Source organism: Scophthalmus maximus, chromosome 1 (genome assembly GCF_022379125.1).
Source record: "Scophthalmus maximus strain ysfricsl-2021 chromosome 1, ASM2237912v1, whole genome shotgun sequence".
NCBI lineage: Eukaryota > Metazoa > Chordata > Actinopteri > Pleuronectiformes > Scophthalmidae > Scophthalmus > Scophthalmus maximus.
The window spans coordinates 16815148-17103505 of record NC_061515.1 but is presented as its reverse complement, the minus strand read 5'-3'; the positions used below and the strand labels follow the sequence as shown (position 1 = coordinate 17103505).

General features: G+C 42.2%; 11 protein-coding genes and 1 long non-coding RNA gene across 16 annotated transcripts; 9 read left to right on the top strand and 3 right to left on the bottom strand.

Moving 5' to 3' along the window:
* Nucleotides 1-45543: 45543 nt before the first annotated feature.
* ifnlr1 (interferon lambda receptor 1) lies at nucleotides 45544-53447 on the top strand. The gene is made up of 7 exons (XM_035638408.2): nucleotides 45544-45881; nucleotides 46795-46921; nucleotides 48397-48569; nucleotides 48670-48854; nucleotides 49554-49698; nucleotides 50851-50981; nucleotides 51349-53447. Exons 1-7 carry the CDS (start codon nucleotides 45839-45841, stop codon nucleotides 52321-52323), a joined length of 1779 nt encoding a protein of 592 aa, XP_035494301.2. The 5' UTR covers nucleotides 45544-45838; the 3' UTR covers nucleotides 52324-53447.
* A 6984-nt stretch (nucleotides 53448-60431) lies between these two features.
* Nucleotides 60432-115883, top strand: myom3 (myomesin 3). Its single transcript, XM_035604471.2, has 37 exons — nucleotides 60432-60682; nucleotides 63189-63315; nucleotides 69952-70050; nucleotides 73679-73832; nucleotides 77325-77482; nucleotides 78105-78197; nucleotides 78925-79013; nucleotides 82620-82664; nucleotides 84971-85111; nucleotides 85215-85376; nucleotides 86880-87021; nucleotides 88795-88994; nucleotides 90866-90919; nucleotides 92594-92721; nucleotides 94055-94238; nucleotides 95374-95548; nucleotides 95713-95834; nucleotides 96844-97031; nucleotides 99893-100019; nucleotides 102317-102498; nucleotides 102736-102850; nucleotides 103484-103640; nucleotides 104312-104418; nucleotides 105019-105063; nucleotides 105349-105485; nucleotides 108108-108252; nucleotides 110048-110107; nucleotides 110741-110808; nucleotides 111338-111448; nucleotides 111835-111922; nucleotides 112168-112206; nucleotides 112485-112590; nucleotides 114036-114199; nucleotides 114350-114386; nucleotides 114566-114588; nucleotides 114682-114737; nucleotides 114932-115883. Exons 2-37 carry the CDS (start codon nucleotides 63209-63211, stop codon nucleotides 115202-115204), a joined length of 4281 nt encoding a protein of 1426 aa, XP_035460364.2. The 5' UTR covers nucleotides 60432-60682; nucleotides 63189-63208; the 3' UTR covers nucleotides 115205-115883.
* A 660-nt stretch (nucleotides 115884-116543) lies between these two features.
* fabp10a (fatty acid binding protein 10a, liver basic) lies at nucleotides 116544-117726 on the top strand. Its single transcript, XM_035605050.2, has 4 exons — nucleotides 116544-116710; nucleotides 116892-117064; nucleotides 117354-117443; nucleotides 117623-117726. The coding sequence occupies exons 1-4, from the start codon at nucleotides 116644-116646 to the stop codon at nucleotides 117671-117673; spliced, it is 381 nt and encodes a 126-aa protein (XP_035460943.1). The 5' UTR covers nucleotides 116544-116643; the 3' UTR covers nucleotides 117674-117726.
* A 996-nt stretch (nucleotides 117727-118722) lies between these two features.
* srsf10a (serine and arginine rich splicing factor 10a) lies at nucleotides 118723-123688 on the top strand. 3 transcript variants are annotated; one of them, XM_035604745.2, is made up of 7 exons: nucleotides 118748-118918; nucleotides 120631-120647; nucleotides 121001-121315; nucleotides 121689-121795; nucleotides 121903-122071; nucleotides 122929-122979; nucleotides 123060-123688. In XM_035604745.2, the coding sequence occupies exons 3-7, from the start codon at nucleotides 121287-121289 to the stop codon at nucleotides 123331-123333; spliced, it is 630 nt and encodes a 209-aa protein (XP_035460638.1). In that variant the 5' UTR covers nucleotides 118748-118918; nucleotides 120631-120647; nucleotides 121001-121286; the 3' UTR covers nucleotides 123334-123688. The 3 variants fall into 3 exon arrangements, with proteins under 3 accessions (XP_035460483.1, XP_035460638.1, XP_035460556.1); XM_035604590.2 differs by lacking the exon at nucleotides 121001-121315 and having other exon boundaries at nucleotides 118723-118918; nucleotides 120631-120735; nucleotides 121692-121795; XM_035604663.2 differs by lacking the exon at nucleotides 120631-120647.
* Nucleotides 123689-124080: 392 nt separating this feature from the next.
* On the bottom strand, nucleotides 124081-128250 carry pnrc2 (proline-rich nuclear receptor coactivator 2). 2 transcript variants are annotated; one of them, XM_035604945.2, is made up of 3 exons: nucleotides 127969-128250; nucleotides 127141-127387; nucleotides 124081-126911 (listed from the first exon to the last, which is right to left on the bottom strand). In XM_035604945.2, exon 3 carries the CDS (start codon nucleotides 126886-126888, stop codon nucleotides 126418-126420), a length of 471 nt encoding a protein of 156 aa, XP_035460838.1. In that variant the 5' UTR covers nucleotides 126889-126911; nucleotides 127141-127387; nucleotides 127969-128250; the 3' UTR covers nucleotides 124081-126417. The 2 variants fall into 2 exon arrangements, with proteins under 2 accessions (XP_035460838.1, XP_035460760.1); XM_035604867.2 differs by having other exon boundaries at nucleotides 127141-127359.
* A 4277-nt stretch (nucleotides 128251-132527) lies between these two features.
* cnr2 (cannabinoid receptor 2) lies at nucleotides 132528-138302 on the top strand. Of its 2 annotated transcripts, none has more exons than XM_035629689.2 (3): nucleotides 132528-133046; nucleotides 135887-135965; nucleotides 136104-138301. In XM_035629689.2, exons 2-3 carry the CDS (start codon nucleotides 135899-135901, stop codon nucleotides 137144-137146), a joined length of 1110 nt encoding a protein of 369 aa, XP_035485582.1. In that variant the 5' UTR covers nucleotides 132528-133046; nucleotides 135887-135898; the 3' UTR covers nucleotides 137147-138301. The 2 variants fall into 2 exon arrangements, with proteins under 2 accessions (XP_035485582.1, XP_035485583.1); XM_035629690.2 differs by lacking the exon at nucleotides 132528-133046 and adding an exon at nucleotides 133111-133874 and having other exon boundaries at nucleotides 136104-138302.
* A 56-nt stretch (nucleotides 138303-138358) lies between these two features.
* LOC118304888 lies at nucleotides 138359-139958 on the bottom strand. The gene is made up of 2 exons (XR_004792117.1): nucleotides 139816-139958; nucleotides 138359-139437 (listed from the first exon to the last, which is right to left on the bottom strand). It is a non-coding gene; the product is annotated as an uncharacterized LOC118304888 (long non-coding RNA).
* Nucleotides 139833-149451, top strand: akirin1 (akirin 1). Its single transcript, XM_035629691.2, has 5 exons — nucleotides 139833-140037; nucleotides 145833-145979; nucleotides 147833-147961; nucleotides 148760-148831; nucleotides 148928-149451. The coding sequence occupies exons 1-5, from the start codon at nucleotides 139833-139835 to the stop codon at nucleotides 148936-148938; spliced, it is 564 nt and encodes a 187-aa protein (XP_035485584.1). The 3' UTR covers nucleotides 148939-149451.
* Nucleotides 149452-152475: 3024 nt separating this feature from the next.
* rhbdl2 (rhomboid, veinlet-like 2 (Drosophila)) lies at nucleotides 152476-161022 on the top strand. Its single transcript, XM_035626014.2, has 8 exons — nucleotides 152476-152993; nucleotides 154646-154886; nucleotides 157212-157360; nucleotides 158464-158576; nucleotides 158752-158852; nucleotides 159536-159596; nucleotides 159709-159770; nucleotides 160323-161022. Exons 2-8 carry the CDS (start codon nucleotides 154656-154658, stop codon nucleotides 160500-160502), a joined length of 897 nt encoding a protein of 298 aa, XP_035481907.2. The 5' UTR covers nucleotides 152476-152993; nucleotides 154646-154655; the 3' UTR covers nucleotides 160503-161022.
* An 812-nt stretch (nucleotides 161023-161834) lies between these two features.
* gja9a (gap junction protein alpha 9a) lies at nucleotides 161835-166737 on the top strand. The gene is made up of 2 exons (XM_035625989.2): nucleotides 161835-162955; nucleotides 163394-166737. The coding sequence occupies exons 1-2, from the start codon at nucleotides 162903-162905 to the stop codon at nucleotides 164907-164909; spliced, it is 1569 nt and encodes a 522-aa protein (XP_035481882.2). The 5' UTR covers nucleotides 161835-162902; the 3' UTR covers nucleotides 164910-166737.
* Nucleotides 166738-166870: 133 nt separating this feature from the next.
* Nucleotides 166871-170040, bottom strand: LOC118301011 (c-Myc-binding protein). Its single transcript, XM_035626036.2, has 5 exons — nucleotides 169883-170040; nucleotides 169321-169393; nucleotides 168253-168301; nucleotides 167493-167622; nucleotides 166871-167400 (listed from the first exon to the last, which is right to left on the bottom strand). Exons 1-5 carry the CDS (start codon nucleotides 169895-169897, stop codon nucleotides 167353-167355), a joined length of 315 nt encoding a protein of 104 aa, XP_035481929.1. The 5' UTR covers nucleotides 169898-170040; the 3' UTR covers nucleotides 166871-167352.
* A 605-nt stretch (nucleotides 170041-170645) lies between these two features.
* rragca (Ras-related GTP binding Ca) lies at nucleotides 170646-183166 on the top strand. The gene is made up of 7 exons (XM_035626002.2): nucleotides 170646-171030; nucleotides 173775-173978; nucleotides 174946-175145; nucleotides 179371-179485; nucleotides 179881-180023; nucleotides 180275-180423; nucleotides 181234-183166. Exons 1-7 carry the CDS (start codon nucleotides 170848-170850, stop codon nucleotides 181386-181388), a joined length of 1149 nt encoding a protein of 382 aa, XP_035481895.1. The 5' UTR covers nucleotides 170646-170847; the 3' UTR covers nucleotides 181389-183166.
* The last annotated feature ends 105192 nt before the right edge of the window (nucleotides 183167-288358 follow it).

Sequence of the window (288358 nt, the reverse complement as noted above, 5' to 3'; positions counted from 1 at the left end):
CCCTTCTTTCTCCATGTTGCTCCATCATCATTCTCCGTTATTTTCTTTTTGCTTCTAATCAATTTGCTGTTCCACCATGAATCTGTATCACAGAAAAATATGCAATGCTCACAGTATTAGTACTTTGTCTTCATGAATGTCTGTTTTAACTTCCAAATGTATTTGACCTGATTAATATGTAAATGTATGCAGCAAGGCACACTAAGCAGATCTTCTACTGCATATTGGTTGAAAAATTGGTTCATTAATTAGCAAAGATTTTTCATAACTGCGTGTTTGTCTTGGCACACTTCATGACTAGTGCCAAATTGAAGTAGTTAGCTTAAATTGATTAGGAGTTACAAAGATTTCTGTTAATTTAATTAAAATGCTAATTTATGTATCAAGGTGCTCCAAAAAATAATCAGATCACTCCATATGAGGTAGCTGTGGTGTCACAGTCACAGATGCATGACGACACATTGCCCTGCATACATGTCTATGGTGAAAGCAGCAGGTGTCAGTCGTACCATTCTGTTATACACTCGGTTGTCAATTTGTTAGGTACACCTAGATACAACTACAGTAGCCTAATTACAACAACAATAAATACTATCTTCCTGAAGGTTTCTATTCTTGCATTAAAAAGGTATTGAGTCAACTGTGAGAGTATTGGGATGCTGGAATTTGTGGCATTGCATTATATTGTCATATGTCCAACTCAAATTTATCCAATCAATTGAAATCATGGTAGTAGACATGGTAGTATCAGACACACATCTTGTTTAAATCTATCTATAACTATGTTCTTGAAGTAAGGATTCATGGCAAGACTGCTGTATTGCATTGCTTTCAGCTAGGTGTTCCTGATAAACTGACAACTAACTTTATTGCAGTTACGTCTATGGCCTTGATTAAAGCAAACTGATTTTTTTTAAATACTCTGCAGTCCAGCAATATTGCAACTGTGTCACATCACCATCAATTAATTCAAACAAGAGTAAAGTTCTACATCCAATCACTTTTGACAAAGTTGTCTTTGGTAATAAGAACAAGTCTTCTGCTTCTCAAAGCAGCTGCGGCTTCATCTGGTGTTTGACAGGACTGAGGAAGCTTCACTTCAGCAGCGAGTGATTGGAAATAAGCAGATGAGCTGCCTGCTTCCATTACACAAACCACGTCACCAGGTATTTGCAGCATTGTCACTCAGAATTTAGAGCGTACACAGTCGGCGGCAGCGTCTCAACAGAAGACAGCTTGTCGGATTAAAAACTGCATTTCTTCCAATTAAGAGGCGAATAAAGAATTTGATAGAGTGGTGGAGATTCTGTGAGAAATGCGCTGACATCAATTTCAAGCACAACACAGGAACTTAATCTTTTTTATTTGCTCAATTTCGTCATTTAAATACATCCCACGGTGCGCTCAAAAAAACTAATGTATATCTCATGATATATACATCATATAAGGAAGACATTTTTAAAGGCTCTTTAACTGAGTAGATCATCTTCCAGACAGCATTCAGACACAAGTATTCATTTTGTCCTGTCATTAAATCAGCCATGCAGTTAAAAGTATTTTGCAACAGCTAATACAACTTGCCGCCAAGGATGTTTGTCATTTTAAAAGGTGAAAGTGAAACTCAGCGACAGCTAAAAATGACGAGCTGTTACCTCAGTTTTTTGTTTTTACACCACTAGTCTTAACCAGAGAGAAAAAACAAGTTAAAGCTGGAGTCACTTGCATGTCCAAGGAAAATGCTCCACTACAGACTGTGTAAAGGAGAGCAGAGCAGTCCAACCACAACAGCCTATAGCTTTACCGACTCTTCTCCCAATCAGCATTTATATCATGGTTGGAAAGCAAATATGTGGGATATTTGACGCTTTCCAGGTGGTATGTACTGAAATGATTAAATGTTGTAATGTATTCTCTCTCCTTTTTTTCCACCCATATTCTCCCAGTCGGCCTTGCAGCATCAACGTGGGTTGGTGATTTACTGTTTCCCAGAAGGACTTTCAACACCCCACAGAGAGGGATACATCATAGCTGCATCTCATTCCTCTCATTTTATATCTCCCACAACCTCCGGTCTCATGTGGTCTGGAAATCGATCAAGGTCTTCCATCATTAAGGTCAGTTCAGTTCTCTTAGTGCTTACTTGGTGGAGCGAGGAGGAGATTGAAGTGAGGGAGGCAAGGACACAAATAAGTCCGGCTGTGTAATATGGATGAAATCAATATTGAGATATTAACAACAGTGACTGAGACCAGACTCGCAATATGGATCTTTACTATACTGACAGAACTGACAATGTAACAGCACTGGTCATAATTAAAAAAAAATTGGATGTATAATATAACTGATTGTAAAACTGCAATTTAATGTTATCAATAGTCGATCGACAAAAAATGTTTGTGGTAACAGTTGATCTAATGTGACGAAATTAATTTTGTTGATGGTTTATATCATATAAAACTGAATATTTTGAGGTTTGAATCAGACAAAACAAGACATTTGAGGATGTCATTTTTGGCTCAGGGATATAATAATGGACGGTTTTCACTTCCTGACATTTTATAGACAAAACAATTAATTGAAAATACGATTAAGGATCAGCCCTAATTGAATGTATGAGAGCAATAAGTCAGCCTTACTTTGAGTCTGTCTCTCTGTGTGAGAGCACATGTCAGAGGTGTGTTCATTATTCATTCAGGAGTTTCAGGGGATACAACAAGATGCTGCTTTCTCCCTTCACAGAAGTGGTTTTCTCACTCTTCCATGAAAGGTTCATACATCAATACAGGCACTGTGCGTATACACATGCATGCACTCAAAAACACACAGAGGAAGACTCTGCCTCAGGAGATAAAAAGTTTTTTCATCTCACAAATGGAGAGGAAAAGTGTTGCCTGCAGAGCTCCCCGTTGGACACAGTCGACCACATAAGCTCCTGCAACACAATCACTGCCTGTTCATGGGGGCTTGGTTGGCAAAAAAAACCAACCCAAAACAGACCATCTCAAGCCTCTTGGTACAAGCTCCAGAAGATGAAATGAATATTTCAGACTACAAAATTCCGATCCAAGAATTATCCATGTGCAAACACTGGTTTGTAATTGTGTAGTTATTATTAATTAAATAATTCCATGTCAGACTGATGCTGGCAAATTTAAATGATGCAACCTTGGTTTAATTGTTTAAATTGCTGAGATGAGTCTTTTAGTGCTCAGACCCTTGAATTTTCTCTTGATCATCTTTGAGATGTTTCTACACCGGCATGGAGTCCACCTGTGGTCAATTCAATTCATTGGACATGATTTGGAAAAACACACCAGTCTTTCTCTATGAGATCTCACAATGCCAATCACAGCAAAAAAAACAAACCTTGGGTACGGCCCAATTGTCAAATTTGCCTAGGAAGTTTCCTTCATTGGCAGCCACGATAAGAGCTGTTCGGATTCTCTTAATGCATAGGAAAGGAGCTTCAATGCTTCCTTTCCTATCTCCTTTAGCATATGGTACACTGAACTTTCCTATGCGAAAGGAAAGGAGAAACAGAAGTTTAACGTGACGTGCCATGCACGAACGTGAACTATTAAATCCGAAGTACAAGAAGAAGAATTATGATTATGACCCAGAAGGAACTAAAATATTATGGTAAATGTTTTACAGATGCAAAAAAGAACGAGACTCTGACATGGATGGGTTTTTTCAAAACGTATTTAGCTAATCAATTGATTAATCAATTTATCTGCCGAGGAGCCCTGCAACTCAAACCTTGTGTAGTTAGTGGAAGGATCAGATTTGTTTTTTAGCTACATTATTGTGCAAAGAAAAACAGGATAACCACATGATAGACAGCAAAGTTTCACCAAGGAAGTGTTGCATCAGGATGATCTAACTGTAAACTATATGTAAGGGAGATGAGGAGTTGGCTGGAGGCAATGGAAGACAGAGCAGCATGATGCAAACCCAGTTTCTAGACCTGCATTTCTACTCACGTCTCTGAAACTCGCAGCTGGAGAGGTGCTGTAGTGTGTAGGGATTTTATTACTGAACCATTCCTTTCCATTCCTTTGCCTGTGTGGAGATCTGATGTTTTCAATTCACAGATGATGACCATGTTAAATCCCAGTAAAGGAACGAAAATGTGACTCTACAGGCTTGTGAGACTCGAGGTATAGGCTATTGAAAAGCTTGGTTTAATGGAAGAAGCTTCCAGGAGAGAGAGCTCAAGGATTTTTTTTTTTTTTACACAATGGGCCTCATGAATAAAACATTTTCATATTCTGGGTCTAAACCTTGCCTTTTTATGCAAAGTTTGAACATTCAAGTGTTACAAATTGGTTTTCACAAACTATATCTTGTTGGCGAAAACTTAGGAGTCTGTGAATCTCAAATCTATCCTGATTATACTAAAAGATCTAACAATCAGAAATAAACTGATTAGAGCTGCAACAGTAATCAATTAGTAATCAAGAACTAAATTATTCACCAACTATTTTGATGATTGATTAATCGGTTGAAAAAAAGGCAAAATTCTATGATTTCAGCTTCTTAAATATGTAAATGTCTTGTTTCTTTGCTTCTCTATGATAGTAAACTAATTTTTTTGTATGTGGACACAACAAAACATCATCTTGTGGTTTGGGAAACGCGATCAACATTTTCACCATTTTATGAGATTTTATGGACCAGATTAATTTAAATGAAAATAACCGTTAGTTGCAGCAATAACTATTGGTATGATCAAAGCCCAACAAACTACCATGATAGGCTACATTTGATGCTCTCCTTAAGGGCAAGTTTCACAAAAATATTGCGAAATTACAAATGAGATTTTCACACTGCTGTTGCAGCAGACAAAAGGTGCCAAATTTAGCACCTTCAGAAGTTGTATTTTAAAAAAGAAAATATTGACAGTGTAGCTTTCAATGACATGTTTTCCTACCAGCACTGTAACTGTGGCAGAAAAAATGAGCGGATTTCTTTGACGTGAGGCTCGACACAAAAATATGCCTTTCTGAAGCAAAGTGGTGCGAGGGCTGAGATTGTAGGTGGGCATGTTGCATGTCAGAGATATTAGACAACAGAACATTATAGTCTACTGCAGGTGGTGTTACACGGTTGAAGGCAACAGAGCATGATAGTGGAGAACAACCTGTACTGAAACCCTGAGGCAGCTGTCAAAGGGAGACTTTGTGAGTTGAGCTGAGCTGTGTGAGTTGCTATGATGAAATATGCTGATAAAAATCAAAAAAAAATCTAAACATTGTCAAGCCATGGTGAAGTTGTATTAAGTTTTTCATAGTTATATCAATCTGATTTTAGTCAATTCTGACCTAGCAAATCTAGTGTGGAGTTATTCAAGAAGCTGATCAGAGACGGAATCAACACAAAAATGAGGACCAATATCTTCCATCTTTACTGAAGTTTTTGTTTTAAAAAGAAAGGTGTTCCTAAAGAGAAAAACTATTTGGAGAAAATATGGCAAGCAATTTATGACCCTTTTTTTATAGAAGCACAATAAGAGAAATAATCTCAAAAATATGCATTTTTTCATAATTCTGAAGAAAAAAGGCTAAATTATGGCCAAATTAAGAGACATTTTTATCCTCCTCAGCCCAGGAAAAAAGGTCCTGCAGCGTCTGACTCACTTTACTTTACTGTTGCACATTATACGAATGAAGATGAAGCAGCAATTTGATGCGAGAGCCCAATGAAACCACAGAAATGCTTTTTGTATCTAGACTTTATTTAGTATGCATGGCAGCTGTAAAAGATGTTTCTATAATTAATAAGTAACAGATATTTGGAGCGCGCTTGGATGTTTCAATTATTCATTTACAGAGGGATGAATCGTATTTATAGGTGGTTGTAACCGCAGCTTCTGATTCATCAGTTAACATGATGATCTATGAGTCAGGTGCTATCTAATCATAGAATTGTTTTTTGAAGTAACACGCTTTGCCTTGTACCTCCCGCTCACAATAACTGTTTAAGTAAAAAATCTTAAATCGCACTGAATGTTTTGATTATTTTCATATTTCCAACTCATGCAACAACTAGAGGGGAGCTTGGCTAAAGGCTAATGCCCCAACTCGCCATGTTAAAGAAACTGAAAAGAATTCCTGGATCCAATCGTGTATCGTGATCCGCTCCAAATGTTCATGGGTTCTTCCTTTGGTAATGCCCCACCTCTCCACAAAATTTTATGGAAATCGGTTCAGTAGTTTTTGTGTTACCCTGTTAACTAGTGAGCGGCGATGAAAACATAACTTCCTTGGCGGAGTTAAAAATAAGGGGGGAAAGACTGAGCTATTTTCTCACTTTCAAAAGGAATATTTTAGGCTGAATGTATCAGACGCTGTAAATTATCACAAATGTCTAGCGTTTTATTTTATTTTCAAAAAGAATTATGTCGCTTTAACATCTCACTAATGTCACATTGTGTAAACAGTTTTTTGAAGTTCAGCTACTTACTGCATTTCCCCCATGGTCATAGTAACATTATAAAGCTGCATTGATCAAATTTTCATATGCATAACAACACATCAACGGGGAGCAGTTTGCTAACAAATTTGCATATCACATCTTAATGTGGTGACGTGTTGTGCTTCTTGTTTTGCTGTCCCCAAGAAGGCCAAAAAAGATCAGTTAAAGGACCTTCATAAAAAATAAATAAAAAATAAATATTGTGCTACATAAAATATTTTACATTCACATATTCAACACACTGTAGAGATTATGACTTGATGGAAATTTAAAGGCCGCTGCACTGGGAATTATGATGATTCAAACAAATCCACATTCACTTTAAAACCAGAGAGCAGATCGACTGCACCAATTCACACGCTATTTTCATACACAACAATAATTCCATCTGTTAGATTTTTGGATAGATGAGCAGGGCACTGTTCCAGAAAGCAGGTTTAACAAACTGACTCCAACCCCAAACTGAAACCCGAGAGTTTTCAGTTCCAGAACAGACGATCGGAGTTGGTTCAATCAACTCTCAGAGCTAAGCATGTAAGTGGTGAATGGGGAAAGCAGCCATCATCAATAGAGCTGTGATACAGCGATTCACCATGGCAACAGGTAAATAAAGAGCAGAGTATCCGCTAATCCGGTGAAGCGAGAAAGATTAAAGTGTGGCGGTGCACATTTATCTTTCTAAAAAAAAACCCAGCAGCAGCAGTGAAAGAGCCTGAGTTGAAGATAACTCTGTTACATCTCATTCAGCTTAGTCCACTAGACCACATCATTTAGCAGACTTCAAGTTCCTTAATGGAAGCTAAATTTGCCGAGGTCCTATGGTTTCTCAGATTGAATTTCAAATATATTCAACAAATAAGACACATGGGGAGAGGAAATGATTGACAAGAGTCTCTGTGTCATAAAGACATATCAGATATAGAGACTGCTGTCTCCGTCTTTACAGTGAGGACTGACTGATCATAAAAGAGGCTTTTAGTCCTCTCCTGATGTAAACTTCTTTAAATTAATATGCTCCTACATGTCCTTGGATGTCCATGAGGAAATGTAGCGACCGTGTCAGAAGCTTCTTCAGGCTCCACTGGAGGAGAGAAACAGAAATTCAGGGTTTGTTAAAGAAGATTCAGAGTGAGTTATTGTGGTAACTGACTCAAGGTCATTTAAGTTAAAACCCAGAGTTTCCTTCACCTCAGGTAAACAGGAGCACTCAGAGAGCAGAGACCTCCGACCGAAGGCTGAGCAATCTCCCAACTATATGCAGTTTCACATAAAAAAAAATTCCTTGATCCAAATCCGGATCTGCATCCCTCCCGCAATGTGATCACTGGTTACCATGCCTATATCCTATATCTTTGATAAAATTTGAAATGCAAATGTCCTTAACTTTTTGAGTAGTCCAGCTAACAAATAAACAAACACAAACCGATCAAATCACAATAAAAATACACTCGCTTTCTGAAACCGGCCCCCTGGATTTTGAGGTCCAAACTCATGCTCTGATGTGATTGAAGGAGCATGAGTTGAGCATTCCTCTGCCTCCTGTGCAGTTGCAGAACCAGCACCACGAATAGCTGTGCTACTGGGAGAGGGGCGAGCCTTCCAGCAATATGCTCAAAGGACAAATCAATGTATTTTCGTGCGATTGATTAAATTTGTCTGTTCAAAACAAATTTCCTCTGGGCACCAAAGTCCATTAAAAACAGCTATAGTACCCGTGTGAAATGGTGATGTAGTGAGAAGCAAACAAACGGACGCACGGACACATATAAAGCCAGGAAAAATGAACGAATCACAGAGGCAGGGCCCATAGCTCTGTTCTTCATCCTATTACTCATAAAGCTCTTAGTTTTCCCCAGCTGTCTGCTTGCCTCAGATAATAAGGAAGCCAAACATTTTTCTCCCTGCTTTATGAGTCTTTCCTGTATCAGAGCAGATGCTGTTTTTCACACATATTCCCATTTTCTCCTCCCAAAAGATTTGAGATGTTGGATTCATTTAAGGAATAGGACCTTGCTAATGAGCTTTTTCTCAGAGCGGGGGGCCACACATGCAAAATTAGTTCTTACTTTTGTGTGACTTTGATATGCTGATCAAACTCTGTGGGTGATTGAGGCCATGGTCAAGGACGTATGCCTCTTTAGGGGATGTTTTTATTTTTATTTCTTGAATCTCAAATCTGCCAGAATGTGGTCACGTTCAAAGTCTGAGGTCCATTGATTGAGAAAATGAGGGTTATAGTGATATGGTGTTATGGTGATGGTGAGTTTGGTTGCCCAACAACAGGTTGGAACAGCTCTGAACTGCTGAGTCAGTTTGGGAAAATTATATTTTGAGGAAGGGCACAAACGCCATATGTGCTGTGCATGTGTTAGCCCATAACCTATTCTGTTGGTTATTATAAATTACTTGGTATTTTGCCGAAAATACAATAGTTTTTCTCATTTATTTCAATCACTTTAGTTTCCTGATGAGGTCGGTAGGATTATCTTATATCATTTTATTAGTAAGCATTTATAAATTATTTTGACTGCATGCTTCTACATTTTGTTTAATACTTACACAAGAGACCAAATACAGTATCACTGTAGATACCACTACTTAAATTATAGTTCTACAAAGACATAGGCACCAGGTCAACCTCAGAAAGATGTATGGCATGTGATCAAGCCGTATCTTGCTTGAATTATTATCCCCAAAGCAGCTGTGTTTACATTCTTTCCCATTTACTTTGTGATATAGAGCGACATAGGCTTTTAGAGCTGGAGTTACACATCGAGTTACCTCTCACTTTGTCTTGTTTAATCACTGCTGCCACGCAAGTGTTGTTGTTGTTGTCTTGTTTTATCCATTTTTTAATCCCGGAATGACAAATTAATCCATTTTTTATTCCGAAATTCAAAATTTCTATCAGAAAACCCCAAAAGCCAAAGCTGACCTGTTTTATGTCTCCTCTGAACTGATTGGATGTTACATTTTTAAGGAGGTGCATGCACCTCTTGTGTAGGCTTCAAATCTAAGCTCCAACTCTTACTGCCAAACTATTAATCTCCCCTGAGTAATCCCAACCCATTGCTGAGGATGTATTAGTAAGGCAGATCAGTGTTAAATGTTGTATCTTACAGTAACTAATATAACCGTAATGTATGTGATTTGATTCGGTTGCATCAGGTGCCAACATGATTAAAATCAGCAAGTTCCCAACACCAAGCTTGTTTTCCACAATAAATTGCACAGATTTCAAATTCATAATTGTGTTTTCTGCCCCTTAATAGCAGTAAAAAGGTTTATCCTAGGTTTACCAAGACCAGCCTTTTGGGCAGATGAGCTCACATTTTGAAGTGTTTTGATGTAGAGATGTGGTCCTGAGCTAGCCCAGGACACCAGTTGGTGCATTGCTCACCCTGCTGGGTAATAATATGATCAACTCTGCTGCTCATGTGCCCCAGACATCTGGGGATTTAATGAACCCAGAATGGTCTTGTTGATGCCAAAAAAAACAACCTAAAAAAGACAGTCCCCCTGGTTAGTCAAACCGCAATTGGTGGCTTCATGGAAGCAGAGAAAAGTGTCCCATATAGAGTTCAAGTGAGGCCCTGCTTGATGCACAGACATACCGTCTGACAGGAAATGTTCCCCAATGACTGAACAGCAGGCTTTTAATAGTGCTACATTATCTTAGTTCAATATCTATAATTAGCAGATCACACCGTTCGACTTTTCATTAACCCCCTTCAAAATTCCCTGGTGTCTTATCCCAAACTTTCCGTTATCAAGCTAAAGTTTGTTTTCCCTCAAAATTCCTATTTTAATTAAGGAAATCTGATCAGACCTAGAGAAGCGGTGGTTGGGAAACTCACAGCTTACAGCTCCAAGACTGGTTGAACTGCTTTTTCGCGCAGTATGTGGCCTGAAGATCAATACTTCGTGTTGCTTGTGTTGTGCCCTGCGGTGCTCGGAGCGGTGTCGTCCTGACATGGCAGCAGCCCCGGCCACTGATTCAGAGCGCATTGATGGTAGTGAAATCCTCCCTGTGATCCAGGACTTAAAAGCTGCAGAGTTCTCCCAAGAGGCTTGAGTGGGCCTGTGTCAAAGCGCTCTGATGCCGTTCTCCAGGCAGAGAGCAAGCAGTCATTTAAAGCGGTATGATTTTAGCTATAGAAAACCCCCCACTGCATACAGTATAGTAACACTATATGTGCTCTGCTTTTCTTTTGGATCTCATGTAATGACAGACTGTTGATGTAAAACATGTTCAATATGTTTAAATGATTAGTTGATTAAATATCCCACGTATTTGTAGGTTTCTGCTTCACAAATGTGAAAATGTCGTTCAGACAAAACACATCACCTTGGTTTTGGGGGAAATTTAGCAGGCATTCTTCTTACCAGACAAATCAAAGAAAAGTTTCAGCCCATTTAAAAACACCAATTTTGCTTTTAAACTTTTACACAAGACTAATGCAAAAAAGTGACGGTGCGTAGGAGAAAAGTCAGTGGACCAAAGGTTATTGAAAATAACTGTTTGGTGCTTTGCCTGATGAAGGTCGTGCACTTAAACATCACAAAACTGCAAGTAAGACAGTTTGCAGGGTTGTTTTTTTTTTAGGACTTAAATTCGATATCACAGTCTCTGTGCCTTAGAAATGTTCCAAGGTGATTTCCCCACTTTTAAAAGTAATACGAAACAATCATTAATACTGGCCTGTGGGTCTGTTATGCTTGCCATTGTAAGATTGTAAAATGCTATTCTGAAAAGTGTGCATTGGATGGAAATTCATGGGAGATAAAAAAAAATTTTTTTCTGCTTGTAAAACAAAAAAAAGACAAGACAATTGTTTGGTACCGATGCAACTGAACTAAATCCCTATCAAATCATAAATTGAGGGGAGCTTTGACAGCTTTAATCAGATTACAGAACCATCTGGTCCACACCCATATTCATTTCCATGTGTTACGAGCGTTTATGCGGGCCAATATTAGTTTTATCGGATATCATCAAACTAATTAATGTCATTTTTTTTGGGGGGGGGGGGGGGTTGAGGCTCATCCAAAACAGCACGCTGGGTCCTGTCCTCAGTGGAAAATGACAGGAGGAAGACAGCATGTGATTGTGCAGCCAATTAAAAGCAATCAACATTTAGGTTATTAGTACAAACCTTCATTTTCCCAAACGGCACCACCCAAGAGGTGTCACCACTGCAACTGCTTCGTGGGCTTTTAGTCTGCTTTTTCATACAGTTGATCTAATCCTTTGTATTATTTGTTTCAAACCACTCGTTTCTTCTCCCGAGAAGGTTCCTGCTGCTTTGAGCTGGGAAGAAACTCAGAGCAAAAATAAGAGGAGCCAATCAAAGACCGTTTTTCAGAAATGTGCAGCGCAGTGGCACTGTCGAGGAGGAACTAATTAACTTAGGCTTCTCCTAATTGACACCGCAGATAAAAGTGACTTTGCTGGCTTTTCTTTGACCATACAGACTCTGTCAACACAATTTAATTACTTCTTCATTGGTCACACAGAGGGCTTGTTTATTGATGTTTGCCATTTTATGTGCCTTTGATTCGGGGTTTTTTTTCACTTTGTGCGACTTGCCAGTTGTGCCCTGCAGTTGCAAATAACTAATGAGGAGCTTTCTTTGTGCCTGCTGCTTTTCTCAAATCCCCATCACGGTCACGTAGTCTGGTTCGCCTCTCTCAGCTCCCATCATGTGCCCTTCAGGGGACCCGAAAACTGTACTCCACAATCTGCACTGAGGTGATCTTCTCTGTCTGCGCCTCTTCCCGGCTGAGACTGTAATTAACTTGCCACTGATTGAGCCATCAAGCCCACACAATGTCTGCTCCCGACTATTTGAGTCCCACAGATGAATCAACGTGAAACTCGAAGCACACTGCTGTTTTGATGATGGCCATTGCGATGCTTTCTTCTCTTTCTTTCAACTTATATTGTGTTTCTATTTGAGATGATGGGGCTTCCATCTCGAATCACTCATTTAAATTCCAACAAAGGTGAATGAACAAGAATACATTGAGAGATGGACGAGAGCTAAGTCACACAAACATACACTCACTCACATACAATCTATGGTTTAATCCAAAGAGCTTTGCTCGTAATAATAGAGTTATCTCTCTACGAAGCCTCATAGGCCCTGGCTCAGTGTGAGGCATACCAGTCTATCCACACGGACACCTCCCTATGGGGCTAAATTATTAGAGCTCAAAAAAGATTCTTCAAAGGCCTTTGCGGCTTTACTCCTACAGCCCACAAGAGCTCATTTCCAGCCGTGGGGTTTGTCTGCCGTCAGAGGGGGATTGTAAGAATTGTTTCTGGGCCAATTATGCGCAGAAAAAATAAGACGTGATCATCAGTTAACAGTCTGACGAGGGCAAATTGATCATCGGCTTGATTTAGGAAGTTTGGATGCACCTAATGGGGCTTCTCAGAAGTTTCAGAAGTTTTTTTATTAGAGCAGCAAGAGTGCACATGCCAGCATCACTGGACTTCACCAACAGTATGTGAATGGATGAAAGCTCTCGTGGACACAATACAGGCCTAGATCTGTGTCTCATCTTACTCTTTGGGCTCAGAAACCACTTTTGATAAGTTACACCCCTTGACACTTAACTAGAGCTTAAGTCTTTTACCAACGACTTGCATGAATTTGTAATCTTTTGTCTGAGTAAATACACGAGAAAAGACATGGAAGGGACTGGACACGGTCTCTCTCTGGAGATCTGGGGGTAGACAACCATGAAAGAATCCTGCAAGAACATCAACTGTCTTGTGCTCTGGTACCAAAACAAACACAGGCAGACATTTCTGCTCAAAAGGCAAGAGAGGGACAGAGTGTACCGTGCACTCTCACCACAAATCTTTGTTTTTGCCATTAAGTCTAGAATAGACAGAATTCCACACATCACAGAGTACAGGATTTATTCTGCCCACTGCCAGCTCCGACTGACCTTTACTGGAACAGAGTGGGTCCAACTTGGTCAGCGGTCATGCCCAAATCATCCACCTTCACAATCAGTTGGAGAACAACCTTGGCTGTGCGGTCGAATTGTCAAACTTGCTTAGGAAGTTTCCTAAATCCTGAAATGACCCGGAAGTATTTCATCAGCAGCCTTGATGAGAGCTGTTTGAATTCTCTAAATGTTTAGGAAAGATGCTTCAATGCTTCCTTTCCTATTTCCTTTAGCATAGGGTACACTGGACTTCCCTATGTGATGCCATAAGTCATTGTGGCAACAATGGTAAACGTGACGAGCAATGCACAAACGTAAATTATTAAATCCGAAGAAGAAGAAAAAGAGTATGAATATGACAGAGAAGGGTTACATCATCATTTAAGTGACTGTTGCCTATTAAACATTTACATCTTATGCCACACAGTGGTAATACACACTTAAAAATGGTGAGTGTTATTGTAGTCCATCTTCGGAAATTTGTAGTTTCACCACGGCAGAGGCACATAAATAACATCCGTCGTCGCATAATATGACGTACCGTGGTATAAGTTGAGTCGGATTCTCTGAGCAGCGCTGGGTTTTCCTAAGTTCTATGAGTCCTCCTTTACACCTTTCCTTGACCTCATGTCGTTTTCAATTGAGGTCAAGGAATAGTTGATAGGAAAAGATGATAGGAAGCACAATCCGAATCCACCGGATGACAGACATTAAGCCATTTCTACCAAAAAATAAATGACAATCGACAGCCCACTGCTCACAATAGGCCCAGGAGGGGTTCTTGTTACATCTATATGTGCGTCCGCACTCGTGGAATAATTTTAAAGGTACAAGGCTACTTAAAGACTATTATTTTATCCAACCCAGGGTGGGCAAATTAACACATCTCTCTGTGGAACACAATACAGTTCCAACAGCACCACAAACTTCAGCCTCAAAATGATTGTACTACTTGAATCAACATCTCTGTAATACAGTTGAAACAAAAAGTGATCATCACAACCTTAATGGATGAGAATTTATTTCAGGACTGCTGAACTAGAACTAGACAAAACAAGTTTTAGCTAGGTGTTCCTTATAAAACTGCCAACTGAGTCTAAATTCTCTAAAAAGCTCTGCTGAAAACCTGAGCCAACAAAGCCAGGAAATGACACAAAAACGGTTTATTAGCTGAAGAGCCAATAAAGAATGCAAAGTACTGTACAAGGGATTACAGTCTCAAACCCCAGCAATTACACCCATCCACTGGAGCAAGCTGTGATCCACCTAAACCTGCCTGCAACAGACAGGAATATTATCTTGACAAGATATTAAAAACTCTTGCTGCAAAGATTTCACTCTGTAGGACACACTGGGGAAAAAAGACAACACTACAAGTATTTGAGTAATTAATTAAACGTAGAAATTAGTCTTATGTAGTTTTTTCCTTCTTTTTTTTTAGACAAAAAAGGACAAACATTGCATTTTTTTACAGAAAACAGTTTTTTTTTATGTTGTGGACTGTTGGTCCGAAAAATTGTATTTTAATATTGATATTAAACATTTGATGCCGTCACCTTGGGCTCTGAGATTCTAGGTGGGCATCTTTCATTGTTTTCTTATGTCTATACTAAACAATAAATATAACTGTTGGTTGCAGCCCTGCTCTTATTATTTAACATGATTTTTGATAGTTGACTTATTGATTTGAATATATTTTCATTTTGCAGCTATATACGGATCAATATTTATCCACCACTAGCAATCTTCATGGCTGCTGTTAAGCAAGAAGGGTATATCTTCAGGTTCTGCAGTAATATAATGATGTTACATCATATCATATATCACAACATATACAAATAAGATATTCAAGATATGCTGATGATATGAGATGCTGGAAAAACAGGCTGTGCTGCTCTTCAGCTGTTCTTCAATGTGAATGTGTACCACATTTATCAAAGACAACACATGAAATTAATAAAAATTGTCACTAAAATTGTTCATGTCCAACAGAGCATAAATTAAAAAGGCGCAGATATTTTATCTCCTCCACGGATTCAACACACATTCCTTTTGTGTTGGTCACATACGCACAAGGAGAAGCTTAAGATTCCAGGCATCGTTTGGGAAACAGCCCGAAATGAAATTAGGACAGACAGCAGTGAAATGAATCCCGGTTGGTCTTTCGCTCCAGCTAATCAGATAACAACAAAAGGCAGCAGAGCATGGGGGGAATCTGTCAGTGGGAAGTTAAGGTCTTGAAACGGAGCTGAGCAAATAGATGGAGCGAGTACACAGCAAATGGATTTGACTGGGGATGAAAGAGTGCCAGAGTTTGTGTAGAGGCTGGCATCTATCTTCTTTTGTTATGGATGCAGCAGTAGGTGTCAGTAAAGCAAATGCTAACTAGGGCACGCACTAAACCGCCCCTTACATGAATTATTCACCCTGTGCATGATGATGCATTGGGCAAAACTGCAGTAAGGGCGAGAGAAAGTAAGGGCAGCCTACTGAAGATGGTAATTCGTAAGCAGTATGAGCTCTGCCATCTCACTCTGAGCTCTTTGCAGCTCCGACAATTGCTACTTGTAAAGTGAGAAAACAATTTACCCCACAAGGTCCATTAAGTAGTCGTTCTGAAGCCTTCAATCATATTAAATGATCTTCATCAGCACATGGCGTTTGCCCAGTTGTCATGGACATGCAGGTGTTGTAGGTTTAGCCTTGGGCAGGCAGTCATTGAAGAACTAGGGTTCACGATCTACAGTTTTTTGACAACTTGGCAAAGATCATGTGACATGATTAAAAGCTCCATAGGTCTAAGGTCAAGATAAATTGTACTTAGTGTAACAGAGGGTGTAAAAAAATTGTAGACATGTGGAGCATGAGCCAAAATTATTTATTTTTTTCAATTTACTAGACTCGAAAAACATATATTTCAACGTCTGTATCAGTGAACGTAAATACTATATGGAAAATCAAGCATCATTGATTTAATACTGCTATATTATGAATGCGACAGCGCAAGTATAACAGCATGCTGGCTCTAAAATACCACCTGACAAAAAGTGGCATTTGAAAAGTCAATACCTGAGGGTCCCTACTGTCATCAATATTGTAGAGCCTCATGGACTTAATTCATAAAAACTGCTGTCGACTCAGAACGTGGTAATTATGGATCGTCTGTCATACAGACGGAAGCTGAAGGATGCGTCAGATGGATTGGCAGCTGTCTGCCCCCTCCGACTGTCAGGTCCATTTGCATCTCCATACGGCCTTGTGTGTGCATTTAGCCATCGTCCGTCTGCCTCTTGTCAACTACATCCCTCGTTCTCTCAATTTCACTGCCACTTATTCTGTCTCAAGCCCAATGTGCACTATTTCAAATTCTCAATTTCCGACTGCCACAGCTCCCTTCCTCTCAATCTCGCTCAACATATGGTTAAGCCATTTTCCATATATGCACAAAAATAAATTCATAAAATATCGCAAGAGTACAAATTTGCTCTAACCTGTTGCACAAATCTTGTCGTCTTCCTTCCCTCGTTCCTTTCTTGCTTCACTTCTTGTATTTTTCATGGTCGACAGATTTCAAAAAGGGTTTCAAGTCATTGTCAGCCTTGACCTTTTCATTGAAGATTGGCCCACATGCACGGCATGCGTGGGTGTGCGTGTGTGTTTCAGTGCATATTTATGTGTGCGTAGTGCATGAGCTTGCTCCGTCTCCACTAATAAAAAAACATTGTAATCAGAATGCCATGGTCATTACCGTTCATTTCTCCAAAAGGGAAAAAAGAGTTTCACAAAAATCTATTAACAAAAGGTCACACCAAATAGTCCAACACTATGCAGTTTCATTTTGTACCACAGCCTCAGTCTCCTCCTCCTCCTCCTCCTCGTCCTCTTCTCTCTCGCTCTCCCTTCATCCCTCCACCAGTATCTCCCCCTGCCGTATGTCTTCTTCCGGAGCGTTTCTCATCAGACAAACAAGCCAGGCCAGCCACAGCCAGCAGCTATCAGCATGTCACATCTTATCTTAGTTTTTGCCCTCTTTACGAGGAGAGGAGACAGAGCTCTGGTGAAATCGTGGCACTGCAGATTGTCAACCATTAAAGAATAATAATTAAAAACAACAACAACAACAAAAAAAAAGAGGGAAGTTCTCCCACTGATCTGTTTTCACTGTGGGAGTCCACAAATTGCATTGACAAGTGCTGAGCAATATCTCTGAGTCATTTACGGACAGAAAGTTGGATTTGGCGAGTTATGATACGGAGAAGCCGTCTTCTGATGGCAGCCCTCATTCAGTCAGTTCTTAATGAAATGCCAGCTGGAATGGTTTGCTTTACCAAACAGCGACTGATTACACTGACAGATCACAAAAATCCACTTGGATTTTTTTTTTCCATATTGAACATTTTGCCGGAGGCTGTTTGTCAATGCTTAATTAGCATATTTAACACTACATGCATATTTCTAAACAGCTGTTAAGTTTTGGTTAACATTTCTAATTTTCCAACCTTTGAATAAAGAAATATATGATTTAATTTTTTCACCAAAGTGCACAGAAATCTCCTACTCCAGGAGAGGAATGTGAGAAAACCTCTATTGTGAATCAGAAACAAGTCAACAACATTTTAGAGGACAGAAACACTTTTTTGACTGGAGGGGGACATTTCAGTTTTATAAAATTGTTATCTTGAAAGTTTGAGAATAAATCTAAAGATTTCATCATGGTCTAGATCGTTAACTATCGTTAACTTTACTGAGAACATTCTGGTTTTAAAGGAGCCAGAGATGTGACAAAGATTTTAGTGGTGCAGTGGTAGTAAGGCTTCTTTGACTTTCAGAAATGGGAGCTGACACCTGTGCCCACTTCTGAGGCTAGATGGATATTTAAAGGGCCCATATTATGCTCCAGGCACCTTTTCAGCCTGCCTCCACGTATATTTGGTTATCCGGGGGGTCTGCCAGCCCACGGAGAATGAAAAGAAAACAATGAGTCGTTGATTCGTGGTTTGGGTTGGCCGTGCAGACGGTCTGTAAACGAGCCAATCACAGCCCGGGCGTCAAGTGACATAAGTTGACTCCCGCTACTGGGGCGACCACGCCCCCAACCTGAGCAGCACCTCCCCCCTTGAAGTGCAGAAAAACAGATCGCGTCTACGCCATAATTTTCTCCCCGCAAGCGAACAACGACCGCGGGTATGGCCAAAAGATGTAATAATGTTTGCTCTGTTGTTGGATGTACAGACAAACATAACTGCGGACTGGCAACCGATCTCTTTTTGACAGACGGAGCCTTTCCAACTGTCCGAGGCGAAGCCCCGGAGGAGGCAAATGTACGTTTTCAAGATCGTATGTGCTCTAGGGCTGGGCGATATGGCTGAAAACTGTATCACGATATAAGTGTTCCGGCCGGCGTAGGTAGCTCGCGTCCGGCCGGGGTAGCTAGACTCTTTGCTCCGGTTTCTTCCAACGAGGACAAAAAAATTATCGAAACGTTCTATCGAACGCATTTTCTATTGATGACGTGTCAATCGCGATACATATCGTTATCGTTCTATCGCCCAGCCCTAATGTGCTCTGTGTTATTATGGAGAACGTGTTCGCTGTGCCTCCCGGGTCTCTACGTCGTGTTTGTGCATTGTCTCATGCGACTGTTGTCATGGCAGCGCAACGCCGTAGTTGCGCAGCAGACCCGGGGAGGAGCGAGGCGGAGCGAGGCGGTACACGAAGGGAGAGGGGCGAGATGTGAGCAGGAAAGCGCTGGAATCGACCATAGTCTCACAGGGCTGTTTATACAGAAAGAGGAGGTGCTGTGTGGCTTGATCCTTGAGGTGTTTTGACATTGAATGGCAAAGACATGTAGTGCACACACCTGAAAACCAATGTAACTTGTGTAAAAGGGGGCATAATATGGGCCCTTTAAGAGCTGGGAATGACTGTAAAAAGGGACAAATAACCTTGGTTGTTAACCTTTATATACGCATTTCCAGAATTTTGCTAACACAACTACTGTACACTGAATTACTTATGTTAGGTTCTACAACAGAAAAAGCTCAAAATGCTCAGGCCGACAACATCTATTTGTGCTAAGGTCGCCGTAAAAGCAACCAGGAAATAAAAGAATATTCATTTATTATCTCTAGAAATGCTCATATGGAATTAAATTATCTATGATGCATTTATTTGTTAAAAAAGAAACACAAAACCTTGAAAGTAAGAGGAAAATTTAAAGGTAATATTATTTTTGAAAACCAAGAGACAAATTTTTTTTTGCCCTTTCCTTTATCCAGAAGGTTAATGGATTGAGGCCTTGTTTAAAGTCCTCTAATCCCAACTATGAAGTGGGGCGAATGGGGACGTTTGCAATAAATCTTTGATATCTGTGAGTCTCATTTATTTATAATCTCCCTCTCTCTCTTAATTAGATGATGAAAGAAGATGGGGGGGGGGGGGGGGGGGGGGGGGGGGGGGGGGGGTTGGGGAACTTTCAGGGCTGATTTGAATATCTTACTGCCCCTTTAAAGAAACTTGACTATGGTCAGTTTTTTTCAAACCCTCCTTGGGTTTCAAAGATCTATTATTTGCACATATTACTCATATATATATTTTTGTCCCTCATTTCTATGTCACTCCGTCTCTTTCATTACCTTTATCTGTCAGTCGGTCTACCTCACCCATTACAGCCCGTTTCGTGAAGCATTTTTGTGCATTGTTAAAAAGTAGACAGTGGTGATGCAGACAGTAAACCTGCAGAGAAACCACCGTCCACCCCGACCACCTCCGTACCAGGTCATTGTACGTTATCCAGCCAGCAATTACATTTTAAAGGTGACATATTATGCTAAAACCTTTTTCAGCCTTTTTGCACATATTTTTGGCTATGTGGGCTGCCTGCCAGCCTACAAAAAAGTGAAAAAGAATCACAAAGTCGTTATTTAGACTTTAGACTGAACGAGCCAGTCACAACCCGGACGTCCTGTTACGAAACATGAAGCTGCTCCTGGGGTAACCACGCCCCCAACCTGAGAATCTCCGCCCCTGACCTGCGAGACACCGGAGCGCATCTACGCCATTGTTTTCTCTCGGCGGCAAGCTGTCCGTGGCGAAGTTACAGAGGAGAGACATGCAAGCTTTTTTAAGACTTCACCCTGTGTGTGTGTGTGTGTGTGTGTGTGTGTGTCCTCGTAGTGTTCAGCCTTATTTGTTTAGCCGCAGTAGCACAAGCTAACGCTCAGGTAAACTATACATGTGTCGTTATTATTACCGGCATTAGTGGGCTTTAGCGGGGGAGACTCTGGCTTAGGCCACCGGGAATGTGCCCCACGTCCTTTAATGCGATGTGTTTGGGATGTAAGATTTAAGTCCGTGTGTGACTCCTGTGTCTGCATTGTTAGCTTAGCCGTGTTGGCCTAAGCTAGTCCTGTCCTCCGATGTAAACATCACGTCTGTCACCGGAGTTACAGGCTTCAGTCACTTACGGTCACCGGAGCAGCAACAATAACGTTGACGCTATGAGTGTTGGTTAGATGACGTGAGATCGAAGCATGTGTCTTTCATGAGCACTCTTCAGTAACTGTGTTTGCTGGGTAGCTATCGGAGTTAGCACCGCAGCTACCGCGGTTAGTTTCTGTTGCGGGCTCCGGTACAGGAGCGATACTGAGGGTCGGACTGTGTGATGTCATCACGTGGCAACATTGTGTAGAAATGTACGGTTGTTTGGGTGATCTCATCATGTTAAACGGTGCTCGCGTGGGCAGTAGCGCCAAGATCGCAAAGTGATGCCGCAGACCCACAAGCAACAGTCCGTCTACCACTTCCAACTCGGCGTCTCTCGCGTGCGGAGGTGGATTTGTGATTTAATAGCCTGTAATGTTACGATCGGAGTCCAGTTAGCACGCGGCTAATGTACCTCAGGTGTGGAGGTGGACTTCTGATTTTATAAGATGTAATGTTGTGGCTGCAGTCCACCGAAGCTTTGGGCCTCTGCTAACTTTGCTCCTAGCTTTGCTCCTAGCTTTGCTCCTAGCTTTGCTCCGTGATGCTGCTGCTGCTCTGTGTACCGTGAGGCCCGTGTGGTGCGGCTGTTTTTACGGTCGGTTGCTCCAAACATCCGATATTGGATGAACTGCCTCGGATACACTTTGACCTGTTAGCTAGCATGGCTGTGTGTGTACATTATTATATGAATTCATTTACTCTTATCCCTCAGAATATTTGGTCCTGAGCTACACAACCGAGGCTCATGCTTCAAGTAAAAATAATATACTGTGGGTTTGTTTGGTTCCCTGTGTTCTCATTGTCTGGTTAAATGCATGTGTGTTATGTAGTTTACACAGCACATGTTGTTGTATATATTATATGAATTAAATGTTTTTTATTTTTAATAAAAAAATCCTTATCTTTATCTTGTTTTTATATTGCTGGAGCTGCAAGAGTTACCAACAAAATGTCGTTGTACAATCACAATAAAGCCTATGATGGGGGAGATGCAGCTTAGAATATATAGTGATTGTTGTCATTAGATGCATTTTTTTATTGTTTTATTTCCCCTTGTATTTCAGAGTACATCACACCAATCGGCAACACCCATGTTCCAAGGTTTAAAGAACCATGTATTTTGGAGTGCAACCTCTTTGACCTCAGGGCCTGAGAAGGTGGCCAAGTGGACTTCACTGTTTAACAACATTCAAAACATCTATGGGCATGAAGACCCCCTCTTCCCCAAAGACAAAGAAGGGGGAAGCCACCACAAAGCCTGTTAAAACAGAACCCACATTCAGTAAGTTGTAAAACACTATTTTATTATTACAAACATGATAACAAATTCAACTGAATAATAAATAATTCTGAACATTTTAAGTAAACAACAAAGTTGGATTCAGGAAAACACTAGAAAATGAACAATTGAATGAAGTGTCTTACAGATTTTGTGGGTGACTTGATGAGGATGGTGTTTGAGAACCCAGCACCATTTGTGGAGTAGATGAAAAAATCCCCACCCCCTAGGATCTGTCATCCCAATATGACAGGCCGTGAAAAGGTGGAAGTGGTCGCTCGCCACATGTCAGGCTGGATCAGGAAACTCCTGGCGGATCTGAAGGATGACGCAATGATGACCCCGTTGTGGCGTCCCACAGCACCAACTGCGAGAAAAACAATGAGGCATTATTGCAGTTGCAAATTGCTCTGCTTCTATATTTTTTATATGTGTATATTACTGTTTTCCTTACATTTGAAGATATTTTGAAGAAAATTATTTTTGTCATTTCTTCATTTGTTCTCTGGATCCTGTCATATATTGAAAACAGTTTTTTACTTTATTTTATGCAGTTGTATCTCGTGACATTTATTAATTAGAAACTTACTGTTCTACTGTTCTGCACCTCAGAGGTCCGTAGTCAATTCTATAGATGTTGTAGATGTTCTGCAGGGTGTATAAGTTGAGGCAATACAGCTCTAGGCCTGCAGCTGAGAGGAATGGGGACCTGAATCATTCCTCTGAGAACCTAATATGGAAAAAGGATAAGTTTTACAAGATCTAATAGAGCAAATAACGATTGAGGCAGCCGCCCTGCATTAGACAAATATTGATCCAAGAAGTAATGTGTGTTTCACTGTAAAACAGGTAAATACAAATTTGTTGGTGATTAAAAAATAAATCTGCTCAACTTTTAGTTCAGTTGATTTAGTCACTTATGAAAACAAACTAGATAACAAGCTATATTTTTTAGAAGGATAACTTTTTATTTCCCAACATAGGCAACGGTGTAGTCTGATTAAAAAGAGTTGTACGTATAGCCATGCTCCTCTCTCTCTGCCTGTCGAGACTAAATCCGAGCATGACAGGCAGAGTTTGAAAAGAGCCGCTGGAGGAATGGACAGTATGAGAACACTGAAGACTTTTCTGAACATTGTGGCATGTAAACCTTTTCATGTGGTGACCCTTTTTAAAAGTATGAACCTGAATATGAGCCCTTTAACGCAACAACGTGATTTCTAGGACACAGGGTTAAATTGACTGCATTTCCAAGTTGGTAAGTGCACAGTTGGAGACCTAAATTACAATTAAGACATTGCTTTATGCAAGAGCACAGCTCCTCTGTGGACTCAAAACATTGAGTCGGAGTCAAACAGAGAGAGGAAGAGACTGATTAGATGTTTACAACCACCCTGCATGTAGTCTACTGGTTTCCTCTATGTGAGAGATAAAGTTTGATTATCCTAGATTAATAAACAGAAGGAATTTAAAAGTCAAGATTGTAACTTTTCCATTTCTGATTGAGAATTTAACAAACGTCTCAAAACGTGTCCTCCATTACGCAAACTACACTGCAGTGTAAAGCACTCGACTGGCTGGACCAACGTTACGGGTGCACAACGAAACAAAACATGCAAGAATTAAATACCGTTCCAAATATTCGTGCTTGGTGGCATTTGAAGAAGCCGTGCATTGATCAAGGTATCATTACCAGTATCATTAGGTAAATTAGCCCCAATTATTGTCTCACGAACGAGAGCACTAGCAGTGGGTGGTCCATTACGGATGTTATTGTTCTATCACACTATAGACTGTTCACATTACAGGGCTTTTCTTAGTTAAAAAAATTCTATTTTAGGTATATTATATGGTCTATTGGTGAAGTAGCACTGATCACTTTGAGGGGGGTTCATTTTGTCCCCACGGGGGATAAAAATAGTTCAGCAGAGGTGGGGATATGTAAACCAGAAAGGGGAAATCCTCCCACCCAGGGGTAGCCATCTTTATAGTTAACAAAATGCTTCAGCTGCGCTCCCAGTGGGTACGTCTCAGTGAGCCATTGTATAAAAACCCTCCCCATTTCAAATAAATGGTTGTGATCAACCGGTTTCAGGACGGATGGAAATGGATCTAAGCAGGAGGAGAGCCACACCCAGCCGTATCGTTTTGGCATTCAAAAACACAAACCTTTTGAAAAGTGCTTCAGAAAATTAACATACTTCAAGAGCCCATCCCCTTGAGTTTAAAGCGCCAAAATGCAGTTTTGGTCTAACTTCACAAAATACTTGCATGTTGTTGAGTTTGAAAATTTTATGCGGATGGTTTTTAAAACTTTTTTTCTCCCTCAGATTTCCAGATCTGACACAAAAATAAAAGCAAAAGAACCCTCTCCTCAGATTGGGCTGAGCCGAAGCTGCCACAGATCATTGCTGGAGGTCATGGATATAGGTCTTTCTTCTCTTCAAAGTGAACTCCCGCAGACTTCTTTGCTAATGTGCGCGCTGAGTCTCTCTTCCCGTCACCCGCGAATTAATCAAATCTTTAGAGAAGGGGGGAAAGAGTGTGGGGTGAGAAAGAAGCAAGGAGCCAAGAGTGCCTAAAGAGGATAACTGATGTGTCGGGAAGAGAAAGGGAAGATGAAAGAAAAAATAAGACGGTGTCAAGCGATCTGACAGCAACAGAAGTAAGGAGAAGAAAAAGACAAGAGCATCAGTATTTTCTCCTGTCAATACAACCAAAATAAATCCTTGGATTTGCTGCACCATGATTGAATTCATTGTACAAATAATTAGGACTATTGAAAGTCTTTTTTTTCCCTCACAAAAAAGTAAACCCAATAACATGATGGCGGCGCGAGTGCATCGCGAGGCTCGACGTCTATCCAGTTTTCGCAAATTAGTGTAGTGTTTATTTACCTGACTATACTACTTTTTTTCACTCGAAACAATCGAGCGAACCGAACCTACAACAGATACACACTATTGGATATTCATCAAAGCTGCAAGAACCTTGTTTTTGATCACCCATTGAACTTCGAACAGCTTCCTCCGGAGCTGATCAGAACTCCGCGACCAGACGGACAGCTCATCCCGACCGGAAATGCTCTTCGCCGGCGGCGAGACCGTAACCAAAGACGAGGCAAGCGTGGAGGTGTACGGGCTAGGCTAATGCTAAACCCACATCGTACTGCACTTCCCAGGATCTTTCTTGCCAACGTGCGTTCTTTGTTGAACAAACTGGACGAACTTAAGATCTGGACCCTCACACAAAAAAGACTTATGGATTGTAACATCATGTTTTTCACCGAAACTTGGGTTGACAACGACATCCCAGCGTGGTGGAGCTAGAGGGCCGCTCTGTCTTCAGGGCGGACAGAGCAGCGGAAGCTTCCGGCAAGAGCAAAGGTGGCGGTTTATGCATTTATGTGAACAAAACTTGGTGCACAGACTGCGTCACTGTTGAAACCCATTGCTCTGCTGAACTAGAATATTTAATCGTCAAATGCAGGCCCTTCTACCTTCCACGTGAGTTCAGCTGCATTGTTGTCTTTGTTGTGTATGTACCACCCGATGCTAACAGTAAAGCAGCAATGAAAGGACTCTCCATTGCCATTAACAAGTTTCAGACTCAACATCCAGATGGGGCTTTTATTGTCACTGGGGACTTCAACCATTGCAACCTAAAAACTGTTCAACCTAAATTTCACCAAATGTCTCATGCTCCACTAGAGGCAGTAAAACATTGGACCATGTCTACACCAATGCGTCTGTTGCCTTCAAAGTCACACCCCTCCCCCACCTTGGTCAGTCTGACCATTTCTCTCTGTTTGGCATTCCTAAGTACACTCCAGTCATCACACGTGTGAAACCAACAACAAAAGCCGTTAAGATTTGGTCGAAGGATGCAGACTCCACTCTACAGCGTCAGTTTCGGCATACTGACTGGAGTGTGTTTGCTGCTGACACCACGGACTCCCAAACCAACATACACACATACACCAGCTCTGTTTTGGATTACATCAAGAAGTGTGTAGAGGGAGTGACTACACATAAAACAGTGAAATTATTCTCCAATCAGAAACCCTGGATGAGCAAAGAAGTTCGCCTTCTCCTCAAGGCTAGGGACACAGCCCTCAGGTCGGGAGACCGGGAGGCCTACAGCTCAGCCAGATCCGACCTGAGGAAAGGAATATCCAGAGCCAAACTCACCTACAAGAAAAGGATTGAAGAGCACTTCAACTCCTCCGACCCCAGGCGTATGTGGCAAGGCCTAAATACAATCACCAACAAAGCCCGATGCAACTCTTCCCTACACTCCTCTACTTCCCTAGCAGACGAGCTGAACCACTTGTACACTCGTTTTGACCGTGAAAACGAGGAGGCAGCCGTCAAGTTAACTGTTTCATCGGACGAGGACACACTCCAATTTTCCACCTCAGATGTCCGTGACATCCTGCCACCATTGTTCCTGTGCCTAAACACTCCACAGCCAAGGAACTGAAAGATTTCCGCCCGGTTGCACTGACACTCGCCATTGCAAAATGTTTTGAGAAGCTGGTCCTCTCACAATTGAAATCCTGTCTGCCCGATTCACTGGACCAGCACCAATTTGCCTACCGACGCAACAGATCAACAGAGGATGCCATCTCCACAGCGCTCCACCTGGCACTCACCCACCTGGACAGCCCCAATACAAATGTTAGAATGTTGTTCATTGACTTCAGTTCAGCATTCAACACTGTGATCCCCTCCAAGCTGATCTCCAAGGTCAGGCAGCTTGGCATCACTCTGCAACTGGATTATGGACTTCCTTACTAACAGACCCCAGGCTGTTAAAGTAGGAAGTCTCTCCTCCTCCACCATCACCCTGAACACTGGCGTGCCGCAGGGCTGTGTATTGTGCCCTCTGCTCTACTCCCTCTTAACCCACGACTGCGCTCCTGTTTATGGCTCCAATGCCATAATCAAGGTCGCAGATGACACCACTGGTGGGCCTGATTAGAGAGGAGGATGAAACAGCATACAGGGATGAGGTTCAGCATCTAGCTATGTGGTGTGAAAGCAATAACCTGGCACTCAACACAAAGAAGACCAAGGAGATCATTGTGAACTTTAGGAGAACCAAGAGCAAGGCACACCCCTCCCTCCACATCAGCGGCGCTGAGGTGGAACGTGTGTCTAGCTTTAAGTTCCATGGGGTTCACATCACAGAAAATCTTTCTTGGTCCCTCCACTGTAACTTTTTATTAAACGCTGTATAAATAAAGCCAAATCCATTGTCAGGGATGCCACCCACCCGAACCATGGCCTTTTCACCCTACTCCCATATGGCAGGCGATACAGGAGCCTGCGCTCCCGTACCAGTAGGCTCAGGCGTAGCTTCTTTACAGAGGCTGTAACACTACTGAACAATCCCCCACCTCCTGTATAGCATCTGCACTGTAGCTGTTTACTTATTACCTGTTACTTTTTACTTCTGCACTGTTAACCTGTTTACATTCACTGAACTACAGTATTTACCTATTTACATTTACTCCTGAACTGCTTCAGCAATGCTCTTGCACACAATATACAGTGTATATATATATATATATATATATATTCTTACAGTATATTCCGTAATATGTCCAAAAACCTGTGCAATATACACACACATATATATATATATATATAGAATGTCTATTTTTACTCTCTGTACATAACTCTCTATATGCCGTGTGCAATATATACATATATATTACATGTATATTATTTATTTAGAATGTCTATTTATACTCTCTGTAAAAAACCCTCCATACTCCTTATCTGTCGCTGTAACCCTGCACTTTGGTATCTAATGCTTCTTTTGCACTTCTGGTTGGATGTCAACTGCATTTCATTGGTTCTGTACTTGTACTCTGCCAAATGACAATAAAGTTGAATCTAATCTAATCTAATCTAATTGGGTGAAGTAATTAATTTATGTAAACTGTATTTAAACATTTTACTCAAGGGATAGTGTTTTAATAATTCATAACCACACAGATCTAAAACATGTATGAGACCAATGAGTTATTATCTACATAATTTAAAACATAAATGTATGATTGTTCACGGTTGTAGTTAAGAAACTAATCGAGTCCCGTCAACGTAAGATAGTCATGGATTAAATTCACACTGCAACTCTTCTAAATGAGTTTACTTGCTTTGCCCTGAATGTAACCTGCATGCTGTGGTTTCAACAGGTTGTTAACTCATCCAGGTTGTTTTGCAGCCTTTGGCCATAAAGGTTCTGGAAATACAGAGGTGAAAATCATAGACTGTAAATAAAAATGGACTAGGCCAATGCGAGAGTGTGGAAGCCTGTATTCTCTGGAATCACCAGCAGAGGGCGACTCACAGGTTGCAAAAACAAGTCAGTTTCTTTAGAAGACTATGACAGAAGTCAATTTTCATTTAAAATCTCAGTAAATAATTTCCTGGGGAGTTTATGGTCCCAAGTGCTCGTTTCAACTTTTCTCCAATACAGCATGATGTTTATTTTGTAAAAATAAGATGTTAAAGCACTGTATATATTGGGGGCATGGATACAGCTTGATTGACAGCTGCTACCGTCCAATCAGTGCATGGCCGATCATACATCTAGTTGCAAAACAAAAGATGCCGCTCGTCAAAATGCTACACTCGAGGCTTCGAAAGGTGATGTCTCTGCGCATTGCCACTTGGTTTAAACCCAAAACAGGATATAGAATCTGAAATCTAACACATAATGATGGCAAGGTTAAAGATGGATGTGGTCCAACTAATCAATACAAAGTACGTAATAATGTTAAAGTGGCGACTGAGTTCTCATAGGTCGAATCATCAACATTGACAGGCGATGCCGTTGGTGCGATCCCATCACAAGATGGCGTCGAGTATTATTTTGATACGTTATTTTTTTGGTTTCTCCCTTTTGTTATGTGTTATGAGCTATAATAGATGATATAAACAACTATATAAGATTTGAATGCATCTTGAAATATTGTTTTATTTGTTGTTAAACCATTTCAACCAGGCTCTTCAGTCCTAATCAGTCTCTCCTTCCTTATCCCAGTTTAAAAGAGAGGCCATTGTCACTGGATGACAAATGGATTTACTTTCATTTAACCATCTTCTCTCACCAGCCAGTTGGAAACTTTTGTTCCATTCTGCATCTTTTGTTTAATTTCATTTCAGCGTTGACTGATTTTGAAGGTTGGTGTTATGTGCCTTGGCTTTAAGTCACCCATGCTGTCAGAATGGGTAAGCAACTTTCTAAATGTGAGAGAAACCCACGGGACTATAGCCACACACAAAATGTCAGTACCATGCAGAATAAATCTGGTGCAGAAAGGCTTAGCGAGCGTAGTTTAATTGAGGATATGATGTTCTGCAAACAAGGACATGCAAGCTCCTTCCTGAACAACAAAAAGTTGAAGTGAGGACTCACAGGTCTGTTAAAGCGATGAAACGAACCGCAGCCTGCCTGGTCTGTGACATGATCTGAAAACCTGGGAGTGGGGTCTGTGTGTGTGTGTAAAAGCCCTCATTTTCATTTACACATCTCAAAACCAGCAACAGTGGTCCTGGTATGCCAAGTCCAGACTACATGGCTTTTAAAGTATTTGATTGGCTGCGCAGTTCACACTCCACGACTTGCTGTCTTGTGATACGGAGTCTCGTAGTCGTTGGCGACAGGGGGTCACACACTATGCGATCGTTCACCAGGAGAAACCCCCAACTACGTCGTGGTGCTTTTCTCTGGTTGGCTGCAGTTGATGCTGATTTGTCTAGATATTTAGCCTTCTAGAAATCTAGTTGGAGGAGGCAGCGTGTCAGCAAGCTTCTGGAATTGCGTCTTTAAAGAGTTCACATATGGCGATTGACGAATGCTGATCAAACGCTGATTTGCCTCCAATCATGGGCTTGTGTCTGCGAGTTCCCAAATGGGTCTGCCAGCAGAAAATCAGGCTAACAATCGGGCAATGTGAACTAGGCGTTCCTGGGTGGTTGAACATTGCATTAAAGCCACTGATTTCATCTACGCAGGTCACAACCAGAAGGAGAACCTTTCATCTTCCTCTCTTTGATTTTGTTAAACTTCTTTATTCACTCCTTGTAGAGGAGTCTATGTTAAGTGATAATTAGAATATGTTGCTTTCAAAAGGGTTTTAGTTTGAGTCAGTTGTGTGCACATAATCAGAATGATATCACCTCATTTTTATGCGCTGATGTTGCAACGTAATAGGGGGAAATTAGAGTGCTCTGCTATTTTGTCATAAATGTTATGTCCCACTCGCAATGCTACATTTTTTTCCCACTGATCAGAATAGGTTGGGAGGTTTGAGCTGATTAGCAGTGTGAGCTGAATATCTGACTTTTTTGGTTACACTTTGCCAATGTGAGGCTTTAGGTGATGGCTTTTAAAGTATTCACAATTACTTGCTTAGCTAGTCATTAGGATATTATATAAAAAATCTGCCAAGCCATTGCATTTTATTAAGACAAACTCTAAATGACTGTGTGTGCGCTGCCAAAATAGTTCTTAGCTTTGCACATCAATTACATTTTTGGAGGATTCAGATGCGCAGAAGTCAAAACACAATAAGATCATTTCTACCACAACTACATCTAGTTCCAGAACAAAATAAGCACTACAAGAGTTTATAAATTGCAAATATTGAGTGTAAGAAATTGTGTTTGTTGGTGTCAGTAATGTTATTCTGAAAGATAAATGTGTTCTGTAACTCTGCATTATCTGGAGTACTAGCTTATACAAGAGCTGTCAAATTGCATTTCACCAAGCTGTATTTGCTCAGCAGGATTGTTATCAAGAGATGTGTTCCCTGGGTAAAAATGGGGGTTGTATCATGATTTGTAGCCTTGCCAGATGTTTTGGGAAAAAAAGTCTCAGTAAATGTAGACAAGTAGCCACAAATATAACGAGAGACAAGGCTAGCTTTTGAGAACGAAAAAGTCGACCATGTGAATCCAAAGGCCTCTCTGGGACAAATGGACTTGTGACTTGCAGGACACCACATTCCTTTTTTTAAAGCATATTTACGACTCATATAATTCAATTCTCCAAGGTGAAGTGCAGATCAGTAAAAAAAATCTCACAAGCAAGAGGGAAGGTGCTGATTTGTGAATAGTAAACTCTTAGAGAAGCCTGGAAGGAATGTGCATTAATTTACAAATTATTCTCCTGTGATGTATTTAGTCTTTTATCTACCAATGAAATGTCCAATATGCCGGCTTCCTTGGGGAGAATGATGGACAATGGTTGTCAACCCAGGTGATGCATTGGGCCTGCAGCATACTCTGTCTCAAGCCGGTATCATCCTTAGCTCTCCAAGGTGGCTGCTGCAGATCCACATCACTCACTGATGTGGAGTTGAAAAAATGACAAGGCTGGCATTGAAGCCCTCACAGTGAAGTTTGCTGGATATTGGATTTACTCAAATAATCAGTGATTTACTCAAACCCTTAGCACATTAAAGTCCGGTATAATATATTTACACTTAGCTGAGGCAGAGCGATTTACTATGAGAAAACAGGTTTTGGCTCAGTAAACCAAACCCATTTTCTGTCTCTTCAAAGGGGGACAAATAATACTATTGAACACATTTTGATCAAGTTATCATGTCACATATAGCACTCACTGAACCTGTTAGAAGCATTGTCTAAGTACACTATCATTCTGAATTGGTGGGTGTTTTGATCCGGACAAAATCTGTTTTTTTCCCCCAATTATATTCAATCATTATCTAGTCAAATGTGATTTTGGTGAACTGGCTAATTCACCCATCATATAAAACCAAACTGCAGTGCAGGAGGAGTTATAATGTATGTATTATTGTCGACTGTTGATTATTTTTCTCCATTAATTGATTAGTTGTTTGGTCCATAAAATGGTGAAGAATACAGATTGTGTTTCCTAAATCCCGGGGAGATGTTTTGTTTTGTCCCCAAACCACAAAGAAGCAAAGAAAGCAGAGAATATTCACTTTTAAGAAGCTGAAATCAGATAATTTATCAGATAATCACTTATCAAAAAAGTTGGCGATTAATTAAGAAGTTGATTATTGTTGCAGCTCTAGACTCAGCAAAAACCTTTTCTTCCCCTCATTTCCAAAAAAGTGTGATTGTGCTCCAATTTATCCATTTCCTCCTCATCTGCCACTTCCTGTCCCAACAACTGTGGTGAGGGAGTTGCGTGTGCTGTTTCAGGTCTAACATATTGAATGGGCTCTGGGCTCTTGTGTATTTTCTTTTCTATTTGTCCGCCATGAATCAATTTCAGACTTTCAACACGGCACTATAAGTGCAAATTGAACAACTATTTTTCCAAAAATGTATTGCAGCTGAAAAGACTTGGTTGTCATTGAGACAGATTGGACAACCTCGTCTCCTCCCTCAGTAATCCTAAACCCTACACCTGCTTTTCCTCACCTGTCCACCTGACGTCACTGGCGAGCTTCCTTGCTCACCCAACTACACCTCATCAGCAAAACCTGTTCTGCACTGTATTGTTTCTTGTAAATATTAATTTAATTTGATCTTATTTCTCAGTACATCCCCTTGTTCTGCTAATCTTTTGTGCTTCTGTGTCAATTTTGAATTTCCTCTATGGGGGATCAATTAAGCTACATTGTATCTTGTCTTATTTAATACCAGTACAGAGAATAACTTAGAGTATATCTTAGTGCTCAAGCCATCATTACCTTATGCCTCACTAGCGTGGCCCCGGTACAAATATTGCAGGGCACGGGAATTAAAGGACACTTATTTTGAGTTAAGTGTGTGTCAAAGAATTAAGTGCTCATCCTGAGTCCAGACAGTGCGTGTGCTTTGTGCCGAGGGAACTCAAAGAGGTAACGACACGCCTTTAATAAAAATATATCTATATATATGAAACATTTTTTTTGGAACTCCCGTCATGGGCCCCTGTAAGCCTCTGGGCCCGGTCCGCGGCAACACTTTTGTTTTTGCCCCCATGTGTCATGAGCTGAACTCAAAGAGAAAGAAGAAGACTTTTTCTATGTCCACAAAAGGCTTATTTCTCTCAAATATTGTTCACAAATCTGTCTAAATCTGTGTTAGTGAGCACGAGATAATCCATCCACCTCACAGGTGTGACATATCAAGATGCTGATTAGACAGCATGATTATTGCACAGGTGTGCCTTAGGCTGGCCACAATAAAAGACCACTCTAAAATGTGCAGTTTTACTGTATTGGTGGGGTCGGGGGGTCCGAAAACCAGTCAGTATCAGGTGTGACCATCATTTGCCTCACGCAGTGCAACACATCTCCTTCGCATAGAGTTGATCAGGTTGTTGATTGTGGCCTGTGGAATGTTGGTCCACTACTCTTCGATGGCTGTGCGAAGTTGCTGGATATTGGCAGGACCTGGAACACGCTGTCGTATACGCCGATCCTGAGCATCCCAACCATGCTCAATGGATGACATGTCCGGTGAATATGCTGGCCATGCAAGAACTGTGATGTTTTCCGCTTCAAGGAATTGTGTACAGATCCTTGCAACATGGGGCCGTGCATTATCATGCTGCAACATGAGGTGATGGTCGTGGATGAATGGCACAACAATGGGCCTCAGGATCTCGTCACGGTATCTCTGTGCATTCAAAATGCCATCAATAAAATGCACCTGTGTTCGTTGTCCATAACATACGCCTGCCATACCATAACCCCACCGCCACCATGGGCCACTTGATCCACAACGTTGACATCAGCAAACCGCTCACCCACACGACGCAATACACGCTGTCTGCCATCTGCCCTGTACAGTGAAAACCGGGATTCATCCATGAAGAGATCACCTCTCCAAAGTGCCAGATGCCATCGAATGTGAGCATTTGCCCACTCAAGTCGGTTACGACGACGAACTGCAGTCAGGTCGAGACCCCGACGAGGAAGACAAGCATGCAGATGAGCTTCCCTGAAACGGTTTCTGACAGTTTGTGCAGAAATTCTTTGGTTATGCAAACAGATTGTTGCAGCAGCTGTCCGGGTGGCTAGTCTCAGACGATGTTGGAGGTGAAGATGCTGGATATGGAGGTGGTGTGGTTAGACGTGGTCTGCGGTTGTGAGGCCGGTTGGATGTACTGCCAAATTCTTTGAAACGCCTTTGGAGACGTCTTATGGTAGAGAAATGAACATTCAATTCACGGACAACAGCTCTGGTGGACATTCCTGCAGTCAGCATGCCAATTGCACGCTCCCTCAAAACTTGCGACATCTGTGGCATTGTGCTGTGATAAAACTGCACATTTTAGAGTGGCCTTTTATTGTGGCCAGCCTAATGCACACCTGTTCAATAATCACTAATCACTAACACAGATTTAGACAGATTTGTGAACAATATTTGAGAGAAATAAGCCTTTTTCTACATAGAAAAAGTCTTAGATCTTTGAGTTCAGCTCGTAAAAAATGGGGGCAAAAACAAAAGTGTTGGGTTTATAATTTTGTTCAGTGTAGCTGGTCCACTAGAGGCCTACTTCCTTGGTGTAATCACACATCCAGCACAGCTAAAAGTCACGCCACTGGCCAGTGAACCCCCCACCAATCACTATGAGCTGCCATTTTCCAGCTCTATATTTTTGTAACAACACAAGTATACCCACTTCGACGAGCTAAACACAGCCTGCCAGGGTGCTGTCAAGTCATTGTTTAATTTTGGCAGCAGAATGCTCTGGGGACATTGACTTAACTGGTATGTCTAAATGCTCCAACCCTGAGACACTTTCCTTTTGAGACCAGTTTCACAACATTGTGATACTTATCAAGAAAAACATTGGTGGTTCTCCTGATGTACCAACTAACAAATGGTAAGTTGTGTTAAACTAGCTGCTCAGTGACTCACATAAAAGGCACCGTAATGATGCTCCCACATGAAGTTTTGTTGTGCACTGCAATCTCCTGGTTTATCCAGGAGAAATAATGTTCACTCTTTAGATGTTCCTCTAAACATGGCTTTCTCTAAGAATCTCCGTAAGATACTGTACTGAATCATTTTAGGGCTTAATTTAAACTCTTTACGTGAAACAAGCAAGACAACAAGACACTCTAAACATTGCTTTGTATTCAAAGGGACACAGGCCAAAAATGCTGGAAACCACTGATTTATTTTTATAATCATGTGCCACAGAAGTAATTTTTAACAAAAACGTCAACCGCAATTATGTTTAATGTTTCTTGATCTGCTTTTTAAACGGACACCCGCGAGCCAAGTATTTTCCAACACAGAAAAACTGCGGTGCTGACTGATTATTCTCCTTCATGACAACTGGTGATCAAGGCTTTGTCGTTGTAATGCATTATTCAACAGGTGGAATGAATTAGATCAAGAAAGGTAAAATGAGGATCTGTGCTAGCAGCCATGGCCTGCACATTTCACTGATGTGTTCCTCCACCGTCATTAATGCTGTGCCATTAGTCAGTTCCTCAGGTTTTGACTCTCTGCCCTCACAAACACCTCTACACCCCCCCCCCCCCCCCCCTGCTAAAATTATAATGATCTGGTGTTGTGTTAATTGATTGGCTTGGATAATATCATGACATAAGGTCAAGCATGCACCACACAAATCACATTATTGTTCAAAGCCCCAAGACACATTGTAGATGAGTTTCATATTAAAAAATAAATAAATTATTCTTCATTAATTTGTGAAAAGGGCACATCACACAAAAGCAATATATGGCCATTAGTGAGCATACATGTACATTACTGCCTCTTTATTACCCTCCCTGTTGTATCTTTATTTAACTCTTAAGATTAAATCTGCCATAAGCAATAAGTCACAAATGCCATGGCAGCTTAATGTATTTAAACAGGTATTAATGCAGAAGCAAAAAGAGTGTGATGTAATTCTTAAGAAAAGGATGGTTGTGCAGTTTGAATGGGAGAAAAATCAACATCCATGTTGTCAAATTCCCAGGGTTGTCTTTAAGGAAGTAATCTTTTTAGCTGTCTGGGCAGGGCAGCTCATCTGTGTTATCTTGTTCTCATTCTGCCAGTTGGTAAACTAGGCAGCTCGTCTGTTCTCTGTTGGTCCTCATGTGTTTGATGGTGACCCTGTCTATCAGTGATGACTTCCCTCAGACACAAGTATGAAACAAAACTCTGTTGTTATGAAGAATGCTTATCTGTCAGGTTTTAAGCATTCAGATCCTACTGTCATGATCTTGTGTTCTCATTTCCTGTTTTATTTTGAATTACTTCATTGTGTTGTTTCACTTCCTGTCCTCTGTCTTGTTTCTGGTGTCTTGTTTTTTCCTGTGTCTCCTGCCCCTGTGATTGTCTGCACCTGTTCCTAATGTGTCTCACCTGTGTTCTAATTGCCCTGCCCTCCTTGTGTGTATTTAGTCTCTGTGCTTCCCTTTGTCTGTGTTGGATCGTCTGTTTTTTCATGTTGTCTGGCCCGGTCTGTTCCTGCATTTTTCCCCCTGGCTCCAGTGTTTGGATTGCCTTTGTTTGCTGCATTTTGTGGACACCTTTAGTTGGTTTTCTTTTATTACTAAATATCTTTTCATCACCCTTGCATTTGGGTCCTGCTTCCTGTTCAGCCGTGACAGAACGATCCAACCACAAAATGGACCCAGCAGGTGATTTTTTTGATTTAGATCTTCGTGAATTAATTTACACCCTGACTTGTATTCATGGACAATTTAATAGAGACATGGGATGGGAATACAAGGAAGGGTGTCTGCGCATGGCACGCAGGGAAGTTTCCCAGAGGCCCTGGTTGAGGAGTTCGTTGCCTGGCTGGCTCAAGGACTTTTTGAATTCTCCGGACCCCCACCCAGTCTTCCAGTGTGCCTTCCAGCCAGCACCCCAGTTGACTAGCATCAGGCCTGCTAGCATCCAGCCAGCACCCCAATTGGCTAGCATCAGGCCTGCTAGCATCCAGCCAGCCTCCCAGTGTGCCATCCAGCCAGCACCCCAGTTGGCTAGCATCAGGCCTGCTAGCATCCAGCCAGCCTCCCAGTGTGCCATCCAGCCAGCACTCCAGTTGGCTAGCATCAGGCCTGCTAGCATCCAGCCAGCACCCCAGTTGGCTAGCGTCTGCTCCTCTTCATCCTCAGTTGGTAGGGGAAAGAGTGGCGTTTCAGTTGAGGAGCTTTATGACATAATACGAGTACTCCAGGGATTTTTGGATGATTCGGCTCGAGCTAAGAACAGGCCAACAATGTCGGCAGGCCTGCGGCTTGCTTGCCTCCAGCCGTGCTCCACGTCTCCAGTCGGTGGGTCGATCGACACGTTCCCCGTCGGTGGTCCAGCCGAACCCTCCTCGTCCCCAGTCGGTGGGCTGATCGACATGTTCCCCGTCGGTGGTCTGACCAACGTCTGCTCCTCGTCCCCGGTCAGTGGACTGATCGACATGTTCCCCGTCGGTGGTCCAGCCGAATCCCCCTCGTCCCCAGTCGGTGGGCCAATCGCCACGTCCGTCGTCGGTGGTCCGGCCGACGCCTGTTCATCGTCCGTCGGAGGACCGATCGACGCGTTCCTCGTCGGTGGTCTGGCCAACGCCTGCCCCTCCTCGTCTCCAGTCGAAGGACCGATCGACGCGTTCCTCGTCGGTGGTCCGGTCGACGTCTGCCCCTCCTCGTCTGCAGTCGGTGGACCGAATGACTCGTTCCTCATCGGTGGTCCGGTTGACGTCTGCCCCTCTACGTCGCCGGTCGGTGGGCCGATCGACGCGCCGCTCGTCGGTGGTCCGGCCGAGCTCTGCCCCTCTACATCGCCAGTCGATGGACCGATCAACACGTTCTTCGTCGGTGGTCCGGTCGACGTCTGCTCCTCCTCGTCGCCAGTCGATGGACCCATCGACACGTTCTTTGTCGATGGTCCGGTCGACGTCTGCTACTCCTCGTCTTCAGTCGATGGACCGATCGACACGTTCTCCATCGGTGGTCCGGCCGACGTCTGTTCCTCGTCTTCAGTCGATGGACCGATCGACACGTTCCCTCTCGGTGGTCCGACCGTTACCTGCTCCACGTCCCCAGTCGATGGACCGATCGACGCGTCCCTCTCAGTGGTCCGACCGTTACCTGCTCCACGTCCCCGGTCGGTGGGCCGATCGACGCGTCTCTCGGCGGTGGTCCGACCGGCGCCTGCTCCATGTCCCTCGTCGGTGGTCCAGCCGAACTCTGCTACTTCTCGCCAGGCGGTGGTCCGACCGTCACCTGCTCCACGTCCCCAGATGGTGGTCCGACCGGCGCCTGCTCCATGTCCCTCGTCGGTGGTCCGACCAAGGCCTACTCCACGTCCCCGGATGGTGGGCCGATCGACGCGTCCCTCGTCGGTGGTCCGACCGTCACCTGCTCCACGTCCCCAGATGGTGGGCCGATCGACGCCTTCTCCATGTCCCTCGTAGGTGGTCCGACCGTCACCTGCTCCACGTCCCCAGATGGGGGGCCAATCGACGCCTTCTCCATGTCCCTCGTCGGTGGTCCGACCAAGGCCTGCTCCACGTCCCCGGTCGGTGGGCCGATCGACGCGTCCCTCGTCGGTGGGCCGACCGTCACCTGCTCCACGTCCCCGGATGGGGGGCCAATCGACGCATCCCTTGTCGGTGGTCAGACCATCACCTGCTCCACGTCCCCGGATGGGGGGCCGATCGACGCGTACCTCGTCGTTGGTCCAACCGTCCCCTGCTCCATGTCCCTCGTCGGTGGTCCAGCCGAACTCTGCTACTTCTCGCCAGTCGGTGGGCCGATCGACGCGTCCCTCGTCAGTGATCCCCCAGAACTGCTATGCCTGCATGGCCAGCCTCTGGGCCTTCCCCCAGAGCTCCTACGCCTGCTGAAACCCCCCAGCAAAACCCCTGTCCAGTTCCCCAGTGACAGTTTTTTCAGTCCGTCCTGGCCCCCTTCCATCCACCCTGCTCTGTGTAGATTTTTTTTTTTTTTGACCGTCTGGAATTCGGTCCTTTAGAGGGGGTTCTGTCATGATCTTCTCATTTCCTGTTTTATTTTGAATTAGTTCATTGTGTTGTTTCACTTCCTGTCCTGTGTCTTGTTTTATCCTGTGTCTCCTGCCCCTGTGATTGTCTGCACCTGTTCCTAATGTGTCTCACCTGTGTTCTAATTGCCCTCCCCTCGTGTGTATTTAGTCTCTGTGCTTCCCTTTGTCTGTTGGATCGTCTGTTTTTTCATGTTGTCTGTTTCTGCATGTTTCCCCCTGGCTCCAGTGTTTGGATTGCCTTTGTTTGCTGCATTTTGTGGAGACCTTTAGTTGGTTTTCTTTTATTATTAAATATCTTTTCATCACCCTTGCATTTGGGTCCTGCTTCCTGTTCAGCCGTGACACCTACATACTAAACAAATACTCTAACAACAAAGTTTAAATGTCTTGATACAAAATCCTATTTAAGTACCAAAGATTGTACTTTAAGTCAAAGGAAAATGAGTATTCTGCAGAAGAGTGACTATTAATATGTGGGTCATGAGATAATTAAAAAACAGACAGTGCTTTTGCAGTTTTTCCTTTCCTCTAGTGCGTTTTATCCGGGTTTTTAAAAAAAGCCCCATGTCCTTGGTAAAGGGAGCTCCTTTCCCCGAAAGAAAACACTGCTCCTGAAACATCTTGTCAGTAGTTCGGCCGATATTTCTGCACAATGATGATGTCACATGACATCACTAAGGCCTACATTTGCATTGTGCACTCCTAGTGGCTAGTCTAGCACGCCACCTAATAAAGTCAGGTAAATTGAAATCGGAGGCCGACATTTCCTACAGGCTCCAGAAGCAGTTGGCCAATCACGAGAAAGTGGGCCAGCAGGCTTATCAGCGGATTGGGCTCAGACTGTATTAAAAAAAAATGGAATTGAAGCCAAATTTTAAGTGCCTAAAACCTGTATTGTATCAAATGACCACCACAGGGCGACTTCACTGGTTGCAAAAAGAAGTTGCTACTGTAGAGAAATCTGAGAAATGTCTCTACTTTTTCACTTGATTAATAACTTCAATAAACATTTCAGTTAGGCCCAATGCCCTGCTCTTCCAAATATGGTAACTTCAGAATTTTTTTTTAAACAAGATGTCGCTAAGCTCCATGTTCCCACATTTCTAAGAATTTTTTTTCACTGACAATAAGGCCCTATGTTCCCACATTTCTAAGATTTTTAAAAAATTAGGCCCTATGTTCCCACAGCCCTATGTTCCCAAATTTCTTAGATTAAAAAAAAATTAGGCCCTATGTTCCCACAGTCCTAACATTTCTAAGATTTTTTCCCAAAATTAGGCCCTATGTTCCAACATTTACTTTTTCATAAATTTGTATCAGATTTTATCCCCCTTTCTCCCAATTTGGTAGCCAATTACACCCAACCTATTATCCAGTAGCTCTAACCCTACCCTAACCCTAATTTTGAAAATGTCCTAGAAATGTGGGAACATAGGGCTGTGGGAACATAGGGCCTAATTTTCAGTGAAAAAAAAATTCTAAGAAATGTGGGAACATAGGGCTGTGGGACCAATGGGCTGTGGGAGCATAGGGCTGACCCCGGCCAAAATGCTCAACTCAAGGCAGTTCATTAACTAATGGGTGACATCAAGGTGGGTTGCCACTTGACTTGGCTTTATTGGGAGAGGGGCCTTAAAAAGACTGGAGCCATGGCATTTCAGACAGAGGCTGAAAAAAGGTGCGCAGGTATCTCAAATTTGGACTTAAATGTTTTCCGTCACTTTCCATTTCTGGCTTTTTAAAATTTTAAATGTGTTTTCAACAGCGACAGCTGAAGGAAAGTGATGGATGCTGGTTGTGGCAGCAAGAGGTGTTAGTGTGGAAACTAATCTCATTTAAATACCGAACCTTTCACCTTTATGTTGTCTGGCAGCGGTGACAACATAATCACCAATCTCCCTTCCAAACAATGCCTGTGATGAGAAGGGATGTGATCTATCAAATTCTCGTTTTTGCAATTGTTGATGCATGGGGCCTGCGGTAAACTATCCCCTTTGTGTAATTACTGAAATGAAGTAAAATTACTTAACACCATATGCCTTGATTTTTTATCAACCCTCACAAAATCACTGCACGTAATAAATCGAATAAACTCACATCAAAAGCATTTGAAACTAGAGCTACAACAATTTAGGATTTTGGACAAAACAACTCTGGACATCTCTTGGGAATGGTGGCAAACCGTTAGGGGAATTTTTATTTGTTTTTCACATTTTATAGACGATACAATTGATAAATTAATTCTTAGATTAATAGATAATTGAACATTTTTGGCTGTTTAGTATTTAAGTTTTGGGGTAAGGTAAAAATGACAATGAATGTTTGTGTCTTAGATTCAATGCATCCTTTCATCTTTTCGTAGCCTACATGTTCCTGATTTCCTTGGGGCATTAATGGTTTAAATGATTTTCCACATGGCAGAATGGAAGAAGCACACAGAACATAACAGTGATGGACTGTTGGGAAATAATACTACTGGCCTCCACATTGCCTTGCAAAGAAAGAGCTAGTGCTCACAGTACTGTAAAAACGTCAGTATTTATCTAGTACACAAAAGACACTGCTGATAGGTAAAGGATTCTATTGTTATTCAATGCGTCATCATTTTCTACACCATCTGTTTTTAGCCTGCCACTTTTTTTTCTTCTAATAAAAATCTCCTTTTCTTTGGATAATGCTTTTGAGTAGAGAACAATGGAAACAAATATGTTCCATACAGAAATTGAAACTGCTGCAAAATGACATGGGAATTGTAAAGATGTACTCATAGGGGGTTCGGTAAAACGTTTCTGCTTCGCTAGATTTCAAATAGAAATTGATTACATGGTCTTTGCTCACCCTGAGACCTGATCCGGAGCTAGACTCTGCCCGGTTCCAACTTGTTTACAGAAGTAGATCAAAGCTTCGGCTCAGTCTTTTTGACTCAAACAGGCTGGCAAGGTGAGAGATACTTTTGATTCGCTGTGACAGTGCAAAGGATGATTCACTGATGAAGTTCTTTAAGTGCAAGAGCCTAGAGAAGGAGCATCACATGTCCCCAGTTTGTGTCTGACAACATCAAAGCCTTTCCTCCTCTCAGGGATGCCTCCGCTGTGAATTAATTTGGTGGCGAGGGGGAGAGGAAAGGCTCTGGCGCCATTAAATTCACTGAAGCGCAACATGAAAACAAGGTGCTGAACTGGAAAAGGTGTCAAACTGAGCAGCCAAGCACAGACCACATTGATTATTGTGGTTTTGCTTGCAACTTTATTAGTTAGTTATTTTGGGCTTCAAAGGGAATTGGGACACTATCAGGACTGAGAAGTCATGGAGACAGAAGCTGATAGCTCTTAGATTCATATATTTGCTGAGACAAACATATCTGCTCTTTTCTGAGCATTATTCTGAAATGCAAAAGACAGAAAATATTTGTTTTGTTTTTTTAACACAATTTAGTTGACATGCTTGTTGTCTAGCAACAGTGCTCTCGATTATAGCCACTTACAGGCCAAGTACATCATGCTCAACATCTTGTGTCAGAAATAAAAGTTCAATAGCTTCGGTTTAGAACCAGAGTGATCTCTAAGGTTGATAAGGCAGACGGGGCTTTTTATCACTTTGCAGCCCTGTGGCATATTGTAATGACACCGGTTACAGTAGAGTAGTCAAACATCCACCTAATTAAAACAAAGTGTCAAAGCAAATCACCTCCAGGATGTTGTTGTCTATAATAAAGTGCCACTGACCATAACTGACTGAAAACAGGAAACATCTCAGGATAGACAGATTGTGTACACAAAGATCACTACAAGCAATATTAGGACAATGCATAAATCAATAAAGGGTTTAATGAGATTACTCATTAGTGGCTTGCTTTGGTGGAAAAAACTAAAATCAATCTGTGCTTTATATATTAGTGAGACAAAGGTAATATCAGCCTCTTGGCTTTTATCATTTGGATAGAGGTGGACACAAAAATAGTTAGCAACAAATAAACCATTCAAACTATTTAGGTGAAGGAAGCAGTACTCAGATCTATAACTTAAAGTAGAGGAAGTAAAACCACAGTGTATAGATACTCTGTCACAAATAAGAGTCATGCAAGAATTAGCATCAAAATACTTGAAGTACCATGACCCATTTCAGCATAACAGTTCTATTCTTTATACAATACTGGATTATATGATTACTGATGAATTATGTGTACCTCCCTTTAATGTTGCAGCAGGTTTGGGAGGTGGGGCTGATTTCAATCATTTTATTTACTGCTAGTACATCAGCAATTTATTACTTGAGTCATTGTAAAGTATGACGCAAATGTACTTGATTACTTCCCACCACTCTTAAAATTACAAATTAAAGTCATATTTAAAAAAAACATTTAACATGCAATCTGTTAATGAATGTGATCTAAACTCTTAAGGAAACTTTCAAGGCTCCCTTATATTTCATACAATCCTTTCAAAAGTAAAGAAAAATGCTACAGAAAAAGGATTTTCAATCTGTTTTTAACACAGAAAACAACTAATGCTGGCGTGTGCAAGACCCTCTCCAACTTAACCAGGGACAGATTTTTGCCAGAGGAATAAATTTAAAATTGCAATAGATTTTTCAGTCTGCTGGTTCAACATCTACTCTCTGAGGGAAGTGCAGCAAGAGGGCGCAGAAAAAGGAAGAGAAAACCAAACAATCGAATTCAGATCTTCAAGTTTTTACAAATGAACAGACTCCAAGAGCATGAATAATTTATGAGCAAACTGCTTCCTTGAATTAGCCTCCCCGCTAAATACAATTTATCTAACTGTGTTAAAGCAGGGAAAGGGTGAGAGCTGCAGAGTGAAATGATTTAGGTATTGCTTTTTCAACAAAGTTTTAAAAAATCACATCCCCTGACTATCTGCAGCCAAACAGGGTATTTATTAAAATGCCCACAGTTGAGACTCCGGCTCTACTAGAGTTGATGTTTGCTTTTGTAAATTTGATTTAGCTTTTCTCTTTACCACAGAAGCAAACTATAAGGATGGGGGTTTCATGACTATGATGCTAAAGGGGCACACACGAGTCTAAAACCAATTAGTTTGTTTACCCTCAGAAAAGTTTCAGTGTTAAACCAACCAACATATGAATCAGTCAATTTGAAACTTTACCGTCTCATCCGAAGACTTCAGCAATCAAGGACGATACCCTGACAATCAACACGCTTGATGTTATTTTGGTGTTTTAATACACACTCAGTTGTCAGTTTATTAGGTACAGACCAAAAATAATGCAGTCTAATAAAATAGTCCTGTAATAAATCCTACCTTCATGAAGGTTATAATGTTTAGTCTTTATTTACTGTCTCAGAGTGTTAATGTTTGACTGTGAGAGAGATGGAGCTGCCATGACGACATATTACGTATCATAAGTACGACCAGCTTGTACACTTGTACAAAATTATTACTTATGCACTAATGGGACAGACCAAATATATGTTTTTTTTTAAAGTGGCTGATTAAGATATAAGCGACATCTTGGCTGAGGCAGTACAGTGCCCACGCAACAAAAAATAAATTAAAAAATGATATCGCTCATTGTGACGTCAATGATTGAACGTCATATCGTGGGTCAATTAACCTTGTTGGAGTGAGCGACCTAGGCTTCGCAAGAAAAGTGTGCACAGACTTTGTCTGCTGTGTGTGTGTGTGTGTGTGTGTGTGCAGGGATGTAGCACCAAATTCTGGGCCCCATACATAAGCAGCAATTTCAAACTAAATACCAGTAAATACCTGGCCCAGTGTCATTCTGACAGGCCAAGGTGTGATCTAAAATGAAACCAAAACACAATGTGATTAAGACAAACATAACATGTTCCTGTCACCATTGTACTGCAGGTACAGTACAAATGTTGATTTCATTCCATCCTATTTTTTGACAGCTCCTCTAACCTGATTCAACAATGGATAACAGTTAGACAAGCCCTTCATGTCTGCTTTTACAAATGTTAATTAATAATAACTCCTGAACTGGGTAAGAGCAGATTCACGTCCCTCCGAGCTTGTTTTGTGTCATGTTATTACGGCAATGAGGAAATTAATTAAATATTTATTCATTATGTTTGTTTATCAAGGTCTGTTGTTTCAGCCTGTATGTACTCAATGGTCTGTGAACCAGGTACACACCTGGAGACATCCCGTGCTTGTGTGTGTGTGACCATGTTCTTTCACTTTCAGTCCTCTACGTCTTGATGATTTCCAGTAAACTAATAACCTGAAAGACGAGCAGAGAGAAAGGGTGAGAGAGAGAGGGAGGAGGGAGTAAAAGGGAAGTCACGTCTAGAGAAAGAATGCCAAGTGGGTGGAACATAGAGTAGCAGAAAAACAGGAACATAGTGATAAAATATATGCCAAAGTACACCTACACACACCTGTGTGAAGCCACTCCTTTCCCAGGACACCTGAGAGATGTTTGAGGACGTTGAGTTGGGAAAATGCTCCGAAAGCCCAAAACAACTTTAATATTCCATAGTTGTTTTTGACATTTGACTCTGCTTGTTTGGCAGGATTACAGAGATTAAGGATTTTTGTTTGTTTGGGTTTTTTTGGTGGTGTGTATTTACATTACTTTACTTAAAAATTCTAAACACAGCAGCAGCTGATACAGAGACGGATTTTGATACTTTTTGTGACCCACATATCAGAGGAAGATGTGGCCTGTGCACTTCATCATCCTCCTGCTGTTTTGCTATGGTGAGTACGGAGGAACTAACATGGATCTTTGATTTGACGTTAATTACCGACAGTCAAGCATTTTATGGGCAATTGATGGGAGAAATAAATAATAACACTAAAGTGATAAAGCAAAGTAACATGTTTGACGGAGAGTGATTCTCTCTCAGTTGAAGTGAAGGAGAGTCCTACCACACAAGGACTTGAGTGTTAAATGTTAGTGATCAATGGAAAATGCCATTTCATTGCAGAGTCTGGCTGATGTGATATTGATTATATAATTGTACAGCCTGTAAAAATGCCAATTTTGAATGGACGACCGTCACAATAATGTGTCCTTCACATCTTCAATAACCTACATGGATTATAACATTAAAACTGTAATATGCTCTGGGCTGCTAAATGTGAATATAGCTTGTCGTTATGAAAAAATAGTTCATGCATGAATCACTGTACGACAGAGAAGACTTCTCACACTAAAGGATTGTGTACCGGCCCGAGAGATGGTAATTATTTACTTACACAAAAGATATCACGGGCAAAGTTGCGAAACAAGGCGCAGTTTTGAGTTTCGGCAACCAGCAGAAACAAAGTCCATCTTTTGTCATCTCTCCCTGGTCCTGGTTCACTCGGGGTTTGGCAGCAATAGTGTGAAAATAGAGCGACTGTGCCTCTCCCAGGACTTCATACGTGTGGGGAGACGGGCTGAGAGTGGATGCTGGGGCTTGAACGGTTTCACAGCGTGTGCTGTGATTGGAAGTCTGGGCTGCAATGTAGATAAAGATGAGACATTACCTCAGTGATAAAGACCCAGAGCAGTGTCCTATACTTGCAGCATATCAATTAGTACAAAACTTAAAGAATACAAATGTGCCATATTATTAAACTGACAGAATTTTGTCATTAAATTTGGCTTCTTTTTTTCCCCCTCCAGCGTGTCTTTCAACTGGAAATGGGAAAGTGTATTTTGTCTCCAAGAACTTTAACAACGTGCTCCACTGGGAGCCGATGAAACCTGCCTCCACAGGTGAAAAGTTGTTCTACAGTGTCCAGTACTGGAGGTAAGATGGCAGATGGTTATTATTATTTATTACTACTACAACTACTTTACTTCTATTGCCCTCTTGCACATTTGTGTTTCCATGCATGAGTCCATGTAAAGTGGTGAACAAATAAGGAGTATAGCTCTGGTGAATAAGTGGTATTTTTATACTATGGCAGGAATATAACGAACACAGAAATGAGGATATACAGGATCTAACTCTAACCTGGCCTTATTTCCCATGATCAAACAAAAAGGCCTAAAGCAACATGGAATTGATCCTATGTAAAAATAGTACAGTTTGGTCTACTGAGCCAAATTGAGCTCCACTGTTGACCAAAAATGACATGACGGCAATGCACTAGGTATCATGTTCTTTGACTGTAGTGAACCAATCCCAAATACAAAAGGTGTCATTAACACAAGCACAACAAATCCATGACTGAAACCGTATCTGACAAATACAACATTTACAAAATTTGCTAAAAACTGCAGTTTTAATTTTTATCTTAACGTCCCTAGAAGGAACAAATGGGGCTTGTGACTAAGTGCCACTGTCAGTCTGACAGTACTGAGACATGGACTAACACATTGTTACACAATTAAGAGTGCGTGTGTGTGTGTGACATCTTTGCGTGGGTTCAGCTCAACTTCCAGTGGGTTAGGAGCAACAATAAAGACTAGCTACAAGGCAACAAGGCCTGTTCCCAGTCCTCAGTGTAGACTGCACTCTGCTCTGCTCACTGGATGGAGATGGAGCTGTCAGTGTGCACATTCTGGCTTCCGAGTAGTATTTGTTTTTTTCTTCCTTTTACTCGGTCTCTACAAACTGTTGCGAATGCAATTTTCCTTAATTACTCCCAACGCTGTTTCCCAGACAAATGTCAAGTGCCACCCCTGTCCTATTGACTTTCCTCCCAGCCACCGTCACCTCAAATTTCTAAAGCGACTTCCAGCATCAAATCCGCCGCAGAGGAAGACTGGTTTAACTATGCCCGCTCAATATCAGGTCCTCATTAAAACAAAAACTCTGTCATTTGTCTTCTTTAAAAAAGGCACTGTGTGTTCAAATGAGGAATGGGTCACGATGATACCTGGGTTGTTATTACATTGTAAACATTTACTTTAGTGCCTGGATGGATTCACAATTTTTCAAGTCGGCCTTTCATGTGTCCATATAACTGAGGCAGATTTTGTTTGCCATATCAACAAGAAATCCTGTCCAGGAAAACATAACTAGGAGATTTAGAACTGAAAATACTGTAAGTTTGAAAAGTATCAAAGGGATTTCTGATCAACTTAGACTGCCGACTAGGACTGTTTTAAGACAGACTTGGAAAATTGTTGAGCCTATCCTTTAATTAGGGTTAGGGTTAGGGTGTTATAACTAGACACCTGTCTCAAATGGGCAACATTAAACCTACACTGTCATGTCCATGTTCATGGAGTTTCAGTATCAGATTGATCACACTGTACTCTCTGTTCCTATTACAGTGATGCTGGAGAGCAGTTCCTGACAAAAGAGGAGTGTCAGAACATTACTGCTCTGACCTGTGACCTGACAGCGGAAACCCCATCGATTCACGACGTTCATTACCATGCTCAGGTGTATGTTAACGGTCGTCTGCTTGGTCGCACCGTCACCAGGTTTAAACCTATAGCAGACAGTAAGAATCTTTTCATTTGTTCATGCATTTTGTTTGTTTCCTGCAAGTCAGATGTATTCTGTAGCAAAATTTATTAATTCATCTTTCCTTGTCTCCACAGCTATACTTGGTGCACCCATGTTTTCTACACACACAACAGTGTCATCCCTGTTTCTTAATGTCACCCTGCCCTTGGGGCCATTTGGAGTCTCCGTTGGAGACATCATCAGCAACAGTAAAAATGGGCCCTCCAAAGCTGTAATTGTTTACATCTTAAAAATCACTGAGCCAAAGTGGGCGACACTGGTGAGTCTGAATTTATATACGTACAAAAATATGTTGTATAAAGGCAGTCTGAAAACACAATTCCAAGCTTATCTATGCATCTTTTAATAAAGTGATCATAGACTAATCATGTATAAAAAGAGGGAGGTCATGACAGCTCCCTAGACAAAACATCCTGATCTCCCCCTGGTGGCTGGCTGCAGTATGGGCCATAAACCCAGCCTCCTACATGTTAGCAGATGGGACATGGGCCAAATAACTTTTAAAATTTTTTAATCATGCTGATGTGCTGTATGTGCAAGTGCAAATTTTTCCTGTAATTCCATTTCCATAAAAGTTAGTTAAGTTTTTTGATGCTTTAAAAACGGGGTGAAATGTCACAATTCATATCTGAGACTGACTTGCGATTGGTCAAGTTTGAGTATTGGTGGGACCTTGACACCATGGCCCCACTCCATGACCACTACTGCGCAGACTCTGGCTCCAAATGCCGTCACCAGTGCGATAATCCAGGATATTCGGGCTTCATTTTTGTACAGTGGGGGGAAGTGGAGCCACGTTGCGTCGTCCATCTTTATATACAGTCTGTGTGACTAACAGAAAAACAAGTTAACTGAGCAGAAATGTGCCCTGTGAGTTTTCTTGTTTATGTGATTTGTGCAACCTTCAATGGATAACAGACTGATCACTTATCATCCATATGACCCAATGTGCCTACAGGTCAATGAAACCACAACTGGACGTTTTGTCATCAACTTGAAGAACAACCAAACAAAGTACTGCGGCCATGTAGTCTACAGGCCGTTTTCAGAGTGGGGCCGCCCAGTGAGTGAGAACACCTCCTTCTGTGTCACATTATTGCCAGGTGAGAGCATAGCCAACCACAACCTCCTCTCTTCTTAAGCCTCTAATAGAAGAACACCACAATATATTGATCAACCTATTAAAACTTCATGAGCAGATGATATATTTGTTCATAAAGATCTTCTCATTTAGCCACAACAAGCTCTTTCTATATAATGTGAGAATCCCTTGCCAAGTTTGGATGAATTAATTTAATAAATAACTTCACAGGAACTGAATTTATAATACTTGACTGAAAGGAGAAGCCTTAGCCTTATAATTTTCTCATTTGTTTCTTATTTAATATTTATTACAACAATGTGACATTCAACAACTTGGTCAGAAGTTTTTAAGGACCCACCTACTGTGCAGAATGTAGATAATACCCATTCACAACTAATTTTTCTTATCGTAGCTTATGTGATGGGGAAAACGTTATGGTGTTTGGTAATACATTACCAAACATAAAATCAGTCCCATTTCACCAATTCTCACTGTCACAGTATAACACATCAAGTTCAGTGGTTCACACTAGAAAGATGCTGAGGAAAAATACTGGTACTGCCACAATGACCACATTGTTAATATTTTGATTTCCATCCATCTAAAATACTTTTACTAATGATTTGAAATGAAGAGGCAATCCAAGAAAACTGCTCTAATAAGTGCATGACCAGCGTCCCCTCACTCTATTGTTGACATACTGATGTGACAAAGAGATAACACAATCTGTTTTCAAAGTTTTCCTTCTGTTCTTTTCACCTTAACTTTCCTTATTCTTTATTCTCAACTCTTCAACCTGACAAAAATGAATATACATGGTTTTGCCCTTGAATATTAAACATGTGCATTTCAATTTACCAAAATGCATTCAAAGACGTTGAAATCCTATTCCTTAAGGAAAAATTCCACTTGAGATGAGTTCCTGTTAACCATCACACATCTACTTCCCAGAAGTAGTAGTATGTACTGGAACATCCAGAAATGCATTGCATTCACCAGCACAACATCACAGGGATGTTACAGCAATACTCCTCGAGAACATGCCTAAGCTTGTTCGTCATAGTGGGAATTTTTTAATGACACTATTTTCAAGTGCTTGAGGTTATCTGATTTTACAGTTGTGCCATTTTCCCCCCCGGGATAACGTGACACCAATGCTCTTGTCCCTCAGGTAGTCCCTGGATGCCTTTACCATGGCTTTTCATGAGCGCTGCTCTTCTGGTGGCCATAGTCACAATGTCAGTTGTGTGGACGTGCAACTATGTGAAGGGTGGAAAGCACACGGACATGCCACAATCATTGGTGAGAATATTCTTTCTTCAGTTTCCTTTGGCGTGTCTGGGTTAAAACAAGGAAATGTTGCCTAACTGGAAAATCAAGCCCTCTGGCACATGGGAGGCGGCAAACATCAAAGTAATAACACATGATGAGACACTGTGGATGTGTGTAATGAAAGAGTATCCGGTGGCTAATGATGGTTTCAGTAATGAGAAATATATTGTGGTTAGTGTCTTGTGTGCTGGCTATGTTCTTTGTATGAATGAAAATCTGAGGAATTTAAGATAATGATCATGTAATTGCCACAGTGTATATATACACTCTTCAAAAATTAAATCAAACTTGTTGTGAAGCATTTATTTATCTTTCATGGGTCTGTCTTCCTTAAAAGGTAACTACTTCTGGCACCCCGAGTAGAGCACTGCAATCTCCAGACAGCTGTATCATCATTTCCACACCGGTGGTCAGCACTCCAAGAGATCAAACAGTGTACGCCACAATTCAGATGAAGCCAAATGTGCCTTCAGACAGGGTTGGAGGTTATTCACCCCAGGACATCATCTGCCAAGCCTGGCAGGGCAGCACTGGGTCCTCTGAGGGCACTGTTGCCCGCAGTCCAACCCCAAATCCCTTGGATGTGAGCGCCCAGTCCTCTGAAATCTACAGTGCAGTGGCTGTTCATGTACCTGCTGATGAGAATGAAGATTTTCAGCAGGCTAGCACTGAAGATAGAGAAACCAGTGACCTACCATTGCCTCCCGGTGCAAAACTCTGGGATAAATGTGGAAACACTCCAAAGTTGATGTCACACGGATTACCAGCATTACGTGACGTGGATGCTTGTGAGAGCAATCCAGCCAGGCCTCTGCACGTGCACACAGTACGTGATACCAAAGGACAGCTTGTTTTGCCTTTGTTCACTCTCAAGTCAACAGCATCACCTCTTAACCCAGAGAGAAAACCTCTTTTATCGGACCTCATGCACTTTAAAAAGGAGGCACTATCCTTAGCATCATCGCAGAGCTTCGACAGCTCTGAGTGGTCAGACTCTGGGTGTGATGATTGCACAGTGAACACACCAACCCAGTCATACTGCAGCACTCATTACTCACCAACACAGCCAGCTGCTCCCGGTTTTCACCTGCAATGTCAGAACACACCATCTTGTGAATCGGGTTACAAACAAAACTGGATGCCCGCAATCCTTCTCGGTGCTGCATCCGAAGACAGTTGTGAATACAGAAGGACAAACTACCATTGGAATGGTCCCAAAGAGGAGGAGGAAGGTGAAGGAGATATGGACAGAGGAGGGGAGAGATCAAGGCCAATGGTTTTGGGCAGTTGGATGGTACAAATTCAAGAGTAGATTTCCACTCATGCCTTTTCTTATCTGGGTCGACAAATATCTTTGAAACATTTTCATTGCAGTAGCCTATTTAACAAAAGAGGGACGAGACAGTTGATGGGACTACAGAACTCAGCAGATTAATCGTTTCCCCGTTCACAATAGTTCACAATATCCTCTTCTCATGCTGAGAATTTAGTGATGGTCAGAAAAGTGTTTTTGCGGGACACTGTGTCAAAGTGAGGTCAACCTTTGACCTTTTGAATATAAAATGTAATGCCTTCAGGCGGCCGTGACATATCGAGAACAGACGGACGGCCAATGTGAAAAATAATTGTTCTGGCAGAAGCATAAAAAGTACAATAAACAACAGCCCAAACTCTTCAAATATAGTCAGCATGTGCATGTCTGCCATCACTATGACGACACATTACTGCAACTTATTACACTCCCTAAATACACAAACCCAGTCTGGTCACTTTGAAATTACAATGTGCACAATCAGACTGAGATTAGATAGGAAAACAAATCTGTTCCCTGTGTAGCTGTCCAAAGCGTTAGACACGGTCCAACTCCCATCGTCACATTTTGAGCTGTTTGAAATAGGATTATTGACTGAATATCTATTAAAAATGAAAATATTCCTATTTTTACACTCACCAACACATGTCAGTATTATCAATGATGTAGGAAATACATCAAAATGATTGCATCTGTACATAAAAAAAGGATTGTAACATATAATTATATGTATATTTTGTTCATGAACTCATTGTTTGCGGTTCTTTCATGGTAGGAAAACGACATTGTATAAAAATATATTATAAAGTTGGGGTCAGTTGGTGCAGCCTAGGCCACCCTGATAACACCTCGGTTTTCAAATAATGCAAACACAATCCCTTATACACAACTGTAAAGTAATAATGTCAGGTGTGTGATGTGAATCACATTACATTGTGTCTTTACCTCTGTCTGCTGAATGAATGGAACTGACTGAATGCAATATAAAGTTCTACCTTTGTTTTGTTGTGTATTTATACAGTTTTAACTTTTCACATTACTAAATGTTTATGTTGGAAGGTTGACTTGCATTCCAAGATATTAAACACTCCAAAAATGCCATTAAATTGCATTTAATAAGCTGAGTTACTATGTTTCAGATTTTTGTATTCACAGAACACCACGTATTCCCTGGATTGATTGAGGAAGGTACAGAAGAAAGTATTTAGAAATCTTTAACTTTTGAGCATAAAACCGCTCAGTTATTGACATTGGTCATTAGTAGAATTATGAAATCAAACATGAAATACATGTTTAAGTGCTGTATTTAAACAGGCAATGGTCCTGTTTACATACTGTGGACATCCACTGTCTCATACAATAATGAGTGCTGAGGTCGATTGTGCTAAGAATCCAAAGTGCAAGGCAAGTTTTTTAGCACATGTCATAAACAGTACAACTCAACAGCCTGTTGCTAAGTAGCGTATGTTTTTCAGTCAAGGACTCAGAACCATAAAAGCTTTGTCTAAATGATAGAGTTTCAATGTTTAACGCCACATTGGTGGCATGTTGTTTCCACTGCAGTGCACTGCACACGGTTAAATTATAAGCCTATCAATGTATTTTTATATGAAAAAAAATTGATTTATGGAAGAATAATTAAAAATATATGTTTATTTTTTTCTTTTGGCCTAACTGGACCTTTGGATTATTTCTTACATGTTACTCCAAAAAAAGAAGAACCTTTCTTGGGATAAACTTTCAAACTGAGGTCCTTTCCTTTCTTTGCCTTGCTTTTCCAGTAGCAACGAGGAAGTGATTCTCCCATTCAACTGTCGAACACAAAGAGGGAAACATTGCGGCTAACTGCATCAATGTGATGCAAAGGATAACATAAGCCTTGGGTAGATCTCTGGTTCAATACCCATTGTGTGCGCTTGATTATTCAACTGCTGCCAGATACCCCAATGGAATATTTTACAGTAAAATCTTGGCCTATAAACAGGTAACAGCAAAAGGGATAAATATACCCTTTTAAAAGGTAAGTAACTAATCATAATTTCAGTGGCAGCTACACAGAATATTAACATGCATTAGTTATAATGGGTCTGTTAATTATTGTATTTTTCTGTAATGTTTATACCTGAAAGAGCAGTTTGTCAATGTGTGGGTTTTCAAGGAAAAAAATTAAATTCAGAGCTTTGGGTACATCAGTCATAACGAAGAATGAAAAGCATGGGAGGGACGATCCATACCCTGATGCATGTCCTTGTATATACCCTGACTAGGCGCCATTTGCCCCACTGTTGCTGTCGCTCTAACAAACACAAAAACACGTTCACCCGTCACCTGTCACAGTAAGATTGACCATCGGAGAAAACAATACGCTGGTCTCAGCTGTACCGGAACCGTTTCACAAATCCTGAGTGGACATTTTGCAGATTAGGAGCTGAGCGCTACAAACCTACCAAGAAAAATTATTGCGAAACTGAATCAATACATCCTACAACACGATATTAACAAGAAACCTTACACAAACATGTCAGAGCTCAGATTTATGACCAGGTACATTACATATGTCCAATAAGATCGTACATTCATTACAGAGCACACAACCTACACTGCTGCGTCCAAGAAAAGAAGTTGTATGTTTTATGATTCTTAGATTCTTCCTTCATAACTAAATGCTGGGATACAGCTCTATATAATTTACAGGACCAGCAGATTATAAAATTATTTTGCAAATAGGAATAGTGGACATTGTTGGGGCTGTGCGCACCAGTATAAGCATGTTACATGTTATATTTTACAGCCCTCAGGCATCCTGTGACCCTTCTCAATTAATAATGATATTAAGCTGTGAAAATGGCTCCTATGAGTGGGAGTAAGCGGGAGGGAGAGACACAAAGGAATTGGCAGAAATCCAGTCAAACTACATACAAGTGATTCAAACAAAATGTAGAAAAGGTCACGAGGAGTGAACCAAGAAGACAATTGTGTTTTAAAGCAAATCAGTGTGATAACACACTGCAGGGAAAAGGAGAGTGTGTTGTCATGGCGCAGGGCTGTCCAGCTTTTCATTGTTCTTTTCCTCTTCCCATTAGGCTCTTCTTTGGGCAGGTGTATTAGCGGGCAGCACTGGCAGGTTCTGTTCTTTCTGTCTTCCAGGAAGTTGTCTTTCTCCTCTTAAATCTCCCAGTCCAAAGACAACCGAACGGGAGAGAGCAGGACAAACCCTCCTGAGTGCTATGGGGCATGATAGAACTTTGAATGGGGAATAGTAGTTTGTGCAGAACTGTTGGGTTCACCCAGACAGAATTTCAATCACAGCTGAGGGCTGAGTGTCCTCCCTGAATCAGTGAATATACTGCGGGACAGAGTCATTTCTATTGCTGAGAGCACGAGGGAGGCAAGCAGAGTCGATCCTTGCACGGGGAAATGCTCATTTCAATCACTGCCATAAAAGCTGAAGGCTGGCTCGAAATCCAAAATGCAGAAATTGATCTTATTTTACTTCTCCATAGAATAAAAAAAGCACACACATGAAAGTTGATGTATGCCCTTGATTCCCCCCCCCCCCCCCCCCCCCAGATATAGTGTATAGAGTTTCATGTTGACATTTAATGACACCTGGAGGTTTGAATTCCAGAGCAGTCTTTTGGGCAATTTTGGGTTACAGGCAGTTACGATTGACTAATATATTACACTCTAAATCCATATTTAAGACAAAGTTCCAACATGGAGAGATGCTAGCAAAGTAGCAGAGTGAAGTAAAGATTAAAAAAAACACCCTTTGACGAAATTATGTCCGCATTAGAAACTTTTTTAAAAGATGTTGAGAGAACTTAACAAGGATAAGTTGAGTGTCTCAGTCATAAAAGCATTAAACCACATTCACAGCATCTTTTTGTAGATGTATCTTTTATGATAAGGTGCAGAGAGTTAACTGGGTCGACTGAAAAACCGACTACTAATGATGCTGTACTCTGATCTCTTCGATATGTCCCCATTAAATTACTTTATGACCGAGTCTTATTTACTTATAAAATATTGGAAGGAAAGTGTGTGACAACTGAAAGTTCATTTGGTTCATGCCAGGCTGAGGTAAAAACTGAGGTAAAAGAAAACAGTTCAAACAAAATGAGACACATGTGATCTATGTGTAATATCATAATCGGGGAGCTTTTGTATAAATATCCCAATAATCTGACTGAATTGCCTGTTTGAGTAACTTCATTCATTCAGCCTAGCATTGTGTTTGTTTGGGTTATTAACTCCGCCAGGCAGGTGATGTTTTCATTTCTGTCTGTCTGTGAACTGTGGATGAGTTAGCGCAAGAGTTAGACCCAAAATTTGATTAGGCTCATTCAAAATGGACAATGTGAGTTTAAGAAATAATTTTTTTTTCATTTAATTTCCACTCTCATACATGTTTTGTTGTTGTTCAAAGAAATGAAGTTAATTTTCAAACATATTTTATATATAAGGGCAGCAGATACGGCTACGCTCCTCTGCTGGAGACATCTTCTCACTGATCTTGCTTCTTATTTAAGTAAGTAAGTCCGTCTGTCAGTCATATCTCAAGAAAATCTTATCAGATGTAGAACGGCGTCCTACAGGTCTTCAGTCCACAGTCGGTCTTTAGTCCACAGTCGCAGCGGCTCAATTACTGCTCGCGAGAATTGGTTTTACGCTCACAGATAACGTTCCGCTCTCTCGAATTGTAGGCACGTGTGGTTTGTACATGCACAAGTTTTAAAACTAAATAAACGGCATACAAAACACACACATTCATGTCTAGTCGCGTCTTTGCATCGACTCTGTGTGCACTCTATACTCGCACGCATAATTTGCGTCGTGTTCGGTGTGAACGTACCTTTAGAAATCTTTTATGTTGCTATGAGAAGTGTCAAAATATTTTCGGTTTGCTATGAGTCTACGGCGCAACAAATTAGACCGTGGTGGGCCGCCAAAGTCTAGTCAATGTATGGGAAACACTGAACAGCCCTACCTTTCCTCTCTTGCATTTTAATGAGTTCTTAATGGATCCTTGATTAGGAAAAGGCACGAAAACACCTGTCAAGGCTTGCCAGGAAATGATCGATCATCCGTGAGACTTCGGTGTCCATTAAGGCCTATTCTGGGCCCAATCACGGGTATGTGAGAAGATGAAAAGAAAATGTAGTAAAATTCCTTTTCCAGCAAGACAAGTTCCTGTTGAACAATGACCGCTTCAGCTTCAAGTGGAGATGATGTGAGAGAAGCTCAAATGTCAGGGATCAATAGGAATGGCAAATAAGAAAAACTCATTGTGTTTTCATTGATATATTCCAAAAAATATGATATGATATTATTGCTTGTTAAAAACATGAAGAGGAATACTGCAAAGAAAGTCATGCCGTGTCTACAAAATTAAAATGCCTGGTATCCCACCCCATTTGCCAGGTTTATGGTAAACATGATATGCAAACTGAAGTAGAAAACCGTTGAGAATAGCCTCGAAGAAGTCATTACAAATAGAAAATGTGGGGATTTTAACTGCTACGAGATCTGAGACTTAATGTCACAAGTTGTTCTCACTGAATTATGATTAGACCCATTAATGCAAACCCACAAACCCACAACAGATTAACAGTTGTAAAAAAGTAATTCAAATAGCGCACTTGGTCCTCTGCTACAGGTCCTCTATGGTTGATGTGTTTTGTATAAACATATGTAGACATACATACATGTATTTATACACATACATACATAGACATATAAGTATATATCTATTTAACATTTTGCCATGATTTCGAAGACGTCATTTTCAAACCCTTATGATAAAGAAATGTAATTGAGGTTTGAAATTTGACAGTTTAACCATAAACTATAAATCAAAAGAAAACAAAAACCACAAATTTCAGTCTGTCAAAGGCCAACCGAAGATAGGTCGAGCATTGATATTTTTTATTTCACTTGTTCACTTGTATCCTGCGAAGTGGCATCAAATACGACCTGTTCCCTCCACAGTGACTCACACATTAAAGGTATGATATCTGCATCTGTGAGGTGCAGATAAAAATGCAACATCCAACAGTCACAGTGACTCTTGCTGTAATTCATAATTGATGCAAGTAAAACCACAGAGAGAGCATGAATTGTGAATAAGCATCAATGATTAATAAAACACATTAAGTTTTTCTGGGTGCGCAGCAAATATTCATTCCTTGCTGGCGTGCCATACATGTCTCACCTGCTACATGTAAAAACTCGTTGCATATTTCGTGCTTCAGGTGCCCTGGGAAAGGGCAAACAAATTGATCTGCAGAAGTGGTGTGAGAAAATCAGGCACGAATGTGCACAGAAATTAAGCAGAGCAGTACTTCAGAAACTTCAGATTAGAAGCATTGAACAATTAAAACACAACAGCAACCCCCTTCTATTGTTTATAGAGTGAGAAATAAAAGGTAGTGTGACATGAGATGTTTCTGGGGGAGTGGTAATCGGAGGAGTCTTCCAAATGAAGATGAACTAATGAAGGTGGACCTCAGCTGCTTTGTCCCGGCAGTTATTCTTAGTCCGACAGTCACTGCTGATGTATGATGAGACAAGGGCCTGGCAACCGTAGCATGTATTGTGTGTTGATACTCCGGAGGCAGGTGTGGCCTCTAAAAGCTCACATGTATAAATAACCCCATCCCCATCCTACCACACAATAGTATGGCCTTGAGTGATGCCTTCTTTCCTCACAGCCCTTGTGTACGAGTGCACTACTGGACACAGACAGACAAATACACACAGACAACAATCATGTAACCATGACAACAGATAATTATGTGAAATGTGGGCTTCCTTAAAATTACTTGCAGAAAGAAAAATAATTAAACAATTTTTCAGCACAACACCACACACAAAAAAAGGTCAGACAACCAGAACAACGGCGATAATTATGTTATGATGTAAAGCAGGGCTTCATTTAAGTTTTTGCTGGCAGTGAAAATAAAGGGAAAATGTTTCAGAGGGACAAAAAAGTAACCACACAAACAGGCTCTAATGGAGTTCTAATGGACTGTCAGACTCGGTGCTTTGTTTCACGAGACAGAAAATAGGACAACTTCCAAAAGATAATCAAAGATAGGGATGAGTGAGATGACCAAAATCTCATGGCCTGATAAGAGCAGAGCAGTACAGTCTCCCCATATTGTCTGACATATTGTTGCGTAGGTGGTAAAAGACGTTAGTGGTGTTTGGTCTGCATATCACACCCTAGTCAAAGAACACTCCAAGAATCGGGAGAACACAGAGATTATAGCATCACAATGTATGCTGGCCTTTTCTATCACTCTATGCAGTATGAATTATATGTATTTATATCAAATATAGCATTATTAACAGATTATATTTTATAGAGGAGCTATATAGCAATCATAGAAAAGGGTACGGTGCAGTGAAAAGAGGAGAGAAGAAAAAAGAAATGAAAGTAGCATGAAAGGTTGTGACACCAGACTCAGGTGGAAAGTCTCAGGTGTTGCCTCCGACATTATTAACCTCTTGCTTAGTTCAGGGTCGGTCCGATTGTTAATGAGGAGGAACCAGATGGTTTCTGAGTCTCTCTCACAGAGAGTCTACAACTGTTCTCGCTCCTGTCCCTTTGTTTTCCATTCTGTTGCCCCCCCCCCCCAGCCCTCTGTCTCCTCCGTTTTCCAGCTTGTCACTTTCCAGCTTTTAATCTTTCAGCACTTGTAGCCAGGTGGGACTGTGCAGAGAGGGATGAAATGCATATTTCTCTTACTGACAGTTATTGAGCAGACATGTTTACTTCTACCACAGCCAGTTATTCTGGCAGCTTTTCCTTCCAGCTGCCCGGCTCATTTGTTCCAGTCTCTCTCTCATATATACGGAGCTATTGTGTTTTCTCTTCGCTGCATGTCTGTGGCAGTGGCGCTATCTGTTAATCGATCTCACTGATGACAATGATCTGTGTGCGCGCCTGTTGTGGTTTTGCATGTCCATGCAGAACAGGGTGTTGTGTAAAGTTCAGTGTGTGTGTGTGTGTGTCTGTGTGTGTGTGAGTGAGTGTGTCACTGGTCTATATTTATCAACTTAAGAATGAGAGAGCTTTGGCGTCAACATACTTGGCACTGAAGGACACTTTGTGTTGAGGGTCACCCTCACAACTTCATCAACAGAGGCAGAGACAGTGTGAGATAGACGCAGACAGACAGAGAGACAGAGACAGGTAATACAAAGGGGTGAGACGGAACAGCATCTTCAGAGACAGACAGGCAGACAGAAGAGGAAGTGGGATATTTCTGTCCTATGGGTCTTTGACACGCAGATGACTTCAGTTGTTTCTTTGACGAGAGCGTGAGTGGAATTTGCCCGCCATCAGTTACAGGTAACTCTGATATTAAAGAACAAGATAACCTTAAAGGAAAAAACTAACCCTCAACTCTGAACCTGCATGGACAAACAACAGGACATCCGCACAATACTGTAAATTACTAGTCTGTCAGACATTTTCTCTTTTCTTGTGTTGTTTCTCCAGCATTTTAATAATCTCCATCTGTTGATGTAGATTCTAATTTCTCTCTGGTGATGGCATGACGCAGGGGCCATTTTAAACTCTTTGGCAAGGCATCTGATGTCAGATGGCGGTGACGATAACAGTGACGATGACGATGCTACTCACACCTGCTTTTAGCCCAAAACTGTTTGCTCAGACAAATTCCTCACCTTTGGTTATTCTGTGTTATTCCTCCCACTTATCAAACTTCAGTAAGCTCACACGCAAAACTGACGTTTCCTCTCAGGCCAGTGAGAAAAAAGATTGGATGTTTCTTGCGGTGGTAGTCAGGTGTTTTGGTTGTTTTGTGCCACATCCCCTGCGTGACGGTTCTTCGAAACAAACAGACAATTTGTCTGGTTCAAGCAGCTCCGCCGAAGCAACAAGACACTCACCTCATGAATTCTCCTACTCAATGAGGTTTCAGATTAAAGCTGATAGCAATTCGATCATTCACCGTAAAACTTGCCTGCAAAACATCGCTTCTGTATCTGACTCATGCAATTTAGCAGCATGTTCCTAGTTGAACGGACGCTGGAGATTGGCCTTTTTCCTCACTGTAAGCGTGTCCACTGGCATGTCTTTTACTTAAACAAAAAATAATCTGTTTGTCAAAAAAACAAAAAACATTCTGCAACTACTTTTCTATTCTTGGCAGTCGCCCTGATGCTTGTCAGCAATGATACTTCAATGATCTCTTTTCTTTCCCTCCATTGATACCGTTCTTTTAAATACCAAGCTCTCATTTCACTCTAGAGACTGAACACTGAACTATGTGTAGTAAAACGGCAACACTCTGCTTTTGCTCCGCTCCCTCCAGGGGCCCAGGATCTGGCCTGCCCATGGAGACTGATCAATTTTTATGTGCCAGAGGTCGACCTTCCATTAACAATGTTTGAACAAATCTCTCCCCTTGCACAACTGTGAGCCGCAAATAGACAAACAAAAGCAACAGGGGGAAACAGCGATAGCCTGTTAGCTAACTCACTGCTGTTTTCCACAATCTAATTGAAGGAGATGAGAAGAAATAACACATTATGCTTGTTTATGACGCCAACACAGGTGGCTGCTTAGGAGTGGATGAATGAAGTTATCAGTCAGGTGTGACCTGATTCTGTTTGTTGGGCACATTCTGCATTCACTTCCCGTGAGCAGCCACATGATTAATGATGAGCAGGGTGTGGGCAGCACCACGGCGGACCTCCACTGATGAATGATTAGCACCTCAGGGGCCCACAACGGGGTGATTCATTCAACGTGGGGACTGAAACACACCTTTTTCTGCAAATAGACGTCCTATTCGTGTGAAATCAAACGATTTCTGTGCAAAAAAAAGATGAAGGCTGACAAGACAAATCGCATGGTGGGTTACCATTAAAGCTTAGACGATTAGTCAATTAGTCAAAAGTTAATCAATGACAATTCTGATAATTAAAAGTCATTTTTCTCAAACAACAATGCCCCCCCCCCAAAAAAAAAACATACTGAATGCAGCTTTGCAAATGAAAATATTTGATGCTCCTCTATTACAATAAACTGAATATCTTTTTGGGGCTATTGGTCAAAACAAGATGTGAACACATCAACATGAAATCTGGTAAATTGCAATTATCAATATTTCTGACCTTTTGTCGACCAACCCATTGATTGATCACTTGAGAAGATGATTAGTAGATTACCTCTTTTCCCCTCTAAAGTGCATAAGTGATATTTTGGATGGAACAAACTTGGTGCATTTAGCACTTGTTTGCAAATGAAAATCAGGAGGCTGACATCAGTTTGATGCACAATTTTTTTGATACATTATGTAATTACATGCACTTAAGTTGTTAGTCCCAACACTCACAAGACTGGTGTCTTTTTAGAGAGCACTAATTCATCCCATAGCTAAATGGTGCCATTAACATTTTTGCATATATTTAGCACACCCTTTGGCTCAATTATTGCTCTCTGGAGATGAGGCTCAAGACAGATTTTACAATTCTGCACCCCGACGATGTGGAACGGTCATTACTTAGCCACCTCAACTGAGCGAAAAACAAGAAACGTAACTCTGAGGTCTCTTGTGAATACAAAGCACAAAATAATAAGCCGTACTTCATGCCAAGGCTGAAGTATCTTTAAAGTGGGAATCAATTTGGCAACTCGTCTGAACTCAGTCAACATTGGGTTGCTCCAGTGACAACAGTCTTTCTGACTGCATATAAAGATAATATATTTATGCTTTTCACTGAGGCTGCAGAGCCGCAACGGTCCCACTGACACTCGCCGACTCTGTATTGCACTGCCTCCTACGTACCCCTGTACCGTCCACTCCTAGCTTTTCCTCCCTCCACAGGTGCTGGTTGGGAGATTACCATGGAAACCAGGAAGGTGATGCAGCGAGAGCAGGAGGAGCAGTCATCCCAGATGTCTCACAGCATGCATATGTCCTCCCAGATCAAGAAGAGGACCTTCACTTCCAGGTGCATACATGACTACTGATATACAGTCGGACTAGGGCTACTGACTAACTAACGATTAATTTCATTATCCATTAATCTGTCGATTATTTTCTCGATTCATCGATTAGTTGTTTGGTCCATTGTGTTTCCCAAACAGCTGAAAGCTGAAATCATAGAATTAATCAATTGTCAAAGTAGTTGGCGATGAATTTAGTAGTCGATTACTAATAGATTAATTGATTAACTGTTTCAGCTTTTGGTCGGACACAGTAGCAGAGCAACATTTCCTCTGATGAAGACAGCATTTTAAGAAGTAATTTCATGCAGTAATTCATATCTTTAATTCTACTAACAAGTATTGTTTGTGTAGCCAGATCTGGGTTATTCCTCTGAGCTATAGAGCTCAATTGTTATTGGAAACTATTTAAGAATTGTGGTCGGAAGTTGACATACACATGAATGTTATAGCATTATTGGGCTTTCAGTGATTTCTTTAGATTGTTCTTTTTCTGAGGCAGACAGAGTGTGCAACATATCTTTAATAGAAAACAACATCAACTGCTGTTCAACTGTCCCTAACAAATATAATATTTTAACTAAAGAATACAGTAGCCTAATTTTTTAGTTTACACCAAGCCATCTGCTTCACTTTAATAAACTGCCACAAACTCAAATGTGTGTGCTTCCGATGACAACAACAGTTTAGAAAATGTATTTACTTTTATCTGTGATAAAACTTAGGAGGACAATACGTTGGCTCGTTTATTTTTACAACCAATACCACACACCATTTATCATGGTTTGGGAGAATAAACAGGGAGCATTGTGATCACAAACAGTCCTTTCACCTTTGGCAAAACACTGAGTATTATTCAGCAGTAGCTTCAGAGGTTTCGCCTGTATTCAACAACTGTAAAATATTATGTTTCGTCTTGACAAGGCTTAAAGTCTAGCACTCAGCCCTTAACCCTGATTTGAATTAAAACAAGAGGAAATTCCTTCATAATTCAGTGTTACTCATGTACAGCATTTGTCACAAAATTATTATCTTGTAATAAGCCACAGCACCTGTATCAGGAAAAAGGACACTTGAGGCTACAATCCTCATGATACAAGCAGATAAATATTGAACCAGTTGTAACCAGTTATCCTGCACCGCAGGTAGATTTCTTAATTTATTTAAATAAAAAACTATTTAGGACTGACAAATATATTAAATTACTAGTTAAGACTGAGGCCCTTTTGCAACAAACCTACATTCTTCCATCAGAGAAAATCCCTTATCTTCCTTTGCTGTTTCCAGCTTCTGCCCTAAATTTATACTTGAATAAATAACAAAGTAGAAAAAGATTATTAGTATATTGTTGCATAATTTATGCAAAACTGTTCTGCTTTATCACAGCTGATTTGTTTTTTCAGTGGAAGGGGCCACATTACGTATTTATTGAAGAGAAACATATGTCAGGCTGCTTATTCTGAGCACAATGAGACAGTCACTCAAGTCGGTCCTGTGGGCCGCTGGCATTAGCTGCGAGCACAAAGCGATCGCATCCAACATTTACAAACACATGTCGAGACCAACTCCACTGCAGTGACGTCCTGCCCAGGTATTAAGATATGAATGACAAGTTCTTATTCACTACTACTTATACACACGCAAACACGCACATTAAGTCAATGTTATAAGTCAGTCTTTCCCTTTTATAGCTCACTCTGACATTGTTCTACGTGAATTTGCAGCATGTTTGAGGGGTGAAAGGAAAATTTGCACACATTTATAGGTGGAACGAGGCACAAAGTAATCCAAGGCAGTACTGTGTACAGTCGCGGCTACCTCATTTGCAGTTTCAAGTGTTGAATTGTTTGTGTTGTATTGTGGATAACAAAGTGTAGGAGATGTTCCAGCCAACCAGTGGTTTGTTAGACAAATATGAACTACCACAAATGGTACTCCTCCAACAGATGCATTGCAAGCCACAGCAGCCCTCAAAATAAGCTAAAAAACTATCACTGGGCAAATTTAAACAGTTTACTTGTTAATGTCAGTAAACATGAAATGGTTCTACTTTGGTCTGGATTTGTTTCCTGACCATTTGAAACATTTCTTGTCCCTGTTGGCTTTAAGTTAAAGAAACGTTCCTGAACTTAAAAGCAGCATTCGACACAACTATCTCAAGTTCAAGATTGAACTTTTGAATCCTAACTTATAAACCAACAGAGCAAAGGAGAAATCCTTTAATAGCTCAGATGGGAATGGAAATTTTTGTCCTGGAATTTATAAAAAAGTAAATATGCTGATGAAGATCATATCATTGAAGTTCCAGTGGCAGTCGCACTCTGTATGTTTATTCATGAAGTTTATTCTGATTATTCTCCAGGACTGACATGGATTCTATAATAAAGGGTATGTGTATGTGACTACAGTCCTTACATATGCACTAGAAATCTTAACAACAAGAAAAAACAGTTCCTTTGTTTGTCTGAAAAGTAAGAAGATGCTGCGTGAAATCATGTGTGACACGGATCTGTTAGTATAATACATATGATGCACAAAATAAGCAACCATTTGACGTTGCTAGCAGATACGCAGTCAGCTAGCTTAAGGTGCAGAAATATACATCTCAGGGACCCTTGCAGCCACACAAACATAGAAACCACTGTCTTATTATGCTTTTATCAAGGTTTGCTGTATAAAAACTTAATATTTTGACTTTTAGGATGGAAAAAAAATCACTTTCCTTTCATTTTGTATAGGTCAGATCTATTTAAGGGGGCGTCCGATATGGCCTTTTCCAGGCCGATACCAATGCCAATTATTACCATCCTGAGAGACCGGTAACCAATATTTGAAACCAATATTTGTCTGCAGTAAAGTGTCAAAAGGCGTCAAAATTTAGAATTATACAAACTCTTATTTCAAAACTTTGTTGAAATGCCTTAAAGCATATCTTTAATTCACAGAACAGATGAAGTGAGGGGAACTACCTGTATCAGCAGCATCATTCTAGAAACAGTGGCTGCTTCAGATACAAATTATTTTTAAAATGAAATTATCTTATTGGCAAATCGGCTTAAAAATGGTATCAATATATCAATAATCATAAAAATGTTGAATATCGGGTCCGATAATCGGTCGACCCCTAATCTATTTGCTGCAGAAGACTGACTTGACATTAATGAAGAGCATGAAGTAATAGTAATATTCAAGTAGTTGGCTCTTCTATGAGGATATTTTTTGGTGGTTAAATTAGGCGAAACCTGGGGGGTCTCCAATCGGGAACTGGACACATTCCACCATTATCCCATCACAGTTAGCTCAACTGATCATAGAGATTGTCTTTTTATTTTTTTTTTAAATGACAATTTGTGAATTTTAAACTTCCTCATTGGAAGCACTCAAATTTATCTTCTTGTTGAACAAACTGACTCTGGGTAGAACAACAGTTTTGGAATCTTTTTTTCTTGTTTGTACAATAAGCTCACAGGTAAAAGACTCTCTTCATTACAAGTTGTTGACACGCAAAAAACAACGAGGACAAATCGTCCAGTGCTTCTCGCGTTTCCTCTTTTTCTTTGGTTTCCTCTTGCTAGTTACACCTTGTTAATATTTTGAGGAAGCCTGTTGTTTGTAAAAACATGAACGTAAAACACAAGCAACATTCTCCTGCACACAGTAGCAGGATCATCTCTCTCTAAAATGTTTGCTTGCTTGGTTTTTGCACAAGTCTGTGCATGTACCTGTTCATATGAATGCCATGAGTGTTTGTGTCCCTGTGTGTATATATCTGTGGCGAATGCTGCCCAGCCGCAGGCTCTGCATTACATTATTCAACGGCCTGGGCCTCTCAGCACACACTCACAGGGAACCTAAACAAAGGAAAAGAGAAAAATAAGACAGCAAAAGCAGAAGTTGTCCTCCCGAGTTCTGTGAAATAGGGAAATCACCCAGCTTACAAAACAAAAGGAATACGAGAAGTAACGTCCATTTGCATTGGCATTTGTACGATGGCTTGTTGCAAGGGATGCCCGAGGCTTAATAGTCGCAGCCACAGTAGTTGTGGGTGTGTACCACACATACACAAGCACACACACACACACACACCTGGGTAAATATACAGTCCTTACAGGAAAAAAAAACAATGTGTCTTTCGTGTTTATGTTTTTCCAGTGAGCTGTATTGTACTAGGCAAAATTGGCCTACTAGACCTAATAACAGAAAAAAAAATCAAAAGAATAAGTCTAAATATCATGTCACTGAGGATGTTATTACTCATTAGAAGTGCATTAGTCATCTGTGGATAAAAAGCAGAGCAAATACTACAAATAGTAATGCTTCTGCTGTTACAAAACGGCCTCTCAATGTCACTGCCCCAAGTGAACAACCAACATCCCGCTCATGTTTATGGGGATGCGCTGAAAAGGTCAGCTCAGTTTATCGTTGGTGCGTCAAATGGAGAGCTCCAGGTTTAGTGTAGCTTTAAACATGTGCGCCTATTGTCTCTGTGTGTGTGTGCGTGCGTGATGAAGTTATTACTGTCAGTGTAAATAGAAAGAGACAGCAACTGGCAGTGTTTTTGATTTATCATTATTTCACCGCATGTGTCCGGTGACATCAACACAAACGGCTGTACCACCAGTGGACAAAGACGCACTGTGGATTAAAAACTGAACATTGCAGCTGACGACAATACCAATTACAGCTGCTATTGTAGCATGAACAACCTATTGAATACGATCCAAAACCCTTTTGACTCATTACCACCACACTGTCACACCAGCAGCCCCTGTTGTTCCCTATTATATACGCTCCCTACAAAACAACAGTGTGTGTTTCTACACCAGTCAGTGAAAAAAGGGGGAACGCTGACAGAACAGAAGCAGCTGATTATGGTTAGTTCACAATTTTTAGTGAGAGAAAAAAAAGGTCAAATGGATAAGCAGCCTAAACATGGGTGGCAACTAGTAGTTTTAACTTATAAAACCCTGGGACCCATACTAAGAACAAAGTTTAATATACCCAAGGATATGTTTTCATTATCTGACGTGAACCAAGCTGGTCATTAATTCTCAGTCAAACCCACCGTGATGTCACCCTTTAGCATTTTGACCATCGCCATTTTGGATAATGCTAGCTGCCAATCAGACGCACCAATGCATATGGTGCTTCATCGTCTATTTTACCATTTTAACATCATGATGTATTGAAGAAGACTTGAAACTAGAGATCAAAACCATAAACTCCACATCGTTATTTTATGATAGACTTCTATAGTTCTAAAGTTTTTATTTTCTATTTATCCACAAATATTCTCATGTTGTTCCAAGCTGCAGTGACGAGAAAGATGTAAACATTTAGTGTGATTAACTCTCCCTCTGTTTGTTAGAAGACCAGAGTAGACACTTGGAAAGTCTGGCACAGCAAAATGATTCCACTCCTCTAGAAAAATAATCTGTAGTTATTATTATTTGTCAATTTACGGTTAACTCTTTTGTCCCCATCTGGATCATGTAGAATGATGACTGTGGTTTTTCTAGTGATCTGATTGGTCAGTAGTTGACCAATTTGGTTTTGGTCCGTTATCTGATCCGTCACTTGGTTTTGAACCATTATCTCAAACTTAACCGGTTCAGGTTTGCGGTTCAGCACAAGTTACCCTAGTGATTTATTCCACGGTAGTACTGAAAAACCATAAGTTGCCTCGATTATTACAAATCTTGCTTTGTAGTACAAGCCCCTGGGCTAAAGTTTAGTAAAGACTACCAAAACAACACTTTGCTCTCTTTATTAAAAAAAAACAACGTAGCGACTATTTTCAGAATTTCTACTCTTAGCAGCCGTATGTCAAATAAGAGAAGTGAGCGCTAACAGCGTTATTGTATCCAATACCTTGCTCTTTTTTGGATGATGGCTGAAACTACAAAACATCCACACACTTATCTTTTTTTCTCTAAAGGGCTGAATCTGCAAATCACATCGTAATATTTTTGACATCATGGGAGTGTGTGTTTATCCTGAGCAGTGACAAATCTGCTGTGCCACACAATGAACCACACTTGGTTGTTTTCCCCTGAGCCGCACAGACTGACAGAGGGTATTAGAGTGACAAACAATACTGACATCGTCTTTCAAAGAGTGTCTGCTTTTCATGGATTCTCACTTCTTTACTATTTGCTGTTTTGTTTGATTTTTGGTTCATCATTGTTTATCTTGCTAGTCCTTCACGAGAGGAAGAGGAGACGGAATATATCCATTAAAGCCAGTTTTTTGTAAGATAAGAGTTGCCAGCTTGAAACCGAATCCATGGAGTTTGTGAATAAATCAAACCTTGTGTTTGCCCGCATTACTGGAGCTCTCTCTGACATGTGGCCTCCTCTGACATTCAAACAGAGAGTAGGAGAATCACTGCTGCTTTCTAGTGGCAGCAGAGAATAATGGTCTGATGAACTTGAGATTGGATAATGTGCCATAAGCCGTGACAAAGTGAATAGGCGTGCTAATATCAACATTCAATCCTTCCATCAGCAGAATAAATAACTGTGAAGGATGAGGAGGGAAGATATCTATTTTTCAATCTTTCACCTGTGTCATTGAATGATATGCAAGATTGTGTTAATCAGGCTTTGTTTCTCTCCCCCAACCTCCTCTGGGTGTCACAGTGATGAGGAAGCCTCCTACTCGGATTTCTATCCCATCATCCCTGCTGACCTGATGTCTGTCAAAGAGATCCTAAACGACTTCCCCCACCACAGGACATGGTGAGGCATAGATTACACACTTTATTAGGAGCACCTCTAGGTCAGGAGTGATATGGATCATATTGATATATATTTTTACTTGATGGAGTAATCTTTAATGGATGAAATACCAGACAGGGAGATCTATTTTGCAACAAGTTGATGGGGGGGGGGGGGGGGGGGGGCGTGGAATATCAAATATCGCCAAAAAGCAAAATGGCTCATGGGTATGCTACAATGGCTTAAACCACCCTAGATAGGGACAGATACAGCAGAATAATCATTATTACAAATTGAAGGTATTATATATCTCCCACCCCTTACAAGAACAATGTTGCTAGCAGCCTACAAATGTGGTTCACATTGTCGGTAGGCAGCCTATCGGCATAGAACTTGCAATTAAATTAAAACACCAAACAAGCTGTACCACCCAACTGGCAACTTAAGTGATACAGAAGTTTAGATAATTAGATTTTTATTTTTTACTTTTAATAGCAGAAATTCACAACAGTAAATCAATGACAGGATGGGACATATGCAGATCTCCATCTGTCCTCTCCATCCCAATCATCATCAATCTCTTCACTTTACTTGAGAAAGAGCAGTGGATCAAGTTTCACTGGTGCTTTTCCCTGCAAGCTATTGACAGCGTGAAAGCCTTTATGACAAGAGAGAAGCTCAATAAACAACGGAAATCTTCTTCTTCACTCTCGTCTGTCTGTAAGAGGCCAGCTGGGGACTTGCCCCATCATTTGCCGTTCCATGTCATGAAGCCTATAAGCCATAAGAATTCGACCGAGTCATCCAGCAGAGCCCAGTTCAGTATATATGAAGAGGAGGAAGAGGTGTCACGTTCTACTAGAAGAAAGTAGAGCCGAGATAATAGTTCAGATATTCAGAAAACTATTCTATTCATGCAAAGATGCCACAAATTTTTTGTTTTTCAAAAATGTGGTAATGTGCTGCTTTTTGTCTCGCATCACAATGAATTCAACGAATTTGGGATTTGGACTATTAGGTTTCTATTAAGTGTCTTAGGATCATGTTTCAAGGACAGGATTACAGCTCATCTGTCATGAGGAAGATGCCATATATCTTTAAAATAAAATAAAACAAGTCTTAGAACAGGAAGCCTCTTGTGACATAATTTGCTCTACCAAAATCCCTTTTTTTACTGTAGGGACATCTTGTCCGGTCTGGGTCACACAGTGTCTGTGCTGGGACGCAACACCACCAATTTGCAGGATTAGTGGCAGCCTCTTTCGGGTTCTCAGATTCATCCAGGACCAGATTGGACTCTTGTTGGGTCAAAGAGGATTTGACCTCTCGAGTGTGTGCGACTCCTTCATCAGTGCTAAAAATAACAGACATATCCCTCTTCAAGCAATGAAAGGATCCTTTGGCTGGGAAGCGGCTGCCAATAGAAAATACATGGATGGACCGAGGTCACAATGAGAATTCCAGACGAAACTATAGGCAAGGAGGGAAAGTGAAAAGTGCAGGAAGTCATCAAGGGTGAAATCACACCCTCTTGAAAGACAAAAACACATCTGACAGTAATGAGCCTCAGCTGTAGCAATGTGGCCCTGCCAACTTAGCATCTCATTAGGTGCCCTCTCCCATGCCACTACCAACACAACCCTCCATCTCATCGACAACCGTCTATCCCGTCCACTAACGTGCTCAGCTCCGGTTCATCAGTCTTGTCTCAACTTCAGATTTTTCCAAGGTCAAATCCTTCTGAAGAGCAGTTTATCCACCAAACCTCAATTCTTCACATGTCTTATCCCCCCTCAGACGTACCGAGACAGATATAGTGTGGACAGATATTTTAGGCTGAAAACCTAATGAGGCAGAAAGTGATTGACTCCTCCCAGGATAAGAGAGGACGGGCGGAAGGATGAAGTTGAGAGCTCTCGAGGATTGGCACAACATTTAGTTCCGAGACGCGGGAGCATGACATTTGTTCTGATTTGTGTGGATATATATGTGCTCAATCTTTTGGCGCTGGCATGTGTGGCTCCAGTTGCGCATTAGTGTCTGACTCACATAATGGTTTCAGCCACCATCTTCTCCTCGTGGTTAAACATTTAAATCATGCGGCTGACTCATGCACGCCAGCTTTCTCTTGGCAGGAAGGGTTTGCTGTTCTACACACCAAAAAGAAATATTAAAATTTCCATTTAGAGGAATAATTAAGCTATAAACCCTTTCACACCGGCTGATGTGACGTGTTCCAGTGGCTCATTCCCTTAAGGCTTAAGATCTCTGAGGCCACGGAGATTAAAGCCACCAACAGGCACACTTAGCTGAACGCACCCGTGGCAGAAAAAGTCAAAACTGTGCTTCGTGGGTACATGCATGTCTGCACATGCATCTAAACATGTGTCTGTATCTATTTGCATGTTTATTCATGCCGTATGTGCATCACTGAATTATCACAAGTATTTATAGGGCCATCCGAGCTCTGGTGGCCATCAAAGCTCACAGAAGTGTTTGTGAATATTTAAGATGCTGTCTCTCTTTGTTGTGGCAATGTGTGTGTGAAGTACGTGTTCAAATAATTAAGCCCTGGGGAATGTCGATCAAAAGAGGGTTCAGGATACACACCCCTCAGGTGATGAGGTAGGGGAGTGTTAAAATGCAACATTTAAGTCAGGCAAAATTGATGATAGTGTATGTCGGAGTGCAAAAACTTCCATGCATGCATGTACAAAATCCATATGTACATGCATGTGTGAGTCCATGTAGATATGGATATATACATAGCTACAATACATTGTGGTTTAACAGCCTTTACAATCAGCTCTGGGATTCACCGTGTGGCTTAACCAGAAACAAGCATGAACCTCAGTCAACAGTTACGACTGTGGCCGTACTTACAACGCCACCTTGATGAAAAAAAAGAAAATCTTCTGAGTGAATAGACTGTCATCGCTATCTGCCATCTCCATGACAACAAACTTGATGAAAGAGAAGACAAGGATGTCACCCAGCCGGCGACGCAGCATCACTTTGATCTGTCCACACCTGAAGTATTCCAGGACCGGGAGAGATGTGAGAGAGTACCCCGCTCTGCAACTCCTCACATCAGTGTGAATCAGCAGTGGCAGCGACGCTTGATATTCCCCTCTTAAAACACTAAGTTCTCAAAACCTTTAAACATGTGATATGACACGTAGGTATAAATGGAGCAGCATGTCGCAAACCTCATCACTGAGTCGTTTAAATGCCAAGCTGCCAAATATATTCATCTGTAAATAGATTTGGACAGAGTGAAAGGTTTAGTTGCCAAAATAGGAAAAAGAATCTATGTAAGATTGCTATTTTTTCCTTTACAGATTCATCCCACGTTTTTTTTCACAACATGATCAAATGTTCAGATTGCTGTCTCTGCTCTTGTCACCTCCTCTGATGGAGGTACGGGTTGTTTTGACTGGTTGTCTGGCCTCAATTGAAAACATTTTTTTTTCTGAAGAAGCAGAACACATTTCAAATGTGCATATTAACTTTAAAAAACAATTGTTCAACATTATTATTTAGGCTTATTAAATGATACTTTGGATCTCTCTGCATCCACCCTCCTCAGCTAAAACAAGTAGGTATGATTACACAAATACATTAAAATTTGTGCTTTGTGTTACACCAGGGACATTCTGAAGGAAACACTGGCTACTGATGAAGAGTATCACAGAGACAAGTGGACCCTGTTTGGAAACGAGGCTGAGAAGTTGGAGATCGGTGTGATCAGGAGCCAGCATGTGTTGCGCACACGGATCAACAAAATGGCCCTACGCAAACAGGTAGCCACTGTGCACCAGTGGAGATTAATTATTGGAAAGAAAACTTGCTGCATCTTGTTTCACTAATATATAGTTGAAAATCACTGATTAATATATATTTTATAATTAACTGCATAATAAGAGCATGCACTTTTCGGTATGAAAGCATCACCTCAGTGTTATGTCGTGTTCTACACAATTGACCACGCATAACAAACCAAATTTCATTTGCTTCCATTCTGATTATTGTTTTCATATGTGAGCTTGTGTTTTGGATGAAAATTCCCTTCCGTTTGGTAAATGAAACCTTTTACATTACTTACTTACTTACTTATCTGTCAGTAACAATTCCTTTTTTCATCAAGTTATTTATATACATGGGATGAAGACTTAATTCCAATCTTCAAGATTCCCTATTTGGCCTTGGTAAAAAACGACGCATAATTAGACATTTGCCTTTCTAACTGCACTGAATGAGACATTCAGAGCGAGTGACTCAGAAACTAAGAGAGACTGTATACTATGAGGGTTTTTTCTTTGTAGGCTTTGTAAATATTTGACTAGGGTATGATTGTAAATAATTTAGAGTAATTTGGTGGAAATAGGTGTTTATAGCTGCTAAATTTGTACTGTTAATTATTAGCAGTTGAATAAGGGGTGGGAATTAATAAGCTTTTGCTTCTGTTCTGATTATTGTTTCATATGTCAGCTTGTGTTTTGGATGAAAATTCCCTTCCATTTGGTAAATGAAAATTACTTACTTACTTACCTGTCAATAACAAATCCTTTTTTCAACAAGTTATTCATATTAGGGTTGGCGATATGGCTGAAAACTGTATCACGATATAAGTGTTTCATATCGGTCGATATCGATGATTATCGATCATTTTTATGACCTAAGAAACACAAACACGAGCCAACGACATGGCGCAACCAAACGTGATACTGTTACATGATTGGCTATTAGGCGTGTCACTCCATACGTTGCTAGGTTCCACAGGACGAGTACCGGCGTATCTAGCGGCCAGCGTAGCTAGCGGCCGGCGTAGCTAGCGGCCGGTGTAGCTAGACTCTTTGCTCCGGTTTCTTCCAACGAGGAATTTTTTTTTTTCGAAACGTTCTATCGAACGCATTTTCTATTGATATTGATTACGTGTCTATCGCGATACATATCGTTATCGTTTTATCACCCAGCCCTAATTCATGTACATGGGATGAAGACTATAATCCAATCTTCAAGATTCCCTATTTGGCCTCGGTAAAAAACAACGCATAATTAGAGATTTGCCTTTTTAGCTGCACTGAATGAAATACATTCAGAGCGAGTGACTCAAAAACTAAGAGAGACTGTATAGTATGAGGTTTTTTTCTTTGTAGGCTTTGTAAATATTTGACTCGGGTATGAATGTAAATAATTTAGAGTAATTTGGTGGAAATGGGTGTTTATAGCTGCTAACTTTGTACAGAGTGGGAATTAATAAGCTTTGGCTTCCTCCTGCTCCTTTTTGGACATATATGATTTATTTATTTATAATGTTGTTTAGGATGTCATGATTCTACCCCCATGACCTAGTCTTGTGCTTCCATTTGTCTTTGTTGGTTCGCCTGTGATATTCCCCCAGTCTGCTCCTGTGCCTTGGTTCTCTGGTTTGTCTTACATTTTGATCTCTAGTGATTGATTTGGTTATTTCTACCTAAAAGACTATGTCTCTTTCTCTTTTTGATAATTCAAAATAGTGTTTTTTTTTTCGCTTTGCATTTTGGGTCCTGCTCCTTTTCAACCAGTGACAGTACGACTCGACCAAAAAATGGACTCGGCAGAGAGTGGCATTCTGGTGGAAGAGTTTTTTGATGCGTCATGAAAAGTCCAGGGACTTTTTGAATATCTGCAGCTGGCCTAAAGCATTGAACAGAAAGTCACCATAAGGACTTTGATGCAGCATTTGGTCAAATCAAGACCATGGCTTGTGGAGTGGTAACCCCAATTAAAAAGTAGTTTGGACACCTCTGTGGCTGGTGGCCTCCAGCCAACCTCCACGTCGGCTAGCATCGGGGTTCCTAGTCTGCAGCTGGTCTCCACGTCAGCAGGCCTGCGGCTTGCTTGCCTCCAGCCAGCCTCCACGTCGGCTAGCATTGGGCCTGCTAACCTCCTGCCTTCTCCTTTTTCTGCGTCGGAGCTCCCTGCCAAAGCCTGCTCCTTGTCTTCAGTTGGTGGGCGGATCGACACGTCCCTCGTCGATGGTCTGGTCGACCTCTGCTCCTCGGCACCAGTCGGTGGCCCGATCGACACATCCCTCGTCAGTGGTCTGGATGACCTCTGCTCCTTGTCGCCAGTCGGCGGGCCGATTGACACGTTGCTGGTTTGGCCGACCCCTCCTCCTTGTCTTCAGTCGGTGGGCCGATTGACACATCCCTCGTTGGTGGTCTGGCCCCCCCTCCTCGTCTCCAGTTGTTGGGCCGATTGACACATCCCTCGTCAGTGGTCCCTGAGAATTGCTATGCCTGCCTGTACGGCCTACGAGCCATACCCAGAACTGCAACGCCTGCCTGCACGGCCTCCGGGCCATCCCCCAGAACTGCTATGCCTGCCTTCATGGCAACCCGACCTCCAGGTCATCGTGGATCCCCCTCCACCAACCCTGTTCAGTGTAACCTCTTTGTATTGTTGAGCCGTCTGGAATTCGGGAGGAACTGTCATAATTCTGCCCCCATGACCTTTGTTGACTTTAAGTCTTTTTGTTTTCTTTATGGACAGTTATTCTTGGTTTAATTAACACTTGTTGATTTTGATTTGATTATTTCCTTGTCGTACTTTTCCTTGTGTATTGGTTATATTAGTTTTAAAGTCCCTTTACTTGTGTTGCTTCACTTCTTTTCCTGTGTCTTGTATCTGGTTTCTTTGCTCTTCCTGTGTCTCCTGCCCCTGTGATTGTCTGCACCTGTTCCTAATGTGTCTCACCTATGTTCAATTTGCCCCGCCCACCTTGTGTCTATTTAGTCTTGTGCTACCCTTTGTCTTTGTTGGTTTGTCTGTGATATTCCCCCAGTCTGCTCCTGATATCTCCTGTGCCTTGGTTCTCTGGTTTGTTTTAGATTTTGATCTCTAGTGATTGATTTGGTAATTTCTTCTTAAAAGACTGTATCTCTCTTTTGTTTTTGATCATTAAAAGTAGAGTTTATTTTGCACTTTGCATTTTGGGTCCTTCTCCTTTTCAACCCATGACATAGGCCACTTTAAAAACATTTTGTTTTGTTTGTTTTTGTATGCAATGTCTCACTTGCTTTTTTATTTTAATTGTTCAAAAGAAAGACGTTTAATCAACTGATTGAAATTATTAATGCTTTTTTCCAGATGGTAACTAAATATATGTATTTTCAAACTTTCTCAAGTGCATCACCACCATCAGATAATTTGGTTGATGTACAGAATATATTTCAGTATGTTACTTTTAATCTTATCTGCAGAAACTACTATTTGTGAAGTCTCTTTCCTGCATCTTCCTTTGCCTCCAGGTGGAAAAGAAGGCAACTGCCCACATTAAATACCTGGAGCATCTGAGTCAGAAGGTCCCAGACTTTCCAATCCCACTCAGGGCTCACACCGTCTGGGAGGGCATGACCGTCCAACTCTGCTGTACCGTCCAGGGCTGTCCACCCCCGAAGGTCACGTGGTAAGAAACTTGAAGTCTCCACAGCACTGGCTTAAATATCACAACTGCAAAGCCTTTAAGAAATTACAAAAGTCTTATGGGCAAAACTTAGAACTTTCATGGCACTGGAAAGTTATCATCTCTACGAGTTATAAGGAAGGAAGGAGGCAAATTAGACAACTGTATATGCAATTGGCTGAATATACAAACAGAGTCAAAGTCCATGAACTTCTTGCAAAAACACAGTAATGACACCACAGTTCTGAAACATGACTCAAATATCAACCTCCATATTAATATGAAATCACCTGCGTTGATTCAGGCAACGTGCCAAACTGTCAACCTTGATACTTGAGCTGCGGTGAGACTAGCTGATGAAAAGGCTGTGCGCTCAGTATTCATGAAGCTCAGCTGAGATATTGCTAACCTGCAGCCTGTTGGTTTCACCACCCGACATGGCATCAAGCTCGATGAGCAGCAAACGGCTGCTCTCGACGATGGTGCCGCACATGGCACAGTGAGGGATCAAAGGCTGGCTGACATAGGATTTGTGAAAGATGTGCACGAGTGACCAGGGGGAAAGTGTAGCCTGTTGATCACTTTTGTTTCGATATTCATTTTTTAATCTATTCTTTTACCTCAGGTATAAAGATGGTGCGCCACTGATATTGTCTGACCAACCGTGGAATTACAGCCTTCAACAAAAATTTGGTCTGAACTCCTTGGAGATCAGAAGGTAAGTCACAAGCTCAAATCCCCAATTAAGGCCCCAGTATGTAATTTTCTGGTGGCATCTGGTGGTAAAGTTTCAAACCACAACCAATTGAGAATCCGACAGGGGACACTTTATGGTGGCGTACTGCTGATTCCATTTCCAATTTTCCGGCAGTGCTAAAAATTCAACGCGAGTGCGACGTATTCTGGAACGTTTTGTTCAACCATATTCAACACGACGTAGCAAACATGGCTACTTACACAGAAGTCAGGTCAACCTAACGTCACTATATTTAACTCATTCAAAGTTGACAAAGAAACATTGTTTTTTGTTGCAGGTGATTATACATATATGAACACATAGTTAGGACAATATATTCAATTTCTGTGAATAAGTTATGCTTAGTATTACACTTTAACTTTAAGGTTAAAAAACAATCTATGTGGAGAAATCAATGTGTGTTACAATTGAAAAAAGAAGAAGAAAAATATAACATTATCAAAGTTTTAGGAAGCTGGTGGGTAAGGGAATGATGTTATTAGATAAAATATGGCTGTCAAACTGAAAAATAAATGCTGTTTTTTTTTCTTCTCCATCACATTATCTTGGGGGTAATTTGACAGCCAAAACAACAGTTAAGTAGGTTAGTCATGGAAAAAAATATTTATTGACGGCTGCAGCTCTGCAACTCGACAGAAACATCAACTTTCACAGGCAAATATGTAACATGCTGTATCGTCCACAAAAGGTGCTCTCCTGATGATGCAGGCCAGTACAAAGTGGTGGCCAAGAGTACCCTGGGTGAAGCCACCACCTTTGCAACACTCGTGGTGAACTGTGAGTAGGTTTCTTGTTTCATATCAGATCCACCTTGTGATGGATTACAATACTAGTCCGTCCAGATGAAATACTAGAAATACTTTGTACTTTAAAGTTGTAATTTGACAGTCATATCAGTTAAACAGGGAATCTGAGGAGCAAAGGGGGGAGGACGAACAACATTCACACTGATCCAACAAAACTTCTCACACACACACACACATACACACACACACACACACACACACACACACACAAACACACCATTCAAAACTTCATACAGTGATGACACCGCCCCAGGTGGCTTTGTTGTATAGGCAAGATACACGTTTAAGCATAAACAGACAATCCTGCTTCCTAAGTCATTGTGTCCTAAATTACTAATAAAATAGAGTTTTACAGCTTGTGGTGCATTTTAAGCTAACTAATTTCCACTCCCTACTCATGAAACCACAAAATGTCACTCTTGTGTTTTCTGTTCAGATATAAATGATTAAAGATTTGGACTGCAACTCTGAGGAGTTGACTGTAAAAAGAATTTTAAAACGGTGCAGCTTTTAGTCTAAATATTATTTTACTATCTACCTTTTATATACACACAACAGTTTGCATAGAAGAAATGCATTCGTGATTATCAACACAGCTGAGTGTTTTATGCTGCATTTAATTAATATTCAAAGTGTCCTGAATGAAACAGGTTTTAATTAGGTTATTACATTATTCCATGTTGAATTTTGATTTGCACATGCAATAATTACACTGCATCCTATGGGATAATAATAATAACAATGTCATTGTACTGAAATCAGTGACAATATTTATACACACACAACAATCCCAATCTACACGACCAAGAAGGTTTATGGACAAACTTCAGGGACTATCTAAACAGCAAAAGTGAGCACTGACGAAACCATGAAGCACGACATTTTTCCTCAAAGAAGCAACAACCACAGAAGCGCGTCCTGGTGACACCCAGCTGCTGATTCATGCAGATGCACGTGTGCAGCAACGTAATGACAACATAGCCGATGCCGAAACGAAATATTAAAAATAACACTTGACGCTTTACTCACCATTTGCTGAAGTTTCTCGGGAGTGTCTCGGGGACAACGTCCTTCCACAGCCAGCTGTGCTCCTGCGCGATGAAGGCCACCTGGTCTTAGTTTTCTTTCTTTTTTTCCACTGAAAATGCTCTTGAGTCCAAAGTGTAGAAACACACACTTTCTTAACAGTATATTCTAGCGAGTTTCTGTCCTTATTTCCTCACAAGGTGGCGCTTATTCTGTTGACACGGTGAATAGATCTCGTTAGTTGAAAAACCTGTCCCCGCATTAATTAAAGGTTTGAGTGTTACCTTCATGGCTGCTTCGACATCTGAGCTCCCTGCTGCTGCGAGCGTACACGTTTGAGTCCAGAGAAGAATTTAATGTAAACTAAAATTTACATTTAGTTCTATTCATTTTATTTAGCTGCTCAGAGAAGTAACCCTAACCCTTGCCTATAACGTCGGAGTCATCATAAAGGTATCCCAATGTTAAATTGCATTTGATTTTTTGTTCATTAGTGATTCGAAGCGTAACGGGCCACACTTGAATTGACGGATGTAAATGTTTACAAGAACCAGGAAGTACAATGTTGATGTGGATTTACAAAATGAAGCTAAGCTAAGCTAAAAATTGAACCCTCTGTTTAGTCTGTACTTGGGAATATTTTGAAAAAGTAAATTGGCCGAATTCGTTGCTAGCACTCATTGTTTGCTATGTACCACTGAAACGACGGACAACTATCACTTAATTACTTAGATACTGAAGACAACGTAAAGACGTGATAATTCTCAGGCAGGTTCTGCAGTCACAAGGAGAGTCTTTTGTCTGTGATTTCTTTACGCGTGTTCATTACTTGAAACCTAATTCTGTCATTGGAAAGTTTCAAACTCCCTAAATATAATCCCTGTGTTCAGCTTTGATTGAGTGATGGTGATAATATTTAAACACAAACTGTGGAAATCCAGCACTAAGGGTTTTTTCTGTCAATTTATATATTCAGCCAACAGTAATAATTTACTTATAACGATGTGTAATGTAAAAAATAAATAAGTAAACAAACTTTTTTGAGGGCCGCCTCTATGCAAGGGACCATGGATACTTGGGTCCATGATAAGCAGTAACAGAAATAGATGGATGGGTGTTCCACGGATTTTATGTCCAAAATCTAAGCTAAATGCTGATTTTCATTTAGTGTTTTATAGAAGAGGTGGGTCACCTGCATTATGGATAAAATCCCTGAAATTATTTAGCTTTTATGAAACTAAACATGAGCCTTGAAAATTAATAAATTGAAAAAATTAAAATGTGCCTGTTGCCTAGTCAGTGTTTCACTGGTTCATTGATTATTAAAGATTACAACCTTGTCTATTAATTTTCCAAATACTGTGCTAGAAAATAAGATCTCATCTCGTTATTATGACAAATACTGTATAATCACAATCATTTTTGTAGTGACAACTTCAGAGCTGTCAAGGCTTTGACTCCATGTCAATAAATAGACTAATGATTGGGCAACTAGCTTATCCCATATAGGTGTAGATATCAAATAGGTATAAATATGTCAGCCAATAAGTAAAGAGATTTTTGCAGTACAGAAATACAGAATGTTTGAGATAAGACAGGAGCAAGGGCACTGATAAGTTTATTGTTCTGCTCTCAACCTTCTCACCTGTACAGATCTTGACCACAATTCTCAAATCTCAAAATCAAATTTAAAGGATTTTCAAAACAATACATCAATATATTGTTGGATGTTCTCAATCAGTTTGGATATTTATATTGGAAATGGCCTCAAAATCCCAATATGGCGTTAAAATTTCATCAGACCTCCATTAATGCCCTCAGGGTGCTGACACTGTCTTTGCCAAATATGATCAGACCTCTCCCTCTTCCAAATGTCTCCCATCTTTCTTTTGTGAAGTCAGATATATTTTCCGTTTCCTATAACCCTAACCCCAAAGTTGAGCATTTATGGTTTGGTTGCTATTTTCAGTTGTCTGCACCCCATGGCAAAGTATCGTTTTCCACCCCCATCATCCTTGCCTCTATTTAATTATGATATTTGCTGCGAATCAACAGCACTAAAATGACCAGGAAAGACAGATCCCATTGCAGCACTCATGCATAATGAATTCCAATGAGGGCAGTTGGTGTTTGTGGTGACTAATAGCTGCTACAGTAAGCATCATCACCTTACAGTGCTGTGGCAGAAAAATTCATAAGAATAATGTTGTTTTTTTTCCTTTGCTCTTGTCAAATGACCCACCCTTTCCTGAATGCTTTTGCTGCAGTGCAACGCCGTAGATCAATAAGGTGGTCAATGAGACACTTGAAGGCTTTTCCTTGCCATCTATATTTCATGGGAAGGGGAGGGATTGTTAAAAATACATTAAAGGGAGTATTAGATTGTGACTAGCATAAATGTGTCATTGCCAGGTTTTATTTGTGTGCTGTCTCTCTCAATCTCTTCTCTCCTCCAGTTTCACAATATCATTCTCTCTCTGTTTCTGTCTCCGTCTCTGACCCTCCCTGCCTTTCCTCCGATCTGTCGTGGCTCTGTCGCGCCGCGATTCAGCATATCAAGGAGCCGTGGCCGGTTCAGAGAGCTGGCAGACCCAAGGTAAGTTTCACGCCAAGGCCCTAATGAAAAGTGTCCCCTTTAATTTTCTCTGCCACCCTTTGAAGTTCTCCCCTCCACCAGTAAACGAGGGTGGGCTGGGTGGCTTTGAAGACTGCGACTCCACACTCTGCACTGCTGTACATGCTGCACCTCATAAAGGGAGATATGGATGAGTTGAAAGGGAGCGGTGCATTAAAGGTGTTTGTTTGCCGTGGCAGTTAATGATCCTGTGTGGGTGTTTTCCGTGTCCATGGAAGTAGGAATGTAAGTAAGATGGGGGATAGTTGCTATAGGGATAGAAAGACCTGCATCCAAATGAGCAGACATGACAGTCATGTAAATTACATATCAGGGACAGCAGGGGATTTATTCCGTTTTGCTCCGAGCTGTGGAGCATCTTCTATTGGCTGTTGCACTCTTTGGCATAGATTATTCTCTGCCATGTGCAAGGATGAGGACATTCTCAGCCAGATCTTGCTCAGTATCTGATCATGCTTGCTTGTGCCTGGTACAAATTTGTGATGGATGCTGCTATTCATCTTTGAATTAAGACGCTGTTTTCAACCGGAAGAAAATAGTATGTAATGGCTTAGGACTGTTGTCTGTTAGAGGCAAGGGCAGAAGCAGTTTGATGTTGCCATGGTGCCCAAAATCTCAGGGTGGATGGAAAGGTCAGCAAAGCATGAACATTTGATGGAGGAGAAGGCTGTTCACATCCTAATCTGCAGTCAACACTGATTTCTTTTGACAGTGAACGCAACACCTAACCAAGTTTTTTTTTTCATGGCCATGACTGTTCCCTTTACTTAAACCAAACCAAGATCATGTGTTAACCTTAATCCAATATTTGCTTAAAGAAAACCCAACTGTTCTGGTTCACCACAATTATTAAAACAATACATTTTTGTGCCCAACCAAAACTGAAATCATTTTTGTAAATGTTCTGTCCATTTATGAGAGACTAACCAAGTGATCTAGGGGCACCAGCTCAAAACAACAACACGGTTGCTCCCGTAGAAGTGCTGCGTAGGTCCCAGTCTATACAATCACCACACACTTTTAAAGTCGTAATCATTTTTGAATTCATCTTCATCAGCTTGTAATGGTATCAGAGCCTGTTTTTTTTAATTTAATAGATAACTTTTTATATGGAGCAGATTATATTTCCCAACATGAATCCCTCAATGTGCAACCAGTGCAGCTGTGGTGAATCATCATTGAGCTGAGGGAAGCAGGAGTTTGAGAGATTGAATGTTGGGAAACAAATATCTGAGTGGTGTGTTTTCATTAAAGGCTACTATCATCTCTGTGATAATCCACACTGCTAAGCAGAGCAAGATCATTATGAGAAACATGTCACACTATCTCTGCTTCATCCCTGAGAATGGGAATCGACAAGACCTCGTGGCACACACATGTATCTCACTTCCCTACTGCATTGCTTCAGTGACTTGACAAGTGAGAGAATTGTAGCTCAAGGAAAAACTTGCAACAGCAATTGTTCACGTTCACAAAAAAAAAAAAAAAAACAGTAAAAGAATTTCACAACTTGTGTTTTTCTTGATGGCCTCTGATGTTTCCTCCAGGGGATGCCTCTCCCCACTGTCCTGTGTCTCTGTTGGATGAGGCAGAGGGTCTTTCTCTATTATGGCTATGATACTCTGCTTAAGATGGTCTTTTCAGTTAATTAAGCTCCTATGGCTTGCTTTGTTCGGTTTCACTGCCTGTCACTGTGGTGAAAGTAATTGGGTGAGGAAGAACTTGTTACTGGAAAGATTGCAGAGAAGGATGACAAACTGATGTTATAGCACAAACGCACTCGGTGATACAGAGACATCAGAGACCATCTTGATGAGGTTTGGTGACGGATATTGGGAAATGATAAAGAAAGGGGCTCTCATTTTTTATCATGAATCACACATACATTATTCAAGCGTACTGATTCCTGCCTGCCGTTCACCTCCTGCACATCCACCTGTCACACTTCTTTTCCTTTGTAGTAGTCCAAAGTCTGCTCAGTTTCACAGTGCAACATCCACCCAAAATGATTCCTGTCTGGAGCAGTACAGCTGTATCTGGAGTGGACCTGCTTTTTGATATCAGCGTTATCTCTGCCCTGTAGGCTGCGAGTGAGGAAACAGAATACATGCACAGTATACTGATGGAAACTTCTTCTTTCCTCTTTTCTTTTTACTCTGTCTGACACTTTCTACCTCTCATTTCTGCCCCTCCCTTTTTCAATTTTCATCCTCACATCACCTCCCAACTCTGTCCCCCCTCCTCCATCTTTGCATCCTCTCTCCTAGCATCCAACCTTGAGCGGGAGGCCCACTTTGGCACTTCCTTCCCTCCAACATGGGTGAAGGAGGGCGACAGCCTCAACCTGCAGTGCACCTTCACCTCAGCTCTGTTGCCCTTCCAGCAGGATGTCACCTGGTTCAGAGATGGTAAATAGTATAACGGATGCACCACATGAGCTGGGTCATTGGCATTTGAAGTAGGTGCTATAGGTTTTCCCCTGCCTCCCTTTTTTTTTGTTTCATTTTCCAGGTGTACAGCTGCATCAGTCCAGCGCTGTGGACATCAAGGCGGTCGACAATGAGGCCTCCATCACTTTGAGGGCTGCGCACAAGGAGCATGAAGGTGTCTACATGGCCCGGCTGAAGACCTGGGATACAATCCAAGAGCACAGTGCTTTTGTCTACATCACAGGTGGGGACTAACATGAAGGGGTTTCTATTCCTATTTACATTGTACTCCTATTCTGACACTTTTCAACACATTACAATCCACGTGTTATAGAATTTAACACATTTATACCAAAAACATTTTCTTCACAATTTTATGTACACAATCAAATGAAATATATATTTTCCATTGACCCTGGAAGGAAGTTGTTGCAGTGGTAAAGCTATTTGGGATCTACACAAACAAAAATGTGTTTATTTTCAGATGCTACCATTACTACATATTGCAGCTGCATTTCTGTACCGCTCCTTCACTCGCTGCTGTAGGAGCAGGTGATCTTTAATTTATACGCCTGCTCACAGACACACCTCCAAATATTTGCCAGATCACATCAAAAACTCCTCTGGTACTAAACGTCCTTTCAAAGCAGCCTGACAACATGTCTTTCAAGTGATATGCTTCATTCTGAAATGATCCATGTAGTGTTTGGGAGGGTGACATTGAGACCTTTATGAACAGAAATACCTTTGTTTACGAGGACAGAATCTGGATAAACTGTGTTTTGTATGAAACCTCAGCTAAAAATCTGTATTCATCAGATGCTTTAATTTCCTGTCGGCAAACGACCCTGATTCGCGCGGGGGAAATTGTGCCGTCAGTCAAGCTGTTCTGCAGTACCTTTATGTTTCCAGCATGCAAATACACAGCACCGACTTGACTCATCAAACATTAGAAATGTGTCTGGGCATCTCGGCAAGAATGCTTGAGATGTGTGTGTCTCAGTATAATATCAGTGCTCACACATGCTTCAGTGCACCTACACTGCCTCAGTCACAGTATGATGTGAACTGAGTTATTCTGGAGGATAAAGTGGTGCCCATAGGCCAACAAACCATACACCTGCATGCAAAATCAATCTACAAAGTTTTTTGGGGTTTTTTTTCAAACAAAAATCTTGGCTTAGGTCTCTCTCTTGATAGTACATTATTTATATTCAGAAACGCAGTATGTAGGACTGCAACCAATGGTTATTTTCAGTCTTGATCAATCTATGATTTTGTCTATAAAATGTCAGAATACAGTGAATAGTTCCCTTAACAATTATTTGAGAGTTATCTCCTCAAATTTCTCATTATATCCAACCAAAAGTCCAAAATCCAAAGATTTAGATTTAATTTACAATTGTTTTGCATTTGAGAAGCAGGGATGTTTGCTTGAGAAATGACATTTAGTAGTTAAATAGTTACAGATGCTTTTCTGCGAGTCTGTTATTTCCTCTTGTCTAAGTCATCACCTCTCTCTCCAGACTAAATGTTTTAACTTTAAACTTATCTGTAAATTATATACTTTTAAATCCTCCATCAAACGTTTCCCTCCATCATCCTCTCTAACTCTCATCTGTTTCTGTTTTCCACAGTCTTTCCATCTTGCTCATCAATTTTCCTCCTTACTTCTACCTTTGGGATAAGGTCTTTTTTTTCCGTTCCTCATCTTTTTTGAAATAGACTTCCTCTTGTCTGTCCTCAGACGCGTCAGCCGCTGTGCTGGGAGGTCCTGCCTCTCCTCTGTCAGTCCAGGTGTGTGACGTCAACAAGGACTACGTTTTCCTTACTTGGCAGCCGCCAAGCGCCGATGGAGAATCACCTGTGCAGGGTTATTATGTTGAGAGGTGAGGATTAGTCTGTTGAAGTGGCACCTGGTCGTTAAAGTTGATTATTTTTGACCTTGGAAACAGTAGCTGACAACTTCATGCTCATCTTGAGGTCCATTCAGTGGTTGTTGGTCAGCATTTGATCATATCATACAACCTTCCTCAGCAAAAGTTTCCTCAATTGTCACAGAAATTTTAAATACATTTGACTTATGACTTATTTTCGCAAGGTGAGGACGAAAATGTGTCTGAAACGTCCCCGTTTATCCACTTCTCATGATTTTATGATTTTGTCTTTCAGTAAAGCAAGACGTTTAATCAGTGACAGCCTATATATCGTGACAATGCTTGACTGGAGGTTGGGTCAGCAAAGCTGACTGAAACTGAATATTGCTAGCAACTAATGATTAGTTTTGTGATAAATGAATCTGCAAATTGTTTTGATTGATCAACCAACTAATAGCTGTGTGTGTGTAAAATACCAAGAAATGGTGAGAAATGTCCTCAAACCCAAACTGAGATCTAATAATATATTATTGTGACTAATCAGTTGTACAAAACTCAGATATTTACTTTGCTCTCATGTAAACAAGCTGTTTAGATTAAGATTGAAAAAGGAGCTGATTTGTTTTGAATAATCTAATTATTTTCAACATTATTATATATGTCTTATATACTATATCATATATTGAATAGCCAAGCAATCCAAAAATACACATCTTGTTTAATTTACTAATTTCTTGGTTATTGATTTGTCAACTTCTGAATAAAAATATGGATATTATGGCTGATTAAAATGATCCACATGTGCTTATCTGGGAATTTGTTATAGTTTTTTTTTTAATTGGATAATTACTATAGAAACAAAGATAAGAGCCAACATTTATGAAAAGTAAATAGTTTTTAAACTGCATTTGGGCTTTTCATTCCCAGGTATAGTCATTAAATCCCTGACATTGAGATAATGTTGATGTCATCTCCATAAAAAGGCTTATTTTAGATTTGACGCAGAGCAATTTCCTGTATTAAAAGTCCACAATAGACCTATAGTAAGACTATATGGCTGAAGCTCAATCTTGCTCTTTGTGCTGCTTGTGAGGAAATTGGATTAGGGCAGATAAAGATGGCGGTGTTGGCGACCAGCGGTGTTGTAATATCCATTTTGCAGAGTTCACACGAGACGGATGGTATACACGGTAATTATCAGCCCTTAACACTGTGTTAACAGCAGAGTCAAAGACTCCCGCAGGAGAACAGGTGCTGCACTTATCACCCAACACAGATCAATCAGGATCCTCCTGTACGTGCGTGCGTGTGTGCAGCAGCGTATGCTGTTTTTGATAAATGTATTCAACTGTTTGTAGCTCTGTATGGTTTTTGCATATTTTTTTTTTCATTTTTTTTTGGTGTAGAAGAAAAAGTAGAACTCCTGAATGTTAGTGGTTACAGGGTGAGGAAAGAAAAATGTAAGATATCTCCCAGTTCCCTAGCAACCTCTTATTGTTAGAGAACTGCACTATTTTCTGTCTTTGTTTACTGCAAGAGGCAACAGTTTGTTATCAACATTGTATAATCTGGTCACAATTATAGGTCTTGCTGGGGTATTTACTGACTTAGATGTGTTGTTGTGTAGTTTTTTACAATTGCTTTCATAATTTTCTGCCCTGCAGACTGCACAATAAGTGGTTCAAACATCATGAATTTGGTTCTCTTATTCAGATGTCCTTTTTCTTTCTTATAGCATAAATGTTGCATCTGCAGGACTTGATTTATCTCTTTCTTCTCTCTCAGATGTGACCTTGGTCAGGGCGAGTGGGTACGCTGCAATGTGCATATTCAGAAAATGTGCCACTACCCAGTGTTTGGGCTGAAGGAAGGAACTACGTACCAGTTCAGGGTCCGTGCAGTTAACAGGGCTGGAGCAGGACGTCCGTCCAAGGCCACAGAGCCCGTCATCACTGCAGACCCCCTGGAACAAACCCGGGCCATGGGTAACACGTTACACACACGACAGTCCGATCACCATATGAAAAGTTGTGAAATATTAGGTCACCACCGCTACAGAAAACAATAACAACATGACATTTTTGGTTTGTTTTAATTGGGGTGTGAAACTAAAACTGATCAATCAGAATCGTGTCAATTGCCAAGTAGGTTTTCACTTGGTGTGAAAACCAGGAGATCACATTGTATAGTGCAAGTCAAACATGTTCATTGTTGCTTCTTCAGTTACTTCTTTTTTTGGGGGCCATAACAAAAATCAATTAAAAAGGAGGAGAGCAGTATCGAAAACACTATACAATAAAATAAATATGTAAAAATATATAAAAGTATGAGCATAGCAGGATTTTGTGAGAGAATATTTCAGTATAAACTCAAAAGCTGCATCACACCTTTACACTGATCACAAAATCTCCAATCTATAATTTTCATCAACTCCTCATTTAAAAGCTGATGTGACACCAAAGTACGTTTAAATAATAATGACAAACATTATTGTAGCCAGTAATGTGCATCCTCTTTCTCTCATCTCTGCCTGTAAAGAGATATATTAGGGGCACTTGCACGTGTCTATATTGCTCATAATGATTTCTTCATGAGCTTATCAGAAAAGATAAATAAACAAATGGAGCCATAAAAGTTCAACATGTTGTTAATCTCCAAAATGTTGCATCTCCTAGACACACACTGTCCAATTAATGTGTTATGTATCAGTCTGTATAACTTAATATTTATTTCTTGATTCTTTTGTAAAAATCATGTCTTAAAGCGAAACAACTGCCTATTGAAAAAAAAAATCTGCTCAACCTTTTGTGGCTCGAGAGGAAATTGTGATAAGTGACATCACTTGAGGCAGCATTGGTCCGGGTTGAAGACAAATTTGAAACTGATCAAACTCGTGTTCTGCGGAGAAGTGAGCTGACCAGACATCTGTAGCCTGCTCATCATCTCTACCTAAGGCCAGTGGCTTAAAGGCCTTTTTTTGGGGAAAATTATATAAAACTGCTGAAAAAAACTCTAGTTGCAAACAAGTTACTATGGTATACATTTCTAGTCCATGGTGTTTTATTTCATATGTTTGCATGACATCTGCAAGTCTTTGAAGCTCGACTGGAGGAAGAAATACTCCATCATTTGGTGTTTTGATGGCGTCGAAGAGCTCTGTCTTACGTCGACTGTTGCTGGCCAAAATACTGAACTCAACGCTTTAAAGCGGCAGTTCACAAACAGATGAGTGACGTCAAGACGAGTTGCCACTTGTGCCAAACTTCTCTCCAAAATCTCCCATAGGTGTTCAGTTGCCTTTAGTCCTGGTGACTGTGCCGATGAGAACATCTGATTCAAATGTGTGCCCTCGTACAGATGCGTCTGCATCCATAATAATGCTTCTTCTTCATAATTTATTCAAATTTGTCCTTTAATTTGGTTTGGGTTTTGCTGTTATTACTGCGAAAGCAGTTTAATAGCATCCTGCAGTGGACCACTGGTTTCTTGTGAGATGACTTTATAGATGGATATTTTATGCACCTGAGGGATGGGAACAATCCAATGAGATGTAAGTGTGTGCGCGTGTGCGTGTGTTAAACAGTATAAGGGGGAGGACAGATGGGCTCTGGTCCGATGCTTTGGATCATTAAACACAGATGAAGGACAGGCAGAAGGTTGACTTGCCTCCGGCCTGCTCTCCATCCTTCCATGTCGCTCTCGCTTCTTTGTGTCTCTCTGGATCTGTCTCTCTTACCGGTGGCTGCTCCTCTAACATTTACACTAATAGTGTTATCATGGGCTCTCATATAACTTCATTACCACGGTGTCTCTCCCCCTTTTTCCCTCTCTGCCCCTCCCTCAATGTCTTTCTCAGTGGTCAAAGTGCACAGAGGGAGAACCATCACCATTACAAAAGATGAACTGGAAGGTGAGAAAATGCTGTGTTTTTATTTCAGTGTAAAAAGAAAGATGCCATTTAAACATTTTTGCCCCCCCCCCCTCTGGTTTCAAACTACATCCGTGTTTTACTGGCACACACAGTAGAACGCTGCCTCTTTGCCTGTACTCTGCCTCTGGCTCTGGGCTTAATGCATCTTCACATTATATTTAACTATGATCCGGTGTAATTGTATGGCTGAGGCGATAGAGCATTTGTTCCATTTACAGAAATAAAAAGAAGGAACAGTCCCTGGTGGGTTTCCTGGTAAATGCACATAATGGCCCGGGGAAGCGTGGATGTCTGTGAAGGGGGGCTGATAACCTTGGCAATGTAACACTCAGACAGAGAGAGATTAAGGAACGGGAATCTGTGTTCATAATAAAATAAATAAATGTTGTTAAGGAAGTGCATTCATTCTTTGAGATCCACAGTGAAAGACAAAAAGCAGGCATGCCCATGAGTTCAGCTGAGTTCAGCTTTTTTTTTTTTATAGAGAAAGGGAATGAAAAAGAATAGTCTGTAACATAGAGTTGCACTGAAATGGTTAAGTCAGATCAATCTTCATCCAGCAAACACAGACTTATGGTAAAGAACACACAACTTTGGACACACACACACACACACACACACACACACACACTCATATTTTAAATGCCATCTTCAGAATCCAGAGATAACCTTACTAGTATGAAGGATCCAAATATGCGCAGAGGTTTGACACCTTTTGTACCACGACGGAGAACGCAGATCTATTTTTGTGTCAGCTCACAGACATGAAAACATGACAGCGTCATGTTTCAGGGCCCTGTCTTCTCTTCTGGCAATATTTTATGTTTTTATTACAGGTATTTTTCCTCCAGTATATGACAGAGATGAAAATTTCAATTGAGCTCATTGCCAACTTGATCTATCCTCAACAATCCCACTTTTTTGGGCTTTGAATATCTCCCTGGTTTCTTGAGTGTTCGGAGAGTTGTCCTGTTTTGTTCATGTAAAGTTTAGTAGGCTGTGCATAATAAGGTCTCTAAGTGCACCAGCATGGCCGTGAACATCCACAAACACCACAGTTAAAGTTGAATGGTAGCACTTGAACCTTGAAGTCTTATTTCACAGCCATCGGGCTGGAGAAGAGATCTTCGACGATGTAAAATGCTTCACTCCCAAACACACAGGCTCGCTGGCTTTATCAGATCAGTGTCTCTCCTTTCATTGCACCCTTTGCTCTGGAGTTTCTGTCTGATCGTCACCACAGCTCTGTTGAACTCTTCAGGGGAAACGAGACCTGCAGAGAAAGATAGACACTCACAACTAAAGATCTTCTGTCTGAATCTGAATACTTCCATTGTGCTTCACTAAGGCGAACACGTGACTGAATATGTGCTGACACGAGCCTTTTTAACTTTGTGTTATCTGGTGTACATTAGTATTGTGGAGGTGAAATTAGGGCAGTAAGTTAAATCTCGCCCACTCCGTGCTTTACTCGAATCCAGCAGACAAAGCACGAAAATTCCTGATGCAAAGATTTTAGCAGACGCAATATCTCAGCCAGCACTGTTTTAGACGCTGCTTTCATTCTCGCTGACCTTCTACTAACTTTCTTTTCTCTCTCTCTCTCTCTCGTTCTCTCTTCGTCATCCTCCTCCTCCGCTCTTTGCTCTGCAGGTCAGGTCAAGGCTCCTCTCCCTCCCACAAATGTCCACGCCTGCGAGGTGAGCGACACCTACGTGGTGCTGAGCTGGACCGAGCCTGATCCCAGAGGCAGGGAGCCGCTCAGCTTCTACGTGGAGCGGGTCAGTCTTTACTCACGCATGCGCACGCACGCACGCGCACACACACACACACACACACACACACACACACACACACACACATACACACACACACACACACACACACATCATATTACAATAACTCTGACAGTTGTCCCAATGTCCCTCAATTAAACCCTAACTGGGTTTATTCATTCCCATGCACACACACACACACACACACACACACACACACACACACACACACCTATACGACTGTGGCGTCAGTTTAACTGATAAATTCACTTTGTGTGTTTGTTTTTCTTGCCTGCCTACTTTTTTAAAAACTTTCTCACTGTTTATTTTTTATCACCTAGATCTGAGATTTGAAGGTTTTGGGGTTTAAGATCAATCGAAAAACTACAGTGTATTCTGGTTTTCACTTATCTAACAGTATTCCAATCGAAGAGGTCTTTTTTTTTAATTGTGTGGTCCCCCCCTCAGGACTAGATACAAAGTTCAAACTGATGCCAGAATAATAAAAGTTTTCTTCCAACATATCGACTGTCAACATAGTGACTGACCTATTCTTTGTAACAATAAAGCGCCTCAGCTCTCCAATATCAACCCAGACAGCCAGCCGCTTCTAGCTCCAATAATCAGAAAACTGCCACAGGAAATAGATTTTTATTGGACTTTTATAAGTTACGGAGGTAATAAAACTGTCAAATATGTCAACGGCATCAGAAATTACTAAATTCTGCTGCTTCACTCCCACTAATATAATGAAAGGAACATTCAAATATCCCTTTCGCCCTTGAGCAAGCACTTTATAATCTCTGGCGTGTCTTGTGCTTTTTTTTCGGTTTTTCGCCTCAAACGGGGGGTTAGGGCAGGAAAAGATGGCGATACAGTGCAGATACATTTGTGCTATACTGTTTATATACTGTATATACACTGTATATCTTTAGCTGAAAACATCAATGGACAAAGGTGAAGGAAAGGTGTGTACAATTTTCCTGCATCATCTCCATTATTTCTGGCTATATCCTGCCTTCAAGTCTCCCTGCCTGTCACACCGCACTGCCAACCTTTATTCCTCGCTGTCTGTCCTTATCTGATTATTAAGTGGCTCACTCAAAAATGTGACAATTGCCAGTTAAGTGCAGAGTAAGTGATGGTACAATATTAAAACGAATTATGGAATTTTTTAACAGCGTATTTTGGCAGTCTTGGCAGTACTTCACTCTTGTTCAGATTGAACCCTCCAGCAGCATTTGAAGGATACTGAGTAATGAACACGTCCTTGAAGGTAGACATGTGATGCTAAAATCCTATTTGTGTTTTATTATTTTTTATCCTTTACTTCGATCAGTCACTGGCAGGGAAGAGCAGCTGGGAGCTGGCCAGTCTGGACATGGTCGTAAACTCTCCCAGGTTCCCAGTGTTTGACCTGGCCAAGGGCAAGAAGTACTGCTTCAGAGTGCGCTCCGTCAACAAGTACGGCGTCAGTGACCCCTCTGAGCCGAGCGAGACCGTCTCCTTGGGGAAGCCACAAGGTGAGAGAGAGTGTTCTACTAACAGCCTATCACTTGGCCTGTTGTAAAGGGCGGTCTTCTGCTGTTACCTGTTGCTAACTGCATAGCTGTAACAATGTGGACACAAGAAATATGAATATCCCTGTTGTAGGTTAGGTAATCACCAATTTTTTTTCCTGCAGAATAATACACTTTTTCTTTTCCAATGAATCAATAATTGTTTGCTCTAGAAAATGTAAACAATTGTAAGAAAAAGATAAAGACAATTTCTTAAATCACAAATCTTTACATTGCTTGTTTTGTCAAACCAATGGTCAGAAGCCAAAAGATAATCTGCTGATGCTTTAATCATGACTAATGCAATGAATCGGTTTTAGAAATAATGACCAGTTATTTTCTGTCAACCAACCAATACATTCACTACCTCTGCCTGTTTGTTTGTGTGCGTGATTACACAAAAACTACTAACCGGATTTCCACAAAACTTGGTGAAATTTATAGGACATGGTTCGAGAAAGACCCAATCAAATTTAAGTGCAGATCTGGAAAAAGAGGAAGATCCAGCAGTTGTTATTTTTTAATCACTTTCCTTCGAATATTTTTTTTCTTGAGAAAGAATTGAGTGGACTTTGGTTTTGCTTGATTGAATTTTAAGGGACTGTTTGGCCTTGGCCGAGGCATGCGCTCTACTGATTGTCATTCAAATTGACTAATTGTTTAGACTCCACAATCTATGAATTGAGTCTCATTTAAAAGGGCCCTGTGGTGATTTCTTCTAAACAGACACAAAGTTTACATATAGTCTTTCTGCTCAAAACCCTTAACGTCTATCAAACATGTCAAACACTTATTTCCTTTTCCTTCTATTTTTTTTTTGTGTGTTACTGTCGCCAATGATTGAAATGTAAACACGCGTGCACCTCGAGTGCTCGTGCTAGACACACAATGCTCTCATGAAAACATTGTTCCATAGCAAAAACAATTCAATAAAAACTCACTGAGCAGATCTGCTGTAAAAAAATTGTCTAATGGCATCACAGGTTCAACTTCTGTGCTTTTAATCACTTGATCATTTGTATGAATCATGATCAATTTTGATTGAATGATTTTTACCTTTCATAGATTAGCTGATGTTTTTTCCTCTGATTCCCATCAGCGGCACCGGCCCCTCCTCACTCCCCGATGGCGGTGAGAGACACAGACACGTCAGTGCTGCTCCAGTGGCAGGAGCCCAAAGAAAAAGACGACATCCTGGGATACTACCTGTACTACAGTGAGACGGGCGAACAAGACTGGAAGACTGTGAACAACAAGCCTCTTACCCACACCAGGTAACTGTGGCAGATAGTGTTTCTGCTTGGCTGTAGGAACAATTTTTAGTACTTTGCTTGGTGTTTATTGTCTAAATAATTCTACATGTAAACAATGTTTACAATTGATTATCGCTGCAAATGAAAATATTTCAGATATTTCAAACTTGATCTCTCCAACTCAGGTTTATTGTCCACGGGCTCGAGAATCGGAAAGAGTATGTGTTCCGAGTGAAGTCTGTGAGCCAAGCAGGAAACAGCAACTACTCAGAGGAGTCTCAGCCCATCCTTGTCAAATCTGCCATTTGTAAGTGCAAGTGCCTGCATATACAAAAAGGCACGCATATGAAATATGAAATATCATTTTATTTCAGGACTAGTCATTTGACTTAACGATCAACACATGGTTCTTCATGCAGAGGCAAAATCTGGTGTTTAAATCTTGAATATATCAATCTGTGTATTTTTGTCAAAGGCTTTGTGAAGATGTGTTTAGTCTTAGAGCTACCCAACACTAATGCAGTATCATGTGTACACAGTTCTGTGCAAATGTAGGTCAGAGTGGGAACAACAACATCTTTTCATGGCACCTGTGATAAAGATTTTACAGAGTACACAAAAAAATGCTGAACTGTCTGTTTTAACGGAATTGTAAAGTTCCCAGACGAATTCATGTTTGTTGTTTCCACCATGGCCTCAACAGTCCTCAAGAGCATGTGTGCTCTCCACTGTGGAAAAAGGTGTCAGCACATTTGTGGCAGTGTGACAGACTCCATGTGTCCAGCTCATAGTATTTCTCAAAGAAGAAACGAAACGGCTGGTATCATATTCAAAAAAATACCTATTTATCTTTTATTTCATATGTCAAATCTCAATATGTTTTGTTACGTAACTTCACTCGACGACTCAGGGAATGAATACACACAATTGATGCTTTGTCTTAACGTAGCTGGTTTGAGGCTCTGTGGTGAGATACAGAACCTTCTTGCTCCCTGCGTTGCCTTTTGGGGGATAATGTGCTCTCTGAAGCCTGCAGTGCAATACAATGATGACTCGCTTTGGTTGCCACTCACTGCCAGAATAATCTCGTATCAATTCTGCCGCTCTGCCATTACCTGGTAATAAGCGCTCTTCGTGAAGAATACATTTTTTCTCAAACAGAATGAGTCAAATTATTTTTTTTTTCCCAGTCTCATTTGAGAATGCATAATGTGGGCAAAGAGTTATGAATTTGCAGCTTGAGACAGAATTTGTAAGGGAGTGTATGGCAGCAATGTGGGCCTGCTGAGATTCTCTATTCCCTCGATTTGTTCCAGATGTTCCCTCTGCTCCCTCTGCCATCGCCCTGCTGCTGTGCACTGGATTGGAGATGGTGTTGGGTTGGAGGGGCCCCCTCTGTCATGGGGGGGACCCTGTGCGTGGCTACTACCTTGACCAGAGGGAAGAGGGCATGAAAACATGGAGAGAGGTCAACGTTAAGCCTGTCAAAGAGAGGACGTTAAGGGTCAGTAAAGCATTGCTCTAACGTTGATCTGTCAGTCAGTCCATTGCTTTTTGTCCAGACTGTGATATCTCAATAATTAACTGGGTGGATTTCCAGGAAACTGTTGCTATCAGATGGATTGGCCCAGTTTGGTACGGACATTCATGGTTTTATATAATACATTGTTATACATTTGGTGATCCCCTGACTTCACTGCTTGCACCACCATGAAGCTGACATTTTTGGGTTTTTTTCGGTGAACTATTGGATGGATTACCTTTTTAAAATTTGATATGCAAATAATTCCCCCCCCTCAGGATGACTTGTAATAACATTGGTGATCCCCTTATGTTTTATCTCTTGCTATCAGTTCTTAAATGTAGACTTCTCCTGTAGAAGCTCCTTTCACATCATATGCACAGCACCGTTGTACCAAGATGATTTGCATAGTACTTATTTGATCTTGAATCATAGTATCAAAAAGTATACTTTCATATAATGAGATTTCTTCTGCTGAAAATGTGCAATAAGAGCAACAAAGGTATTTCTAGACATGATTACCATTAGGAACCTTTTTTTAATATAGTCATACTTAAAAAAGAATGCCAATATTGGCCATAGCTCCCTCATCCCCATTGCCTGTGTCACTAGGCAACAACCTGTGTCCATGGAGACCTGGAGGAAAGTTGAATCTTTAACCTGGCTTGGGTAGATTACAGGTCTGCTGTAATTGGACATTGTGCAAATGTGTGGTCATTTTTAGCTGCTGGGAAAAACAAAGACGAAGCCAATTTGACAGAAAATCACTCTGCCACTGGATATCAAAATTAGTCCTACACATTGTGAAGGGCAGAGGCTTGAGGACTGGAAAGCCCTTTCCTGGAAGAAGCCCACTAGGGAGAACATGCGGCGCCCCGTTTGGGCTAAATAAGCAATTTCAACAACCAAAAGGACCTAACTGAAGTAAAAGCACCATGATATGAGAATATTGTAAATGTTACACAATATATATCACATTATTAGATTGTTAATACAGATTTTGTTTTTATAGTTGGTTGATGTTGACGTGGGACACATTGGTCGGAAAAAAGACAAAACAAAGTTCTGTTTTGTGGATTTATATTCATTTTTCAAACTTCAAATCTCCTCTGCTTTTTTTTTTTTTTTTAAAAAATGCAATAGATGCTTGTTATTTGTTCTAGTGGGCACAAACAAAAAGGTTGAAAACCACATGTAAATGTAGTAGAGGAGAAGAGTGAAGTACAAGTGGCTCTAAACTGTACTCATGTACAATACTTACTTGATTGCTTACTTTACAGCAAATTCAAAAGTTACTGTGATTATTGTTATTACGGTGTTTTTGAGGCACAGATAATTGTTCAGTCTTTCAAAAGCCAAACTTGCTCATGTGTCCCTGAGCATGTCACTGAACAAAGAAAGCTGGAGCCAGCACATGTTGACAACAGGGGGATGAAAAAAACGTGTCTCAAATGAATTGGATGAAGCCTGTTCGCCATCTAGTGGATGAAAACTATACCTCATAGCTCTTATCTTGGCAGAACAATCTTTGCTTTGCTCTTGTTGGACTGTGTATTAATCTGATGAGACCGCTAGACTCCCTCTGCCTAAATGTGGTTAGAGAAGGAACTATAGATAATGAAAGGCATTGGTCTGCGGAGGAAATATTTTTTTTTAGATAACGATTGCTATTGCTCTGAAATAAGCTCCCTCTGGTAGTGTCAATTAGTGACAGGGAGTTGAGTCGGGAGCTGCAGCAGCAGCAGAAGTTCACAACTGCTCACGGACGAGATAAGGGCCTTAAAGTCTAAGTGGTTGTGAATAGGAAGATCAATGAACGGATCAATGAGCGAATCCGCTCTCTTCCCAAAGCAAAAGTGTCTCAGGGACTCAGCAGGAAAATGCTGCGGCAGCAGCAGGAGCATGGCTAAGCCCATATCAAATGCCTGCTTTATTCAGGAGAAGAACTGCACGAGCAACTTCTGCTCCTGTGTGAAGTGACAGCTGATCCGGGTTTTCCTTGAAATCCGCCACAATGACAGTTTGACCTGAGTCATTTTGATTTATATGAAGGAATCAAGTTTGTATTATTGTGTAAGCCGGATACAGAATCCTGCACATACTGTACACTATTAAAGAACCCAACAAAAAAAAAGGGAAACCAATCCATGTCAGGCTTTTACAGACTACAACAAAAAACATAGATCACTGAAACAAGTTTTGTATTAACTATCATGATAGATTAGATAAATGGATAGATAGATAGATAGATAGATAGATATATAGATAGATAGATGCCTTTATTAATCCCTAGGGGGAAAGGAATTTGTAATAGCAGCAATATAGTAAGAGATGATATCAAAAAGTAAGTAAAAGAAAGTACAAAAAATACACAATTAAATACAAAAGACGTAAACACAATTAACAGGCCTGGAGCACTTGAAAAAAAAGGTGCTAAATAAAAACAAAGTCTAATTAAAAAATGATACAAGAATACAAATTAAACAGTACACATCGCCTTCTCCTCTAGGCTTTTGATTTAGCAAACCTAAATACATCAGAGTCGAGCAACCGTTCCAGTGTGTAATAATCTGTACGCATGCATATTTCATTTTTATTAAGCCGTTAAATGGCAAAAATATGTTCTGAAATCATCAGATGTAGTATGTGCAGTTCAAAAGAAAAAGGGGACTCGCTTTCCGATTCACTCAAATCCCCTCAGCTCACACTATCACTTTTCTTCCTGATTAGTTGAGACAAAGAAACCAAACCATTCGAACTCATAGAATATTCTGTGCATTTTACCCGCACCAGCTTGACTGGTGGATACTATCATTGCCTTTGTCTCCGTTTCCCCCCCATAGGTTTGTAACCTGTCCAGTGGACACTTCTACCAGTTTCGTGTGTTTGCTGCCAATATGGCCGGCGTGGGGAAGCCCTCTGAGGCCAGTGAAGGTTTTCTGTGTGAGAAGTGGACAATGCCGGAGCCAGGTAAGTCGACGGTGTCAGTTCACTTTAAAGTCGGTTCTTTCAGGAGGGATTATTTCCTTTTACAGTCCGAATGCCTTAATGGAAAACGTCTCTGCACTTGTGAAATTGCGGAAGGTGCATCGGAGGGCGGTTTTAATTCTCTGATCTGAGAGAAACATTCAACCTGAAACATTCAATTTGAATAACAATTTGCAAAACATGTTTGTGAGTGGAGGAGTGCTCAAACTTTTCAAATTATTTCTGTGCATTGAGCATTTGAACCTCTGTTCACACAACAAGAGGTTTATTGGCAGATCCATTTACTGGATGACCCATTAGCATCACTGCCATTTCTATGCTTATTCAAAACAACGCTATTAAAGTGCATACAGTCATTTCACAAGAAAATAGACGGGTCAATATGAAGTACCAGAATAAAAACCGGGCTATTTGCATATTGTGCCATTAAAGTGCAGAGTAAAGGCAGTGGTCAGCAGTCAAGTAGCTGAAATAATGGCTCAAATAAAAGCTTCGCCAATATTTCTGTTGCTGAAGTGTTGTTGAACGAGACCTTGACCATCAGCTAAAGTGTGAAACAGCTTCCGAAAGGTGGCAAACAAAACAGAATTTTTAAATACAGTACATATAATTTAATTTTTTTTAATTAGTTACACAATTCAACACAAGAAATTTATTGTTTTTTGCATTTAATTGTATTCGAATGATGGAAAGAAATTTCTTAAAACAAATACTTTTGAAAAACATTTTGAATTTTGAATTCAATCATGTAGTTTCCTGTAGGGAAACAATAGGTAATGTTGTATTTGCATCTCTATACTGTACAAATACTTCAGCCTACATGACACCAGATTGAACAAGTATTACAGATATAGTCACAAGAATATATTCAGGAGCAGAAAGAAGAAAATAACTGATAATTAAATTGAGTTATCCATAAGCAAGTTAGTCTACTATACATTATAGACATGACATGATAATACTTTGAGTTGTTTCACAATCTGTATTTCTCTTGCTTTGAAGAAAAAACAATTAAATATTTATCTTGACTGTGTCATTCTGTTGAGGTTAATGTCATAACCTTTTGTTTGGACGTCAGCAATAACAATCAATATTTCATGCAGCGTGTCATAAGCTGTAACATCTTCATGTCTGCACTCCAGCGTGGGATACTTAGCTGTGAAAAACGGCCTTAAAAGTGGTGCTAGGAGGAAAGTGCAGCGCACGTCGGCGAAGTGAGCGGAGCGTTGGCATATTTGTGATGAGGGTCAAACTTGCCAACTATCCCAGTGCCACGTGAACGTGCACTCGAGTGCAAAAACACGTGTATTCAAAAAAAGTAATGGCCATCTGTAAGTACGCCTGAGAGGCAAAACCCAGGCCAAGAAAATACAGCACTCGCCATTGATCATAAAGATCATTGCTTCATGGAAAGATAACCTCGAAACAGACAAAACGTCTGGACTTTGGACTTTTTCAAGAGAGGAGGTATGTTGCACTATGTTGAATGTTACAGTACGGATGCTCCATTGTTGAGATTTCGGATAAGGGATTTCCTTTTGGACTGGAAAGACTTTGCTCAGGGGATGTCATGACGTAAGAAAATGGAAATACACATATTGTAGAAAAACGGAGACAATGCCTCGTCACCATTTTCATCGCTCCTCTCTTCTCTCTCCTTCCCTGACTGGACAGCAAGAGGACAGATTTTAGTCCGAAAATCAGCCTGTAACAAAAGTTTGTGGGTCGTTAATATACACAATCACAAGTACAAGTACGACCACACAGACTCGCACACAAAGTCAGACCACACAGACTCGCACACAAAGTCAGTCCAGCATGTGGTGACTCAGGATCCCGGACCAACCCGTTCTGCTTGTGCTCATATCAGCCTCTTTTGATATTAATATTGAAAATGGAGAGAGGCTCTCTCACACATGCCACTTTTAAACCACAGCTCATTAATCTCGGCAAATGGGCTTCCCTCTATGCCATTAATAATTTAAAAGTGACTGAAAATCATTAAGCAAATTAACTACTATGTGCCGGCATTAAGTCAGTCGGGTAGATTAAAGGAAAGGCACTGTACTCCCTCTCAACTTATTATTTCTGGTTTGTTTTGCTGGGACTTCCCCACCGTGACCAAAAGGTCGTATTTGGTGGGTTTGGATTTGGATCAATACTTTTCCCCTGTTTTTTCTTGTAGATTATTTTCAGTGCAAAAGACTGAAAAACCCTCTCCCAGCACAAACACATTGACCTCGATAGGCAGGGCCATGACCTTTGCTCTTCTCTCTCAGGTTGTCCCTACGACCTGGCATCCAGGGAGGTGAGAGACGACGCCCTGGTGTTGCTGTGGGCAGCTCCGCTGTACGAGGGACGAAGCCCCGTCACCGGGTATTTTCTGGAAGTCAGTCAGGGTGACCAATCGGACAGCTGGATGTCTTTAAACGACAACCCAATCTGTGAAACACATTATCAGGTGGGTGGAGCTGTAAAAATAACAGAAAGATAAAAATTTTGCCTAAATTGTAATACATTTTTTCTCTGTTATATTAAGTGAGAGTACATTTGTAAAATCCCACTTTGCAGAAGCTCGAAGTGACCCGAGTATTTCTTTTTCCACTATGGTTTCATTCCTGAATAAAGTTTAAATAATCTTAATAAATGATGAAAATGACCAGTAAATATTTGATGCGTTTCTTCCTGCGACTGCCAGGTGTCAGGTCTTCAGGCAGGTCAGACGTACCGTTTCCGTGTGTCGGCTGTCAATGAGGCTGGAATGGGCTTTGCCTCGCTGCCCACTGAGCCAGTCACAGCTCAGACTACACCAGGTCAGCTATCATGGTTCCAGAAATATAGATATTGTCATAAAAAAGTCACCTCCAGGGCATGTTGGAGGTGCTGGGCCTAAGATGCTAAACATATAATAATGGGAAAATCGTTTACTGAAAGGAATCATATCACTCTTCTTGGTTAAATATAAAGCTGGAGCTAGGAGATGATTAACTTTGCTGGCTCCAGCTTCTTTTGACGAGAGAGTCGCGTCAATATGTATGTCTAACTCTCACCAAGAAATAAGGAAAATGCTGAACCTTTCCTTAAAATAACCTTTTTCTATTTTTAATAAATGTAAAGACATTTACATCGTAGAGCACACACAGAGTTTTATATTTTAACCAAAGAAATGCAATACTGGTTCACTTTTTATTAAAAAACATTTCAAAATGTATGAATGTTAATTTGTCGCTCTAAAGATATTAAATGCAGAAATTAAGAACAAATAAAGATGAGAACATATCCAGGATAAAATAAGTGAAAATTCAATCAAAGGACGCAGAAAAAGTGCAGGGGAATTAATATATTTTTCACGTGTAGTTTTCTTCATCTGTATATTTGCTATGATATATGACCTGATGGAAACCCATGAACCTAACTTCCATGTTAAACCATTTTCTCTTCCTCAGGCACTAAAGAGATTGAGATTGGCGTGGATGACGATGGCTTCATATTTTTGGGCTACGAGGCCAATGAGGTGAATGACGAGAGCGAGTTCCTCTGGAGCAAAAACTACACTGAGCCCATTGACGCCGTCAGAGCCCGAACAGAAACCAAGGAGAACAGGTAGGTTGTTCAAGTGCAGCGTGGACTGAACGTTTTTTGATTTTTTTTTCTTCCTGTGATCAAGTCAATGCCAAGAAATCTATGTCGGTGTTCGTGAACGCCAAAGGCACATTCCAGTTGAGAGGAAAATGTTTTCGATATGTCAGGTGTCAGACTTGGTGGAGCCATTAAGACTCCTCTCCCTCTCAGTGTCGCTCTCTCCCTGTCGCTCCCTCGGCGCCTCTCTGCTTTTCACACTTTAAGTGCCATCTCTTGTTTTTTCAGCAGTGACCTAAGAAATTTTGTTTACCCTGCACGATCCCACTCTCTATGTGGGATCTACTATGGAAACGTTTCAAGCTGAGGCTGAGGACGGTCAAAATATGATTTTAGCCCACTTCTTTTGCACTTCTAAAGAATAAGTTAGCATAATGTGGTTCAAATTAATTGAATTCACTTTGTAAACGGACATTCTGGGAGTATTTCTCACTGGGATTGCCAATTAATGCCGGCCTCGTTGGATTATCCAATTTCTGACCTTGAGAAAGGCTTACTTGTTTGATCTACTTACTTGTTGATCCCGTGAGATCTGATGGCTGGCAGCACAAAAAGCAGCACAAAGACGCATAAACACGGAGCTGAAGATGCTCTTTCGATGCATTTTCCTGTGTTTTCTCCAATTCGTCCATCAGGTCAGTCCTCACCTTCACCGACCCCTCTGAGGAGGATCTGGGTCTCTACGCGGTAGAGATGAGCGACAACGCAAACCTGTCATCCAGCTACGACTTCACTGCCAAAGGTAAATGAAGCCCTTTTAGTTTCTAATGGGTGAAATAAATAAAAATAAAAATGGGAGTAGAAGTTTCCTGTCAGGAAACTGTCTTAACTTACCTAAGGCAAAATAAAAAAGTAGTTCAGCTAAGATGTCTTTTATTATTTAAGAGTAGCAGGACTTCACGTTTGTATATGTATATTTTGTGGGGAATTTTGCCTTAAAATGTTGATAGAAACAATGAAGGAGAGAAAGAGAGAGGAGTAAGGGAGAGACAATTAATAAATGGTCTGGCCGGGCGGGAGTCCTATCAGTGACCTTCTGCTCAAGTCGGACAAACCCATCTGGTATGCGCCCCAACCAATCGGCTATCGGGTCACCTCCAGGACTTTTAATTTGAAGGGTTATCAAGCTTTCCTCTCAAGCAAATAATTTTGCCCCTCGCAACCTCTTCCACAAGGTCACTCATCCAACTAGGCACGTGTTCAATCGGCTTTCTAGCCTAGCAGCTTTAAACATTGAGATGTGTGAGCCACACACTGATAGTGTGTAGGTGTTACAAAATGTGAGTCCTGATCAAAGTTTAATTAACCCCCCGCTGCTGTTTACCTTTATTTTTTTTTGCAGACCTTGAACGACTCAAAGAACTCAGCTGGCAAGTCAGAAATCCATGTATGTACCACAAAGATGCAAAGAAATGTCTGACAGTTTAATCAGCTGGTATCAGAGTGATTTTCATGAGGAGATTTGATAAACATCACACAAATGGTCTTGGTCCATTGATATACAGTATTAATTTAGAAATACAATACACACTGTACCAAAGCCGCAAGCAAAAAAAAAAAAAGCAGGACTGCGCCAAGTCACTGGTCATTACGTATTCTTCATTGATTAAATTATTATCTACTTAATTCAGCTTAGCCTCTTAATACCTTGTGTTTGATTTCCCTTTGGCAGTGATAGCTCTGAAGTCGGGCTGGCAGGTGGAGGTTTCTGAGGAAGGCGACGTTCGTCTTTGGCTTCAGACTGAGGGTCTGAGTGACGCCGCTGAGCTCCGTCTCATCTTTAACGACCGGGAAATCTCCAGCACTCCGGTAAGAGCCGTCGCACGGGCTGTCCTGTGGCGGAGCTGCTCGGGAAGCTGAGCAACGTCCCAAACCCTGTCACGGTTTGAGGATTGGATTCGCACTCTTACTAAAGAATGGCAGCGTAACACCAACATGAATGTGTTCTTTTTCCACAAGAAAAGCATTAATGATTTACAAAAGTTACCTATAGTTACCTTAATTATGAGTCGACCCAATGGCGGACCAGCTTACCCCCCCATGTATATGGCACTTTCATTATTTCCCCAGGCAGCCAGAAACTATCCAGTACTCTAGAGCAAAAATGATTAGTTGATTAATCGATATCTTGATAGACAGAAAATTGATAAAATATAAATCATTTGTCTTTTTTGAAGGCGAAAAGGGAAAAAAAATATTTGTTCCAACTTCTCAAATATGAATATTTGCTATGTTCTCTAGTTTTCTACATTAGTAAACTCAGAAATGTTGTATTTTTAACAGCTGGTCAGACCATACATGAGAAAAATATGTTAACTTGGGATTCTGGAGATAATGATGGTCAGTTTCACTATTTTTCCCAAATTTAAATAATTTGTCGTTGATAAAACAAAAAATTGCTAGTTGATCATGAAAATTATTGCAGCTTACGGCTCCCTTTGATGGAGAAAATATTTATTTACTTGAGGCTGTCTGTGTGTTTATGACATAACTTTACAATGAATAAGCAACAAATATAAAACTAAACCAACAAAGATCAAAAACTGGAATTTTACACAGGATGGAGTAAACCTGGGGCTTTTTGGTGCCCAATTTACCCGATTGGTAATCCAACTAATCACCAAAGTGCTTCTTCCCTGCTGACTTGAATGTTGCCCGGGGGCTGCAATCTCAGGATTATTAGTAGTCTTGAGCTGATTTAACGAAACCAACATTTACCACAGGCACAAATGGTGACATGAAACATGTAATTGGAAGATGATAAAATTGTTTTAATGTGTAATATTTACAAATTATACATCTTGCCTTAATAGAATAATAATATCGTGATTTACTTTACCGCATGTTGTGGCCTAGGCCGTCTCATGTGCTAGGAACTTTGTCCTATATGAAGTGTTCTGTGGGTGGTGAAGGTCTATCTGGTATTTTACTATGCCGCATTATATAATTTAAACCTACAGTTATTCAAAGGGATTATGCATGCTGGTTTTCCATCTATGATTTTCCACGTGGTCACTACAAATGACTGTGATTCATAACTTTCTCTTCTTGAATATGGAAATGAATGTACGTTCATTTTCAAGCCGGTGACAACAGATTTATTAAGGAAAATTACAGATGTCGCGAAACGCTATTAGGCTCATACAACATTAGTGTGTTGCCGCATGCGTCTGTCTCTATGACGAGTCACTCTGAATCGAAAAATGGTAATTATGTTTTATTTAACATCGCGGAGGGCGGGAAATTGAGGCTGCCAGCGAAGATGGAGCGCAGGTGTGCACGGCAGCAGAAGGATCTGGGAGCTGAGCTGATATACAATATATATATACAATTTTGATGACTTTTCGTCAAACAAACACAGCATAACACTACCTAATAAAGGTTTCTATCTGAGTGAAATAGATGTGGAAGGCATTAAATTAGATATATTAAACATGTCCTCCTTTAGTTCAGTTCATATTGCATTAGTCATGCTGAAATTTGTACATCTGCACTTAATATGTTGCTTGCATATCTCAAAAAAAACCTCCAAACTCATTCACTTCTGTAAAAGCAGCTCGGTGAAAGCCACAGCTGTTACGAAACGAATATGAAATATAGAGTCGCCACTTTAAAACACCATTAGAAATGAGATGACCTCAAATAAAGAAACGGTATAATCATCGGGGAACATAAACTGAATGTGAACAAACAACCTCCTCGCCACCGATATGTGTTATGACACCGTGCTAAAAATAATCAGCGCTGTCGTCTGGGTTATTGAACCATGCAGCAGTGTGTCCACAGAGAGGGAAACCAAATATGACACGCTATATCTATTGTGCTTTCACAACTCTGTCGGCTGCACTTTGTTTGTCTGGCCTCTGCCCGTGTTTTGTGTGTGACTGCTTCACATCCAGCCGCTCCCCATTCATCGCTTGCATTTCATTTTCCTTTATTCCACTATTCCCCAGTATCAGAGCGCCATCTGAACAGCACTGATTACACGTTATTTCTAAATGATCACAGCTGAGGTTTGCAAATTCAAACGCCATTTAGCTGATTAAGACCCTCAGGGTTGCCATTCATCACAAATCACATCCAACACTGAGGACCATCAACATGCAAGTCGGCACACACTTATCTTGATGAACACAAAAGCCATGAAAATGAGATCACACGCTGTTTTCCTCTGTGTATTTGCTTGTTTGTGTGTGTGTTTTTAGAATGTATATATACATATATGTATGTAATGTTTGTCTTCTCCAGTGTTCATGTAATTTCAGGTTCTTTTCCTTCACTGCTTCACCCTATAGTCCCTCTTTACGAGTAACCGTCCATACGCCATGGCAAACAGTGTGTCAATCTGCACTTATCTGACTGCTGTCTGTCTACATTGAGCCGATGTGTACTGTACAGTTTGTGTGGCAATGCTTGTCTGCACTTCTGCAGCACCGTAAGATCAACTTGGACAAGGCCAAAGGTCTGGTGGAGATACTGTTCGACCAGCTCGCCGCGGAGGACGAGGGCTCATACACGGCTCAGCTGAGGGACGGCCGCGCCAAGAACCAGTTCACTCTGGTCTTTGTGGATCAAAGTAAGTCGTTCCCTCACCTGGTGTCACATACCATAATGAAAGACAAGCACAAGAGAGACAATTATCAATGTAAATGCCATATCACACATTTGGGGTGGGGGGGTTTCTATATTTAAACATTTTTTTATTGAGAGTGGAGTCAATATGCGCATAGCAAGAATATAAATATGATAATTAATAATGGGTAAACAAATGCAACATATATATTCAAACGCCATTTGGGGTGGCTGTGGCTCAGGAAGTAGAGTCGTTCGTCCACCAACCCGAAGGTTGGCGGTTCGATCCCACCTCCCGCCAGTACACATGTCGTTGTGTCCTTGGGCAAGACACTTAACCCTAACTTGCCTCTGACGGCTCTTTCGACAGTGCATGAATGAGTATGAATGTGACAGAAAAATGCGTGGTAAATAGCAGCGCTGTATGAATGTGTGTGAATGGGTGAATGTGACTTTCCTGTAAAGTGCTTTGAGTGGTCGATATGACTAGAAAAGCACTATATAAATACAGTCCATTTACCATATATATGGTTGATAAATATACAAAACTATTACAGAAACCATTCTCATTTTAAGATTTGTGTGAAAAACAAAAGACAACAGCAAAAATACATGAATAAAAAAAGAAGATAATACTGTAACATAAGATGTATAAATATAAATACATACATACATACAAGTACATAAGAAAAATAATTCTAGACCTTCTGGAGATTAAGCAACTTTAGCAAACATTTATTCTATTTAAATGTGATTACTTCAGGGCCGAAAACACCAGTATTTCAGTATTTCTACACCGAAACATAATTGAACAGGAGCAAGGCTGAGCAAACCCCCACCTATATGCTGTTTCACCCAAAATGTGCTTTCCCATCTGACCTACGTGTTTTTAAAATGTTTTCCATTTACTGGCAATGGTGAAGAATCATTCAAAAGACTCCTGTATCCAAATCTGGATCCCCATCCCTCCCAAATTGAATCACCTGTGAGCATGGCTGAGAACTATGTTTGATGAAATCTTCATGCAAATCCGCCCATAACTCTCAGAGTAATCTTGCAAACAAACAGTCAAACCAAACCAATCACGTAACCTCTTCAGTGGATGTGATAAAACTCACAATAACAGACAACAAACAAAATATTGGACATCAATGTAAATGTTGCATCACTCAAGATAGATTAACACTGGCACATTATGAATGAAATAATAGCTACTTTTAATGTAATTCCCTTTTAAAACGGTGCGGTAGAGTTTTTAAACTGTCCAAAGGTTTTATTGGTTGGGAGTTTTTTGATTCTCACAACAGTGAAAGAGTTTCGGTGCAAATAACGCTGCCATTATTTCTGGATGCCAAACATTTACTCTGCTTAATGACACCGTCATCTACAGCAATTAGAAGATATGATTTGCGCCACAATAACTTTTGGTTTGGTTGGGACATAAAATCCAGGTCAAAGAATCATCTTTTATTTCATTATACTGGAATTGTTTTTTTCTCATTTCACTCCAGTCCATGTTTGTTTGTTACAAATTTCCCCATTTGATTAGATTTTAAGTTTGGGAAAAAATGAATTTGTTGTCTTGTGTGGAGCACTTTGTGACCTGGCTACAAAAAGAGTGTGTAGATGATGATAACTTTTATAGAACATGGCTTTAAAGAACAGAAGTTGTATTTTGGAGCAAGAGGGTATCATCACTTTCTCCCATATGAGTGTTGTGATTCTATTGCTGTGCAGGGAATTGGGATCTATTTTGCTTTCAGTCTGTTATCTGATACAATACTTTGTATTTCTGTCAGAGTTCCGTCAGACGCTGGCGTTGGCGGACGCAAAGAGACGCGACCATCAGAGAAAGGCTGGTGAGAAAACTATACACCTCAGAAACCTGCAAGAAATAAAAATCCGAGCCTCTGGTGCTTGTCCCGGATCGGCTCTTCTGTGCTCAGAAAGATAAACCACCACTCATTGTGGTGGGTCATCTTTAATAGTGAGTGAGTGATACCGTGTGTTTTTTTGTAGTACAACTCTCTTTCATCTCGTTCCAAGGTGAATGTTACATCTTACCGTTGCAAAAGCTCTTTTTGATGATTTTATTGCATTTCATGGCAAAGATGCTGCTTCTTGTCCAAATCTCTTGAATCCAAAGGAGGAATCTTCCTTTACTACTGATCTCCCTGTTTTCCTTACCTGAGCCCTCTGATGTGCTGAAAGTCACAACTCTTTTGTATAGACAGAGACTCGTCTTGTCCACACGAGACTCCTACCAAGTCCACATAACACTTTTTAAAAATCTTATTTGTAGAACAATACGATGCGGCAGCGATATCTTACTAAGTGTTTACAGCCATGGCATGCTGTTTTTGATTGTGTACTTTCATACATATATGTGTGTATATATATATATATATATATATATATATATGTATATATACGTATATGTTTGTGTGTGTGTGTGTGTGTGTATATATATATAATTTTCTCTGTTTTCCAAGGACCCTATTTCCAGGAATTCTTGTCATGGAGTATAAATGAAGACTGTGAACTCGTTATAAAGTGCAAGGTACATACATTTTATTTAATATATTTACTAATGGCAGTAACAGAACTAATATAACATTGAAATAGAAGCACGAGAAATGCTATATGTGCTATAAGCAAATAATTTCTTCTAGTAAGTTTAATAATAGACTAAACTAACTTAAAGTATCAATATTCAACTTTTGATAATACTTTTTAAAGCATTTGTCACACATTAGTGTATATAAAACTACCTCTTAGTATAGGGATTCTGGTTCAGTATAAAGTAAAAACATTGTCTGAAAGGTTTTATCACATGATTTACAGACATCTATTTTTATCTTCAGTTTTTTTCACTATCCAAAATAGATAACAACTCATACATTCATATATTTATAAAAGATGAATACATCCAGACTGTAAAACACCAGAATTATCATCAGAGGGGAGAACACAGTTCCTACAATTATTCTGTAGTGCTTTCAAAGAATAGAGAAAGACTAGAAAAGAAGTATAGAAAGGGGGGGGGGGGGTCTTTTTATAACACATATGGTACATCTCTCCTTACACAGGTGACAAACACAAACAAGGACACGTCTCTCAAGTGGTTTAAAGGAGGCGTGGAGGTGAGCCAGGTTGTTTACAACCAGTCATCTGGGGCCAGCACGTTTACCATCCCACAGGTATCCAGATCGATTCTACCTATTAAATGTGTGGAGGGGAGTTAAAGGCTCATACCAATGTGACTCTGCATTCATAAACGGTGGCCAGAGAAGTGAGAGAGGAAAAACAAGCTAAACAGTCGGGCAGATGATGTTTATAGGATTGAGCCTGGAAATGTCTTATTCTGTGCTGTTTTGAGAGGGTCCAAGGTGAATCCAAGATTCACCTTAATGTATAATAATAATAATATATTTGATTTATAAATCGCTTTTCATGGACCCAAAGCGCTGGTACAAAAAAAGAAATAGTATAGTTTAAAGGTTGACCTAAAAAAAAAAGGTGAATCTATCAATATGTAATTTGAGGAGTTATGAATAGGTTACTATAATGCGGTTTTCCCCCCCAGGTAACAAAGGCAGTGGCAGGCTCATACAGAGCTGTAGTGTCCGATAGGAGAGGAGAGGACATCAGCACCTTAGAGTTACTGGACAACGGTGAGATGTGACCTTGCCAAACAAGTATCCACAAAAATATATATATGCATTTCTTCCTGTGTTCATTTCAGTTTGCACAATCCACAATCCATCCGCAATAGAGAGAAGGCGATTCGTGTGTTTGCATTTCCTCCTTATCTCGTGTGTCCCCAGCATTCAGCCCTGCCCCCTCTAATCTTTCGTTGAGTATTGGTAGCCATATAAACCACTGCACGAGCGCTTAATTGTCTTTTTTTAATTTACAGAGTATGACGAGCTTCTCCAGCAGTTGAGTAAACAGTGCGGTGAGTTATTCACGGCTGGGAGGTCTTCTTTCAAGAAGAAGTGAAGATGAAGATGTGACAATGACTTGTTTTTACACGGGGTGTGCTGTGTTGGGATGAGCATAATAAAACTGATAGCAATGTTAATTAATTATGCTATGTGTTGTTACAGAGAATATGAATGTGTTTACATCTCCAGATAAAAAAAAAATTGCTTTACATTGCCAAAGAAACTTTGTATGTGAAATATGATATTATATACTGTATATTAAGGAGTGATGCCTTCTGTGTCTCTACAGCATTGTCAGCTGGCCCACTGAGCATTCAAAGCACCGCTGTAGGTTTCAAGCTCTGCTGCTCATTCAAATACTACATAAGCCACCTGAAGACAAGCTGGTACTTCAAGTGAGTCCACATGCAGAGCACTAGTCTGACCTAACATCCTGTGTGCAACGGCGGCCGAAGACGACGTATTTAAAAACCTAACATGAGTTCTGTAAGTCCCGAATGAAAACCACCAAGGGCAGAATCACCTGCGCAGGAAGGCAAATGGAAAGTGGTTTCACGTTTATTTTGGCTCCAGTGCCATGTAGCACTTTGGTCACGTTGTTTACGACAAGCCATAAAAGTGCAACACTGGAAATGCCATGTTCCATAGGCTATGGTAATGTAACACAATCACATCTGCAGCTAGCGTGCATGTGCAGACTCCACTGCCGCACCTGCACACACACAAAACCCAATGGAGGTAAGAGATAACTGTGATACTGTAAATGACTGATAATTATAATCAAAATTAATCTACTGGATCATTTTTCTTCTTGTTGGTAATTTAGGTGTTCAGCTCCTAAATTGCTCACTTAGGTTCGACTAGTAAACTATGGCAGTACAGCTGGATCTTGGTGTCTCCATGCAAATGTGGCAGTTGGGGGCACATCTGGACATGGAAGTACTTAAGTATTATAATGAGAATGCCTCACTTCACGTTCTGCAGCCAAACTTTTTTTAAACGTAAAAGTTTCCAAACATATGAGATATTTCAAGCTGAATTTTAAGGTAAATGCTGTTTGTCATATTGGTGTAAGTGCAATCTATTTTTTTAAAGGTTTTCCACAGGGTAAAGAAAAAAAAGCTTAGGGAAAAGCTGGATTAAGCAGATGAGGAATATTTTTTTTATATATGATACTGATAGAAAATTGGAAAAATGTATATTAAGGGGAGAATCCAACATGAGAGTATAGCAGAGTAAGGGGAAGCTCTTCCATTGGACTAACTATTGAAAGACAGAAGTGCTGGTCTGTCCTTTAAAACATTCAAATCATATTGAAAATGTATTGCAATTCTGGCTTTGATATATTTGCAATTGTTTATAAGATGTAGAAATATTTAGAGGATGTAGAGTAAAGCATGATAATGACATGCTTCAGAGTGTACCCACTTTCTTTAGGAAGGCTACTAGCACCATCTACTGGGGACTTTATGAATTCCCACTGGAAAGGACTAAACTGGAAAATGCAGAGTAAAATATGTTAATCCTGGATTAAATGGTTTAATATGAATGCAAAAAAATGTACACCTTTTTTTGAGTTTCTCATTCTTAACTGTTGATGTGATGAAAGAAGACATTATTTACCTACCACCTGTAATTTATAAATCTGACATTAACTTATTGTGACTACAAGGAGCATTGTGCAGCCGAACTCTGGTGCCCAGAGCACCATCTCTGGGACTAAGGACAATTCTTAAGTCAAAGGCAAAAGCACAACAGGATCTGTTATAGGGTGAGATCAATTATATCTGCCTAAAGCATACGCAGTAGTATAAAACTGTCTGTGCTCCTTCCCTTGTAGGGACAAGAGGATTGAGCAGGAAGCCAGAACAAAGACTGGGAGCAGCATGCAGATGGTCTGGATTGAAATCTTAAACCCAACAAAAAATGATATAGGCAAATACACCTTGGAGATGTTTGACGGCAAAGAGACACACAAACGGTTTCTTGACCTCTCTGAACAAGGTAAATGGAAATAATATCCATAACCACTTAATTATTGTGCTTTACAAGTGTGACTTAAATGGATCGATTGTACAATTTCAGACGATGAAAAGATTCCAGAGCAAATGTGATTAGATTTTGTCTCTTGATCTTGATTATAACTTTCAACAGCCTTTGCTGATGCCTTGCTGGAGTACCAGAGGTTGAAGTAAGTGCTGCACATCATTCAGTTTCCTCGATAATGCACCTAACATGGCTGTGACACCCCCAAAAGAAATCTATTGTCTATTGAAAACTATTTATCGACACAACATCTGAGCATCGATTGTTGTTACTTGACATTGTGCAATGTCATATTGATTTGACTCTTTTGTTTTCATCCCCCAGGCAAGCGGCCATCGCTGAGAAAAGTGAGTCGATTGATATGTCTGTCCATAACAAAGATAAGAAAATATTTTACAGTGGATATCAACAGAGTTGTTGTTTCTTATTTTTTGTTTCAGATCGGGCTAAAGTGACAAAAGGTCTTCCTGATGTGGTAGCCATCAGGGAGGACAAGGTATGTCATTGTCAAGGAAGCACTGCAGACACAACCGTACTACTTTGGAGATACACACACTGTTGTGACATTGTCGTCAACCTTTTGTGTGAAGCAGGTTTGCACGAATCACACTGTGGTTGTGCCAAGTATAATTTTTTTTAAAGATTTGATCCCTTCTTGCCCATCATTTCCTCTCCTTGTCCTCTCCTCAGTCCCTGTGCCTGACATGCTTCATCGAAGGTGAACCCGCGCCAGAGATCCTCTGGCTCCACAATGACAAAGAGATTTTTAACCAGGCCCAATTCACCATCACTAAAGAGCCCAAGTGCAGCACCATCACTGTCAACAATGTCAAGACGGAATATTCTGGAAAATACAGCATCTTTGTGCGCAACCAGTATGGCTGTGAGACGGTTGATGTGACAGTGAGCGTGTACAAGCATGGGGAGAAGCCTCCAGCTAACGCTGTGGAGATGGGTTTATAGACTGAAAGTTAAGACGCTAATTCATTTCTGCATATGTTATGCTGTAGATTGAGAATTTAACATAGCTAAGTGAGATAGGCCTAGATGGATAGATGGCATTCACTCAACATTTGACTGTTCATTTGATCCAATATAAACCTCTGCACAGAGGGAAAGTGGTCGATAGATTGTGATATGGAATGATGGCAGCTTGTTCATGAGGGAATTATGATGAACATGTCAAAATTGACTATATAGTGAAATACTACTGTCTAACAATATTTTAATCTGCATTAGCTAATATTAGCTCAATTTAGGTACCGGAAATAACTGGATGTTGGCTAACATTATATTACATCGGCTAACATTTGCTACAAGCATTGGTTGATGTTGGCCAACATTAGATATGTGACAGGTAGCTGATGTTAGGTGGCATTGGCTGATGTTAGTCGCCGTTATTGACGAAATATACAAATTTATTAACTTATAGTTGTTAGTTGAGGAATTAACAGTTTGCTGAGTGACTCTTGTTTGATTATTGTGGCCACAGTCGTCATTATTCAACAGACGTGAACTTAATTGCTCAGAGCATCTGTTTAATACACAAAAAAGCCTCAGCTACTGGACGAAGTTGTTGGTTAATCAGATGTCATGTTTGTGTGTGTAGCATGTTGAATAAAACCAATTCAGTAATACATTTCACCAGTGTATTATTTCTATGAGCACTTGAAAATACACTTTGTCGTATTCAGTCAACTCTAATTTCAGGTTGTGATCAAATATTGTTGAGAATGGACTATAGATTTCTTTCTAGATGATTTTGCAAACAGAGATTGTGTCTTGTATATTTAAAGCAAACAGTCCACAGTGTCAGTGACCCTCCTGGGCCATAGTCAAGTCAAGAGGTTCAACGGTAAACTGAGGAAAACGTGAAGATATGAATGAAGTTCATTTAAGATCACATTTAATGAAAGAGTCCTAAATAAATTACCTGTAAATATGGTATATAAAATGACACAATTCAACATTTTCTGCTTTAGATCCTGAAGGTTTTAACTGGCTTTTTAAACTCATCTTTCATTTATCACAATGAACAACAGGTTGCATGACTTTTTGATTATGTAAAACACCATATTTCTGCATGCAAAGTTGTGTCTATAAAAATATGTTCATCTTTCCTATCAGCTCTTGAACACACTTGAAAAAATTTCCATTTAAATCCAAAGTCACTGGAAGCTGGTGTTTGGCCAAACAGGAGTAAGTGAACTCCAGGTTGTTCAAACAGCAGTGGTTACTTCATAGGGGTTTGTTACACATTACCCATAGCACTGGGACCCCTCTGCTTCCCAGTATAAGAAGGTGGAAGCATCGCCACATTCCCCACATTGTGTTGAGCTTCACACAGCTGTTGCAGCCTCCAGCCTACGTTGGTGAGGAGATCCCAGACCCACGAGAAAAAAATGGACTTCAACGGAACATGGCAGGTTTACTCTCAGGAGAACTACGAGGAGTTCCTCAGGGCCATGGGTGAGAAAAACACACGCAGCTGCAAGGATTGCCATTTAAAGGAAAAACATTTGTGATAGCTGAAGACAAAGTGGCCATTAGAGCGTTTTTGCAGACCAGAGATTGTTAAGTCTTTGATTTTTTTAGTACCACTGTGCCAGCATTAACACAAACTTGTGTTAATGAGATCTTTTCTCAACAGATCTCCCAGAGGACGTCATCAAGATGGCCAAGGACATCAAGCCAATTACTGAGATCAAGCAGAAGGGCAATGACTTTGTTATCACCTCCAAGACCCCTGGGAAGTCTGTGACCAACGCCTTCACCATTGGCAAGGAGGCTGACATCACCACCATGGACGGCAAAAAGCTCAAGGTTTGACAGTCTAATTTACCTTTTTTCTTTGCAAGACACGTGGCAGCTGAAAAAATACTTTAATGTCATTAATGTATCAGTCTTAATCAGTCTCTGGTTTTTTTCTTAAATCAGCGAAGTATAAATATGTTTAAAGCAGAAATCTTTGTCTTTGTAATGAGCCTGTATGTAAACAATGTCTCAACTCGAATGATAACGATAATGCTGCTAATGTTGGTGTTTTGTTGAATTTCTTTTGGGTCCATGCCTGTTTCCGGTGATTCATATTGTCGTTTCATCTGACCACCAGTGCATTGTCAATATGGAGGGTGGAAAAATGGTCTGCAATACCGGCAAGTTCATCCACATCCAAGAGCTCAAGGGAGGAGAAATGGTTGAGGTACTGTACATCTTACCATGAAACACTCTTTCTTGCATGCAATCTTAAATCAGCAGAATCTAAATTGATACTAATTGATTCTTTCCTCTCTTTTTTTTTACCCCTAAATTATGATCAGCTGTAATTTATCTCCTGGTCATATATTAAATGTGTTTCCTTCTTTTCTTATCCCTTTTCAGACATTGACCATGGGCTCAACATCTCTCATCAGGAAGAGCAAAAAGATGTAAACTTGGCAGTGAAGAAACCATTGTCTATTTAAAATAAAATTGTTGCTTGATAAGAGTTGTTTTTGACATTTCTTTTTCTGTGCAAATGCCCATGCATGCCTCTCTTTGCACGGCCCACCCACTTCTGTGCCTGCCATCTAGCATAAAAGGATGTGAGTAATATTGTTAAGTAAACCAGACTAGGTTTATGGAGACACCTACTGGTGGTGTGAGTGTGTGCAGGGTATATACAATATAGGTCTTGAAAAGGCTTTAAAACATTTAACAGATCGTTGATTTTATCAAATTGAAAAAATAAATAATAGAAAATAAATGTGGTTTATCAATCCATCAGATTTTCCCTGCTTATCTGGGGCCAGGCATGGACTGTGTATGAGATACTATGTCTCAACAGGCATAGCAAAGTAACTGGGACCCAAGCCCCTCGTCTGTAGTACCACCAGATTCTAAGCGTGTTTCTGTGTCTCTTTTTTGGTCGCTCTACATCTATCTCTGGTTGTTTTTTGTCTCTTTGTGCTGGTTTTGCATGTCATCTTGGTGGTTCTCTGTCCCTTTGGAATAGTTCTGCCTGTCATTTTTAGACTTTTAACTGAGCTTTGGCTTTGGCAAGCAACTTCGTACAAAGGGCTGGGCCCAGGTGGCCGGAGGGACCAGGAGGCCCCACCTGAGCCATTTGTTCCCTAATCCATACATTGGCTCAGATACTTTGCTTACTTACATTACAAGGAATTACATTTGTTATATGCAACTGGAAAGTACAACATGATTGTGATACAAACGTAAGTAAATCCAAATAGTTAAATAATTCCATTATTGTTTGCTTTCTGTCATTCTTCAACCAGTAAATGTGTTCAGGTTAAAGTATATCAGTATATATCAGTATATAAGTATATATATATATATTTTTTTTTTTTTTATATATATATATTTATATATTTATATATATTTATATATATATATATATATATAGTTCACCCTAAGGGACTTTTGTGGCTCCTTATAAGGGTTTCCGTTTGTGGACAAACCAAAAGTGGCCTTTTGGGTCTGAGCATGCGCAGTGCGTCGAGACCACTATGAGCAAGTAGCTAGCGTTAGCTGCAGTAAAGCGTCGGTTCTTGTGAAGAACAGCTGCAACAAACAAATTCACGGCCACCCAACTGCTGTTACGGGCCGTTGGAAAATGGCGAGGTACCTGAGGCCTCCTAACACCTCCCTCTTCGTCAGAAACATCGCCGACGAGTCCAGGTATGATGTCGTGTTTTTCATTATACCCTGCTAGCTTGACTGCACGCATGGTCAAGCTAACGGAATGCTAGGTGGTTAGCAAACACGTATGTCACCAAAATGGCTAACGAGGGGAGAGAGACGAGTCTGGTCCGTAGTTATTCTGGACCGATTATTTCTCTAGGTTACTATTAATAGGAAACCACTTAGGACATCTACCTCCGTGAGGTTTGCGAACGAGAAGCTAAACGACTGTTGACCTGGAGTTAGACTTACTCCCCCAAAGAAGATTGTGCTTTTTGTATTCAGGACATGAATCCATGTTCTGGTGTTGCCTGGCATGTTGTGGTTTGTGTGGAGCACGCTCACGGTTTGCCAACAAGTCTATATTTAAACTGTCTCCAACCTTGTCGTGCCCCAGACAGTTGTAAACGCTACACAAATACTATGGTCATTTTGACTCTGTCATGCCAAAGCATGTGGTCCATGCCACATGGGATTATACAAGTTAAGTTTTATAAACCATGCATCTTCAGGTAATAATACCCCAAAAAAGCACAAATGATTAATAATTATGAAGGGGAGGGGTGGGGGGTAGAATGCCTAAAGGAACTGTCGACAGACATGTCTACAGTTGATCCTGATCAAAGGCTTTTCTCTTCCCTCAGTCTCTCTCTGTTCTAAATGTGTCACGTGGGCAGGCGACACAGGCGTCATGCCTAATACATATTTACCATATTTTACGAACATATTTTATTTTGCGCCACTGCACCTCCATGGATATTTACCAACCCTGCTTTGGACCCAATTTATTGATTTAAAGACATACAACTCTTGAGGCTTGATGTTTGAATTTTCTTACAATTTTTTTTTACACCTATTATATTTGCAATGACATCTTTATAGATTCTTTATCTTTTTCAAATTGTTGCTTTTATGCATTTAAAGGAAGATTGAGAAAGATGTATTGGGAAGTCATCGTATGGGCAGTTAAGTTTAGTAAATTGCTCTCCTGAGCAGAAGCAGGGAATTAACATGTGATGTCAGATTCAAATAAAGTTCTTAAAAGTTACAAAATGATTGTCCTTTAATACGAAACTAAAACATCAAGCGCATTTTGATCAATATACTGATGTCCTTTTAAAACATTTTCAGGCTTTAAAGCACATCATACTCCAAAACCTCTTTAGTATTCAACTTTTATGTGGAATTGTAACAGCACTGTGGCCTGCTGTTGCCTGGTAACCCCGTTGAAATGTTTCAGTTGCCTTTACAATTGCACATAATTTATGTTGTCACAATCCAATCTGTGGTGCAATTTGTGTGTACAACTTCTCCAAATGAAAACATTGTTTACTTTTACCAAATAAATAAATAAAAATATCATGTCGTTCACATGATAAATGACTTACTCGCTCACTAGCATTTAGCCAAGTAGATGGTTTGGGCTTAATGTGCAGGGTTTCGTCACATCAGGCTCTGTGATTAGATGACGCATGCCATTTCTGGGTTTTATAGCTGTAATTTATCTGTTTTGTATGATGTCTGTGTTTGTATATGCACAATTACACCTTTTTAAATGAGACTTCTGTTTGAAGTGGGAAATGAATATGACTAGTCTGCAAATAGGTATTGTCGTATGCTGTGCTGGCACCTGCTCTTGCACACTGGGGCTCCAGCTAAATTCATATGGTGGCCAGCAGAATAAATGTGCTTATTTCATGACACTTTAGGCCAGAGGATATCCGACGTGAGTTTGGTCGTTATGGGCCTATTGTAGATGTCTACATTCCACTTGACTTCTATACACGACGGCCGAGAGGATTTGCTTACATTCAATATCCTTTATTCTTTGAATTTGTAAATTGTGTATACGCTGAGGAAATGTCAAGTATGAAATCTGACTGCTGGGCTGCAGTGTAAGCCCACCAGTTATCTATTTTTTGAAGGAGTCTCTTTTCTTTTATCTGAAATGTCTGTCCCATTGTGTGGAAATGTTTTTGTGTAATTTATTTTTATTTTGTTGGTTGTTGTTGTTATCAAGGATCCTGTATTTAAATTTCAACGTTCTCCTAACCAATATTTCCTCTGTTGTTGCCTTAGAATGGTAAAGATACTGTTCTGGAGACCCAGCACCAAAGAAAGTTGAAAGGCGGTTGTAGAGTTAGATTCAAGCCAAAGACACCCAGGCGACAAGCCGTAGTGGAATTGGGATATTAAAGAGAGAGCAAAAGCATGAAGATACAAAGAGGAGAACAGAGAGCGTCCAGGCTTCCATTTGTCTACCAAAGGGAGGAAAAGCAAAGTGTTTATTGGGCAAAGACAAGCAGGAAACCTCAAGTTCTTCTGCCAAGACAATAAAGATCAAGCTGAAGGTCAAAGGTCAAGCATGTTAAAGGTAACAAGCCAAACTTTTTTGTATCCTACCGAATCTGATCACCATCAACATTTGTCTTGTCTTAACAATCTGAAATCACAAATGGCCCTTTTGATTCAGATTAATGTCATTTTGATTGCAGCGTAACTGGCAACTGTAATTGCAGTAGGTTATGCTGAAGATAAGTTATGAATTTATTAATGATGCCAAGATAATGGATTATTATTATGATGATCATTTTTCACTTTTAAATTGTTATCTGAAATGAAATTGATCAAACTGATCCTGTAGCTGTGTGTTTTCATTTGGAGCTGTCAACTTGGGTTGCAGCCTTTTCTTTGTGACTGTTGTGCATGTGTCCAGACTTCTGTCCCTGCTTTCCAAATTTCAAAATAAAAGGCCTTAACAATACAGCACGTTCGAAGATGTCCGGGATGCAGAAGACGCCCTCCACAACCTGGACCGCAAATGGGTTTGTGGACGTCAGATCGAGATCCAATTTGCCCAAGGAGACCGCAAGAGTATGGGAAAAAAAATTGGCGTATTGACGCGTAAACATTATGAACCCCAATGCAATTTTGTTTGGAAAATATGTCATTGTAACATAATGTCCCGATGGTCCATCTAGCTCCTAACCAGATGAAGACCAAGGAGCACCACTCCCCTCGCAGTTCCTCTCGCCACGATGACGAGCGGGATAGCCGCCGAAGACGGTCTCGGAGCCGTAGCTACGACCGCCGCAGGTCAAGGAGCCCCTCCTACGAACGCCGTCCTCGGAGGTCTGAGAGCCCCAGAGAGTGAGTGTTTGGCAACCTTGCTTTATTTTGCAATTGCAACAATTAATTCAGTAAATCTTGTCATCTCTGGTGCTGCGAATCAGTGTTGTATCAATCAGTGTTATTAGTCTAAAGGGGGAGAAATGTGTCCTGAAATGTGTGTAGTTAAAAGGGGTTGATATCAAACCTGAACACTTAAATGGTATCAAGTTGGCATTGAATGCTTGGTCGGGTACTTGGGAAATATCGTAGTCCGAACTAAGTAAAACTTTAGACTATATTTGATATAGACTTAAGTTCCTTACTAAACAGACATTTTTGATTTTGTTAAAAGTGAAAGTACAGTGTATAAGCATCATTCAGTAAATATTTACTGAATCACTTATGAAAATCAGTTTTCATATAAGCCCTGTTATATAAAGTTTGTAAAGGATCCTCGAGGAACAGATCCACCAACTGACTTGCACGAAAATCTCGCCACAAAAATACATTGTTCATTCATTTAAGAGATCCCTCATTTCACAACAATTTGATTGAATCATCTTCTTCTTGTCCATCTTCTGGGTGTTCATTTTACCATTAATTTCATCCCCCAACACATATATACACAATAAATTTGTAAACGTGTGTAAAACATGTAACAGTAGGCTAAACGTAACAAGATTTTTATTTTTAAATTCATAAAATACATGCTCTGCTGGTATGAGCAGAGAGGACGTCCTACTGAGTTTTGTGTAGACTTAAACTAGGTGGGTCAGTAATTAGGCAGAACATTCACTGTTTAATTACAAGAACTCATTGTTCTCTCCTCCAGGAAAAATAAATTGGTGCAAGCTTCACCCTGAAAAACTGGTCTGTTGATTTTGTTCCCTGTACAGCTCTCGGTCCTACAGTCGTCACAGACAGAGCAGAAGCCATGAAAATGACAAGTATGATCATTCGTTATCTTGCATTAATCAAACTAGAAGCATTACCTTCTCTAATAATTTATAACGCTCATCCCATCCAGGTACCGAGGTCCTCCCCGTGAGCACCACAGAGCACAGCCTGAGCCGGGCTCACGAAGCCACTCTGCGTCCTGCTCGCCTTCGCCCTCCAGATCCAGGCCTAAAGGTAAAAAGAGCCAGTCCAGGTCTCACACCCCGGCTGAAGATTTCAACCCAACCTCCAGCTCCCAGAAACAGTCTGCGGGACGGTCTCCTTCACGCTCCTACTCTCGATCCATGTCTCGATCACGCTCTCGCTCCAGGTCCTGGGCTGGACGCAAGTCAGGTGGTCACTGACTCTCTTTAGTAGCCCTTGGAACATTCAAGTTATGATAACTAGAGTGTTATGCTCTTCATTTGCATTGTTTATCATCACATTATGGCGGAATCTGTCACCAAAGGAAAAGGCAGTGGCTGAGATGTTTTTTTTTTTAAAGCAGAATGAAAGTGTTTTGTTCTAACGTGATTCGTGAAAGCACAGGCCAAGTTACGTTTTTTTGGACTTGTGTAATGTGGGAAGTCATGGACATGTGACGGTTACAATATATTTTTTTAAACTTTGAGTTGGCAGTATATAAATTCATACACTTGTTAATATGATGTATGTCTCAGTTTGGTGTGTTATGTAAACATGAATAAAAATTAAAATCAACGTTGTTTCCCATATTTTGTAAATATCCCGACCTTCCGGTTACAGAGGTGCGGGTGTAACAGGCACATTACTCTAGTCGTAGTTTCCCTAGTGACTGTATGGAATGCAGTCAGCTGCTACCTAATAGCCCAGTATTTTGTTAAGTAATGTGTACAAGACGAGGGCTCGTTCTCATGTACTACGATCTGAGTGAAACAAGTGTTCTTAGTATCGTTATCCTCGTTTTACTTGCTATGTTTTATCAATAAATGAATGGGAAAATATCTATTCTTGTTTCTGCACCTAAGCTGCACTGTTACTAGGCTTAAGCAAGGCATGAGGTCCTATTGCCATATGGGCAATATGATTAAGTTATGCAACACACAATCAAGATACTCAAACACCGACAAGAGTAGGGGGGAGGGGGAAGGGATTTATTTTTTTTGGTTTAAATTTGTCATCAATTCAGAGTGCATTCTTTTACAATTTTCAAACAATTGGTACCAATCTTAAAAGTGGGCATTTCGATTCATCTTCAGTGACATTGTTTAAGAGGGATAAATTCATAGCCAATTCATTACAAGTTTCAAATTCAGAATAAGGAGACTGTGCCATGCTTAGCTCAAACAGGGGAAAGAAAATGTTTACATGGAACAACCAATAGAAAATACTTTAGACAGCATGGGACCAAATTCAATCGTCGGCTGGCGGAAGAACAGCCGAGGACTGAAAGTGGTTCTTACAAAAAATATTTGGCCAATTCACGAGATTGCAACCTAATAAAAATTGTTTCAGCATGGGTTTTAACTTAGGCACAAAACAGGTCAACTCAAGAGTAAAAACGGCACGCTTACAGTACGTAAGCACATTCAGAACTCAATTCCATACATGCGCAAGTCTCCAAATTCACTTGATATTTGTTGCAGTCTTACTTAATATGCACTTAACATCTTTCACCCTACACTGCATATTACAAAACAATAAAAAACATGTGCAAGATCTCTGGAAAGATAACAGTGCAGGGGTACTGAAAAATGCTGTAGGCAGAATTTTTTTTTTTTAACAAAAATATTCTTCAGTATTGAAGTCAAGACACGTCCTTAGCATGTCTATACATTCAGTGTTATTACTAAAAATACTTTTGTCAGGCAGACCTCAAATACGGTCTGCAAATGTACATATGCTACAAGTACTTTATACATTATACATTTCATTATTTACATGGCTCTTGAACACAAGCGCTCATATTTTGTTTTGTGTCTTAAGGCTGGCCATAAACAGCTCCAATTCTGCAAAGGGAAAGCAAAAGGGCCTCAGAAGAGGACAATCACAAAAATAGTGGATCCATAGGCAGATAGTCACCGGCTACACCACCACCATTTCAATAGCATCCTGGCCTGTAACTTATGACGGAAAAAAAAATTGTCTGATTGCAGTGCAAGAGGTTAACAAGAGGCAGAAAGTGCCTGCTGATTATGGGATGGTCAAACACGGACCCATTTTGTAAACACAAACACCAGCCTCCTTTCTCACGTCGAGTCCTTCGGGCTACGTCACTTCAGAAAACCTTCCTCAGCTCTGCCTGACCGTGCTTACAAAAGACCTGCAGCCAACAGGGGCGCGTTGCGTGACTTCGACAGAAAGTGAAACCCATTTCCACAACTATGCCCGGCCCCCTTCCGCATGTTGGGGCTGCAGCATTGTCCTGAATCGACAGGCTGAGGCACAATAACTGGTGATTGGAAAAAGAGGAGCAGTTTAAGACGGCCCCGGGAACTCCGACCCGTTCACCGCTCAGGCTGGCATGGTTAAAGTGGCAATGACAATGCTGCCGACCACGTATAGAGGATGTCTAAGAGGAAATAAAACTGCAATAACATTGCTTTGGTTACACACGGCACATCATACATCTTTCAACCACAACAAAAAATGGACTTGTACAAAATAATGCTATGATCGAGTGTTATGGGCTTTAGACAAGCTCAACTCCTATAGTGCATGTGCGCACAGCGCAATAAAAAAGGTACAGGAGTTGACAGTCCAAGGCCCGTGTGCCATTGTCTCATTACCCTTCCATCTGGGGTTAAACATTTGACCTGTACTTGCTGGCTACAGATTATTATTAACAGTAAGATAGCTTTTTTTCCCTGCAGAATTGCAGTTTAAGTGTCTTTTTTTAACCCAAACAAGGAATGTGATACAAAAGGAAAATAATGGTTGGCCCGAGTGGGGGAAAAATGCTACAACTTGGAGTTTGGTTTAGCACCTGAATCTTCAGAGGTGACTCCAAAGGATCGTCACTAAATGTATGTAAATAAAAGTTTTGTCAGTCCACAGAAATGGACCGTAAAGGTGATGGGAGCTTACCTGACCTGAACTATAAACCTTGTTTGGGGAAAAAAAAAAATTCACTCACACACTGCTTTGACAGCCAACATTAAAAGGAACAAAACAAATGTAAAGGAATATCCAGTTCATCATTAGTCACAGACGGACTCCACGAAAAGCATCGCCGACCAGCAAGGCAGCGGGGCTGTAATATTTTATAATATTGGTTAAAAATTCGTGTAAACATTAGAAGCAACGCCTTGCTGCAGATGCCTCCTAACCTTCAAGGTAGTCAATCTAAAAAAACAGCTAAAAGTATTACAACTCTGCAGTGTTCCTGGTGGGTGGATGCTTTCAAAGGAGTCCCAGTTTGGGCATTGGCTTTAATCTGTTTTAAAAATGATCGAGAGTGGGTATCCCTCTCAGGCCTGCACCTTGAGGAGGCTCTTGAGCTGGAAGGCCATCATCTCCCTGTTGTCACAGGAGCCCAGTGGGAAGGACACCCAGTGGCTGGGGGGTTTGGGCAAAACGCTGGGCGATGGTGGCTCGCTGAACTTGGGCCCGGCGTAGCTCGGACTCCCCTGGGCGGCCAGGAGCGTGTTGAGGTGGGACACCGCGCCCTCCCAGTTGTGATCATAGTTGGTGGCAAAACGGACAGAGGCACCCTTCTCTGCAGACGCGGCCTGCCGCGCCTCCGGCGACCTGTGGTAGGCTGCGCCTTTGTCACTCCGGCGGTGGCCATGGTGGTGAAGGCCCCCGGCCCCTCCAGCAGACGCCGCCGCCCCGTTCTGGTCGCGGCTTCGCTGCTTGGCGCGGCCAAGCTGATGGTTCTTCTTGGCCAAAGGGCGCTCGGGGTGGGACGCTGGAATGTTGTACCTCTCTCCGCCTCCCATACTGCTGCTGCACTACGTGTCACCTAACATGATGAAAACACAATATAAGTGCACTGCAAACGTGGGAGTGTTGTATTTGTATCCACTCGGTAATGTGCAGTGTGTGCAGGGCGGATTAAGACATGATCAACTCGTACACAAGCGCAGCGGGCTACGTGCAGGAACACCAGACAGCAGCTTTGCCCCTCCCCCCCTCGAGCGCGCGCACGCGCACACACACACGCAGCCCAGAGGAAAACAGCCCCTGCTCACCTCTTTGTTGTCAGAAAGTCCACAAAGCAGAGATCCCCCTTTAATCGTTCGCCTCCGATCGAGCCCCAGGTCCTCGAAGTAGTTCTCTGTCTACTTCTCGCTGCACGTTTCTGTCCAGCGAGGTCTGAGGTGGTCATGTGCCAGGGAGCGTTGTGTTCTCGCGGAGCCGAGCTCAACATCCACTCACCGCAGCGCACGATGCTCCAAGAAGCCTTGGACCTTCGGGGTGAGGAAGAAGGAGAGCAATCTGTTTAAAATACACATATATACACACACATGTATATAAATACACATACACATATATACACACACACACACGTATATAAATACACATACATGTATATAAATACACATGTATATAAACATTAGACCTAATGTGCCTCCGTCGATCAACGGCTGTGTTTAATTGCAGACGGTCGATGTGTGTTTATGCGAGTGCGTCACTACATCCTGCGCCGCAGAATAGAAAGAAAAATAAATGAAAACATGATTATAAGCCAACTACACTGCTTTTCACGATAGCGCCAGAATATCACATCCGTAACAACATTTGGTTTCATTTTTTTTAAAGTTGCATAAGCAAAACTGCGACACCATTCTGCCACTGGTGCGGCTGCGGTCCCTTTGTCCTGCCGAGGGGCTTCGCTAACGTGTTTCCAGGATGAAACGCGTTGATAAAACACAGTCTCGGCCCAGGAGAGTCTGGACGACGACGGAAGACTCAATAGATGACACTCAAACGCGATGGGTCGCACGATTTGACGCCGAACCAAAACAAAGGATCGCCGAGCTCAACATGGCGACGGGGCACAAAAACAAGTCTCTTACCGACTCCTTCAGGCTTGGTTGTTGAAAGCCTTTCGTCCGAAGAAAATATATATGTATATGAGAATAGCCTCTGAATCTCTCGGCGGACTATGTAGGAAGCACAGCGAGCTATGTTCCCCCACAAAGCCGTCTCCCTCGAAGACTATCAGATGTTAAAAACACAAGTGGCCGCACACCGACGCCACTTCTCTCTCTCTCCTTCTCTCTCTCTCCTTCTCTCTCTCTCTCTCTCCTTCTCTCTCTCTCTCTCTCTCCCTCTCTCTCTCTCTCCCGACACCGTCTGAATTGCAACAAAATGGAATCCACGGCGGAGATATGTAGCTCATTCTCACCCGGATCCGACCAATCGCGTGCCGAGTGCGATGCGAGCGACCAATCGGCGAGCGGGAAGGCAAACGCTTTCACGCCTGTTGCCACACCGGTGACGTCAATGGCCGACCCCGCCTCCCCCTTTCCTTTGTTGGGTTTATTTCCTGAGAGAAGTGAGCAAATAGAGGAAAAACAACCCTTCTCGGTCACCACCCCTCCTCCACTTTGAAGCTACACATCGTGGGCAATAACTCGAATGCCATATAGAACATCAAGTAGAATATTAAGTTTCGGTTTTGTGTTATGTAATGCCGATCCCTCCTTCAAAATGACATGGTAAACATGTCCACAATTTTAGATGTATCGAAGTATTCGAGAAGAGAATAAAACGGGTTAGTCGGTTAAACATGTTGAGTCGGGTTGAAACCACGGGGGGTTGAAACAGCTGCAACAGGCTGTAATTCAAAACAGCTCTTGTCTGTGAGCTGCCCCTCCTCCTCTTCCCTCCTGCTAAAACAAAAGGTTGACCATTTCACTGAAGCCGCTCATTTAGCTCCGTTGAAGAAAACACACTCCTGTGATGTCAAATACAATTTTGAGATACTAATTCATAGTCACTTTACTCAAGTATTTCCACTTTATACTACTTTTAAGGCTGCCCTACCTTTATCTGACACTTTGCTGCTTTCAGATTAAAGATTTTACATCTAAAACAAATCACAACCTCATAAAAGACACGTTAACGATTCAAAGTGAGAGATTTCAAAACCATTCACCAAAAAACAAACAGACACACACGTCACATTCGCATGCGAATTGTTTGCACTTCCTCTTAAGAGTGACTCCCCCTCCAAAACTCTGGGATTGGTTCTGTTTAAATAACTATTATTGTCCAAAATTTCACAACAAACCCAAAGATTAGAGGAAAAGTCAAAAAAGCTGAGTATACATTTCAGTAGTACAACTTTGTTTTTTTCTTCTTTTCCACAGCAGTACAGATCTAGCCTCTTCCTTACAGCAGATTGTTTCTCTTGAAAAATGCCAACCGTACTCTGTCCTAATAAGACATTACAGCTTTCTTCCATACTATAAAGTCTTTCAGCAGGTTTTATGGGAGTCTACAGGTCCAGGTCTTGAAAACACATAACAAGTACCATGACCGATTAACTCATGACAAAGTCCACCGTCAGTGTTACGCTTCCTGTACCTGAGAGTCTGGGTTTTTTAAAGAGTTACACAACACAGCCTGTCAGCCAATGCTCCCAGCGTAAGGCCGTGGAAGGACACTCCCCGAAGCAAACTTTGAAGGGGGGTGTGCCCATCAAGAGCCAACTATGTATGGAAAGTAGGTCACCAGTTCTCTGTAGGTCGCACAGTAGACAGGAGACGACAGATCTCCATATATAACTAGTAGCAAAGGCTTTGAGGGTAAACACCTCATATACAAGGTGAATGTACAGTAGGCCATCCTGGAAAGCGCACAGAAAGACATAGAAAACAACAGTGGTGTGGAAAAGCTGCCATGTTCAATCTGTTCCTCACAAAGCCACAGACAACCAGATGGTCCCTCAGTCTCTGTCCTATTGGCCACTTACGGAAGTTATTGGGTGTAAAGGGTCAAATATGAATGACAAAAGGAGTTTGACATGAATTTGAATAGTTTGTCATTTCTTGTGAAACAAACCCACACAAAGAGAAGTTGGAAAGGACAGTCGTAGAAACAGTTTCACACCATTGAGCAATAAGCTGGGCCCATATCAGACCTTTCATACTGCCAGCAAACACAGCCACATCAAATTTCTCTTCTGTGTTGCCTTGTTTGTTATTTTCCCATTTAGTTTGGTGAGACACATTCACGTAACACAGAGGAAAAACATGGATAATTAACAAACACACAAGATGTGCTCTAATCTCTGCTTTTAAAATGTAGAAATCAAAAAATGTAATACTCAATTGGCAGATTACCAAAAAACGAAAACAATGAATAATTAGAAATAAATAATAAAGTTAAAATATTGTCAAACATTCAAAAGAATGTGCCGATTTGGAGACTCAACATTTAACAGGCCCATAGCACAGTGATAAGACTTTTTAATCATTCACTCAACAATTAATCTTTGAGTTGCTGAAATGTCAAGCAGGCCTGTGGATGCCGGTGACGACTCTGAGGTCAAGTCCTCAGTAAAAACATTGCTGGGGGTTTCAGAGTTTTCTTCTTAACTTGTTACAGTCAAAAATTGTACAGTTAAAATCAATTGCATGATGTGTATTTTATAATTCAGTTCCAGTATTTTTAGACACTATTTGTTTGACTATATGAAAAAAACTTTGCAAAAGCACTTAGACCTTTATTATATATATATATATGTTATGGGTATGCAACTTCCTAATGATTTCCTAGGTCATTTTCTGGCATTTTAATGAAATAAACAATGCCCTGAATAAGTTCAGCTCGAGTCGCCATTAAGAGCAAATGCTTATTTTTGTCCATGTCCTTGCTATAACGGCATTTTAAATTCTGCAGAAAACATAATTGAACAGTCAATTGTATCATTTGAACATGACAAATCCAAATAGCTTAGAGGGACTTGTGATAAGAATTTTGCAAATTCCTACTGATCTGAGTACAAATGAAAATCATCACAAATCCTCAATACCCTTTCAAATATAACTAAGTATGTTTAAATAAATGCTAAAGCAGAGGACTGCGTCGTGTACATTACAGTTTAGGACAGTATGTACATTTTAATTTCCACTTTTTTTCTGTGAATACAATTTTATTTTACAGTTACACTGTTTATTATTCTAAACAGTACAATTAGTAAAGAATCAAGCATCATTAAACCATTTTGCGCAAAGTAATTTGATTTATTGGTTTTCATATTTGGTGGTGCTCTGGTCTCTGAAGGTCTGGCAATCTGGAAATGAGTAGAGGAAATCTGATTAATGGATTCAGCCCGAATCAGTCAGAAAGAGCAAAGCTATGGTCCTGATGTTTGTGTCCATGATGATTTGTAGAAAGGGGATTGAGCATCCGGATGATGTCATCCAGCTGATAATCGAACAATGCAGACTTTATTCCTGTCCCGTTGTCTGCTCTGTTGTGCTGCACCTGGCCAGACAGTGACTGAGAGGAAATCTTATTGAAGCTGTGCTGTCTGCTGCTAATTGAATTTCCTGCCTTCTGGCCTGCTGGATCCATCAGGTCAGAGGCGAAAGGGACACGGTCAGTGCACCAGATATCACCGCCTCATTTGAGGACAGCTTCTTTTCACGTGGATTTAGTCCAGAACGGCGCTTTCTGACCTATTTTCTATAATTTGATATGTTTATTAGCCCCAGTTTCTGTGTTATTCAGCTGTTCTTAAATTGAGAAGCTGAAATAGGTTGCTAATTTGTTTCAGAAGGCCCCCGGTATGTGATTTTGTGACCATGATTAAATAGTTATATAAAGTACTGGTACACTTAATGTTTTTTAACCAAAGGCATATAAGCTAAATTAAAAGGCTTCAATTGCAGAGCGGAGTGCTAGGCGAGTTTGATTCAGCATCTAAGAAAAACAATAATGATTTAAAAAACAAAGTAAACTTTTAAACTCAACATCATTTATATGTTTCACCCTGCCACGTTACTGAGTCCCTGTCCTGTCAACCAGCTCAGGGTTGCTTAGCACTGCCCCCTGTTGTACTACAAGTAGCATCACACTCTGTCCTCTGGAGGCTTTTGTCAGTCATGACTGGTGCAGAATATAAAAGAAGAGTCCTTGTGAATGTGCAATTGCACCGCCATAATTCAATACGTAAAACATGTTTAGCTATTTCAAATTCAAAATACCCCATTGAAATAAAATGTGGGTGAGAAAGTATGACAGTAGAAAAATCAAATGGCACAGACCCTTCGGCACTTAGGGAAAAACAGTTTTATTATATCATCTGTTCTAATACACACATACAACCTTTGAACAAACAGAGCAAACTTGATAGAAACCCATTTTTTTACGCAGAAGCAATTAAGGTATGCTTGTAATCCCTCGAGAAAGCGTGTTTTAAAAATAGCATAAACCATGTGACACACAGAGAGGATGTGTATGCGTGATGGCAGATACTGTCTGACAAATAAAGATGGAACATGTTGGAAAGTAAATAGCAAAAGAGGAGGATGGAAAAAATCGTACAAATAATCCAATGGCGAGAGGCCTTTAGCTATGTTGGGGGGGGGGGGGTGTTTTTTCACACCCAGCATCCGACACCCAAGTACCATTTCTAAGTGCTCTGCTCCCCAGAGCTGCTTGAGACGCTTTGGCCGCGAAGGACATGACACTTTGGTCGTGTGGAAATGTTTGATTTGACAAAATCCATTTCAGTGTGGATTTGTGACGAAGAGCTGCACTTCATCTTTTTCTTATTCAACAAATCAAAAAGAAATTGACTTCCATTTTACTTTCAGTTTCATCACAGACTCCATCTGTAGTCATCAGATTTAAAAACCTCATCATTTGGTGTCTTTCATCTCTCTATCTGTTTCTCCATTGCCTCCCCCTTCCCCTTCCTCTGCCTCTCTCTCTCTCTCTCTCTCTCTCTCTCTCTCTGTGTCTCTGCCCCTGTCATCACAGCTACCCTCCATATCTTCTCCCCTCACTCATTGCACTTTGTCACCAGTCTGTAGATTGTGCAGTCAGGCTGTGGTTGTACTGTGGGAGACTGAGAGCGGATATCATATCACTCAAACCAGAAAACCACAGAGAGTGAAAAGAAGAAAAGAAACCCAAGGTAAGCTCTTAAAAGGTTATTTCTTTTAAGGTTCAAAATTCTCTATCTATCGTTTTGCTTGGAGTCGGTGTTGGGATGAAGTCGCTTTGCACATGTAATTTACAGATGTTTTTAGAAGTTACACGGAAAATTGCCTCTTATTTTTGAGCAACTACACTTGTGTTCAATAGCTGTATTTGTGCAGCAGATCTGCTACTTTTGATCTGATCTGAAAAGGCTCCTTTTTTTCTTTTGCCGCTACAAAACGAGTTATTTCATGACTTATGCCACAAGGGCTTGTGATATTTTGAAATAATGTGGCGGGCTGCAACAGTAGCTCAAGGGATTATTGCCACATCACATTTCAGTGTGCATGCGGCGAGTGATGTGACTAAAATGGGTTGTCGTTGATTTGTTGTTCTCTCTTTTTTTAATGCTGCTTGTATGCACTGTTGCTGCTTCTTTCTTAAAGGGGAAAACTGTTTTTTTAAAGGCTGACTCGTTCTTAAGAGTCAAAATACTCAACTTTGCAAACCAAGAAGGGAGAAAGGAGCGAGCCTGGGTTGGTGTAATGTCCACAGCACATGCGCTTTTTCCCTAGAAGAGTGCAAATGAGAGTTATTGTCTCTCAAGTCAATAAGGTGCTCTTTGATGTCATTCTGCCACTTCTGCCCATGTATATTTTCTTTGCTTTCATGAGGCAATGTCATGTTGGTGATGAATAACTGAAATAATGGTCAGTGGAAGCAGAGTAAAGGGAAAACAATGGGATGAAGGGCACGGTGACCTGATTGGGTGAAAACATTCCCTTTAGTCTTCCGAGCACAGCAATCACTTACACTGCATCATGTAAGCCGACTACTTTCCTTGTTCCATATTGATGTTGTTTTTTCAAAAATATATTTTGCTCAATGTTCCCCTGCTTTTCCTGAAAACCTTTCATCCAAGATTTCTGTGATTTGCAGATGTTTGACGTTTTTGCATCATGCTTTTACATGGGAAACATATGCCCATGTTCAAGCCGCTCCGCAAACAGTTATAGTATTGGTGGCCTCTCCACTTTATCCCAGCATTATTTACTTAAATCAAATCCTCTAACATCAGCTCCCCGCATAGAGTTTAATCTATTAATTGCACACAGGTGATGCACTGTACAACCGACCATTCAACCCAGTGGTGACCTTCACCCACCGATTAAGAGCCCAGGTGAAAAAACAATCCCATCTACTTCCAAAAGGGGGCAGTCTTCATCCTTTCAAATATGATAATATTCAGACCGATATTTGCAGGTAGAGCTCGATGCATGGATGAGCTGAGTTAATAAAATCTATCTGTCTCTGATTTTAAATGTGTGGCTGATCTGTGGAGGACAGTATTTCACTCCCATGTGTGCTGAGTGTATTTTAAAGAAGTGACAATAAATCAAAAATCAGAAAGTTACATTGGCAATTATTCAAATAATAAAGGAACATATTTTTAATGATAGATAATAAATGATAATGTCCTTCAACTTGTCACTGTACAGATTGTTAAATACAAATACAGCAGGTTTCCTGATATTTTTGAGCTGCAGACATTCTAGATACTTAGACATTCATAAAAGAGCACCAGAGATCAAAGTCAGGACATAAAGCACATGTCAAATGGAAAGGAAAATGTGAAATGCTCTTTATATACGCAGGGAAAAAAACCCCAGTCAGAATGAAATTCAGAAACAACAAGCAATAAAACTAGTAATTAGGGTAGAGGAATTGAGATTTAAAATAGGAAATATTGAATGCAACTAAAATACAAATAGAGCAGTTATAACCCAGTTACAGTGCCACAATTAATTTTAAATTGCTCTCGATTCAAAACAAGAAACCAATCAGTTTTAAATTTAGATTTGAATGTGGCTTTATTCCATCTTTGTCCAGCAGTTGCTAAAAGCGACTTTATCTTGTTTGATTCTACCAACATCTTTTACCTATTACACAAAAGCATAAAAAACATAGAAGCTGCCATGTTTCAGTGTACAGCTACAGCTGATGCTCTGCCTGCAGCTGGAAGTGATAACGCCCCAGGGTTTGTAGGATTTACACACACACAAACACACACACACGCACACACACACACACACACACACACACACACACACACAAAACATTATCTAACTGACTGTGCTATTTTTCTTCTACATATTGGAGAACCAACATAAATAAATAAATGAAGATGTTTTGATTGGAACTAAATGTGATCTTTTTTTCCTCAAGGACGGCTCGCTCTTGATCCACCGTGCACTCTGTGACTCTTTCTCCAATATAATCATCACCTGATGCTGTAATGATCATTGTGTGTTTGCCCTGACTATCTATAAAGGACGTTCTGTCACGACTCACCAATGTTAATGCTCCTTTTAAGCAAAGTTCAATATTGACAAAGAGAAAGAAATGTAGTCACATCTTCCCACTTAACCACGGAATCCACATCTTTTTATCAACAGGACGTTTCTTGTCTTTTTCCGCTTGATGAAAGAACCTCAAGGCGATGATTTGCTATCAATAAGTAGTTATTTAAAATACTTTTTTTTTTTAAATATTTTCCTGCTGCTGTTTTTATTTATTTTGTTTTGTCCTTATACTTGCATTTTGTTAACAAATTCTGGTGGGTTCCATTATTTCATTCTCAAGTCTGTGTGCAATTAATTAATTTCATTAATTCATTGGCAGCAGCTAAGGTAATATGTCTACCTTAGCTTTGTCAAAATCTTGGTTGATTTCTTTTACTAGCAATTTTGTCTCAGATACATTCATTTATTTATTGTTAGTTTCAAAAATAACAACAGATTCAATGATAATTTACTTTATTTCTGAATTATCCAGAGGGTAGGTGAAATGGAGGAATGGGAGACTCCTGCTTCGTTAGGACCCACAGAAGCCAAAAACGGCTCATCACAAATAGGTATGCAGTCATTGGCAAATACATTTCTTCATAACTATGTTTCTGTTATTTTTTTTACCAAATGTGGTAAAGCTGGAGGTTGTATATTCAGTTCACTTGTCTACAAGGATATTTCATTAAATGTGTGTTTTTCCCCAGGTCTTTTTAATGGGTCCTGTGAGAATCTGGAATGCTACATGGTCCTGATTAAAGCAGAGAGGACCGCCATCAGCTCCATCTGTTTCCTGGCAGGTCCTATCACACTGCTTGAAAACGCTCTTATACTGGGTGTGATCAGTGCCACGGCCTCTCTGCGGCAGCGGCCCTCCTATCTGTTCATTGGCAGCCTTGCTCTGGCTGACATCTTCGCCAGCTGCTTCTTCACCACCAGCTTTCTGGACTTCCACCTCTTTGGCCACAGAGACGGCCCCTCTGCCTACCTCTTTAAGTTAGGCGGTGTCACCATGGCCTTTACTAATTCGGTGGGAAGCTTGCTGCTCACGGCTCTGGACCGCTACCTTTGCATCTACCAGGCCCCCAACTACAAGGTGTTGTTGACGCGCCGGCGAGCCCTGCTGAGCATGCTGATCCTTTGGAGTGCCACCATCTTCATCTCCTTCTTGCCTCTGATGGGCTGGAGATGCCCCACAGGCCTCACTCCGCCCTGTTCACGTCTGTTTCCCTACATCAACCATGGATATCTGGCCTGCTGGACCAGCTTCATCCTGGTGTTTCTGGCTCTTATTTTGGGGGCTTATGCTCTCATCCTGTGGAAGGCCCACCGTCATGAATCCTCCATGGCCAACATGCAGGGACCAGCAGGGGCAGGCCATAACCGCATGAGGATGGATATCCGGCTGGCTCGTACCTTTGGCCTGATCCTACTCATACTCGTGGGCTGCTGGCTTCCGGCACTTTCTTTCATGTTAGCTGATGTCTCAGTGATCCTGACCCACACCCAACAGAGGGCCTTTGCCTTTTGCAGCACCCTCTGTCTGGTTAACTCTGCAGTCAACCCATTGCTGTATGCCCTGCGCTGCAGAGAGCTTCGAGTTGCTCTGCTCCAGTTACTACAGCGGTTGTGTGAGATTGGGAGGTGTCAAACATCAACGGAGGATTTAACCCCGGGACTACCCTCTGCAGAAGACAACTTCACTGCCATCTCAACAGAAATTGCCAACAGTCAGCAGCTGGACGTCTAAATGTAGGGGGTGGAGGACTGAAATTAAAAAGCTATATACAGATGGGAAATGATTATGGTAAAAAAAAAAAATGGCCATTCAAAACCAACTTTACTGTAGACTAAGAATCAAATCTACAATTGCAGGATTAAGAGCTGGTAAAACTTGATATTTCGAACAAGATAATTTGTGCTAAAAAGGTCCTGATAGTTACTGATGATGATGAGGAACATCAGAAAATCTATATTTGGCAAAACATATGACATATTGTGTTTACAGGCAACAACTGTAAGACAGTGCTCGTAGGAAGAACACATTAACACTGCAAAATAGTTTGTCCCCATTACATTTTATTTTAATCACAACATTTACTACACTGGGGATTAATTAACTTATGATTAACTGTTAGCCATTATTATTATTTCCAAAAACTATGATCAGCATAGTATGATTTCAGGCTATAGTCATCTATTTGCATGTACAGTAGGACAAAAGTAGTTTTATGAAATATTTTGTGATAACATCAATGGAAGGACTATTAACTCGGGATATATTTCAGTGGAAATAAATATCTAGGCACTTGTTTTAGGTCAAGCAATAGCTTTAGTGTGCTTTGAGCTGTTTTAAGTGAGATGATGTAATGTAGCCATCTAACCAATCACCTTGACCTCTTGCCTTCCCATAGCATTGCTTCAAAGCTCTCACTCCTATATGAAAAATGTTTTTCTGTGAACCGATGGAGCTAAGTTTACCGTTGGGTCCGTTATTTGTAGTTCAAATGCCTGTTCGTATTTGAGTGTTTGTCCCAGAGCATGCAAGAAAGGGGGACCCTGACGGTTGTCGAACCTATATGCACATGAATGCCAGGACTCCACAAAAGCCCCATGCATAGGAGGATTTCACACAATGTTCACCACCTGAATCCAAGCTGCGTGCTGAGGTAAAAGAGGCACATGCCAGGAAGAGAAAACAGGCACTAGAACACTCTTTGCAACAGAGACAGCCAGCAGCTGCACATAACTGACATGGACTTCAACTCACAGCTTCATATACTGTGGGGCAATAAAATGGAGTGTCACAAAAGTCTCAAATCGTTATTGAGTATTTCGTTCTTTTCATAGATTATTTGATAACATAGCTGCATTTTTTTCTTTGTTTTGGATGTAAAAAAGATTTTTAATCCCAGTGAGAAAGTTATTATCACATGTTTGTGCCAAACAGAGATTACAAGAGTTAATTTTCTATTTTCTGTTTATTTGAAGAACAATTCTTGCACATGAAACGTAGATTAATGGCTGACAATGGCACTTTCAGGGGGGTTACTTGAAAACAATAGACTCTAGCCAATGTGTGACTGGTCATTGATGCATGTGATACAATGGGAATAGCATGGGACATGCAACTGATCAATCATAGCAAGATGAGATCAGAAAGTAAACTATCTCTTTATACAATACAAATGTTTTGTGCAGCGCATACAAAACAATTCCCTATTAGTGTGGGTACCGTACCTTTGAAATCTGAAATTTATCTCAGTTTACAATCAATAACATCAATGATAAAGGTAAGACACTATCGAAAAGGAAAAAGGCAATTACAGAAAAACAACAGTTGAGAAAATGATACATTACAATAAAACATAATATTTGATTTCTGCAGGCTGTAGCTACACCTTGATCGGATTAGGCTACAGTATATGTACCCTATTGTATAGACGCCATTGTGTCTTTCTGATCAGACATTCTATATATACTATTTTAACACATTTAAATATTTAAATGTAAGTGTGCTACATGTTCTCAGTTACTCACTATAGTTTTTATGAATTCACCTATCCTGCAAATGTTATTTTTGTCCTCTCTTTTTTTTTGCACCTCTCAAATCATACTCCTCATTTAAAACCTTTTGGTACTCTCAGGAAGTGACTTATTTTGAATTGATTAGACACTGCGCCAAATCTATCTCTAAACTTTAATAAATAGTGAGTTTGGTGGATTTACGTTAAGTAAGTGAAGCTCTTGAACAACACATTCCTGCGAAGGGCCTTTATTCCAGGTCATTGTTATGCAGGGACATTGTCCTGTGTATAGAACATATAGGGGGCTGTTTGTTGTTGATAGAGGAAAAATAACTTCAAAATGTTGCTGTCTACCGGAGGAGATCGAAGTCTAATAAATACCACTGGATTCACATTGTGTTTTTGAATCCTCCTGATGTACCGGAGCACCACCACCACCAGACGTCTCGTGAACCTTCAATTCGAGTTCACCGGAAGGCGGTCACTGGTCACGATGGGGTTGGGCGACAGGAAGCTGCAGCGAAAGGAAGGCAAATGAGATCACAAAAGCAAAACAGGTCATAGAATTTATTTTTACACAGCGCGTTCAAAAGTAAACCTACATAACAGCTACAGTTAAATTCAGTATAAATTGAAAAAATAATTCGTGGTGGAAATGTTACCCCCCCCCCCTTTCCTCTAATGGTACAGTCCGCCATTGTGACGTTTTAAAAATCCAGCAGGCAGGCTTGGCCGTTGGCTCGCTGCTGAGAGAGGAGAGCCGTTGTTGTGGAGAGGAAGAAAGACCGAACACATTCGAGGGACTTGAAACGTACCGAGTGCGGCCGTTGAACCCCAGTTTTTTGCGGGTCATTTTTTTTTTTTTTCCCCCCTCCGACGCGTCTTGGCTCACCGTTGTGTTCAGCTAACATGGCCTGCGGAGCGACGTTAAAGCGGTCGATGGAGTTTGAGGCCCTCCTCAGTCCCCAGTCTCCCAAGCGGAGGAGGTGCAATCCACTACCGGGGACTCCTGGCACTCCGTCCCCGCAGAGATGCAACCTCCGCCCGCCGGTCGACAGCCCGACGCACTCGATGTCCCCCCCGGCCACGGCAGGCGAGCACAGGCTCACCCCAGGTACGGATCGAACCCCGCTTTGACGTCTTCTTCCCCCCCCCCGCGTTTCAGGGTGGGTGTCATGGGGGGAGGGGGTCTGGGTGGAGTGGAATGGAATGGATAGCTAGCTTGTTGAGATAATCAGAATGGGGGTTGGAGGCTAGCGGGGCTAAGCTATCGACAGGAAGGGGGACGTCGCCGCCAACTCGCCGACACAGGTCGTTTTTTAACCAATCACAGATTGACTACAGATCGAAGGTGGCTTTAAAGTAAGAAGTGGCTTTGAAGGAGCTCGCCGGTGGCCTCCCTCCAGCTGGCTGAATAGTTCGCTCAGTTAGCTCACTTAGGCTAAGGCAGATTTGTTAATGAACCATAATGACGTGTATTCAAATATGCGCGTTTTGCTGCTCAGCTAACCGCCACCATCGTTCACGTGTGGCCGTGGGACTGCGACCTGCGGGCTGACGGTGCGGGCTCTCGGGTCTGGAAATGTAGATCGATGCGTTCGATCGCACGCGAAATCGGAGAAACAAAAGAGCCCGGCTCGTGCTGTTAGCACCGGGGTGACAGCCCGAGAGCCCGTCGGCGCGTCCTGACGGGACGAACGGCCTCACATCGTCGCAGGCTGTTAGCTAGGAGATGTCCCCTTGGCTTCAGTGCGACACGGGTGTTACCATAATGCACAATAACCATTTCTTTTCCCGGAAGGCATTGTTCTGTTCACTTCCTCTGTGAGTGTCGGACGGTGTGGGGGTCGAACAAGTAGCCACAAGATCATCCCTGCTGAGAGGCGGGCTGCACGACAGCAGTGGGGCCTAATTGTGAATAAAATAAAAATACAGCGTCCGTCGATCACTTTAAGTGTTATAGAGGGCGACGAGGCGTCTCTCCTGAGCCCGGTGGCTAACTCCTGGCAGAGCAATGCCATAATGAGCGTAGCTACTTGTGCCAGCTGAACCTCCTGTTGCTGTGGAATCTGTCTTCCATCTTGCCACCGACCATGTAATGGCAGTCCCTGTAACAGGAGCATCCACAATGCACGGATGTATTGTTCCGAACCAGTAACCCCCCCCCCAAAAAAGAGTTCAAAGCAAATAAAATGACTTGGGAGTATTTGTGGATTTAGTTTTTTTTTTACATAATAGATTATCAACGTCTCTGAATAACAATGAGTAATCACATTCAGTGGTCTCCCCCCTTTAATTCTGTGCTCCTTGGCTAGGATTTCATGGAAGATTTACCTGTGGAGGAGAGGGAATAACTTGTTACCCGAAAGAAGAAACGAAAGCCCTTTGCTCAGATTGTTTTTGATCAAAGGCCCACACAGCCATGATTTGCACAGTGTACCTGTCGCCTGCTGCAAGCTGGCTCGCTTATTATGATTTGTCGACAAATGGGTGTCGGTGTACCTATGTTGCTCCCAAAATGAATCTTCGGGATCTGTTTATTTCAGGCTCCATCTGGACTGACATTGCTTATGTGGCTTGGGCAAGGTTAAGAATCCAACAGGCCTTTGGTGTGTTCGGTTTCCTTCAGACCTTGCTGAATTACAGCACAGCAGCTGCAGGGGTGAAGTAATGTAGATTTGTCCACAGCAGACATGACGTCCAGATACTAGCTATTATGCTCACCTTCACCCAGAAAGAGGCCCCCCGTGGGACTGGTGCTGAGAGCCTTTCTGCTGTGGGTTTGCCAAGTGAAAGCAGTTTTGTATTTAGCGTCAGGTTTGCTTGTGGTGAGCGGGGTTGTGAGCAGGGCTGTGTGCAGGCGCGACCCGGGAATAGGACGACACCAAAGTGTCTTTTGGTAAATTTTTCATGATGTTGATGTGATCATCTCGGTCCTCCTCCACCTCATTCTCTGGCTGCCAGTCTGGGCTTGTGCTGGGGTGAAATTCCCCCAGATGACAGACAAGCCTATTTTCATTTTTTCTTCCTGAGAGTAAATATTGCCTAAAAGGCTGGGTTGGTTGGATTTCTGTCTGGTTTACAGCTTGGAGCAGGATAAACATGGCCTGCTCTGTGTGCGGCAAGCTCTTGATCAAAACGAGTATCAATGGATTTATTACATGGAGATGAAAATGCCATGTACTACTTGTTCGTACAGAGAAATCTACAAACAGCAGTTGCCTGATCGGATGGATCTCCACCTGATCCAAGTGTTTACTATACCATGGGTATTTAGGCATTTACTTCAGGTATACTGCCAAGTTATACCGTTCAGCTCCAGTTACCAGCCTCAACATCACACACCCCCTCTCTTGCCCACTTGCTAAGAACACAACTTACTTTTGTAAAAAAGTTCTCAAAATGTTGGCATTGTCTTTCCAGTCAAGGCAAGTCATTAGTGCAACAATATAGGTCAGGTGGCAGTCATCTTGTTAGACATTATTTATGTACATAATAATATAGTAACAAACTACTGGTCTCACACTGGACTATGACTGACTGTGCCATGTGATGCCCCTTTTTTCTCAGGTTGTAAAAAACAAAAAATGTGATATACGGTCCCAGACATGCTGTTGTTTTTACTCATATGAAAACGGGCCATATCGTCATAAATCTGCCGTGAATCCTGAAATAGCCAAATACTTGTATGGAAGGGTTAATAATAAACCCATTGAGAATCTAGCTTCTCTGTTATTTGGTTCTACATGTTCCAAATGCCCCACAAGAGTTGATCAGACAAGTCTGGAAATGATTCAGCCTTAGTTTAGTTGGTATTTCCCATTTGTGCTGTTCTGAAACTGATAGCGGTCATTCTTAAATTGTTCTGTGCAGAAGGGCAACTGGAACTGACCCATAATACATTACATCCCACTTCCTGGCAGTGTGGACATTTGAAACCCACCTCCCCACATAATCCCACAGCATCCTCGGGTGAAATCAAATGAGTCAGCTTTGTTTTCTCTCCAGCAGCATGTCCAATCTATCTGGCCAATCTCCCGGCGTATTCACTGTTTGGCCTGTGCCTAAGCCTTTTAGCCAAGGCTTTCTCAACTGTGTTCCCCTGGCTCCCGGAAGTCTCTGTGATTGATTACTTGCCCTGGTTGTGGCAGGGTCATTGTTGCCAAGCAACGCCCACAGTCAAGCTACTAGTAGTTGGCAGAAACGTGAAGTCACAGGCAGCAGGAAAGTGTTTTCTCTTGTCAGTCTGATGAACCCACGAGTCCTGATAATCCTTGGTCGGTGATGAACGTCTAACCGTTTTTCCAGCACACTCCAAAATCAGAAATCTGAATTCACTACTTTAACTTTTATTAAATACAGTCCAGGAGATAAACACTCAGCTAATTGGACCCATTACTTTGAGACTGTTCTCATCAGCTAATCTTTTGTCTGCATTCAGAGACAGAGAGTCTAAAATTGTGGTTTATTCACATTAACACGAAATTTAGTTTCCAACATAACATTGTTTCCTCCCTGGCCCAGCAGAAAAGAAATGAAAATAACCTTTTCCACCCCATAATATGATAACTATGAGGGCCATGTATTGCAGCACAATAAGTCAAAGACCCCCTTCTAGGCACTGTGTGTGTTGAGGAAGTGGCTAATAACATCATTGTCAAATTCCACTCACAACCCGTGGGAGTCATATCACTTGTTTAGATAGCTGTCTGTGTTGTTTGAATAAAACTTTAAACTATGAAACATCAAGACTAATTTTGTCTCTGCCTGTGCAGGAAGCGACTGCTGGCTAAAAACCCACTACGCTCGACATTAGACGGAGACTTCAGTAAAACTTTACAGTAACTAGTGTTGGAGTGAGCAGGTTTTTGTATCAAATGCGCACAAATCTTATTTCTTATTATAGAGTTGTGCGTTGATTATCTTGGTCTGGGGGGGTAGTGAGATCTGAACAAAGGCAGTCACTCGAGACACCTTCAAATGCGAGATGTGAACTGACGTACTTGTAGCTGGAACGGTTTCAGAGGCCACATGCAGCAGGAGGAAGAGTCTCGGTGAAGGTACATATGCCGTGTTATAACTGCATATAACATGGCTATTTTAGAAACTGTTTGTAGAATAATTTTGCGTGTATAGCATATTCAAAGCCAGAAGCACAAAGGACTTTCCCATGCAGAGAAATGGCAGCAAGTGGCTCACTATCTGAACAAGCTTACTGACTCGTGAGGAAGGCTTCTGGCTCTCTCTCCCCACCCAAGATAAATGGGGCACAGTTTCTAGATAGAGGAGCAACATGTGTAGCGACTTCACCCGCTGTGCCGACCGAGTAAGATTAAGTCGCTGTACTACATTTGGTTATCAGCTCTTGTTGACGCCATGGGGTTTTTTCTGTTGTTTTTCCCAGGATTTTTCTTGAACTTTAACCCTTAATAATCAGATATGTGGTGCAGGCTGTGAAGTTTAAGCTGTTCTGACACTGGCAGCAGGGTTACGCTGCGTGAGTCCTAATTATGGAACATCTCAACTAACTAAGTTGTGGAATTGCTTCCTATACATTATTGTTTTTCTATTAATCAATTTATCCTTGTCTATAAAATGTCAGAAAGTGGTTTAAAATGCCAAACACAATATCCCAGAGTACTAGCTGACACTAAATGTCACGTGGTTAGCAGGGCTGTTTTTGTCCAACCAACAGTCAAGCTCCTCAAAAACTGATGTCACTGCCCACTTTTATTTCCCATCTGTCAGTCTAAATAGTGTATAGGGCTGCAATTGAAGATTATTTTCATAATCAATTAATCTGTCGATATTGGATTAGTTGTTTGGTACATAAAATGTCGTGTTTCCCAAACCCCAGAGATGATGTGTTGTTTAGTCCACACACCAAAGACATTTAGTTTACTGTCAGAGAGGAGCAAAGAAACCAGAAAATATACACATTTAAGAAGCTGAAATCATAGAATATTGACTTCTTTTTCTCCATAAAACTACTTGAACTGATTAATCTATTATCAAAATAGCTGGTGATGTAGTAGTCAATTACTAATCGATTAACTGTTGCAGCTCTACTCGTGTGTGTGTGTGTATGCGTGCGATGTGAAGGTTCTGTATCTACTGTTTCAAATTACAGGCACTCTGCAGAGTTGCGTAATTGACTTCACGACATTGAAGCCACGGCTGATTTTACGTTGAAGCGCAGATCTGAACCTTTTCACCAGTTGTAGTTCGGCATGAAGCCCGCCTCATCAGGAGTAGAGAAGTGAAAGTGACAGTCACAAGATCTAGAGGTGTGTCTTAAGTTGGCTGTCGTGTGTTTGCAACAGCTGTAGCTGGTATGTTAAGTTCAGACTTCCACCTCCTGTCCATGAATGTTTTTTTGTTTTGGAATCCATTTTGGGTGACTGATAGCACAGAGGAAGTGAGCATAGCGGTCGCTTTCAACTTCCAACTAAACTGTGAGCACTGGATGATTACATCCCCCCTGTAATAATACTTCTTCATGCTGAAATACATCCAACATTGTTTGAATGTGGTCGTGGTGTGTGTATTATTGAAATAACACATCAAAGACTATTGAAAATACTGGTCGTTTCATTCCTCTACGGAATCACTGTTCAACAACTCTTTGAATATACAACGATATCCAAGGACAAGGAAGCTTTCTACGATGAAAATAACGACAGAGACAACTTATTGTTGAAACCCTGAAATGTCTCTACTACATGAGTGTTGCTTTAGAATAAAACTTGCAGTAGTAAGAGTAGCACGTTACATTATTAAAGAAAGTGAGAGCCTGGAATGTGTATTCTGCGGGAGTCTACTGGGAATTTGCGTCGTGTTGAAACATATGCGAGCGTTCTCTGTCCAGTTTGTTTTATCTTACCATTGTTTTGTGTTTGCTCCCCACAGAGCAGATCTTCCAGAACCTCCGACAGGAGTACAGTCGGATCCAGAGGCGACGGCAGCTGGAAGGGGCCTTCACCCAGACTGAGGCCTGTAGCTCCAGTGACGCCCCCAGCCCCAGCTCATCCCTTAATGCTCCCAGCTCCCCACCAGGTAGGAGAGTTTACCTTTGACTGGGCACAAATCCCTACTCGGTTCTTTGAGGGCTGCAACTCCAAGAGCTCCATGTTTTCTGTTCTTGTAAAGACGTACCTTTTGCTGTATTGGTGCAAGTTAGAGCCCCACCACCACTGGATGTTTGAGGCAGAGACCAACACTACTAATTCAAAATAAATCAGATGGATGTATGGCCCATTCTACTTCAAGTGTAAGGACGCTTGTCACCACTTGAACCACCATTACGAACATGTATGTTGCTGGTTGAACTCCTTTCTTTTGCTGTTGGATTAACAGATCCAATATATTATTGTCATTTAGTGACACCAGAGTAATTTGGGTTTTGTGAAAGATGGACTTGATCTTGAGCTAATTCTTATCTGGTTCTTGGTACCATGTTCTCGTCGCAGACATACCTTATTGTTTGTAGCCCTAATGTTGATATGCTAGCAAGTGTATTCGAGTCTGCTTATAGTGAGTCTTTATGTCTTCATCAGTGAGCAAACTTGTTTCACTTTTCTTGCTAATGTCAGAGTGTACTGTACACCAGCTCCAGAACCCTGAAGTGACAGCAAAACCATCAAAGAAACCAAAAAGATACATCTTTGTAAGGCAGGTTTATGCTTGATTGTTCATCCAACAGTTAAAGATTATAAGGTCACTCAATCCTAAAGCCCTGACCAATACGTATATCAAGAGGGAGGCTCATCCCAAGGGCAGAGAGATTTTAATTCCACATGAGTTAGTGAAAGGTTTGTAGTTGTTTCTCTAATGGAAGTTTTGTCTTATTCTTCTGAAATGCATTTTGTCTAAGGACTGTTACATGTAAGTGATGTCTTACAGGTCGCCATTTGATCAGTACTCATGTTTCGTCATGTCTAAAAACACAACAGATTAAATTTGGATTAAGTATATTAATCTTAAATCTAAGAAATTATAATAATTTAATGTGATAATGTGAAGAGCTCAAAGATGGAAGAGACGAGACAAACTCCTCTTTGTAAACCAGTTGATAGACTCAAATGTAGAATTCTAAATCACAGAAGACAAAACACATGAAAGCAAACTACAGCTTCAGCTTCAAAGAGCAATAGTGAATACGCTTTTTTTTCAATCATGAATTTTTACTTTGTTAATGTGAAGTTCTGTGTAGTGGTAGACATACATGGTTAGTTAAGGTCAGTTACTTACTACACTGACACGTGTACATGTACCTAGACTGTAGCAGATTTACATATAATTTGGTTTAGTTCATTTTTGAATAGAAAAACTTTAACATAATTAATCATGCATATTGACAAACATGGTCGTTTCACTTTTTTGCTTCTCCACCACTTTGGAAACACATTTGCTTCCCGAAAATCTGTGGATCAGTTTGATATATTGAGTCGAGGTGTGAGTGTAATTCAAGCTCCTGAGCTTCTGTCCAGTCGCTCTGCTGAACGCTGTCATAGATCACTCTGACTGACTGGTCTGTTAATGACTCGGCCCCTTACTGCCTCTGAGACCTCTGTTAAACCTTCAGACTTTCTGCCGTCCCCATCTGTGATTTACAAACATTTTAGTCGAACCGGCTCATAGCAGACCTCAAAGGCCTCTGGGTAATGAATCAGCTGGCTAGGGCTGGCTCCAGTTGCACTGCGATGGAGACACTGACGAGTCTCTGTGTCTCCATCACAAAGGGGACAACATTACCGCTGCATGTCCCTGTCGGCCCTGCAGAGGTGAGGGGCGACGGGGAGCAAAGCTGTAAATTTGCGCCTATTCCTGGAAGACGACGATCCTGTCCGTGACTCATTCACCTTATTACGCAGCCTTTTTATTGCAGACCTGATTTTTGTATTTCACAGGTGCCTCGAGGAAGGACCAGCCCTCGTTCACACTGAGGCAGGTGAGCTACCTGTGCGAGCGCCTGCTCAAAGACCATGAGGAGAAGATCCGGGAGGAGTACGAACAGATCCTTAACACAAAACTTGCAGGTAAAAATCACCCTTGAAGTTAAGTAAATGAAAACTATGAAACCCCAGCACTTTAATACCAAGACTCACGATTCACCTTTTAACAGTCCGGCAGTGGAGATCTGTTGAAGTGTTGCTGTAATGAGAAACATCCTTCTGCTCCTCCCCCTCTCTCACCCATTTTCTCTCTCTCTCACCCCAATCGGTCGAGGCAGATGTTCCGCCCACAACTGAGTCCGGTTCTTCCTGTTAAAAGGGAGTTTTTCTCTCCACAGTCACCAAGTCTTGCTCATTGTGGGAACTGTTGGGTTTCCTTGTAATATTGTGAGGTCGCAACCTTATAGGTAAAGTGCATTGAGTAATGTATGTATCGATTTGGCACTATAAAATTTTATTGACTTACTTATGCACATTGAAATGTGCTATATGAATAAACCTTACTTGACTCGACCTGACCTCGTTGGAAGTAACATAAGAACCTCTATATAACAGGGATTTAGCTGTATGAAAACACAATATATGTAATCGCAGAGCAGGAGACTCAACGTGGGTTTAACAAGCTGAGACCCGAGAGCCTGACCAGATGACGGTTGGGATGTGCAGTGTTGTTTGCCGAGTGAAGAGAGGATGAAGTGAAAGAAAGGGAGAGATCAATTTTCCTGTTGTTCAGCTGTCTCAGTGTGGACAGAGACCCGGTGACGCTGATGTGGATTCAAATCATTTTCACACTGACCTGTTTTGAAAATGAGCCGGCTGAGTGTGAACATGCTCTGTGATCCGCCTCATCACCGCCTCATCTCCATCTGCTTCTCTTCGCAGAACAATATGAATCTTTTGTGAAATTCACACAAGACCAGATCATGCGAAGATACGGAGCCCGGCCTGCTAGTTGTAAGTATCTTTAAATCATATATATCCTCTTGTCAGACGACACATTTCTTTTTTCAAATCAGGGTTTACATCATCTATCATTTCCTTTTGTTTCAGATGTCTCCTGAACTCACGTGGATTTAGATCCCAGCTTCCTCTCACAAGACGGCTGCTCTTTGGCTGCCCCCTCTCCACTCGATTTACATTTTATTTCCCTTTTTTTCCCCCCTCCAACTCAAACTGTTTGGGTGCCATGATTTATCTACTTTTTAATCCAAAAGTTGATTTCTTAACTTCAAAACTATTGCTGCTGGCCAAAAGTTAGAATCGGAAAGGTAAACTGTGTGTGAAGCCCGCCCTCTTTTTTCCCTTTTTTTTTCTTGTTTATATGCCCTTTCTTGGAATCCTGACTAAAGCAGATCTGTGTCAAATCTCTTGCCAGCGCTGTAGAAGAAAAGCTTATTGGCTCATATGATCATTCTGTATAACCTCCCAGCAGCTGTATTTAATGTCTCCAGCTTCCCACCTTGTCCTACATATCTTGCCCCATCCACCTCCCCCCTCCTCTCCCCTCTCACAACTCTTTACTCGAATGTGGATTTTTCTCCCTTTTGAAAAAAATAAAAGTTCTGTGATTAAAACCCGTCGTCTGGGATGTTGATATTAAATCCGGCGTTGTATTTAGAGCAATATCAGTAATTACAAAAAATAGCTCACAAAAAGGTCAATGGTGGCTGACATGTTCCTTATCAGCAGAAGAGTGGGTTGTAGATGTTCACATTTTAATTTCTTGACTTTCATTTTAATTTTTTAAAGTTGGGATTGAAAGTTGTTAAACTTGAAAACAACTGAATAACGATGTCGCTTTGAGCTTAATGGTTGATCAATAGAAATGTCCTAATATTATCCGTTAACTGTCCTCAAGCATTTGTTTCTGTTGTGTATCACTATATGTAATGGGTTATTCAAGAATTTGCCATTTATACAAAAATCCAGATGACAAATTTGATATAATGAGCAATGGACAGTGACAGTGCATAAACAAAAAAGGTAGTCAAAATATAAAACCCCAGCTCTCCAATATTCATTTGTATTCAGTTGATTATTAGTACTATATACACCAGACCTGGGGATTGTACGGCCCCCGGACCACATCCAGCCCGCATGAGGTCAATGGGAATTTAGCAATCTAACGCAAATAAGTCAAAGGCAAAGCAGACAATTTCGAACTTTTCTCCTTGGCTCTGGATGAGAGCTGTGATGTCCGCAACACAGCCCAGTTACTCATTTTTTGTACGTGGGATAACGAAAGACTTTGAGATAACGGAGGAGCTGGCAGCAATGCGGTCAATGAAAGGGACGACGACGGGGAGTGATTTGTTCACTGAGGTAAATGCATGTTTCGACAAACTGGGACTTAAATGGGACAAACTGGCATGTGTTACAACCGATGGTTGTCCGAATCTGACAGGAAAAAATGTCTGCCTTTTGAAGCGGATGCAAGATAAAGTGACCGAAGTGAAATCAGAACTGAAATTGGTATTTTTGCATTGTATTATACATCAGAATGTGTTGTGTAAGCCAGTGCTAAAACTGAACCATGTTATTGATGTTAAAACCAAAACAGTTTACTTCATCAGGGCAAGAGCATTAAATCCCAGGCAGTTTGTCACTTTTGGAGGAGCATGAAACTGAACATGGTGACATAGGCTACCACACAGCTGTCAGGTGGCTCAGCCTGGGCAAGGTGCTTAAGAGTATGGGACCTGAGATCAGAGATTCAAGAGTTTTGTGATATGAAAGGCAAAGACATCCCAGAGCTCTCAGATGTAAACTGGATGGCTGATCTTGCATTTGCTGTTGATGTGACTGCACTAATGAATGAACTAAACACCAAACTGCAAGGCAAGGGCCTATATGCACATGAAATGCACATGAAATGCACAGCCTGGTGAAGGCTTTCATGAGAAAGTTGCAGTTTCTCTCAAGGCAGTTGGAGGGTAACACTCTCACTCACATGCAAACCCTGAAAGAAGCAACACCATCGACCGATCACCTCTGCAGGTACTCATCCATGTTAGTGGCACTGCATGGTGAGTTTTCAAGGCGATTTCAAGACTAGACGAGAACAAAAAGTTGAGGGTTGAATGCACATGATTTCGTCTCCCTTCACTTGCAGTGTGGACAATGCACCTAGTGATGTTCAGCTCGAACTCTTTGACCTGCAGTCAGATACAGTGCTGTCAGAGCGCTTTAAGTCGGTATCACTGCTGGATTTCTATTCTTCTCTCAAAGAGGAGAACTTTACACACATGAGGAGGCATGCTCAGAAGATGTTGGTTCTCTTTGGATCGACCTACATATGTAAACAAACATTTTCAGTGATGAAGTTTAACAAATACAGATCTTCTCTCACTGATGATCACCTGTCAGCTGTCCTTCGCATATCCACCTCTGACATTCAACCTGACTTCAGTGCACTTGTTCAAGCCCAGCACAGACTAGATTTCTCTCATTGAACAAGATAAAACAACTGAAGAACAGCAAATGAGGTAGTAAGACTACAAACAAAAAGATAATAACACTTTGTATAAAGTTAATTTAATGCTGTTCTTTGAAAAATGGCAAAAACATGCACATTTTGTTAACAATTGCTTTTGTGGATATTGATTAAATAGTGACATAATTGCATTTTGTACTATGTCTGCTTCACTTTTTTTTATGTCCTAATCATAAAATTTACTCTTACCAGTCGAAGCTTATCAAAGACCTTACAGTTTACTGCTTTTTATTAAGAGATAAAATTAATGTTGAGCAGAATTGAGTTTAGCCTATTGGTCCGGCCCTCCACAACTGTCCCTGTTTCTCATGTGGCCCATTGGGAAAATGATTTGCCCAACCCAGATATACACTCTATGATGTTACATCCTTAAAGTGTCAGAAAAGGACTGGATGTTGTTTACCCTGGCGAATATTCAGAAGAAGCCGCGTCCATGTCTCCATTTAAGCCACTGTATCACTGCAAAATGAGTATTTGTCAACCTTGGACAAAAAATAAAATAATCTATAAACAGTCAGAAACTTTTAGATTTGAAGGTTTGCATATGTGAATAGCAGTTGCAGCTCCCATTGTTGTATGTTTTATATAATGTCTGGTGATGTGGTTCTGGGTTGGTCATGATGGTGAAGGAAACAATCACACAGATTGAGTTTTCATTATCTGTGATCGAAATTGAAAGCACGCCGGAAATGGCCCGTACGGGGATGGAACCCGCGACTATTAGGCATTATTAGCACCGCGCTCTTACGAACCTCGCAAAATGGAGCAGAGCGGTTGTGAAGGTGTTGGTTCGATTGACATACAAGCGACTTGAGAAGTTTATGTGGTATATGAGTTGCTGTTGCACCAACCATCCGCCATGTCAACATTTCTTTTTTTTGGTACACCGGTCCATTATTCTTTAACGTGGGCTCCTGCGCCACCTGGCGGCGAGTGCCAGGTGAGACATCACTGGCACTAATTAAAGCTTGAAGTGCTAGAATTTGAATCTGGCTTCACATAAAACACCTCGGATCAAAGATGGCTCGCGTTCACTGCTTCTTCCGGTGTAGGGAGGAAGAGGAGGAGGATGAGGAAGAGGAGGAGGAGGAGGAGGAGGAGACCTGTCCCGCCGCAGCTGCTGCTGCTTCTGGATAAGGAGGCCCCACCTTGCCGGTGACGTCACGGCTCCCAGGTGTGGCGCTGGGAGGAAGCAGGTGAACTGTGCGCGCGCTGCAGACGGACATCGGCGTCGTACGGTCTCTCCACCGCGGCCGAGGGGAAGAGAGAGAAACCGCCAGAGGTTTGTTCCAGACCCGAGGAAGGAAGCGCCAATGAAAGAGCTATAATTATCTCCTAGTGTGCTTCAGTTTTTTTCTTCCTTTCTTTTTTTTCTTTTTTTCTTTCCTTTCTTCCGATGTCACGGGCACGGTCGGGCTTTAAGGAGTCCCAGTTGTCATGGAGGAATAGTGTTGGACAGGTTTTTTGTGAGGTTTCTTCTTTTTATTAACTCACAGAGTGCATGAGCGCGTGCACATAGATCTGCTTGAATCGGTCATAGATCTGCTTGAATCGGTTGATTTCCATGCGCTTGGGATCGATCGCCCGGAGCCATCTGCACTGTTCCTGCTGTTGACTTCTCAGGTGAGTATTGAGTTACCGCTCATTTCATTGAAAACTTCAAATGCTTTTTTTTTTACTTGAATTATCTTCTTTTTTTTCTCGACTGTGGTAACGAGCTGCTTAGACGTTGCCGTGCGTCTGAGACTCGGACCCAGCAACGCCCAGTAAACAGGAAGCAAACGCCAATTAACATGCTGCTGCTGCTGCTGTAACTCAGTGTCATTACTGTGAGATGCAGTGGTGGAGGGTAACTAAGTAGATTACTTCTACTCTAGTACTGTGTACACTACTTGCAGTTAAGTACAAAGATCAGGTGCTTCCATGATACTTCTATAAATAAGACACCTTGTACCCCACTGCAGTTTTGGTTACTTCTCAGATTCAGATGATGACGCTTATTGTTATTATTGTTGTTTAACTATTATTATTATTATTATTATTATTATTATTACAAATCAACTAATACAATCGGATCTATTGTTTCAAGCCACCCAGCAGTATATTAAGTAGTTGGAGTTATCTCCACCTTTACCAGCTGCAGCATTCGTGATGTTTACACATTTATGCATCCTTAGGCATTATCCAACAGTATTCATCATAGACTTTTCTCAAATGGGCCACTGCATAATTTGTTAAATATATATTTAGATGCTAATACCTATGCAGGACTTAAAGTTATTTATGTTACTGCTACTCGTACTTAAGTATTATTGTATATTGTATTTGTCACCTTTTTTATTGCTCTGTTTAATCTCAAACTTTTATCTCTCAGTTTAATCTCATATTTTCATAAAAGACCTTTGAGGGACAGGTGTTGCAAATGAGTATCTACTATAAACACTGTGATACTTACACTGGACAGCTGTTTGTCTATGTGTACTGTGTCTATCCCTATCAAACCATAAATAAATAAAAAGGTTAGAATACTTCTTCCATCACTGATAAAAGGCTGTCCTATTGAATGTGTTTTCTCCACCAGCTTAATAGTATTTGTAATAATGTACTTTTAAGTATCACAAGTAGAAATAGTCATTATGCAGAATGGTGTCTTATATGTTATTTTACACCCTTTTTTTATTTTGTATTTGTACCTAACTATAGCAGTAAAATAAATGCTGTGGAGAAAAATGAACAATATAATAATACACAGTGGCTACAGAAACAAGACTTTAAACAATTCAAAAGAGATGTAACCTGACTAAAAAGAGACACAAAAAGACAACAAAGTGAAATAATATGACCACAAAGTGACTCCAAACAACTACTAAGAGACATGATAAGACCACAGAATACTTTACATCTCTTGAAGTGTGGGTGTCTATGTGCTACTGAATGTAGCAGGGGTGGAGGGCCATCTATAGGTTTGTGTCCAGTGGCCAATTGTCTCGCATTTGTCCAAATAGATCCAAATAGCAGCTATTTGTGGATATTAATGTTAAAATTCTATATTTGGCATTAACTTATTACACCGATTAAACAATATAAGCCCTGATAATGTATAGTTAATTATTACCAAGAACCACTGCTTTAAATTAGACTCTGACATGATTTTCACAAATGTGCCCCAGTGTGGCGCCTTGATTCAAAAGCTTATGAACCCGCCCCTGCTGGTCTCGAGGTACCATCACATGAACCCAGGCCTAAGTCTGACATGTACAATCTCCTTTCTGCAGGACAGCAGCGATGGGCGACATAGACGTCGAGCAGCAGGAGCCGTTTCCTGTGGACCGAGATGGGAGACCGCTGAGGGGCGAAGAGGACAAGCCCGCCGGCGGTAGGAAGCCGGGCTGCTGCGAGAGGTTCCAGCAGTCCGTGTCCAAGTGGATGCTTCCGGAAGACTCGCGCAGCAAGTACCTTGAACGCACTAACTGCTGTCCGCCCCCCATCTTCATCATCCTCATCAGTATCGGAGAGGTAGTCCTGCCCTTAATGTGCACGACACACATGAGTGCCGTACGAGTGCTCGGACGGCCAGTATGGATTCTGTGATCTAAATATACAACATGCAGCCTACATTCAGCTTATATGCTGCCACCGTGTTAATTACTGTATAGATTTGCTTTGCATGTAGCTGAGCAGATGTGGAGGTGAAGCTATGGAAGCATGGGTTGAATATGTTTGAATCATAACGTTTCAGGAAACAATTAGTCTTATTTGACTGTTTATAGCTACAGTTTTTTGAAAATATGACTGAGCTGTAAACTGAGAAGTATGGAAGAGTATGGGGGCCAGCCATGAGAAAAGAAAATGAGAAAAGATATCATTTTTTTCACGGTTTTGAATTGCAAGAATAAAATCTGTATAATTATTTTCTTTTACATATCCAGGACAAAGTCGAATATGAATCTCAAATTCTGAGTGGAGTCGTTTGATATATTAAAGTGGGAAAATATATAGAACTGCTAACATTAATGCACATGACTGCCTCCACAAAAAGACTTGTGTAGATGAATTGATGAAATAGTTCTTCAGAATCAGTTTTAGCAACAAGGAAATAAACTATATAGACTTAATTCTTGATTTTTCAACTTTATTCTCGAAATGGTGGAAAAAATCCTCCTGTTATTCAGTTTACCTTTACTCTTGACATATCAACTTTATTCTCAGAATGGGGGGGGGTCTTTTCTCTCTCTCTCTCTCTCTCTCTCATACTTGGCCCTAACACTCTTCCGTAGAAAATCTCTTCTACAGTCGTGCTCGCTCTCCTTTGATTTCTTTCAGTCTCTTCTGGCGTCTGTGCCGCCTCCTCTGAATGTCCTGATTCATCACATGTTATAAAGTGCATGATGTCAAGGAAAGCGCTGGTTTCCATGAGTAGTAGCTTCAGGTTAAAGTGGGTACAGTTGATCCTCACCGGTGGGATTCAGAGCCGCTCTCCCTCAGTGTGTAAACAGAAAACCACCGCGTGTCTGATTCAGGTGAATAAACACATGTGTTGGAATGTGGAGGATCAGTGAGTGATTTCTCTTCGTAACTGTGGCTTTAAAGAGAGCTTTACTGAGCAGATTGGACGACCCCCCTCCCGTCATTTATTATGACTTGAATATTGCCTGTATGTTAAACAAACACTGGGAAGTTTGGTTTTATTCCAGACGCCATGAGAATTTTAAACAGCCCTGATACAGCAAATATATATATATATATATATATATATATATATATATATATATATATGTGTGTGTCAGATAATGTGATTTCTTTGTGTTGGACATTGTTTACCAGCTACTTATGGGCAACTGCTGTTAACACTTTTGTCATTCTTTATTTTATTGTATTTTGACGAAACCTATCAATAACTTATATGCAGTATATCAAAAAATAATGTAGGTTCCTAACACATTATAATGTAATTGTAGGCATCTATTAATGATTTGTACTGTAAATCGTTCTGTGGACATCCATTAGTCAAATATATACAGACAATAGATAGATAGATCCCACACTGTGAAAGCACACCAATATTAAAAATGTAAGAACAGCAAAACTATACAAAAATAAAAGGAATAGAAATAGAAATAATGTACATAATATCAGTGCTTTTAATTACCAAAGTTACCAAAAACAGGAAGGTGCAAAAGATGCCAGGATTTGTGTTGTACAACAGAATAATGATGAATGAGAATATAGTAAAACATATATTCTATAATTGACCAATACTGATTCTGAATGAGATGGTTTAAAACTACATTATAGTTTGGTACAAATTGATCTATGAATATGTTTGTTAAATGTGTGTGTAGTGCTTATGAATGTTAAATAGGGAGATTAAATCATTCAAAATCTTTTGAGGAGATTTATTCAAAAAGGTCAGTTTTTCAATTGTCATTTTCTTTCTTATAATTTAGCACGTTAACTGTTCATACGTGGGGAGGAGCAGCTCACAGATGTCCCAGTGTCACGGCGGCATTATGGATGTCTGTGAATACTTTTTCTACCCAGAAAAAAAGATGGACTGAGCTTGTGTTCTTTCTCAGCGTTGAGTCCCTTGGTTTGTGTATAAGCATTCAAAAACATCTGAGCGGCTCCGTCCGATCACACTGGGGAATCCTCTGGGTCGACTCCGTGGGAGAATCGTCTTGGTGAAGCGAAACCATCGACATCTGCATAACAAATTCACTCCTCATTGTTTTCTCAGCTGTTTGGGATTCAGCCTCACGCCCTACAATGTACACACAGCTTCTAACGTGTCTTGGGAATCCCATAATTCATTCCTTCATTTTTCTGTCTGCTCTTTGTCAGTTGGCAGTGTTTATCTACTACGCCGTGTGGAAGCCTCAGAAACAATGGGTGACGCTGGATGAGGGCATCTGGAACAGCCCCCTGTCCTACAAGCCTGAGAACCGGCAGGAAGCGTGGCGCTTCTTCTCCTACATGTTTGTCCACGCTGGGTAAGACACTGTCATTACATGACGAGAGCTCGCGTCAGAGTCAAAAGTGGTAAAAGTCTGGTGAAGCTCATAATCTTCAGAGGCGTTGATACGTCACTTTTGTAGATTCTCAGCACTTCACCTTTTCGTCTTTCCTGTGTTCGGTAAATGTTGTCATTATTTTGACACTTCCTCTCCTGCTGCATTACTTCATTCAGTGTTTTGTTTTTTTAACTGATGCACCAATCGCTTACTACAAAAGCGAGTCCTATGATGCTGAGTGCTATTGAGTTAGTGGTACAGTAGTTTTCTGTTTTCTAAAGGTTATTTGTGGAAGTACAGAGAGGCCAGATAGTTATTATCTGAATTATGGGCACATTTGTCAGATGACCACAAAGTCATGTGATGTGGCAGGAAAAAATGTTTTGAAAAACATCAAAACAAAAGAAATAGAACAGGAAACCCAAAAGTCATGACTACACAGGAAAACAAGATGAGCAATGAGGAACGACGACGAGTGTCTGAAAACACCAAACGGGATATTTGTTCTCTGCAATATTCTATATTTTTAGTTTTCAAGTTGCCGAGGCACAAAAAGGTCTAAAATGTTAGTTTGTGTGATCCTAAACTAGTCAAACTAGGGATGGTGTTAATGCGTTGGCTGGTTGTCGTCTTTCCATGGGATTTGTTCACAACAGTAAAAGCATAGAAAAACATCAAACTAACCTTTAATAACCTTCATTATTTTAGAAAATTACTCGAGCCCGGGCAGTCAAAAATCGTCCGGCATGAGCCTTTCACAGACTTCTTGGTATCTGTGTTTATGTTTGATGATAAGTGCCAACATGAAAACTTTTTACACAATAAACAATTTGGAAAAGATTAGAAGATCAAGTTCTATATATTCGGTCGTATTTGTTTTCTTTTTTATTCATGGTTTCTGGTTAACCTGTAAACTATCAAGCCTCAATTGCATTTCTTTGTCATGAGGGTTAGATAACGACATTTGAGGAATGACAGTGTGTATATATGAATATTCACTGCAGGGCAACAGGTGTTTCTGTCCTTTTTCTCCACTGCACATGTACACGACTTGAACCTGTTCCCCACCTTCACTTTTCTAGTGTGGAGCACATTTTTGGAAACCTGCTGATGCAGCTGCTGCTTGGTATCCCTCTGGAACTGGTCCACAAAGGCTTCGAAGTGGGAATGGTTTACCTTGCTGGCGTCCTGGCTGGTAAGGAACACTTGGCTTTTTCTTTCTCAACTACAGCACATGAAGCGAATTAAGCTGAGCGAAGATGGTTTATGAATTCTTCACACCAGTCGTCCTGAAGAAGTTTTTCCTGTTTGAGCTGGAGTTCGAGTCCTGGCCGTCAGAAATGTTCAAAGTCGTGTCTCACTCTCCTCAGGCTCGTTGGCCAGCTCCATCTTTGATCCTCTCAGTGCGCTGGTGGGGGCCTCTGGGGGCGTCTACGCCCTAATAGGAGGCTATTTCATGAACGCAGTGGTGGTGAGTTGAGGTGGTGTAAACATCAGTTTGTGTACATAATTATAATTACATAATTACAATTATGAATGTGTAGTTCACTGTAGTGGAACAGAGGCCTTCAACTCATGAGCAAGCAAAGAACTTTTTTTTTGATGGATATATACAGAATTAACATTTAAAACAAATTCACCATTATTAAGTCGATAGAGCAGCAGCAATTGGTTATCGGTCAACCAATTGGCAACTGTTTTGATAATCAAATAATTCTGTCATTTTTCAACCTTTTCTGATTCAAGCTTCTATAGTATAATGATTTGATGCTTTTCTTCATCATATACAATCATAAACTAAAATCATGGAAGGTCGAACAGAAAATTAACAATTGTAACAGCAATGTGCTCTATTTTTTTCACTTTTTATAGACTAACTCCAAAAAAGTATTGGCAGAAGAATCAAAAATGAAAATAATCATTAATAGCATAATTGCAAAACTTGTGTACAGTCATATGGACCAGTGATACAAAGCAAATATTCAGCCCCGTCAGAATTTTGTTGTCCATGTATATTGTCGTAAACCTGTGCCCTTTCTGCTGTGTGATGAAGCAAACCTTCACCGTGTCAGGCTCTATATTTCTGTTCGATGCACTTTGAAAATTAAAATATCCGCTGTGCTCTTCACCGCTGGTCACCGTTTCAATTCACAGAATTTCCGAGAGATGATTCCTCTCCTCGGAGTGTTTCGTATCATGGTCATAGTGATCATAGGTAGGTTATTCTTCCGTTTTTTAATTTTTTTCAAATTGCTTTGAGCATACCTTTTTTTTTTTATTCTTTTTTTTTTTAATCTAAATTATTTGACACCATTTTCTTTTTCCAGTCGGCACAGATTTTGGATTTGCCTTCTACAGGAGATTTGTCCAAGATGAGGCTGGTATGAAGGTAAAGTATATGACTTTTCTTCTTGAGAAAACACAAAACATTTTCAGACCCACAATAGACCTGGTTAATCCAGCGAACCTCCCCCAACCTGACTGTTTGTTTGGTGTTGACTTTATTTGCTTGTGGCTCCAGGCAAGAACAGCAGCTCCTGCTGGGACTTGATTCATACCTGTCTCTATGGGCACGACTAATTGAGAGACACTGTAAAATCCCCCTGCTACCCTTTGAATCAGTAAATGTTGAGCCCACTCCGGCCGCGTGCAGTTTCGTCTTCCTCTTTGACAAAGCTTTATTGTCTTTCCAGCTGATTACCACAGACTCGAAAACCCCGGATTACTTCTTCCCTCCCCTTCTATGTCATCTCCTTCCACTCTTCCCCTGCCACTAGATTGTTTTGGCTGTTGAACCAGTCCTGCAAGCTTTTTGGTGTTCACCAGATTTTCAGGGAGGTCGGATGTCAGCTGTCCGGGGGGGTGGGGGGGTTCAATTGAGCTTTACGATAAGGCCCACAGGCTAAAATCTACCACCTGACTTCATGTTCTCTCCTCTCAGGTGTCCTTCGTGGCTCATTTTGGTGGAATTGTGGCAGGGATGACCATCGGCTACGTCTTCTTCAGCGCCTACAACAAGAAGCTGCTCAAAGACCCACGGTTCTGGCTGTGTATAGTGGGCTACGTGGTCTTTGTTGTCTTCGCTGTGCTCTTCAATATCTTTCTCTCACCAGCACCGTAGGGCCGTGAGGCTGAAACAAACAATCACTAGAAGCCTTTATTGTGGTATTGACTCAGGAAGCTGTTTTACTGACCTGTTCAGATCAAAGTTGCTCTTCAGAGATTTAGTGAATGTATATTATTTTTGGAAAATCTAATTCATGTTGTGAGTTCGAGTGGAGGGGTGCCCCCTGCTTTTTATGTGCAGCATCGCAACGGGCTATTATTGTAGAAAGTTTTAGAAAGTCTATTATGAAATGTGCCTTTTTAAAGTGAATACACTTGAACTGATATTTCTCTTATTACAAATAGGATCTTTGCTGTGGCTACGTCTATTTTGTTTGTTAGATTTAGCTTTTTGTGGATATTAATGAACTCACTGGTCCCTGTTTATGGCATTTGCCTTAATAGGAAATAATGGCTAGACTGTTTGGAATAATATTAATGCCCTCACAAATTTTCTGTTGTTGACACTAATGTACTTCCAGTATTTTCCGAACATGTGCCTTAAATGTGGTGAAATCATTAAACACTAAATTTTACAGACACGTTTGTTCAGACATGTCGGTTGAGTTGTTGTGTGACGGCAGTAACGAGAAGAGTTTACAGAGAAGTTTCAGGGACAAAGGGATTAATGTTGATTAATATCGCCTTTTCCTTTTGTTAAGCACAAGAGCTGATTTACCATCAGGCCTTCAGTCACATCCTGTCAACAGGATGTGACTGAAACTGGCTCCTTACACTCTGCATTATAAAACTTATTTATTTCTCTGCCATACTTATTTCTTTTTTTTCCCTTTGGAAAAATAAAACTTTAGCAGCTTAAAACATAAACATCCAGCTTTTGGAAATTCAATCTCCTGAAAGTTGTTTGTACGTAATGTGAGTTATCAGTGACAGTATACTTTCTGTTCTATCAGACCATGAATTAAAACTCAAAATATTACTGGTACTATTGATTTTTGATTGATGTTTACAGAATTAACGATAAAGAAAACAGTTTGCTGTTAGATACTCCAGGGACGCGTTTACCAATTACTTGCTTGCACCTGTTTTACAGTATTTGGAACAATTAATTGTTTCCAAACTCATCACATAAATATAATTAAATCCATAAATTTTCAGTTATTACAAACTTGTTTGCCATGACACAGAAACAGTGGGGAATGGTATGTTGTCTTATCTAGATTAATGTGACGTCATTAGGCAAAATGGCTGTGTATGATCTGTCATTGCATTAGTGTTGCATTTCTTTTTCTTATTCAGAATGTGGAATTTCGTACTTATTATACATATATATATATATATATATATATATATATATATATATATATATTTATTTATTTTATAATAATTGATGAAAACTGATTGATGTGATGGGGCACTGGGACATGTCACCTCAGAGTGACCCTCTGCACCCCTAATGTGTTTGTGCTGGACTGGTTGCAATCAATCTTCTGCTGGAAACTCCCCATCTACACCTCCCACACTTTTGGAGAGTTTGTCCTGCTCTGTATAGCGAGCACTTCCTACCATGGGTGTCAAACTGTAAAATCATGATTGACCCAAGATAAGAAGCATATTTTTTAAATGAGGCATTTAATGCCATTTATAATTGTGTAAAGTTGACAACCAGCAGTTAACAAACACGGTGCTAATCCTTTCTGATAGATTTCTTGTAAATGGGATGAAATAATGTGTCAAGTGCACCAGAACTAGATTACGCCCAGAGAGGGGGCAGCCGAGTATGAAATCGGACATGATGACCCATCGATCACTTCACCACAGAAGAAAACTATTGATCGCACAAGGCCTGTGCGGATAACTGACTATAGTATCGATAACGTGGGGCGTTCCAGCCACATCAGTATCTGTGTTTCCTTCTCTTTGCTTCAACGTATGGAGGAAATAGACTCCTATAATTGAGTGCTTTACATAGTCAGAGCATATGATCTGACTTTACAAAGCATCTATTGGGAAACAGCTTGGCTATTAGAACCAACACACACCTACGTGAACAACCCCAAAGATATGTTCAGTCACCATCCGTGCTGTTAAATGTACGAGAGTTTGTGTGTATGGAGGAAAAAACTGTCAATATGATGAGATAACTATTATGACAAATTTAAAAATAAAAAGTCCTGATGTGCTAAGATCGAGGTCAGTATTGGGAGTTAAAGCCAGTTAGGACTCCATCACCGTGGGGGCCATGATCTAAATGCAGCAGAAGCTGCTGGTATCGACGTCCCCTGGTCACTGTGGTGTTGGCAGCCTTCCCTGTCAACAGCTGCTCAGTTGCTCCCACTTTGTCGCTGGCAACATTGAGGCAGAGGCGGGTCACAGGAGTTTAGGTGATGTGCAGGGGCTCATGTGGAGGGCGCCAACGATTTTCAAAACTTTTTGGTGACCGCGTCAGGGCTGCATGACCAGAGGAGATTTAAGTCACCACCGGCAGTCTGTCCATGCCGCTGCAAGGTAAATGGAAATGACACAGGACTGTGGGTTTACATGACGGCTGCGCGGAGGGGAATACGTAGTTCAATCATGACCAAACTGGACAACTGATTAGACGAGGAAACATCTCTGGATGCACCAGCCCTCTCTCCGTGTGCTCTTTATATATCCTTTTACCAAACATGTGACGCGCTGCATTTTTAGGTTGCAAGTTGGTTACTTGTCGTTTAATTTTTCCAACTGAGAGGTACTGTAATACCAGAGTCTTTAAAACTTTAAAAAAATATATATTTTCACAAATATTTTTTACAATTAAATTAGTTTTTTGTCTTTTTTTTTTTAAATCTAATTTCCCTTAATGTTTATTGTACTATCATCTCTACAGATCTATCAACTTTAAACTGTTTCAGCAGATTTTCCTCTCTAATCATTTCATCTCTGTTGCTGTCTTTCTGCCAGTCACAATGGCAGAGTGAAGATGGGGGACTGGAACTTCCTTGGGGGGATTTTGGAGGAGGTGCACATCCACTCCACTATGGTGGGAAAGATCTGGCTCACCATCCTGTTCATCTTTCGCATGCTGGTCCTCGGGGTGGCAGCGGAGGACGTGTGGAACGACGAGCAGGCCGACTTCATATGCAACACTGAGCAGCCCGGATGCAGAAACGTGTGCTACGACCTGGCTTTCCCAATCTCCCTCATCCGCTACTGGGTGCTGCAGGTCATCTTCGTGTCATCCCCCTCGTTGGTGTACATGGGCCACGCGCTCTACAGGCTCCGGGCGCTGGAGAAGGCGCGGCAGAGGAAGAAGGCACTGCTGCGGCGGGAGCTGGAGCTGGTCGACGTGGAGTTGGCGGAGGCCAGGAGGAGAATTGAGCGGGAGATGAAACAGCTGGATCAGGGGAAGCTCAACAAAGCTCCTCTGAGCGGCTCCCTGCTGCGCACGTACGTGGCTCACGTCGTTACTCGATCGGTTGTTGAAGTGGCCTTCATGACAGGCCAGTATCTCCTATATGGCTTCTACCTCTACCCGCTCTTCAAGTGTGAGCGAGAGCCCTGTCCCAATGCTGTGGACTGCTATGTCTCCAGACCAACGGAGAAAAGTGTCTTCATGGTGTTCATGCAATGCATCGCTGCCATCTCCCTCTTCCTGAACATCTTGGAGATCGTGCATCTGGGCTACAAGAACATTAAAAAGGCTATCTTGGACTTCTACTCTCACCTGAGAGATGAGAGGGATGAACTTGATGACCACAACGCCAATAAGTATAAGAAAGAATCTGTCGTGCAAATATGCACCGGTGCCGCCCGGAAGGCGACGATCACCTCTGCACCCAGTGACTACAACCTCTTGATGGAGAGGGTGCAGGGCACAAACGTGTATCCGAACCTCATCAAACCTGCAACTTTTCTACCTCTTCAGGGCGAGCAGGCCACTCAGCAGGATTTGGATGATTGCAGATGTGCTGCCCAAAGCCCCCCAAGGCACACCGGTACCTCGACTATCAATGAGCCCTGCTCACCGCGCTGCGACTCCCTGATCAATCCAAAGCAGGCGGTCAAGGACTCTTTACACCTTCCCCCGCACAGCCAGGAAGAGGGCAGTGACAGAGGGAGCACAGACTCTCCGAAATGCCCACAGAGGGCAGCTCACGCGTCCTCCCTCCCCACGCTTCCGGCGAGCGCATCGAGGAAACCATGGATGACTCACGACTCTTTCAAATGCTTCACAGTGCTGGAGGGCAAGAGCTCTGACACAGATTCATACGGGGGCGTGAAAGCCGGCAGCGGACCTCCGTCCACTCGCACCCGGTCAAAATTGGACGACAAACATCGAAGCCAGCCCTCCACCCCCGAGTCACTGAGTGAGTCCAGCTCAGGATCCAGCCACGACCAGAGACCACCGTCCTCCAACTGCAAAACATCGATGGCAAGTAACACAAGCAGCAAGCGAGCGCCGGACCTGCAGATCTGAACTTTGAACTATCCCCAGACTTCAGTGTTGCAGATTTGCCCTTTTCTATCTCTATATTGAACCTGTGGATTTAACAGCACTGAAAGCGGCTTTCGAACCGGGTAGAGTTTGCCAATATCTGCTTTTAGTTCCGTTTTTGTCCGAAACTTTAAAAAATGAACACTTAAATCCAATTAAAGGGGCAGCAAGTGATTGTGGAGCAAGCTTGTTTCTCTCTTTGTGGTTGTTGTTGTGATTTAAATTCTCTGGCCGGGCCGCGTATACGCTTGCGTATGGGAGATCGACGCACTAACCACTAGGCCAAAACCGCAGAGTTGCAGCTCCACCCGCTAGCACGTCTCTTAAGGTGTCAACGAGTGATGTTTACGAACTTCACACAACTCTCTGTTGTGTGGTGTGGTCTGCACCATTCTTTTGTAACTGATTTACAGAGCCAGGGCTGAACTGAAAACCCAGATTTCTTTTCGCCGCACACACAATAACAACAGCTGACGCATGGTGAGGAAAATCTTTGCTGTTTTTCTTTACAAAACGTGTATTGCTTTAGTATCACTTACTGCCCCTTTAATGTGGCATGATGCTTTAAAAACCACTGCAGTTCAACTAATGCTATGACTGTTTTTTGTGACATATTACAGTAAGAAATAACAGAGGACTTTAAACTACTCACTTTGGAATAACTTTCAGTTGTGACTATCTACATACATTGCTCACAAATTAGCAGGAAAGAATTAATATAACCAAAGTTAAATTGTTCCGTCATAAATCTTGATGGTCTTACACACGGTTAGATAGCCCTGGGCCAAATATACAGTAGATGAGTTATCGTAAGTGAGGCTTTCATAGAAGTGTCTAATATATCTAAATAAATTTGCCGTTGGATACCTGAACATATCAATAAACAGCGAACGCAGAAACACTGTCCTCACCAACACAAACACTTGCTGTTTTCTGTGCTGCTGGATAGTTTTGACTCTCAAAATTTTTTAATCTGATTCAACCTGGCAGTAAACCAGATGTGCTCTGCTTTTGTCTCTGTATCAGTGTTATACTTTGTTTGTTTACTGAGCCTATTTTGTTAATTTTTTAAGTGTAAAACGTCATGTAATGACTGTAATGTAATATCAGGGTTTCTGCAGTGTTCATGTACATTGCATTTAAATACAAATTTCACAATCCTATTGGTTCAAAATAAAAAATATATATACATGACAACCAGAGGGGACAATGTGGTTTAGAGCCATTTACCAAGTTAATGAAATCATTAACATACAAGCATATTTTTGTCAGGTACTTTCTACTTTTTTTTATAACAATTAGAGCTGAAACAATTATTTGATTAATCGTATTATCTACAGAAAATAATTCACTTTTTTGAAAAATCAATGAATCGTCTGGGTCATTGTTCAAGTAAATATTGCAAACATTTGACAACTTCAGCTTTTTAAATTGCTGCTTTTCTTTGTTGTACCTTATGGTAAACTGAATTTCTGTAGGTTTTGGACTGTTGGTCAGAGAAGATGTTTGAGGACATCCTCTTGGGGTTTTGGGAGTATTTTTATTTTTACTGTATTGCAGTGTTTTATAACATTTCACATTTATTAAATTATGAAAATAATTGAGTTACAGCCCTAATAAGATTAAACTCTAACAATAGCGTTAATTGATCATTAAATATAACCTGGTTATGTAGATGAAAAGGAATGAATGAATTAATGGAGGGACTCACCAATTTAAAAAAATGACTGATTTCAGATCCATGTGATTTTTTTTAAATAAAGAGAACTGGCTCAAGTTTCAGCTGTGGTTAGTTTTGGCTAAAAGATACAGAAGGATTTTTATAACTAGAACAGCTCTCGGTAGAGCACATACCGCCGCCCAGGCCAAAAATTTTATGCCACCAAATCTGGATTATTTTGTGAATTTGCACCAAATTGAACAAACTCACTGATCTCAACAAGTTAAATATGTCAGATTTTTTTTTTAATCCATACATAATTTCCTGATTTATACACCACAAAGTACAATACTGTGCTTTATTTGTGACTTTTTTGGACTGTACACTTACATTAGACCATTCAAAATGAAGTTCAAAGTGTGTCCTAACGACACAGTGCATGTTTATCACAATGCCAGAAAATGATAGTATCGAGGGTAAAACCAAATACTGGTTAAGGAACCCTTTCAATAGACCGCTCAAATGATGATGCCATGTCTAAAGAAGTGACTCCTCCAGTCACATGGAGGGCACTCTGTCAGTGATGCTTTACAAAAGACTGTAGGAACTTATATACATACTGTACATGTACAGAGTAAGTTAAATTCTAAGAAACAAACTCAAAACTAAGATTTACAAAAAATTTCAGTGTTTTGTCTTGAAGTTTAAAGTGACCATAATATCAACCACAAAAATACATTTGTCAAACCAAAGCTCAGCTGTGGCTTACTCAGCTGTGGCTCCAGCCTCTGGTGAAGCTTCATAGCGCTGCAGCTGGAGAGACAGGGGGGAAAAAATAGTTAGTTGCCTGAAGCAGTACGCTGACAGAGCTAAATTGACTATTGTCCTTTCAGCATTAGGTTGACCTTTGTTTTGAGCTCTTTGTTTTCCTCTTCCAGTCGCACACACCTCTGCCTCAGGTCGATCACCTCCTGCTGTAGAGGCTCAGAGTCTGCTGAAGTCTGGTCAGCGGCATCAAGGTGCTGCTTCACAAATCTGGAGGGAGTTGGTTAAGGTGCTAGTCTGGAAGGGCTCAGATCTGGTTTGATTTGGCGACGCCTGCAGTTAACTGGTGGTAACAGCAAAAGCAGTGTAAATCTACAGGCAATAATCTGCCTTTTCCCGTCATTCTGTGAGCAACCGTGATCTAATTCGATGCTGCATTCGGCATGAACAGAGCAGGGAGGTGATCAGCAATAGGCTCTTCCTCTAACCTAGTAGCGTGGCTGCTCCTTCTTGCTCCACTACTCTCTGCGATAGTTCAAACAGATCCAAAATATGCCCCAAAAGAAATGGATTTTTAAGTTCAATGACAAACACGTTGTGTTTTTCTGTGACCACTTCATATAAAAATTAAATGCCTCTAATGTGAAACTGTAGCAGTAAGAAATGTCCAGTCTGCAATAGCAAAAACAACAATATTTGAATGAAAATCTTCAAGATAGCCACTTTAAAGAAACTACAGTGTTTAAATTAATCAATTAAATTCTGCCCATCTGTCTTCGTTATCTATTGATTAAAAGTGATGGGTGGGGACACAAACATGACTCGTGGGCTCAGTTCACTACCAACCACACAATTATTTGGGCGTGTCAATGAACAAGCTTAATGTGAAGAAGAGGATACTCCAGAGCATTGTTGGGCCTCTCGGGTTGTTCGTACAAATTCACCAGCACTGAAACCAAACAGGAGAAAAAGGGTTAAATAAAATCACAGAAGAAGTGAAGCTACTAATATGGTTAGGTATGAATTTAATGTGACATCAAAACGGACTGCTCATAATAATAATTCAATGTTTCAAGACATGAACTGTGGAAAATGTCCGGAAAAGTTTGCATTTCACACATGACGAAAGCAGCAGGAGATAATTCTTTATGACTCCGACTAATTTCCGGAACATCTTGTGGCGTCTGGATAGAGGATGCAGGAGACGGGACAAGACATGATGATAATGCTGTTGCAGAAAGTATTGTTTTTAATAACAGGGGATTTCCCTGCTGTATTCTCACATGGGCTCACTCAGATGATTTTTGGAAAATTATACTAGGGGACTGGCAGGAAAAGTTGGAAAAGTTCCGGAAAATGTCCAGAGCAACATTTTTGCGTTCTTGCACAAAGCCCCTCCAGAAAACTTCAGGAAAATCAGTGCATGTCTTGAGAAGCAGCTCAAGTTGGAAGAACTACGTGAAAACGACTGAACCGATTTCTGTGAAATTTTGTGGAGGGGTGGGGCACGACCCAGAGACAAAGCCATTAAATCATTTTGGACCAGGATATCTTTTTATCACTTTCTTTAACATGGCGAGACAGAGCGTTAGCCTTGGTGGAGGTATGCGCCGCCTGAACGCCTTTCTAGTTTGTTAAGTTATGTTCTGTTTCCTTATATTAAAACACGTGTATTGGAGAAGTTTAATTTTTTCCTGTAGATAAGAAAACGAGCTAGGTAGAAAAAAAATGTTATTCCTTAATATGAGGTATTGAACTGTGTCTCATCTTGTGAAGAAACTCTACTTCCATCCTGCCAGAGAACTCGGTGTTCATCATTGGGACAAAGACGGTGAGTCTCAGCCGATCCCTTGTCTGCAAGTCTCCTGGTTTGCTCTGTTTGATTTCCATCGGGTACTTCTGTTGGGAATAGATCCCAAGCACAGGGAGTTATTTCCTCTACAGGGGGAAAAAATAAAGGTTCCATACCACTGGTGAGACTGTCAACAACCCCAGCTTTCTCCAGGTATCTCCGGAACTGCTCCCGTTTAGTGTCTGGAGCCTGTGGGAGGACGAGTCCGACATTTTATTACCAGCTGGTTACAGAACTGTCAACTGTCAAGATCAAATTCATTTGCAGTTTTTGATTTTTTTTGAAAGCAATATACGTAGGCACGAAAAACAAGCAGCAGTTAGTTTTCAAATAAATAACGAATTAACGAACCTTTGTATTCTCATTGTCGGATGCTGAATTTATTATGAAAATAAGTTATACACGAAATAACTTGGTCGAATTGTAATTAGGAGAAAATGTTGTCTTGTAAAATGCATCTTATGGGTTCACCACTTGGGGTTGTCTTCAAACATTTTAAACCATCAATGTTTATTAAAAACCAAACCATCAGCTGTCACAGGTGGACGGTCCGATCACCAATCAACTTCCCCTAACCTGCTGCTTGCTAACGTTAGCTTAGCTAACCTACAGTTGCTAGGCGAGAAACGGTCTCCGGGGAACACGAGAGCAACATGAGGCGACAGCGAACACACTTACTCTGTAATGTGCCATTGTGGTGCAGGCTGTAAAGTCCTCGGACTCCTAGCAAATACTGTTTCGCGTTTGATATCGCAGCGGATATCTTTAAGGCAAAATGCCACCGGGTCAGAAAAGTTAAGTTTCGTTTACCACCTTCCTTCCTTCCTTCCTTCAAGCATGCGTTCAGGTGTTCCTCGTAAAAATAAAGACGTGTCAAATAATGGCCCGAGCAGAAAAAAACAAATCCACCGTAGCTTTTATGTTTAACAACCTCAGTATTCAAAAAGTATGGATAACACACAAAATGACGCTATCTTTCAATTCCACTATCACCATAACTTCGTTGTGAATAATACATGAATGCGTCTTAATGGTGACTTATTAAAATTCCGACATTTTTTGAAAGACATTGAAAGCCTCAATGTAACTGTAGTGGATATCTGGCGCCACCTGCTGCTAACATTACGTAACACCACAATTACCCAGTATCTCTTTGGTCCGTTTAAAGAAACATCCTTCATGATATAGTCATTTTTATCGCAAATATAAATGTATGAATCGTGTGTTATTCCTGCAAACTCGAACAGCTTTTAAACGCCCGCGTTAAGAGTGCGTATCTGCGTCTTATTCGGGTGATAGGTCACAAAACAAGTCTGAGTACTAGTCATGTGACAGCGACAAACCTCACCAGAGTGACAAGACAGTTTGACCAATTGCCTTTTGAATTGTAACCCAGGCAGCGAATCAGAATCAAGAGGCGGGGCGAAAGGGCGAGTATTTTTTTCAAGGGGTAGGAAATCCTAAGGAAATGTGTGGGATCACGCTCTGTGTTTCCAAGTAGCCGGGGCATTATTGACAAACTACTTTCATTGTCTGGCTTTAGTTTGCGGCGCAGTACCTAATACAATACACGGCTGTGGCGATCGACAAGTAAGGTGGTGGTGGGGGGGGGAAATAGGGGAAGCGACCGCCGTTTGGTCAAAATGTCGATTCAGTACGATGTGGAACAGCTGGCTGACAGCTACGGGGTGGCGGACTCGTTCCCCAAAGACTTCGGCTACGGAGAAGAGGAGGCCGACATCGAGGACAGCCCGGCGCCGTCCGACAGCAAACCCAGGATCCTGCTCATGGGTCTGAGGAGAAGCGGCAAGTCGTCCATACAGAAGGTAGGGAGAGGCGCCGGAGCGCCGAGTCGGCGGGACGTTAGCCAGGGGAGCTAGCGAGTCAGTTTAGCGCGTCGCATGTGCTGACGTCCAGCGACCAGAGGAGAACAAGCATTAGCTACACGGACAGTGGGGGAGAGGTGTAACTGAAGGCAGCTAGCCACTACTTAGCCTCCGGGGGCTAGCTGTGGTGCAGCTGTGGCACTGACTCGTGAACCAGGCGGACAGGGACGCTGGGTGCCTCTGTACGGTGTATGTGGCCGTGGTGGAGCATGTGACTGTGGGGTTGACGACTCGTCCAACGTGCCAGATGTGTCTCTCTCTCTCAGTCGCACCCAGCTGTGAGGCGGGGCGCAGGTCCGACGCGAGGCTCTCACATGACAGCAGGGCGACCACACCTTCCCCCTTCTGCAAGTCTGTCTCACTTTGATTCAGATCCGTGCTGCACCTGCACTTCGTACACCATCTCCCCCCCCCCCCACCCCCCGTGTGTGTTTAGATCACGGCCGCATCATCGTGTGTTCGGGGGCCTGGGGGTTCAGAAACATGTTGGGCCCCTACTGACCCCCCCACACACACACACACACCTATTACTCCCTGAGTAATCCATGTGCACCTTGTCCCGGGCCTCTAAATCCAGACTAGGGCTACACCTATGTTGGTTTCGCTTGACTGTGTTATGGTCTGGGCAGTATGGCCTAAAACCCCCGACTCGTATGCTAGAACAAAACTTAATTAGTGTTAGTTTTTCCACAGTCCACTTCGATACAAATTTGAAAGTAGATGTGTTCCTCCGGGCCTTGATTTCAACACCTTTCATTTTCCGTGATCCGACTAAGTGCTACAGCAAGGTTCGCTGTCTCGATCATGTTCTTCAAGCCTGCCACTTTCGGACTGGCACGGTGTTTCAATAATAGATGAGATGCAGTTGTTCCCTCTTTGATATTTTATTATTCATGTTAAAATTCAAGAGGAGGAAGTAGAATCAGGGGTTGGGTGTAGCGTGTCATGCCAGGAGCCTTTATCCTATAGACTTTGCCTGGAGGAAATAAAAGTAAAGAATTGCACTTTCCTGTACCGAAGTGCACACGCACACACTTGTTAAGTTTTTCTCTAATCCACACAATTCAAGTCCCTGATTAACGTTCCCACTGCAAGCCTGGATGGAAAAACATGTGATTCGGCTTTTTCCTGGTTCATTGACCTGCGTCCTCAGTGGCCCCCATGCGGTTTCAAAATGGCAGCGGTGGAGCGAAGGCAAACACGTCCTCCACCGCTACCCAATGCTTTTTCTACCTGTGAGCGTACCCAGTTCACTAAGAACCCGATCACGCATGAACTACACTACTCTACAGCTGCAGTCTTACTGTTTAAAAGGTTACCGCTAAAAACTGCTGAGTGACGTGTTGCGTCAGACCTCTGACTTTGCAAAGTTTTTCCCTTTTCCCTCATGCTCTGCATGTGACGTCCGTGATGTCTTTGCGTTGGAATCAAAGCATCAGTCAAAATACAGTACAGCCTTGATAATGTTTCCCCTGAAAACAATATTATTTTTGAGTCAGGTAATTTAGCAAGACAGCATATACCAAGACAATCGTTTAAAATATATCTATATTTGTGTAGCTAGTGAAGAAAAGCATACAAATACCCTTTTTTCAAAACATAATTTAAGAATGAAAACATTTTCAGAATGTCATTTGCTGTATTAATAATTTAAAGGCAAATGAGATGAAGGAATGTGTAACAAAATGTTTCTGCCATTTTAACACAAACTGTATTTTAACAGACATTTATGCAAACCGAGAAGCAAAAGCTGGCAAGAGATTATACACCGTAAAGGGCTGCGCTGCTCAGGCTGCTTATCTGTGCGCTCAAAACATTACAGCAATCCACCGTAGAAAACATGGGGGCGAGGAGAATTTCCAGTTCGTTAAAATGAGTCTCTTGGCTGTGATCAACCCGAGCACAACAGTCTGTATGACTCTAGGTAGATGCCGAATTCGTTTTTAAAATAAAACTCAAAAGGGCTAAGTCTTAAAACATATTATTAATTTATTTTAAATGGACTATTTATATAGCGCTTTTCTAGTCTTATAGACCACTCAAAGCGCTTTACAGGAAAGTCACATTCACCCATTCACACAGCACTGCTATTTACCGCAGATTTTTCTGTCACATTCATATACATTCATACCCTGTGAGAAGAGCTGTCAGAGGCAAGTTAGGGTTAAGTGTCTTGCCCAAGGACACAACGGCAGTAAGTTAAGGCTATTTCCAATCTTCAGCTTAGCACAGTATTAGGGCTGCAACCCAAACCCCAAGATGATGTCTCATGTGTCCCTCACCCAAAGATATTCAGTTTACCGTCGTAGAGGAGCCAAGAAAACCGATGATATTCTCATTTAGCAAGATGAAATCAGCGTAAAAACAAATTAAACCGACTAATTGATTATTAGAATAGTTGGCGATTAAATTAGTAGTTGATTACTTAATGATTCATTATTGCAGCTCTACACAGCATGATTACACAGACAGTGTCAGGGATTTGTCTGAAAAGTAGCTTGGCTGCTCATAACCTGTTTGTCCAATGTCGGCATGTTAACTTGACTAAAACCTTGTCTGGGAATTTGATAACTGGCTATGAAACAATAGGGTTGGGTTTGTATTCAGTCTCTGGACACTAAAGCCCAGGCTGAAGTCATCTTTATTTATTCTACTCAAAGTTAAAAAAACATCTCTCATTTCAGGTGGTTTTCCACAAGATGTCTCCCAACGAGACCTTGTTCCTGGAGAGCACCAACAAAATCTACAAGGACGACATCTCCAGCAGCTCGTTCGTCAACTTCCAGATCTGGGATTTTCCAGGCCAGGTGGACTTCTTCGACCCCACCTTCGACTACGAGATGATCTTCAGGGGAACCGGGGCTTTGATATTCGTCATTGATGCTCAGGTGAAGAACAGGGAAAAGGAAAACAAGGGAGTGACTGTGTCGTTTCACAGCAAAGACATTGTGTTGTTTGACTGTTTGCTCTGAACACTGGGGGGGAAAAAACAGTGTCGTGTTTCAAATATGCTGACTAAAAATATTGATTTTCTTGCCTCGTGAGCATTGACAAGACATTTAATTTCACAAACAGAAAATCGGGCAATGTTTTGACTTCACTTTCACATTGCAAGACATATTTTACATCTTATAACCGCATACGCCACTGACTGTAAATGTAAGGCAAAGCACTAGAAGTGAGAATGATGAGCAGCCGGAATTGAAGACAATTAGATGCCTTGGCTTTTATGCCGATGCTTTCAAGAAGTAATCTCAGCGCGGATGTGAACCGCAGCTGATCTGATTGCAGGCTTTATTTGTACTCAGAGAGGTGCATCACATTCAATTTGTTTCAGCAGTTGGTCACACAGTGATATCTGAGGAGAGCTGCTCTCATCTTGCTGTTTTGGAAGACAATGCAGTGGCGTATTTCCTCATACCTGGATTAAAAACCTCATCATGTCCCGGTGCAGGAGATAATAATGACCTCGGGCTCACAGAACATTGTGTTGTCGCTGTAAAGCCTCTCATAGGCAGCATGTCTCGATTTTTCTTATCCGAGTCACTGATGGGAAATTGTTGTGGCCTAGTTGTTCTAATTTGTTTTTATCTTTTTAGTACAAGCTGTAGCTGCAGTAAATTATTTCAAACGGCCGCTGTCAAGGTTCATCCAAGCAAATGTTGTCACGTGCAATTAGGATAGATTTGATTGTCAGGTTTGAGGTAGTTAAATGTTTAATGAGGCTTAATTGGTGAAGGCAATTAGAAGATAGTTGTCATCTGAAATAAAGGCTGTGGGCGACTTGGAAGCATTTGTGGGCATTTTCTTTTAAGAATATGAACATTGTGCGTGTGTCTTCATTTCTTCCTTTAGGATGACTATGTGGAGGCTCTGGGCAGGCTTCACCTCACAGTGTCCCGGGCCTATCGGGTCAATCCAGAGATTAACTTTGAGGTGTTTATCCACAAAGTGGACGGCCTCTCAGACGACCACAAGATCGAGACCCAGAGAGACATCCACCAGAGGGCCAATGACGACCTGGCCGACGCAAGCTTAGAGAAGCTACACCTCAGGTACGCGTTGTTTCTCTTTGTCTTGCAGAGAAGGAAAATGTACAAAAATCTTCACCTGTTAGCACCATATAGATGGAGGCCGCAGTCGCGCCCTCGTATCAAACTCTGCGATGTGATCCCACAAACTAAAATGGCAAGCTGAAAGTTGGATTGTATCTGTTTCCTTCAGTGTTTTTTTCCCCCCAGTGCCTGAGCTTTCTCACCCCTGATATAGACATGTCACCTGACATGTTCACTGTTCTCAAAATGAGTTACCTCACACCTGTTGTCCAGTCTTAGTGTCATTGTAATGTCTCATTATGGCATTTCTATTAAATTCATGAAAGTAAAAGCCACTCTGCTTTTCTCAGAAGTCCCTTAATACAAAGAAAACCCCAATCCACGAACTCTAGCCGGGATGTTTACATAAATTGAGTCAAGTCATACATCGGTAACAGACAAAAAACAAAGACACAAAGCTGCCCACTTAGAATCACAGCAAACTGTGAATTTAATCCTTACAGTGACGCTGCTGTGTGCTCAGTAGTTTTAATCAAATCCTATGACAAACACAATTGCAGCTCGGAAATGAGCTCGAAAACAGGTTGGTGCAGCAGCCAATCACAAGCCGTACGACTCTAGTTGAATTTCTTTCACTTGAATGGAGTGGGGAGAACAGGCTCAAACATCTTACATGGGGTGATGCATTTATTTTTAGAGCTTGTTTGATTTCCTTTAACACTGTGAACAGCAGTGACAGAGAGGGATCAACCTGTACCTCACTCTGAGCACACAGACATGCTCTATCCGTAACAGAGCCGTGATGTCAAAATGTCAAAAGAATAAAACACAAGTGGTAGTGATACGTCACTAAATGATGCTCCGGAGCGATGAGCCACAATCGGTTTGAACCTGAAGCCGTCTTCTGCTCTAAATCATTTTCCGAATGTGCCGAAGAGCCCGCTCTGAACGTTGGAAACTTGAGCCATGAGAACTTTATTGCAAACAGATATTAACAAAAATATTAGTTTTTTTGGTCCAGGGCTAAAAATGCCTTAGTTTGTGCTTATACATTTTTATCCAGGTCTTGTTCACAATAAAAGAACAATACGTGAATTCTATTAATATAGCTCATCACGTGATGCGTCTCTCTGTTTGTTAGAGCGGACTTTACCTACCTGACTCGTTTGGCTTCTCTCAACGGACTTTATGCAGAAGGGAAAAAAGAAGTTGTTACACATACAAGGAAGCAGATTTGTTCTTAATTGAAGCTCATTAAATCAGCATTTCAACAAACTTGTTCCACCACAACACGTGCGCTGTGGGTGTTGACATGTCAGCACAGAGTCCAACCACTCGCACCTCTCACCTCACCAAATCTGTGTCAAGTTGGAAAGTGGAATTTTCAAATTAGACTGTACTAATTTTTTTTACCATTAACTTGCTCATGTAGAGCAACACTTTTAGTCCTGATGCATGTCAGTTGTAATTTAAATCCCCCAGTTGTCATTTATCACAATTGGTGACAACAATGGAAACGAAATGAACGGAAAGAAATCATTTGAAAGAAGTAGTTTTGACAACAAAAAAAAATCTAAGGCCTACTTACTGAAAAGTTTCCTGAGCTTTCAGCCACATTCCTTGGCCTAAATTAGGAGTTGGAATTTTTGGGGACATGCTTATTCTTTAGCATTGTATCTTCTCATTTACACCATCAACTTTGAAAATGCTTCGTTGAGCATGATTTGTGGGTTTTTTTATGGTAAAAAAACCAAACACTTAATATTCCTAAACAGTGTGTATGTGTCTTGTGTGTTTTGGGGTTCAACATATACATTACCATGTGAAAGTGAAAAATTAATAGTCAGGTCATATAGACAATGTTGTGCTGAAAATAGGATACATGGCATGATAAAACATTTCAATGTAGTATGTAAAAGCAAATTCAAAATGTCCAACATAACCCAGGACTCCTAAGGGTTAATTTAGCCCAAACTCCCGGACACATTGTTTGAAAAGTGTCGTCTGTGTGTGATACTGAAACTGCAGCGAGTCAGAGCGCAGCTGATGGTTTCCGTTCGTCCTGAGTGTCCACTCACAACTACCAGTTGGGTGATTTCAGACTCTGTAGCAGAACATTTTGATGAGTTTATTTGTTTGGTATATCAATAAACAACACTGTAAATGTGTCTCCTTCGTCAACCCACTCCAGTTTAAAGCAGTGTTTATCAGCAGGGTTGATGACAGTGTCTTAGCAGGTTTAGAAAAATATTAAAGGGTGTTGAATCCCCAATTTTTTTTAGAAAGTAATAAAAAGGCTTAAAAAAGGATTTTAAAAAGCAATATATTTTTTTTTCATGCCTGCTGCAGGTAGTAATGTATCTCTATCTGATTTCTGGCTGTATTGGAGATGTTACAGTCAGGTCATTGATATTCGGATTGTGTGTACAGGGCCTTGTTTATTCTTTTATGGCGGTTTGGCCAGCATTGTTAGCAACAGTTGCTAGGAATATGATTGTGTCATAAAAAGGAAATGTCAAGTTTTAGATACTTTTTAGCCATACATTTTAAACTAATTATTTCTGCCAATTATCCATGTCATATTGATTATAAAATTAGTATTTATTCAAAAAATGTCAAGTAAAAAAAACAACGTAATATTTGAAATAATGTGTTTTTCAATGACACTGTAATACTGCCACTGACTGATGTGACCTCTCGACTGCTGGTTACTCCGAAGTCGAGGTCTGTGATGGAGAGAGATTGACTTTTTTCGCTCTTGGATACATTTTTACTGATTTCTCTCTCACGTGGCCATGTCATTTTAGTCAACTGTCTTGTCTGTTTTTGTTTTACATTTTTGTTTTAAATTTCTTCTTGCAAAGTTCTTTGTAACATTGTTTAGAAAAGCGCTGTATGAAAAGAGTTTATTATTGTCATTATTATTATTATGCACACATAACTGGATGCACCCTACAGAAACCCTGTCTGCAGACTGTTACTGTGAGATTCCTCTTTGACCTCCTAATGAAGGAACGCTGACCTGCGGTTCACAGCTGTTATGATTCAAGCTCCGATGGTCTGACGTACAGTCAGAAGCAGAACGAAGGCTGCAGTACACTCATGCTCCTTAATGTCACTGTACAGTTGTCTACACCATTGGAGATTTTATGATTCAATTTGATTTGTTGTTTTTGTGCGGAAAATATTGGCACTTTTACTGCATCATATAAGCTGAGGAAATAGCCCATGAAGCCATGATTACTTATTTAATCGTTAATGGCTTGATCAATAGACAGATCGTTGATTGATGGCAGTATTGATTATTGATTAAAGCATTTGAAGTCATTCTTCATGGAAAGATAAGTGGTAGTTATTAGCTAGTTAAACATGAGCGTGTAGAATTTCCAGCGCTGCGGGAAACCGGAAATGCAATTAGCGGTGCGCCACCATAAAGTGTCCCCTGATAGGTGCTCAGTTGGTTGCAGTTTGTAACTTTACCACCAGATGCCGCCAGAAAAGTAAAAAAATTACACACTGGGGGCCTGAACAGAAAATAAAGATGGAAGAATAACCAATTTAAAAGAAGGAAGATTTTGATAACTTAAAAGCCTCTGAAATGGGAAATTTGTATTTAATTGTAGATTTAAAACATTTTTTGGGGACAAAACAAGTGAAAAGAGTGTGTCTGCTTAGGCTCCGATCAAAAGATTTTTAAAACTGATGGTTGATTGCATCCTCTGCCCAGACACTGTATAGAAGGTTCTAATGTGTTGTGCACCACATTAAGCAGACTGTCCTGGTGGAGCCGGTTCCGACCTGCAGCAGACTCACTGTTGACGTCGGGGCTCGTGCTGCGCTGCGTTTTATGTGGGGTGAGATTGTTGTTTATTCCATGAGAGAGCCATAGTGGTCCTTGGTCATTAAGTGGAGCTGAGAGAGCATTTTTGTTTTTTGTTGCTGTGTAAAGTTGAACATCTGCCAAGTGTATGCAGACGGGTCCATTTGGCTGAAGCCGGTGGTAAGGGAGATGTATAAATAAAAGCTTGGCGGCTGAGAAAGTCCATAACTCCAGTTCTTCTGCAGTCACATGAGGATTAAAATCTTTTCTACCATCCATCATCTGTTTACCATGTGATCCTCATGTGACCGTGTGTGATTTTTACCTGCTTTCTCATGCTCTTTAAGGAAGTGAGACGCGCTTCCGACTAGTGACCGCTTATTACTTCTAATTTTTCTTTTCCAGCTTTTACTTGACGAGTATTTACGACCACTCGATCTTCGAGGCCTTCAGCAAAGTGGTGCAGAAGCTCATCCCTCAGCTCCCGACTCTGGAGAACCTCCTGAACATCTTCATCTCCGTAAGTAGGCATCAGCCAACTCTTGATCGGTAAATCTTTTTTAGTAACTCAGTGGCTGACACTGTGATTGACGGTACGTGTGACAGGCTGATTGAGAGTCAGTACCAGCCCTGATGCCACTTCACAGTCGGCAGTTCCTCCAATGCCCTTACAGGCATTTCTAGCCCTGGACCCAAAGACCCAGTGTCTCTTCACAGATGCCAATATTATATCAACATTATATCATATCATCTGCCCTTAAAGTCGTCTTATCAGGTCCAATGTACCTCATCAGAGAGTGCTGTGCTGTTTTCTTTCCCACAATAAAACTTACTTACACTTCCCTTCCTTCCTTTGTCCTTCACCCTCTCATGTCCCTTCCTTTCTCTCTCTCACTCTGTGTTTCTCGCTGACAGAATTCAGGGATAGAAAAGGCTTTTCTGTTTGATGTGGTCAGTAAGATCTACATCGCCACGGACAGCTCTCCTGTAGACATGCAGTCCTACGAGCTGTGCTGCGATATGATCGACGTGGTCATTGACGTCTCCTGCATCTACGGGTGAGTGCGCTTCTTAAATTTGTTCACTTACGTTAAGATTAATCAGAGTTGAGTTCTCCTCTCTTTCTACTATTTCTCTTTACAAAAATGAACATGTTTAATTAACTGTCGCTCTGTCACTTGTCAATGCTTTAAACATTATTTAGTGTATGCATTTATTTGCTCAATTGATTGCATCATTCACAAATCGATCGTAAGCCGCAACGACTTTCCCCGTTTTAACCTTGCGGTGTTTCGTTGTGCCACACTAGCCTGAGGGAGGACGGCAGCGGCAGCGCCTACGACAAGGAGTCAATGGCCATCATCAAGCTCAACAACACCACTGTGCTGTACTTGAAGGAGGTCACCAAGTTCCTGGCCCTCGTCTGCATCCTGCGGGAAGAAAGTTTTGAGCGCAAAGGTGAGCTGTCATGGAGATCTGCGATCCTCTGCAGCTTCATTGTGCTCATGACGTTGTGGATTTGAAATATTCCATTTTTGCTTGAGGCTGTCTAATGGTGCATTCACACCGGACGCGATGCAAATTTTTGCTTTGCTCACGTGAGTTTGGTCGCAAGCAAACATTTGTGCTCATTTGTGTCATTAGCATTCGAAAATGTGCCCGTTCTTCCTTCGACAAACCTCATCTGAACAAACACACGCAGACAAGGACACACACACACACACGCACACACACACACACACACACACACACACACACACACACACACACACACACACACACACACACACACACACACACACACAGGTAAACATGAACTGTTGAAGGAAAAACAGTCAGACAGGAATGCCGATTCCAAAGCCACACAAAGTGGTTGTGCTTACTGGTGTTAAAGCTAGTGTCCAACTTCCTCGTTCACTCTGCCGAGCCCCCTCCTTCTTCACTCGGTCGGGCTGCACACACACACACACAGTGACAGTGGTGATCCTCCATTCCTGATACATTCAATGACAGGACGTCTGACGACAGTGACGTAGGGAGTCACTTTTGCTGCGAATTTTGCCTGATTCGCATTGCGCATATCACACCATTTGCGTCGCCCGAGTCAGTGCCGCGATGTTCGCGTCTAGTTGCGTCTTTTCATTGACTTATAAGAATAAGAGATGCTTTACCCAATGGCACAGTGAAGTATATCAGACTTTGATTTTGATTATACAAAGCTAAACGTTGTCATAAGAATGTTATGAAGCCTCTTTCTTGCCTCCTCAGGATTGATAGACTACAATTTCCACTGTTTCCGGAAGGCCATCCATGAAGTGTTTGAGGTGGGCGTTTCCACCCAGCGTCCAGCGGGCTCCCAGGCCATTGGCTCACCCTGCAGTAAGGCCGTTGCATTGAACGGCACACCGCGCAACACTGTCTAGACTCTGATGCAAAACAAAAAAAAAAATGAAAAAGATGCAAAAAGAGGGTGGAGGACAGGAGAGACAGAGAAGGGCCAGGGAGCCCGTAGAGGAAAGACTACTAAACTGGGGCTCTCTGGTGTGCCAATCACAATCCCTTGATCCCAGCACCTGAAGCACCGAGAGGCGGCTGGAGACAAGAGAGTGTAGGAGCAGCACTGGAGCACCGAAGGGTCCAGCTTCTTCTCCTTTTGTGAAGAGGCGAGGGGAAGTCGGGCGTCCGTGTCAGGCGAACGCTGCGCACCGCGCTGCCTGTGAGGAAGCAGAGAGAGTAAAACTGCACCTGGACGGGAGAAAGGTGTTCGCCCGCTCACTCTCTCTTTGGATTTCCTCAAGCGGTCAAAGACTGTGATATTTAGCTGCTGGTCTCTTGTGTATGAACAATGTGAGGAGGGAGAAACAAAACCCCTGTCGTAACCTCTTGCTATGGACAAGCTGTGATGACAGTTTGCAGCAATCTGTCTCGTAATGAACACATTACCCCTCCCCCCCGACCACTTCTGTGCTGATGAGAAAGATTAAAAAAAAATATGGTGGCTGTGAACTGCTGGTCCTAACCCACACATGTTCAGAGATGGCCTTATGTAGATGAAGCTTGACTCCAGTGCCAAGCTTTCTCTCTCCACCACTCACCTCACCCTAACCTGGATGCTCGCTTTGTGGTTTCACGTGTCAAGGGAAAACAAGGTTTTGTGAGCAGTCTGAAAAGGGATCGTGCTGTCGATGACTAACTTGTCTAGTGTGTGTGTGTGTGTGTGTGTGTGTGTGTGTGTGTGTGTGTGTGTGTGTGTGTGTGTGTGTGTGTGTGTGTGTGTGTGTGTGTGTGTGTGTGTGTGTGTGTGTGTGTGTGTGTGTGTGTGTGTGTGTGTGTGTGTGTGTGTGTGTGTGTGTGTGTGTGTGTGTGTGTGTGTGCGGTTGAAGAACCTTGGAAAGGAAGACTGTCCTTCTCAATAACAGCAGCTTTGCGTCGTTACGCTCCTTTCAATCAGTGAAAGTAACTTTTCTCTTTGTGCTTCATTGGAAATCAAAAAATGTTGGCCTTCTGGCGAGTTTGTCTGGAAATCTGTAAATGGTCTCTGCGAAAGCACTGCCCAAATGTGTAATTGATTCAGAGAAGGTCAAATGATTTTAAAGAAATGCAGTCAATAAACCACAATTTTTTGCCATCTGAAAAAAAAAAAAAAGTATAAAGTCAGACTGACGTGCAGGGCTTATGGAGGCATCTTAAAAATTTTGATGATATTAACTGGTTGTAACTTGCATGTTTTTTTCCACCTACAGCTTCCGCCCCTGCCCAAAATGATGAACCCACGTTTTGTGTTTAGTTTGGCTCTGATCAGTAGGGTTTACAAAAACAAAATTCCAAGCATGCATCCGTCAGCGTGTTGTCAACTTCTATTGTTCTCAACCTTAACACTGCTTATTGTATGTAAAGGTGAGAAAGTGATGGTGAAACTAATTAAACACAGAGGAGGACAAAAAAAGACCAAATTTAATTTTGCTCTCGTGGGATGTTATCGAGATAACTTTGCAGAGTAAATCTGAGCAGTCCATGTTGCAGATTGTAAAGTGTCCTGCGTTTTACTCCGTTACGGTGTTTGAATAACTCCCGAGATCTTCTCAACCTCGTCATTATCGGTCTCCCGGAAATAAACACTTGCACATCAGAAGCTTGATGGATGATTGATTTCCTGTATTGTTAGCTATACTGTGTGAAATAAATGAAATTTTAGATTTTGTTTTTATTGTAATAGTTGACTCAAAAGTACAAACATCCAAAATGATAAATGGGTTTTCTTTCTTTCCAGGGAACCAACTGCAAGGCTACACACGAACACAAGATGGCGCTGCAGGACTGCTCGCAGTGTTTCCCCACAAGATACCATTAACATTTTTTGTTTATCTCTTCTCTAAACTCAATAGCTGTTTGATACTTGTTAAATTTAAAAAGCGAGCAACATTTTGCCAATCCTGCATGGTGCATTACTCAGCCCGCTGAGAGCTGGATGCTTTTGTAACCACAGCGAGCAGAGGAGAGAACTCAGGCCTGCAGGGTCTATCGAATTACTTGGCATCGCCTCGACACTGATTTAAATAAGACGTCAAGTTCACGTCGACTGGATATTTGCTATATGTTGATAGTCTAAATAACCTTTGCTCAAAAAATGTTTGCAGTGATTTTTCGAACATGAAACCAGAGACACCGTTGTCAGGTTTCTCGAGTTTGCTGCTGTTCATGTGGCATTATAATGAGTGAGAATGGAGAGGCAAACAAACAAAAACAAAAAAACCCTCTCTGGTGTATAAAAGCAACTTGGTGAATAGCTTCGCCATGCAAGTTATTCACCAGTTAAGTTAAATAAGCCTCACAGCCACTGTCACGACCCATTATACGGGGAGCAGGCAAGACAGCTAAACACCACTTCCACACAATTTAGATGCAATAAAACACTGACAGCTTTTTTATCCACTTCATTAAGCCAGTAATTTCTTATAAAAATCTCCCGCATTAATCCTGGTGATGGTTTCCCTGCGGTTCCTTAAGCTCTCCTCCAACCTCATCCGCCTTGCTTTGATGCTTACTCAAATAGGCGCTAATTTGGGATAAATTATGCATCTGCATGTAGCCTACCCATGCCAAGGAATATAAAGTGTGACACTCTGAAAGATGGTGAATTAAAGCAAAGTGTGATATCTCAACGGGCTAATGGCAGATAGGTTAAGCCTGTCAACCTGACGGTTTGTTGATCTGCAAGTCACTTCACATTCGCAGACGGGGAGAGGTCGCGGTGATGATGCGTTGAAGGTCATTCACCTTGGTGGACGCAGCGACGTCGGTGAAATCACGGTTAGATTATGAGATTGAGATTATTCTAGTGTCATTTTTTTATTGTGCATTAAACGTAGATAAGATAAATAATCCAAATTGTATTGATATTGTGCAATAAAACAGAAGAAAAGATGGGAGGAAATATAAATGAACAAAACTGAATTATTAAATACATCAGCTACAAATAATTAAAGAAAAATTACAAGACTAAAATACAAGGCAGCAAGCACTGTACAACAACATATAAGTGTAATAATTACAAATAAAACCAATGAGGTTGTGACAAAAAGTTGAGTTAAAAAAGTTGCACTTACACCAATAAAAAGAAAGTGTGTACATATTATAGTGCAAAACAATAGTGAAATAGGTTTCCCAGTTCAAATTATATTTATTTAATATCCTCTAACTACATCTTTTGTCCTTATGGATGAAGAGTGTTCATTCTTGCTAAAAGCATTTACTGAAGGGCATGAACAAGCCATGCTGTAATAAATATCAAATATGAAACAAGAAAAAGAAACAAATCTGAAAATGTCGCCAGACATTAATTATGATATATGGTAAAGCTTTCATGTGGGCCTACGTCCTCTTTATGAAATAAAATAATTTTGACTCATATTTGTTTTCCTACTATTTATATTTAAAACAAAACTAATGTGATTTTTAAACTTTGACACATGGTCTGTGATTAATATCCCAATATTATATCTGTTGTAGTATTTGTTGTAGTCAAAATAATCCATACATTATGCTTATTACTATTTCAAAAACTCAAAAAGGAGTTTTATAAGTTCAGGTCGTTGAGGCCTACAGGCCATAAATAACAAATAGAAGTTCAAAACTTGAAATATTCACAAGGAATTCAATAAAAAATACCCAACACCACATTAGGTGGTACTATATGGATTATTGTGGATTTATAATCAGCCATACACTGGGAACACAAAATGGATTATCGTGACACGAACACAACAGGAGGGTTTATATTAACAACATTGACCTTTGGTGCACCTGGATCATCTGACATACGGTGACTGAGCATGGTCTCTAGATGGGGCTGTTGTCTGCTGTTCCAGGCTGCGGTCCGTCACCCTCCTCTCAGTCTCCCAACTTCACAGTGCAAGCAACATGGAGATCAGCATCACATGCACAGTACGTCCAGATGGAGATGGCTGGACAAAAAAAAATAAACGGGAGAATGGAAAGAAGTTGTAGTGGCGGTTGATGCTACCTGATGGACAAATGTAATTTGGCACTGTTGCAGCTACTGACAATAGCCCTGCTTTATCAAAGGCAACGCCGCCTCGTCCCCCGTCCCTAATAAGGAAGCTTAACCAATAATGAATTAAAGCGAGCAGAACACACTCCTTGCCTGTGATGTCACGCTCACTTCCGTCCGCCGGTCCGCCCCTCATCTTGGATGTCTCACCATCATTGCAACGGTGATGCTGCCATTATGGTCTTAATAAAACCCAGTCAGCGGTGTGTTATCTCCCATCTTTACATTTTATCAGCTCATGAGAGACGAGGGGGGAAATGATGTGACTAAGTGAGACGTCTCAGATAGGTGACAAATGTAATACAGACTTCATTTGTTATATTGTAAGGCGACGCAGCTCCGGCGGGTGTAATTATGCAGCGAAGACAGGGGGAGGTTGGTGCTGAGATGGGCAGTTTAGAGATTGTCTGACATTACTGTACTATACAGTCTGCAAAACAGAGCCCTCAGAAGCATACGCCTGACAAGCTGGTGTCATGTTTTTGGCACTGCTGTGGGATGAAGTTCCCAGTTAGTCATAAAGTGACATAATACAAGGATTATTGTTTCATTTGTAATGTTTCAATTAAATTAATGCAATCGACTCAAATTGTGACGCTTCATAGTTTTTGTTGAGCGGCAGGTCCGTGTCGTGATAAAGATATCAAAACATTTTCAGTGTAACTTTCAGCGTCATCACTTGATTTCGCCAGCGACAAATGTTACTTTGCAGTTGAATTTGATAGTAAATGGTGGCTGGGGTGTGTTCAAGAGCCCTGCATCGGACAATTAAGATTGAACTTTCTGCATCCATTCCCACACCACCCTGATACACGTGATGGACCACCAGGAGGCCCTAGTGGTAGTTGAACCTGTGCCAGGACAGACATCCACAAAGTCGAGAAAACGACACAATTGCTGCATGAAAGAACCTGAGCAGAAATTAAACCTTAGTGGTTTATTATCTTTTATTCCTCCCACAGTCTTGAATGTGACAGTGAATGGTTGTGTGTCTCTGTACGTTGGCCCTGTGATACGTTGGCGGCCTGTCCAGGTTGTACCTCGCCTCTCGCCCAATGTCAGCTCGGATTGGCTCCAGCCCCTCCGCAACTCTTAATAGATAAAGCGGTATGGATAAGGGATGGATGGTTGGACTCTCCCTGCAATTTTCCTATAGCCGATACAGCAACAGATAGAAAATCTAGTTTGATGCTTCTTTTTGTAATCTATGATCAAAACCAACACCTGCCATCAAATGTTCTCCTTTTTTTTTTTTTTTTTACATGTACACCTCTGGTTTATCAATCTGGCCACTACCTTTATTCTGCAGCAGTGGGAGGAGCTGGATGAGGACAGGAGAGGGGGGCGAAGGGTAACGAAAGAGGGAGTCCGAGGCAGGGACAGGCGTCTCCCATACTTTGTCGGTCAGGCAGCAGAGCGTGGAGCGGAGGGGCCAGCGGGCCAGCAGCCAGCTAATGGGGACCAGCAGCGAGCAGAGGCCAGCGACAGTGCTGACAAAAGGAGCAGCGACAGATGCCATTATCTCAGCCTCATGCAGATACAATGGAGCTGGACAACACAGGCCCCGGACTCTGACAGACATGCACGCACGTGTGTGTGTGTTAGTGTGTGTAAGTGTGTGTGTGTGTGTATGTAGGCTGAGAAAAGGAGTATGTGTGTGTCTGTAAGCTGTGAGGTTAATGAAACACGATAGAGGAGAAGTGGATTATCGTGGAGACTTCAATTTCTTGTTAACACTTGTCCGAGCTCCACTGCACCCCATGCATGCATACATGTGTGTGTGTGTATATGCGCGAATGCAATTCCTGTGTGTATTTGAGTATAGCCTACATGACCCCGTCTTGTTACAGGGAGACAGCGAGATCAGTCACCCATCACTCGCTTGGAATTCATGGGCATTGTGAAAAGCACATCGCATTTGCTCCCAAATTTCACCGGGTGCTACTCTCGGGCCTTTAAAATATGCAACATTCACTTCACCCAAGGAGGTTCTGGTCATTTGCAGAACCAAAAACGTGTCGGGTCGGGGTTTGATGTGAGGAGGATATGGCGATGCGTTTAGCAGGATTGGCAAAAGGCAGAGAAGCGCTGTTAAGCAGCAGTTTTTTTTTGAGGGATAAGAAATGTGAGCTTTAGCCAGTGTAGTGTGGTGACATGGGACAGCGTTATTGACTGTGGCGGCGCATGCTGACAGTGGATTGTCAGCCCCTGCAGTCATATCCAAGACTGAGTGGATGCAGGGATCAGAGTTTTTTGGAGCCTAGAGAAGAGATGAAGAAAGTGAGGAAGAGAGGGATGGCAAAAAAAGCAGATAGAGCAAGGACTGGCAGCCGCACGAGTGATACACACATTACAAACACACCCAGAAAAACACACTGAGCTGTGGACTCCCTGCTGAGTGTCTGACACTGATGCTGCCAGACTAATCAGGGTACTCTCCCTCTCTCCCTCTATCCCTCTCTCTCTCTCCCTCTCTCTCTTACTTACTCATTAGTGTAACAGAGAAACCAGATAGTTGTGATGTTGTAATGACTCTGTGTCTCTCTGCTGTACCCGTGTTTGGTGCGCGAGGTATCGGAAGAGTTCAGTGTTAAGTCCCAGTTTTCCTCAGAAGTCCTCAGAAACAGGTCATTGTCCTACTTCTGATGGTTCCCCCACATTAATGGGCAAGTCGCAGTGTTATCTTTTTCTTGTAGCGGCGGTGCACATTCTGCCTGCTTTTCAGAAAAGTAAACCAACTTCAACATAAACACACACACATAAAGCAAATGACCAAAGATTTTAAAGATTGACAAAAAAAAAAGGACTCAGTCGCTAAAGAAGTCACACGTCGAGTCCAATTTGTAATAAAATCTTTCATTTTGAATCATAATCTCAACTGCACTTTTCCACATTTTAATAAAGCTTTAGTTAAACACCTGAACCATTGAGGACTGTGTTGAAAACAGGTAGACAATAAGTCAGTTCAAAAGCATCCATACCTATTCGGTCAGGCTGACATCTGGGGACCGTGAAGACCACAGTGTGTCAGCAAGCCATTCAGTGACCCTTTGCACCTTATGTGTAAGAATCTCACATCACAATTCATATAAGTTATTTGGGCTTCTCCTTTAATGTGTCACTCATTGAAATATTGAATCTTGTACGTTTGTATCTTGAGTCTTTTATGTTTTTTCTTCAAATATTAACATTTCTTCACTCCTCTCTGGGGAACCTTCAGTTCAAAGGGTAGAACTGAGGTTTAACATATGAGTGAATATTACTGGAGAAGACCCTTGACCAGGGACTTCACGGTGTAGTGGTTAACACTTTCGCCTCACAGCAAGAAGGTTCTGGGTTCAAATCCAACCAGGGCCTTTCTGTGTGGAGTTTGCATGTTCTCCCCGTGTATGCGTGGGTTCTCTCCAGGTTCTCCGGCTTCCTCCCACAGTCCAAAGACATGCAGAATGGGGTTAGGTTAATTGAGGACTCTAAATTGACCGTAGGTGTGAATGTTAGAGTGAATGGTTGTTCGTCTCTGTATGTGGCCCTGCGATAGGCTGGCGACCTGTCCAGGGTGTACCCCGCTTCTCGCCCAAATGTTAACTGGGATTGGCTCCAGCCCCCCCCCGCGACCCTTAAATGGATTAAGTGGTAGACGATGGATTGATGGACCTTTGACAATTCTTCAAAAATAAAATCAGAGAAGAACCAGTTAATTCCATTTTTAAACATAAAAACTGATTTTGCTTGTGACCAAAATTGTGACAAATTATTTTTGAATCTCATAATTGAAAGGACTTGTCCTGTAGTTTGTGGACTACTTGATGAAATTACCTGACTGGATATGAAGTGATTGATGCATGAGTAATAATCAAATAATTTGATCAGTTGCAGGGGTACATTTTTCTGGTAATATTTATGTACTGTTTCCTCAAGCAAGATTTGAATACAGGACTTTTTAACAGGATTTAATTTACACTATTATACCTTGATTTAAAGGATCTGAGTACTTCTTCTACCACCGCCACTTTCCACTTTTCTCATGCTCACCTACATTGGTTTTATTGTATGTGTGTGTATTTTACACACACATAATTACTGCATTTTAAACTAATACCTTTAATTCTATTTTCATGTGGTGTTGCTTTAATCAATGTGGCCCAGTTGTGTGTGACCAAACGATCACTGTTTCTATAATGTTCTGTTGCATTAATCCCTCTCAGTCAATATACACAAGTCCACTCCATCATCTTTGAGTCCACTTCTGGCCCCAAAACTCTCAGAGGCCTTTTTGACAGCTATTAGTCTGCAGCCCAGAACCACTGGGCACCGAGCAGGCTGTGTATTGTTTGAATGGATGCTGCTTCAGTATTCTTTGTCACTGCTGTTGCTCCCTTTAGGAATAACAAATCAAGAAAAAAATAAAACTCGCATGTCTAAGGGACATGCCTGGGCTGTAAAAAAGAACACATATAAAAAGCCAAACACGAATCTAAAGGCTAATACACTCGTCGTGTCCCAAAGTGATTTATTGGTGAAATATGATTATTTATAATGGTAAATCTTTGTCTGAAGAGTGACTAGTAACCGCCTGAGCATCAGATACATATAGCGAAGTAAAAAATACAGAATTCCTCTGTGAAATATAGTGGAGTAGAAGTGGAAAGTAAAATAAGATGGTAGTACTAAAGTAAAGTCAGTAACCTTCCTTTACGTCTTGACAGGCAACAGACATGGTTAAATAAAATGGGAAGAGACTTTACATTTATGAACATCAGGAACCCGTGGACCCTTGGGGATGGCAGAAGACGGAAAAAAGGTCAGAGAGGTGCCATGCAGTCACCAAGTGTGCAAGTGGCTGAGACAGACAGAGTGAAAGGTCAGAGGGTCGTGTTTGTCTTGAGATCATGAGCAGACTCGTGACTGGATGTTTCCTTCAGAAAAAAACTAGGAAACTTCCTTCCTTCTTCTATTCCCTCTTTCCTTCCTTCTCTGCTTCCTTCGACTCTACCTCTCAATCTGGTAGTCATGCTAATGACCCCACTGTCTGCCCCGCTAGTTTCTCATAACACAAGTTATCAGCACAGAAACAGGAGCATGGGTATTTTTAAACTCTGCTGCAATCTCTCTCGCTCTCACACACACACACACACACACACACACACACACACACACACACACACACACACACACACACACACTAACATGCATGCGCTCTGTTACTATTCAGTAGGGGAGCCTGTGCTGAGGTCCAGATTGAAATGCGATGTGTGCTAATGCATTCAGAACAGACGTGAGGCCGGTCCTTTCCCTTTTCTGTAAGCCAACAGTGGGAAGAACACATTACAGTGGCTGAGTAATGAGAACCATGGAGCTCCAAGTCATTCACACACACGCACACACACACAGACTGGTCTGTGGGAGTGTGTGAAGCAGCGCGAGACTCCAGCAGAGTACCACCAGCGCTTCGTTCTCCTGATGGTGATGCTGTGTGAAGTGCAGAGCTGCTCAACACAGACTCCAGCTGCTGCTGCCCTGTATTCAAATGGCACCACAAGATACCAGCACGTCGTCTCTTGCTTCTTATTATACTCAGCCTTTCACTCTTTTTGTCTCCGTCTTTTTTCCGTTTCTTTTTTCAAAACTCTCTGCACTCATCTACACCCACGGCGTCTCACTTTTACTTTGGGTCACTCCTCTCTTCTTTCCCCTCCACTCGTCATGTGTGGCTGTGCACACGTGGCTGTTAGGCATCAAATCGTGGCCTCTCAAGATAAATAGAAGAAGGTGCATGAGGAGAGACGTTTATAAGTATTCTTATTTCATATGCTGACATCAGTGATTTATCTTTGTGAATTGTGTTTTGTATTTCATTTTGAACTGTCTTCTATATTCTTTTAAACCTTTTATTTCACTTCCACTTGGCTATGTGCATATGCTCATAAAGGCACAATACAGTGTTCATGTCAGTGTGTACAGTATATGGGTGAATGTACATGCTGGTGAGTGGGTGCTCAGTGACAGAGAGTGTAAAAAGAGAGGTAAGAGGTAAGAGGTAAATCTGAGTGAGAGTGTGTGTTGTGCCTGAGTGATGGTGGTGGTTGCAAGGCCATTCATTCACAGTTAGCCTCATCATGTACACCTTCCTGGCCACTGCTATATATGAAGCATATGCATGAAGCATACTGTACTGGTGCAGTTGCAGTTTCTTCGATGAAATGATCCTTAAGTTAAATCATTTTGACACGATCAGCATCTTTATGTAATCTACCTGCATGGGGAGGGCAGTTGGCCCACAGCTCTCACTCCTCACTCAGATGGTGTAAATCAGACTGTTTGTCTTAGTTCACAATCTGTGCATCAGGAAATAATCTTGTTTATAATATAATAATACAAAAGAACTCAAATGTCTCTTAAGGTCCCTTATCTAAATAGGCCTAATGATAAACATTTGTCAAGATGAGACTTGGCACTATAATGTACATACTATTTTATGCCACATGAAGATCAGGGGCAAAGTTAATTTATGGCCGGATTATACAGGAAGAGTGATTATCAAAATGATTGTATCGCTGCATTCAAGGTGCCTTTTCAATATGCTGTAAATTCAGATACTGACACACTCTTTCATATAGGTCCAGATGGTTCACAAGTGAAATGAGTGTCTTCCACAAAACTTTTATTTTAAGACGATATTCACAGAGTCTATTTTTTTCTTTTTGCAAATACAAATCTTTTCTAGACATGCACAACCTGGAATTTCTCATGTGTATTTATTTTACAGGTTTACAACTGTTTATTTACAACCACATTTTTGTGAACTACACTTTCAAAGCTCCTTATTACGGAAGAGTATTGGGGCCAGTCATAAGAAAAAAACGAGGGGGAAGATTTTTTTTTTTTTACATTCCGAGAATAAAGTCGAAATGTCGAGAATAAAGTTGAAATACTATTGAGACCCCGAAGCACTTTTCATCTGCACCACACGACCGGATGTTGATGTTTTGCTAGCTGCTAACCAAGTTGTACAGTTGCGATATTATTACTGAAAGGCTGAATCTGGAAGAAACGATGCGGGACAACAGGTGTTTGCACGTGAACGTCAACGTGCATGCCAACACGATAACGTTCAATTGAAAAACAACCGTTAATGAATTTTGAGAGGCGCGCAGTTAGCGAAGCTAGCGTAGCTTTGCTAATGTTAGTTAACGTGGATGTGTGACTGCTAGCTGAGCTGGTACCACAACACGGTCGTCTAGGGCTATTTCGACTTTATTCTCGACATTTCGACTTTAATCTCGACATTTCGCCAATATTTTCGAAATGTTTCATAAATAAAATCTTCCCCCTCATTAATAATTAAAAAAAAATCTTAAATGCTGCGTTGCACGGTCCAACATGGCGGACGTGTCGACGTATGGCAGCAATGGGCAAGAAGTGGCTAATGTTAAGTCAGGCGGGCTAGTGGCCACATGAGCTCCGGTGAGTTTTGTGGCAACTTTATTAAACCTGTTCGGTGTGGTAGTGTGGGCGCTAACTAGATAACAAGTTAGTGTTTCAGAGGTGGACAGAGTAAGTTAGCTGTGGAGTTCAAGAGCAGCGCACAGGTAGCTACATCTCCCAGCTGGAGGCGAACAACAGGTGGACAGATATCAACACGGCAGGCCCTCCAAGGAAGAGACGGAACCAATTCATCCATCACCTGGCGACACAGCGGATTTTTGGGCGAGTGCCCTCAAAGTTGGTCACACACCGCGTGAGTTTAAAGGTCATGGCTGAGTTTTAATTTCGCTGCTTTGTTTGTCACTTTCCTGGTGTTGTGCATGCTGCATCGTGACCTCCTGAGCAGATTGAAGCCATTATTAGTGTTATCAATGCTTTAAAGTCAAATGCCTGTAGCGAAAAGACCTGTTTTTTATCATAACACTTAGATCAGGAATGACAATCTGTATCGGTATCGCCCGCAAATGCTGAATGAACGTTCTGCTGCCACGTGCTGTGCCAAAGAAGATGGCACTGATGAGTAACATAAGTGAAAAGTATATATTATTATATTTGTGGGTGAAAATGATGCCTGAGTCTGTCCACCTCTTGCCCAGGGCTGTTTTCATTCTAAAATACAGGACGCTCATCCACAGAAGAATCAAGTGGCACCGGTACCAATGGGGCAGCTCTCTACACCTGCAGCTTCTCATCACACAACCTATCTGCACAACACCGGGACTCTGTGCGTCTCTGCTGCAGCCTGTCTCCCTCTGTCTTGCTGTCTTCCTTGCACTGCTCACCTTTCTCTGTCTTACCATCCTCTCTGAGACTGCCATGTATGTGGAGGACACACACACACACACACACACACACACACACACACACGCACGCACCAGGAGTGGAGCCTGTAGCTCCTGGGTGTTTTGCGGGTTGGATTCACACCGATGCTTTCTCTGACTGCACTATTGTTATTTAAATGTGGGAGGGCGATCAGCAGCAAGCATTAATAGCATCCTCAGCACTGCGAATGCAGCACAGGACACACACACACAAAAGCGTACTCCCGTAGACATCTACACATCATGCACACGCAGACACACACACTTTCATGCAAGCCTCGTGGTTGCACCTTGAGGGCCGTATGAATAACAAATACCTCTGCCATCTGCAATGCCACAGAGTATTTCCAACCATTTCGGCACATTAGTCAGCAGTCCTTTGACTTGAACGCTCCACGCATGGCTTGGTGTATCAGCGACGCTCTGCGCTGCTGCAAAACACTGTATTTATGGGTGCGGCTTGAAGAGAAGTTTGTTTTCTAAGATTAAACTTTATGTCGCCGCCGATCTGACCTTGTCCTCTCGAGTGTGATGTAGTGGGAGGTGCTTGAGTCGTTTGCTGAGGCGATGTTTTGTTCTGTCAAGGCCAATCAGAGCCACGCTGGAATACCTGTGTTGATGGTATCATTTTAAACTGGCGAAGACCTCCCCCACCCTCCCAACACTGCCAGACCAAATGGGATTAGACAAGCACCCCTGGCCATTAACACTTGATCCTTACCTGATTTTTTTTTCTACCTAGAAAACCACAGCTGAAATGGTTAAAAATGTTGCCCTTCGATTCTACATGAAATGTCTAGTGTTAATTTAGTCTGTCAAAACTCTTTGACAATTGTGTTTCACCATCGTGGGTATATTGAATTCAACCGTTTGCTTTTGGATTTGGGTTGGGGACAGAAATTCATTTTTCATACCCAAACTTCAGAACATTACAGACACAAAATGAAGGATTTAATTTTTTACAGTCGTAGATTGTCCAAATCTACCCACCAATCTGGTCGCCCGGCATAGCCTTAATTTAGTCATAAAATAGTCCCTGGAAATAGGGTTTAGTCCGTCTGTTATCCCCCCCAAAAAACTTTTACTTTTCAACCAAATCTAGACGTGATTCAGACATAGACTACTTTTCTTTTTTTTTAAATCCTTTTTTTATTGACATTCATCATCAAGACCAACATTATATGCATTCCAGATATTGTATATACACATCATATATTCATGTTTGTCACAATTATCAAAGTCATATTTTTGTTTGTGTATATACATATAGCAACCAAACACTCAAACAAAACAAAAACAAAACATCTTACTTTTCAATATCTTTTCAATTCATTTTTGCTGGGTGGGTACAGTTTGGTTTAGACCTTGACTTTTGAGTCATGGTTCGGTTCCTACCTTGGTGTTTTATTTCTTTGGGGGAGTGGTTGGTATAATACAACTACACATGCTGGGAAATTGAAAATGAACCCCCTTTGCAAATGAAAATTTGGAGTTAGGCGGATTTCAGATGAGTGAGACTGGTGTTTCAGAACATATATGAGTAGTCTTCTTTATTGAATTTAGATGATATGTCTGGATTTTTTATTGGATAATATTGTTTGCAGATGGGTCCTGGGTCTTAAGGGGTCTACTCAAGATTGTCCATACAATAAGACAATAAATAGACTTTATTAATAGCGTATTTCTGATATCAGCCACTCAAAGCGCTCACAGATACCATGACATGATAAAAATAAAAAAAATAATATTTCAGACTATTTTATCTCTTTCATGTGTTTGAATGTGGCTGGATCTACGGTATTTACTGCATTAATATGATGAAACGTGGATTTTCCGTGGCATTCTATTTTTTAGAAACAGTTTCTCCGCTATTTATTTTTTCCCCATAAAATTTATTTCATAATCACTTGGTTGTCTGTTTAGGAGGAGCACATAGCTAAAGCTATTGCATCATAGATTCTAAAACAGTAAAAGCTTTACCTTCACTGAGGTAATAATGTTCAGTTTGTGTTGAAGCTGTTTAGAGAGGTGCTGATTCAACTTTATAATCATTTTGTAGACTGCAGCTTGTGTACCTGCTGAGTGTATATTGATGTCATGATATAAAATTACAAATACGGTGATTATGGGAGGGTGGCAACTTTTTTTTACCCCTAATATAAAAATCCTATAAGAAATTATACATTATAAAATAATACAGAACCCCCCAGTAACATGTAGTACAACCAAAAAACAAACCAAACTCCTGAAAGTGTGTCTCTCTTAGTGTGTGCATCTACCTGTCATATAGTTCTCGGTTTCTTTTGAAGTTTGAGCTGCATTGTGTTATAAGCTTGTATGTTAAATCTGAGCATTGTTTTTTGTGCAGAGGAGTGTGTGTGTGTGTGTGTGTGTGTGTGTTGTCAGAAGTGATCCCATTTTCATTACTCACTGGCTCAAAGAAGGAGGTGAGGCCCTGGCTTGCAGCAGTGATAAATGCATTACCCCAATAAACCCCGTCTCCAGTGAGGTGCTGAATGCTGACATACACACACACACACACACACACGTGCGCACACGCACGCATAAACAAACTCACAGTGAGGAAGGCAGAGAAAAGAGGGTGGCGACAGAGAGAGGGATGGATAGATAAAGGGAGTAAAGAGACAATCAGATGGGAAGAGAAAGACAGTGACAGGTAAGAGGAGATGAGAAAGAGGAGACGCAGGAAGGCAAAGGGGAAAAAAACAGCAGAGATGGGAAGACAAGGAAAAGTGACAGGTGCTGAGGAAAAAAAAAAAGATCGTCACGAAAGAGAGGAGACGGAGGAAAAGAGGCAGGCAAGCACGAGAGGGAGGGAGGAGCCGGTGGGGGGAGGTAGAGGGTGCAGGGAGACAGAAGGTTAGGGGTAGAAGGGTGCTAATGGCTGTATGCAGAGCAGGACTGCGGGGCAGTCGGGGGCTTGTGGGGACAGAAGGATGGCTGTGTGTGTGTGTGGGTGGATGGATGGAGAGAGGTATAAACGGAGAGGGAGGTGAAGGATCAGTGGTGTCCAGCTGGCCTCTCCCTGGCCTCATTAGAACAGCATTGGTCTGTCGTGAATTGTAATCCTGCAGGAGATGGGGAAGATGATGTATATAGTGTGTAGTGTGTGTGTGTGTATTCCCACTGATGGTGTGTATATGTGTACATTTGACTTTAAGCGGGAGTGAATGCACTTTAGTGTAAGTTAAGCGGTTGTAAATGTGCAAAAGCGCTAGTGTGTAAATTTGCTATTTAATGTGCGTTTCATATTGCAGTCATAAAAACTACTGTATTTTGGTGATAATAGGCATGCGTGTAACTGAACATGACTTTGTGGGCATAATGTAAAATGAATGTGTGCTTCTAAAGCATGGTGAGAACCCCGTGTGTTCAGTATGAATGCACCTGAGTTTGTGTATAATGCACAGCGTGAGGTGTGTGTTTGTGTGTGCAGCTCGAGCCGTTTTAGTGCTCTAGAAAAGACTTTCACTTGTAAATGAGAATATTTTCCCATTGCTGTATTGATTCTTTTTGCCAAAGTAAAGGATCTATATATATTTTTTTCACTGGTCAGATTCTTATCCTTCCTACCAGCAGCTGTCGTAGCATCATTATGTAGAATTTGCTTTTATTGCTACATTTTAATGGGACATAAGGTGACATACCTCTATGTCGCTATCTCATCCTTTTTCTGTTTCATCCTTGTGCACCCAAAGTCTCTATTTCATTTTGAAATAAACCAAGCTCAGAACCCCCCCCCCCCTGGCATGGCTGATCCAATCTTGCATCTGCCCTGTCAGGCAGCGTTAGGCCGCAGTCTCGGGCTGCGCGATGCACAATTGCACTTCAAACGGTCCCCATTATCCCCCAGTTTCAGTGCACAGCAGTATGCAGTGTCCAATGACGCAGTATGTTTATTACTGTAATTGAAAGACTATTTTTGTTGATAATGTTGTCTCTGTAATCGTGATTAATAAAGTTATGTTAGTCGAATTCTTGCATGGCCCCCTGACATCCTGCACCCAAGGCAACCGCCTATGTTGCCTAAAAGCCACGAGCCTGTGCTGTTGTGTGTGTTTTCATGAATATAAGTGAATGACTGTGTGTGTGTGTGTGTGTGTGTGTGCGCGCACGCGCGCTCTAACTCCTAATTATCAACTCCCTCTCTCTCTCTCTCTCTCTCTCTCTCTCTCTCTGCATCGCCTCCCAGCCCACCTCTTCTGGTAATGAGGGTGAGGGTGGGAGCGGATCAGAACCCTTAGCGGAGTGGACCGGCTCAATCCTCCGTCGCAGCTACATGCGGGTCAGGCCTCTCTCATTAGCCGGCATCACAGTGACATCACAGGCCAAAATGCTGGTGAGCAAAATCAAAACACCTAGAGACCCAGCTAGTCTGAGCTCAACAAAAAGAAAGGGGGGGGGGGGGGGGATGTGGTTTTTTTTATGTATTTTGGGGATTCTTGTAGAATTAGAGGAGGAGTTGGAGTGTGTTGCGGGGGTCATATGGGGAAAATGAGAGGCTGAATGGGGTGGAGGGCAGAATACAATTAAAAGGAAGGAGAGAGTCAAGGGGACTGACCTGGTGACGGGAGGGGGAGGAGGGGGCAGTTCTGAGTGCACGTGCACCACATAATGAAAGGTTGAACTTTTTGTGGCCGGGGTGGCATACCAAATCAACTCACCCTGGGAATGTTGAGTGAGACAGAGCAGGGGAAACAGGGGGGAGAGAGAGAAAGAGGACTGCAGCGTAAGAGACGGAGAGAGAGAGAGGAAGGAAGGAGAAATGGAAACAACAGGCGACCCGAACGAGAGAGAGGCAAAGGCGAAGGACGGCAGAGACTTTAACGAGGGGCAAGGGAGGTAGAGAGGGACTGAACATGGGAGGGACGGAGGGATGCAGACCGACTCGCTGAATGAGTGGAGAGGAGGAGGCTGGAGAAGCAAGGGAGGGGGGGAGACGGAGAGAGTGATAGGCCCCCGTTACATCGCTGCCACGGGGCCCTGAGTGACAGAAATTAATAATTAGTGACAATGATTGACAGTGCTCCCTCCATCTGCGGCTCTCCGCTCCCTCGCAACGCCTGCCTCCGCCAGCGACCGCGGGCACAATGAGCTCCAGAGGGATTGTGGGAGACGCACTTGATTGACAACTGCCTCCTGGAGAGACAAAGCGGGGGTGGAGGGGTGGGCAGAGGAGAGAAAAGGAGGGAGTGAAAGAGAGGAGGGCTGGTGTGCGAGAGGAGGGATAGAGGGGAGAGGTGGGTGACGGGGCGCAAAGGGGGACTGAAAAAGAGTTGGGGGGGGGGGTCTAGGAACATGGTCAGAGATTTCTCTCCCCCCTCAGAGATCCGGAATAAGGAATTGCTCCCTTTAACTCCTCTCTGTTCTCTCTTCCATTACCATCCCCACTTTCTCTCTTTCCCCATCACACCTTGGGTTGCTCTTCTTGCCATCCCACATCCACCAGCACCTCACAACACTCCACGCTCTAGTGCCATTATGCAAAAGTGACAAATGTACAACAGAAGGAAGGAGAGGGATAAATAAAGGGGGATAAAATTTGAAACTGGGTTCAGGCTGCGGGTTTCTGCGGTTCAGGGGGTGGGGGGGGGGGTAAATAGCCATCAGCAGGGAATTTGTCACTCTCTCTCTGCCCCCGTGCTTCTTCCGTTTTCCTCTCTCCATCCCTGCTCCACCCTCCTATCACTCCCGCTCGGTGCCCCTAGTCTGTGTCTTTACTGTCAGCAGTGACACCACAAAGTGTCTCGTCTTTCTCCGGACGTGAGAGTGCATCTTTGCTGGAATGAAGCCTCGGTACGATGATCATGCAAATGTCCCGTCTCGGTTGCACCTTTTTCCTCTCTGTCACATTCTCTCTTTAATTTTTATCGCTGTTCCATTTCTCTCTCCCTTCCCACCCACCGTGTTTTCTTTGATTTTATTCTCTTTTGATCCCCCCCCCTTTCTATCGTTCCCTCTGGTGTACCCGCTCTTCATCATTTTTTTTTCTTCCATGCCAGTCCTGTTTCAGCCTGCCATGACATGGCCTGGGCTAATGTGCTCCAATACGGCTTAATCGCTGCACAGGTCTCTAAGGCTTACTGCTACACACTGTAACAAAGTACACTATTTACCTCAGGGCCACACAGAGAATAGGCCTTGCACGGAGCACAGCGAAATCCAGTGGGGAATCAGTTTCACATCACAACACATTATTGATTCCCCCCCCCCCCCCCCCCCAAACAGACATGTTTTTCATTGTCTGAGCCTGACTTCCTATCTCTCTGTCCCTTACAGAGGGGTGGCGGGAGCTCAGGATTAAGGTCATGCCCTCGAGGTAAACACTGTAATGTGTCTTATTTTTCCACCAAAACGATCCATGTTACTCCTTTGTCGTTATTTGTGCTGGTTGCGTGAAGTGTGCATTGGTTGTTTGTTTGCACTTTTTCGTCATACATCATGTTGTTACAGCTGTGGTAATTTTTCTTCTCACTGATGTAGGGCTAGACAATATTATTTTTTTTCCAAAATGATTTTTGTCTAATAATTAATAACAGTTTCACACATCACAAGTTTTAAACCTTTTGTTTTACATTTAATGCCTTTTTTTATTATAGATAGAACAATAGAACAGATATGAAGGGAAGAACGACACACTACAAAGGTCATTACTGGACTGGCAATCGGGGCCAATGCAGTTCAAGGTCAGCATGTGAAACCCCCCCCCCCCCCCCCCCCCCCCCCCGGGGCCACTATGGTACCTTACATCACAAGAAACCAAGGTGGGGCCTTGAAATTGCTTGTTAGTCCAAAGCCAAAGGTTATTTAATTTACATGGATTTAAAACAGCCAATTATTAAAATTGTCCTTTCAAATGATTCTCAGTTATTCAGTCCTCTTGTATCTATTGTTATTTAACAAAATGAACTCACAAAATTTATATAAAAAAATAGTGATTCTAAAGAAGAAGTATGGAACAGCTGATGGCGAGTTTTGTTTGAACATTTGTGGAATGCAGGTAAATGTCCTTGAAGAACCCTCGTCATTTTCTTCCTCTTCGTTAATGACCCAGCTGATGCGTTTAACTTTGCTGCAACCCAACTCTTTATACAAGCATACACATACACACACACACACACACACACACACACACACACACACCAAACACACGGCACAAATTGACAGCTGGTAGCTGCAGGGTCCAGCAGGTGCAGCTTGTGTGTATGTGTGTGTGTGGTTGGCCCCAGAGGGCCACTGACTCATGGCCAGAGAGGCAGGCAGAGGTGTGTGTGTGTGTGTGTGTGTGTGTGTGTGTGTGTGTGTGTGTGTGAGAGAGTGTGTGACGGCGGCCAGGCTGACTGACTAGCCTGGAGTTGACTTCACTTCAGCTCCAGTGATTGATTGGAATTGGCCTGGACATGGGGCGATGTATTGCCTTTGGTCACTACCTTTGACTACCTCCATCACATCAATATCACTCTCTCTCCTCTTTCCTCTTAAGCTTTTGTTATTCATGTGTATTCCTGTGGCCTTCCACTGAACTTTTCAAGACTTCACTGTATTATGATAATCAGCACAAGACCTGTTTTACTGGCCCAGGAATGTTGTAAGTTGCTGTCAGACTTGTACTGAACTCCAGACATTTTACCGAAGTACACAAAGTGTGTTGGTGACGCTGCTTTCCGCGGCGGAGTCGTCATCGTGTCCTGCCTCCTGCATGCTCTACCCAGATGCCACAGTATGTTTTGGAAATGTTCCTGTTGGTGTGACCACGTCTGGTTCGGACTATCTCCTGCTGCGTTCGTCATATGTGAAAGGCAAACGTACGAACCCAATTTTCCTGACTTTTCCCGGGGGTTCCTGTCTGAAAATGGCTATAGAGCCTGTTTTGACCTACTGTAATAAATGCATCAGTGCTTGTGAGCAAAATGGCAGAATTAACTTGAGTTGAACAAAATGCAGATTGGGAGTTTTCAGGACTTAGTTAACGCTGAAAAAAACGTATCTGACCTCTCTCGCCTGAACCGGCTAGTTTTTGGCCAGTGTGCCAGTCGACTGAGTGCGTCAGGCAGCCCGCCTGCCTCTGGCTATGGTGCCATCTTGAAAGGCGCCGCAGCACACACACCTGGCCTGCCGGCTGCCTCTTTGGTCTGCCTCACCTTTTGTCAGCACCATGTTAATGAAGGCCCTGTCAGTGTCCACAGCTCGCACACTGGGGTGCCTTTTAATGAGTTCGCTATTTGATCACTATAGACACAATGTTCATCGTTTCCTAATCCCTCATGGACGATGCTCCTTCGCCCTTGTACATGTGTGCATGTATACAGAAGTGTGTTGGTGGGGGTGAGAAAAAGGGGGGCCGGTCACCTGATTAGGACTAGTTTCTAATAAAAGGGGGGAGGATAGTTGTCTTTAAAGCGAAAAAAGAAAAAGGCGAGCGAGAAAGGAAAAAATTATTATTTTTATCCCCCCCCCCTCCCTCTGTCCCCGAGTGAGTCGTGGCTCTCCCTTTTCAGGGGTAGATGAAAGCAGCTGGGCGCAGGGCTTCCAACAAAAAGTGCCAAGCGATCACAAACAAACCTTCAGATGAATCACATCAAAGGCGCTGCCCCAATTGTTAGCCCTCTCGTATCTGCGGAAAATTGGCTCATTAAGGGCAAAAAATGACATTGTTTACATTAGCCGGGGCCCTGATTAGTGCCAACCATGTTTGTTGTGTTGCTCTGCTGTCCGCTTACCAACAGACCACTTGAGCCGCGCCGCACAATCGCTCCTTTGAAGGCTTTCTTTCTCTGGACGAAAAAGAACAAAAAAACAAAAAAAGGAGATGGAAGGAGTGAGGACAACAACAACAAAAACGGGGGGGGGGGGGGAATACACCCATACACGGACACGCATAAACACATACAATTGCTGTTCCGAACCCACACAAACGGACGTGATGGCTGGTCTTTTCTCTCACTGCCTCTCCGCTCATCGGCTTTTCTCTCTTTACGACTAATTAGTTTGCCTGTGGAAACGGAGGCGGTAGGAGAGGACAGTTGGGCCGGTTGATGAGTCTGTTTGTGCTGTAATTGCGCTGATAAAGAGGCTTGTGTTGTTGGCGGCGAAGGAAAGAAAAGAAAAGGGCTCGACAATGAAAGGGGCCCGCAGCTCTTCTTAGTGCGCCGACAGCCTCATCCCTCCGTGAAAAGAACACCTTTTGTCGAGCGAGGGCTTTTGTAAACTGAGATGATTGCTAATCTGTGGAAAGTGCCATGTGTTTTAGACAGGCGTGTGTGTGTTTGATGTTATAGATCTAAGGTGGGAGTGCCCTCCTACCTTCTTATGTCCCACTTGAACTGCCTTCTTCACTCTTTTTGCCTTCTATTCCCAATTTTTTTTTCACAGTTTACAATCTGTGCAGCCATTCAGTACAAGGACCGCAGACCACACATGATACAGTGAGAGACAGTTTTACCTCTAATTGTTTTAGCAATGATACAGCGAAAAAGTCACAGCACGCATCATGTATGCTGCGCATAGACAAAGCGCTACTGTATTTTCATATTCCCTTTTATTGCAGACATGTATGGACGTAGAGAATCATTAATAAATATGCATAACCTCGCCCCTCCGAGTTAATCCGATTTTAGTCTTCAGTAAGAATTCCTCAGAAGAGGAGCATTTCTATCTTTTTGATTCTATCCAAGAGTTTTTTGGCAAACTTCCCCCAGCAAGTTCCCTCAATGAAAGATTTGACCTATTAAAATTCAGGAGGGAACATTTCATCTATCCCAGCCTGGTGTGGCAGCGGTGAGAGAACGACAGTGCGTGACAGAAAAAGATAGGAGAGGAAAAAAAAAAAACTTGGGGAGTGAAACTTCAAGTTACGGGTGAACAGGTCAAGCTGCATCGCTAACGACAGCCGCCGACCCCGAGCTTGCCCCGTGTTACCCTTCACCTTCCGCCGCTCCCCAGGCCACCTCACCTTTGCCCTGGGAGAGAAATGGAGTCTGAGGCAGAAGTGGGGGAGGGATCGAGGGCGGCGACGGAGCAGGCCTCCCCCTCAACATAATGATAACCGCTGAGATCTGGCCACCGTCCCCCACCGGCCCCTGGACACTCAGCCACGCGGCCCCTGGGTCAGATCAGCACATTATACCTCCTCGCTCCCCCTGAACTCTCTGACTCCACATTTACATACCACAACTTTTTTCTACTTCTCTCTCGTTTTTTTGTCTGGTTTGTTACACTTCTTCCATTTTTCTCTACTGCACCTCATTTTCTTTTCTGCCTCTCGCTGAACACCTCCCTTTCTTCCCTTTGTCTTATGCACAGTCCAAGTAGTGTGTGTGTGTGTGTGTGTGTGTGTGTGTGTGTGTGATAATTATCATTTAGAATACTAGCTGATCTCCGAGGGAGGGAGCCCTAAGTTTGCCAACACAGAGGCATTGTGGGAGCTGTTTGGTTTGTGTTCCGGTGCCCTTGGTGTGCTGTGCTCAGGAATCAGAATTTCCTTGACTTTTGACCGCCTTTGTCCCCAGGGGGAAAGCAGGGAGGGACAGAAGGGCAAGGACTAACTTCCATTTGCCGTTTAAGGACCCATATGGAAAATATAAATTGGTAGCAGCAGGGAAAGACTGAAACCATTGGCATTCAGGGCATCCGCCATTTGAATTCATGAGGTTGTGTTGTGTCTCTGCCCACCTCTCGATTGGAATATTTAAGAATGTGTCACACGAGGAAAGATGGATAGATAGAGATGTCGCCAGGGCTTGTTTCTGTCATTATTTTCCGTCTGGAATCTTTTAAAAGCCCCTTCCTGGGTCTTTGCTCTATTTCTTGGTAGTATCTTGTATGCTGAATAAATGTTGACAAGATCATTTGATTTAGAATCAACAGGGTATTTTGTACATTTACAAAAGATTTCAACTTGGCGAAACACTTGGATCCTTGCATCGTGCTTATGTTTGTATGGTATCCAGCAGATGCTCTCATCCAGAGAAACTTGCATAATTTATCAATATATTAATAGTACATAAGTAGTCCTTTTTGGCTTTAAACCTTTTTAAAGTAAAATTTGCTTTTCAGACAGTTTATATAATTTTAAAATAGTGCAGACTTGGAGATAACACAGATTGTTTTTTCTATGAAAAACAAAGAAGCAAATCTACAAACCCCCCAAAAATGTTGATGCTGCAGACTAATGTATTTTCCTTTCTCATCCCACTAATCTTCTTGTCACCTGTGAGTTACAGTTGTTTGTATCCCTCCGTTGAAACAACTCCTTGGTGTAATGAGCTGCACATACTTTCAATTTAGTAAATATGTCAATATTTAATTGTAAGACGTATCTTTCTTCTAGCTTATCACTATGACAATTTATTTTCCCCCCTTTATTTCTAGGATAAGAAAAAGACCAGGCCACTGTTATTTGAGTGTTCCCCATCTTCGGCTTTTAGGACATTTTATCATTTGAGCAATAAATTGCTGGCCTTTGTTATGATAGACCATCACAATCCCTATTCATTTATTTATTTTATTTATGAAAGGACCCTGTACTATTTAAACATACGTTTTTCCATTTGATGCATTGTACCACAGTTTGCCTGAGGCTAAATTTCATCTGCAGAGAGGACACCTTTTGAATAGCTTGTTCTGTCCAAGCCTTAAAACTTTAAAAGTATTGAATTTACAGTTATTTAAAGAAAAATATAATAGCAGCAACTCTGAAGAGCTGCAACCTACAAGTGTTTTGTATTTTACTGAAAAATTACACACGTAATTAATCTGTAAGAAAATCTGACCGTCTGTTGATTTATTGTACAGTGGATAAACTGTTTCCGCATCACACATGACGCAACGTTTTTGCTCGTCAGACGCATTTCCACTTTCAGTGCCTTTCCATGTTGAAATAATAATTTAAAATAACCCCTAACTACTACTAAATTAAAAGAGATACCCATTAACACATAAGTAACACAGTCTTCCTGCCTTGTGTCACATCTCCTCCTGCTTCCAGGAACCACACTTGACTGCTAGATGGATGTGCAGGGTATACGTGTAGTGTGTGTGTGTGTGTGTGTGTGTGTGTGTGTGTGTCTGTGTGTGTGTGTTAATTCACAGGAGCAGGCCTAGTGGGGGACTACATTAGGAAGGGTCACGTCCTGCTCATGGGACAAGGGACCAAGTGTGACCTTGTGGATAATAACTGCCACCAGGGGTCACAGCCAGCCGCAAAAGGAGAGAGACAGAGACTGAGTGAGTTTCTATTCTTTCTCTCCAACTCATTCCGTGTGATCCCCCCCCCCCCCCCCCCCCCGCTCATGTCACCTCTATCAGTTTAAATGGAGCATTATGCAAAATGGAGATGATTTTGGCTTCAGGGGCTGTGATAGTGAGAATTGAGGGTTAATGTAGGGGAGAAAAGAAAAGAAAGATGGAGATTTTGTTGGGTGGAAAGAAAGGGTTAAAGGGATAGTACTAGTTGTGGGGTTTGTTGAAGGGGTGTGGTAGGGCGGGGGGTATATAAGAGGGTTAATAAAAGTGACAAGTGACTGTTTCATTCTATCTAAGCCACCTTCCCAGACAGGTAACTCACTTAGAGGATTCGCTGAGTGAGGGAGTCAGGCTATGGGGGGAATCGTCACTACAGTGTCTGTCTCAATATAAGCCGGAGGCGACACAGGACCCCGGGGTCCGGCCTTCCCATATAAAAGCCCACCTGAGAGCCGGCACAATAAAGGCCACTCAGCCAGATGCAATAAACCACAACGAGAATTTCCTGAAAAACTTGATTTAAGCCGGGAAGGAATTGAAAGTTATTTGCAAATAGCGATATCCTAAAATCATAAACCCCAGGTCGACTTAGGAGAGTCATTCATACGATCAACTGTTATCTACAAGCTAAATGGATTTTGTTTTTACCTGACTCAAAAGAAAAAGTTATTGGAAAACGCACTTTAGCGAGTCTCCGGTGGCTTCCCGCGGACTGTTGAGGGAGAGTTCAGCGCTGGAAATGTCCTCAGAGGATTCTATGTTTTCATCTCATACACTGTTTTGAAAGGGAATCATCTTTTCAACATGCTGCCAAATCTCAAACTTCCTATAAGTTAATTGTCAAAGATGTGATTATTATAGAAGTATTTTACCTTTAGTCATGTGCTCAGCAATATTGGCTTTTCCAACCCAACAGTTAAATTGATCACCTTTTGTTATTGACGATGTGTCTCTCTACATTATGTCAGATTAAAGACAACTTTTGTTGTTGGTTGTTGGGAGTGAATTAATACTGATTTATTCACAATGACCATTTTCGGTTACAGTATGTTAATAAGTCTGAACATTTTTACACTGTAGCTGTATTCCGTCGATCAAGCATGGATGTGCATTTAAATGTGGATATAAAACATTTATGAAAGAAAAAGGGAAACTCGACTTACATGAAAATTGACAGGTAGTCTGAGCAGGTAGAATGAGTAACAAAACAGAATTGCGCTGTCATCTGTTTTAGCATAAGCCGAGGTCCTTGCCAGCAAATTACTGTATTATTACTATATTATTCTTATTTTCGATTGTCTGCCAATAATTTAGCCTGTCAAGTTTCCTCAAGTCCAAAATGACTTGGATATTCAGACGTAGATATTCAGTTTATGATGGAACAATAGATTATCAGAATCCCCTCACATCCTTAGTAAAAATTAGATTATCAAAATTGTTGCTGATTTATTAATTTATGCAACTACACCCATTGCACGTGTTTTTGTTCAGACCCACAAAAAAGACAGGAATATAGACTTTCATCAGAATCAGAATCAGCTTTATTGGCCAAGCATTAGAATACATACAAAGAATTTGACTCTGGTTTTCTGTGCTCTCGCAGTGAACTTAAACAGAATAGACTTATACAACAAAACAAGGAAGATAGAGCTGAAGAAACAAACATTCAGTTGCTATGTACAGGTATAAACATATAATATAGAACATTATATGTATATATATATATATATATATATATATATATATATATATATATATATATATATATATATATATATATATAATTATATATATTAAGGCTGCAACTAATGATTATTTTCATTATCGTTTAATCTGTCGATCATTATTTATCGAATAATCGATTAGTTGTTTGGTCCATAAAATGTCATAAAATGATGAAAAATGTTGATCGTGCTTCTCAAACCCCAACATGATGTTTTGTTTTGTCCACACACCAAATATATTCAGTTTATTGTCATAGAGGAGCAAAGAAACCAGACAATATTTACATTTAAGAAGCTGAAATCAGAGGATTTTTTTCATATAAACTACTTGAACCAATTAATTGATTATCAAAATAGTTGTAATTTAGTAGTCGATTTAAACCGATTAACTGTTGCAGCTCTAATATATATATATATATGAAAAGAATATGTGTATAAATATGTATGCATAAAAAAGGAGCAATGAAGTTGTCAGAAGACACTAGTGCAGTGGTGAAGAGTGCAAAGATGCTGGAATAAATATGGATAATAACAGATCAATATATATACACAAGGTAGAATACTGGAATTAAATATTGGTTAATTAACGAAAAACTTAGCATAAGGTGGGATGACATGGCAGAATGTGTGTGAGAGGCAAACACACTGTGATTTATATATTTTTGTGCTACCACTTTATTCTGCTAAGAACCTAGAGGCCACCATCTCCATCTTGCGAAAAGCTTTAAAATGGCAGCGTCACTGCGTTTCACTGCTTACTGTTTAAGATTACCACCAATGTATGTCTCATGCAAAAACTGGTGTGGGAGCTGGTGGTTTGATTTGTGTATTATTGATCAATAAGGACAGTTACATAAAAGCTTGTATGGATGTAAGGTATTCTACAAACCACAAACAAAATCTGATATAGTCGTTACAGTCAGCATAACAGAAGATATTGACATGTACACATTGAACTTGATGCATCTGTTTGATTAATCTAAGGCATGTCAGTCTGAAACTTTACAACTGCGACAGCAGGTTGGGAGAAAACATTTGAACTTGTGGCCAACGCACTGACAGTGTGTGGGTGTGGGTGTGTGTGTGTGGGTGTGTCGTAAGGAATCATCCGGGGATGTATGTTAAGTAGTTTGTGTGTATCACTATTACAGAGGTTAACAATTATTTTCTCCCTTGAAATGAGGGGCGCTGACCCAAATATCAGGCCACTTAACACCCATAATAAGATGATAATTGGCCAATGATGATGGTCTTGGCTTTCCCCATCACCCCCAAATTGTCAGTTAATTGTAATTGGTTACCTTTGTATTAGTTACATTCATCATTTCCTCGTGGAGGTTTACGTACACTAGTGATTATCAGTGGGGGATGGGTGGCTGAGACTTGAGATAATAAAGCCTCAAATCATTTCTCCCTGTCCCATCCTGATTTATTTATTTATTTTTTTAGCACTCGATGCCCCACTTCCTCTCGTGCGCGCTTCACTGATGACTGTCGTAATTGCGTGTTCACGGCCTAGATTTCCCCCGAGGGGTTCCCCAAATTAAAAGAAGTCATCCTACTCTTCCCTCATCTCCCTTTCCTCCAGCACCCTGTTTTCTACACACACACACACGCACACACACACACACACACACACACACACATACACACACACTTTACCCTCCCTCCCCCTCGCTCTCTCTTACAATCCCGCTCCAGGGATGCCATGCTTATTTGAATGGAACTTTCTTGTCTTTTTTTCTCCTTCCTTTTCAAGCCGCGTGGCACTAATGAATAAATAAAACACACACAAGCAGTGGATTGACTTTCATGCATGGGTGCACTGGCTTTGATGAGACCCCCCCTCCCCTCCAATCTTATAGACAAGCTGCTGAGGACAGTCATTCTCTGCTCTGCTAGGCTACTGTTAAACATTTGTTCTGTATTCAGATGATGCACATTTTGAATTTTGTTAAGGCTCTGCTGGGGTCAAAAAACTGCCAAGACAAAGGAATCTCTTTTGTATACAATGATTTTTAATCACACTCCTTTGTATTAATGATTAACGACAGCTCAAACTGTACCAGGCTGAAAAGCTTTTCTGTGCCAACTGTGTAGTCAGGTTGGGCTCCTTCAGAAAACCTGTGGTGTCTTTACAATGACAGCAGCAGTGGTTTTCTTTTGAGTAAATGTTGAGTTAGCATGAGCAGTGATGGCTACCACCATGCAGCATAAATCATCCTTAAAACTGCAGTTTGCTTCTGAGACAATCAATGGTAGGACACCTGAACAGTGACCAGTAACCAAGTGGCAACCAACCGAGACGTCACCCATTGGTTTTTGAACTGGTGTTTTGAAGCCTCAAGTTTAGCATTTTGGCCAGCGCCATCTTGGTTTATTCGCAGGGTGGGCCTGAATGAGAGCTTGCCCACTGCCCGTCCAGCTGCACCTGCGACCTGTCAATCACACACCCAAATGCATAGAGGCTTTGTCATCTATTCTTCTTAAGATAGGACCATCATTTCCAAAATGAACATCATGCTGTTTTGAAGAAGACTTTAAACTATAGATTGAGACCAAAAACTCCTCAGGAAAATGTTTACTGGCGTTATAAATCAAGTGAGAGTAATTTCCTCAGACTTCTATTGACACTGACTTCTTTTTGCAAACAGTGGAGTTGCCCTCTTTTGGTCGTTAGAGATAATACACATTTTGGGCACTTCCTCATTGGCTTCACATTCCGGACGCGGTGTCCACGTTGTTCTTTATATACAGTCTATGGTGATGTCTTACCTTGCTACCATATATCATATCACTCTTAACCATTACCAACATTGCAGGTAAAGTGCTTAATTATTATTTGAATTGACTACTACTACTACTACTAAGACTATAAATACTACTACCGATACCAATACCCAAAGCCCAAGTATCTGTATTTTTACTGGGACTGAAGAAGTTGGATCAGTGCATCTCTATGTCTGATGTGTCAGTGTAGTGTGCCGACCTTTAAGATCACAGTTTAAACGGAAAACGAGATCCCAGCCAGTAAAAGTAGCCTTTGCTACTTCTTTGTGCAGCTGAAGCCAGCAGTGTGTGCTCTCTCTTAACTGCCAAGGGCCTGGCATGCTGCGCAGGGCATAGGGATTCTGGCACTAATTAGCCTGTAATGGCATCATAAATTATAGACAAATCAAGGCTGTGCATCGGACAGACGTTTTAATGAAAAGTTGTAATGGGTCACCCCCGGAGGCCTGAGGGCTATGGCCCTCTTGCCTGCCAGGGTTATCCATCACATCACAGCTACAGCAACAAGACTGGATCCACAGACCGTTTTCAGAGTCGGTGTGAAAAGGTCTGGAGGCTGAAGCTTTCGTTCTCCTCACCACTGATACCTTTCTGACTATGTCATGCTCGAGATTCACACCCTGGCAGAGCTGATGTAAGATATTTCAAATTAAACAATCTTTTTGTACTCCTTTAGTTACATTACATCACCTTGCATTATATCTAAATACATGCATATCCATAGAGCTTCACACACATGCCGACGCATCAATTACAGACTTGGGATGCAGTGCAGATGATGACGCCCTGATTTTTTCCTTGACAGAGGTGGCTGTCTTTCACCTAAAAAAAATCTATGTGAAAATGGAAGTCAATCCCTGGAACGGATGGTCAAATGGAATCGTTCTGGGACTTATTGATGTTTCTTTTGTCCCTCCGTTAAAGACCCGATAGGGTTATGGCTGCCGCTGCCAGATGAGCGCCTGAGAATCATTAGCGGTGCTGATTTGATTTACGTTCTGTGTAGATGAGGCCACCCAAATGATCTGCCTCTCCATGGCCGTCATCAATCACCGCCAACCAGGGGGCACGGCGAGCATGCATGGGAAAGAGAGCGGGGTGGCACACCAAAGCAGCCACAGGGCTGTGTGTATATGAGGGCACGTGAGCATGCACTGCACAAATGTGGCCCGGTAAATGTTTTTGTGTGTGCATGAATGTGTGCACGTGTGTGTGTGCTTGTTGAGTGGATTTTTTGTGTTCCATTATGCGTCTGGACAGGGAGGGGGGCATTGTGTGCGCGCATGTTGGTTTGCAAATGTGACTATATGAGTATATAGGAGTTATACACTGTGAGGCACTGGTTTTGTTATGAGCAAATTATTAACAATTATCAAGGCTAATCATTAATTTTGAAGTTATTAATGGGAATCATCACCCTGTTATCAGGGACCAATTACCAAGCTATAAATGCAGACTCTTTCACCCATAAATGTCAATATCATTTGTGATATGAACAGTGAATGGTTGAATCCAAGCAGTGATGTCACAATCCAGCAGTTACCAGGAAGTTAGCACAACCCCCCCCCCCACACACACACCCAAACAATGGTTATAACATCATTTATTAACAGTATCTAAATAACAATTGATATAACCCCTAATCACAAACATGATAAAGCTACAGCAACAAGCACAAGCAATTATATGGCAAAACAATCACAGGCTCACAGGCAAACCAGCTGATATGTAATACATCTGGTGTGTGTGTGTGTGTGTGTGTGTGTGTGTGGAGAGATGGCGAATGTGATCATGTGAGTGACGACGTCTCACGCAAGCTTAACCAGGAGAGTGAGGGACAGACGGGTAGATGTGATCTAACACTTGTCTTGATGACATTGTGGCTAACCACGCCATTTATGTGCACCAAGGCCATTTATGAATGTGTGTTAATCTGAAGGTGTGGGTTAGCAAGGCGGTGGTGAGACGAACGCAGGCTGCCAACATGAAGTTGAACACGGTTAACACAATCATAGCAAGCTGCAAACAACAGCTGATCCATCCAGTGTGGCATCGGCAGAGTCTCTGGCTGAGCATGGGCCGTTTATCTCGCTCCTCACGCACCAGTTTCCCCCTTGCAGCAGGAAACCGGTACACTGTAAATGATTTCTGTAAATTTACAGCAAGATTTCAACAGTATTAGCCAGTTATTTGTTAAAACAGCACTTTACTGTTAATAAAGATGACAATCTGTAAAATTACACTATATTGATGCGTTTTTTACAGCAAAATGCTGTATTACTAAAATACAGCACTTTACTGCAGAGTAACTTAAATAACAGTGTAATACAGTATTTATTGCATTCTGGGAAGAAAAATTCCAGCACCAGCACATGTGGAGTTGGGATCGATTGTTTTCTTCATTTATCCCCATCTGTTGAATTATTTGGTGAGTATCAATTTTACTTAATCCATAAATCAGTGAAACGTCTATCAGTGATGTTTCCAGGTTGTTTGCATCATTGAATATGTGCATGTGTCATCATAGATTGATTAGGCAGCTAACTAGAGTTTCATAGACTGCTTAGTCTGACAACATTTCAACTTTCATTCATTCTGTTATTCAGTGGAAGAAGTTTTGCTCAACTTCACTTTTACATAGAGTCTTAAGAAACACTATCATTTTTCAGGCGCTTCATTGGAATAAACCCTGAGAGAGGAACCAATGCTGGACGGGGAAGAGTCACCAACAGGAAGACAACAAGAGTCAATCCACGTGTCCACTCTGCTGAGGAGACTCATGGATTTCCATTGGGACTTCATCTAAGATGGTGAGCTAATTCAGCTCCATAACTCACTTACATTTGTGAAAACACTAGATTGTCTTTTTTCTCTAATTCTTTGAACTCATTTCTTTCTCTTTCTTTCTCTCCTCTTACACAGAGTCATAGGTGGTTTGAGAGGACCAGAAGTCCGTCACTCCTCTGCCATCGTTCAACTCTTGGACTTTTGCACTTACACTTAAGTACCTTGTTTGAGCATGAATGTACAGTTCATATTTGGAATTTTGAATTTAATTGTTTTGATACAGCATTATATTGACCAATGTTTTGTCCCAGGTCTTTGTTAGTACTAGTTCAATATGCAATTGTTCTATATGTGCAGTTTACAACGTTTTATTAAAATAAAAAGTAAAATGCAAAAAGAGGTTGTGATTTATTTGATTGAAAAATCTATGATTTAGCTCTGGACTTTCAAAGAACATTTTGCTGTGGTTTGTACTCTGTGCTTGTAGCCAGATTTTGTGAGGACTTTAAAACCGGTGAGGTCTATTTTATTGTCTTTCTCAGTAAAATAATAATTGTATTTAAAAAAAAGTAAACAGTCAGTCAATCAACTGTAAGGTACTGTAAAATAAAAAAACAGCCAGCCAGTCAGTTGACTGTAAAATACTGTAAAAATTATTAAAAAAACAAGTTCATACCGTATTTTTGACAGTACAAAACTGTCAATTTTAGTGACGGTAGATAAATGTTAATTTTACAGTAACATAATGGCAACCCTGCTGCCAGCTGATTACTGTGTAGAGTTCGCTCAGTTGGAGAAAAATATGTAATCTGTTGTCACCTTGACAAAATCTTCTTCTATTTTGCAGGCAGTACGAGAAATCGGCTCGTGCTATTCGGCTATAACCTTCGGAACTGGAAAATGTGCTTGGTGAGTACAAACTTGATCTGCGTGTTTAAAGTTAAGCAAACTGCTCCCTATCATGTCACAAGGGAAAATCCTGGGGCTAAATGGCGAGCGAGAAAATAGCCGGGAGGGGCGGAGCGTGTCAGGCTGTTTTTGCCCAGGTGACATCACGGCCGTGTCACAGGAAACACTGAGCTTCGTTCAGTTAGATGCCTCAGTTTGATTAAGTCAGGCCTCCGGGCTTCATGTAGGCCCTCTATTCCAAGCACATGGCATGAGGTCTCAACATTAGGCTGTCATGACTCTTAGGCAATCTATTGCTGGTTAACTCTCAATACTTTTTATGACTAAATCATACAGTCTAGATCACACACTGGGTAAATAAACACTGTTTTTCTTTTAATGAGGAGCATTTGGGGATTAGAACCCAACAAATTACAAACTATTGTAACAGTAATGTGCAGTAAGGGCTTAAAAAGAAAACAATGACTTTAAAACTATTGTAACAGAAATGTGCAGTTAGGGCTTAAAACGGCTCCACAGCAAACACCCTGAGTGATCTAACAACAAGAACAGGGCAATGAAACAGTTCCTTTGATGGAAATTTTGAATCAATTCAGTCAGTATAATAAATTCCCTGTCATACTTACATACTGTTCCTATGTTTGGATAATGTTCTAGGTTGGTTACTACAACCCAGGGTTGTCTCTTTTTCAAAAATCAAGTTTGGACGAATTTGACACAACACATTTTGTTCGAATGTCTGATGGGCTTCGAGACTGTATATTTTGAATTTGAACAGGTCGTCACAGTTTGAACATGAACTTTTCACCCAACATTCAAATTAATCTTCAAATTTCAAATAAATAGTGACAGAAAAATGGTACTTCAGAATAAACACTTTGCCAGAAATCTTCCACATTAGCGATAGGATGATAATTTGAATAATGACGGGTATAATCACGGGTTGAGCTGCTCAGGATTAATGAAGACATTCTGGGGCCTGTTCAAACTTTACCCTGAAACTACTTACATTTCTTTCTTCACGTACAGTGCCCTTTGTGTCTTTGGGTGTGTGTGTGTGTCTTTTGTTTGTTTGTTTGTTTGTGTACGAATATTTGTGTCCTTGTAGTCGGGGGGGGGGGGGGGGCTTGTGAGAAAAGGGTGCGTTTCCATTTGAGGGCTCATGATTGACGGCCAACTTTGACTTCCCTGTGCGCATGTTGTTGCTGGCACAAATCCATGGCGCCTTGTTCTCTAACAGAGAGTTGGCAGAGGTTCCACTTCACTGTGGCGCATAATTCATGCCATTGCACTGTTGCATCAGCAATAATCTCTTTAAAAGCAACAGAGACGGGGAAATGGATCAACGTTTCGTTCATCGAAATGTCTGTATCCAAACCTCCTCGTATCGCAGCCCACCTCCACGCTAAAAATCCATGGCTTTTTTTTTAATGGAACATGCATTCTCAAAATCTCTCTGTGATATGCTAATGAAACACTAATCCTCATCGCGTAGGTCTGTTTGCACATTTGTAGCGTTCAGAATCCAGTGATTCAATTGGATTCACTTTGAAGGAATATTAAATTAGATATGCAGTATCAATTCCTGAATTTATGACTTAAATGTAGGTTTTGTTTTTGCTAATACACCACAGTAATAGTGATGATCTTCACACAATGAATACTCCTAAATACCAACTCAGAAAAGAGCGCACACACGCACGCACACACGCTGTGGATTATATTAGGAACAGGAATATCACACATGCGGAAAACTAGGCTTTGTGTGCATATATATGTGTGCGTGAGCATGTGTGTGTGTGCAGGGGGTGAAGGCCAAATTAGCCAGGTTGTATAAGCAATTATTGGGGCACACTATGTACCTAAGCATCCTAATAGGTATGTAGAGGAGGCATTATTCAATTAGAGTGGCGGTTTGCTGTAGCGAGGAGCAGAGCAGTGGTGACAGCGCCGGTGTCTTCTCCTTATGAAACAACCTATTTAAGCTAAATCAACTCCCACTTAAGAGCTGCGGTAATAAGCACGCGGCGATGCTCGCCGGCCCGCAGGGGCCCATCCGTCATGCTGTAATACGGAATCAGAATGAGTGATAACACCTAGTCCTGTTACAGCGCCTTAGCTGCTGCCGCAGGAACAGCACGCACGCACACACGCACACACACATACACACACACACACACACACACACACACACACACACACATACACACGCAGACACACCTGCAGACACATACATGCACACATTGCATTACTGCTGGATGGCTCTGCTCATTTCCCTCTCCCACCCACCTCCTGCACCACCAACTTGCATATGCGGAAGGAAATTGTGTTTCTATGGATTTGCAAGTATGAGTCTCTCTCTCTCTGTCTTTAGTTTTTACTTTTTGCCATGCAAATGTGAGCACACTGTAGTGTGTGCTGGTCTTGTATGTGTGGGTGGTCAAATTATGTATTATTAATTACATTGTGTATAAATATTTACAATACTTTCATGTAATGATTATAATATTTTAATTCATTGATTAATCTTCAAAGTAAATTGTGAAAGAAGCTTTCAGAGACCAAGTTGACATCTTTAGACTGTTCTTAGACACTTCAAATCCCCCACATTTTCTTAATTTACAGTGATATAAGATACTGGAACCAGAAAACAGTTAGGGTTAGGGTTAAAATTGGGTACAAAAGGGTACAAATGGTACAAAAATTGTCGGTGATTAATCTTCTATTGATTGACAAATTAATGTCCTAATTGTTCCCAGGCCATATTGCAAAATCGGCACCATAATCAATCATGGTATATTTTAATTGATTGATATTTGCAATACTCAGCCAAGTCACAGGCCAGTCTGGGACAATCCATCTTCCGGTCATGGTATTTCAGTATCAGCCCAGAGAGATGCTCGACAACATTAACAGCAACCGGGCGACACCTTTCAGTACATTATGAGTAAATTCTGTCTCAACACTGTCCACACTCGAACAGAGAACTTCATCAGTCATACACAGCAGCCACTGTGGGAGTTTCAGGTGAGAGGAACCTGCTGCAGTCTGAGGCTACTGTACGTTCACACGTATCAAAACACATAACTGCAGCTACATTTATGCCTGCCATCCACACTACTCTGGAGTTTTGCAAGCGCCTATAACGGAGAAGTTTGGAAACGCTGGGGGGAGAGTTGTAGTATGAAAGGGGCAAAAACGGTTCTTATCAGTCATGACTCGGCAATTAGCAGTGATGCAAAACTTTGTAAACACTTACTGTCAGTAACAGTTACTTTTCATCCGTCTTACTTTTCACCATTGTTGTTTCTCATTTGTAGTATTTTTTGTGACTGAGCAACCAACTGTGGAGTAAACAATCTGCTTCCCGTTTACCCGTGGTGCTCACGTGCTCAGACCATGTAAACGGTCACGTTTTCCGGTGTGTTTCTCTAGACGATGATTAATACAGAGCTAAGACGCTCATGTGGAAGGAGATCGTTTTAGTTTTAAAACGACATTTTTAAAACCAAAACATATCAGTATGGATGTAGCCTGAGTGAACAGCCTAAAAGCTCCAACGTGTCATGAAGGTAATTAACTTTTACCTTGTTGTTCCTGATATGTTGAAATTCACACATGCCATTCCCACATCACAGGCCGTGATAACAGTTGTTTGTATAAAATACAGAGCAGTTATTCCATGAGAATTCAGTTCAGCCTTTGTAAATGCCTACGTAATCTGAAGCGATATCCCACAGATGAAAGATAATTTGGCTCGTCAATGCATTGAAGATCAGATAATTTATCAAATTCTCAATTGATAGATAGGACCTGATTTCCCTCAGAGTGTAGACTCATCAGCTGCACCAAAGTATTTAAAGTTTTAACTGTACATTTATTGCCTCTGCCCACCACAGGCCCATCTGCAGATAAAAGTTATTACAAAGAAGCTCCGCAACGAATACAAACAAACATGGAAAAGATGTGGGGTATTTTCCTGAGTTGAATTATGGATAGATGAATGAACAGATGAAAACAACAACAAAACATCTACAGAGTGATGAAAACAGAGGAGGGGAAAACATTCGATAAGCGGCATCCTCGAAATGTTTGAGAGGCCTGGTTTCTTGGGCATCCTCCTTTCCTTTTTTTTTATATCTTGTTTGTTTTTCTCCCCCATCTCTCTCTCTCTCTCTTTCTCTGTGGCTCATCAGTGTGGTTGTTCATCGGTAATGACTCCCAGTGTGGCAGGGCCCCTTTAAGGTTGAGGTCCCCCCCCACCCCACCCCTTCATCCTTCCCCCTCCTTCAGTCCCATCCGCTATGCATTATTCATGGATTTACAATCAAATGAGGGAACATCGGTTGGTAGCAGGAGACATGGTGCATGGCTCTTCCTCCCCAAAAGTCCCCTGAGGTGCCCCAGTCTGGTACCCACCATCACCCACTCCCCCTAACCCCCGCCCTGACCCAGCCCTCCACCTCCCTCTCACCCCACTTGACATGGTGACAGATTCTTTAAAAAAAAAAAAATAATTTTGATTGGGGTGGGGGTCCAGACACATTGACTCCATCTTGCCCTTCCCTGGGGTTGTTGGCAGTCACGCTGGTCAGTAGTGACCTCTGTTGCCCTTTGGGGTCCTCATCACTTCCTCTTCCTCTCCATGGGGATGCACCCAAAGTGTCTGGCACCTTCTTTTTGGACAGTGGCAAAGGAGGGGTAGGTTATGTCTGTGATAGGTTGTCTTTCCATTTGAAGGCTTTTTCACAATAGCTAACACTCTGACAAGCTGTTAAACTTAACGTAAAGATGTTATTTTGTCCAAACTGTTATTACCAAATCTTGGCCCTCATTTCCCTCAAATAAACTTAGTGCCTTGCAGCATTGGGCAACAGTTCATTTTGCAAGGGCGTCATCATCATCAGCATCATCATGTAAGGATGGAACAAGGAAAAAAGAAAAGAAACACACACACACACACACACACACACACACACACACACACACACACACACACACAAACACACACACACACACACACACACACACACACACACACACACACACACACCACCCCGTATGTTTTGAACTGAAGACACAGAAGGTAGATCAACTTGAGCAAAAAAGGAAAAGGAAAATCAGTGCTGGATTAAAAAAGGTCGGCAGTGAGAAAGGGAACCAGGGAGGGGGAGAGGGACGGGGAGAAAGAGTGCAGCGGGGTATAAAAGAGGGTAAGAGGAAACAAGCAGGTAGAATCAAACTGCACTGAAACTTTATTATACATGTTTTCATTGTTTCTCAGGAACAGGCTTGTTGCAACGATGATGTCAGACCAACTGCTATAGTCTCAGCTATTGGGCTTCCTCCCTTAATCACACACACATCATGGGAGATATTGTCTTCACCACCATTGCTGTCAGCTTATCCCAGCTATGATTCCTTGCTAAGGAGTTGTTGTTTTTTTTATAGTGGGAGCCAAATCCACAGAGGTCTCCTCATCTCCACAACAAACTGACCTGGTAATTTAATCTGGTGAAATGACTGAATTAAACAGTTGAAATCAGTGTTTTTCCACTGTTCTTCGGATGCAGGACGTCCCAGACGGGCTGGAGCTCCCACATTTGCTCACCTTGTACCAGATGTTCACAAGGTTCTATGTTGGGAGCAGAATAATCTGCAGGGTGCCTCATCTCCAAAACAGACCCAGTGATTTAAATCTGGTAAAAACACTGGATAAAACCATTTCATGTTAGAAATCAGTTTTTAAGGAACTGCTAGCCAAGATGTCGCTAACATTTGCTCAGCTTGTCTGATAGCTTAAGACCCAGATGTCTCATGTCTAAAACCCTTAATCCAGTTAAAAAAACAACTAAGATCTCAAAAAGTGTATCGCAAAAATGTGGCATAAAACCGGATGAAAAGTAAATTTTCACCACTGCTGGCAGATAATCACAATGCTGACGCATGTGCAGAGGAAATACGATGGCATTGACAGGCGACCAAATTACTTGATTAACTGTTTTCAAACAGATTTCTGAAGGTTTAAAACTTGCTGGAATCATTTGGGATAATGTACCCAACTCAACAAAATATATAACTTATTTCTTGTCATTTAAAAAAAATGCGTGAGTTAAGTTATTATCATACATATTATGCATTTAAGGCAAAGTTTACTTTTAAACGTCTAGTGTTTTTGACGTCGACCAGAATGTGCAAATGACTATTGCTGCTTCCCTTCCTTAGTTCCCAGCATTCATTCGTCAACGCCTGTGGCGCATTGAGAACTGTCAAGATTAGAGTATCGAAAGAGAGGGACTGAAAAGGAGAGAATTTCCATCAACGCGGTGCCTGTAGTAATAGTTGAATGAAGAGGAAGATTACAGATTAACATATTAAATGCCAAGATAGGCCCACCTGGTGTGTGACAGATCTTTCACACAGCGCAGCCAGTGGAAATGGAAATGTATCAGAACTAGGTCTCTTGTGAGTCATTTTATCCTGATCACTCTTGTACACTCGTTTTAATACTTCTTTTTTTGCGGGCTTTACATGTGAAGGATTAAATCCTGTAATCATGTCTGGTAATTGAAATTGCGGGCCTGCGATACTGTGAGTCGCTTGAAGCCACGTAGAGTCTCGCACAGTCACCTGTCTGTGGATCGGAGTTCTCTGCTCTCCTTCGCTGCCACTCTGAATAACCCCAAAACACTGCAGCCGGTGGCTTCTTCTCCTCGCCTGCCTATAAATATGCCATTATGGTTTCTCTCATTATCCTCATTATTGGGGTGGATGGAGCGGCGTCTGCGTCTATCACGGCCCTCTAATGTGGGTCTAATGGTTCTGACCTGTATGGGACACAGGTGGTCCCCAGAAAAGCCTTGATTGGGTCCATTTATTAAGCTGCTCCGGCGCCAGCGAAGGTCCAGTTAGTCATTTGTGTGTGAGGCAGGTTCCATTCCCCAGGAAGATGATGGGCTCAAGCCACCCCACACACACACTCTGCTCCCCCCCCCGAGTCTCACCCCTCAGCCCCAGCTTTGTTCTTTCCTAATGGCTCAATTAAATGGGTTAATTCGGAATGGGGACCCGCTTCAAATCTGTGATTATCACCTAGCCCCCTACTCTTCCACACCACCACCAGAACACGCACTCACTCTGCTATTACTCCATTGCTTTAACCCCCCCCCCCCCCCCCCCCCCCCCCCCCCCCCGCACACACACACATTAACTGCAAGCCCACATTTATTATTCATCGCAATCAAATAAGTGAGGTGGTTGAAGAAAGTTGCTTTTCTCTCTCTCTCACTTTCTTTTCTTGCCTCTCTCTCATTCTCTCTACCTCCATCCCCTCTGTGCGCCGCCGCTGCTCTTCTCCACTCGTCACCTTTCCTCTCCCAGGGAAGAATTGCCTTTATTGCGACAAACACTCTGTGGAGCCCTCGGCTCTCGGCAGCCCCAACCACTCATTGATGCAGGCAGGCAGGGAGGGAGGCAGCCAGGCAGCCAGGCAGCCCTCCCCGTCAGGAAAATGAGCAATTCTCTCATTGTAATAATGCGCCTCTGTCATCTTCCCATTATCGGCATGATAAAAGATGAAATATTCAGGGAGGCTGGCCTCCTAACCTGATCTGAGCGCGATATTGGGCCTGTGGAAAATGAGTTTTATCAGCTTTAATATACTCCTTGGCAGACTGACCCTTGAAATTAAACATTATTACAGAGCGGATATTTAAAAAACCGGGGCCACAAATTACATCAAAATGAAAATATTAAGGAACATTACGAATATATCAAGTGGCGCTTCTCTCCCTCTCTTCTTGCGCTCGCACGCCGGCTCTCCTCACACTGACACCCCCTTTCTCATCCCGCCTCACCCGCCCCACCATTTCACCCCCTCAGCCGCCTTCGATGAGCATGGTTGGGGATGCGGCAGGCGACGTTGTAAGTGTCACTGTTGTTCCGCGCGTGTGTGTGTGTGTGCTTGTGTGTTTGTGTCTGCAGTGGGCTGCCAGGGAAATAATAACAATGCTGCCTGTCCCACCAGCTTCATACGTCTGCATAAACTAATTAGACTTCGACGCTCTCATCACCTGCTTTATTGAGAATGGAGCGAAGAACAGTGTGGGACTTTAGTAGCATAGTGTGTCCCTACACTTGTGTGTCTGCACGTTTGACAGTCACCGTGGGCCTCCAATGCTCTATACGGTGAACGTCTTTTTGTGTGTTTAGTGTTGAGGGATATTTAGATACAAATATTTCCGGATACAATTTGTTCTCCTCTTGAAAATATTTGCAGGTGTTTCAGTTGCATGTTTTTGACAGGTAAAGGTGACTCTGGACTCATGTAGAGTAATTCTCAGGGAAAATAATGGAAAACCCAGTCGGAAGTGAATTCCTCTAATCACTTTAAAAGTAAAAATCCCCCCAAATCTATCTGTCCCCCCCAAAATGGAGAGAAAGTGATGTTGGTTCTGTGAAGTGTGTGGTGATTTGTCACTTTGTGATGGGGGATATGAGAAATGCAATAAAAGGCGGAGGAGAGATGTGATTTGAATAGATTTCAGAGGAAGTCGGTCCTTGGGGGAGTTGGATGAGTAAGCAGTGTCCCCGAGGACCGAATAAAAACTTTACTTTTGGTCACGGCACCCCCCTACCCCATACTGCTCCTTCGCTTATCGCCTCCATGTGTGAATGTGTGTACACATGGGTTTTATATTATGTGTGCGTGTGTGTGTGTGTGTGTGTGTGTGTTGGCATATGACCATGTATGTGTCTGACTTTCCTGTTTGTGTGTGTGTGTGTGTGTGTGTGTGTGTGTGTGTGTGTTTCCACTTGTGTATGTGTGTCCCACGCAAATGGAGCTCCCTCCTCTGCCCCTCGCCCTGAGGTTAAGGGAGGATACACACAGCTCCCTCTGCCAGGCTCAGATGAGTATTCACAGCAGCACGTCCCTCTCCCTTAACCCAGCACAGGGGAGCTTTGCATATTGAGGCTGTGTATGTATCTAACTGTGTGCGTGTGTGTGTGTGTGTGTGTGTGTGTGTGTGTGTTTGTGTGTGTGTGTGTGAGAGAGTGAGTGTGCACCAGCCTCTCGCCCCTGCCCAGAAGTGAACAGGGGGTCCAGTTGATTCCGTGCACATGCATTATTATTATTCCATCGGTGATTCAGCTGGCTTGGTTTGTGCCAATCTTGTATCGCTGCATGCATGCATCGGGCCGCAACTTGAATTGATGCATGCAACAGCTCACAATTTGCTGTGTGTACACTGTGTAAATGCTCAAAGCTCCCTTTGTCATCTGCAGGGGTTGATACCTTATGTCTGGAGCAGAGACGGAGACGGCAGTAAACACAGGTGAAGTGTCATGTCACCTCAGGAGTGTCCTGTCCGGTTTAACACGGCAAAAGCAAAGACATGGGACGGATGGGAAAGGGCAAAATAAGAGGCAAAAAAGGGGAAGAAGGCAAATGTAGAATAGAGGGAATAGACACCACAGGAGTTGGTTGCCAGGAGGGGAGGAAACAGCAGAGGGAAAATGGCTTTCTCCATCCCTTCCACCCTTCCACCCTCCCTCTTTTTTGCTCTCGCTCTTTCTCTCTCCCTTCTTTTCTCCCTCACCCTCTGCCACTTGATTCATTATGCTGATATACACAGTATTTGCTTCCTGAGTGAGCCCCCCTGCACTCCCACCCTCCTTGAATGCACACAGTGGCGAATGTACACACACACACACACACACACGCGCGCACATGCACACAGAGAAAGGGGTGCCATAAATATAGCAAACGACACAGCCTAGCAGCCGAGCAAGGTCAGCCGTGGCCCAGGATGACAGTGCCGTGGGCGCTGCACCGAGCTCTTGTTAGAAATGCACACAGATAGCTCATTAGGACGGGCCCCTGAGGCCCCCCAGACACACACGCGCACACAAACATATACAAACATTGATCCGTTTACGGTTTAATTGCAAAGTTACCCGTGTACGTGCTGCCGAAGATCATGGACCGCTCCTTGAAAGTATTCAGTCTGCTCCCCTCGTCAGATGTAGCTTTACTCCATGTGCGAAGATGTCTGCTGGTTTTCAGTGTGTGTTTATAATGCGTACCTGCAGTGTGTTTTTTTTTTGTGGGAATATCTTCAAGGTAAACATTTCACTCATGCATTTACACATTACATATAAATATGAGCAGTGCGGAGTGCAAACATGGCTCAGTGTCAAAGGAGAAGCACTTCTCTCAGTGTAAAAACTGTCATGTTTACATGAGCACAGGGGCAGCTTTGGAAAATATCACAAAGACACGCACACAAACACACACACACACACACACACACACACACACACACAATAGAGCTGTCTGTGTTCCGTTTCTTCTTCTACTTAACTGTGCGAAAGTAGACATCTTGTTTAAGAGTGACATTGGGGGGAAAAAAGCGAGAGAAAACCTCTCAGAGTGATGTACTCAAGTTCCACTGGATCAACAAAAGGTGCGGTAAAACTTTGCATGCACTTTAGGCTAAAAGTTTGAGTGTGTGTTGCGATGCGATGCTCTGCCAGCATGTACGTTGCTGTGTGTGTGTGCGTGTGTGTGTGTGTGTGTGTGTGTGTGTGTTAGTTAGGTGAAGGAGAGAGAGGGCAGGTGTGCATGTATAGGAGCGTGTGTGTGAACGTAGCAGAGGTACTTGGCTCATGCTCTGGACACGCCTGAGTGACTCTGTGAGTGTTGCCCTCCTCCCTCCTTCACGCCAGCCTCAGACACACACTGGGACACACACAACTAGTTTTTCACTCTCCTTTACCCCCCCCCCCACCCCACCCCATCTCAGTCTTTCTTTTCTCTCACAGATAATACAGTCAGTTTTTTTTTCTTCACTCAACTACAAAGCTATTGTAGCTGCAATATGTGTGTTGCTATCTTTCTATTATATGTCGAGTAATGGCTGCCCCTCTCTCTTTCTTTCTTTCTCTCTCTCCTTCTCCTGAAACAACCTTATTCATTTGCCAACAGTTGGGACAGTCGACTGTCCCTCCTGTTGGTGTTCTCTTCACGTCTACCTCGCTATATAAAATAGATGAACGTGCTGATGGTCCCCTTATGCCAACCTCCACCTCTGTGCACCCCATCCTTGGACCCCTCCTCTGCCCCCTCTCTGCCTCCTGCCCGGCCGGGGGTGGTGTCAGTCTGGCAGGCCTTGGGGCCCGTCAGGCGACCAGTGGGCTGTGACGGGCAGCAGCTCTGCGTCCCTTTCCCTGCAGTCTGGCGCCCGCTGGGGTCTCGTTCGGGAGCGCAGTCTGCCAAAGTGACCTCACTCCTACTGAGTGAGAAAATAAATATATATATATTTATATATACAGGCCGAGGTTCATGCCATTTTCCCTCTGCAAACTGGACAGCATTCAAAGAAATGAACCAGCGGTTAGTTGATACTGACATTAATGTTGGAATATTGTTCCAAAATGCTGACTCGTCTTGTGAAATAATTCAACTTATTACCTATATCGCTGTCTTAATTGATTTTCACTGTTTTAGGCTGAAATGAACATGATTGGGATTTGTCCTTTCAGAAAAAGGTTTCTTACAATGACGAACATTGTTCAAGCTTTTTGATTGTTATCCAGATTTATTCTGAAATGCCTACACACAGTAAACAGAATATTACTATAATATATTATATTATATATATATTATATATTTTATAATATATATATATATATATTTGCCTATACTGTATCAACAGAAACAATTTAATCAATCTGCAATTCTAAGAGAAGTGCATTTTCATTTTTTCTTATAAAATAATACATTTGATAACAATTTGAAGAATTTTGTATCAAATTTGGTCTTAAAATAGTCTTGTTTTCCCTGAATGGTTCCGCCAATGGATTAAGATAATTTCCTATTGTTATGGAAACAAATTTTTTAATATTTTGGGATTAAAAAGTAGTTGAATGTGAAGTATTGATTTTAGTGAGTTTTCTGATGCGTTTACAGAGGAATTATTTTGATCCACCAGTAATACACTGGATGATTGCTTTCTTCTGTCTTTTGGTTGAAATCTCAGTACACATTCTGGAAATCTAGTCTTGATCTATGAAACACGATTCGCAATCATCATCTGACGGAGACACTTCTGTGTTCATCTTAAATCTGAATACTTTCGAGGCAACATTCAGCTGCTCTTGCAGCAGATGATGAGGAGGTGTGTGTGTGTGTGTGTGTGTGTGTGTGTGTGTGCGCGCCAGAAACGATCCAGGTGCGTTACACAAACACTTTCCCTGCCACCATCTCTGGTGGCAAAAACACAACATCGCAGTCTCTCCTGTGACCGAGCGCTGAGCCGTGCCTGCTGAGGCGAACCTCCCCCTGCATCCCTGAGAGGGTGATGCAGCGAGGTGACACCGTTAGGGAGGAGAGCTCTGGGTGTGTGTCTTCGTGTGTTTGTGTGTGTGTGGCGGTTTATCTACATTAAATGTAACGTGCGCATCTGCCGAGGCGGGCGTGTGTTTTTCAAGAGTTGCGGTGACTTCACATCCAGTTCGAGCACCGTTTCCCGGTGTGCGTTCACAATACAGTTTTGCGCAAAGTTTTGCGTCCTACTGTACGTTTGCATCCGAAAGTGTGTTTGTGTGTTTACAGTGTAATGTACTGTGCTTTACTTTCAGCCCCTACCTCCCCCTCCCCTCCCAGCGCCCCGCCCTACCTCAGTCCCATGGAGATGCGTCGGGGTCAGGGAATATGGGGAGAGGAACACAGGGAGGCCGCACTCCACGACTTGAAAGGAATTCTAATGAACCAGCACAGTCGCAGTGCCTATTCCCACGACAACAGGCCCCAAACAAATAGCTGCATTTGAAGTCCCCTCGTTTTTATGACTTTGAAAATGCTTCGTGTGTGTGTGTGTGTGTGTGTGCGTGTGTGTGTGAGGTTGTTTTTGTTTTTGGGGTACAGTAAGTGTCTGTTTTGTGTGTGTGTGTGTGTCTGTGTGTGTGTGTGTGTGTGTGTGTACATGTGTGCTTGTTTGCACTAGTGTCTACCTCAACATTTCTTTCGACGAAATTGGCCTGGGAGCTGATCGACTTTTAATGTCTTCACTAGAGGATGTAATTATTGTCTTCTATGACGGGAGATGGACTTTTTTTTTATGTGTAATTACTCGACTCATATTTCTGTTTTTCTCTTCATGAAAAACACTGCATGTGTCACAAAGAGATGCAAAGTCTGCCACGCAGGTATGAGAGGCCAATTAGAGGGTTAATTTCAAAATGTATATTTACTGTCAAAATACTGATTTAATCCAAGAGGCAGGTAATCACTAAAACGTTTTGCTTTCTCAGTGCTGATCGTGATAATTTTTTCATAACCCTTGGTTTTACTCCTTTTCAATCTTAGATCCTTTCAGTTACAAACATTCACAGACCCAATTACGACTTCTAAGTGTGACGAGATATTTTCAAAAGATGATAAAAGAAAAAATATTGTCATGTTTTCCTGCTGGATTTACAAACGGTGCTGATTCATACAGACTATTAGAAGGATCTGAAAGCACCGTTGACTTTAATTTCATGGGGCGAAACGCAGTTTTCAATGCTGTGTTATGAATTTTGGTGGTGTGGCGCACATTTTTTGTTATCATTGGATCTGAGATTGAGACTTTAACTCATTCTGCTCTAAACCCTTCCTGCGTAGACAAAACTCAATTGTTTAGTAGAAGCAGGGGACTGTCTCTATTTTCTATTACCTCAGCATTTAACTCAGGAAAGGAGAATCCATTTTTTGCCATTCTAACATCAGTCTTAAACTCTGGAAACACTCGTATATCACGTGACATACCAAACCTTTTAAACACCTTGTGCAGCTGTTATCGTGCAGGACATTCACCCCTGCACTGCCCTTCTTTTAATTAACCCCTTTAAAAGAAAAGAAAAAACGAAAATGAAGAAATAGACGAGCGCGGTGGTGGCCAGTTAGGTGTCTGCATAAATATTAATATCCGAACCCCCCCCCGACTCCTCTACCCCGACCCCCTCTCTGCGTGTGTTTTTCTTTGACAACCTCAGGATGCATGTACAACGGCGCCTATGAACCGAGATGTCTTTTATTTCTCAGTCCAGTGCCTTTGCATCAACTGAGCGTGGCGTGGAGCGGGTGGCTGCCTGGCGTGGTTGGCTGCCCGCTCTGGCTGGCGGGGCCCCGGCTCGTCTGGCTGGCTGTGCCGCGCGTTGCTTCGCCTGCTCTGCGCAGACGGCGCAGTTGAGAATGTCACTCCACAAAAGCAGCATGAGTTGAGCTGTGTAAACAGTAAATAATAAACAAGTGCTCTAATACATTATTGAGAGAATCACTTTAGGCAACTGGGACAGCATGAAATGCATAACCCCCCCTACGCCCTCCCCTCCCCTCCCTCTCGCTCTCTGTCTCTTTTCAAACTTGCGCTCTTTATGTTTTGGATTGTCGCTGCTGCAGATAGGAAACAGCACTGAAGCGCTGTACTGTCATTTCCTATTTAAGTTTTTTTTTTACAATTTTTTTTTTTCTTAGAACTGCTTTGATCCGTTGACTTATTTTTTTTGGAGATGATGTGCAAATATTGCTTCTCTGATCAGTGTTTGACTTTTAAGGTTGCAAATAATGGTTATTGCCATTAATTATTAGCCTGCAGATTATTTATTTTAATCATTAAACTAATTGTTTAGTTAAGTAAATGTTAGAAAATCCTTTAAAAAAATGCCCATGACAAATTAGACTGGTTTTTAATTTTGTTTGACAAACGGTCATGAACTCTACAACTTACTAATATTATCATAAAGGAGAGAAAAGCAGATTTGAGAAGTCGATTCCAGCACTTTCTTGCCATTGTTGCTTGTTTGAGACTCAACATTGTTTTCCACTAATTTTCAGTCAGGCATTTCACTATTTGTTTCAGCATTTGTGCCTTTGTCACCCATATAACATGAAAAAAAAAGAATCAACTTATCATTTCCTTCATGTTTACAAGCTCTAAATTGCATAACAGACCCCCCCCCCATCTTAATAGTGAACTAACAGCAAACCTTAAAAAAAGCTAAAACCTCACATGTAAATTTTTCTCCCCCTCTACCAATAGCGTGTTTGCTTATATTGTGTGAACATAAAACAGCACTTGAATCTACCTGCTTTAGAGCATGTAGTAAATCGAATATCCTCCTCCAGTGGCTTATTGAGCAGAATAATTACATTGCACATATTGAATTCCACTAATGCTCCAAAGGTAGGTCTTATTTAATACCACTACTCCCTGAGGGTGCGGCGCATGATTTGGAGCACACATCTCTTCACTGTACCTAATGCTCCAGATAGAGTTGCACATAAAAAAAAAAGTGTCCCGAGTCGTTCCAACAGTAAACTTTGCGGAATTGGTCTGAAAGCTATACTTGGGAATAGAGTCATTATTTTTTGTGAATATTCCTGTGATGGTCTAAACCACAATGATTATTTTTGCCTTCAGCGTGTCGTATATTTTTATATGGTGACTCCTTTGCTGTTCATTTCGCAGACGTAAACCATTCATGCTTTTAAGGAAAAGATTATTAAGATGTTTATAAATTCCTGGTGATTATGTGCATTTATGTCAACAGATGCCACACTCAATGATTATGTGTAATATAAGTCTTAGGGTTATGGCTTCTACAAATCCTTGAATGAAATTAGAAGAGATTAGGGGTGGGGATGTCTAATTTTCATGAAGGAGCAATCACCATGTTTCGCTCAAGGGCTTTTAAATCATATCTATGGGTCGGGGCGGTAATACTCGCAAACGCCTGAAGATGGCAGCCAAAACCTAGTTAGCTGCCATGGCTCATTTTCTCAATATTACTTCATAGGTCAAATGTATCTTCTGTGGTCGACTCGCGTTTTACCTGCATGTGTTTTTGTATCACTTAAAATACAGCAGTCAAAGTAGAAAGAAGACTAATTTAAGCTTTGTTACCTTTTTAAGTGAGATGCATTCTCAGTGTTCCGCAACAAAAGGGAGGTTAAGCATGATGGATGACATTCAGAAAGCACAGTATAGTAGTTGCCACAATGAAAACGGGAGAAAGGAAAATTTGTATGATTGGGCAGAAAGTAAATTGAGGGCGTCTGCTGTTTTATCAACACTTTGGGGAGTGAAAGTGTAAAACCTGTGAGAGGGGGAACGGCTGAAAACATGAAAATGACTCAAGGTCTGTGTGCATTAAACAAAAAGGCAAAGTAGATATACTAATTTAAGTAAATAAAGTGTGAATTTGCCTTCAATTAAAAAAACAAAACAAACAAAAAAACCCCAGAAAAGAAATAGTGGCGACCAGGTAATTTGCTCTACATAGATTTTACCCTCTGTTGCAGTCTCACTTGTCTTAAGTTGAGTGTTGGCAAAGAACACCTCGGCAAACCGTTTTGTTTTTGCGCCACAGTCTGTGTGATGACAGTTCTCTGCATCAGGATCCGTCTTCCGCCGGCTGCTCATCCCTCCATTCTCAGCTGAGACAATGGAGAGGAGGGGAGGAAACAATGGGAGGTTTTGGGTGGACAAGTGAGGAGAAGAGGGGGTTGGGGGTATTCTGTATGGAATACACACACACACACACACACACACACACACACACACACGGGGAAGCACACATACACAGGCCAACACAGAGAAGAAGGAGGGTGGCGAGGAGGGAAAGGTCAAATAGGTCAGCGATCAGCCTCTCTTTATCTCTCTGTGTGTGTGTTGTGTGTGTGTGTGTGTGTGTGTGCGTCTTTTGGTGTGCATTTGCAGGATTGTATGTTCCCTTGGACATGCAGACACGCACACACACACACACACACACACACAGACACACACAGGCAGTCTGGGTCATGCCTGTCCCTTCACAGTCCACTACGCCATTATTGATGGCTTGAACTGATACCCCAACAATGAGTGTGTGCATTGTCATGTGTATTTATTTTTTTTTTTGTGTGCAAGTGTTTCACGTAGGCGTCTGGATGCATTTTGTGTGTGTATTTGTGTGTGTGTGTGTGTGTGTGTGTGTGAAGGTGTGTGTGTGTCTGTGTGTGTGTGTGTGTGTGTGTGTGTGTGTGTGTGTGTGTGTGTGAAGGTGTGTGTGTGTGAAGGTGTGAGCATGAGGGGATTAGTCAGTACAGATGTCAGGGAGTTCCAGGGTTTAGACTCCTCTCTTTATTTCTCTCTTTCTCTTTCCTTCCTCCTCTTCTCACTCACTCACGCACGCATGCACACACACACACACACACACACACACACACACACACACACACACACACACACACACACACACACACTCACACACACACAAAGCCTCTGTTGACACACCAACTGCTGGTATTTTGCACACATGCACACACAGGCACAATAGGAGCCGGGTGAGAAGCCGAGGAATGGGGCCCCAGCGGAGGGGGGGGGCCCTCCTGGTCCAAATCAATATATGAGAAGCCATGCAACTATAACAGAATCATTACTCTCATAGGGCTTAGGGGGGTACAATACACAATATGGTTTGTGTGAGTGTGTGAGAAAGTGTGTGTATGTGCTTTGACACCTGTTGTCTCCATACTGCTGGTGTCATTTTTTTTTCAAGCCAACTTTCTTTGATTTCATTAGTGTTGAGAGGGAGAGTATTTTGCATATTCGTCGCTGATTCTCCAGCATCTTGTAGTGTAGTGTCTCCACTCACAGAGCTGAATACAACAACGGCACACATCACAAGTACCCAGTGTCAGACATGTGCAGCACTGTTGGTTCAGTGTGCGAGGAACAACAAGCGACTGCTGCCTGAACCTGTGTCTAACAAGACTTTGTATTTTTTCTCACTAATCATGATTGCTGCCACAGTCTTCCCCTCCAGCCCACCTCTTTCTTCGCCCTCACACATCAATGACAGCCTCCTTTCATCTGCCCGTGTGCAGCCCCACAACCACAATGTATTTACAAGGCCCGAAATGAACAGAGCAATTATTATCAGTCATGCTAATTCTGCAGATAATGATCAAACGCCGAGTCCTGTTCTTCTCCTTCTCCTTCTCCCCTCTGCCTCTCCGCCTGCTCTGGGGAGCGAGCAACGGTGACAAACATCCCCTTTTATTATTTCATGGCCTGTTTAAAGATTTAGTGAGGCCCACAAACCACTACTTTTAATGACCAATTAACAGGAGCAAAGCTCTCGTCGGAGCGCCGCGGCCTCGTTCAGGATTTGCTAGAGTAAACAGTGGTGCGCCGTCAGTTGTGGTGGTGGTGGTGGTGGAGGTAGAGCGGGCGTATGTCTCGTTACTGGCTCACCGTTCAAACTTGCACACATACAAACAGCCATGCATGTACACAAACCACACACACACACACACACACACACACACGCTCACACACAAACCCCTCTGCTTCACTGCTTATTAAAACCTGGAGGAGCAGCAGTGCTAACCAAAACCTTGAGAGAGAGAGAGAGAGGGAGTCAGTCAGCAAGAGTCAGAGTGAAGAGTCCTGCTCCCACTGGGTATGTTTTTTCTTTTTTTTTCTGAGCTTTTTTTTTTTTTTTTTTGCAGAGGGAGGGGTTGAAATCTAAAATGATGCCTGCTGCAAAGTCGGCCTGGCTAAATCTGAATCGAGAGGCAGCGAAATGGCGTTGAAGAGAGAGTTAATGAGTAGAGCCTGGATCATTAGCATTGCTCAATAATGTAGCTGGGGGGTAGGACAGCACCACCCAAGGCCACAGGCTTTCTGAGCGGCTAATTTGGACCCGTCTTGTTTATGGGTGTAGCTTGCGAGCCCCTCAAGATGACTGTCAAGCTGCGGCTCGCTCCCCAAACTAAACAAACACATATGAATACACACTCCTTGATGAAATCCACAACATGCATGAGTGATCAAGCATACACCGAAAACACCACTGTAACTTCGCAGCAGTTGAGGGTTGAAGTATGAATATGACTGCTCAGACCTGCTCTGTGGCGCCGCCGCGCATGGTTTTTCCTTCAGAACGTCTTTTTACAATCTGTTTTAAATTTAGTACGAAGCGGAAACACAATACAGTTAGTATTAGTAAAGTTGATTTCTGATTATCGATTAAGTCATGATTCAGGCAAAGTTACCAGACAAGTCACTGGTTGCAGCGTCTCAAATGGGAATATCCTTTGATTTTCATTAAATTTACACTTCACAGACCAAATGGTTCATTAAGAAAATCAACGCTGAAACAGTTAGTCTCCTTATACCTGAGGAATGGAATCATCTAAACAAGAGTAAATTTAATCTTGTTTTTTTTTAGCTGACGCTTTTGTCCAAAGCGACTAACAATAACTGGTTTTGACTAGGCCTGTCACGATAACTGCTTTTTGTTGCATGATATATGGCCCAGAAATTATTAACAATTTTATTGTTATTTTAAGACCATTTTTTTGATACTGAATCCTGTGAGTTTGCAATATGGGCCTATTGGTCGTACACTATTTGTGTTGCTGCTGAGAGAAATGTTATCCAAAGCTTAGACTTGCGTTTAGACCACAGACAAAACAAACAATTTGAAGACACACTGCCTTCAGAAAAATACTAAGAACCTATTCTTTTGAATCTATTACTTTTGGTTTCATATCAGAAGTAGGCAGGCAGCATGACGGGCCTTGCCTTAGGGCCCACACTGGATTTTTAGCCACACTCTGACCGGGAATCAAACCTTCTGTACCAAAGTCAACGGTGTCACCCACTGTGTTATACCAGCTGCTGCTGTTTTTCAGTTGAGCATTGACAAAGATTACAAGGCCGATTTTATTTTCCCCCAGGTTTTCCTCTATTTATTGTTGATTTATTTCTTTCTTAATCATAACTATAACTTTTATCATACTCTATGTCCTTTAATAATCACTCTATCTCTGTGAATCACTACCATATATAATATATATAAATTAAAGTAAGTTTCTTTTTAACAAACGCCAATACAGAGATATTTTGTCACACTGACGTTCGTCCACTTTGCACCGTGGCTGCTCTTCTCTTTACTTAGTTCAAACAGATGGATCTAATAATCCTCTGCATGATATATCACCAAACCTTTTCCCAATTACAAATGCATGCTATGTTGTGTGCATATGCAAAACCGTATTTACATCCACCTCACTGTCTCTCCATCAGCATATTGTGGTGTACAGAAGAACACACATGGAGACGGGGCATTGTTTAGCAGGAGAAGTGTTAAACAACCTGGTTAATAAGACAGTGTGTTGATTGTATTTGTTTTCCATTTGTCTCTCATCGTTTGCATTGAAGACGCTCGGCGGTAATTAAGCCACTAAGTGAAAGTGAAATAGGCGAGTCATGGGGCGAGCTCCACAGCAGCATTATGAGATGAGAACAACAGAGGCAGAATGACAAGAGCTCGGTAGAACAAAGCGGTGGAATGGAAATCCCCCCCATCAGGAATATCCCATTGTAACACAGACAAAACTGGAAAAGACAAAAAGAGTCGGCGAAAAATAATACCACTATACTCGATTGATGCCAAAGTGCTTAGCGTGACATAATGAAAGCATTTGTTAGTGCACATGTTTATAAAAATTATACAACGTATAATAGCCAGGCATGTATAAACCTGTGTGGGAGTTTGCTATAAGGAAGAGAAGAAGGCACGGGTAAAGGTTTATGTAACTTATTATATAGTGATGCATTTGTTATGGTATGCCAGCGACCAGGTTGACTGTACACACACACACACACACACACACACACACACACACACAGTCTTCTCAAACTCTACTTTTGACCTCAGTGTTCTTCGAGATACGTTTGTTTCTCGCAGCCAATGGAACAAATGCACACAAACCTAAACACACATAAATGCCGATCACATATTCAGACAACCAAAAGTGTGAGTTCTGTCTGATGTTCAGTGGCATAAAACCAAGAAAAGCAGTGAATCCAGAATAAGTTATTCATTTTCTGTTTCCTAACTAATCTAAACAAAGCATGTCGTCATGTCAGCACTAATATGTCAAAACGTGCAACTTGCCACTTGCCACAAAATACAGTGTACGTACAGAAAAATCCATCTCCAACCGGGTCCCCTCCCGTCATCCCTCGCCTCACTTCTCTCAGGAGGTCCAAGAGAAGGACAAAGACCCTCTTTCAGGCTCTCTTGGATTCCCCCTCTTTAGTCTTCCTCCTTTCCCCTTTTCTCTCTCTTACCCAATGAACCCCAGCAACAAATCAATGGCCAGGGATAAACACAAATCCCCCATAGAGGTGACTTATAGAAAACAATTTGAACCTGCGGACCTCGCATAGGCAGCCTTGCACAGCCTTTTAACTGTATGGGTCTAACCTCAAACCTCCTCTGTCTGCCAGTCGATTGAAATTAGATTCCCAGGTAGATTCGAGGGGTGGGGTGGGGGGGTGCAGTGTCAGGAGCGGAGCGGTCCTACGCTAGAGGAATATGGGGATGTGTAAACACAGCCAGCGAATGTTAACGCGAAACAAATGCTGTGATGTTCCAAAGGAAAACAGCCCTTTGCGATGTTTTATTATCAAAGATTAAAGATATTGATGCTGCAATTGAAGCAGTCACTCCATGTTTTGATAAATGACTCTATAATTAATGAACACCTATGTAGAGGTGGTGTGTGTGTGTGTATTCGTGTGTTGAGGGAGTTCAATGTCATTATTGATCCTACTCTGGTTAATTTATCCTGTATTTGAAATGAGCAGAAGCATATGTAAAAATCCAGCACGCCGTATTACCTTACCTCCAACACCCAGCGACCTTGGGGCACTTAATGACCTACAAAATCAAATATGACACACAGGGTCTAATGACGGCGAGTTTGAAGAATACACAGAGATGAGACCTCGCCTTCCTCTGGGGGAGACCCAGGCGCAGGGCTTGCACCGGGGAACTGCGGGAGGCGGCGGGGGGAGTTAGGGGAGCTCGGGTGAAGAGGCTGCAGAGGAGGAGGAGGAGGAGGACGGGGTTGGTAAGACCAGGGCCTTGTGCTGAGTGGGCCCTCAGAGGGCTCCATGCCATATTTGCAGATCTAGTAAGGTGGGGGTGTTTTTACATTATCTCCTTCTTTATTCTGCTCAGCCCCCCCCCCCCCCCCCCCCCCCCCTTTCACTCTCTCTCTCTCTCCCAGTCTGTTTCCGTCTCTCTTCCACTCTGGTCATGCTAATTGCTCCCAAGGTCAGAGCGTCGGCTGCGCTCCTCTGAATGCCCCCCCCCCCCCAACTCCGGCTTTGAATGGCATGTTTTGATCAGACCTAATTTGATTGGTCGACGCTGTCTGGGCTGGATAGGGACAGCACTTTACAGCCCACTGCTTTTGATGTGTGTGGATGTGTGCATGCGTGTGCGTGTTAGGGTGATGCATGTCAGGTTATGAAGTATCCGTGGATGAGTGCATGAGAGTGTTACACGTCGGCAGGGAAGTGTTTTTTGAGGGGTGTCAGAGTGTGTAAAGGGGGTGTGTGTGCAAAGGGTGGTTTATGTCACGGGCAGGGGTGATTTTGTGTACTTGAGTGTCAAGAAGATTTTGATGTATTTTGATACACATATGGCAACTGTGTTGGGAAATATGGTCAGACATGGATTGAAATTCTGCCGCTCAAATAGTAATCCACACTGCCAGTATTTGACAAAACTCAAATTGCGTAGTGTGTGGTTTCAATGTAGGAAACTTGATAAAACATGTGAAGTACTCTTGATATGGCTTTCTTGGTGGAAGAATAGTTCACCACCCATTATTTAAATCATTGAATGAACGTATCTATTGTTTTCTCGATTAATAACTTAACCTTATTTGAAAACTTAACTTTTGATTTGTTTCTTTAATATCATTTTATATTAAATATTATTCATTAATATTATTTCTATTTTTGATATTTGACTTTGGGTTGTTGTTGTCTGATTGTCTTCCTATCCACCAGTTTTAGAACTTTTTTTGTTCTACATACAGACACATACAGTGGCGTCCAAATGAGATTTTATTTTCGAGGCATCGTTGTTTGAGGTGTTTGTGGGTTTGATTTGGCTCATTTTTGGTTGCTGAGTCTGTGACTCTACCGTCACGACACATTTTATCGCTGTTGTTACATTATTTTGAGTTTCATGGCTATCACGTAAAATTTGCGCTTAAATTAATTTCAAATATCCTTCATTCAAAAGACTGTAACTAGCAAATGTTTGCCATTTTTGCTCGATCAATGACATAAAAAACAAAAATAATTTTATTCTGTTGATTGATTATATGAGGACTGGACCAAAGGCCCTCTTCATACCTCACATCAACGTGCATCTTCGTGATCTGATCACTAGTGGACAGCACTAGTACAGTAGTTTGCAACTGACAACAGTGTGTATCTCCACATGCATCTCGAATGACCATCTTTGATTGGATCTCGCTTCCCTGCGTTAATGGCTAAACCCCCAAAACACGTACATAATTTCTGTTAGCCTTTGTTATTGTTTGTATCCCATGGGTGGCAGCAATGCACTTCTTGTGCCTGGTTTCCGGCCTTGAATCATGAGAAGAAGTCCAAAAAACTAAACAAAAAACAAGGCCTCAAAGACTAGGTTTTTTTCCTTGTCATGTTCCAGGTAAGCAAAATCTAAGATCCTCGATGCACCTCTAATAAATCCAATTGACTTTGTGGACAAAGCTTACACGATGTTTACATACTCAGCTCTGAATTGGGTGATTGGAGCTCAATGTGTCCTCAAAGGGTCTTGAGTGCACGCACACACACACACACACACACACACACCTGTCCCTGTTGCTGTCCACTTTTTAATGCCATGTATGAACAGAGCCAAAATGAGTTGACTGATGGTCCGATCTGAAATTAGAAAGTGACTTCACTCATAAAATCTACTTTGTTACTGTGTATTAAGTAGTATCCACATAAATGTCAGTACAAATTGAGTGTTGCCTGTGCTTTCCAGTGTCTTAAAATTAAAAAAAGTTTTTGTGATTCAAACCTGTCACTTCAATGTATAGCAAATGGCCTTTACTTCATTGCACCACTGTCCCGCCACTATCCTCTGGATGAGTGGAACTACAGTACGTCCCTCTCTGGAGTCCAGAAACGGCACCAAGCCCTCTCTGGGCCTCCCTATTTCCACTACAGTCAGATCCCCAGTGAGTGGTAGTGCACTAGGTACAGTAGGAAGTCCTCGGCAGGCAAACGGGCCATGTGTGTCTGCTGTCTGACAGCAGCGCTGATCCGGCCCCTATGAGTGAGATTGATAGGGCCTGTGATCAGGGACGCCGCGCTCCCTCCATCGCTGGCGAGATGGATCACATCACACTGCCGTCTCCTCCGCTTCCAGGATAAATGAACTGAGGGGGAATCTATCACTCGCCGTGAAGGAGAGCGAGAGGTAGAGAGAGATATAGAGGGAGGGACAGAATACCATACAGAGAGACTGAGGAGGATACAGAAGTTGGAAGGGAGGATAAAACGTAGAAAGTGAGAAAGGCAAGCTGGAAAAAAAAGACAGGAAAAAGTGAATCGTACTGAGGGAGAAAGTGCCTCGTGGAAGAGAATGAAAAAAGGAGGTATGACGGAGGCAGCTGTGGAGGCCTGCTGCTATGTCAGCCCCCTCCTTAGCCCCCAGTCCCCCTCACAGGTTAGGTGTTAGGGTGTGGGCTTTTTTGTGTTTGGCTGTCAGCCAGCTATTTGTCACAGTGAGCGATCTGATGCTCCGCTGAATCAATCACGCGGAAGCGCTGTGGGTTGCGTGTACTGTATACATGTGTCTGTGTGCGTCTGAACACGAAAACTGTGTTTGTGCGTATACATACATGAATACATGTGCATGGAGGTGCGAAGCCAAGAAAAGAAACACATTCCTCTCAACAGGAGGCCACACTGAACACACACTTCATCTCCCTCGCACCGGGCGGAGAATTGTGTTGTGGGTGTGACGGGTCTCTCTGCTCCAAACTCGATCTTTTTTTTTCTTTCTTTTTTTTTTAATCACAATTTCCAATGGTCACGATCATTACTCGGCCCCTAGACTCCCTCTGCTGTTGCTCATTTGGTCTGGAATAAATTAGACTTTGTCATGGCTGATTGGGAATAGGCACCTTATTGCATTAGGCCATGGCTTATTAGGCAAATGCTCTTAAGACAAGCCTTGCTTAACTGGGTGACAGCATCTCAATTAGGTTGTCTGTGAAATATGCCCAAGCTAATTGCCCACAAACACAAGCCCAAGAATTGAATTAGAAGCTATCCCATTTGGGTTTTATGGACATGTTTTGGTTTGAGTTGACAGGTGTCATGGAGCTCAAAGGGATTGTGTGTGCGAACCGATGATTGTAGTTATTTAGACCTTCCCTGCAATTTTATTTGTGTGTGCCTGCATATGTGCTTGTGCGTTTACAGCTCACTGACAGATTCTCCTTTTCCCGGATATTGTGCTCATGAGATGCCGCTCTTCTCCTTCCCTCAAAGAATGACAGCTTCAAAAACCTTTCCCCAGTGATTATAATTGACTGATTGGCGAGTCCTTAACTTCCTCTGCCTCCTCCAAAATCTCAACATACCTCTCAAGTGGCTCTAGGCTGTCTTTATGAGAGTCTGCTTGCGTACTTTATGATTGCCTGATGCGAAAATGGCAATGGTAGTACGGGAGGTAATTTGTCGGGACCCAACAAAGAAATGTTGTAACAATTAATCACGGGGTGAACACCGATGAACGTGGTAATTATGCTCATTAAGTGGCGAGCACAAGGGCAATTATCTAGCATCAGCTTGGGTTGTCACGGGCATGTCAGGACGAGATGTTGTACTAACTCGCCACTTTTAAAGGTTTATCCCCTTTCATCTAATATGGTCTGATGGGTAAGGAGGCGTATGTATGTGGCAGAATTGCCACAATAGGGTCACATGGTTGATATGCTGTTTAAAGTGCTGCACTGTGTCCTTGGATTCAACGCAGACCCAGAAAGCAGCCTGCTGCATGGAAGTGCAAATAAAATACACTCTGAATATGCAAATCAATGTCATTTGGTTCTCATACATCTCCAGAAGAGGCCCCCAGAATATGTTATCATAGAAATGTGACATAAAACGGTTATTTACTTTCTAAGGTAACCCCATCATACAAAACTGTATCTATTTATGTTTTTGGTCATTTATTAAATTGATGATCAAGGGATTAGCAATCAGGCAGACTCATTGTGAGGATGCAATATGCTATTTGGTGGATGTTTTATATCCACAGCACTTGTCACGGGTACATAATATGTAAGCACATGTAGGCCAATTTCTTAACAAATTCTTAATTAGTGTCAGAGCGGAGTTATGCTTGACAGGAATTAGTTACTATAATGTATCATCTGACCACATCTAAAAGGCCTAAAGTGTAGCTGTGCTGAATATTCACTTGACTGTAAGAAGTCAGGTTTTCATTCAAATGTGGCACAAATTTGAACTGGATTTGTAGAAAAATTTGTTGAAGAAAATGCAAATAAATGCACATTTCCAACTGTTATGCGACTATTACGATTTGAAATACACAAAGAAATAAACACCTGTTTTTGCTTATTCTCCAGTCAGATGCCATTTAAACCGTTGCAGAAGAAGATGCACAGTAAGATGATGTAATTGAGAGGGATAATCAAACCTCAAACTGGGGGAAAGCCATGAAATATTGGTTAATTTTTGGAACATTGCTTCTTCCTCAAACCACACAGATTTGATCAGTTGATGTTTGATGCAGATTCAGCTGCCACTATTTTTGATTGCTCCAGTGGAGCCAAAATTTCAGTGGATGTCTAAGTCACATGCTTTATTATGATTTAGTTGCAAATTCTGTTTGAATTGCACTTTGCCATATTTTCATTATTTTTTTTGTTTAATATCCAGACTTTTTTTCAGATTTCTGGTATGTCCTTTTAGGTTTCTTTTATTTACAAATTGAAGATGCGTGTAAAACAGGAGGATGGAAAAACATTTACAGGGAGGTACAAAAGCCACTGAATTGGGATTCAGGGTGAGCAGTTTGAGAGAGAGGTTCAGAACATTTTACACTTTCTGACCTCTGGACACCTGTCAGTGGTTGTCCTTGTTGGATTCTTGTCCATCCATCCAACCATTCATCCATCCATCCATTTTCTTCTCCTTATCTGAAACTAGTTTATGGTGGAAGACGGTTAGAGGGGGTTTTCCAGACATCCCCAGCAACTCTTTCCAGCTACTGTACTGCAGGATCCCAAAGCTGTCCCTGGCCAGATGGGGTATATAATCCCTCCAGTGAGTTCTGGGTCCACCCCTGGGGTATCCTCCCAGTTGACGTGCCTTGAAAACCTTCAAGAGGATGGCACCCTGGAGGCATTCTAATCAGATCCCTGAATCACATCATCTAGCTTTTTGCATTAGCTCTTCTCTGAGCTACCTCTGAAAGTCCAAATTCCTTCCTTACCTTACGTCAGAAGCTCATTTTGCCCGCTTGTATCCACAATCTCATTATTTTTGGTCACCACCCAGAGCTCATGTACATACAGTACATGTAGGTGAGGCTTGGAATGTAGATAGACAGACATAAATCAAAAGCTTCCTCTTCACCACAACAGTCAGATACAAATGTCTGCATTACTGCTGATGCTACACAGATCAACCTGTCTATCTCCTGCCCCATCCTCCCCTCACTCGTGAAGAAGACCACTAGGTTACCTTTACCCTTTTCCAGCACAGAACCACGGCCTCAGACTTGGACATGCAGCCTGTCAACCCGATCTCTTCAAACTTGGCTTCAAACTGCCCCAGTGCGCGCTGAAGGTCGTGGTCTGATAAAGCCAACAGAACCACATTATCTGCAAAGAGCAGGGACCCAATTTTGAGGCCCCCAATCTGCACACTCTCCTCACACTGGCTACGCTTTGGAGTCTCTGAATATCACAAACAGGATTGGTGACGAGGGGCAACCTTGGTGGAGTCCAACACCGCCTAGTAACGTGTTTGACTGTGTGCTGAGGAATTAAGACACACCTCTCACGTTGGTTTAACAAGAACCAAAGGTGGCTTGTAGCTACAAACCTCGTACAGCATACTCCTGCAGAGCCTCCCACGGGGTCCTCTTGGTGACACGGTCATACGTCTTCTCCAAATTTATAAAACATATGTGGACTGCCGCATGACCCCCTCAGCTCTCCGGCGACGGTTCGACAAATGGTTGTAGCCTGCGGTTTGTGTGGCCCGGTGATATGTGACTTATTTTGTTTCCCTTCCCAACCATAGACTGTATATAAACATGGACGTAGCTTCCGTGACGTCACCCATTGGTTTCTGCAGGCCGGTTTTGAAGCCCAAAGTGGGCGGTTCCGCAGCAGCTCAGTCGTCGCAATGTTGGCAGGGATCGACTCCTCCCTTACCCGGCTAATCCAAATATCGACATAAGGGTGGGTCAAATGCAGACCAGTCGCTGAAACGTCATAACCTACGTCGAAGCTCCCAGTTAGCTGAGGCTAAGGAGCTAAGCTAATAAGCTAGGCTAAGTGCGAGCTGGCTAGCCGCGGCACCGAGGCTGCACTACTGACTGCGGTAACGTGCGCTCCGGTACCAGTCGTCCCAGCCAACGTTACATGTGGTAAGTAACACTGGAACAACATTTGAAATAAATATTTGTTACTGAAATTATAAGTCTTAAAAATTACTTTTTTTAAATTTGTATTTGTATAATTAGTTTGCACCACTATATTTTGATTCTAATAAATTAAATTAAATAAACGTTAACTAAACAGAAGTTACATGTGATGGTTAGTGTTCTTCACATACAGTAAATGTTTTATTAACACTGGCTTGTAGTCTTAGTTATTATTGTCATTTACTTATTTATTTTTACCTTACCTGTACTGCTATAGACATTACTGTACCAGATTATCACTTTGAATATGACTGTAAGAAAGGCACTTTTATATTTGTTACAAGATGTTTATTACTTCCACCACATTGGTTGTTGTTCAGTTCACCTGTGATGCTTCCACTTGCTGCACAAAACAAACCAGTACCAGTGCTTGAATTTACAGTTATATAGTCTGTCTAAAAATAGAATATTAGAGACTGTCATCTATATTCTGAGATGTAGCTCTTTAGTTCCATTTTATCCTACAGATGTGACATAGCAGTATTGTCAACATACAAATGTGAGCTACACTCTTTAGTGGACTTCATATTGTTCATTATCTGAAGCATTTATCACACTCATTTATTAATTTTAATCCTAATGTGGACGTGGTGGTGAGTTTGTCCGTCGAGGTGTCCAGAGAGCTGCAGACCTTGGCGTGCTGCGTTTGGCTGGTGGACTGGGGTGGAAAAGTCTTCTTCCACTCTGTTTCCACTCCGTGAGGAAGCGCAACAGCTGACGTCCTCATCATCCACTGTGGTGACACCAACCTGAGGGAGATCAGTAGCATCAGGCTGGTCAACATGAAGACGACCTGCAGCAGACTCACCTCCAGCACCTTGTGAAGGGGACCTGTAACTGCTACAGTTGGCAGTGTCACTGCTATTGAATTTGGCCTTCAGGACACACTTTGTTAAGTCTAAACATGTCCCTGACTATCATGGACAATGTTAAGTTTATTTTATGTTCATCAATGTTGATAAAAAATACCAACTATAGCTACAACACTTATTACCTCTGCTCTTCTCCTCCCCTACAATCCCACACTGTATCCCCTTCTCCTGCCACCACATGGACTCTGCACCTCTGGGCTCATTCTGTGCTCAGCTGTTACTGCTTGGACAGGCCCAGATTGTATATTAAATGTGTTCTATAATTTTAATATTGTCCACCTTTTTGTGTTTTGTACCTTCACTAAAAATAAATCTGAGAGTTGATCTATAACTTCTGGTTCTGGCTTATAAATAATGTTTATATCATAACTATTTTTGTCTTTAATACTGAGTCTCGCTCTAGGCTAACCCCAGGCTAGCTGGATGAGAAGCGCTTTAGCGCGCTAAGCTAACAAGCAGCGACTGAGCGCAGACACCGACACCCGCTAATGACTGCAAACACAGAACAACACCATCTTTTAACTTACCGAAACAACAGGAGCGCAAGCTTCCTGGACTTCTCTGTTGGGACGACTGACCGGGGATTAATTCAGGTGACACCGAGCGCTGCCACCGGCTAGCTGCCAGCAGCTAGCTGCCACCGAGCGGCTAACAAACAGCGGCGTAACCTGTCAATCAAGTTTCCACACCCATAATTATGCAGGCTTTCAAACCTTAGTATAATATAAATGGGGGAGTTATAAAAAAAATTCACCCCCCCCCCCCCCCCAGTTGTAACGAAGGGGGGGTTCAGCCATTGGGACCAAAACCGTTTTTTGAACCAGGCTGTAAACATGTCATTTCTGCTCTAAAGTTGGGCATTTTAACATGGGGCTCTACGAGGATTTACTCGCTTTTGGAGCCAGCCTCAAGCGGGCATTTAGTGAACTGCAGTTTATAGCACTTCCGCATAGGCTTCATTTCTCAGCCTCAGTGTTGGCCCCTTGTTCCCAACTCAAGATGAGTTACCACCGGACCTGGAAGAAAAATATCACACACTGTTTTACACCTATATGAAACTCTTACCAATGCTTGTCTGATGCACATATACTTCCTGTCTGACTTACAGTGAAGGTGGCGTGCAAGCCCCAGTGAATCCTTAAATAAAAGGCTGAAACTTTAATCCTCACTCACAAATCTCAGCCTTGTAGATACAAAACCTGGAAATACCATTGGGCTAATTAAGGTGATTGGCTCTGTCTGCTCTGAAAGAAGGCCGGCCTGCCAATCAAATGTGGATGTTTCTACTGTAACAAACGCTGGCAACAGCTTTTCTTTCCGACTTGAAGCCGGAGGGAGGAATCAACCTGACAGTGGTGCGTGTGATTGGACAGAACTGCGCAGCCTGTAGCTGTCAATCGTCAAGTGAAGAGTTGAGTATTTCTGACCCTTTTCACAACACTGCACACCTCAGAAGCTGCCAGGCGTGAAAATAATAGATACGTATGATAAAGAGTCCCAGTGTAATTATCGAAACCTGCTGAAGACACCCAACCCTCCACTTTGTGAACACATAGCAGGTTCAGTTCTCTCCTGACATACTCTCTTCTCTATCTCTGGTTGGGGGGAAAAAAAGCATCTCTAGGTATCTATGCTCTCGAGGAGGGCATGGCAAGAGAAAGACAAATAGCGTGGGCTTTTTATCACCAAAGCCCTCCTGGAAACAGACAATAGCCACACAGGTCTTATTTTAGTCCCTGCCTTTCGTGGCTGCCAGCCTTCTCAAACTCCCTCTCTCCCTGTTCCCTTTTATTTTCTTATGTTTTACCCTGGGCACACTTCTCTCTCCCTCTCTTCCTCTTTCTTCCCTTCTCTCTCAATTGCAAGCCTATTTGGAGCATGTTTGTTTTCATGCTTTCTCCTCTCGTTCTCAATCTCTCCCACCCTCTCATTTTCTCTTGCCTTCCCCTCCTCCCTCCGTTCCCTCACAGTTTTTGTTTGCGTGTGTGCATGCGTGTGCGTGTGCGCTTGCCGTACATCCATCGATGGATGCGAGGCGTGTATAACCTCAGGTAAGCTCAATGAAGCAGCCTGACTAGCCAGTGTGGCTGTGGGAGGCTCTGGCTCATCTCTGCCTGCATCCCTGTAGCCTTAATCTGTGACAGACCATTTCATAATCACAGCCAAGGGGGCTTCTCTCTCTCTCTCTGTCTCTGTCTCTCGCTCCTCCTCCTCCTCCTCTTCCTGTGCTTCTCATATCCCTCTCTCTCTCCCTTCTTTTTTTCTCTCTCCCAAAGTGCAATAATTCACAGGCATGCACCCTCCCACAGGCAGATTAGCAGGCAGCGTGCTCGTCCTACATAATCGGAGCACAATGGAGCCCAAACGTGCCGCCGCCACAACCACGCCACGGGCCACAATGCATCTGCACTGTCCCCTCACACCAAATGACACGAGACAAAATGGACCCCATCTTGCACCCACCACCTGCGGTACAGGCAAGCCAGCAAGCGCCTAGTCCTTCTTCACTGGCCTAGTTGGATACATCGATGATAACCTGTACTGGGAAAAAAGTTAAATTCCCTCTCCAGAAAGATTTTGGAAACTCTCTCTTTGTTGAAGTGACTTATTATTTGACTGTTGAAAGCAGACCCCCCCCAAAAGAATCTCCTCCGAAAAAAGGGTCTTGTAATCAATATTTTCATTTCCTTACTTTCCTTTCATTTCTTTAATCTTCATAATTTAGACTATGTAGATGAGTTTATACATGTTTGTGTGGATGAGTGTGTTAAGAAACTGAAGTGAAAAGACAAAGAGAATCCTCATTCAGCTGCCTCCAAATATGGAAGTTCTTCAAATGATGAGAAAAGATTGTGGCATCCTTTCTTTGATCTTGATGTAACATGTGAAAATTCTCTAAGCACGTTCACTGCACAGTGTTCACCTCTAAATCGTTTCCGTGAGCCTAGTCGATTACAGTGTATGACATTAACATGTTGTAAAAAAGGAACAAGCATCTTAGATCCATTTTCATAGTCGGAATAATAGCTGAGCCGATTAGCAGCATTGTCGCAATCGGAAAGGCAAAACATCATTACCCTCCTCAATCTGTTTGAGTAATTAAACCATTTGGGAGAATCATCTCATGTGTTTGCTGATTCAGGCAGAAGAAGAAAATCTGCTGTTGAGCGCTGCAGCTATATGTAATGTTACATTTATGTATTAGCTTTAAAGGGCTTAAGTGTGAAGCTGTGCACAACTGCTCTGGTAACAGAATGTCAAATAGGATCCGTCGCTCCATTCCAATGCATTTCATATAATACTATAATGAAAGGAGAGGATTTATACCGCATTTGTATCAAGCTCCATCAGATTTAAAGCCAAAAATCCATTCTATATCCTCCAAGTTTTCCTCGAACATTTTCTGGGCGCTTAATTTAATTTTCTCTTAAAGTGCCAGGCGACTGCTGTTTCTTTGGTGTCAGGTGAATGAAATAATTTGCACATACTTTGCGCCTAAACTCTTAAAATCCAGAAGGCAATTGCACGCTTTGCTATATCACACAAATACACCAAATCTCCTTTCCCCCCATGTTACCGTGTTGTTGAAAACACGCTATTAGGCTCACTTTCAAAGCAGGGAGTTGGAATACCTGTTATTGTACAGATTTGATCTAGCTTCACCTATAAACCGGATCTGATATGTTACTTCTATAAAACCCATGCTCTATCTTTCTATTCACTCCTTTTCTGTACACTCTAATAGCAATATATGATACACATGAATGTGTCCCTCGGCTCGTCTCGCTCAAATGCTACAGGTTTCCTGAAGACTTGGCCCGTATGTAAAACACGGACACGTTCAGCCCTGTATAGCCCCCTCTTCTCCTCTTATCCCTTTCTATTTTGCCACCTCAGCACAAGCCCACACTGTGGTTATCCCTCACAAGTCAGGACAATATGAGTGACACAGGGTGGGTCGCTTCTGGAACATGGACGGCTGTACATAAGATATCTGATATTCTGCTTCTACCTGGGCTCACGGACAGCCCCAGAATGTGTTAGCGATTCGGCAAGCCTTATGGCCTGCCATACTGGAGCTTTTTTAACACATGCAGGTTTAAACACACAGGACTTCATTAAAAGCATCACTGCAAGATGATGCTTGCTATATAATATCCACATTCCCCCCGCCCCCCTTCCGCTTTGCAACTCCAAACAGGCTTGTTAATCCTCGCCTGTGTTTAGGAGGATGCTGAAATGCGCTGCCAGGTGAGCGCGCGCATAGTGTACAGACATACACGCACTTGTGTGAGCAAACCTGTACACATGTATTCCCATTCAAAAGCACATGCTTGCATTGCCTCATATATATGTCCAAGAACATATGAGGTCAGTCCCGTGGTTTAAACGTGATGTTTTTGTTCTGCTTCTCTTTTCTGTAAAGTATGTCCCATGAGCACCTCAAACACATTCCTAGAGATATATGTTTGAATGAATATAGGTTATAAAGGGGTTGGGGGTAACCAAGGCACTCACTGGAGAGAAAAAAAATGAAGTGAAACCTCCTCAGTGTACTGAGAACATGAAATAAAAGAGAAATATATAGTATAAAACAACTATATACAGGTCATAGGAATAGTTAATCCTGTAGGCTGGAGGGGCTTAACATTGGTAATGTTATGCAGTTGTTGTCTCACTTTTGGCTTTACTCCCCCCCCCACTCTCTCCATGTCAGTCTGCTGATTTATAGCTCTGTTTAAGCGAAGGCCACACGTCTCTCCCGACGCCGCTATTTGTTTCAACCCCCGCTTCATTTTTCCATTCTACATCCCCCCCCCCTCTGAAGGCAACCAGGAACCAACAAAAATTAACCCTTGGCTCTTATGCAAGAGCAAAGTGTGTTTTGTGGCTCTTCCCAGGTTGCGGCGGCTTCTGGGAACTTGACGGGTCCGCGTGGTGACTCCGCTGTTGTTCTGACAAAGCACCGAACAGGCCCAGCCCTCTGCTGTTTGTTGTTAGGAAGCGTTTCGAAGATGTAGAAAAATGACATGCCACAAGGATGCCATTAATAATGCTCACAGGCAAGGTTTTCTTGACGTGGGGAAAAATGGCCCGCGTCACAAGGCCCTTTTATCAGCCTAATTTCATAAGAGGATTTCATGTCTGAGCAGAGAAAAGTGGCTATTTTTCCTCTTCTTTTATCTTGTAAACAGCCATTACTTGGAGAGGTATACAGGCCTGCTCTGGCAGTAAGTGGATATGAGTTTCAAGACAAAACCATCCTTTTGTATCAGCCCCTCTCACAAATGCTTTGACATCATCGTGACATCAGGCAGGCTTACCTTTTTTCATGCACTTTGGTTCCACCTGCACCGTAATTCATTGCATTTTCTTGATGAGACTTTTTTTTCCACCCCTCCCCGTACTATTGGTATACTGAAAATTAGTTCGTATAGATTTTTTCCAGCAAGCTAAAGCAATTGTTTGACTAAATCAAAGAGGCAGCTTGAGCCACAATTATATATTGTGAATGTGATTGTGTAACCGTTGATTCTAAACGTCTCAGGCATTGAGAGGGATGTGTCTGACTGCTTTTGTGCACTGTGGCTGCTTTTCCTGCAACAGTGCAATATTGTGCCACATTTACACTTTTCTCCTCTTTACTCTGTCTGTGCCTTTTGTGGCAGTCTGGCATGGAGAAGGCTGTTGTTTACCCTAGTAAGCTGCCCATTGTCTCCAGTGGGAATTCCCTTTGGGAGAGAGCACCACGGGAACAAGGCTCGGCACCACGCGAAGAAGCTAACCGCAGAGGTGCAAGCACAGCACTGGTGGGGCTTCTGTGCCTCCGCTGGGATCTGGTGCCAGGGTTAAGATGTCCGTCCCCCGGGACTTGGAGCGACGGCAAAAGAGAGGGAACAAAAGGGGATGAGGGGGACAGACAAGGTGTGCAAGCGGAAGACAAACACGGTCGGCTGAGAATCTCAAGGATGAAAAAGAAAAACCCTCAGAGGTAGAAGTGATGTTTGAAAAGCAAATAAAGTTGAGAAAACAACCTTACATGAGTTACATGAGGTTTGGGCAAGAAGAGATGAATGGAAATGCTGCTTAAGTGGAGACGTGATATGGAAGAGGAGTAATTCTCTGAAGTATTCCACTTCCTCTCTAATCATTTCTAAAACGAGGCTTCCTGTAGCATGACCTAACACCTTGCTGCACCTCTGCACAACAGTCAGTGCTGGCCCGAGGCCCCGGCGCGCCCGGGGCCGGCGTGGAAGGCGTGCCCCAGCTCAGGTGGGGTGGTAATGGACGCGGGGCACTGACACTTTGGGTTAGTCTGCTGGCTAGATTCAACTTGACAGCAGCAGAGCTCGCAGGGCCCAGGAGACAGGTCAGGATGCTGAGGGCCTCGTAGTGAACCTAAAGCGCACAGGAACAGAACAGCACTGAGTCACATCTCAAGTCGAACACGATGAACCGTTGGTCAATCAGAGTCCTTCTCTATCCCTGTGCTGTTTTCTAACTATAACAACAGACAGCTGAGTAAAATGGACTTTTTCAAAAGGGTGTGAAATTGTTATGGACTACTTACACTATTGGCAGTCATTAAATCAAATTACCGTGTACCAGTCAGTTTCTGCTTTGCTTTTGTTTCTTCATTTCAGCTAAATGAGAATCACTTGGTTTTTGCAGATTTAATGGCTCTGCGTAGTTTGGGAATATGCTACCACTTCGGAAGAAATGCCGAAATGCCATTGGTTAGATAATGAAAGAGAGCGATGTAAAGTTCAGTGGCAGAGAGCCTAATGCCTTTTTAAGGTGAGCCATTTCAGCGAGCAACTGCATTTGTATACATCTGCGTATTTACCCGCAGAGGGAGGGAGGTGACCTTTCCATGTGGAGATGGTGTCTGCATGGAAACGCTGCTTGCTGCATCCTAATGGCCACCCAGGGCCACCTCGCCTCTGCGGCCTGCTCCTGATATTTGCCTAAATGCCTGGGTGAACGTTCCTTTTTTTTTTTCTTTCTCTTTTTCCGTTCCCCCTCCCAGAAATATTTACAGGGAATATGTGGTCAGCATTGGTGAGGCGAAAGGACGGAGAAGGTTGGAGTGAGGGTCAAAGGGGATGTGTAGTGTTAGACACACAGGGGGGTTCTCATAGTTTTAGGTTAATAGGGTATTAATTGGTGGCAAGTAGAATTTTTTTTTCACGTCTACCGGTTTTATTTTGAAATGAAAAAGAATTTTAGCAAAGGAAATGCAAGGGGGTTTTTCTTTGACTCTGAGCTGAAAGTATTTTATTCTATGAAGTTTTGGCTTGTGCTTCAGCTAACTAGATAGCAGTTCACAAACTGAAAAACACACTCAACGGTGTAAGACTGACACAGTATCATTAGTAATGCTGCTCTGAGTGAGGGTTAAGGCAGAGGTCTCTCAGTCAACATGGCTTCCTGCCTCCTGCTGCTCTGCGGATCATTAGGAAAATGAACGATTGGAGGGCTCCGTGTGTGTGTGAGTGTGTGAGCGTGTGTGTGTGTGTTATTTCTGTGCCACTGGGCTGCAGGCAGCCTGATTACTCTGCTCTGTCTCCTACTTACCTGCCGGCCCACTGACTTACCTTCAGCATACTAACTCCCTCCTGTTCCCTCCTCCCCTCTTAGAGACACACACACACACACACACACACACACTCCCACCCACCACACATATGGGAAGGAATCACAAATGCATTAATTTGTCTAGATTCATCTCTGCAAAACTTCTGAATGTATCACATCTTGACAGACGATTCTAGGCCAGTAAATCTATTCCTCGGGGTATCTTTGTACCTTTGGAGAAAAAATCCCTTTAGCCTGTAAAACCCCTCACTACCACCCGTTTCCTTCCTCCTCTGTTTTATGTGTGTATACCCAACTGTATACTCGGAGGCAAATGGCACACATGCATTTTTAAAAATGCATCAACGACTTGGGCAAAAAAAATTAGAGGATCAATGATTGATGTCAGGGGAACAAATCTGAGCAAAGGGGACTGGAGATTTCTAACTTATACCGAGGCGTTTGTGTGAGCCGCCCCCATTAACAGGCTGAGGAGATAATGTTGCTGGGTGGACACAGTGTGTGAGCGTGCGTGTGTGTGTGAGCGCATCTGTGCACGCTGTTTGCTTACGTCACACTACACACGTTTAGCCTGACAAAACGGGATGGAGGTAGAGTTTGACATTAAGCTTAGCCTACCATGGCTTTGGAAAACAATCAGCTTTGTTTTCCCTTAAAATGTAAAAAGTAGATACAGTATATGCATCTAAATGATTTACAAAAAAATAAAAATAGTTGGAATTTATGAGCAAAATCACAGCTGCTTTTTTCTTTTTGAGAAAAACACCAGTCGGGCACCAGCCTCAGAAGAAAGATGCAAGTTTGTAGTTTGCTAAAATGGCTAATTTATAAATTAAAAAATAAATATCTTGTAATTACAGTTTACAAATCCACGCTGCCCTTCTCTTATTAAAATTAAAGAATACAAAGGAAAGGATTTGTCTGTTTTTTATAATTTCCCACCGTGCTTTATTTTGCAACACAAACAAATTCACACTTTGCTGTTCACACATTAATTATGCAGTTAGAGAAAAAGCTGCTATGGTAGAAAGGAAGGAAGGTGAAAATGAGGAATACAGTTTTTTTGTGTGTGCGTGTGCTCCCGTGTTGAATATTCATATAAGATCAATTTTTGATGCTTTCGGGCGTTGTTTGTTCACGGGGCGGCTCAGCCACTTCCCATTTATGAAGCTGTTAGGTACCAGGAAATGGGTGAATCCATTTTGGTGAGAGGAGAAATGTGTCTCCGCTCCCAGGTAGACATATGTGAAGTGTCTGTGTCAGACTGTGAAAGATATTTAAAGTGTGGCTCGATCACCAGTCCAACTCCCAACCGGAAATTGCACCTAAATCTCACTTGAATTGATTTGTTTAATATGTCATTTAGTGCCACGGCGATGTTGATTAGCTCCGACAGTTGATGCAGTGCATGTCTGATGACCACTTTAGTAGCTCTTTGCAGTTACCTGTCATGATTTTTCTTGGAGCTCTGCACAGTTTGTTTCACCTCTCCAAGATGTTTGAGAGCACTTAAAGGTAATTATTGCCAAATGATGCTCTAATGAGGGGAACAACTGTCCTCAAGTCTTTTTGCGCTTGAGCCGGGCTTGCTCGCCGTGACGCCCCCTTTTTAAGGCTTCACGTTGTTTGCCCGTTTGACAATGTCAGACGTTCTATAGATGTTGCCTCAATCTGACGCATGCCATAATAATTGGCCGAGCGCGGGAGATGCAAATTGCCGAGGATTTATTAAAATGCACCTTAAAGGGGTTAGAAATGTCTGTTCGCAAGTCAAATTAGCATTTTGCCTCTCTTTGAGTCTTTCTTTTTTTTTTTGGGCAACCTCTCTTAAACTTCCTGTGCTCTCGGAAGAGGTCAGACGCAGCCCTTCATTTGTGGAAGAGGATTTTCGTCTTCTGTGGAAAATTGCAAGGCATTTAGAGCTATCGGAGAGGGTCAGGGACCTTTCCTTTAATTTCCCTTTATCTTCTCTACCATGCTGCACAACCCCAGGCACATTGCGGTGCTGATGTCTGGCCCGTCTCTTTGCATGCTGTTTAGTTGTGTACCTGCTCTTCCCTCTCAGTCAAACAGGATGGAATTTTTTCGCCAGAACTTGGCCCATGCCTCCTAGATGTCTGGGTCATTTTTCCACGCCTTTCAAAGCCATGTGAGCAAAACATGTTGCTGAATTCAAAATCACAAATCTTAGTATAAACTTTCGGATCTTGTGAAAATCATTTTTTGAGATTTGCCGGCGAGATTAACGTTGTGTTGACTGTGGTGATGGATTTGTTGGAAAAGCTTTCCTGCAGGTAAAGCTTTTGTGTTGCAGCCTCAACCTCCACAAGAATATTAATGACTTGGTCGATTGTTTCCATTCAACAAGCCGCATCCACGTGGCTGCGGTCTGTCTCCTCGGTGTCTTGAAAAGTCCCGGTTGCCATGGGAACACGCATTGTGTCACTGGTCAGCCATGAGAAACAGTTGCTTCGTATTGGTGACATAACGATGAGCACGGGAGGACAGGAATGTTCTCCAATATAGCTTTCAAAGAAAAAAGCGTTTGCACAAACATTTCCCCAGTAATCCGTAACCGAGACTCGCAAGCACGGGACTGGAACTAATGAAGACAACTATTCAATTATGAGCTCAATTAATGCAAGTGCCTGGAAGCGCAGGATCACAAATGAAGCAGGCAGCTAGCCTTAGATGTTATGAACCCAACTCAATCCCTTGGCTTAGCACTCATGCCTGTCTCCACTTTAAAATGGCTTCATGGGCTCATGAGAGGGACCTCAGAGTGTGCCTCAAATCTATGCTTTCGTCCACTTTGCAGGGCTAAGAGGACCTGAATTGACTTTGTCTCGATGTGGACCCTCAATCTCTTCTGAAGTATCACTCTGTTATTGCCATTCTCTCCCGAGGTTCATCTCTTGCTGCGCTACATTTGATCAAGCACGACAAAAAGTCCAAATTAACCCAATTTCCCTTAGTCCAGCTTTGATTCTTGCTTTGGCTCATATTGATTTCATACAACTTGTTATGTTCCGTTTCTTCTCTGCCTTGTTTTGGATGAATCCATGTTGTTTACAGTGTTCGATGACCCGCGGGGCGTCAAGATTATTCTTAACCCTCTTCCTCGCTGCGGTTTTGTGGTGTATCGATAGGTAGCCATGTTTGCTTATAATTAAGTTCCTACCACACCGCAGATGGGACTAAGTTCAGACCTATTGGTCCAATTAAACCGGACTTTCTTACTCAGGCACTACCTGCTTTGTTACATATATAAATGCATTAGTCTTGTGAAAGAGGTTACAGCAGCAAGGCGTTTACACCGGTTGATACACGATGCTTTTATCCTCATGATGCAAAGCAACTCTGAATTACCGCAGAGTATTACATCTCAACATAAAGCACCTTGTTGCCCAAAGGGAAATGTTCCGCGCTGATTAAAGATTAAAGACGGAAAAAAAAACCAAAAAAACATCTCTAATTATTTCCCTAGAAATAAAATAAAATGGTAAAGGCCACTGGGGAGTTGGGTCTAATTATTTCATTTATCTGTAAAAGGCCTCATGAGGATGTTTCCTGCCTTTCCTTTCATTCTTCCCCCTTCGCTTTCTTTTTTTTTTTTACACCTTCAGCTGTCTTCTGCTTATTGCATTATATTACACTTCTTTCTCTAGTTAATTTTTGCAGTAGATTCTTTTTAGGATAATAACCGATGCATTCACTGGACGACAAGACATTGGTGGTATTTAGTGAAAGTGACTGTGAGTAATTCAAACTAGTCCATAGTCCTCTGTGGCTCATTAGTTACATAGACCTTCGCTAAAGCCACTGGCAGGAGAAGGAGCCATTAACCCTCTCCGTGATCACACATTAAACACTATCGTGTGCACTCCAGTGTTTGTTATTTTTCTGACAGTAATGGGGAAACTGATCTGTAAATCAGTACCCCTGACCAAACTAACTGGTGATGGCTCAATATGACTCGTGGCCTGTTCTGTCCCAAGCTCTTTCTCTAATTAGACACGGGACATTTGAGATTGGTCGGTGCTATTGTTTTGGCCGTCCAACAATTTTAATGGTTAAATTACACTATAAATATTGGTACACATATCAGTTCCTTCAAAACTAACTTTTTGTCTAAACATACTCTCTTGTGTGATGTCCCTGCAAGTGTTATATAATTGAATCTTTTTAGTGTTAAAGTCTTCCAACATTGATTGTGCCCCTTGAAACACTTATTTAGCATAAAGTAACATAGCTGGCAGGCAGGCAGCTGTTGTGGCCACTGTTGTAAACACATTGCATGTTGCTACTCCTTGTGGTTGTTTGCACGCAGTGTCACAAATACATGTATTTAAATTATGTTTAGGAGAATATTCCTGTAAAGATTATCTGATTTATAGCCATATTTTTTCTGGTTCAATGTTTTTTGTTGAACCCCCCCACTGCTATCATTGGACTGATACCGATACTGACTGTTGGATCAGCCTTAACAATGACCAAGAATGGTGCTGCACACACACACAGCTCAGGGCCATGTGCGTGTAAGGAGCACCCAAAACAAGGTTTCGCTAGTGAGGTGACAGCGGCAGCTAAGCCTGTAAACAACGATGACAGTAATCATATGTGTTTGTGGTGCTATGCTTCATCACCTGTCCAGCACCGAGCCTTGTTAAAGGACAAATGACTCTTAATAAAGCATATTCTTTTCCCCTCATCTCTCCCGCTCTCCTCTCTGTCCCTCCTGTCAGGGTTCCTTTGCTCCCCCGCAGCCCTGCCCCCCACCTGAGGAGGCCAGGTTGCCCGGCAGTGGGGTGGTGGGATTGGCCGACTCCATGCTGAGATTGATTACCCCTCTAATCTTAGGACTGCCAGTGTGTCTCCAGGGCGAAAACTCCGGCGTGAATCCCCCCCACCGCACCCCCTCTGCACCAACTCCCACCCTTCTTCTGTCTCTGTACCTCCTCTCTCCCTCTTCCTCCATCCTCTTCATCCCTCTGTCCCTGTGCTGCCAGAGGCACTGAGGGACGACACTAAGTCACAGCTCCAGACAGGGCCACTGGCTCGCAGTGCCTGCCTTGTTCGCCATATGTCACGGAAAATGGGGCTCCCGTGGACTCTGCCATGGACTCGCAGGAAAAATATGACAAGGGGGGGTGTGCAGAGGGGACGAGGGCTTAGAGGCCGCCTGAGTTGGGCAATAGAGCAGCGCAGAAAAAGGCAGTCTGGCTTAGATTCCAAATCTTAAAAAAATAAAAAAAATCATGCTCTTGTAGGGTGTAAGAAAAAGTAAAACTATATATATACACTGTATATAGTGAGACCCATTGCTTTCTTTTGATATGCTCTGTGTGTCTCTTTGTTGTTTGCCGTCTTCACACATGACTCGCTCAAGGTTGCAGGTGATGACATGACACCCCTCCAGTGTGCATTATCGTGGCATCAAGGACACAAGATGCATGACAACTTGTAAAGGTGACAATTGGGCTTGGTGACGGTACGACCTGTCACCCAGACGCTGGTGAAATGAGCTATCTCGGTGGCACCGCAGCTCTCACTACATTTAGACGAGACTTCCACTACATCCGAGTGGTGACATTACCTCTCAGAATGTCACCAGTCTCGCAAAAAAGCCTTATTTATTTAGGACGAGAGGGGCGGAAGCAGAGTTCTGGGGACTGACGGAGCAATTAACGCTGTTGAACTTCTACAGTTGAAAAGTAGCAGAACAAATTGGGATACAATGAGGGATTTCCACTTGGATGTTATTTTGCCAAAACTCCTGTCTGAATAACACCAGTACCTTTTTGGTTTTAGCCGATTTTAAGCTTGCTAGTTGTTTTTTTTAAGTGAATTCCATGTTTGACTGTGGACATCTCACCTTTTCAGGTGACTAAAATGTGTCCTTCTCAGTTTGTTTATTCAACCATCCATTGACTCTAAAACCCATGGAGGATAAACATAGTCATCCAGCGCCTGATGGCTTCGGTGGCGACTGGCCCCTTTGATTCATAGACGTAGTAACCATGGACGGTGGGGGCTGGGTTACATGATGAGACGGCGTTGTTGTTTTGATGTGGTGTTTACATGTGTCTGCATGTATTTACCCCCAGGGGGTCAAACCCCCCATGCACAACCTTGCAGTGCTCTGTGTACACGTACGATAGATTTCGGGAAAGCAAGTGAGAAGCAATTTAAAAAAGTGGAAATACACTTAAATACTCTGTGTATTTTTTAACCTTTCAAGTATTATAATGGGGAAGTATAAAAGTTTTGATATTTCTCTCTTTCTCAGTCAAACTCACTGACTTTCAAGGTCAAACTTTGTTTACTGATTCCCCGGCACCTAAGCCATATTCCCGGCACACAGGATGAGTAATGTGTAAAGGCCGAGTTCATTTTGTACATATGTGCTTCCCCAATAGCACATGGAAAGGGCCAGACAAGCATCAGAAGGCTCTTTGAAGTCCTCTTTCAGGCCACCATGGATTGCCCACACACAAGTGCTCACAAACACACACTTGAGAAAGTCTTTGAGGGCACTGTTTTCTAATTCACCTCTGCACCTGTTTATACCTTCTCGCCATTCGTCCTTTTTTTCCATGTCTGAGTGAGTCCGAGTCATAGGGAGAAAAAAAAAAAGCAGGAGAAAAAGACAGAAAAACAGCGTGGGTGAATCTGAGCAGGGAAACATCCTCTGGGTCTTTTTCCTTTTTTAAAGAACTCCTCCAGATCTCATGTTTAATTTATGAAGGAGGGCTCAGGCGTGATACATCCTGGCATGACAGGCAGAGTCCATCTTTGTCAGGAGAAACGTGGATCGGACCGAACCAGGGGTGATATGCCAGTCCCCATCAGGGCCCCGGGGTGCCACAGACTGGTCAACAGCTGGGGGCGAAACCAACCCTTTCATTGGAACCAGAGCGTGGTTAATTAAACAAGTTCCCCTCGGTCAGAAAGCAGCTGGAGTTGGTTCACTCCGTGTGCCAGTCGGTGCCAGGCTGGCTGGAAGGCACACTCCACCACACAAAGGAGGAGGAAATGCGACAGTGTTTTTCAATGTAGGAATGTTCAGAACACAAGGAACACATGAGAGGATGTTGCTGTTTCAGATTGCGAGATTGTGAGTCTAAGTAGAGGAGTAGGATGTGCTTACTTTCGGCTCACCCACATCCAACCGTAAGCGTCAATCCGCAACCCACACCCTGAAACCCAACTCCGCAGCTTCATGTGCGAGCACGTGACGGACAAATTGAATTCGTTTTTTCGGCTCTCCACATCTGCATACTTACGGGGCAGACAAGCATGGCGACATACACACACTGGCGCAAACACTGCCACAAACAAACTCGAAACGCGGGGAAATCTTGTCAAGCTGAGCACCGAGCAAAGATTAGGTATCCCAGTCCGCCTCCACAGCCCGAGACGTGGTGTGGTCAAACCCGGGGCGATTACAGGGAGAAGGATGGAGTGGCAGTCGGGAGTTGACGGAGAGCGTGTGCGAGAGAAGGAGACGTATTCCGATTGCTAAATCGGTGGTAGGGTTGCAAACTGGGGGAGGGTATGAAATGGAGCGAGAGAGGAAGACAGGGGGGAAGCTGGGTATAAAATAGCCAATTTCATAGTACACATGTGGATTAAGTTCCCTCCTTTGAAAACGCTCTGGAATGCCCATGTACCAATTACGCCCCGGTGGTACAGGCTGGAGCTGTGGGGCCATGTTTTTGGATGTTCTTGCGCCTGTGTGTGCTCGGGCTTGCCAGATTGTCTGCGGGCAGCGTTTGTGCCTGCTTTGATTCGGTGCCAGCGAGGCCTCGCAGGCTCTTGGCATGCTGACACCTCCCCATCAATACCCTGGCACCGTGTGGTAGGGGGTATCAAAAATGACCCAATTAGAGGATGGCAATGTGTTCTGACAGGCACTACCTGCTCGGGTGTGTTTAGAACTGCCATCTTTCTCTCTTCCATCTGGCTTTTCTTTCTTTCTTTCACTGGTGTACATTCTCTACTCTCTCGTTCTGTGTCTCTCTGTCTCGGCCCCTTGCATTTTCTACCCCGTGTGCTGCTTACAGCGGGTGACAGTGGTAGAGATGTGAGTGGGTCTGCCTGCCTTGACACTCTCCCTTTGTACGATTCTTTCAGCTGTTTGCTACAAACACCCCGGCACTCCGCGAGTGTTCAGATACGAGGGGATTGGTTTTGACTAAGAACACTGTGATTAGAGCGCTCAGTGACAGAAACATTATCCACAGAGTTGGCTTGTCAGTGTTCATTGCCATGACTGACAAGTCTCTGGATCCCCCATTCTCTTTTTCTGTCCCTTTTTTTTTCTTTTTCTCGGCTGTTCTCCATCCCCCCGTGATATTCTTGATCTGTCTGTCTTTTCCACGTGTGGCTCCAGTTCAGTTGGAATCTCTGTCAGCGCGTGTCACCGGGAGTCTTGTGCGTTTGCAGAATGTCTGGAGGTCCTTTAAAAAGTCTCGCAAATATCTGAAGTCATTAGGTTCTCTGTAATTAGAACTTAACAGGGTATTTCAGTCTGGACATTGAACTAATCCTACTTGTTTTTTTGTTTTTTTTGTCTTTCTTCGTTTCTTGCTGGTCAACCTGACTCACTGTACACGTAGTTAGATTTTAAGAATTTCACTTGTGTTGCTGTCTCTCTTAACTGAAACTGTTACTCGAATAATCTAGTTTTAAACCTGTTCTTATTGAATAATTACAAAGACTGTCCTCATGTAAAAAAAATGAACCCATAACTCGTATGTGCAGCGGCTAACTGTGAACCATAGTTAAGCGAAAGAGGAAGTCATGGAATGTAGTATTACGAGTGATAAAGTCCACAGACGTTGTGGTTAGGCCTGTCACGATAACTGCTTTTTGTTGCACAATATATTGTCTCAGAATTTACTGCGATAAACAATATTATCGTAATTTTAATACCAAGTTCAAGTCCTACATGATTTGTGTTGCTGCTGAGAGAAATGTTATCCAAAGTTTAGACTTGCCTTTAGGCCTCAGGCCTCACACTTTCAGTTAAGTTCACCTGAAACTTCAGTTTCATAGGAACAGGCCTTTTTCAGCTGGATGAGTCTACAATTCAGACAAAACTTAGTTCAACAAGATGTTGTTCGTTCTATCTTTTAATTTCTGAAACAGTGAAACATTTAAACATGTAAATTTGAATAACAGATAAGATAACGGAAAATAAAGATGTACCAGAACTTTTGAACGACAGTGAAACTATCTACTGTAGTGTGGCAAACATCCACCTTCTCTCCAAACGTGCACGGAGAAGTGTTTGCACTTCTATGTCTGAAAAGAGATGTTAACATTAGAGTTATTGATCGATACCATTCTGCCACTTATTTCAGGAAACCTTAGCATTACAGATGCTCTTAGATTCACGCCCAGCAGATGTGAATTTCGTCCACATCTGTCAGCTCCCTCTGACATGTTGACACAGCGTGATGCAACAGGCACGCGGTGATTTAGAAGTTGTGTGGAATTTACTCTCGACTGGGATTTCTTTTTTTGTGTGGATATTGTTTAATGTTTAATAACGTGGAGACAGGAGAGTCAAGAACATGGAAAGATTCTGGAAGTTCACAGAGTAGAATATTTTTCTCATTTCCGATGCAGATTTACAACAGTGAGGTTTTCAGATAAGTTACTAAAATCCTTAGTATTTGTAGCATTTACAGGTTTTGCAGGGTAATAATTTTTCCTTTTCATCTTCAAAGTGGGACGAAAAGCCATATTGCTTTTTTCTTGCCATTCCTATTAGTTATATTTCCATTCCATCCATTCCTATTATTTTCACTTACATCCTGCATTACTCTTACTTCATTCACCTCCGATTAAATGCCTCACTTGCTCCATCTGAGAGTCGACCGCGGAGGTTTGGCATCTGATGCCCTCTGGCGTCATACTGGTCATGAGCTGAGCCCTCACAGGTCTCAACTGGCATGTCAGAGCAAGCTGCCAGCCGAGATGGGCATTTGGCGCCTGCTCCACTACCAGCTGGTCGAGGTTCTGTTGCCATTCTCAGTGCCATCAGGCTCATCTGTCAAAACTCCCACAGCAAACTCCTCCTCCTTCGACGTGTATTTAATGATAGTGTCACGCTGCAACTTTGAGTAAACATAAATCACCCATAGAAACCTTGATTTGAATTCCATCGGAGGGGAGAGAGACGAGCAGGGGTCCACAGGAAAAAAAATATAGTAGGGTTTTTATACTGTACAGTACATGACACACACACACACACACACACACACACACAAACACACACAGATTTGTTTAGGTATTTACATCTTAAAAATACAATTACTCTCACTGTCGTCCCAGGGCAGGATATATCACTGTACACAGAGGTCCGGTCACTGTGAATCCCGCTGCAAATGTACATGCACAATACATCTTCTCCACTTATTTTCTCGACCTTCCCCAGTTTCTCTGAGCTATTAACCTTTCCTGTAATATACTTGCTTGTGCACTGTGTTGTGTGTGCTTGCATGGCTGCTTCCCCTGCTGATTGATTGGCTAAGCAGGTTAAATGATCAAAAAAGCTTTTACGATTATAGGACAACTCTTCCTCTTGCGGCACCTGCTAAGCTGTTTGTTGCCAGGAGAAACGGACACTTCATCACGCCACCGTAAATGATTTCCCTGCTCCCTCACCCCGAGCTCCCTTTTTCCTCATTTCATTTTATAGAGGGGATATTTTTGCAGGGGACCTCACAATTTTTTTTAATTTTTTTTTAGTGGGAAAAAGCAGGGGATGCTAAAAAGGATGTGGTTCTGTGCCAGGACAATAGCTTATCTGAGAGCAACGGGGCCTCGGCTAATTTGTACGACTTGCCACATCCTTTTGCGGCGCAACAGCTGAGTGCTTTCAGAGAAAGACTGATTTGACTTTGGCCATTATCTTTTGATAGATAAGTGGTCTGCAGGTGCTTTTCTCAGCCCCCGGGGTGTGGTTTTGAAGATGGAGGACATGTTTTTACCCACTGACATTGATGCAATACAACCCAGAAGCAAGAGGTACTAATGTCTGTGTGGAGTCCACTCAATCCTGGAGCCTAGTGTCCTCTCCTTGCCCCGGCCAGAGCCTGCGGTGCCCTATAACCAAGGAGCGTGCCCACCAACCATGAGTCATTAAGGCCTGTGTTCAGACAGGGCTAGGGGTCATTTTGGTGGATAGTCTCAGGACGGAATCACAAATTAGAGGCAGTCCATCCAAACTGATTTCTCTTTGAGGAAAAAGAGAGTTTCTGTCGCAGAAATCCGAGGAGGAAGTCAATTTTATGCACATTTCAGTTCATTCAGCTTTGTTGATTATTCAAAGATTTCTTTAAATACATGGCAAAAGGTTTTGGCAAAATGCTCATATTACTCCGTTTGCAAGCCAAAGTGATTAAACCAGTTTTTTACTGTGCACAAACAAAACATTTTCTGTAGGAAAGTTTTGAATGACAAGAGTTCACGAATGTTGGAGGGAAAAAAAAATCACACTTTGCAATTAATTACAGTAAATCCTTTTAGTTTAGTTTTTTCTTTTTTTTAACCACATTTAAAAGCTTGAAACTTGACCATTAACCTCCAAATGGATTTGAAACACCACCCGTGTTCCCCTTTCCCTTCCTAAATACAACGTGCCACAAAAAGGACCGTGAAATGAAATGATGAGTTTTAAATGTCCCTTTTTTCAGGCAAACTCAATTAGCAACTTTTTTTTTTTTTTTTTTTTCTCTCTCTCCCCTTTTCGCAAAGAGCCCTACATTAGCACCAAGCCTAGTTATTATTTCCCGCCGGGAAATCTTTACAAATCATTTCTCTTTGCCTTTCCAATGCTTCCTCCCGTGTGCCACTATGTTCCAAAGTGGCCTCCAATTATGAAAGCATTAAAAAAGCTGGTGAAGGATTTAGGTACATTACACCACTCAATGACATTCTACTGGCCATTATGTTATTAGCGGAGTGCTATGTGTAAAAAGGGCCTTTAATTGAGAAAGTGTTGAGGAAAAAACATTTAAAACAGCCACTGTTCCCCTCACTCCCGCCCTCCTGCACTGGCAGCTGCGCTCACTGGGGGGAAAAAAAGCTTCTCATCTCTGTCCGTTTTGGCTAAAATCCCCGTTTCACAACGGGAATACTCGCAAAGTTTGCAAGTACGCACAAACACAGCCTCAAAAGAATATGTGTGTGCACATTTTCAATCAAAGAGGACCCTCAGAAATAAGAGGATTAACAGAATGGGCCCCACATGCTTAACATGCATGTGACGGCTGCGGCTGATTATGGTTTTTATTACTCGCCATTATTTTCTCGATCGATTGATTAATTCCTTTAGTCTGTAACACAACAGAACGTGTAAAATGCTCATGATCCAGAATCAGAATCAGAATCCAAGGTTTCATCTCCAGGTTGCTTATTTTGTCCAAACTACAAATACATAAACCAAAGATAGTTGAGTTGGCGTTACAGACGACAAATAAGTTTAGCAAATATTGAATTTGGGGAACCTGGGCGATTTTTCTTTAAGAAAAAATGACGTACGATCAATCAGTTTACAAAACTGTTGTTTCTTTTCACAGCCTTGTAATATATAATTTTTGTAATTGTTGAGGAATTTGTAGCCAAGATATCCAGAAGTGTAAAAAAAAAATTGCAGCCTACATATGAGCATGAAATCTTATCTAAAATTTAAATCTCCATCATTTGAAAAATAGTTTTTTAACTGAAAAGGAATGTGTTTCCTTTTTTCCTCCAAGTCCATCTTCCTCTAATTTGGCAGAGTAACAGATGGAGTTTGGGTTCAGTCCTGTGCTGCATCCACACACCCTGTGTGTCATCTGTCATTACATTCAGGTCATTGTTCGGGGCTCAGTGGCAGCGTGACTGAGTTGGCCGTAGCTTGACAACTGTCTCCGTTTCACACAGACAGGGAGAGGATGTGCAGACACACTCACGGGGCACAATCGCTGAGCTATTGTGTGGCCTAGTTCAAGTTTTCCCAGATTTAAGGGCTAAGACATTGTCCAGAAATATTGAAAAGAAAAAAAGATCACAAATAGACCAGAGTGTGTGGATACCACCAGTATCTGGCCAGGAACTGCTTGTTTGTTTGCCGCTGTCATGTATGTTTTTCTGCATGACATCTGTGATGTTTACTGTGTTACCTTAAAACGTTACAAACAGAGATTCCGTCGGGACAGCAGATGGTGTAGCATTGTGTTGTGTTGCACTATAAACCAGTTTTATTGTCTCCTGCAGGGGAGTATTTGTCTTTTCACTTACCAGAGACACAAAACCACCGTCGGCGCATGACAAATAACCCACAAGCGAACAGAATAAACACTGAAACCATGAAAGCATACTGCACAGTGTTATACAGTATGTTGTATGATGCCTGAAATGGAAAGACAGAATGACAGACAATCATCTGATCCCCTTTTTAATTTCAGCTTTCATTCAAGTGTGGGGTAAAAATGTAATATTTGTTTTTGTTTGATAACTTAAATGACCAGTTAAAATGCAGAACGTGCTGTCCACAAGTGCAGCAGGCAATTTTAAGTTGTTTTCCTTGTGCTCCAGTAGAGGATACTCTCGGAATTCACTGCACTGCTCCGTTGACCTGCCGGTAACTTGAGCTAATAAACAGATAATAGACGAGGACACTTGCGACCAAGTCTTTCTGATTGGCTGATCCCGACAATGAAGCGTCCGTGAAGCGATGTGTGGAAAAATGTTGTGTACAAATCACATGACCATCCACTGGTCACGCACGTGCAAACAGGAAGCAGATTGTCTGGTTTCCGGTTGGTTGCATAGTTGAGGAAAATACATCGAAACAAAAAAAAGGAAATGGCGAAAAATAAGACCAGGAATTTTTTTGCTTAGACCGAGGTTCAACTATTACTGAAAGTAAAGGGTTATCTGCGCTCTTGATTCACCGCTGGAAGTCGGAATTGAGACTGACGAGACATCATCAGGAAGTGACTGTGGGAGGCTATAGCGCCATTGTTTGTCCAAAAGTCCCAGTTTTTGCCCGTAAACCCCGGGAGATTTCAAATTAAAACAAGCGTCACTATTTTAGGGCCTTGAAAACTGGACTCATCCCAAAGACCAGTGTCCTTGCTTGACTTAACGTTTCAATTTTTTGTTCTGGATAAAAATAATTTCAAAGCATATATTACTACAGTCAAAAATATAAAATTATATTCCAATCAAAAAGTTTTGCTTGAAACTAGAGGTGTCTGTCATCCTGTTTGTTTCTTTTTTCAAAATATATTTTAATTAAGTTTGTACATTCAGCTTTGTACACACAAATTTTTAGATCTCAACGTTTATTTTTCTGCCTGCAATTTCTATTTTTGCAAGTTCACAAAAGCTTGCAAGAACAAGTAGGCTATCACGTACGACCATCTAATTCCAAGCACACTCTCAATGACAGTGGTGTAAACAAAATCCAGCACTCCCTTTCATTACTAATCGGTAGAAAAATAAACCGTCACTCCAGACAGATACTATCATCATCATCATCACTCTTACAGCATGTGAAACTATCTGACTGTTACAAGACTCCATCTGTACACCTTCTTTCATCCAACCACCCATCCAACCATCCTGTCCTCTGCCTGGACTCTCACAGTCGTTGATAGGACAGGTTTTTATTAATGCCTTGAGAGTTTAGAATTTTCAGATGCATGTCTCTGGCCTTGCTCGAGACCTGCGGGGGTCAGGGCTGCCACACAGGCTGTTCATTATGTGCGTATGCATAAATCTGTATGAGCTGGCCTGACGCCGCCAGTGTGTGCGGTCACGTCAGAGAGACTTGGATGTTGGCGTGTAATATTTCGTGCATCTGCGAGCTGATTGCTCTTATGTGCGTCTTTTACTTCCTGTAATCTGACACGTAGAGCAGATGATCAGCCTTCATCCTCAGAAGGTGCCGCGCTGCATCTTCCAGGGGTGTTCGCCAAATAACAAAAAGCCCCATGCTGCTGCTGCTGCTGTACAGAATGTTCACATACTTATGAGCATTACCTGGGGTGGCAGCATGTTTCAACTGCATGTTTTATATTTAAGTGAATTAAGTAAATCCTTTGAAATTTATTAATGATAACTATTGACCGGCAGTATTGACTAGAAGCTCAGGAGCCTGCATCCAATAATATCTGTTAACCTTGAGTCAAACCCACTGGAAGAAGCAGCAGAGGAAATAAAAAAACATGTTCACATGTTTGTTTTTTTAGTTTTTTTAAGTATTCAGTAAATTGGATGAAAAACCAGTTTTTTGAATCTTAATTTTAGCATCTTTGCATCGCCCTCGAACACAACCAGGCTGAACTAAACCACTGTAAACATGAAATGTGTGGACTCTCAGCTGCTGTCTTTCCTTTATCATCATTATATGTGTTTTTTTTTATTCTTTGTACCTTTAGCCAGCTGTAATTGACAGAAAATAACTGGCTGCTCCTTTTATAATTTTTCACACCTTCCCACACTCATACTAGCACCAATGGCTACATCCCCATTTCCTTTGTGTGTTTGTGTGAGCGCGGAGCTCAGCCTTTCACTGCTGGTTAGGGGGCTAACACCTCTTTCAGGTTAACTCTTTCTTTTTTTTCTTCCCCCCACCTCAAAAAAGAGAGCGAATAGCAGCATTTTGTGGTCCCTCCTCCCTCCATCCCTCCCTCCTACCGTCCCTTGCCTTTCCCCCCTCATCTGTCAATGAAAGACACAGTTTTGCCACAAGGCATTGTGTGTTTAGTGGTGGTGCCAGCAACTGCCATTTGGGTGCAGGGAGGCAAGGGGATCCACCCCCTTTGAACTGCTGCCAAGCCAGCCAGCTTGCACCTTCTTTAATAACTTCCCCTGAAGGCACTTCCTTCTTTTTCTCCCCCCCCCCCTCCTCCTCCTCCTCCTCCTCCTCTCCCTCTCTCTCTTTTCTTTTTTCCCCTTTCTCCCATTCACTCCCACCCTCCTGCTCCTTCTATTTTCTTTAAATGACTGCAGTTTTCACGGGTAAAGCTGTGAGGCTGATAAGAAAGGTAAGGTAGCTTTTAACTGACAGCCTGACATAAAATCTCTGTGGAAATAAATAAAAAAGAAAACACACACGCAAATGTGAGCGGAGGGTTAGGAGCATGTGTGCACTAACAGTCGGAGGCTAAACGGTTGTGCTTTCTATAAGATTTTTGTTTATTTTTGATAAACTTATTGGAAATCTGCTTAGCACGGCAATATGTTCTTTTGGTAATTCATCAAATTTTTTCGTTATTTCATTCTTTTCTCTTCTCTTTTCATTATTTGTAAAGAAAGTTTCTCAGCCATATTTTTACCATTTGATAAATAAAGCAAAGTTTAAGTCTTTTTATGTTCAGCCACAGATCTGGTGAAACTCATCCATGCTTTTATTTCCTCCTCCGTCTCGACTCTCGAGTCGCTGTATCTTTCCATATATCTGTCTCCATCTGAAATCAATCCACTGTCTACAGTTCTTTCAAAAATGCTTCAGCTCGGCGGCAACCCCCCCCCCCCCCCACCCTGTTCATAACACCCATGTTATAGCATGCCCATTTATTTTAAGATTGATTTTTAAAATTCTTTAAATTATGCCTAAGGCCAGACATGGGTGAGCCAAACTTTGATCCTCTGGTGGTGCGTTGCTGGCTCTTCCAAGGCCGGAGAGGGGGCCTTTACTGTCACTGCCCCTCAACTCTGGAACAATCTGCCATAGCAGATCAGACTCGCAGAGTCGGTTCCTACTTTTATTTCACCCAAAAGGTTTTTATTGTGTGATAGTTACACATTAGGGTTTTCTATGCTTTATCCCGGAAAAAAGATTAATTCTCTTATCTTAAACATGGCGTTAACAAAGCCTGGGACCCAGATGAATTCCGGGATCTCATTTAAATTTGCTCTGCCAGACTACGGTCTGGATCCCCTTCATTGGGAAGTGATTTCCCCCAGCAGAAAACTTTTTTTTTGCCGGTCCAATCACATCACGGAGGCGACTTTTGTAAACAACCAAGGGTGCTGCTGATGAACGAGCATTTGACTTAAAGTACCCGAACTAGACGTCACATGATTCGTCTGCGTCCGTTGGTATCGCCTCTTGGAAATCGAAAATGATCCGAGAGGTCCCAGACTAATACGTATTTATGTACTTATACGTGTATGAGTATTAATCTGGATACGCCAGGCTAGGTGTTATACAGTATGTTGTTCCTTTTTATTAGTAATCCACCATCTGACTTTTCAAAATCAAACCTACCAATTTAATACAAAAAATAAGGGCAGCATTACATTTCAATGTTGTTTATAAATATATATTTATTCATTTCTTATTTTGTATTTGTGAAAAATACAGTATGTGATATAAGATGAAGAACCTTTGTAATTAAGAGGCACACATTGGACTGGAAATGTGCACTTTAAGTACTTTTACTACTTTTTACGACGATAATAATTCTGATAACATTGTTGATGTATACAAACTGTCAGATCTGATTAAATTTTTTTTTACTTACAACTCACTTGTTGCCAAGGACAAAACATGCAGTTCTCTGCGAGTCCTCTGTCATTAGAACGTAAAAGCACCTCTACTGCGCATTTACATGTAGTCAGCTTGATGGGGGACACAGAGGTAAGGGGAAATTAAATCAACATTTCTTTTGCTCTACATAAATGTATTTCCTTTAGACCAAGTCCAATAGAGTTGTGTTGTGACGGCACCTAAACCATTTGACCTTTTAAGGACAGACAGTAAATGGTTTTCTAGCAGTAAAACACTCATGGCTTCCTCATCTGCAGCAGTTAAGTATTTACAGGAACTTTTAGTAAATTTTACCATAAGTACAAACATGAGACAGGGACAGACGGATAGCAGAAAAGCAAAAACACCAAAACGTGGGAGTTTTGTGCTGCTGTGTTGGTGATTCTCTCTCCCTCTCTCATGGCCTCTGTGGGCCTCTCAGGACAGTGCTAGCTCTCGCCATGAAGGCACTGTGTGAACTCCCGATCTGTCAGTTCCACTGTACAGCACCATGGCCCCGGGACAGACAAGCTAAAGTGGAGATGTAGGGAGAAAAAAAGGCAGAGGGACTTGGCTGAGAGCGCAGGAGGCAATAGGTGTCATATTAAGGGTGTGTAATACACTATGTCACCTCAATGGCGTATGGCCCATTAAGGCTATAACCTCATACACTGTGGCGTTTATTTTGTCACTAGGGATTATTTGGAACAAACGGGCATGCCAGGGCAGTGTGAGGTTGTTTTTGTGTTTGTGTGTTCTGTTTGTGAGTGTTTTCAATTTATTGTTTGTGTAGTGTGTGTGTGTGTGTTCTGTTTGTGAGTGTTTTCAATTTATTGTTTGTGTAGTGTGTGTGTGTGTGTGTGTGGGTTCACTGTGATGTACATTATCTTCAGGATATTTCTCTCCTTAAATCCATTGCCAACATTTTCCTTCTTTCTTTCTTTTCTTTTTTTTTTTTTACATGTGCCTCCATTGTGTGTGTTTGTGTGTGTGTCTCTGTGTGTTTGTGTGTGTGTGCATATGGTGCATATGGTGCATACTTTGCACACTGTGTCAGTGGCGATGTATTAGGAGGATGCTGCGTTGGGGCGGGGCAGGAAATGAGAATGTAAATACAGGCGTGACTCCCCCTCTCCCACTTCCACCCCACCCCACACCACCACCATCACTTCCTTGTGAGTCGTCATCGTCCTCCTCCTCCTCCTCCGATGTGAGGGTGATCCAGCTAGGGGGTGACCTTGCCCGGTGTAATTAAAGTGAAACACCTTGACTTGTCACCATCGCCTGAGACAGCTTAAATCTCCCTAATGTAAATGGAGGCTGCCGCTGACGTGCTGCTAGGCATAGCCGCGGAGAAGATACAAGCGCTGGTGATCCATCTCTGTACCAGTGCACACGCATGCACTCACACACATGCACTCACACACATGCACTCACACACATGCACTCACACACATGCACTCACACACATGCACTCACACACACACACACACACACACACACACACACACACTCACACACACACTGCACACTCCCTCTCCGCTGTCTCCATCTTTGCTTTTTCTCACTCTCCTCTCTTTCTGACACACACACAGACGCACACACGCACAAATGTACACGGCCTTTCTCTCCTTCTTTCTGTCTTTCACAAACCCCCTCTTTCATCTCTCCTCACACCCCACCCTTGGCACTCTGCAACCCCCAACCCATCTCGCTGTTCGGTGCCTTTATTTATTTTACATCCCAGGCAGCACACTATTTACTGTTGCAGCAGCAGCAGCAGCAGCAATGCCTCATGGGATAGCAGGAGTGTTGTGGTGGAAGGAGGCACGAACATGGTAGTCAAATTATCAATCGTATCAATAAGAAAACAATATAAATCATTTCACTCTTTTGCCATGATGATTCCTTGGAGAAAGTGTATTTAGAAGTGTGCTTCATGGCCTTTTTGGAGACTTCCCAGGGTACCAGATCAGGTTGATTGTTTGATCATGTTTTTTCCCCTCACACATGGGTCATATGTCCTGTCAGTGGGCGTGGATAGCGGTGTACAGCGATGGCAGTTAGCAGTGAAATTCTGTTGACTTTGCCCTTCAATTAAAGCTCTGTAATCCAAAAGTCTTGTTGACTCTTCCGTCCTTCCCCTCCATTGGAAGTCATGGCGACACGTCGCTGAAAGACAGCCTACTCAATTCCAGGCTCATTTGCAGTTTGGGGAACTGGAGACCGGCTGAAACGACAACATAAGCAAGACCGGGGGCTCCTGCCAAAAAAGCCCCCGCCCAGGTCTGAATGCCACAGTGGCATGTGAAAGAATTTCGAGGGTCCCCTGTGCCAACTTCACCAGTTGCTGGTTCCCTGTGCCAGGGCCTCCCCCACCTTCCGCCCCGTGCCCTGGCGGGGTAGCGGGCACCATGACAGGAGCCAGATGCCCATCATGTGTCTGCACAAGGCAGCATGCCCTCTCGCCCTGATCCCCGGGCAGAGCGGGCACTGTCCCGTACTCATTCCAGGAAAATGCCAAGGAATGTGGGTGGTGCCAGGCAGTGGATATGTCCCGGAGTACACACACACACACACACACACACACACACACACACACGTTGATGGGCTTTGAGGAGGCCCTGTTGTTTGCTCTGCAGTGCCAACTCAATAGGGAATTACCCTGGCTTGTGTCTCTGTTTTTCTTGCCCTCCAGTAATGCTTCTGCTGTCGGCATCCTCTCTCCTTTCATTGATTTTAATCAGCACCTGTAGACCAGCGCTGATGAATGGTAGAGTATTTACCGTCTGATTGCTTTACTTCTTCTACGGGATTGTACTTATCATACAGATATAAGATTCAAATGCGATCCACAAGGAGATGCTTTCCTGTGGAACTGGAATCAGATGATATAAGTTCATCCACGAAAGCAAATCTATATTTTTTCCCATCCTGGGGAGACTTGATGTTGCGAACTGCAAACAAAGACCGTTACCTGTCTGCATGCTGTGGCATCACAGACAAGTACAGGTTTAGACAGCAAGGCAACTGAGAGAGACAACAAACAAGCATGCTGCTATTGTGATGGACAGCCTCCACTGTGAGGTTCAGTATGTCAATGTGTTCAGTGTGTGATGTAGCAACTGCTCCAGCCGTGGGGGTCTGTAGGAAGAAAAAAAATGAAGAAAGCAAGAAAGAGAGAATGCGTGGGAGAGAGAGAACAAGAGAAAGAGAGAATGGGCAATGAGCTCAGGTGGGTCCGACATCTGCATTCACTTCCTGTCTTTTTCTGAAGGGAGGGGGGAGGAGGAGGGCGAGGGGAAAGGGGAAAGGGGGGCTTGGTGAAAACAAGAGCGAAATGAAGGCCTTTCTGGAGGCTACAAAGGAGCTGTGCACTGGAAAAGGGTTGGAGGAACCCTCAATGGGCCTGAAGAACATACGGACAAAACTTGGGAAGGAAGAGGACATGCCTTACAGTGGCACCGGGCCCCATGGTTGGTTCAAAGAGCCAGTCAGAAATACAGAAAGAGGAAAAGAGCGGGAGACAGAATGGAAATGATGGACCTACTGGGAAGTATAGTAGTCGTGTGTGTGATGGGCGGGGGGGAGGTGTTATGGGTATATATGCTGGGCAAAAAGGCCACCGAGTTTTCTCAGCTATTCATTTGAAAACAAACTGCGGCACAGGCGGGCACGGTCACATTGCATTTGGGTGTGGAGTGTATTTTGTCTTGGTTCTCCCCCCAGAAAACAAGAACCCCCCCCCGAAAAAAACAAAAAAAAACAGGTCCTTTGGTGCTCCCTGTGTGGCCCAATGCTAAAAGTCATGGTGAAGACGTGGAGAGACGGGGGTGAAAAGGGAAAGGGGGAGACATAAAGAGAGAGGTGGGGGAAACGAGCAAAACCAAATGAAGAGAGTTGGTAGGAAAGGAATTGAGAGTACACGGGGGAGAACACTAGAGATGATGTCATTTCAGATAATCGTGTATCAGACGTTTATCACAACATTATCTATCGCTTCAACTCCATTTTTATCTTCTAATATTCACTCATGTGCACATTTGCTGCCACTATATCTCTTAATTATTTTTATATTATCTCTTTAATATCTTATTTCGGGAATTTTATCAGAATAAGTGCAGAGATTTGCAGTTAGCCGGGGCTTTTCTTTTTGTTTGGACACGGCACACAAAGGGAGAAACCGAGTGACAGTGAGCTGTTTGTATGTCCTTGGGATGCCAGTGTCATTGTCGAGCCTTATCAGAATCGGGGGGGGGGGGGGGGGGGGATAAAAAGGGGACCAAAAAATGCATATGGCTTTAATAAAACTTTATCAGGAGTTACCTCAGCTCTGTTTCCCTCCTCCACACCTCCCCTGCCCCCCCTCCCTGCTACCCTCTGACACCCTGGCTCTGATATTTAAAAACCTCGGGGTACGCGGCTGACGGAATCGCGTTTAACTTCACCAATTTCTTATTGCCTGTCAGTCTCTCTAATTTGATCTGGCGTCGGACAGTTACCGTTTTGGACGGCGCAGTCACGGCACATATTGGCAGGGAGACTGGCAGCTAATAAAAACCGCAGCTTGGTATTTTACTCCCCTTTTTCTTTTTTATTTATAATATCTCAATATTGTTATTATGAATATATATGCATTTAAGCCTCACCTATCTCTCCCGGTGGCCTCTCGGTTAATAATGTGTTATTGATTTCCATACTGGACTGGCTATATATCTGTTTTAATTTCAAGGCCTTATCGCCCGCTCTGTGATTCATGTGAACCCCTCCTTTATTTCTACTTCTTTTTTCTTCTTTTTTTCTCTCCTTTTTTTTCTTCCTACAGGCATTATTATGTCTGTGTAGGAGTATAGGTAACATGCTTTTTACAGTCTGACTGGTTACTTTATGTGAGGAAAGGATACTCATTACAGGCCAGAGTCAGCCTTCATCTTTTCTCTGACAGATTCGTTCAAAGGGCTGTTTGGGCCAGGCAGTGTGGCTTAATTTGGATGCTGACAAATTAAAAGCGAAAGAATAGTTTTACCAAAGGCGGCCTGTTGTAATTTGATAAAAAGTCATTAATAGTTCATCCAGATTCTTCACTTGGTTTGCTCACTAGAGTAATCAATGCAGGGGACAACAGGGATGGCCTGTCTCTGAAAACTTTGGCCAGGCCCTGGCACTGCGTTGCCCCTCCACTCCCCTTGACCCACCTCCCACCAGCCGGGTGATAAAGGGGTGGAGAAGAGGAAAGGAGCGGCAGAGGCAGGGAAGACGAGGAGGGCTCGGCAAGAAGGAGGAATAAGCAGTGCATGTATATATGCGAAATATACGCGCCATCAGCAGAAAAGGGCCTGAGTCAGCCGTTTGCTGGGCTTTGCTGCATGCTAAAACACATAGAGGCAAAGCCCATTAAAAATGAATGCCCCGCGATAATCACATTCACACTTAAAATTTAATGTTGGTGCGCGGCGGCTGACAAAGAGAAGGGGGCATAGGACGCTGTCATTGTGACCGTGTCTTTTGCACTTTTCTTTTGCCTTCACTTGACCCCTGACGGTGCTTTCTGATTCAAGGGCTGCCAGGGGCAACTCTTGTAGTCTAATCGTTGCAATTAGCCTAAAGGACTACATGGACCACACTGACATCTTCAGAAAGGACAGAAGTCTGGTTGTAGATAAACCCACATAAAAATCCTACTCCACCCCATTTTTCCCCACCCTCTCCAGACCTTCCCTCATCTGTTTGTCATCCAGATGTTTTTGTTCTTCCCCCTTTAAAATATTTTTGAGGGCTATAATATTCATCTGAATTGAGGGAATGGATGAAGAACATTATATTATGGAAACATTATAAAGCCCTTTGAGTTAAATCTATGATTTTGGGCTACATGAATAAAACATCTCTCGACTTTTGTGACTATTTCTGTCCGCTTAGTCACTTTCTGAGGATTTAATGGACCTTTTTATTTAACATAAAAGGATATACCATGCACCCTGTAAATGCATTACTCGTAAAAAAAAGTGCAGTACAGATGTGTGTACTTGTAGCATGACTGTAGTCTTCCCCAGTGACAAACTTAACTCCTCATTGTATTCTGTTTACTTTCTGCTCCTCACTGTTCATCATAACCAAATCCATAAGTTAAAAAGAATTGACCCAGAAAAACCTGTACAACTCCGTCACCCACAAGCCAACATAAAAGCTTGCAGCAGCCCCTGGTGAAAGTGCATGGGGTCTTGGGGGCCCTCACGTGGGAGGCAGCAGAGACAATGGGCGGGTGGGTGGTTGCGGGAAGGATCGAGAGGACGAGGGTGGGGGCCTCCACTTCAATTCTCGCTCGAGTGGTGCTGAAGATGGCTGAGAAATGCACTTCCTTTTCAAAGAAGGCAAATTAATGTTCTTCTTGCCCAAACATAATATTGTCAGAGAGGTGCACAAAGGGAGCCTCTCACCAGTGTTTTCTTGTGCCTCTGTGTGCATTTACAGTATGTGTGTGTGCGTAAATGTGTGGCCATGATGGCCCCACTTAACCTACAATCCTAGGTCCATGAGCGAGTAGTAACCTCCTCCTGGTTCTCCTTCAAGGTCAGGCTGGAAAGACACTCTCCCATTCAATTTTACCTTCTTATTCAGGCTAGGGATATCTCTTTTAACCTTTCCCCCCTGCTTCTCCATCCTCCCATCAATTACCAAAATCCACGGGCATCTTCTTTTGACAATGGCTGGGCCCTTGGAAAGAGAGGAAAAGACAGAAAACAAGGATCACAACACACTGAGTGAATGACGAGAGAGACAATATAGGCAAGTCAGAAGTTGACTGGTTGACTGCAGCTCGTACTATTCATCTCCTCAGAATACAGGTTACTTGTTCCCCCCCCTCCGTTTGTCTTTCCTCGTTGTGAAATGTTTAAAATGTAATCTTCAGGCACAAAAAATCCAACAAAAACTGAAATACTTTTTTTTGTATATAATGTGATAAAGTTTTATACCAGATCATCCTTATATCATCCTCTAATACAAATTTTATTGAAATCACACATATGTTAAGATGAAAATTATGCAAAAGTCTTCTATTTTGAGACAACTAGACCAATAAAATGAATAGACAAGTGTCAAACACAGACGAAGGCAGTGCTACCTATAAGAGCAAAGTTGGGGTTTTTTTTCCTTCCTCTTTCTTATCTAGGTCACAATATGTGGAGCAATTTCAACAGATGGGCGGCAGAGTACTCCCCAGGCGAACAGAAGTTAGTTTTCTCTCTTTTCTTTCTCTTACTGTTGCCCCCGTGTCCCTCCTCTGCCATAAAGAATTCCATCATCGGTAGTCTGTTGCAGGCAAATATGAGCACACGTCACACATATATACATGCATGCATACATACACACACACACACACAAGCGTACTATGCACAAATAATAAATGTGTCAAAGTAGGTCAGGTATAATTCACTTTTCTTGCTTGATGGTAAAATGTTTAACCTGTGGTCATCAAATGACATGCAACAGTTTGTTGTAAACAAATCATAATTTTGCTGGTCCAAGAGATTATTTGGGAAGAAGGAAAATTAATTCTGGAAACTTTGGATGTGGTGAATTTAACTCACTCTTTTGTTTTGATTTTTGAATGGAAAGAGAGAAAAAACATTCAGGAATGAATTTGGAAATAAATAAAGAAAGACTCGAGGGAGAAGTAAGAATAGAAAGAAAAAACTATTTAGACAAAGTGAGAGCGAGATTGGCTACGAAATGGATGTTCTTGATGTTCTTACTCTCCTCCACAAACAAAGTATTTAAGTTACAAAAAAATGCACCTTGGTGGGATATTGTTCTGTGCAGAGAGGTAACTTTGAAAAAGCCACTCACATTCAAAAAGTTTTGCTCGCTTGCAGAAGAGTTTGTGTGTGTGTGTGTGTGTGTGAGTGTGTGTGTGTGTGTGTGTTTGCGTGTGCGTGCGCCTTAGGGACAGTGACACAGAAAGGGACAGTCAGAGGTGGCGTGTGGTGTGTGTGAGGGGGGTCCCATATAATCGAGCGCTCCACCTGTTTACACTTCTTTGCCCCCAGCATTCTTTAGCAGGCCCCCTTTTGGAGGGCCCTCGTTCCCGACAGCCAGCTAACTGCTCCTGGGGAGTCCTCTGCAGGGAGCGACAAAAACAGCTGAAGCCTCGGCGGGCTCGCTGAAAGGGCAAGGGGAGGCGAGGGCATGACGAATGGACGAGACGGAACACGAATAATGGCAATAAAAACTAAATGGAGGAAGAGAGCAAACAGAGACAACTTAAAAGTGAATCACCTCCAATCAAGCCTTTCTAATGAGGTCCGCTAATAATACAGAAAAGCAAAAGTGGGGGAAACCCCCCCAAAAAAAAGAAAAGCAGGAAGGGCTGGCGGCAAACAAGTAAAGGAATGAAACGAATGGGTGAATGTGTGTGGATGCTGTGTGTGTGTGTGTGTGTGTAGTGAATCACTTTATCTTTTTTTTTCTGCAACTGTACAATGACCTCTGTTTGGGGCTGGGATGAAGACAGTTGCGGGGCTGAGGATGGGGACGGGGGAGGAGGAGGAGGAGGAGGTGAAGGCAGAAGGGGTTGTTTGGGTAGTGGGAAGCTAACAGGCTAGACACCAGGCCTTTGTGTGCAAATTTCCCAGCAGCGCCTTACCAGTTAATTAAGGAGGTCAGTGAAAGAGGGAGAGAGAGAGGGATAGAGACAGATAAAGAGAGAGAGAGAGAGAGAGAGAGAGCGATGTGGAGGGTGGGGGCCGGCCCTAACGAGCTGTCCGCGACACATGAATGAGGGGTTTGTCCCAAACTAAGCAGTGAGAGGCCAAACAATGTCAGCGGCAATTAGTAACCAGTGGTGGGCAGCCAAGGGCCTGTTGACTGAGCAGGCAAAAGATGTGTGAGAGAGGGAGACCATACTCATGCAGACGTACACATACAGTTACAAATATGCAGGAATAAATAGGATGGAGCTAAGGAGGAGGTGGGTGGGTGGGTGGCAGCGGGGAGCAGTGGAACAGGGAGAGGCGGGTCATGTTGCCTTCACCTCTCCACACAGCGAGGCCTTGACCCCGCCTGCTGAGTGCTTTGAATCTACAATACTGGTTGAAGGTAACAAAGGCCATAGGTGTAGCAGTGTGATCTGTATGCTCAAGTTACACTGGATTCTGGTCGACAGAAGCTCTCAGCAAAATGCGGGAGTAAAGGCTGCTTTGCCTTTGAATTGATACTTTAACTTTACCGTGTAAGATTTGATAGTTTCACTACTCCTCTTCTTTTGAATTACCTCATTGGGAGGGCATAGAATTCTTTTTTTTCCTTCTTCTTTTCTTTCGGACAAGTCACTCCAGTCAGCTCTCCGGCGAGTCTGTTTTTGGCTCCTACCATTCTCCCCCCTTGTCTGGTACCGTTCTTGGCACAATGCGACGACTCCAGCCTTTGTTTCATTCTAATCTTGGAGGTGAAGTGGCCCTCTTGTACCCCAGGCTCTAATCGCTGGCAGAGACAGTGTTCTCTAGTGTTGCCGGGGCTGCGATGAAAAACCCGACGTCCCCACAAAGAGAAAGAAAACTGCTGCGTTCAGGCTTTGTGTGCAAATATAAAAGCGCACAAAAGCGGGAGCCTGAGATAGTGTCAGAGCTACAATGTTTTCACTCTCCAGCTCCAGATATGGATTATATATTTTTTTAAATATAGGGGTTATTTGTTGGCCACTTGTTGGGAGGGGCAGGTGGGTGGTGGTGGGGGGGGGGGGGGGGGGGGGGGGGGGGGGGGGGGGGGGGATCTGTGGCTGTGACAAAGTGGAGCCTGCAGATTGTGGGGCTGTGAAGAAACTAGGTTGGGGTGATGAGGAAAGGCGAGTGGGTTCACCGGCTGTTGGGCAAGATGGTCACAGAGAGGGCATGAGAAATGTGGGAGTTGTACTTTGTAATTGGCAAGTGGGTTTCTGAACTTGCTCTCAGGCTTTTTAATATTTTGTACAGTACATATATATCCTTATGAAATGATTCTGAGCAGGCATTTAAAGTTTTTTTTACTATGTATTATGAATCAGAAAAGATATATAATGAATGGCGTATTCATGCATTTACAGAGCTCATTTACACTAATTGTCCCATTCCATCCCTCGGATATCTCTGTAGGTATCGTTCTAAACCAATCTGTGATCTGTCCAATCAGCAGACAAATAAATCCATCCATATTCTCACTTCTGAAAATCCTGCATCCTGTGTACGGGGGGGGAAGATTCATCCGGATGAGTCCCTCCTGTCCTTCAGAGCAATCCATAATGCTGCTCAGCCAGTAATCAGGGCATATAGGGGCTGGGTGATCAGTGACAAAAGCTAGGCAGGGAGACATCAACCTGCTGGAGGAGAGTTGGGGAGACTGGGGGGGGCTGGCAGGATGAGAGCGGCGGTGGTGGAGGAGGAGGAGTAATCAGAATCCCATCCAGCACCAGTCTCCAGAAATTGCCATGCAGATTTAAAGCCTATAAAGGAGGATCCTTGGACTGTTCCTTCTCCCCGCTGCCACTCCAACGCAACACACAGACCTCCGCTCCCCTCCCGCCGCTCTCTCTCTCTGCAGTGCTAATTGGAGGCAGGTAGCCCCCCAGATGCGGGGCCCAGGTTACCGTAACCTTGGTGGTGAGATCGGCTGTTCGCCTTCATGCGGCCGGCTATTCATCAAAATGGTGAGGTGATGGTGGTGTGGGGGATGGCGGCAGAGGGGCAGAATATGCAGCAGGGGGAAATGAGAGTCCGAGACAGCTTCCCAAAAGGGTAACAAATCACCCTCCTTGCCCTAATCCACCAGAGGGGGAACTTGATGGACCAGTGGTCACAATATGGGGCTGCGGAATGTGGGCTCGTCTGGCATTTAAATAACAAGAATCAGTTGGTAACAAGCTCTCAGATGCTGTGGTGTTTTATACCATGGAATCATGAGGTGCTGCATACTCACTATAAATGTAAACAAACAGATATGTTTTTGATTTACTATATTAATTTGGCCCATCCTGTCCATAAACACTCCAAGGTAAACCTACGGACCGCTGCGGGAAAATGCAAATTGCCTTGCAAAGCTGCACAGCAGGGCTCTTATCAGCAATATCCCTCCGATCGATCGCTGCGGTCGCATTATCAATCATCCATCATCGCATTGATATCTCTGCAATACCTATAATCTCACCCGATCAGAGCCATTGATCAATACCGCAGCGCGATTGATTTCCCGTGCCAGTCGGATCGGATGACGTCTTGGATGACAGAGATGTGAAATGTTTGCAAATGAGCAGCACGAACAAACACATCTACAGTGTGTGCTAAAAATACGAGGACCCCAATTTTAAATAACGTGACGGTAAAAGTAGCAATCGGAGCTGAGCGGAATATATATTTTCTAAATTTGAAGCAAAGGGAATCCCGTTGCTGCTACAAAGAAATATTTCATGTGGCACATTACAATGTAATTACCCCTGATCTTGCGTTTGTGACGACGGGTTTCCTCCCCGTCGGAGAATACCGAGCCGGTGGCTTGTATTCAGCAGGGAAAACAGGCAGCCGCGGCACAGCGCCACTCACAATCTCCACTGCATAGGACCTTAATCATCCAGGCTCAGCGTGCATGTGCATATAGGGAGATTTGTATGTGAGCAGGTCGTGTGTCTGTGCGTGCGTGTCTTGCAGTGGGTGTTTTCCAATAAGTGTGTATACTTGTGAGCTTCTGTGCGAGTGTGTTCCTTCTGCTGCTGCTGCTGTGTGTGTGTGTGTGTGTGTGTGTAACAGAAAAAGAGAGAGAGGGGCAGAGAGAGATTGAGAGAGAAAATTCGTTCCTCCAATTCCCCTGTGAAGCTTTCTACACCAATTTCCAGCCACGGGCAATCACTCACTCAGCATACACATCTACATAGAAGCTGATGAGATCCTCCGTGGGCTCTACCATGTGACCGGAGCTCGTCATCTACTATATGTGCCTCCCCTTTGCGCTCCTGTTTCAATACCATAGTCACTGAGGGGAGGAGGGGGGAGGAGGAGGGGAGGCGATATGGATGATCTACATACACTTATGATACATAGGTAATCTCCGAGGGGCAAATCAAAGATACTCCCCGCTATGTTTCCCTTTGAATTCCAGAAGAATCCGTCATTTTTTTGCATGCCCATTAACGGTGGAGGTGATACGTCTTCCAGTTTTAGATGTCCTTGCACCTGGAATGCGGTGCTTTTGTATATCGCACCAACCGAATGACTGATACGGATGGACGTAGACTTAGGGCACGTAGATTAGAGCGTAGAAAGAGTGTCAGCCCTCGAGCCGCGATGTTAACATGAGCCCGTGTGCAGCCGAGACTTCATTAGTGTAATTGCCAGAATATTACCCATTGGCGTGGTCAGAATGTATGTAATATTAATACTTTGAATCTCCGTTCCTTATCGCGGCGGCCCGACCAACATCATTACATATTAATGGAAAACTTTTTGGCGGAGAGGCATTAACGTGACGCTCTATCTCTCTCTCTCTCTCTCACTCTCTCTCTCTCTCCTGTCACTAGTCTGCTTTTCATGTATAATAAAAACCATTTATGTCCACATGTGTTTTGTTGTGCATTCATATGTGCTGTAGCTGCCTTTGTCTCCAGGGAAAAATACTGTTTTGACTAAGAGAGGGAATTTCCTTTGAGTTGCACAACAGGGCTCCTCACCCCTCTCTCTCTCTCTCTCTATCTCTATCTTTGTCTCTCTCTCTCTCTCTCTCTGCTGATGTCAGCACATAGCCCACGATGGTGGTGCGACCATTACAATTGCTATTCAAAGAGTAGCCAGATGTGTAGGTGGAGGGCCAATACAGCTTTGTGAAATCATCTCGTTGGTGTTTACAATAGGTAACGGAATATTTGTTTTCGCACATTTTTGTGTTTGGCTCCATGGTGACCATAGACAATATTATAGTCAGCAATTAGCGTCACTTAGCATATGACTTTGCTAACATTTCTTTTATGCTTGAACGCTACACGTAGGTTAATTGAGTAGCACTTCCAGAGGTCCATGCTTTTCACAGGCGTCCCATAGCCTCTGGCTGCTTAGTTCAAACTCTGTCTTTACAGCTTTTAACCCGTCATGAACTTCAATAGAAATATGCTCGCTCAGAAATGTGTCAATACGCCATGGAAATCTACGTCGGTTTTAGTGTTTCAGGGCACACACCTGCTTTTTATTTAAAGACCACAACACACGGGATGGGTGTTAAAGGGATGCGCAGTCCTTCAGGCGTTAACAGCGTTGCTTTAACATTCAAACAGGCTTTAGGAAGGGGAGGCTGCAATAGCATATTCTATAGCATATATATATTTTTTCATTATTGATCTGACCTTCTGCTGCCCAGCTGCTGACTGTACGTCTGCATTTGCTTTCATAGACTTCTACGCTACTGTAGGCCACTGTACAAATACTGCATTATCTAAAGCTTCTAATTGTACTGTGAAAAATGGATGATTAAAAAAATAACTTAGTGTCAGTACCCATGATGCACTTTAGCATGTCAAGTATCAGTTTAACTTGCACATTATTAGTGCATGCGAACTGCAGTGCATGTCCTTATGACACCATTCACCCACCTGAACTAACAGCATATCAGTTTTTTGAGTAAGTGCCTGTTGGACGACAAGAACTGTTCTCTCCACAGAGTTTTTCCCCTCATGGCCGCTCGCCACTTGTCTCCCGCTCGCTGTTAATCAATGCTGGGGAGCAGGTAAACCATCACGGAGGATTTATCTCGGTTCTTAACACCACTTAGTGCCCAATGGATACCTGCACCATACCATGTCCTCCTCCCTGTACCTTCTTACATTTTCTCCTCGCTCACCTCCCCCCTCCCATTCCTCCCGCCTCCTCCGTACCAAGGGCCGTGATGGAAACACCTCTCCTGAGAGAGATGTGGAGGCGGAGGAGAATGGGCTGGAACGAGGGACAAAATAGGTTGAGAGGGTCGTTAGATAGTGAGCAAGCTAAAGGGGTCAGAACAATGTTGCTGACACGGTCGGAACTGTTGGCGCACATGAGAGGTAATTTTCGAGTGTGCGCGTGACCCCGCGCAGATCATAATAGTTGAAATGCACCTTAAAAGTATATGCCCCTTATTTATATTTTATAAAACACCAGCATCTCATGCCGGACTCTCGCTGTATAATGCATATAGGGGGACTCGCTTCAGGAGCACCAATTTCCCATGATGAATCTCTGGGGTTGATAGTGCATTAGGGTTAATACTGGTTAGTGAAGTCCTGGCCTGTGTACTTTGTTAATGACGCAGGGAAAAGCCACAAGAAATGCAGCCGTGCTTGTATATTCGCAGCACTGGAGGATTAACATGCTTCCCTACATGCACACAGAGGAGTTGGTCGCTGAACGAGTCCAGTGCTGAGTGATACATTTGAGAGCGAGAGCGAGTTTTAATTCGTTAGCAGCGGCGGACCTCCCTCGGAGGTTGTTTGTTTTGTTTACATCCTTATGCCTGTGCCTGCCCAGTTCACACACTCTTGTGTGTACGGGGCATGCTGTTGCTCGTATACATCCCTTGGACTTTTCAGGCAAATTTATGTTTAAGCCTACTTGTTTGTGTGTAGGATTGGGGAACACAAACAAACACACACATATACACACTTGGGGGGATGGAGGGAGACCTAGGATGGGGTGTGTATGTGTGTGTGTGTGTGTGGGGGGGGGGTGGGGGGGTGGGGGGGGTATTGGTGGTGGTGCAAGGCGGTGACAGAAATTGAGGGGGACGGGGTGGCAGCTGCAGGCTGCTCGGTGCACTGTCAGAGCGGAATGATTAATGAATGGCGGCCCCAGCTGAGCCTAACCTTTGGAGAACCGCACAGGACATCTGCAGAACTGTCAGCGCTCTGACAAGGACAGAGCTGAACAACCAATTATTTCGCCATCACTAAGGTGGGCTGTCAGCTTAATCCTAGCCATTCACTTAGGCAAGGACAGGCAAATTTCTCCTTTACATACACACACACACACACACTGAGCAGACCACGGCCCTGCATGGACACACACACACACACACACACACACACACACAAATACACAAGTGAACAAACAGGCAGGCACGGACAGGAACACATGCCCACGTGGACATGTGCTCAAAGCGGACTGGTACATTCACACAAACACGTACACACACACACACACACACACGCACACACACACACACGCACACACGCATATTCACACACAGGCACATGAGGTCCTGCACAAAATAGAGTTAACCCCTCCGCTGCCGGCGGTGGCGACCCCATACAGGTGACATATATTAAGGAAAGCAGGGAGAGCACGGGTGGAGGTTTAATGATGACAAAACAGTGCTGGTGGATGCTGGCTGGAGCCGTGAGCTGGACATGGGTGGGGCTGCAAACATGGGGAAGACGCTCTGTCTGGTACATGTCAGAAGTGAGGGAGGGAGGGAGGGAGGGAGGGAGGGGCGAATGGAGGGAGGGAAGAGGGGGAGCTCGAGAGGGAGGGGCGGATGCCCTCTTGTCTGCGTTATTTATTTACAGTACATTTTACATTGGGACACAGCAAAGAATTGCAATTACATTTTTAATGTGCACAACAAAATATTAACATCCGTGTCAAGTTACAATCAAAATGTTTTGATTTTTTCTGTATCTTCAGCTGGCGAGCACATGAAATTTGATGTGCATATGTGTGTATTTTTTAATCATCCCGTCTGGAAGAAAGTATTGATTGACTACATGAATTAGTATACAAAATGGATACTGTTGCATTGAGGAAGATTAAAAAAAGGGTATTTGAATAAAACATGATAGTGATGATGATGATGGTTGTGATACCTAATCATATCATATCAATAAAAAAATGGATGCAACCATCATCAAACAAACCTGTCAGTTTGAGAAGAAATCTCATTTCTACAGCTCGGAAATTTAGGACTCAAACTTTTTTTTTAGATAAAAAGGAGCAAACATAATTTATTTTCCGTTTTAAGTAATTAGATCCGATGTTGAACATTGTCCAGTCTTGTGTTTTTCCACTATGTCAAAACAGGAACTAATCCTTTAACTGTAATATAGGATTACTGGGTTTACTGTTACTATATTGATCAGCCAGAGGGACTTCAATAATACTGTGTTTGCATTTGCGTTCTTCATTTACTTTAAAGGACCCTTTCAGGATTTAGGGTTGAGGACCTCAGCCCTAAAACAATGGGCCTTTGATGGACTTGAGGTTGTTCTCACCTACCTCACTTGTGCCTGCCCTTTAGACATTCCATGTCAGTCCAAACCAAAATAACAGGTGTGAATGGTGTGACGCACCACGGTCCAGACCAACCAACTAAGATTGGTCTCAGTCCGGATCAAACTCAACCCTGGTTCGGTTCGTTTGGACACTTTTTTTTGACAATTGAACCAATTGCAGGAGGTTGAGACCACATTAAACAATAGAAGTAGCAGAAGAGAAGCAAAGTCTTAGGCGTAGCACCACACGGGGGAAGGAGGAGAACTGCTTGCAGTCTTCACCTTCGAAGAAAATGTTTTAACGAAAAGGATGATGATTTGAACCTAGTGTTGAGTGCTTTCACATTACATTCTGTAATGAGTACTGCGCCATGATATTACACGCTTCATTAACCTTCTGCTTTTAAACAAAAAGACTACCCAATTGATAAAACGCTAGCATCAGACACACACCTGTCTACAAACCAATCAATGTCAAGTATAGGTAGATGCAGCCCACGTCGGTGATGACAACACGACATATACATGTCATACAACAATCTGAAGTGCATTCCCTACATTGAAATGTGAAACCGGAACTAACAGGATAAACTGTAAATAATTTAACACAGACATGAACCTTAGTTTGAAACCTTGGTCCGGACTTTCAGGTATGAAAACGCACTTAGATTATAATTAAAGTAAGGGCTGGGGTCTGGCATTTAGTTGTGATGGTTCAGGGTAGGGTGAGGGCTATAGTGTGTGTGTCTGTGTGTGTGTGTGTGTGTGTGTGAGTGCGCGAGTGTGTGTGTTGGGTGCTGATGGTCAGTATGAGTGACTGGCTGGGATTTGATTGAGGTGTTTCTGATGCGATAAGGGGTCGAGCACGGCAACGAAGCATATTGACAGACTGCTGATGAAGCCAGAGAGAGAGAATCAATTAAGTGAAATCAATTAACTCAAAAATTGTCCCTCATCAGTGGCTAACCACGTGTGTGTGTGTGTGTGTGTGTGTGTGTGTGTGTGTGTGTGTTTTGGTTGTATTACACTCCATATGTCTGTCTGTATATCATACATTCACCTACAGCAGTTGGCAATGTTTTGGGCGGACCGACTTCCTGCTTGCAGACAATTAAAACATAAGGTCTCAAGTCAAGTCACTCAAATCCTAAATGCTGCCTGGCCTGTGTATATTCATGAGTGAGGCACCTATACGGCTCTGTTTGAACTGAGCAGCTCAACTCATTTGACCAGGAGAATCCTAATACCGGGTTTTTTTCTCGGTGTCATCTACAACTTCACTTCTAAGGGCAAACCTGTACCGTGAGTGTTTGAAATTTCAAAAGCAAGATTTCCTCCAGTGATACAGAGAAAACTGTGTTTACAGACAACTGTGAGTGAACTGAGGTCCCAATCCATATGTAGTTTTAGGAACTTGACACTCTTAACTCACGCACGCACGCACACACACACACACACACACACACTGTCAGAATGTATTCATTAGAAGCCGAGTCCTACTAACAGGGCTGTCTACTGTCCCAGACAAACTGCAGGAGGAGATGTCTGGCTGCTTGCTTTTAAACTGGGTTAGTGGACCAGAGAGGGAGAGAGAGAATGAGAGGGGAGAGAGGGATAGGTAGAGAGAGCATGAGGGAGAGGGAGGGAAAAGAGAGAGAGAGATAATCTGAAGTCTAAAACTGGGACGGGTACATGAGAAGAATTTTCTCATCAATTGCAGCGGTACTCCCCACTGTGTGTCCTTGTGTACTACATGTATATGACGATATGAGCACGCGTGTTTTTGAGAATACAATTCCACCTTTGGCTTGATCCGCGTACCATCTTGTGTCGTGAAATGTCTGTCAAGGAAAAAGTTTTTACGGTTGTCATTAAAAAAAAGAAAAAAGTTTTCATACTGTAACTCCACCGGCTTCCCTAAAGTGAACAGGATATTTGTCTTCTTGCTCCGCTCACTTCGTGTCTGCTGCCCTTGGTTGATTTAGGAGCCAAATGGCAGCACATTAACATGTGAGAATGATTGTGCAGCCTGGGGGTTGCAGCACGGCAAACTCACGGAGAGGAGTTTTTTTTGTTTGCTTTTTCATCAACCGCACATCTCTACATTTCTCATTCTTTGCACTGCGGACGAGAGTTAAGCATCAAAGGCAAGGACTACCTATCCTCGCCCTCAGATGCTCCCTCCGTCTCCTCTTGGCCTCTGGGTTCACGCTGCAATTTGCTCTCTCTCTTCTCCTGCTCCTCTCTCTCTATCTCTATCTCTCTCTCTCTCTTCTCCTCCTCCTGTTTCTCTCGCTCTGTCTCTGCCTTTCCCTCGTGCCATCTCTCTCCGGGCTTATGAATGAGGAGAGGGAGGTGACGAGGTCAAAGTGAATCTTCACGTCGCTGAAGATGATTATGTCTTAACCTGCCGTTATTCAAAGGAGCAGGCCCCGTGGCCATGAGCTGGCCTGCCTGCCACGCGCCGGCACTGGGAGGGCAACACCACGGCACCGCCCCGGTGCAGGAGAGAGAGAGAGAGAGAGAGAGAGAGAGAGATGGGGGGGGGTCACAATGGACTCCCAGGGTCACAATGCACAATGCCTCGCTATTTCATGTGACTCACTACTCTACAGATCCACTCATTGATGGATGCTTGTCGTTTCTCTAATGGCACCGCGCGTCCAATCACGGGGCCCCAAATTAATTATGGATGCCGGTGACATCACTGGGAGCAGACATTAGATCATGAAGTCGCACCAGAGGCTGATGAATGGGTCAGTCCGAGGTAGCTGAGGTAATGGAGAACAACACCTCAAGTCGTGTCGCGTGGCTCAAGGCTCCTCGTGCAGAGAGCCGTTGAGTCATCCCCCTTTATCCGTGTGCCGCCCGACTTTTCTTTTAAGCCTCAGACTTCATATTCAGCAGCCGCAGGCTCGAGCTATCTGTCTCTGCCTTTTTCAATTAGTTCTTCTTTTCAAGGCGTGACACACCATACACTTTAATACACTCCCCTAAAATGGACTCGAATCGCATGTGCACACATCCTGTCAATACCACGATGCACGCAGCCTGTGGACACGCGCGCGCCTCCACGAGCACACATTATGGCATTTAGCGTGGGTAACTAGGAAGTCAATGAGCACTTATCTGAAATCCACTGGCAACGCTAACA

Excerpts from the sequence above, each read along its gene's own strand:
- rhbdl2 (XM_035626014.2), top strand. The coding sequence starts at position 154,656 with ATGGGCGACATAGACGTCGAGCAGCAGGAGCCGTTTCCTGTGGACCGA. Across the intron at positions 154,887-157,211 it reads TCCTCATCAGTATCGGAGAG|TTGGCAGTGTTTATCTACTA; the intron begins GTAGTCCTGCCC and ends GCTCTTTGTCAG. Across the intron at positions 159,597-159,708 it reads CATGGTCATAGTGATCATAG|TCGGCACAGATTTTGGATTT; the intron begins GTAGGTTATTCT and ends TTCTTTTTCCAG.
- pnrc2 (XM_035604945.2), bottom strand. The coding sequence starts at position 126,888 with ATGGGAGGCGGAGAGAGGTACAACATTCCAGCGTCCCACCCCGAGCGC.
- fabp10a (XM_035605050.2), top strand. The coding sequence starts at position 116,644 with ATGGACTTCAACGGAACATGGCAGGTTTACTCTCAGGAGAACTACGAG. Across the intron at positions 116,711-116,891 it reads GGAGTTCCTCAGGGCCATGG|ATCTCCCAGAGGACGTCATC; the intron begins GTGAGAAAAACA and ends TTTTCTCAACAG. Across the intron at positions 117,065-117,353 it reads TGGACGGCAAAAAGCTCAAG|TGCATTGTCAATATGGAGGG; the intron begins GTTTGACAGTCT and ends TCTGACCACCAG.
- gja9a (XM_035625989.2), top strand. The coding sequence starts at position 162,903 with ATGACCAGAGGAGATTTAAGTCACCACCGGCAGTCTGTCCATGCCGCT. Across the intron at positions 162,956-163,393 it reads TCTGTCCATGCCGCTGCAAG|TCACAATGGCAGAGTGAAGA; the intron begins GTAAATGGAAAT and ends TCTTTCTGCCAG.
- myom3 (XM_035604471.2), top strand. The coding sequence starts at position 63,209 with ATGGAAACCAGGAAGGTGATGCAGCGAGAGCAGGAGGAGCAGTCATCC. Across the intron at positions 111,449-111,834 it reads GCACGTTTACCATCCCACAG|GTAACAAAGGCAGTGGCAGG; the intron begins GTATCCAGATCG and ends TTTCCCCCCCAG. Across the intron at positions 111,923-112,167 it reads CTTAGAGTTACTGGACAACG|AGTATGACGAGCTTCTCCAG; the intron begins GTGAGATGTGAC and ends TTTAATTTACAG.
- ifnlr1 (XM_035638408.2), top strand. The coding sequence starts at position 45,839 with ATGTGGCCTGTGCACTTCATCATCCTCCTGCTGTTTTGCTATG. Across the intron at positions 45,882-46,794 it reads CCTCCTGCTGTTTTGCTATG|CGTGTCTTTCAACTGGAAAT; the intron begins GTGAGTACGGAG and ends TTCCCCCTCCAG. Across the intron at positions 49,699-50,850 it reads CTGTGTCACATTATTGCCAG|GTAGTCCCTGGATGCCTTTA; the intron begins GTGAGAGCATAG and ends CTTGTCCCTCAG.
- rragca (XM_035626002.2), top strand. The coding sequence starts at position 170,848 with ATGTCGATTCAGTACGATGTGGAACAGCTGGCTGACAGCTACGGGGTG. Across the intron at positions 180,024-180,274 it reads GACGTCTCCTGCATCTACGG|CCTGAGGGAGGACGGCAGCG; the intron begins GTGAGTGCGCTT and ends GTGCCACACTAG. Across the intron at positions 180,424-181,233 it reads AGAAAGTTTTGAGCGCAAAG|GATTGATAGACTACAATTTC; the intron begins GTGAGCTGTCAT and ends TTGCCTCCTCAG.
- srsf10a (XM_035604590.2), top strand. The coding sequence starts at position 118,854 with ATGGCGAGGTACCTGAGGCCTCCTAACACCTCCCTCTTCGTCAGAAAC. Across the intron at positions 122,072-122,928 it reads AGGTCTGAGAGCCCCAGAGA|CTCTCGGTCCTACAGTCGTC; the intron begins GTGAGTGTTTGG and ends TTCCCTGTACAG. Across the intron at positions 122,980-123,059 it reads AGAAGCCATGAAAATGACAA|GTACCGAGGTCCTCCCCGTG; the intron begins GTATGATCATTC and ends CATCCCATCCAG.
- LOC118301011 (XM_035626036.2), bottom strand. Across the intron at positions 168,302-169,320 it reads TGTTGACAGTCTCACCAGTG|TGCTGGTGAATTTGTACGAA; the intron begins GTATGGAACCTT and ends GTTTGGTTTCAG. Across the intron at positions 167,623-168,252 it reads AGGCCCAACAATGCTCTGGA|ATTTGTGAAGCAGCACCTTG; the intron begins GTATCCTCTTCT and ends AACTCCCTCCAG.
- akirin1 (XM_035629691.2), top strand. The coding sequence starts at position 139,833 with ATGGCCTGCGGAGCGACGTTAAAGCGGTCGATGGAGTTTGAGGCCCTC. Across the intron at positions 140,038-145,832 it reads CGAGCACAGGCTCACCCCAG|AGCAGATCTTCCAGAACCTC; the intron begins GTACGGATCGAA and ends TGCTCCCCACAG. Across the intron at positions 147,962-148,759 it reads CCTTAACACAAAACTTGCAG|AACAATATGAATCTTTTGTG; the intron begins GTAAAAATCACC and ends TTCTCTTCGCAG.
- cnr2 (XM_035629690.2), top strand. The coding sequence starts at position 135,899 with ATGGAGGAATGGGAGACTCCTGCTTCGTTAGGACCCACAGAAGCCAAA. Across the intron at positions 135,966-136,103 it reads AAACGGCTCATCACAAATAG|GTCTTTTTAATGGGTCCTGT; the intron begins GTATGCAGTCAT and ends GTTTTTCCCCAG.